The sequence below is a fragment of the Barbatula barbatula genome, assembly GCF_947034865.1.
Source record: "Barbatula barbatula genome assembly, chromosome: 16".
Classification (NCBI taxonomy): Eukaryota; Metazoa; Chordata; class Actinopteri; order Cypriniformes; family Nemacheilidae; genus Barbatula; species Barbatula barbatula.
Window position 1 is genome coordinate 7,165,037 of NC_136779.1, and position 288,358 is coordinate 7,453,394.

The following is a 288,358-nucleotide window of genomic DNA, read 5'->3' on the forward strand; positions in this document are numbered from 1 at the left end:
GGACTTTTAAGCATGCAAACAGTTAACAAAACATTTTAAATGACTTTTCCAAGGATGACAAAAATCTTGAATAGCTGTTTTGAAGCTTTTATGAAGTGTTAATGAACCATGGTTTCAGAATAAAAGTTTTCCTTTAGAGCCTGGTTTTTGAACGTATTGTGCCATTTTACTACTTCCCTCATGGGTAATGTTTATGTACATACAGAATTATACATTAAGCTATATTGTGAGACATACCATGCATATTACATTACAGATATATAGTACGAGCACCCAGGGTCAGATACAAAGCTGTACTTCATTATACTGAAATAATGTGATTTCTGCATTTATCGGAAGTGATCTCAGACAGACGATCAATTAACAAAGCAGCAGAGCTGACTGATAATTGGAAGACTAAACCTAGCCTGTCCCGAGCGTGGTGAAACGAAAGGCAAGTGTCAGAACCTGACTGGTGGCAAAGCAGAACCACTTGGGCTTCACAGATGAGATCTCGGCTCTCAGTGCAATGAACTAAGAACCCGAGGCAGGTATTTAAGCAGTTTTAGACATGTGCTTAGGATCTGAGAGGGCTCGGGGTAACCCTTTTTTGTCAACTAGAAACAGAAAGAGCACCTTTGAGTCCCCCGTCATCCTAATAAGTGGGTTATGTAGGGTACTGGGTATTTTCAGCCTCCTTGGCGTATCCTCTAAAGCAATGAATAATGTAAAATGGGCTGACTGCACTGCATACTAAGTTGTCAAACCAGCCTCTCGCAGCTCTCCGGCTGTTTAGTAAATGCTGTAAATTCCTCTTGAATTCTTAAAAATGTGAAAACACATAAGAGTCTTCTGTACTTTTTTTGTGACTTGCCGCGTTGTTTGATGATCTTTACATTTGACTGCCGCGGGACCTTTGATTTAGCATGTGATTTTACAGGGGGTAGTTTGGTATGCGTGCCGCTTCCTCCACATGTCGATTGAAGAGCGAGCTGTGTTTTTATGAGAAGCATTAACCGAGGGCTGAGCTGGCCTTCATCACTTCCTGTAACACCATCCATTGCTGAAAAAACAAGGCTAGGGGATGCGTATCATAACAGATGTATGCTTAAACAAGTCTCGGATAGAGAGGAACGGACTGAAGGCTGAAGAACAAGGTGACACAACAAAGATGGCGTGCAGCGTGGTTTGTTGAGGTACATTTTAGGGCACATTTAACCTGTGTGCTGCTGTTCAAGTTTTTAAAGATTATTCTTCATACTGTAAATTGTTGCCATTTGGGTTCCTCATATATAGTAAATATATAAAACAATAAATAGCGGACGCCAACTTTCACTACAGACATATTTTCTTTCTGAATTTACTGCCTTTGGGGGCAATGGCTTAGTATTGTAACTTGACAACAAAGCAAGTCAATCTGATGAGGCCATAAAGGTACCAAATGGAGAGGACGGGTTTTCAGAAGATTTGCAACAAGGCAACAACAAAAGAAATAAAGAATAAATAAATGTCCACAAAACATAAATAAAAAAGATTACACCCTGGATTTTTGTTCTAGCTATGATGTTTGCATTGTCCAAAAGTGGCTGTAAGGCTTAATATCTGTGATGGATCAATAATGGCATCATGGGTAAAATGTCACGCAAGTTCAAGCGAAGGGTTTTCTTTGAGTGACTGCTGGCAGCTTTGCTATTGACTCAGAGCGTGACAACTTTCTGACCTCCCCACGCATGTCACAATAGTGTCGCCTTCGCCTTGCTGTCTCACTTAGGATGCCACCAGCATTTCCTTCGACTGTGATTGGGTGACACAGGGTTTAATGAGTCAATGGGAAAGGTTATTGTCAGCCTCTGACTTTTTAATCTGGAGATGGGAAATTAGCATAATTTCAGAACGTGCTGTTTAACCTTGTTCACCTTTAATAGCCGTAGCTTTCTCCTTTTATTTGGTGTAATAATGACAGTGCATTGCTCACAGCTCATTAGCCTTTGCTGCCATTATCTCACACAGGAGGGCCTTGAGCAAACACGGTGCAATCAGGCGACATTCCCAAACACACAAAGCCCCTGTAAATCCGGCTGGCAGCCCTGCACCGTGATATGAAAGTGCAACCTCCTGAGTACATGCTGGCAGAGCACTGTGTGGGAATTCAATAGCAAAGAATGTATAGACTTTGTGATTTGAATACTGTTTTCAAATGCAATAACTGCTTTATTGCAGAAATCAATGTGGCGTGGGAACAAAGGCCAGATATACAAATATATAGGCATATACAGCATTTCCTAAAATACAATGTAAATAAGACTCTAAACTGACTTAATAGACTGTCCTTTGTAGCATGTAGATACAGTATCTATTTTTTTATTAAGCTCTCTGCTGCAAAAGTTACCGTGCTGGATGAAATACACAGAAAAACTTCTTGCAGACTTAAAGTACTTGTGAAGAGATCAACACATGACACTTTCCACAAATAGGGTCCAAACGGGGCTCAACGTTCTGTTGTTTAACTTAATTTAACGTTGTTAACAATTTTAGCGTTAGTATCTTTCACTTATAGCTTTAGTACTATTACTTTTATCTGTAGCTTTCTATACTGATTCTGTGGCAAAACGTTAAATGCTCCCTCATATTAAGTTGCTAGCATCTGCATGAATGAGTATGCAAATCATTGAGCTGAAATATAGGCCTAGTATTACTTTTTATTTTCTTGAAGGTGTAATTTTTTTAGTGCAGGTAAGTAATTATCTCAATAATAATAATATAATTTATTATTACGCATGCATAATTCTTTCTTTGTTATAAAAATAACAACAAAGATGCCAACTACAAACAATTCGACAACACATTAACATTCATTCATTTTTTTTGTCTGAAAAAATAAAGTAAAATACACTACTTTATATAGACGTTGTCACGCGTTTTCTTCGCTTCAAAACGATGACGGAATCGAACACAAACGTCGCCACCATATTATACAGGGCAATAATTCCATTAATATAAACACAAACAGCTAAACGGGAAGCTACGATGTTCGTACCATTACAATTTTAATTTCTTAATCTATTACAGTGGACGGTTTACGATCCACGCAAACATTCATCATATACAGTAATGCAGCAGATGTTAATACAAAACATCTGACAATTACTATTTTCTGCAAATAGCTTCTACATCGTGATTCGTGTAATTTACCCTAATTAATTTAAGTAAAGTGCATGAAAAAGAAATATAATAAAAACATACTTACATCATCAGCATCAGAATTTCTATGTACGCTACTTGAGCTTTGCGCCGCTCCACCCACACCGGAAACGCAAACGTAGGCATTGAACGGGAATGTGGAAGTTTATAATCTGAAGTTGAACGATAAATCGACAAACAACGCAATGCATCCCATTTGGCGAACTGTCACGGCAGCCATTATAATACGAGGTATGCATTCTTAGCTTCGTATCCGTAGAGGGTGCAAGAGAGCGCGAAAACTTAAGACAGGTGCGTTCAAATTCTCTAGGGAGGGTATAGCTCGTGACGTGTTTAGAAGTGAAATTGTTTGGTCGGCCAAGCATGTACAGTATATGTAGATGTTTCATGAATTTGTTTTATTGTGTATTTTTTGCATAAAGTATTCGTTCATGTAATAAAAAAATCGAAAATGTATTATTGAATCGATGGCCCGACTCGAGCTTCCCGCTCGTAAACAGGACTTGTGATGGCGGTCTTGTTTACTTATCTCTCGAGTGTATCCGTATGGGCTAAAGTCAGTTAGAGAACAAACGTATAGTCGTTTATATACTAAGCTATTTATACGTTTTACTAAATAATTATCCAATAAATAACTTGAATGGAGAATTCATTGACGGTTTCTTTATGGTTGAAGTAATTTTTTTTGATTATTTATTAATTATGGCGTCAAATTTATATCACCAGAGCCCCGACAAAACGTTGCAAAACGTTTTTTAATGGGAAACAGCGTTAGAGTGTTGAACACACTGTTGTGATGACGCAAGAGATGAACTATGGCAGCTGAGAAGGCCATTCTTTGTGTTCTTTTGAATTAACTTTCGGTGCCCGGTGAAATCGGTTTGAATACGTGTTTAATACTGCAAAATCAATGTTTTCTAATACCTTCAATTGTTGCGTATAGCGAGCTGCAGTGGACACATTTCTAAATAGGTAGGACACTCTGTATGCACCCTTCTAATGTGACCTACTTTCACGAGAATTCGGAGGACACATGAGGTTTATCCTTCGTTGCTCCATATATATATAACCCACAATTCTTTGTTTCAGCCAACGTCTGTTATTTGAATAAACGGCAGCAGCTGCACATACAATCAAATATGTGGTGTTTAAATGTTAACAGTTTACAATTTGTGTCACATTTTTTAATATTAGCAGGGATATGTATTGAATGGGTTTACAAATGTTTTTGGGATTGTTAAGGGTAGAAAGTAACCAACTTTTGTCCTCTTCAAATCCTGTAGAAGTAATTTTAATTAGTTTGACAGGTGTGCGTGTTGTCTTAGCAACGTGGTATTTTCTGTTTCCTTTTCTGAATGTCCTACGATGGACGTCTCATTTAATTCTTAGTTGAGAATCCTCTGTATACCGCATCCTTTAGAGGAGGATACCTCTGGAGGACACAAGGACCCAGCCTTATGAAACGAGACACAGCTAGAAGAGTTTCGTTTTATACTCTTTGTTGACGGCCAATTGCTCTTCCTTGCAATACGGACGTTACACTGTTATAGCCAAAAGAAAATTTCAAGTTGAAATTGGTGTCCTGAATAACAAAAACCTGAATTTCACAACCCAAATTGTAATGCATAGAAAAAGATTTTAAAATATTTGAAATTAAGGACAATAATTTACGAGGTAATAAATTTGTTAGCTTTTTAAAATTCAAGTCCCGGTGAAATATATCTGACGCCATACTTAATTGTTTTGCATTGGTTCAAAGCCGCATTACAGAAAATGCATTTTTGCATCTGTTAATAATAGAGACATAATAAGAAAATGTATAGACTTAAGGAAAATGTCTTTTTGATAAAAAAACAGCAATGTTTTCTTATTGCAGGGTTGTAATAAGATCAATAACAGTACTTTAAGAAAGAAGAGGGTAAAAGGGTAAGCTTGCGAAATGCAGTCAACACCGCAAAACTGAAGTGGGATCATTTCTGTTATGCTGTAGAAATGATGTCAGTCCTTGGTTGTCATGGTTTGAAGCAAAGTTTTGTTTGAGGAATCAGGGTTGCATGAAAGATGTGTAAACAAGTTTGGCACAAACACTCAATTTTGAGCTTGCTTTCAGTCCTTTCTTTACACTACCTTGAAATGACAACCATTAGGTTTCGATCGTATCGCTGCTCCACACAGAGAACAGACAATATGACGTACATTGCGTTCTGTATATTTGACTCACTTATCGCTGTTGTCGCTAAATTGACACTAGTGCTTGAGATTGATGGGCATGCTTATCTTGGAGTGATGCCTGGTATAAAAACGGTATGGGTGCCAGTCAAGAGACGTGTGAATGGAATGATGGAGTCACAAAATGAAGCATGATGAAGAGAGAGGGGTGTCGATTGCTCTGAAAAAGTGATTTTTCATCAGAACTGTTGGAACATTAATTAGAGCCCTTGTAAGTGGTGCGTTGCACACTAGGGGAAAACATACTATAAATCAGCAATCTCCTTTAATTTGGTTAGAAATGCTGGCAATTACAGCACAGATGTGCACAATATGGAATTTCAACATCAATTAGCTGTCGGTTGGTGTGATTCACTCACCAAATTGAGTGAGAGACTCCGTAATGCCAATGGCAATCTGGGCGTCCTTTTAATTGAGTTAATAGCTAGAAGCAGCTTGTTGTCGCCCAAACAAGCTGTAGAGGGTGGAGTGTACTTCATCGCTCAATCCAGCTCAGGTCTGGAGCCAGGGATGCATGAATAAGACACGAGAGCCTGCTGTTTCAGGCTGTTGTGTGCGGGAGGCTTATGTGTGTCAAGCGAAAGTAGTGTTTGCAGAGGGAAATCTGGACTGCGCAATTTTCACTTGAGCTGAAATATTGAGGTTGCGCCAAGAACTGTGCTTGACATATCCTATTCACTTTGGATTTGATCAGATATTGGAGACATATTCAAAATGTTCAGAGACAATCTGGCTTTTTCGTGAGACTTCTAACATCTGTTTGAATGTGTTTGTACGTAATACATCTGCATGTCCACAGGGATTCCCTCCTCTCTCATATTCCGGCACTCATTCGAGCTGTCAGACTTATCAGAACAATTCAATGCGGGTACATTTAAGGACACTGTGTGAGAGCAACCATTTAGCGGATCAGAACAAACAACCTTCCAAACAGCCTTTCTCTTTTTGTCTGGCTCCCTGCAATTTCTGTCAAAGGTGAAGAATGTCATTTTATGCCACTAGCGTATCATCCCCTAAATGGAATGGCAAAATTTTTGACTTTTCAGACATGCTGCCACTGCTTGGACAGCCTTAACTGCTTGTCACTGGTTAAGCCAGTGGTTCTCAACTTTTTCTGGGCCAGCGCCCACTATCCATTTTCCAGGTCCCAAATTGAGTGAGAGACTCGTAATGCCAATGGCAATCTGGGCATCCTTTTATTTGAGTTAATAGCTAGAAGCAGACCCCCCCCACGAAAAGAATGGGCTACATTTCTTTATAATAATAATAACAATAAATTATTTGTCAAGTATGTCTCTGAAAGTCAAATAACAGATTTGATTGGCCAGTTTGACTTTGAATATTACCATACTTTCACAAAGAGCAAAACCAATGTGAAGTAGAATGTTTGAACTTAGTTTCAATACTCTTCTAAATGCATAATAAAAACTCAAAAAGCTTCTTAGATTTACGTTACATAAAAAATGTAAGTGTGCAAGTTTATTGGTCTAACTGTGTGTGCCAGGTATATTATAAGGTTTGTCATTAATAATTTAGGCAAATGAAAAGAAACAATAAAATCTTCTTACAAGAATAAACACATATCGCAATGTAGATGTATTTATTTTTATTATCTTGAAACAGTTCAAGCAATGTACATTTTGGGCTCAGATTTGAATATGATTAGATACGTAGATACGTCATATAATCGCCCTAGCTGCTTCTGATGCAGATCGTAATATTTTTACATGTAAATTTTTAATCTTGTTTTGCCTGGATATTTTGTGTAAACTTGTGAACGCCCCTTAAAGAACACCTAAATGCCACCCTTTTTTAAAATCTTGCTTCCATTTCTTCCAATTCTCTGAATGCCCACTTTTATGCAAATGCTACTGTGTCCGGATGCTCAAACTGTAGCTCAGTGGTAAGAGCATGTACTTAGCAACAAATGTATAGGATAATGCTATGTAAGCCGCTTTGGATAAAAGCGTCTGCCAAATGCATAAATGTAAATGTAATCAACAATATATTTTAAAATGCTTCCAAAGATGCACAGTTTTATTCAGGGCGATTAACTGATGCGTTTGAGTGCACCTGGGAAATTCATAGCCAGGCATTTGTTTTTACGATATGTAACATTTAAGTCGACTAAAACACAAAAGTAGAGCAAATAAAATGTATTAAGAACAGTTTCTTGTTTCTTTTCCCGTAGACCTGAAGAATAATTTATTTAATTTATATAAATTCCACAAACCTATAAATACTATGCTATCATTACTCTATGATCATGTGCTCTAAAGTTTTCTCTTTGTGTGCTTGTCCCTCAAGCCCATGTCATTACTGTATGTATTCAATGTGGGGGTGTAAATGTTAAACGTAAACATTCGCTGAGTGTACACGTCTAATATAAACAACATTTACCGTAATTAGAGCTTCCAATACCAACACAGAGGTTCCAACACCTTAACTACTGCTGAGTGTCTAACAAATAATAAATAAAAATTGCGTCCACCTTCTGCTGATGTGGCAGCTAATGATGGAAGGCTAAATGAATGCATGAATCACCATCGTCAGGTGCACATTATAACATTACCCTGCTCTGTCTCTCCGTCTCTAGGGTGTAATTATGTCAATCGCTGCACAGAAACCGAAACACGGTCTCATCATACATTTTTTTTATCCCTGGCTGATGATGCTTGTATTCATTGAATATCTATTCTACTGTTTTTCCATACCAGCATGAGCTAGGATACAGGTTCATTAGCATTTTTGTGATGGGAAAGGATGCTTTACCATTGGGGGGTGAGATCTAAGGTACTGAAGCAGATGGCATGGAAATGTAATGAGTGAGTTATGGAAGAATGTGAAAGTTGGAATTTCTGAACGATGCCTTAGCAACAGGGCTTGCGACCATTGAATTTTTTTTTGTGGTTTCGTGCAAGGCAATGTTTTGTTGTGTGAAATGTGTATGTGTGAGCGTGCGTGTATGTGTGGGTGGTGGTTGTGAGTGAGAAACAAGGTCTGGCGGTGGGATCTGCACAAATGAGCTTCGAAACACAATCGAGGCTGCAATGTTTTTGGTTGTAACCTAGCAACTACATATTTAGGGTTAAATGGCACATATAACATAAACACACCTTACTCTCAACCCCCTATTGCTAAATCTGTCATTCTTTCATCGAATGTGGGTTTTATTTGTCCCTCTCTCATTCCATTAGCCCCATTACTGTGTCTAAATCCCTTCGCACGGCAACTCAGCAGCCAGATCCCTGGATGCACCTGTCTGCCTTGTCTTAGCACCCTGGCTGACCTCTGTTTTTGGTCCTTTATCAATATAAATCTAACACTTGGTATAAAGGGAGGCATGATTTAGGAATCAGAATGGGAATCATGCCCTCAAGGAGAGATGAAAATCTTTTCATGCTTCTTTCGCTCGAGTCCTTCTTTAGGGTGTATCCCTCCGTAAGCAGTAGGAGACTTTATTTATGCCTGAGGATAGCACATTCTTAATTTTGGGGATAGTCTGGGCCAAAATGTAAATTCTTTCATCGTTTACTTTACTTTGTGTCATTCCATACCTGTATGACTTTACTCTGCACAACACAAATGAAGATATTTTAAAGAATGTTGGTATTGCCAAGCGCCATTGGCCCCCATTGACTACCACTGAATAGACACAAAATATCTTTTGTGTTCCACAGAGGTTTTGAATGACATAAGAATGAAGAAATCATGACAGAATTTGTATTATTTGTTAGACTTTCTCTTTGAGACTTCTTTCTATTTCTATTTTGAAACACAGGGTTCACCCCTTTATCCAGTGGTATCTCTGATTGAGAATTAAGAGTGATGTTATTCTGTTTATCTTTCAATTTTTCTGTCCAGTTTAAATCTGGTAGTCAACAGCAATGCAGCACTGAAGAAATACTGTCTGTTTATCAACCAGTAAACATTTCTTTGTGATGTATACTGTCAATTGGATGGATTGGCAAAGGCCATACAGCATATTTCCTCTAAACTTGAGGAAAGTCAAATGAGCACACAGTATATTAGGATCTTTGATGTAGCTTCTATGCAGAGTGAAATCTTTCTGCACATTTAAACATAATTTAATTGGCCTCGTAATAATGCCCCTGGAAAGGGTCAAGGCTTCCCGCACTGGGACTGCGGGGGTGTCCCAGACACCAAGGCCTCTGTCACCAAAAGCTCTCCGAGCTGTTAAAATGAATAGCTTGGCTTTGCTGAGGCCGTCTGAAGCTTTCTAAAACATGAAGATCTAGTAGAGATTCACAAGGTAATCTTGAAATGTGAGATTATCATGGTAATGTAAGCAAATTGATGTACTGTGATGAACACAGTCAGTCGATAAAGAACATGTTATGGAGCGACGCAGGTGTCATGGTTCACGGTACTGTTATTAATCACTGTCAGTCTTACGATCCGGCTTGTGTCAAATGTGAGGCATCGTCGTTTTTTTTACAAAAAGCATTTGACAGCATAAGTATTTTTTGATGAACCGACCAAAAAAATATCGATTTGACAACAAAAAGGTAGAAATCAATTCTAAATCTTAATATATGCAAAGTCCACACAATGTCACATTCATGATTCATTGAAAGCAATCAGTAATGCTGTAAGATTGCATTAACGCTGTTTGTGTTGGAGAAATGAGTTTGCTAGTGTAGCATGTTGGATTGTGCCGCATTGATGCAGAGTTCTGCCAAACTTAGGCTGCGGGTCACAAGCTGAGAGGCAATGGTCCAAACACAGCAGCCGCGGTGAGGCTTAAAAGCACTCCGCTAAAATAACACGGCCCTTGTGTGGTGTCCCTAAACACATCAGGGAGCTATGGGTTCAGAGTAGGCCAGTCGTTACGGATCCACTGCTCATTCCTGGAGGAAAACAATGAGTGATCCAGCCACGAGAAACGCCTGAAGCCCTAGCCAACAGAGAGGAGAGAGATAAAGTGAGAAAAACAGAATCAGATAGTAGGAAGGAAAATAAAGGAAAGACAGACTGTGACAGAGATACAGAAACAATAAAGAGATTTGTAAGAAGGAAATAGTTGAGTTTTAAGTTCTCATTTACAGTATGTTTCAGTTAAGTATAAACATTATCTCACATTTTTATCCTTAAAATCACTAGGGGGAATAAAAATAGAAATTATTGTCTTATTATAACAGTATAGAGCTATAAAATGAATGGGGATGGTGTTGCTCAGATAATTTTGTAAATACTCTTTGAAATAAAGGCTACTTAAATGTTCTTTGTCACTGATTGTGGTTCCAAAAAGAACATTTCTAATTCAGGTCCAGACTTTAAAAGGTGTGATATTAGGTGGCATCTAGTTGTGAGGTTGTCAATTGCAACCAGCGGCTCACTCTACTAGAAGTCGACTGATATGGGTTTTTCTCTGGCCGATGCCGATTTTTTTTAAATCAGGCCAGCCGATGGCCGTTTGTTTTGATTTTCTTTGTTTCCACCTTTCGCATCACCTTTGGTTAGGATGTGGTTTTATGCCGGTGGTAATCTGTTTGCCACAAGAAAATCTGTTTCACAATAGCGCTTAGCTGCTCATAGATGCACCTGCCTGTTAATCGGCCTAATTTGTGGCACATTTGGCCGATGCCAATTAATTAAAAAATTCTCAAAATCGTACTGATGGCTACTGTAGAAACAACATGGCGAATTCCATGTAAGGGGACCTGCAGTGTATATAGATAGAAATAACTAATTCTAAGGTAATAATAACGCTTCATTATGTAAGGTCTTTATACACCTCTGAAGACATAGTTATAGTATATTATGTTGCATTTCTGTCAAAAGATACTCCTTAATATTCCACATAGCACCTTTAAAGGTAAGAAAGAAATCATTTTTTAAAAGGAATCTTGGGTATAGAGAGATGTATGGCTTAATATTTTATCAATGGCATTGATTTTATAAATGTGAAATAAAACAACTGTAACTGTAAAGTGTAACTGTCACAGTTATATTCTTTTGTCACAGTTCATAAACTTTGAAAAAATATTTTTACTCGCTGGTCGCCATTTTTGTGCATCAAAATCTGTGAGGTCAAATGGTTGCAACCTAAACCTGTTCTCTCTCGCTACAGCGAAGCACACTCGTTTTCCATGTATAAAGGTAAAATATGATATGTCAAACATAAGATCAGATATATAAATACACAGGGACCGTAGGTGGTATGTCCTCTTGACACAAGCCAGCCTGCCTGCCATGAAAGAAGAATGCATTCAGTAAGCGTCTGTTCAAGGTAAACATGCATTAAATAAGCTACTGATGTTGATAAATCAACATGTAAAAGTCATCTGGATAAAATAAATCTTATATAGGCTAAAAACGTAGTGTATGTATGAAATTCGAAATGATTTTGGTTATTAATATGTATGTTTTTACTGGTTCTGACCAACAATATTAAAATGTATGAAAATACACCAAATATCGTCTTTATTTATTTTCTTTCTTTATTATTTTAGCATTGTGTATATACACTCACCTAAAGAATTATTAGGAACACCTGTTCAATTTCTCATTAATGCAATTATCTAATCAACCAATCACATGGGAGTTGCTTCAATGCATTAAGGGGTGTGTCCTGGTCAAGACAATCTCCTGAACTGTCAGAATGGGAAAGAAAGGTGATTTAAGCAATTTTGAGCGTGGCATGGTTGTTGGTGCCAGACGGGCTGATCTGAGCATTTCACAATCTGCTCAGTTACTGGAATTTTCACGAACACACCCATATCTAGGGTTTACAAAGAATGGTGTGAAAAGTAAAAAACATCCAGTGTGCGTCAGTCCTGTGGGCGAAAATGCCTTGTTGATGCTAGAGGTCAGAGGAGAATGGGCCGACTGATTCAAGCTGATAGAAGACCAACTTTGACTGAAATATCCACTCGTTACAACCGAGGTATGCAGCAAAGCATTTGTGAAGCCACAACACGCACAACCTTGAGGCGGATGGGCTACAACAGCAGAAGACCCCACCGTGTACCACTCTTCTCCACTACAAATAGGAAAAAGAGGCTAGATTTGCACAAGCTCACCAAAATTGGACAGTTGAAGACTGGAAAAATGTTGCCTGGTCTGATGAGTCTCGATTTCTGTTGAGACATTCAGATGGTAGAGTCAGAATTTGGCGTAAACAGAATGAGAACATCATGCCTTGTTACCACTGTGCAGGCAGGTGGTGATGGTGTAATGGTGTGAGGGATGTTTTCTTGGCACACTTTAGGCCCCTTAGTGCCAATTGGTTTAAATGCCATGGCCTACCTGAGCATTGTTTCTGACCATCTCCATCCCTTAATGACCACCATGTACCCATCCTCTGATGGCTACTTCCAGCATGATAATGCACCATGTCACAAAGCTCGAATCATTTCAAATTAGTTTCTTGAACATGACAATGAGTTCACTGTACTAAAATGGCCCCCACAGTCACCAGATCTCAACCCAATAGAGCATATTTGGGATGTGGTGGAACGGGAGCTTCATGCCCTGGATGTGCATCCCACAAATCTCCATCAACTGCAAGATGCTATCCTATCAATATGGGCCAACATTTCTAAAGAATGCTTTCAGCACCTTGTTGAATCAATGCCACGTAGAATTGAGGCAGTTCTGAATGCGAAAGGGGGTCAAACACAGTATTAGTATGGTGTTCCTAATAATCCTTTAGGTGAGTGTATTTGTTTATCCTACAGCACCTTATATTTGAACTGATTAGTGTGTCTGTGTTCAGTTTGGCTGCTTTTGCGTACAACCAATTTATGTATTTGAAAAAGAACATGGCAGCCTCCTTTGGTTAAAATGAGCACTACATTTATAAAAAAAATTTCAAGAATTGCTCTAAACAATTTTGTTCTTTGGGACACAAAGCTCTTTTGGCATTCTATGGCATTGCTGCAAAGAACCCTTTTTAGCACCTTTATTTGTGAAAGTGTAATTTGGTTGAAATGCTTAAATGGAGTTCATAATAACATTTCAGACTTTTAATCGCAGACTTTGGTATCCTGCCAAATGTGAGATGAGACTCTACTGAAACTCTAGAGTAGACACATGTGAGAATGTTGAAGTCTTTTTGTCAGGAGAAACATCCGAGAAGCAAGGCATCTTCAGCCAAATTTGCTTTCAGTTTAATCACATTGCTGTCTAGGCGAAACAGTCACTGCATTACACAGATATCATTTGTGATTTTCAGCATTTTTCTTGAAACCTTTATTGCATAATCCCACGTTGATTCAATATGGCTTGAGATATATTTGTCTGTCCTGCCAGGGAAGCCAGAGGTGGGGAAATGGCACTGGCCAGAAAAAGAGTAAATAAAAATATAATACAATATAAATAATGCACATTATTGCTAAATAAAAACAGATCATTGCCAACGGTAATTAGGAGGCTGAGTCATAGTATTCTATTTAGAAGAGCCTTCTGCCCCGCATATTCATTCATCACCCTCTATCTAGAGATGGCAGGCGATGCTGTCACACCAAGCATTTTCTCATTTAACAGACCCGGATCAGTGCCGAGTCTGTCAGTCATTGAGCTGGACATCATGGCCTCTCATTAAAGAAGGAATCTCTCCCACTCATCTGAGACATGCTGTCTTGTCACACGTGGTTACCACCATGGGACTTAAGACTCAGTGATCTCGAGGCCAATTTTTGGTAACACATGCTTTTCAGGATTCATTTACTGTAGTAGTGGAACACATACTTTATCTACTTCCTCAAGAGTCGGCTGGTGTAATTTAAGTTTTTCAGGTATACCCGATAGGTATTGAAATATGAATTTGTAATAAAGCTATACTTTAACAGTGTGATATGAATATCAGAATGTCAAAATGAATTATGCAGCTGTACGTCTTGTTTAAAAGGCAAGTGGAAGACGGAGGTTGAAACAAACATAACGCCTGTGTCGTCCGATTTAGTCATTTATCTCCTTGCGGGATCATTTCATTTCATGGCTGGAGGAGGCAAATAAGAAACGTGCCGTCGGCTCTTTTACTTCTCCGCACTGAGCCATTTTTTATCATAATAAACTGCTTTTATTATGTTTGCAAAGCACTCCTCAACCTGGGTAGATGGTCTTTTGCAACCTTTTTTGAAGATTTTCTAATCAATTGATGGCTTGAAGACCAGTAAAAGGCTGGAAACATTTCTTCAGAGTGTTTGTGTTTATGCAAGACCCGTTGCCGTGACCAATCTGTCAGTATTTGACCGAGCAAATATTGCAGTGTGCCCTGGTGATAAAGATAAATAATGTGAATGTGAATGCCGCCCGGCTGGTCATTTGTATGCTTGCTTCCCCTGAATATAATCCAGACAGTGAGAGAGAGGGAGGGAGGTCATTACACAGGCATCACATATAGCCGTGTTCATATGGCTTAGCTTATCTTCTGCATTCGCCTCTGTACTGTATTGCTGAAAGAGAGGAAATAAGGCTCTAAGACATCAAATCACTTCCTCTCTTGTGTACTCACCCGAAGGATACCGGGGCAGTGCCGAATATTAACCCAGTTCTAAACGCAAATAGGAGAAATTATTCACAGCTACTACAGGGGAAAAATAGTTTTAAGCCATTGATAGAAGAGTGGAGGAAACAGTGGGGAGAACAGAAACGGGAAATGACACGAGTCTGATTCAGAAGCGAATCAAGGCTGAGCCTGTGAGTCAGAATTTGGCTATAGTTTTTGGCCTCAGATGGCACTCCCACGGACCACCTACAGTCTGTTTGCTGACAATAATGCTCATAAAACTTTTTTTATTTGGCAAGCTCTAATCTGATTGGTGGATTTCAGGAGAAAAAAGTTTATACGGTTGATATACGGCTGATATAATGAGCGCTTAACCTTCACTTAAAGTCTGGGAACCATTTCACGCTTTTTTATGTCCATGGACCGCCCAAAAGGCCATCTGACAGGTTATGCAACCAATAACGTTCCGTTTTGTGCCCTGTCATGTTTAAGGGTGTGGAAATGTCCCCAAAAAACACACCAGTGTGCTTTCAAGAATGTCTTACATCTACGTTTTGAGTTCATGCTGTGAACCTCAAATACTTCTAGCGTTTAGTCGATCTCAAAGAATTCAAACATATACTGCTATTTTATTCGATCAGAAGGCTTTTGTTTCTAGGCGGACGTTTAAAGAGTGCGTCATGCACGTGTCCAGGGAATTATTTGGACTTTAACCCTGGGGTTATCAACCTTTTTAAAATTAAAGGCCCCCCATTGTATTCAACACTATTCAAAGACCCCACTCACCAAAACTACTACCCAATAGAATATTTTAGCTTGATTGGAAAAACATTTATTCATTATAAAAATGGCATAAGACATACAGGCATGATGTTTTTTTAAATGTATTTCAATGCTCATTTTTTTTAATTAACAACAATGTGTCACCTTGAGGCCATCAGAGGACGACTTTGATTCTGCTGAGGTTTTTCCAGTAAAGTGTGCCGTGTACATCACACGTTTAATTGTATGTGGGCATGACGTCTGAGAGTGAGACTACAAGGATAGTGACACCAAATCCTTGAAAGATATTTTAAGTTTGTTTGATGCACTTTAACAAGTTAACAATATACCCTTAAGCAGAACTATATATATATATATATACACACAGTATATTCACATTTTTCATTTTCATTAAGTGAGCAAAAAGTTTTTCATTGTATGTCAATTGAAAATGTATTCTGATAAGATAAAAACATTTCCAAGAAACATTTTTAAACAGCGTGCCTGTTGAGATGAATGGGCATGCTGGCAAGTGTACAGTATTGGATTACAGAATTACCCTTGGCTCAGTTTCGGGGGTGCGTGTGCTAAAGCTTTGGCCACTGCTCTGAAATGCTTCAACATTTAACTTTTCATTATTAACTCATTATTCTTCCTCATGTTAACATAATATGAAATATGTAGTTGATGGCATAGAGATTATAGTAAATCAAATTATTTGGTACAGCATGCTCATGCCTGTAGTGTACTATACCCACTCTTAACAATACAGGACAATTCAGTTGGAGCATAAGAAACAACACATAATATCGATTCTGTAATGCAATTATGCATCCCCCAACCACTATAAATCTCTTTTGTAATGGATAAACGTAAGAGCTTTTCTGTGAATGGTTCTAACATCTGAATATCCTTGAAAACTCATTCAAGAATTTGTTACTAATAAATCAATCTCTGTCCTTGAAAGATCGAAGTGGTCCATAGCTGATAAATCCATAATGTAGTGGTGTTTGTGTCTCAATGAAAAATGGCCCAGTTATGAATATTCCCCACTGCATGACTTGAAATAAAATACATGAATTGAGTTCTGGTGGCAACAACATACTCTAGGTACCTCTGCTTGTGACTGTAATGGTCTATTATCACACTTTCCACTCTTGTAAAAAGGTCAGTGTTTTGTTTCGCTTCATTTTCGTAGAATGAGGCAAGTAGAATGTTGTCATAAAGGCTTTTATTTCACATGCTGTCCTTCAGGTAGAGAGCCCTCAGAACAGGAACGTCTTTCATATCAGCTGGCTGTTGGGTGTCTGGATCAAATCGATGAGGCCATCAGAGGTGAAGCCTGCAGGAGGCCTCTGTTTAAAGGCCAGAATCGTGACGATGAGCCTTACTTTTTCAAACCGCCACAGATTTACCATTTTATTGATGGTCTGTCATTCTTATTAAAGTATGTGAGTAATTGAGATTTTGGGGAAATCGTCCCCTCCTGTGGTTTCCTGTCGTCCTTTTCTGTTAATGGTTTGTTGTTGTGTTGTGATGCTTGTTAGCAGCGCAGCTCTAATGGTCTGCAGAAGAGATATTCTCCATTATCTTTAATCCAGGTTTGCATTTAAATTTGTATTATTGTATTATAGATTTGTTCATTAGCTAGATATAGGATGTGACATGTTTCAGGAGTTTGGCTTTTTTTTTGCTGTGGTAAAATCGCTGGTTTTTGATTACTAACGTCTTAACCATCAGTTGATGAATTACATTTGCGATTAGTCTTTACTGTACTGAATGTACATTTGCAGAATATTCTCTTCTCTCTACTTTCCAGTGGCTGCTTTTTAGCAAGCAAATGTAATTTGTTTAATCACAACATATTCAGCATATGTTCAGCAGAGTTCTCTCTCGGAGGAGCAGAAGAGTCATTGTACAACTTTGTGATTATATTGTCAACAAAACTTTTGGTGTCATGAAACAGATTTTTTTTGGATACTCAATACTTCTGCACATTTGTCTCTTTAAATAGATAGTTGTTGGTTATAAAATAATGAAATTGTTGTGTCCCAAAGGACATTCTATACACTATGCACTTAAACTATGGACTCAACCATATAGTGTATGAATTTAAAGTGAAAAAGTGAAGTGAAAGTGACCCATTTGTCAGTTATGATGAACCATACCCGAAATGTGACCTCTGCATTTGACCCATCCAGAGAGTAGTGACGAACGCACACCAAGTCATGAACACACATACACCCGGAGCAGTGGGCAACTATCACTGCAGTGCCCGGGGAGCAAGTAGGGGTAAGGTGCCTTGCTCAAGGGCACCTCAGTCGTTACCTGCCGGCCCAGAGGATCGAACTGGCAACTTTCTGGTCACAAGTCTGACACTTTAACCATTTGGCCACGACTGATTCACCCAAATAATGAAAATTCTGTCATCCTTTACTCTCCCTCATATTGTTCCAAATCTGTATACATTTCTTTGATCTTGTAAAAATAGGGAAGATTTTTGGAAGAATGCCAGTAACCAAACAAATCTCATCCCCCATTTAAGCCAAAGTGGGGAAAATAAATCTGTTTGGTTACTGACGTTGCTCTGCTGAACACAAAGGAAGATATTTGGAAAAATGTCAGTAACCAAACAGATCTCATCCCCCATTGACTCCCATACTATTTATTTTTCCCAGCTATGGCTTATTTTATTAAAATTGTTACAGGTTTGGAACAATTTGAGGGTGAGTAAATCATTACAGAATGTAATTTTTGGGTGAACTGTCCGTTTAACAGTTTTATACAAACCGGAAGTACAGTTAGGTCCATAAATATTTGGACAGAAGCACTTTTGCCGTGTATCAAAATGTATTTGAGTTACAGTTTTATAATGCATATTGTCTTAAAGTGCAACCGATCCATCAGAAAGATACCAGGAACATTAAGAGCGGACAAATCAACAATTTGGTACATTTTGAGAAAAAAAACAATACACTGCTGAGCGCAGGAACAACAAAAGTGGATGATGACATTATTCTCTCCATGATAAAGAAAACAATTTTGGTCTATATAGCTAATTTTGCCCTTCATGACAGCTGCGAGGGGTGAATTTTTATAACTTATCCATTTAGATTATAATAAGCGGGGAGTGACACGCAGGTGATTATCGGGGAGTGACGTGCAGGTGATATGCTGCTGAAATGGTGACGGCCGGCTCCGCCAACATTAGGCTTCAAAAAGACTATTCAGATACCCACGAGTGAAGGCACGGACACCAAGTCCATGTTCATACAGTCTATGGCGTGACGCCTCCAGAGTTGCACACCGCATATTTTCGGTTGAATGAATGCATCATCCGTATTCTTAAAGTGCACTTATTTTTTTATTTTCAATGTGAATGCACTACTCACGCTATTTGTACTACAAAATGGCATATAATAGTGCATAAGTGCACAATTTGGGACGGACCTACATATACTGTATATACGCACACACACACACATGTTAATTATTATTATTTGAATTATTATTATATTCAATAATGCTGTTCCTATAAAGTGCACACTTATTTGACATACCAGGGTAATAATCATGTATCATTTTTTATGTGTTACATTTGCCCCAACTGCTTAAATTGTAAAACTGACTTTTTATTGTACAGTATGAAATATTAAATTTTACTAATATTATGATCCAGTCAGAATCATTGTAAATATATGAGTGGTAGCCTACTATTTTTTTGGCATGCAGCAGGTATGTTTCCACTACTAAAAGATTTCATTAAAACATTAAGATTTGTTGCTGAGTTGTAAAATGTGAAATATTATTTTACATTTTTGTACATGCAAAACAGCCTCTTTCTTCCCAGCTGTATTTTTGGAATGACTGTAAATGAAAAATATGGTCTAATCACTTGTCTCGCTTGCGCTCAGGAACACTCTGTATGCAGCAGCTGGCCTGTTATTTTTAACCAAAATGCAAACACCCCCCCCCCTCGATCTAAATAGCCTAGACGCAGTGTATTGGAAACAGATTTGTTCAGCTGATAAGTCTCGCATAGATGAACTGCCTCCGCTCCCCTCAGCCATGAAAATGTTAGTAAATGTTTCATTAGCTTAGAATGCAGTTTTAGGGCTCCTGTCTCAGCAGTTTTGAAAGCAGATATCAGGTGAAAGCCAAATGCCTGGAATAAAATGGTGTTTGACTAATCTCTTTTAAAGTTCATGCAGTGTAATTGTATGAAATTCTGCTACACCTACTGAACTAAAATACTTTATTAAAATAACAAAGTCTTTTGTATAGTTTTTTATGCATATTGAGTAGTTTGAGGAATCTTTTTTGGAAATTTTTAATACTGATTTGTTGGGCTTTTGCCAGTTCATTGGGCTTGATATTTAGGAAGGTGCTTGAATTTTGCTTTTTAGGATTGTAGAAGCCAAAGGCACCACTGGTGCTCAGATTTTTAAGTGAGAATTCTGGTGAATCATAATTGCATAATTGAGGGAGTTGGAATCGTCCCTAGATCGCATAGGTCTGCTGTTCGGTACATTTGCATTCACAATTGATTTAGGCGTGCATAAATCTTGCTCTCTTTCTCGTCGTACCGTCTCTCTCTCCCTTTTCCCTCCCGTTGACACCTTGCCAAAAGCCCAATAGCTTTTCCATTTTAATGATTGGTGGATGTAGAACAAACGTTGACCTCATTTGATCCTTTTGAACAATTTAGCATCACCTGGGTTGAGCATTTGCTGTATTTATGAGACTAAAGCCATGTTTGTCACATAGTAATCTGCAATCCCATTAAATCTATCACGCCAATCATTCCAGTTACAGGGAGCCACTATAGAAGCCAAGCAGCCTGCGCATCGGAAAGGCCTGCTGTTGCCTCGCAACTGCAGTCTCTCGACCTAAAGACTGTCTTGCGACCGATTATCACACCAACCTTCTGATCCTAGGCCAGACCCTATATCTGCCCAAGTAGTGCATTGCTTCACCGTGTCCCTCTTAGACTGCCATCGATCAGCTCTTTACATTAATATTTGGAGAAATTTCCAAATCTCAGTCGCACCGAAGTGTCTCTTTTCCCACCTCAATCTTCTCGGCCCACAAATTCCCAGATGACGATAGTGTGATTTAAAGGCCAAGATGTATTTTTCTGTGCCCTGAAAGGAAAATAAAGTGTGTAATTGCATACATAGTCATGCCCACTCACTTATCTTTGGTCCCTCGATCTCCGAGCAGAGGTGAAAGCTCCCAAGATTGATGGACGCAGAAAAGAGCTCATTCATAAGTAATCCGCCGATAAGGAAGAGTTTGCAGCAAATGAAAACACAGCGTCGGTTTAATGACATTCCATGCGTGTTTGCTTTCACTATCTCCTTTTCATCATGGTGCACTCGGAGTTGAATTCCTTACATATCTAAAGAGTGGGCAAATCAAAGCCTGCAAATTGCTGTAAGTTCAACAGCTGCTCTATACAGTAGGTACGTCAGCAAGTAAATCAGTTTCTCGGTAGGTGCGCTGCTTTAAGGAAAAACTCTTGATTATGCATGAAGTGCTAAACAAAAATTCAATTTCTATATAGTGTCTAAGCTCATATGTTTTTAACCACTATCTTATGCCAGATATTACAATCATACTGTACCTACACCTGAATTCGGCTGTATTGTTTTCTTTTATAACAATGTCATTTTTTTACACAGATCACATGCCCTACTAGCAATGCGGTGGCCCTGAGTCTCTCTTAGCATGAAGGCAGAATGTCATATCTTTCTGCAGCTGTATTGACTAATATTGCAGTAACTGTGCTGCTATTCTTGACTCTGGAAAAGGGTCAATACCATCTCTGCCAGCAGCGAGGCGAGAGTGACAGTCAGTATAAGGGTGAAGAGGTGATAGACCATCTTTCGTCATGACCCCTTGATTGAAAACAGGATCAGAGGCTCGGAGCATTGTGTTGTAGAGCCCTTCGATGTTTGATGTTGTAGGTCTGCTGGGTTTTCATTGTAATAAGTCCACCCGGACTCACATGTACAGCCCCGAGTCATAGATAGGCATCTCAGTCTAAATAAACAGTTTAATTCAATCTACCTTTTGGAGTTGCAGGTTGTGCATCCCATCAAAATTCCCTCACCTCCTTGAATATAAATAGGCTTTTTAACTCAAGCTCAATACAAATATAATGCTTTGGGCGTTATCTTCATGCTGTGGTAGATATCAATTAGGTGAACCAGGCATGTAATTGATTTTCACCCCGTTAACTGTGAAGACGTAACCTTTGACGCTGGGGCACCGTTGCTCTCGTCTGGTCTTTTTAAGCCTAATTTATCTCGAACGGTGCGCAGGTCTAACTCAAGTTTTTCCTCCAATTTTAGCACGGCAAGCCTGCAGGATCGGGCACACGGTGTATTTTGAATCCACTCTTTAACGTCGGAGGACAAACGGGTCGACAGTTTTCTTTCCCTCGCTAGTGCAAAATTAATTTTGCAAGGTGAGCGGCAGGAAGACCTCAGGGTCGGGGAAAGTCGGACGGGAGAAACTGCAAGTAGTTTGGATGAAATAGCGCTATGAAAAGATATGCGCAAAACAAAGCGTCAACAGCACGAAGGTAGTGTTATTTGGCAATGTTGGTCGAGTGGTTTTTAAGGAATGTTTCAAAGGTAGCACGACTGTTGATGACCATTGCTATTCGTGCACTTTGGACTTATTTCTGACCGGTTAAGTGCAGTAGCGTTCGTAATAAGAGGCTGTGCAAAAGCACAGGAAGGGTCAACCACGAGGCAATCGTGGAAAGCAGCAGTTTTTATGACACTGGGGAAAGGATATCATAAGCCCTACTGAGAGCAGTGTTTCAGCTCGGATGCATTTAATGTGTTTTATCAGCCTTTCGGAAAGCTGTTTATCAACTCTTGTTTTTCCTTTACAACTCTAAAATGCAGAAAATTTGATTTCACACAAGTTCACACAACAGCGATAACAGGTAAAAGAGGAGCAGATAGTGCGTCTGATGAATGTGACAGTCGCCGAATCTTATCACATCAGACATCAGCAGATACAGTACATGCACGCATAAACCGCATCCCGTGGTGGATCAATAAAAAGCCAATAAGCTTTATTAGCCCGCATGCATGTCTAAGATGAAGACTATAAAAGAAGGGAAAAAGCCTAGCGAAGAGGCCTGGGGAGAAAAGAGACAGAAGAGATAAATATGCCTTTTCCCTCTAGTGTCTCTCTTCCTCTGCCTTAATTTGCTGTCATTATAACCTATTGGGGGTTTGCTCTTGGCAATAAAGAGAGAGAAGACAGACAATTTTGCTGTCAGCCCCCCAGCACTGTAATTTGATTTGTAGCTCCAGCAGATCGCACAGTGTAGACCGAGTCAGTGGTACTCTGTGTTTCAAGGTTACTGTGGGAGGCATGCTTAATCTCCAGTGGAGAGCTGCATCTCATCTTCTCCTCTTCAAACACTCTCATTCTTTCCTCGTATAGTCCCGCATTCCTCTTTTGCCATGATGTTTACACCCAAAATCCAGCAGAGCTGTCCTGAGAAGGACTTGCTTCTTCACCTCCTACTGAGAGGTTCCAAATCACTTCTGTAAAGTTAGCTTAAGATACAAATAAATGGGCTTCACGAGCTCATCTCTTATCGCGGGTTCCAACTGATGTGTCTTGCTGGAAAGACCAGCTGTGACTAGTATGAACACATGTAAATGCTGGTAAGTGCTCAGCCAGCAAAGGTAGGGGTTTTGTCTCATTATAATTTGAATACAAGAAAAATGTAGACATTCTTAAAACAAGATAGAAAGATTAAGTGGAGTTTATGCATAACTTTGCCGAGGGCTAAAAAATGTAGGTACTTCAACAAGAAAAAAGTTAAAAAAAAGTTTTTTAACTAGTGCACAAAATGATGTTATATTTCCGCCACGATTCTTAATATCCCTTTTCATATTTATCCTTGAAATTAATAAAAAAGTTTAATGTTTTTTGGACTGCAGCTTAGTTGGTTAAGCACAATCATGATTTTGTGTGATTGTAACGCTGGATGAAGTAAATTTATGATCAGATTTGTGATGCCATTCGTTATTGACGCTTGGCGTTTCGATTCTACTCTCTACACATTCTGCATCATAATATAGCTTATTGCCCAATTAAGCTGTTCTTATGTACGTATTTTCTGTTTTGGTTGTCAGTCCTGATTTATAAATGCTACATCAAATGACAAAAGGTTTGATGCCATGCGTGAACCAAAGTTGCGAAAGAGGTTAAAAAAGTAGACAAATTAACATCGCTGTTTTTTGCTTGTGTTGACTGTGAATATTCTTTGTCTGAATAACATCCTTAAAACAATGTAGACATTTTTATGAGAAGTGCAAAATATTTCCTGTTCATTTGAATTACAATAAAGAGAAGAACAGTCCGTTTCTTCGGCAATGTTTGATTGCAAACACAAACAGATGTTATCGCAATTTGCATAAGCGTGCTGATATCACAGCATCGCAGGGCAATCTGATATGTATCCAGGCCACGTCTGGATCAAATCTTTGTGAAGCATGTTCAAGGAAGATCCTCCATTGTGCGAAATGTCAGAGTGTGGGAGGATTAGCACAATGCCACACAGACACATACACTCACATAGAAATGTCGCCGTATGTTCTGCAGTGTTGCCGTAGGGACTCAAATGAATGAATGCACAGACCATAGTCATGGGTTTTATGTTCACAGGTTAGAGGAGGACTTTAAAGCTTTATTCAGATTCCGCACATGACTCTTGCTTCTCGGCAACTCACACAAAGGAAGTGAATCATCTGTCATAATAACTGGCTTAAAGCTCAAGCTGAAAAATAAATAAAGGCAGAGGAAGTAAAGAGCTCCTTTTTTCTTGACTAACAGTATAATTGCAGTACCTCTTGGCTCGCTCTGGTTCAGCGAGTGCTGTACGTAGTGACAGTATAGGTGAAGGTTGACTGGAGACGGTATAGCAAAGGATGCCCCTTAACAAAGAATGGTGACAACTAGTTTGGTGGTCTTCAAAGTTTTAGTATCATTGCATCAACTATAAGTGCAATAAGATGTTTAAAACCGGACAGAAATCTAATATTTGGAATATAACAAGTGCATTTTAGTTTGGATACAGTTTTTAAAACGAAAATCCGTTGCTCTGGATTATGCATGCACATTGGCTGTTTTTATTGGATGTTCGATTTGAACATAATAACGTTTTTGATTCTGTTCTTTTCTGATGTTCATTTGAAGTATCATTTTTTGAGATTTCAGTTTTTTCTCATTCAATTAGATCAGAGCTACTACCGAGAGGGCATGCCAAATATGACCACCGACTGGCCCTGAAAGAGATTTTAAGTTTGAAAGGATAGAGCTGAATGACACTCGGTTTGGGGTTGCTACAGTTCAAGCGGTTCCTCGTGGCAGCAGGAGGGCCTTAGATGAAGACGCTTGGATAAAAACAATCGGCTTGTATGGCTGCTAATGTGACTCATTACTCAGTTGCTTTCAGCCCTCCTTCCTCCTGTCTTATTGTGAAAATTGCATCTCACAGCATGCAACGAAACGGCCCACAGGACGAAAGGGATATCTCATGCAAAACAACGCCTGTAACGAGTTGAAAAAGTAATTTACACGTGGACTAAATGAATAAAACTCGTGGTTATTTCACGGATGGTTATTTAAGTTTTAAGCAATTTGTTTAATGTAATGGTTTTGTAAGGTCTGTGGGAATCTAAATGGGGGTCTTAGCGCTGAACTTGTCTGATCAGACCAAGAGTGAAAATCAATTACTTTTTCATTCTCCTTCGAAACTTGTTATCAATTTGAGAAAGGGTAACTGGTGCAGAACTCCCAAGGACATGTCCTTTACTGTGTGTTTGTGTGTGTTTGTGCGTGTACACACAAACGTTTTCATGCCAGATGCCTAAACTCAAGTGTATTTTTATGTTAGTTATGACACAACATTGCAAGAGCTGTAAAAATTTGCTAAATGTGTCCTGTCCTTACTTAATTGCCACAGCTGTTTGTTATACGTCTTTGTGGTTTTCTATATCCGTCTTTGCACGATGCGGAAAGTGCATCACACAACATGATCAAGTGATCACAGAGAAATGAATACTGTGATGCTTAACATAGAGATTCTCATATCAACAACAGCCAAGCTCTGTTACGTCTATTTATTTGAAAGGTAAACATTTAGGGGAAATATCCTCTGTGCCCAACTACAAAACGGTGACATCTGTAGCATCTAGGAAGCCATATGGTTTCAATGACCCTCTAACTGAATAGATGTCTTCACTCTAGAGAGAAAGACAACTACATCTAATTCTTCCTAAAGCGTACACCCACATACAGTACCTTAGAAGCTGTATAAGTGAACATTGGATGCGGTTGTCTTCATACTAATACAGTGCTATAGACTGATCTAGGGCTGACCCGATATGTACATTTTGGCCTATAACGATTACCAATAATTATTGAAGATTGGAAGCCGATAACCTATATATTGGCCGATATACAGTACCAAAATATTAAAATGAAGATTTCTGAGACAAAAAAATATTTTTTCCCCTGAAAATTATGTACCAAGCCTACTTTGCACAAATTGAAGACTCTTTAGCCTTTATTAAAATGATTTTATATAAATTATTATTTTCAATTATGTTCTTCCAGAGCAACCCAGAAAGGTGTTCTCAATAGTCACACGTCTAACAGGTCTCAAGCTGAAGAGTTTTAACCAGAGGAAATTATTAATAATTTATTGGCTATAATATATCGGCCTAAATTTTTATTTTCGGCTGATACCGATATAACATAAAAAATGCCCATTTAGCAAATGGCCGATTGTAATGATATGGCCAATAATTTATCGTGCATCCCTAGACTGATCCAAACCCTGACCGGAACAGAACAATTAAATAAAAATATACGTTTTACACAATTTATTTTTTATTTTATTGCATGTTTTGTTTAAGATGTATAAATGCCAACTTCATCATCCAAAACAAATATGAGGCACATACTGTACATATTTAATAGTTCTCATGGTGATCAAAACGCATTTCATGACTGCTTGTAGCAGCTAAAACTGAAGGACATTTAACCTTGAAAAAAGTGAAGTCGATCAGATCCACATGAGCAGGAAAGCGCATTGACCGAAAGTCGAGGTAAATCTGAAAGCCAGTATTGGAAACGACATTCTTCTCAGGGATTTGGTGAAAGCTTAGCTTTTACGTTCGCGAGAAGGGACGGGAATTGATTTAGTCACTTGTTCTGCCGCATTGACCACCACCCTGCTGGCTTTTTCTCAACTACTCCAATCAATGTTAGCATATGTAAGGAGTCTGCTGAGAGACAGTTATACAAGCTTCTTCCTCTAGAAAAATCAGATATGTCATTGATAAACTGGGTCTTGAAAACAGAGAGACAATTATTTGCTAATACTGTCTCAGTAATCTAGTGAACAGTAAACTCGATAACAAACACCCAGCACGCCTGCACAGTGCTCGGGAAAACACGTATTGTGTGTCCGCCCACAGTTACATGCTGTGGCCTGCTCATGTTTGTGTGTGCTCTGTCTGGAGCTCTGAATGTGTTTGTCCCTTCATATGTGACTGTGTGTTTACTGTCAGTTGTGCTGATGAATGGTTTGGGGTGCTGGGAAGCCGCTTTGATGTTTTGTGACAGTTTAATTCGAGGTAATCTAAAAAACCATTATTCAGAGTCACATATCCCATTAGTTCATTTGTGTTCTTTTTTTCAAACGAGCAGATAGAAGAACTTGATTTATTGTCTGAAATGGTATGACGTCTTTATTAAAGATTTGTACCAATGTTTCAATTGTATGTATTGTTTGTGTTGTAAAATTAAAGCCTTTTGTTTCTGTAGTATTGTGTTAGAATGAGTCTGAGACTTTGAATTCCTATGAAATCTATTGGTGTTTCTTAGTAGACCTACATGTTGTTGAAACTTAAAAAGACCACTTCAAAGTTATTTCTAGGTTTCCAGAATTGGAACCTCTAACCGTTTTTTCCGAAATATTTCATTAGCATTTATTAAAACTAACTGGTCAAAATAACAAAAAATATGCAATGTTTTCAGACCCTAAATACTGCAACGACAACAAGATAATATTCATTTTTAAATAACACAATACTCAGTTTTTATTTTTATAGTGCTTTACAGAATGTTTCGTTGTTTCAAAGCAGTTTTACAGGAAGAATCCTTGAAAGCTAAAAACGGAAGAAAGACAAAAACAAACAAAAATGTACTATTAAAAAAACAAGCAGTCCATCTTTGCTCTTGGTTGTTGATGGAGATTGCCTGAGCTGAAGCTGGGATCAGTTAAGTCCACAGGTTGTCGCAAGTGGATGGCATGTGACAATCACCTGGAGATGATGTAATCTGTAGTTTCCTGATGGTCCCAATGTTCAGTCAGTCCACGGGCTCCCACAGAAGGTGGTCCTACTTGACCTACAAGAGTTAATGCATCATACATGTTCATCATACAGTGTGTAGCTTTGCTGAAAACATGCGTTTTAATCTAGATTTAAATTAGGAGAGTGTGTCTGACCCTCGAATAGTATCAGTTATTATTCACAGCTTTGCTTGAGTCTTGCATGCTGGCAGTCCTTCACATTGGTGCTGGGTGACTTCACGTAACTTCTGAGGTTTGATTTTTGCAAATTTGGAGTGTTTTTTCCAAAGCTGTAAAGCCGCACTGTAAAGCCTATTGCCTAAAAACGATAGAAAAAATAAACCTGGCGACATTGCAAAGATGGCCACATTAGTCTAACTTTTCTTGAAAGGACTTTGATTCATATTGTTTTATTGCACTACTCTCTACACTGACAGGCAGCAGTGCTGGGAAAATATCTGCTGAACCAGCAACGAGAAGTTTGCTAAACTGTATTATTGCCCTACCCACTCACTGGTAGTTGGCTGTGAAGAATTGACAAATATGCCTGATTACTTTTATATTTACTGTGTGTGTGCCTGCCTGAAAAATGCATTGAATGTTTAGGATTTTTGCAGTTTACATTTGAGGCCATAAATTAATTTGATAAAATAATCTAATGTTTTAAATCCCTAAAACACAATTTAAACCACAATAAATTTCCATATTTCTTTAAGCGGGTCTATGCTGGTTAGTGCTGGTTTGATGCTTTACCAGCTGGTGGACTGGCATAGCCATGCTGTTTACCAGCATGCATCAACCAATTTGGTTAAAACCAAATAGTATTAAATAGCACATACAGCACAATATAGACAGCTGCTTTTTATGAGCTGAGAAATTTGTGAGCAAGTCATTTGCATTCAGATTCTTTTTTTAAAAAGGCTTTCAGTGTTCATAGGATTTTATTGAGAATCATGAAGGCTGGATGAGTTTCATCAAGTGTATTCAGTGTTTGCGACTTATGATTTAGTCACATTTTTTGTCACACCAAAACTCAGATGAAAGATGAAGCTTCAAACAGGAATTCCTAAGAGAACTTTTCGTACTTCAATCCTACATTAATTCTTCATGCATGGGCTTTCTCACAGGGAGTTGACATCTAGTCTTTTATGAAACAAGAAGGTTCTTCTTCATCTTTCCTTGGCATACTTTGGATTGTATCATTTATTACCGCATCGTACAAACATTACGACTAAACATAAAATGACATTATTTTGTCACTTCATCTATGTTAGATTGTGTACAGTATGTAAAGGATTTAGTTAGTCATATAGTCATAACTACATTTTAGAATGTGACTGCGTAATCCCCCAAAAACCGATACCTTAAACAAAACGGATTTTCATCAAAGACTGTTTCGCTTTGAAAGTGATTACAAAACCTTTCAATATTACTGTTGTCAAAGCTGGAAACACTTACAGACACACCAAACGTTTAACAATATCTGTGCTGTATTAAAAACCCAACCTCTGTACCGACGGCAGTCGTGCATAGCTCATTCAACTATTATTGCATCACTCGTGATGATAATTGCAACGATTTTCAATGAGGGAAAAAAGATAAAAGATCAAACAAGTCATGCCATTAATCAAACTCATAAAGCCAGGTGCTCTTCTCATTTCAGATGATTTCTCAATTGTTTTTTATTCTTTCGGCTTTTATTGACTGCAGCATTAGCAAAGATCATGTTGATTTCCACAACAAACATTTTGTTTCTGGGTTGATGGCTTAAAATTGTTTTCTAAAGGGATAATGCATCCACAAATAAAAATGATCTTATCATCAATACCCATGTTTTAAAAAAAATTAATGATAACAATTGACAATTTGACAAAAAACCTTTAGATAAAACACACAGAGGGAAAACTAAAAACTCAATTCACAATAACAGTAACGATGAAAATCAGCACACATGATTACATGTTTGGTTTACTTTTAACCATATTTTCAATTTCTGTTTAATGTTAAGTAGTTTGAGCATGCTCTTATTACAATTGGCAAGGAGTTCCAATAATGAAAAGCTCTAATTGAAAAGACTGATCCTTTTGTATAACACAATCCCCTTTAGTAGTGGCTCTTGTTATTCTACCACTATTTTCCTTTCGTGTAATAAATTGGCGCAATGGGGGAGCTGCATACCCCTTTAAGATCTTAAATATGAGGCAGACATCAGCACAGTGCTTAAAATGATAAAAACTTGGCTAATTCTATTATTGTACTATATGACAGTAGTGGTATCTAACAGACTTCTGATCAAGTATTTTAAGTGACCATTTATAAAGAGATTCAATGGGTTTTAAAACTGTTGCACTTGCTTGTGACCAACTAGTAAAACTATATGTAATATGAGAAAAAAACCACTGCATGCATTAAAAGATGCGCTGCCCCTATTGTCAGATTAGGTCTTGTATGCCTAAAGTTGGTCAAGTTAAATTTCATAGCATCGGCCACCTTGTTGGCAGGTTTTTAAAATGTCATTCGAGAATTTAAAAGACAACCTTGAGCTTATCACCATAAACGCATACATCAGAGTTGTGGGACACTGTGGGTTTTTGAGAAAAATACATAGAGGCAGTTTTACTTGTATTCAAATGTCAACTTGTGTTCAGACCTTCAACCAATCTGAAACATGAACCATTGCTTCAGTTAACTTGCAGCTTGCTGTTTGCTTTTTGCATATACTTGTAGTGCAATTGGTACAACGTGGCACTGGAAATACCAAGGCCATGCGTTTCCAAGGGAACACACAGACTGATTAAATGTATTATTTGGACGCGATGCAAGTTGCTTTGGGTAACAGCATCTACTAGCTGTATAAATGTGAATGCAAATACAAATGACTTTGTCTTAAAGGGATAGAGTCCCAGAAACTAAAATGCTAATTTCAAACCTTTATGACTTTCTTCTGCAGAACACAAACGATGATATTTCGAAGAACGTCGGCCCACGTTGACAACTGTATGGATAAAGTCAAATATAGATTTTGTATAACATGAGGGTGATTAAATCTTTGCCCCAATAACTGATGTATTCGATGTAGCAATCATATAATTCTTAGCCCCAGTCCCCATTTACTCTCACTGTATTAGAAAAAATAACAGCTTCAAAAATCTTCACTTTTTGTGTTCTACAAAAGAGTGGAAGCCTTACAGATTTGGAAAGACATGAGGGTGAGCAGAGGATGACAGAATGTTCATTTTTAGGTGAACAGAGTAGCTGGCATTTTATAAAATCCCTCAGAAGGTGTTGACTGATGTTTTACAGCTAACTGAGCTTTGGGTGTGATTTGTTCGAGTTCATTTTGAAGTGTAACTCAATTCAGCAAGAGTCCAAAAAGGGCATTTGTTTTTTTTCGAGAAAGTTTTGAACTTTCAGTTCGGAGCGGCCCATATCTGTCAGGCATAACGAAGTTAGATGCGAGAGAAGAGCCTTGTGTGCGAGTCTTTTGAAGAACTCTCTTTTATTATTAGGCCCATACAGATAAAGGTTTTTGGAAATTGACAGACTCATTGCGGCTCCATTTTGGTTTAAAGTTAGGATTACTCTGTTGTAGCTTTATATACTCTATGCGAAGTATAAAGTGTTCCGTTCAAACACACATTTGTTCTGTGTTAAGCAGACATGCACTCTGCTGTGTTCTGACATTTATATTGCCACAGGGAGCTTCTTTCCCTGGGGCCGAGAGATATATGATATTTGTCTTCAGTTTTTCAAATAACCCCCTTTTAAGATAAAAAAAGATTAGATTATTGTATAGTGTGAAGTGTACGGTTGTCGTTTTATTGTGTGATACAGATACTTATTTTGTTGACGATCAGTTCTTATAACCCTGTAAATCAAACAGTTTGTTTAAGCGTCTGCCTCTGATTAAATAATTATCATTGAATAGCATTTAATGAGACATCTTATGTCGACAAGTGTGGGAAGTACAAACATGAAATTAAAAACATGTTTACTGATTATGGTAAATTTTCTTTAGAAGCAGTAAATCAAATATGCTTACGTTGAAGTGTATGACGAATGCTTATATATATATATATATATATATATATATATATATATATATTGCTTGTGTATGCATTATATTTAATTTTATCAATAGTTGTCAATTATATTCCTGTAGACATATCTTGAATGCATCTGTTTGTGGGATGTTTGTTTGTCTCTCTTCAGATGGGCAGGTATTGGTGGTCTGGTATTTAGAGCCTCTCCATATCTAGGACAAAGAGTAAATACATACAGTATGCAGAAGGTGACTCCTATGGGATCTCACTGAGAACTGGGCAAGTGAAAGATCTGGTATGCAGATTCATTAAGTGCAGGGACCCTTGAATTTTTTGTTGAAATTTGTTTTTGCTCTTCTCTGTAAGCCACCGTCACAGAGGTGAGCTGTGATTTTAAGTCGGAGCTCTGCAGTGTCACTTATTGGATGTCCTGTGAGAGCCGGGCTTCAAAGCTGATGCTGCGGGATGGTGAAATCCTGGGGCATAGTTGAGCCGTGGTTGAGTCAGAAGAGACTGGGGAATTTGGGGAAAAACTGCCATCGGACAGTTTGGGATGAGTCTTGGGAGACTTGAGTAACAAATAAATAATGTTGGGTTCTTTACTCTTTTACAGGCAGACTAACTATATAATGGAAGGTGTTAATGCACATTTAAGACCATTATACTGCTTATTTGTAATAAATAGCTGTATTTACAGTATACATTAGGCTTTAAGCATCTTGTTTTTTATTTACAGCCGATTAGGGCTTTCTGTAGGGATTGAAAAGGTCTTGGTAATCTACAGCAGGAAAGTTTTCCAGGTTGCACATTAACATTCTTTAAATGATTCTTTTTGCCATTTCATTTGATTGTTTTTGTGGTCTCTTAACAGCCTGTTTTTCTTTTACTCCTATGGCATCTGAAATGTCTCGGATTTGCTCATATCAGATTGTTTGCTGGACCATTAAAGCGATCTTCGTGAAATGTCATTTTGACATTTTTTGTCATTGGAAAAAGTTAAAAGAACCCGAACAGTGATTTAATATTGAGTTTCGCCCTAGGAAGGAATGCGTGCTCAACATACAAAAAACTTTTGTTAATTTCTTTGTCGGGCCAAAACACATCTGCTGTTCACCAAACCATTGGATGCGGTTTAGCGCAGGTGAGCTTCCTCGTCTCATTAAAGGTGACAGATTTTCACAGACACCACTCCGAGCACTCAGCACTGCTTTTGATTCATTTATAATGTTCTACCTCGCAGACTCCTGCATTATTTACCGCGTCTGTCTCATAGCGATACAAATTGTATCACTCTCACCCAAGAGTGGCTTCCTCTCACAGAGGCACTTGGCGTCATTTTGGCAGTCTTTATCTGCCACAGCTGTAATGAGAAGTGTGCCAAAAACCTGATTTGTTTCATTATACTTGTGTGCTATTCTTTATTGTTCTGGTACAGTTGACAGCATGAGCTGTTGTGTTACTTGCCCTTTTGTTTTGACTTTGTAACGCAACTATGGGTCACAGATGGACGGAGTGGTCACCCTGTTCAAATTAAGGATTTGAGAGTTGTTACATGTGTTTATTTGTGTTACGTTGCTGCTGGTGTGTGTGGCGTGTGGATGCTGGTGGCGGCACTGTGACACGCATTAGGGATGCCCACTCCTGCCGCTGTGTTGTTGCGGGCCTGCAGGGACACACATGTGCAAAATGCCATGTTGAATCACTGTCTAATCCAATAACACCAGCAATTGCAGTCGCTGGAATGCACAGAGACAGAGAGAAAGACTTCACAATGACTTTAGAGATGGTGTCTCACATAACACTATTCTGTAGTTGAATTTGAAAACTCAAAAAAATACCATTTAAAAGTAATACTCGTGCACACTGTGCCATACATTTTTTACGTCAATAACATTTCTCGACTCAGTTCATTTTGTCCTGTTTCGTGGCTTACTATAACATTAGAAATGTATTAAACATTGCCTGTGGCTGTAACAAAACAAACCAAAACTGTTGTTTTGTAAACGTTATCTTTAAAGAATTTATAGGTAGACACAAAAGCAAAACCGCTATCATAGCACTAGGGAGAATTTTCCATTGAAGATCACAAGCTTTTTGAGAGAGAGAGAGAGAGAGAGAGAGAGAGAGAGAGAGCAAGCGATGTGAAATACAAGTACATATGAACACGTATTGTGTATTTGGTCCTGTTTAGTGTGTCTGGATATACTCATGGGTTTAGATTTATATATTTAGACTTGTTTGTCATGTTTTTAACATGTTTGTGCCAAGCAGTCTACAGTAAGTGATTCGCAGAATGTGAGGTTGTACGACATTTAGCCATTTAGAATTTAGGCTCAAGTCACTGCTCTTGTTGGCTTTTTAAAAACTTTAGGTTTATAGACTAAAATTAGTCCGCTTTTCTAATTCTGGAACTTACACAGCAAATGATCAATGAGTTGACATGTAAAGCGACCAACCACTGTTTGTTTCGTTGGGGCAAAGCAACACAATTATTATAGTCATACCTTTACGGACATAATAAAATTATTGAAGATGCTAATGTTAATAGATCACTTTGGAACAAAAAAATACTTCACTTCATACAGAACAAACAGTATAGCAGAAGGGCTTAAGCATACACTGGAGTATTTTTCTCATTTCCTGTAAACAGAGGTATGGGGCTGATTTCTGATTTTTGGTCCATTAAGCTGCGCCGGTTCTGTTGGGGTTTTTGAGTAGTTTGGTATGCAGCCTCATACCGCTGGCCTCTTTCTAGCTATGCTGAAGGGCTCATGAATAGAGAGAAGATTTTTTGTTTTAGCTTTGATTTCATAAGGATAATCATTCACAAGAATGTTATTCACGTCCCTGTTGATGTTAGGGGTGTGCAAAACGACATATTTTCAAAACCAGTTACTAGGGTTGTGTGGATGAAAACAGTCTTAAGGAAGTCGTCTAAAATTAGACTGTTTTAAAGGTTTTCTTAACCCAGATTAGACAGGATCAGATATTTAATTAAGACACCTTCTTGTTTAAAGATCCATTAGACTGGGTCTACATCTTAAAGGTCCAATGTGTCCTTTTTTTGGAGGATCTTTTGACAGAAATGCAATTTTAAATACGTGTCTTCAGAGGTGTGTAGTGATCTTGCGTAATGAAGCGTTATGTTTTATTACCTTAGAATGAGCTATTTCAATCTGCATACACCGCGGTTCCCCTTACATGCAAGTCGCCATGTTGTTTCTACAGTAGCCCTAAACGGACAAACTGCTCTAGGGAGCCAGTTTCAGAAATATGTTATCTCCTTCCACAAAGAAGCGAAAACGTGATGACATCTTAGTTCTGTGTCAGCCGCCATGGTTCTTTGAAAAGGAGGGATGAGGGGTGGAGTGAGCTATTGGTTGTAATTAGCAACCTCTCTGCTAGATGCTGCAATATTTAATACACTGGACCATTAAGTGGCGGAATCAAATGCAGTGTGTGTTTAGTTGAACAAAAACATGTAAAGCTGTAGCGCTGTAGCTTTATAAGGGGATACATTGAAAGTTTTGAAATATAACATACGTTTTATGGAATATTGTAGTGTTTTTTATAAATAACTTGTAAAGGATCTGTGCGCTTTACTATTTTATAAAGTTCACGTGCCCTCATAATCTTCAATCAAAAACGTAAATTCTTCCCCCCCTCAAAACGACCTCTCTTCACTTCCAGTTACCAGAAATGGTGAGAGGGCGGGGCTCCAATCATTGACTGACTGCAAACTGCCATTCAAATCTGCCTTCATTTTGTTTGCAAATCCCAATTTCCAACGATCCAGCCAGTTCTAGATTGTCCTACATTTATTTTTTCAATTTTAGTAGCCGTTTCACTCAGATATATGTCACGATAGGGAAAAGAAGAGAATCGCTACTTCCATTCATGTCGTCTTTAAAGCTAATTTGAGGCAATCTGTAGCTTTTGGCTGCTGTATTTATTGATATCTCTGTTTGAAACATAAAATTGCCAGTTACTTTACATACTGTACTTTAACCTTCATTGTATATGTTTTGACGTTAAGATGTCTAATGATGCTAGGCATTTCCGACGGCTTACAAATCATCATTATAACACCGTGTCTATACCGGACGTGGCCGACACGGCACCACAAAAAACAATAGAAACGCATTATAACCCATTATAAGTTGTGTCTACACTGGCTCCTGTCGCCATTGTAAATCTTGGTTAGGAGGTTTGTGTTCTAAACACAGTTTTTTATTTACTTTATTTTGTTTTGTCAGCTTTAAAATGACATTACCATACAAACTGTCGTGCAGCTTAAACAACTTTCTGCTTGAAAATAAAACAAATGAACCACTTTTTAATTGTTTGTTGGATAACTAGTCAACCCTCGTGACCCTTGTAGTTTTGATGTTTGTGTCATGCTCTCCTATTCCCATTTACTTCCTGTTTACATCCCCCCTGGTCCACACCTTGATCTCATTCCAGCAAACACGAGCAAGCTGCTATCGTATTTGTTTTGCATTTGTTGACTTCAGCCCGTACAAACAGATCGCTTCGTGGCATCCAGGTCCAAAGGTTCAACAGGTCTGCTTTCAAAAGAATACTCGTCTCTGCCGTGCGTCCGGTGCTGTTTCTCGGTGATAGGTTAGAAAGAGAGAATCAGACTGTAGGTTATCAAAATGACCCACACAGGGACGCCGGGGGTCACGCTGTGAAGTAGAGCAATGATAGCGATGATGGAGTCATTTCTTCTGAACATACAGCCGCGAAGTCACTTTGTGCCAAAGCTTGAGCAAAAACACATTTCCGTGACGGTAAATGGATGATTATGTTTGTTTGAACATGGAACAAATGGATGCTTTAAGCACACACAACCGCGGCAGCGATATTAAAGCACACTGTTCAAAATATTAGAGCTGCTTTAGTCAATTATCACAAAAGAACAATTTAGGGTCTCTGCAGAGGAATAACAAAACCGAAGCAAGGCACGCAGAAACATTGACAAAAGGGAACAATGGTCATTAGATTGCAAAACTGTCTTCCTGTTTATAAAATGATTCTCTGAGGCATCTCATGAATAAAATTCTTCCTTGTTGCAGCTTTTTGAAAGATTAAATTATACCCGGTTCACATTCAGATGTAAGGTTCATTTATCAAAACATAACAGCACATCTATTGTTTCTTTTGTATAGTGTCATTTAACTTTCATGAACACCAGACAAGTTTGAGTTATACTGTAAATGTTAATATACCATTGTTACAATGTTGAGAATGTCATTAGATAGATTCTTTTAGAAAATATACTGTTTGCATTAACAGATCATGTCTCTTTTAAAAAGCCTACACATATGCAAAATGTAGTCTGCTGTGTTAAGAGGCAGCAATTTCAGGGCATCCTAGAATGCATTGCAATAACCTCTATAGAGAATTCTAAATGGTGGACAAAGTGACAAAACTCACGCTACGGAGACCACATCTGCCGAAGGCAGATAATACGTTGAATATATTGGGAGGCTGGAGTAGCGTGCTTACTCGCAAGAATGTGGGAGAAGGCGCTTCGCAGGCGTACGCCGAACTGACCGTAGGTCTCACTCAAGAACCGATCTGACACCGGTTCTACACCCGTTCGAAAATGCTGGACCCTGCAGATGTCTACCAGAGAGGCGCTCTGAGCCAGTGCCCACGAGCAGGCTACACCTCGGCGGAGCGAGCGTATGTAAGGGGTGGAGACTGGCGTACCATCCCATTCGCCAAGTTCATTGGCCTTTTCAAAAGTAGAATCGTATAATCGATAGGTTCTCAAGTCAAACCCCATTCTGTCAGTCTCGACACAACGTCGTGTCAAGTTTTTTATTCTAATTAGTTCAGTGTAATAAAAAAGTGTAAATAAAAATACCATTATTTTTGAATGATATGTGCATAACTGCATTGGAAGCCTGCGTCATAGCTTAGCAGAATACCAACGTCATACTAGTCCAGACGTCAAATTAGTGCTCTATTTGTGCAGCCTATGAAGAGTGTTTCTCGACAAATAGGCTCGCTTTTGAGAGCTTCTATTATTGGCGGTAGGCAGCTAAGCAACCTGCTAGGCTTTAAAACAGAGATATTGTTGATATCAAGCGTACAATCCACATAATTACATTTCCTCGCATTTTGTACATAACATAACTGTACATTCAAATACCATATATTGTATATTTGTGTATCTTTTGTATTATTATCACAGCTGGGGTCAGCTGTGGCTTAATGGTTAGAGCATTGGGCTTGTGATCAGAAAGTTGCCAGTTCTAATCTCAGTGCCAGCAGGTCATGACTGAAGGGCCCTTGAGCAAGGCACCTTACCCCTGATTGCTCTGCAGTAATGTGCCACTGTATAAAACTACTATGTAATATTATTTTTATTTCCTTTTTTTGCGCATGCACATACAGAAGCGCCAGGACCGTGCGAGGCATTTGCATTTCAAAAAACCTGAATCTGAGTCACCATTAATTATACATTTAATTGGTATTGCTGGGACCTCTGTTAAACTGTCTAATGTGGCACGACTTTCTTTCTGTTTAGATTTACATGAGCAGCCTTTCAAAGTCAGAGGAAGGTTCACCTTTGGGGAGTAAACCAAGAAACCAATTGGAATAGTAAATGCTGCAGACCATCAAAGATTCATCGGACACAGCTTTACAGGTTCAATTGGTTTCTTTCACATAGAACACACTATATTTTTACCAAGCAAGATCTATTAGAATTGAAACAAAATTTCAGTTTTTTGTCGCCGCCGGATGAAGAGCATCTTAATCAAAATCAGTATTGAGACAGACCAACAGAGGAAGAAGAGGAGAGAAAATATGAAAGGGGAAGTATGGAATTCTTTTTGAGCCAATACAATTTTATGCAAACTTTAAAAAATGATCGTAAATATACAATGAGAAAGAAGAAAAACACTTTGATAATGAAAACAAACTCAATTGCAAAAATGTGACATGATTGTCAATCTTTTCTTTACAATGTTTAAGCTTCGTTTTTGCCAATAATGGTTTAAGAATTTGCAGTGTGAGTGAAGGAGGGAAGAGACAAATAGACTTTCTTAACTTGGAAAGGGATAGAGCTGCCTTTCAGTGTAAGAGGGATTTATGGCCCAATGACCGTGCTCTCTGGGGAAGATCCATCCACACAACTGTGGACCAAAAAAAGAGGCAGGTCAGCTGCACATCAATAAGTCACTTGGGGCCAGAAATAAAAATGCTGTCCTCTCAAAATAACTAATAAATAACTCCTGCAGTATGTATTCTACATTATACAATTAAACAAGTTATTACAATAAAATACTTTTTTTTAAGACGCAGATTTTGATGTACAGCGGCCACTAGCGTTGCATTATAGATTTGCAACGAATCGCTCAGTCCAAACACGACGGTGGCCACCACAGTACAAAAATATGTTGCGACACCAAGTCTTCTCAAGTTGACGCTGGGAAGAGATTGTGCGGGCATTAGAAAGACTGTAGAAAGAGCAATGTCTTATTTATTTCATAAAATAAAAGGTCTGTGGATTTTAAGTATAAAAAGAAGGATAAAAGTCAGGCAGGAGCTATGACCAACTTTTACATTTAGTCATTTAGCAGATGCTTGTGGTAAACAATGTAAGTCGTATATTCAAGTCTTTCAAATTGGAACAACATAAGGACAACAAAAAACATAACTGGGATACAACTGGTTTTACATAGCCTACCACAGTATACAAAGCTGTTTTTTTATTAACCTGCGTTAATATTTTAAAGACTTTCCAGCAGAGACGCATTGGAGAGAAAGATCGTCTAATTTGCATTTGGATCAGTATGTAAATAACATTGTTTTTTTCTGTTTGTTAGAACATCTATACGGCAGGGGACAGGGAGAGGAAACATGTGTCGTAGAGTGGTTTGTCCGTTTAGGTCTGCTGGCAATGGCGGTGAATTCAATGTATGTAGGCCCGCTCTGTATGTAAATATACATAGCTCATTCTTAGGTATTAAAAACATAACGGTTCATTGCATGAGGTATTTTTACACCTCTGAATAAATAGTTTTGTATATTTTATTGCATTTCTGTCAATAGATCCTCCTAAAAACCCTGATTTGTTCCTTTAATGTGATGATTTTTGTGGGAATAATAATGAACACATCACAGATGAGAATGCCTGTCCCCTGCTGGCAGAGAACGGTCGATGCGTGATTTTAGCCATAAGCAGATTGTGTCTCTCCTTCCCAATGTCTACTCCGGACATCTTTGCCTCACACTGCTTTCGCCAGTACCAGCTGGGCCTCTCAGGCTCTCCAGACAGCAATCTGAGAGATCCCCTATCTGTTTCTGTTTGCTTCTTTGAATGCCCTTTACATCTGAATGTGTACACATTTTGCAGTGTGTTTATTCAGGGCTGTGAGAGACACTCAGCGGGAATAGACAGGCTTTTCAAGTCTGAGGTCTTGTTTCAAACCTGGACTGTCTCTCTCTCTCTCTCTCTCTCTCTCTCTCTCTCTGATGCAGGAAAACCATCATTCGAAAGAGCTACTCTGCTCTCTTTCTTAATTCAAAGCAGGGGTAATCCTTAGTGGCATCTATTACCATTGCTTTGACAATCTGTCACTCACAGGCGCCATGGTAACTGCACTCTTTGAAGATGCATTACAGTTAGGGGTCCTCCCAGCCCGAGTGGACACTTCGTGACGTTAACTAAGAGGGCTCTTTGATTAAGAGGCTTACAGGCAAAAGTGACACAGTGAACTTGGGGGAGAGCTCTAATGCAGAGGTTATCATAATACGAGATCAAATTATTTTTCTGGCCAGATGCTGCAAATAAAAAAAGGATGCATGGATAGACAGATGGATGGATAGGTAGTTGGATTGCTGATGGGTGTGGGTGCGTGTTTTATTTGCATATAAAATATTCAAAATCTATAAAATATTCATGGTAGAGTAAAATGATATAGAATATTCTAGCAAGGAAATCAATGCATTTTTGCATAACTAAGTAAGACTTGGTATACGGTTGTTTTCTATAGCATTTGCGAGCTTTTGCACCAGTAAACATGCTCAGTTTTGTTGGAGTGTATGTAAATGTGTGGGTATGTGGGTGGATATCGGTCCTTAACATCTCAAGTGTAATTGCAAAAAAGTCGTCCCTCTGAGCAGACAGGATCAGTTCCAATCTTTTGCATGCAATCATGTTATCCTTGCAAGACTCGCCATCAAGGACCATTCCGGCTGAATTCAAGGTCAGCTGCCCCAAAGATTAAAAAATGACCAGTGAGCAAAGATATTACCGTGATGCACAGATATTATTGCCCCAGTCTCTTTCCATTTCTTTTGCCAGTGGTTCTAATAATTCTTAGGATCATTTAAATGTTTCAGGTTGCTTACAAATTTGTTTATTTGAACTGACAGAGCTGTCATTTAAGATGCGTATTGTAGAGCGGTTGGTTGCATTTGTTCTGTGCAGAGGAAGGGATAGAACAGATACATTTGGGAATATTTTGCTCATGGTTTTGCTCTGTTTATGTCTCTTTTGTTGAAGCTCAAAGTGTTTCAGTTTTCGCTGCTAAATATTTACATTTTACACGTAAGGAATTGCACCTTCGGAGGTGTGTTTTGAGTAATCTGATGCTTTCCTCTCTATCGCTGTGGAAAAAACCATTAACAGTCTCTAAATATGAAAAGATATTTAAATCAAGATACATTCACTTGAGAAGCAAAATTAAATTAAGTGATACGATCAAGTCTTGTTTTCTAATAAAAATATACAAAATAACTGACTGCAAATGAAGTGAGAAAAGGACACTTCAAGTTTACATTTCTTACCCCACTGCCGGATTTTCTTTTTCAAGCATGAAGTCAATGTGGGAATTTTAAACGTAATTTCTTAAAAAACGTTTGTATAAAATTTTGCAGCTACCATAGGTGAGGTTGGGATTTGCAACCAACGGCTAATTCCACCCCTCCCTTTCAAAACACTATGGTGGCTGACACAGAACTAAGATGTGGTCATGTTTTCACTTCTTTGCTTCTGTAGAAACAACATGGTGCATTCCACCAAAATCGAATCAAATGAAAAATATATACAAAGTCTGCACACCAAATCTCTTCTCACAAAGTCTCTCTCTCATACAAACGCACCATGTCAGTCACTCTTGTTGCCCCTTTGTTGCCCCAGTGAACACTGATGAAGGCATCCGTGTTTCTTGTTTGTTTTTCACGCTACATTCTCCTTCAGACTCCTGTTTTTCTTACCTTATTAGAAGAGGTGCCATATAAGGTCACCACACAATTAATTGTCCTTGGCTCAGCAGGGTCCATCCCCTCTGTCAATCAAATCCTGTCAATCATAGTGTGAGACTGTCCAAATCCTTCGCAGGTCGAATCGCAGTGGGTGTGCGTTCACACTCTAGTGCCCCCCAGAGGAAAGGGTCTGATAAAGGTTCTCATTGATTGTTTGCAAAGGGATCTGCTTGAATGAGGGCTTTAACCTTCCTGTTTGTTGTGTAGCCAATGATCTATGTCTGTGGTTGCATGGCCAATCGGTTCTTTCTTGAATGTTTCTGCATAAGGTGACAATATGTCCCGGTTTCATGATGTGTGTCCTGGTGTCCCTGGAATTCACTAAAACATTTAAATATGTCCTATGAGGATTCTCAGTATACCTCTGGCTAGAATTTCTGGTATGATTTGTTGTTCTGAGTTGAATAAGAGTGCTGGAAAGGAAAGCAAGTGGATTTGTCGAAACGTTCATTTTAGAACATCTTTCAGCAAATCAGAATTACGATATGGTTGCCATAACAATAAATTTGTGCTAGGCATTTTTGCCTGTTGTCCTCTCAATGCATTGAGATTATTCGATTGTTGGTCCTAAAAATGATTTTACGAATAACACTTCACAATAGGGCTAAACATGAGAAATCTTTCTACAGCATTTATTAAAGGTACAATGTGGATTAACGATTTCTGTTCTATTGAATGATATGTAACGTAGTTAGTGCTGTCAATCGATAATACACATAACATTAATGTTTTTAAATATACTTTAACATTCTAATACTTTAACATTTTATCTCTAAATTTGTGTGGAAACAACATATTGTCTGATGTCTCCATTAAATATATTATTTTTCCTTATTTTAACATTAATTATATCCATTTAACATTGATGTACAGTATAACGTAGAGCTCTCATGTCTAACAGGTAGGAAATATAAGGAATTGAATTAAGTTTATGCTAAATTCTAAATAAAATACAATAATGACAGGAGCGGCCGCTGTATGCATATCTGACGCCCCTTTCCCATTTTCACAACTCTTTGCATTTATTTCAGTTTCCTAAAGGCTCAGTGGTTAGAGCATGCCGTTAGCAACGGCAAGGTCATGGGTTCGATCCAAGGGTCATTGCACATAGTCAGAAACAAATGTACTGTATATTACAATGTAATGCAAGTCGCATTGGATAAAAGCTTCTGCCAAGTGCATAAATGTAAATGTATTTACACATTGAAATCTGCGCTCACGAAAATGCTAGACAAAATGGGCTTTCTGGTGTAATCTTGTGTGGTTTTGTTAATTTAAGCAGAGAATTTAATACTGATGCGCTGTCTGACAGAGATAGATCTGACATAGCCTTTAGCCTGTGACTGTATACACCAGACGGGACAGTTGTCCCGTTGGGTCGCCTCTGCACACATCAGGGCAAAGTTTTAAATTGCGCCTGAATGGTTTAAAGGCCTTTACATTATACCACTAGACAAAGGATGACAAAATAAATGGATGCTGCTTTGATTGCAATCGATATCGGGAAAAAATCAGATTAATTATTAATTAATCTGAAAAAAAAATGTATCACATGCATTAACACGATTATGTCTACAGAGGTGTATAAAGACCTTACACAAAGAAGAATTATTGTTTTATTACATAGTAATAAAACATAGTTATTTATAGTTCAACCGCATTAGACAGGACCCTATAGTTATTTTTATCTATATACATCGCAGATCCACTTACATGGAATTTGCCATGTTGTTTCTACAGTATCCCTAACAGGACAAACTGCTCTTACAGAGCGCATATCGAAAGTATTTTTTCCTTTGAGAAAAGAAGCGAAAACGTGACAATATCTTTGTCCTGCGTGCCCATAGTGCTTCGAAAGGGAGGAATGAGCGGTGGAGTGAGCCATTGGTTGCAATTTGCAACCTCACCACTAGATGCCGCTGAAATGCAAATGCACCTAATCTTAGTTCATGTTAATTTCATACATACATTGTGGTACAGAGTGATAACTGTTAACATAAATTAATGCAGAATGAACGAAAATAACTAACATTAACAATGTTCATAAATGCCAAAAAAACATTGTTGATTGTTAGTTCATGTTATCTATTTTGTATATATATATATAAATATATATATATATATATATATATATATATATATATATATAGAGATATATATATATTATATATATATATATATATATATATATATAATATATATATTTATATATATTGTTAACAAATACAACCTTAATGTGATGCATTACCATTTTATGAAGTGTGTTGTCTATTTACCAAAATCGACATATATTAATATATTAATCTTTGATTTGCGCTTTAGTACAGTTAACAAGACGGTCAATAGCAATGCTAATTTACCTGTTAGTGCCTGGGGTGTGCTTGTGAGAAATGATCTGTGGGGGATTTTCACATGTTGTATGTGCTTTTATTCTAGAAACGCAGGATGTCTCTAATTCATTCTGTTTCTCTGTTTGTTCTTTTTTCTTCCTTTTGTCCTTCTTTCTTCCTTTTGTCCTTCCTTCTGTCCCGTTTTCCTTCCTTACCCTCTTCCTTCCTGCATCTCTTCACGTCTCATCCCAGCCTCCCTCTAAAACCCGGCCAGATTATTTTCTTCTAAAACTCTTTTATTTCTTCCCTGTCTTTTCACACACACAGCTGAAAGCAGACACAAACAATCACTGGACGTCTGTCTGGACTTACACAAACAAACAAAATGGAAGCAAGAAGAGGCTAAAGAAATGTAAAACTAGTATCATTCACACCCATCTCCGAAACACACACAGCAGAAAACACACAGACGAGTACACACACACTGCAGCCGCATCAGTTTTCAGAGCGGCGCTTTCTTTTCCACCCCTCCCTGCTCACCCACACACTCTCTCTCCTCTTCTGCTCCCTCTCCGTCGTGCATTCTATCACTAGCTCTCTCTCTCGTTTCCGCTCTCTCTCGCTTCTCGTGCTCTCTGTATGCCAGTATTACTGCCAAGGTCTGAGTCTTTCAGTGTGGGAATGTAGCAAGCCAGAGACAGGACTGCCTTTGAATTCTGGTGCAATGATGGATGTGGAGCAGAGGCTCGGATGTGCACTGACAGAGGGGGAGAACTGAGGGCAGGGATTGGAAGAGGGATCAGATGGATTTAACCCTCCCGGTCGTCTCTGCCTGATCACAGGACATCATTCTGCCGCTCTCTCCTGTGGTGTGGATTACCGGCTGCCCTTGTCCGCCGAAGCACAGCTGGAGAGACGAGAGGGAGAGCCGAGCCACGTAGCCAGAGACGAAGCGGCGTGTCGAGGAGAGAGAGACGCAGAGCTGTCCCTTGAGTGGTGCCGTGCTTCTGCCGCTACCTGAGCTTCTTTGCAAGCACACGCACATATACAGAGGCAGGGCTGCGCCAGCCGCGACGACCGATGCGTTAATGCAGCTGTGAGAGAAGATCTGCAGCAGGGAGCTGCCCTCGCTCAGGCACTCGCGGATTTACAAGGAAAATTTGACTCCGGGGCGAAACACCGACACATCCCGCAAACTTAATTTTTGTTCTATTTTTCACCTCTACATGGAGCATCTTGGGAATTACCGCAGGTTCTACAGAAGCTGAACTAAACAGAGGCTTGTTACCAGAACCCGCTCTCTTCCCCCCTCCCAGAACCCAGTCCTGTTTGCCTTCCGACTGAGTGTGTGCGCGTGTATGTTTGTGTGCGTGTACATGACTGTTGGTGTTTTTTGGGCTTAGGTTTGTTGCGTTCTATTGTATAGAATTAATATTTACATCTATTGGCTGATGTTTGCTGTAATATTCATATGAACTGTTGGTATTGCATATATCTGTATTCGTGGTTGAGTGTTAAATTAATATTAATGAGATGCCCAGTTTTGGCTCCCTCCCCAGCTCCCCCCACTGCTTGCACTGCTTCTTGGCTTGGCCCTGAACCCCAGAAGCATGAGTGAGAGAACGGCACTTGGGGCCACCATGGAGACCATGACCCTGGAGGAGCCCGGGGGTGAACAGGCCTCTCCCCGGGCCCCAGGGCCCCTCCGCTGTGGCCCCTGTGCGGTGTGGCCCCGCCAGCAAACTTGGCTTTGTGTTGTGCCCCTTCTGATGGGCTTCGTGGGCCTGGGCCTCAGCCTGATGCTTCTTAAATGGATTGTGGTGGGCTCGGTTCAGGATTACGTCCCAACTGACCTGGTGGACGCCAATCGCATTGGACAGGACCCTATTTTCTTATCTAAACCCAGTGCCCTACCCAAGGGCCCTGATGGCTCCACATCAACCACTTCCGCAGTGCCCTCGGTGGCTCCGGGTTCAGCAACCCGGGCGGCTGAGGGCACAGGAACAGTGCAGAGGACTCGAATTGGGCAGTCCCCCAACCACACTGCCAGCAGCAGTAGCACCAGTGGAGGAAGCGGCGGGGCATTAGGGGGTGGCCCGGGAAACCGAGCACCACACCTGCATAACAGAGTGGGGACAAGAGTTACCAACTCAACCACCACCACAAGAGCCACCAATCCTGCCCCACCGGGAGGAAAGGAGGTGACACCACGCAGCACCACTGTCCGAAAACCCAACGGGGAGGGTGGGAACCAAAACGCCTCACTGGCCGGGCCGCCAAGTACAACCACTCTGAGTACCGCATCAACTGCTACGACAACCTCAACTCAACCAGCCAACCCAACCTCCACTCTTGCGGCCCCTTCCAAGCCCAGCCATCGCTGGAATCATGGACGCTCCTCCAAAGGCCCTTCCACCAAGCCTACTCGGCCACACCATCGGTTCAGGACACGTAAGTGTGCTTTACTGAATATTTTGTAATCATTTAAAAGCATGAATGTTGTTCTGCAAACCATGTATGCTTGTGTGCATGTGATCATTCGGTTCATCTCATCGTCTGTGATCGGCCATGACGGTTTAGATAAGAAAATAGGGTCCTGTCATGTGATTTCATAGCCACACGTTGTTAGGTTTGCTTATTGTGCTTGCTTACACTAACAAACCCCACAAACTTTGTGAGCACTAGAGTAGACACACGTTCTAGCTATCCGCTCAGTACTGCAAAAGAGCCAGTCATGCAGTCTAATAGTGCTCACGCTGCTGAGTTCATTAGTTCTGCATGATAATGAGAAAGCATGTTTTCCGTCTTCCCTTCGTTGTTGTACGCTGTGTATAATGTGGACACAGATCTGACCACTTCTACTGCGTTTTAGGAAAAATGACTCCCAGTGTGGCATTTTTTGCCATAGCATTAGTAAGTTTTTTCCATCTGAAATAGTCTGGTGTTTCGTTAGACAGATAGATTCTGTCTGATCTGAGGCTGGCTCACAGCTAACAGATGCAGAAGGTGAGAGAGTGTTAGAGAGAGGCTGATAGAAAGCAATAGAGGAAGTGTAGAGCTGGAGAGGGTGCCGCTCTCGTCCTGTCAGTGGAGATCAGGTCACAAGGTGAAGATTCCATTTAGATAAGTAAAGATATGAGGACTACAGTAGGTATGGAAGGCAGCGCCTGCATGCTGTGACAGATACACACGCTAGGAAATGAATAGCAAAGGAAAAAGAGAGTTTTTTTCATTTTTTTCCAATCTTAGATAGGGAGGGGTTGCAAATAGAAATATATGTTTACAATGTAACATATGAGTGCATGACTTCATGCATGTCGATGTATGTTTGTGTGATAACAATCTGTGGTTCATTCATGAATCCTGTTATAAATCAGAATTCCAGCCAGAAGGTGGTGATATCCAGACACAACACTGTTTTCTGTTACATGTTAAACCAACAAGTGAAAAAACGACCAAATTTTCCCGAAAACTAAAATATGCCTGTTTATTTGAGCTGCAATGAGGAATTAGCATCGGCATGCATGCTAATTCAATGTATTCCTCTAATCAAATCCAGAACGTTGTTTATTTATAAAGCAAGTTGTTAAAAACAGGCCATCAATTTTGTGTGTCAGCAGCAATTAACCAGCGTGGAGTTTGAATGTCATCCAGCCCAGGGACTTCAAACGCCCCTCGTAGCACATATAGCTTTAATGCATTTCCACATTACTGCTTCCACTTATTCCTCAATAATTGTATCTCGGAGATCACTGAAAGGTTTATTGCGAATACGAATCCATGCAGTTAACCTTCCTTTGTGTGCTTTATGAAGAAAACAAGCTAAGAGCTGCATCTATAAGCCCCAGGGCGACATTCTCATCATGGCTGACTTTTATTGAATTTTTATTTTTTATTTTTTACGGTTATGTGTGAATATGTAAGCTGCATCCAAAGCCTTCTATAACAGTGAGAGAAGATCAAACTGCTTGTGTAAAGAGAACCTTATATAATTTAAAGCAACACATTCTCTTACTCAGTGTAGTGAATGTTCTCTCAGGCTGAAAGCGCCCTCGGGTGAATACTGATAAGGGAAGGGTGAGGGGGGTCAAAGGGGGCCCTGAACCTGAGGGCAGAGTAGAAGAAGCCATGGATAAGGTTTGAGTTCTTGCAGACCACATGGCGGTCATTTTCGGTTATAAATTAGTTGGCAGTGTTTCTGACATGCAGGCCAGAGAACCGTGGACAGAAAGCCCAGGTCTTTATGACAAATTACCCCATTAATGTGCTACTGAATTGAGTAAAGTGCCCCACAAGGCTGCTATCTGGAATATTTCCTTTATATTAAAGAAACCTGACATAGGATTGTGGTGAGATGGATGGAGCACAGATTAGGTTTTTGGATCTGGAAAGAACGGTGTTTTTGTTGGACCAGAATTTGTTTTGTGGGCATAAATGACAATTGGGAGAAGAGTAGTACTGTAAATTAGAGTTAGTTTGTGGTCTGCATTGGGGATAAGGTTAAGAAAATCAATACTTTGAAGTATTGCAATATTTTACCTTATAATACAGTATCAATGTTTAATGTCACATTGTCAAGAATCTATATTTTTAGATTTTTTACAACCTAACAATACAATTGGGTACAGCTCCCCAATCCAATGCAGACATAAAAAACACAAGTGAGTCAAAAATCGCAATACACCAGGTTATCACAGGGTTTATACATATTCTACAAATGTGACCCTGGACCACAAAACCTTGTGTCTTAAATAGCATGAGAATATTTTTTGTAGCAATAGCCAACAATACATTGTATGGTTCAGAATTATCGATTTTTTATTTTATGGATATTAAATAAAGATGACAATCCATGAGCATATTTTGAAAAAATACCTACCATACATAAATAAAAAATATTTTTGTGAGAGGATGCAGCAAAATCGTGAACAAAAATGGCTGGAAAAACGCGTAGAAATATCACACTTGAAGTTCCTACTCAAGTTTGGTGTTTGTGTAAAGCTTAGAACTTCCACTTTTGGGGTAATCTACCTGTTTCTACTTTGCAACGCCCTGCTACTGCGCCTCTGATGGACAACTTTAAACAATTTTAACAATTAAAAATAATTGTTAACACACCAAAATGATGGAATAATGCAAATGTTACTATTGTTATTATGTTCCAAAATGTATGTGATTACAGACTCTTATGTGTACACCTTCAAATCAAAAGATTTCTAGAAAACCTTTCAGTATAAAAAAGTTTCTCAATTGGCACTATGCTTTTGACTGGTAGTGTTTATGACAATTGTAGAAAAAACTATTAATGAACACAGTCGCATATTATTGAATTCTGACCCAGATATGAGATATCAATATAATATCGAATTTTCTGTTGCCTGCTGGTTTTCACTCTACACTGTGTTGGGTAATGCATCATATAAAACAAGTCCTTTACATCCCCGCATGATCTCTTCTCTTCAAATTATCTTTTTGGCAATGATAAAATCCACCATATTTGAATTGGTTATATGCAGATAGTTTCATCTTTACAAAATGTTATTTTAAACTGTGTTGTAAATTTTATAGGAGCCTAATGGATCAGAGAGACATCTGAACATCACCCCAATGAGAGAGTACAGTATCTCTCATTCATGTCTATATTATCTCATTGTTCTGAAGGATGACACACAGCCGTCCATTAGCCGTAGCACTGAAACATGATCTGGTCGTCTTGTCCTTACCTTCAGACTGCACATCAACCTCCGCCCTCACATTTCCTACTCTGATATTATCCCTGATTCTCGCCACGTCTCCATCTCTGTCTTCATTTATTCTCTTCTTCGCTCTTCTCGTGTCTGAGTGTTCTGTATGTGCATGCGATTGTCTCTGTGTCCTATCTATGTGCGGAGTGGGGTTGGTCAGGGGCCAAGCCTCATTACTTCCTGCGTAAGGAGTCAGTGGGCGGCTGGTGCTCTATATGCAGCTGGCTCTCTGCCTTTGGGGAAGTGGGGCTGCTTCTTCAGACACATCATTGTAATTCAAAGCACACCTTTAGCGGCACAGTCGGAAGCCGGCATGGCCGAGATGATTTTTGTCAGGTATGAAAGCGAGGCAGCATCGGGACGGGGATCGCGAGTGGGTCCATCAGCGTTAAGCCTGGAGAATAAAGTAGCCAGAAAATCACAGTCTAGCTGCTTAAAGAGAAAGCCAGAGGAATAGAACAGCTCTGATGGGGTGATTAATAATTTTGACGTGCTAACATGTAGTATGCGCTCAAGTGCAGTGTATGCTTTACCTCTGGAGCTCCAGTGGGAAAGGTGCTCCCATAAAATCACATGGTGGGGTTAATGGTAAAAAAGTCAGAGATCTGCTCACTGCAGTCCCGAGGGAGGTCAGAGAGGGCTTTCGCCTGGCTAGAGAGGACCGTAGATTCAGCTGCTGCAGCCACAATGCTTTCCCCAGATACTGGCAGCAGGGCTGTCACATGATCATTATCCACCAATCATGAGCCCAGAAGTATAGAGTGAGAGACAAAACTTCTCAGTCTTTCTGGAAAAGTAATAATACATCCCAGGCCAAAATAAAGTACCATACTTGGTAGCTTTTATCTTGCAGATTAGATTTGGATGGTGGAGTGACATTTTCAATGGACTTCGAGTTGTCCTTTTGGTCTCTGTGTAACTGCGCATTAACAAGCATTTCTCTCCGGAGCGGCCTGGTTTTGCGTGTGACATTTTAGTGTGCCGTGAGCACCAGACTCTCTCTTGACTGTAGAGAGGGCGAGATTGATGCGCCCCGATGTGTAGTTGCAGTAAGTGGCAGCGAAGGCCATCTTAGGCTTCTTTAATGTCACCGTGTGATTTATGTGAGCAAAATGTTCGCTGGGAAATTTGGGGGACGGATGTCATGGAGGGGACTGAAATATTAATGCACAGAAAGAGAAACATGTAGAACGCATGTGTCAGGAAACGTAAATGATTAATGAGGCTGCTTTTTACAAGTGGTGGGAATGTCCCATTCAGAACAGCACACGAAAATGGATTTTGGGGCTTGTTTTTTTCACCGCGAGATAATCTTTGAGCTGGATTGTAACCAGTATTACATCAGAGTTTGACTTCAACAAACACAGAATGCCTGCTTGTTTCCGCTTAGTCTCTGAGGCTGAGACTGCCAGAACTTTCCTTAACCGTAATCCACATATGAAGGGAATTTAAACCTGATGCGGAGCAGACTGAACAGTGGTTTGAAGACAGTTTAGTGGTGGAATTTAAGTTCTTTGTGGGAAATGAAAACATACATTTTTATGATGCTTTTAATAATATATACACTGTAAAAAAAATCGTAAAAAAACGGAAAAAGTACTGGCAGCTTGTTACACAGACATTGTACCGTAATTTAATAACGGACATTTTCCTTTAATTGACAGTGTAACTAACAGTAAAAAAAACAGAAAACTTTTCGTTTTATTTAAGAATATTTCTATGCTTTTTAATAGTAATACTACTGTAAAAAAACAAAATAAATTCTGTTATTTTAAAGTTAATATATATTTTTAAAAAAAGAGTTATTTTCTGTGTTTTCATGGTATATCTATAGTACAAAAGTGGACATGTTCTGTGTTTTAATGGTATACCTACAATAAAAAAGTGGACAATTTCACTAATCGAATGGTAAACCAACAGTATAAAAAGGGAAAATGGCAATTATATATAAAAAAAACTTGAAAAATTACTTACAAGCTTACTGATTTCCCCCTGCTATTACAAAAATTGAAAAAATACCCTTAATGTATGGTTTACCTACATTAAAAATATATATTCTACTGTATACAATAAGTGTAATGAAGCAGTAAAGCGTTATTAGTTATCTGTGTACTACATTTTTGTAATAAAAACTGATTCTTTAATGAATACAAACATTGTAAAAACAAATAACTTATACATAAGTAATAATTACAAAAATAAAAAAACATACTGCAAAGAGGTCTTACTTGAGCAAACAACTTCATTGCAAATTGGCTTAAAATTGAATTTTAAGGTGCATGTGTGGCAAGTGGGCAAATTACAAATACATTTCAAGAAACCAAGTTAACAGTAAGATGGAAAGAAAACTGGCAACATCTTCAACAGTCAACTTTGAGATGCCGTGTAAGGCCTTCCCCAGGACTGAAACACTGAAAAGGCATCCAAATGAAAAAATGTAAAACACTTTAACCTCCAACTACTAGTTACAATCACATTTAATAATGATGAACCTGCATAGTGATATGTTGTAATTTCGTCTTCTTTCTCTCCATAACTGTAACCTATATGGCTGCAAAACAAAAACAAAACATCACCAATAATACAAACTAACATTTAACCTACAACTGTTGTGATTACTTGCATGTCAATAGTTCTCCCAAAAATGGAAAATTCGGTCATCATTTGCAAACCCTCTTGTCATTTCAGACCTGTATGACTTTCTTTCTTCCACGGAACGCAAAAGGATATATTCGGAAATTTTTTGTTAACCATGCATTGTCTGAGTGGCGGCACCAATGCAAGTGAATGGGTGCCACCACTGTTTGGTCACAAAATGTAAATGATGACATAATTTTCATTGTTGGGTGAACTATCACTTTAAGATTTTACTAAATAAGCTGTAGGTACTTTTGACAACAACGCTTGGAACAATATGGGTCGAAAAAGAGAAGCAGTGAAAAAGTGTGCTTAATTACCTTCAAAAGACCTTCAGGTCTGACAGGGATCGAAGGAGTTTAGGTGGTATACTTCTTGGCGCCCTTTTTGTGCTTTGGACCCACTTTCTGGGTTTATATCCACCAGGCTCCTGTTGTAAACACAACAAATATATATAATCTTACTTTGCTTGGAAATTTTTTAAATGTTAGAGATGCAGAAAGTGTGTTTGATTGTTAGTGATGCAGATATGCATGTGTGCGAGAGAGAGAGAGAGACAGAGAGAGAAAGAGAGAGAGAATTCCTGTAGCTCAGTTGTTAAAGAATGGCATTAGAAATGCCAAGGTCACGGTCCCAGGGATTTGACATACTTAGAAACAAATGTATAGGACAATGCAATGTAAGTGGCTTTGGATAAAAGCGTCTGCCAAATGCATAAATGTAAATGTAGCCATAAGTCTTCAATGCTGATCCTGATCATGTCTTCCGTCTATTGGTAGTGATCTCCTTTAGAAAATAAGTATTAGTAAGAGAAGAAAAATAATAAACCAATAAAACATTTCAAATCATTATTTCGAATACAATTGTTGGCAAGTAGCTGTCTAATAAACTGATTTCACTCCGCTGCATGTTGAAATCTAAACAAAGCAGAGGTGGGAAGGACACGGAGGTTGGTTGAAAACTCCAGGTTTGTTGTGCAAACCGTGCAGTCTATCTGTCTTTCCGTTATTTTACTCACATCTGCCTCGCTTACGATTTCAATATGGCGTGTCATGTTGAACTCGGCCACACAGACTTGAAGTCCCTCTAACAAAGCGAACATTAGATTAACGTATGTCATTACAATATAAAATAAGTTATTAATATGGTAACAGAAACACAGACGGCCAGATGTTACGTTTAAGATCATTTAATCATTTGAAAGACACGATAACGGTCGACCAATCTATACAATATCACTAACTTACCTTTCAATGCTCGCTCTTGTTGGTTGTATAGTACTAAGAAAGCAGTGATTTTATATTTCATTAAATAATTAACATACCTTTGACACAGCCCGGAGCTGAAGGTAACCGGTGTCTGTCACACATTGCAGCCGGGGATGGGACATCACTTCCCGCGCACCAAGCAGATTAAAAATACTGACAAATAAACTGTAAATGAACAGATTGCATATTCACTGACGAGGAGAAGGCAAAAATAAGTACAAACCAATAAGTATTACAAATAATAACTCATAGTTCAGTTTGTACCTGAACAAACATCCGTTCTTGTTAACAATATCCAACGAAATACACTGTATTACTTTACATAGCCAGTCCGTAATAATGATAATAAAGCCGTTTAATTGAAATGTCGTGTTATTTTTATATCAACAGTACTTACCAGTTGAAAACTTGGGTAAAACGTTGTGTTATGGCTGTGCTTGTACGTCCATGACCATCCAAAGTTGTCGATGGCGCAATCACGGTCCCATAATGCAATTCGAAAATGTATTTTAACGGAAAAACACCGTAACACATGTAGAATGGACAATTTCCGTTGAAATAAACAGTCATATAACTGTTAATTTACGGATTTTTTTACAGTGTACAATAAACATTTTTATTGTTAGGCTGGTTTATTTCTAATGTAGCTGGTGAACCAGGATTCTAATGACTTTTTTTAACCAAAATGCAGGGTTGTTTGAACCCATTGTTGGGTCAAAGATGAACCAGTTTAGCATTTTTTAATCTACTGTAGTTAAGATTTCTGCATTTTTGTCAGATTACCTGAAAAAAAGGAAAATGTCAATATTCCAAATGGCTGACGAAGGTCTTTGACCAAAACATTGTGGTGGTTATTAATATTCGGTATGCTTCCATTGTACTCAGGACTTATTCTATGTCAATGCACCTGCCTGCAACCACCCAGGTGTGCATGGGCCATTTATTTGTTGGTTTGTCAGGTAACCTACAAAATGTGCTTCTTTCTGGCACAAGATCTACATTGTATTTTTCCAAATATTATTAAAAATGACTAAACTGACCTAATAACATTCAATTACACTTAGAAAAGAAAATTCAAAGCTGTAATCCGTAACTTTTGCTTGGACTAGAGACCATTCCAAATTTTCATTAAAACTGCATTTCTAGATTTTGCAACAGCAATGTGAAAGACTGACAGCATGACAAGACACGTGAAATCTGTGATAAAAAGGTTGTCACATAAAAATATTTTTTTAGCTTTTCATAAATACATATCGCTGTTGTAATGCTAAAAAGTGAATGAAATTAACTTATTTTCTTAGGTTTGAAAAAAATACAGAGAATCTTTTCCATTTTGTTGACCTGTTTCTCCACTTTACATTTTCTGCAAATACTGTAGAAACTCTTCAGTTTCTGCAAATACTGTAGAAAAATTTAGGAGAATATTGTTGGTAGTTCTCAGAATAAAATAAAAAATGATTAATTTACCTAAACACATACCTATAAATAGTACATTCAGAAAAACGAAGAAAATATTTTTAAAAGGTCTCTTTTTTCCATGGCTGTATTTCACCATCTCAGTTGAAAACATAAACGTTTATCTTTCAGTGAGTTAAAGTGAAATGAAGTCAAATAATAGTCGTTTATATTTAACCAAAAATATGTTACCGACTACAAGTTTTGATAACCATCTGTGCCTTTTAAAGTGTAGTAAAGACACAAACACACCATACAAGCATCCCACGCTGAGGCAGAGCACCCAAAACGCAACAGATGCTGGTTACTCGCTGTTCCGGTCACTGGGGTTAATGCGGAAATGATGTATCCAGAGTGACGGTTGTGTCCTCCATCACAGCATGTTGCACACCAGCCCAGATGTCTCTCCTTTTGAAACCACGCAGACTGTACTGGTCTCTCGTCTTTGGTCTCATATGGCCTCCACTCTCCACCCATTCATGAGCTGAAACACACATCTTGTCGTATAACAAGATAGGACATGACATTATTGCATACTGCTGTGGCAGAGTAAAGTAGATTACTGTTCATTTATTGCATATCCTCTGTATTGAATTACGTATATGCGAAGCATCCAAGTTATCAATTTGCCCCTGAATGGATAGATAAGTAGATGGAAGTGAGATTTGGGGTTTCTCCACCTGCTACTGTATGTCGGAACGCCCGTGATGACAGAAGTACTGAAGTAGCTGGGGAATAATGATACTGTAGGGGTTTATGGACGGAGGTTCCAGTGGAGTTGGAGAACCGGGCTGCTGTTGTCAGCTGATCGCGTTCTGAGGTTTGCTGGCTCACTCTGCTGCTTTGCTTTGTCTACCTGGGGAGAAGACAAACACCTTGACCGTTGCGGGGCTGTGGTAGACATTATCTGCCCCTGACTGTACTTTGTGTTTCTCTGGGGTCCTTTCCTGTTTTTTGAGTAAAGTTTAGATGGGGGGTGGCCTGTTTGACAGCACACAAGGTCCTGAGTGCTTTTGTGTTGCATATCTGGATTTTTTTTAAATCCAATCTTATTACAGAATCATTGTCCGCTCATCTCTGTGCCTATATCTTATTTTTGGTCATGTTTGTGTTCTTTGATTTGTGCCTTCTGGTCTTTATTTTTCTTACTGTTCTTTTTAGCTTTCATTTTTGTTGTCTTATTTGATTTATGTTATATTGACCTTCTCAAAAAGGTAAATTGTAAACACTGGTCCAGAAGCACTCCCGGTTTCATTTTTTATTTTACTTTTTAATCTTACATCAAAATTAAAATCTTAAAGAAAAAAGGATTAAATAAACTGTTGATTCTGTAATAAATGTTCTCTTGGTTGTAGAACATGCATACATTTTGAGTGTACAGATCATTTTGTTGGTCTGAACAGTGTCAAAAACTGAAACAGGGACTAGCGTTACAATGTTAACATCTTCCGAAGTGGTCTATAGCTAATTCATTTTCATTCATTTTCTTAACTCTGTCTAGCTGAATAACATAAATGTACTATAGTTCACCTTAACTGAAAATTCTGTCATCATTTACTTACAGGTTGTTCCAACCCTGTGTACACTTCTTTGTTCTGCTGAACACAAAGGAAGATATTCGGAAGAATGTCAGGAAAATAAATCCTATGGGAGTCAATGGGGGATGAAATCTGTTTGGTCACTGGCATTATTCCAAATATCTTCCTTTGAGTAATAGCAGAACAAAGAAAACTGAATTTTCGTTTCTTTTGGGGGACGAACTGTCCCTTTAAGTTAAATATAAAATAAACGAATGAGAATTTAATTGAATAAGATGTTAAAAGGCTTTTTTTCAATTTGTGTCCAAAAATTTTACTTAATGCGAAGAGAATCAAGGCATTACTGTTAAAAAATGAAGATTTTCTGCTGTTTGACTGTCTCTTGGGCTGTTTTTCACTGAAAGCCTTGCACATAAGAAATTACACATAATCCCCCATGTCTGATGTAACCCGAAATATTATTCATTATAATTTTAAAATTGTCAGGTCGATAATACAAAGGATTCATTTTTGAAGAAGCTTAATATGTGTGGAAATAAGCGTAGAATGATTCTCACAGGATGTGAACTCTAAAAACATTTTCTGTTTATTCTTTAGCGGTGAGAGACACAATAATAAAATGAATTGTGAACGCATCAGAAAAAGACATCTGTTAACATTGTAATCATACATACTTTAAACTATAGTTGTTTGGCTGCAATTGTGCATTTAAGTACTGTATGTGTGTGTGTATCTTGTTTCTTGCATAAGTACATATTTATGTTGTATGAAGGTGTGGAAAGATGTGGAAAGATGTCCAGGTCATGTCCTCGTTGCAATCTGTAAAAAAGGCATTATGTAAACAATCTCGAGCCAACATTTAACGTTGTCGTGTCCTCTAATCTTCTTTGTCTCTTTTCCTCCTTTGTCTCTTGATCCTCCGGTCATGATCCGTAACACCCGCACGCCCCGGTCCCGCCCCAAAACAAAGTTTGCACATCCCCTGAATACCCAGAGTGAGAAGCGTACCGGACTCAAGTCTACACAGAGGGCTTCTCAACCTGTCAGGCAACAGTGTGAATTATAAAATAGGATGCTCTGCTGAAAATCTACTCCTCAAAACATTTCTCTCTTTTTATTTGATGTGAAATATTAAATCATTGATATTTGAGTTGCACACAAACAATACCAGACATCTCTCAAAGCACCTGTCACCAACAGACGAAAGAACACCAGCGCGGGGAATGCGTTTGATTTCCTCCACATGCAACAAAGTATTTAAAAATAGGTCAATGAAAATATGCAGGAGGATGCACTTTGACGTCGACACGCTCCGGAGCGATGCTTTACCTCCAGTCTTTTACAGAGTGTGACATATAGTTTGTTCGTTTACCCGAATACACTTGTTGTTAGAATCACATTCAGTTACAAATGTTGCATCTGGTAGGATTTGTTGTTCTATGCAGAACATTTTCTGCTTTGTTATTTACTGTAATGTTATTTTGGGAGCCTTGAAACAGTCAGGTCTGCACTTTGTTCTTTGCCTTGGAAAAAGAAAATCAGGAATGAGATCTCTGAGATGTATCAGTCCTTTCTCCGAGATGTTTTATAGATATTCTATAAAGCAAATGAAGCCTGATTTTTGTCTCCAGCTTGGATGCTTAGATGTTTCTTTAAAGAAAAACTCCTGGTAATCTTACACACGGCTCTTGTGGAGTTTCAGAAGAAGCTTAGCTCAGCTCAGCTTTGATCAGAACACATAGATTTCAATAAGTTAGAGATTCACTATGAATCCCATTTTTTTTTCGTTATTTCATTTCTTCTGAATTGTCTCATCTGTGCTATTAATGTTGTAGCGGTATACTTCTGGATTATGCCAAACTAGTCTCATTCGTGTCTTTCTATATTTTCAAAGCCATTTTAGAACACACCTGAGATGAAGTAAATATCTAAGTGATAACTTTTCTAAGCAAGAACGTTTTCCGGTGGTTTTTGCATTCTCTTCATTTTTTTAAAGTGATGTGAGGCGTTTGCTCATAGTGGCATGGTTTTGAGGTTTTTTTTGGCAGCTGTCATTAATTCAGCTAGCTTATTAACCTTTACGGGGTAGTGTACTGCAAAAACCTCTGCAATTGCATTCAGCTTCCCTTGAGGCGCTGACCAGATGTCATTACTTAAAGATTTCAGATGGCTGATTTATTACTCTGCGGCTGCCATAAGGTTCTTGCAAGCAGCATATGTGCAGCAGCAGTGTATTACAAACGTATTCCTGCAGCTGGTGGAGCTCAGCGCTGGCGACACCGAGGTTGTGGGTTTGATTCCCACACGCTTATATAATGCATAGATTAAATGCACTCTGTCATTTTGGATAAGTGTCTGCCACATGGATAAATGCAAATGTGTGTTTAATTGCCATCTTTGTGTACTTGAGAGGGTAAAGCTTTTGTAATGTCAAAAGTTGTCAAACAGTTGAATAGTGAGTGGGTCAATGTTTATCTTATGTAAATGACTCACTATACGCCTTTCAGCATCGCTGGTCTTTGTTGTTTCTGGCAGGCGAGTCTAACGCTGTATTGACAGAGTGAATGGTTGCAGGGAATGTCCACGCAACTGAGATGACGTGGGTTATTAATGAAAGCGTGGACATCTCCACTGCCAGATTCATTATGCTTGCGTCTTTCGTGCACCACACGCTTACGTTTTCTCTCAGCACCTGGGTGATTCTTGATCGGTTTGAAGGTGGTTTGCAAGAATTTTGGCTCTTAAAGACTTATGAACAAAGCTATCTGAATTCAAAATGAGTTCATTTTATTTTCATTTTCATGTACTCGTGAATATGTTTGACTGCAGGGGCTTCACGCATCTTTCTTTTGAGGGGGCACCAGTGGTGGTCCTGCTTCAATTAACACCCCCTGCAAGATAAGATATAAATGAAGATCTCAATTAGGCGTGTGTGTACCCTGCCTGTGAAAACTAAACCAAAGTCAGTGACTTACTGCTTTCATCATAAAAATTACCCCATATAATGCAAAGAACATTACATGAAAAAATAGCCATGGATGGATAGATAGATTCTGATGCTTGCCTGCCTGATGTTTTCAAATTTCCAAAACTCCCCTTTCATCTTGTCAAACATGCACATTTCTACAAATATTTGGCGAGTCGCTTTCTAGTTCCCACCCTGGCATGGCTCGAGGGCCGTGCATACAGGCCCTTCAACATTAAATCGGAGCACTTTGAGCCCAGCGTGGCATATTGCTCTGCAGGAAAATGATAAGATGTGCTCTCGCATGCATTGGGAGCTAAAATTAAGGCTGGTGGCCTTTCCGACACATGCCCCACCTTTGTGTGTGTGTCTCCCCTCCGGAACTCGTACAGCCATCTGGATGGGAGAACCGTTAATGTATCCTTTGTGAGTGGCTCCCCTCCCTACTTAGTGATGGAAAACATCACAGTGCAGTTTGCCGATCCATTCGCCCAGCCGGGCCTGCGAGCTTCAGAGGGAATAATAAAGATTAAGGAGAGATATGGCTTGGAGATTTGAAAGTCACAGTTAAATGGATGGATTTCCCTTTTTGGCCTGCAGCCCCTATTTTAAAAGGCAAGATCTATTTGTATTTAAAAAAGGTTCTATTTTTTATTCAAGAGCAGAATACACAATAAAGTTTTTGCCACACCTGCCAATGCTAAGAGCGTGCTGCCTGAAATATTTCTTACCAGCTATAGGGTATTATTACTATTATTAATAATGATAACTTGTCCTTATTAATCTGGCTTTTTAAAAATGTTGTTGACACTCAGTGTAAAAGTGACAGAAGATGAGCTCTGTAGCATGTCAGAGCCGCACTAACTATCTGCCAGATTGCATCTGTCATTTTACATTATTTTTATTAAAAAAATGTTTTCCCATGACAGTGGAATCATTTGGCTGTTTTTTGTGCATGTTTGTAACAAACAGGTCTAGAGATGAGCCAGTCTCTGTGTCTCGGTGAAATGGCACCTGTCTGTTTTTTTATTTTGGTGGTTTAAGACAAGAAATAACTGTCTATATGTGACACAAAATATGAACATGGATGAACTAAGTATAGTATTTTTATTTGAATAAAATAATAATGTTATGCGGAATAAGGTTTGACAGACATTTTCTTTAATGAACGCTTTGATTTAAAATCTCATTGGTCACGTCAGTGAGGGTGAGATTATCAATCTCACAATTAAACCATATAAAGGGTATTACCTACAATCATCAGCAAACTGCCCGCTTACTCTGCTTAACCTACCCGTCAAAGTCACTTCACCTCACTCTTGGAGTGCTTCGAGTGTTCGATTTGAACCCTGAGCTGTGGCAGCTGAAGATGTCTGTATGAGGTGATGTCTGCATGAGATGATGTTTTCAGCATGGCAGTCAACTGCCTTTTTCTGCTGAACCTTTTCTGTATGACACGGGTTGTGGCAATGGATGATTTTGTTCTGTCAGAAAGCTCAGTTTGTCCTGAGAGCAGCAAAACAGCCTGCAGGCAGTGTTTATAATAGAGCGGCGGAGAGGTGAGGGCTGTGATCCCTGCCTCTCCATGCTTAATGTCAAAGGCTACGTGGAGACACTTGTCGTGGAAGATTGCTGGAAGATTGCCAATACGTCTTGTGTATGAGAGTGGGGGGGTTGTGTGTGTGTGTGCGAGTTCGTGTTTGCGTGAGGTGCAGGGAGGGTATGGTGCTAAATATATTCTTTTTGGTTGTGTGAGGTTCAGACAAGCTCCATCTTGCTTCGGGTCAGACCCAGGGCCATGCCACCGCGGGTTGGGTGTGCATCTGAAAGAGAAACACTCGGGCTGCAGTGTGTGTGATCCACAGCTGCTGATGTGTATCGGTTGCCCACTTTTTAACAAATGCTGTTGGGTGTGTATGTGTTTTGGTTCTTAGGTTATGTAATTTGCATTTGTGTGTGTATGTTTAGGAGGTGGAGGTTGGGAAAGATTGCAATGCTTGTTTGTCCAGATGGGGCCAGCTGTGAATCTGTTGCCCTAGATAAGCCAGCACTCGACTCCTCCAGGGCTACAAAAGTGTACTCTGCTTTTGGCCGTGGCTTTGGGCGCTCATTGTCATTTCTCATTGCAGATAGAGAGGAGCTGTACACAGGTCTTCACTTACAGTACACACGGGAGACAAGCACACCCGTCGATTGTTAAACAGACAAACATCTGGTTTTGATTCAAATAAGATCCTTATTCTACAGACTGCATTCAAAATCAGTTTTGGAGGTAATAGGGGCAGATGTGATACCTGTCCTCTGAATAGAAGCAGATTTGATACCTGGTCTCTGAAAACGTCATTGAGTCAAAGTCTGGATGGTTTACATAGGCTAGTTAACATACTGTCTTATTTTACTCACCCTCAAGTTGTTCCAAATCTGTATAAATTCTGTTGTTCTGCTGAACACAGAGAAAGATATTTGGAAGTATGTTTGCAACCAAACAGTTCTGGGGCACTATTGACTTTCATAGGAGGGGAAAAAAACTACGGTGCTAGTCCATGGTGCCCCAGAACTGTTTAGTTTATCTTCTTTTGTGTTAAACAGAAGAGTTTTATACAGTTTTGGAACAATTTAATTAGTAAGTAAATGATGACAGAATTGTCATTTTTGGGTGAACTATTAAGAGTCGTAATGGTTACAAACTTTCTCTCTGCCTTCCTATATATCCTAATATTTGTACCTAATATTTGATTCATTGGCCTAGATAAATTTTATTGGATGTATTTATTTATTTAAAAATGATGCAATTCGTGAATTCTGTGCTGTGAATAATAGTGTAGTGAAAATCTGATATTGTGACAGCCCTAGTTCTAAAAACATGTGCCCACGAGTAAATAAGACAGCAATCAGGTCATGTACCAGACAAGCAAGTCGCTAAGATGTTTTCTCCAGGTATTTTAGACCTTTTTTTAGTGTAGGCAGGTAGAAAGCTTGCTTTTAGTCATCTGTAAGAACTGCATGTTCTCAGAGCCTGGGGGAAAGCAGATTAATGCAAGAGGCTTGAATATTTGATATCAAATGTATTAAAATCTCATGTTGCTTCTTCCATCAGTTGTACATGCATAGGGACAGGGTGATGCAGACTGGAGCAAAGGAAGGGATACCACGTCCCAGCACTCACCCCAGGTCTAGTTTGTCATATTGTTTAGTTCTTCCTTTGATCTTTCCGTTTACCATTGCCATGCACCATTTGTTTGCATTTTGCGAATGTATAATACAATAGATCTCCCCAGCGTGCTGCTCTTTTCTGTCCTGTGTGCTGATGCGGTAGATGTGTGTTTTAGTTTGGTTTCTGTGTGTTTCAGTTTGGTTTCTGTGTGTTCTCTCATTTGGTCTGCTTAAAGTGATAGTTCATACAAAAATGAAAATTCTGTCATCATTTACTCACCCTCTTGTCATTTCAAACCTTTATGGCTTTCTTTCTTCCGCAGAACACAAACACAAAAGAGTAGATATTTTGAAGAAAGTTGGTAACCAAACACCACTGGGACCCATTCACTTTTATTGTATGTACACAAAAACAAATTATTTTTAAAATATCTTCTGCAGAACAAAGAAACTCATACAGGTTTGAAATGACAAAAGTGAGTTAATAATGGCAACATTTTAGTTTTTGGGTGAACTATCTCTTCAAGTCTTGGCTACACATTAAACATGTTTGGAATAAGTGCTAAATGCTATGTATGCAGTGTGAATGCAGTTTTAAGAGGATTAGCCCCGTCTACCCCTCCACGTGTCTGCCTCCGTGAGGTCTGCTTAGCAGCGGAGGATGCCCGAGTGATATATATGATGACAATGTTATATTAAGCTGCTCGCCATTTCCAGCTGCTGGCCTGGAGGAGCATTTGAACCAATAGTCACTCAGTCCTCTCTCATAAGTAGAGAATGAAACAGCCCGTATCACAAAAGGCTCTCTCCTACTCATGTGTAATCTGGAGAGCACTTCAGAGACCATTGTGCCTGATGGTCCGATTTGACCGGTACTGTGCTTTAGACATAAAGGAAATGCCACAGTCCACGTTCCTCTTAGTCCCGAGATCAAAGTGATATATTCTCTCTAACACAGTGAATTAAATCTATCTGCGTACTTCCTTGCCAGCGATAAAAGTGTATTTAAGTCTGGCCACACACGCTCATTCGATCACTGGCTGGGTGGCAGCTGCGGAGCTATGCCATGGTTCTGTTTTTCTATGCTTGGGTTTATTCATTATGCATACTGTTTAAAATGTCACTCTCCATTTACTGCTGGTCCTAAAACCCTGGGGCTTTCTGCTGAGTAAAGTGTATCTTCCAACTTCCCATGTGTCGGCTGTTTCTCCAAGTCCCTCTCGCTTGCTCTTTCAGAAGGGATGGAATCACAACGCCATCCACTCTGCTTTCTGTCCTCTCCTGTATGTCTTCCTCCCCCTGCATATGGCTGTCAGTGTCTCGTTCCTGCTTTCAGTGGTTATAGGAATTTCCTTTTTAGTCTTGTTTTTCTACTTCCCACCGTCTCTGTCATGTTGCATTTTTCCCCTGGTGATTCTCAGACCAGTTCCAAGCTACTGGCTCTTGTCTCTGGCTCAGTGTTTTATTAAAATGATAGGATTTTGCCAAGGTTGCATAATAGCATTTAGCTATTGGACGGCATAGGGAATGCAGCAAGGTAAAACTGAGCGTATTAAAATAAAAAGTCAAGAATGATTGATTTGAATGTAAGAATGTGTCACTTTTGATGAATAGGGTACAATATTTGGTTTGAGACTCAAGAAATGATCAGTTAAAGGAGGTTAGTCTTCTGAAAACTTAAAACAAAACCAAATGCAGTTTGAGGTTTGATTTTATGTGTGGTTTAAAAAAATCCACCCTTTTTACATCTGAGATGTGTTAAATTTATAGATCTTGATTTGTGTGCTTTTGTCATTTTTAAGCATGAACATAAACATGCATTAAAGGGTTGATTCAAAAATAAAAATTCTGTTGTGATTTACTCACCACTGAGTTTGAATTCTGTATACATTTCTTTGTTCTGAAGAATACAAAGATATTTGGAAGAATGCATGTAACCAAACAGTTCTTGGCCCCCATTGAAAAATTACAATTGTAGGGAAAGTGCCCCAGAACTGTTCGCCTTCATACATTGTTAAAAAATATCTTCTTTTGTGTTCAACTGAACAACGTTCTGTGGTCGTCAATGGTGACCAAGAACTGTTTGATAACAAGCATTCTTCCAAATATCTTTCTCTGTGTTTATCAGAACAAAGAGAAAGACTGCATTATATAGATTTGGAACAACATGGGTGAGTAGCTAAATGAAGACATGATTTTCATATTTGGGTGAACTGTGTCTTTAAGTTAAAACCAATAAAAATAAAATAAAATTTGGAACGGTTATTTATTCTGATGTCACTTTAGTCTAATTTTGGCTGGTACTGCATTGTGACTAGTTACGTTTCCTCCCAGATGTTAGCTTGCTTAATATAAAACATATTTTACCATTTTCTCACTCTTACAAATAAGCACAATAAAATTAAGAAAACTGAATGAAATTATTTACCCCCAGTCCCTGCTATGCTGTAGAATGAATCTTGAGTGTGCTGTATTTGTAAAAAGTGCCATATGGTAACAAGAAGCCTTCCAGTGTGAAAGATAAAGTAGATGTAGCTGGATTTCTTAATGTGCTGCTAGTGGCAAGAGACTTAATTCAGCGTCAGCTAAAAAGTCTGCAGTATATGACGCCAAAGCCCTGTGCCCTACCTGCGCTTTGAGGTATTCAAAAAAAAGCAGTCTGCATTTCAAGCAAGCAATAGCATTTGTTTTGGCCCACTTTATTCATTTCCTGGTCTTTCCCATTGACCTGTTCTCGCTTACAGGAAGAATGTAAACATCCACTCTGTCTGAGATTGAAAAGAGGACAAAGAGGAAGCGATCCTCTCTGCCAATAGCTGTTAACACGAGGAGAGCTGTCTAATGTTGGTGCTGCCGAAACAATGGAACGCTGTAGTGCTTTGGCAGGCCGGGAGCTGTCCGGTGCTGAAATTTGAGGCTTAGAATGGAGTGGAACACAAGAAGCTGCAGCGTTTGTGCTTTTGTACGCGTGTTTGTGTGCACACGAGAGAGATGGCGAGTACAAGAGAGAGGTCAATTGGAGATGCAGTGTTTCACGTGGTCGGGCTCTGCCTTAGGAGCCAATTATGCTGTAATTCTACGGCTCGAGCAGGTGATTTTTTTTCCTCCCTCCTCCGTCTGCATAAAACTGGGTCCACTGTGAGCAGTTCTAATAAATGTTCCATAGTTCCATCAGATCAAAAGCAGCCAGGAGACTGCTGGCAGTGCGCTCGTGTGTGTGTAAATGAACATGTATGCGCTCAGGAGGAGCCTCAGGTACATTTGCAAATACCATTTGTTGCAATTTCCTTTGATGTATAGCTGGCAGTCTGTGTGTGGTTGAAAGTTCGTGGCAGGCAGTGTGCACGCAGGGATCGGCGTACAATCTAAAAAATCTCTTTTGTTCATGTTAAAAAAGGAATAGTTCACTAATTCACCTTTATAGAATTTATTGAGGGAAATATTACGTTTAAACCTAGTAGTTAACTGAAATAGCTCTTCGAAAGGGTAAACAGCGACATTTCAACATCATAGTCTTAATAATTATCCTCCTATGGGAACGCATATTCAGCATATTCATTATGAAGGCGACACATCAACATGTCATACCCCATCTAATGACTGGGTGATGAATGCTTTTGTGCTGTGTGTCAAGGTCATTGAGCTTTGATCTTGTCGGATTGACAGCCTTGGTGAAGGGCAGAACCTCCCAGCAAGGCCCCCTATAGAATCAATGATGCATTGAGTGTTATGCTTGCTTTTAAACACTCATACCACATACATCAGTCTGTTGCGCTTTTCATGTTTTCTCCTCCTGGTCTTTTAACTGTAGGTCTTAGCACTTGAGCCTTTTCAAGAGGCATGCAGAGTGAATTAATGTGCAGTATTACGGTTCCATTTTCTTGCTAAGATGGCCTCACTGAGATGAAGCATTAGAACTGTTTGGGAAAGCTAATGGCTGTCCATAAATCTTTAAACACACTGAGAGATCTGAGTTTGAATAAGTATGACTTTATCCTCAGCTCTTCGTGAGTGATCTTTTTTCCCGGTCTAATGACTTGTGAATGGAGCCATTATGAACTGTAGTATTTTAATGTGAAATTACAATAGTTTCCTTTTTATTTGCAGAGAGATGGTAAGAAAGATTTGGGTGCGTGTTGGCTGAGAGTATGAGTGACTTATTCATGAATACATCTGGAGTGAAGCGGGGTTGGTCTTACTTTCATCCGTAGTATTTCTCATAGACAGTTAGACAGTTCAGTCAATATTAAAATAGACAGTTCAGTAAATATTTAGCTGCTTTGTGTCTTTCTTGAGCTCAACTGGTAGGACATGGCGCTAACAAAACCATATTATATTAAGTGGTAGTTCACCAAAAAAATACTCACACTCATGCCATTGTTAACCTGTATAACTGTCTTTCTTCTGCAGAACACAAAAGAAGTTATTTTGAATAATGTTGTTATTTGGCCCGGAAGTTGCGATCATTTTTACTTCTGTATTTTGACGCATGGGTGAAATGGAATTTCTAATGAGTAAAATAGTAGCTACATTCTCTGCGATTTGATTGTATGTAAAAAAACAGCCGTTGCATTTAGAAATGGAACTGGCAGCAGACTGACAGTTTAATGGGAAGAATTAACGGATGCTCTGCTCAAGAAAAAATAGGCATTGTAAATTGTAATTTCACTGGGACTTTAAGGTAAATTACTCATGCTTGTGAATTTTCCAACCTGATCTCACAGGAATTTGTAACTATTAAACAAGGTGCTTTTTTAAATGAATTTGTACGTTGTGAACCATTACTAGAAAAAAGCAATACTGAAGCTCCACCCCTAACTCCACCCTTAACCCTAATGTCACTTGGGCAAAAGCAAATCATTCTAAAATGTACGAATGAGATCCGAATTCATGTGAATAAGCCAAAATTAGCCACATCGTAAAATAGGTGCCGTTTGCCAGTTTTTTTGAAAAATGAAATGTACAGCCATAGAACAAAATTAAGAGACCACTCTATCGCTTTAATCTTTAAGGATAATTTATACATGTATTGTGGTCATTCCAGTTCAGTGACTGTCATTCCTGAGGTTTGTTGTATTTCAACAAAGTCACCCAACTGAGAGATTGAGAGAATGCCAAGAGGGATGAAAGTTATCATTAAAAAACAGTTATTCAAAGATTCACTTTTAACTGTTCCCCAATTAAATGCATGAACATGTATTGTTTTGTATTGTTTACAAATTAATATTAACTTTTTTTCTTTGGTATGTGATTGATTTAAAAATTGGTTCAATTAGTATCTTTTGTTGGAAACCTGACAATGTTCCTATACTGTAGCTGAGATTATGAAGTTTCTAGGTGTTAGGTTGTAAATTAATTGAGAAATATTTACCATTTATCTTCTAAGCGCTTAACAAAGGTAAAAGATTAATTTTAAAAATACACTATACGTTCAATATTCAAAACACATCAAACCCTACTGGCTTGTTTATTTGCTTGTTTGTTTTTTGCAGTCACAGTTACTAAGATGCATTGGTTCCAGTATTTAACTTCAAATGTTTCCAGAAAGGAGGTTATACCCAAGAGCCGAGCGGAGATTAGATAGAAACAGCAGCAGGTGCTGGCTTTCTTGAAATGTCGCTTTAAGGAATATCTTATGAGAGAAAACCTGTGAACTGGAAAAGAATCAGACACCTGTCTGACTCTCAGGCTGCTCCTGGCCCTCTAAGAGCTGATAATATTCCACACACTTGCAGCAAATGCAAAACAAATGATGTCAAATTTAAGCTCCAAGATTGGGTGCCTTTACTGGGTCTAAATTGAATCTCCCTGTCTGAGAGTCTCGGGGTGCTTCTTCTCGGTAAACAAGCACGGACGAGCGTTTCATCAAATCTAAGATTAGCTCCGCCCGCCATCTGATTGTTCTTGTGCCCTAACTGCTAAAATTGCTTCGGAATGAGGGGTTGTGTCGTCCTGTAAGGGTCAGCTGAAGCACAAAGTGGGGATTCGAAGCGGGAGATGGATTGCATCTGCAATCCATCTACCGTGAAATCCCGCGAAAGCGACATGCATTAACCATATGTTAACGCACTCAAATAAACATTTTACATGTAAAAAACGCTCCAACTCTCCAAAACAGTATGCCGCTGCTTCCTGCTCGATCACTGAACCCTGTCAATAGCTTGAGTTAGCTTTCAGGGTGGCCCAGAAAGTTGAACAAAAGGGAACGGGAACTGGCAGGAATGGCGGCGGGGCAGCCTGCTAATGACACTCGCGGTGCCGTAATGGCAGGAGTGGTAATGATAATCAGTGTGCAATTATAGCAGGTACTTGCAGAGGTTATGAGCCCATTCCTGCTCCTGCAATGGCGAACGCTTAAACTCTATAGCCGGAGGCACTAACAGGTGGAGACAGGGCCGTTTGATATGGACCACTAATACAGAGCCATTTAATCAGTCAGCGCGGACGCAGCTGCACACTGAAACACTTAATCCAGAGGCGTGTGCCAGCACGCCAAACTTTAACTGACATGCAGACATGCTGGCAGAAATGACAAATGTCACAGCCTGCATGATTACGGTTTACGCCACATTATCGCGTCCGTCTCTATCGTATAACTAAAACTATTTCTCACGTTTTCCCGCTCACACGCTAGTAAGCCAAAGTCAATTGCTCGTATGCCTTATAATACATGCTATTGTGTTGCTCTAATGGCGGAACATAATGGCGGCTTTTCATTGGCTGATTGCAGCGTGTCGCCGCGCCGCAATGGGCAGGCACGCTGGGGCCTTCTGACGAATCACATCACTCGCGGCTCATTTCCATCCTGAGGTCCCCCAAGCTTGCTGAGGCGAAGGGGATATGTGCTCCAATTCATCTTCTCCACCCTGGGAGAAGAATATACATTATCTTAGCTGCGGGCCACCCTTGATTTCACACTGTCATTATTGCATGGTGGCGGTTAAAAGGCAGACACAATCGTGCTCTGTGATCCATTGTTGGGGAGCATTAGAGACGGAGCTGTGTAATTAGAATAATATCCAAAGATACAATTCATTGGCAGACGAGTGGAAATAAATGGTACAGCTCAGCTGGCTGGCACTTCGGTTTGATCGTTTGATTGACAAGTGAATGTTTTCTCGCAGTGCTTTGTAGATTGGCAGAAAGCCCTGTTTTATTTTTTTCTCTGGTAGCATGTTGTTTTATCGCTGCCCTCGGAGGCTCTTAGCTCTCTTGGCCATTAAATAGATGTGAATATATTGTTACGACATTACAGTAATGCATAGACAGTACATTTTAAAATGCGTGCTTTCTCCTTATGGGGGCTACCATTTTATATAAGTAAATGGATTTTGTTCAACATTACACATTCGCTGGTCTTTGTTTCATTCAAATAAAGGAATTCTGGCAAAGTTTGTTTTCGCCACTATGCACCAAATGCAGGCGGGTTAAAACAGCCTTCAGTCACAGTATAGAGACCTACTGCCAGAACTGTGATTTACACATGAAAGCGAAACGGCAGAGAGCAGAAGAGCACATTAATCAGTTACATTAAAGGTTGATACTTCCCAATATTGTATTCATGAAAGCGACAGTGACATTTACAACTTTGGTGCAGAGCTTGTTTTTGGTTTGTTCTCCAGTGTACCGTAAAATATTTGATAGCGATCTGCCAACACTCAGCTTTGAAGGTTGCATTCCTGTAGCTTTCCCTGGTGCTCTTAATGGCAAGGTTATGTTGTCCCTGGCATGCACATACTCATCCAAAGTGACTTGCATTCAAACTATAGATTTAATAAGTGTCTGCCAAATGCATAAATGATAATGAAGATGCTGACAAATGAAGATGCTGATGAAAATATAACGTATATGCATCTATCTAATTTAAAGCTGCACATTTGGTAGAAGAAATCTATTCCTGCCTTCTAAGAAGCTTATAGAGAGTGAGTGTCAATGGTCGAGCAAGAGAATTTGGGTCTTCATGCTTCCTCCTTCCTAGTGATAACCTGACCTTTCGTTGGTGATCCGCAATGCCCGTCACGGAGAGACAGCAGAGATGTTTCACTCCTCCCGTCCGCCATTTCGGTGGACAAGGGCTTCTTTTATAATGTCATCTCTCTGTTAGGGGTCATTGGCACTTTGGTTTTTCTGACTTTAAGTGGAAGTCTGGTTAAAGAGCCATCCTGTTGCCTACAGACAATCCCGCAGGAGGCTGCGGACTATCCATGATATATCTCAGCAAAGTAAATTTGATCATTTATGCATGTATGTGCGTAATAATTTATTTGTTGCTTTTTGTTTATCTGCCTGCATCTCTTAAATTAAATAGCACGCATTACAAATTCATAGTCAGATAGTTTTTACAAAAAGCCTGTGTTCTTCCATTTTTTATAACTTCACAGTAAAAGCTAATCACTTGATACCCCAGGAGCGTCACACATCGCATCATAGGGAACCGTTCTTGCGCGCATATGCGCTTATTAGTGCGTCAGAGGGACAGCCTCAGGCATTGAGCGATTTAGAAAGATTATTCTGACGGATTTATGCATGCCTGGTGATGTCACAGAGAATAAACTTTGATGCGGTGTGAAAACTCACGGTGAGGGAGAGCAGCCATGTTTTATCCAGAGAGACTCCGCAAATGAGGTGAAGAGGTGAATCGGCTCTTAAAAATGAATTTTTCACCACAAAATATACCTACCACAGGTTACGATATAAAACCAACTTCGCTGACAGAATTATTCATACTGCTGACAACTATAGCCTAACCGGCGTCTGCGTTTGACCCTGAGATTTCTTTGGCTTGTCGAGGGCAAACCAGATTTGAAGTGCTTTTCCGTGTCTGCTCTCTTCAGGTCTTAGTTAGCCGAAGATCGCAAATGCAAAGACCGTGTATGAAACCGAAATGTCCAAGGGTGAAGGCCACAGGGAAACATGTGAAATGCGGCAGACGCAACTGAGAAGTAGGCAGAGTTTAAGGCAAGACTGCTGTTTTAATGATCTCTGCCTCCCTGGTCTTTCATCTAGCCCGTCTAAAATGTGCGATTAGTGGTAGGCACCCTTAAAAATGAGCAATTAAGTTGTTTCCCTTGACGTTCACTCAAAACAGATTTTACTCTGAATCTTTTTCTTACTAGATCTTATTCTTTAGTACATAAAGTATTACCCATGTAGTCACTGGCAAACCTGGATGTCATAAAGCGTCAACGTTCTGCATGGTACGCTGCCCCACGCATAGCTGTCACAGTTACACGCTCCATTCATCATATATCTAAATCTGGAAATACAGTACGTTGTGTGTTTAAAAGAGCGAGGAACAGGAATGAGTCACTGTGATCTTCTGACGTTCTTTCACTCTCCTACACATCTCTCGCCAGCAATCGAGTTGAAGCTCATGGGGCAGGAAGCAGCAGTCAGGGTGCCTGATCCTCACAATCGTACCCTCTGCAGACCCAGAAGGCCCCGGTGTCAACAGAGATCGCAGAACACAACTCGGAATGATTTAAAAGGAATTTGAAGTGAGACATTAATGTTACATCTGCAATGCATGACCTTCTGAGGGCAGAAATTACATTTGACATCCCGATGAAGCCATTGTGTGTTAGTCAGGAGGTTCCGTTTTTATAGCCCGAGGAGAAGTCGGGCTGTCATCATATGCATAGCTTATGTTTGTGCAGTTTTGTTTCTTGTGGAATGAGGTGATCATTTTTCTCACTCAGGTTTTTTGGAGCAGAAGGTTTATGTGAAGTCAGAAGTGTTGTGCACATCAGAAGTGATGATTTTGAATGAGCACTCTGGAAAGTTGTAAAAGCTGTCTCTCTAAATGACAGAAATCACTTTAATATCTGAATCGGCTCAGTCCAACACAATTACATTTCTTTTGTGTGATGAACTGCTTAGTTTAATGTTTTCTTTGAGGCACAAAGTTAACCAGGATTGCAACTGATGCCGCCTTAAAAAGCTAAGGTGCATTATGCAATAGGGATGTAACCATATCATGGCGATACATCAAAAACTTGATGAAAAACTTGAAAATGATTAACAAAAAAAATTATGCTTGCAGGCTACAATACAAAATACATTTATTGTGGAGCTATTGTTGTGTTTTTTTTATGAAATTGAGTCTGTTTAATGCACAACCAAAAATGTTTTGTAAACAAATCTTATTTTATATATTTTTTTAAATGTGATACCACACAATGTTGGGTTATTTCCAACCTAGCGTTGGGGCAAAAAGGGACAAACACAGCTGCTTGGTTTAATAAACCCAGAAAATGTTTATGTTTGACCCAACAATGGGTCAAACTAGAGATGCTCCTGTATATCGCATCTCTATATATATCGGTTTATATATGTATGCACCTATATATCGCATCTCTAGATATAGCGGCACCTGTCGATTTAAAGCTATTTTTCACACTAAACGGACGATAATGTGATTATACTTATCAGTCAAATGAAGACAGGGAAATGCAGTGAATTTGTGCTCTGTATATAGTGTTCAACATTAATACTCTTTATAATAATTAATCACATTCAAAATTTTGTAATTAAGAAATATTAATTGAATCTTCAAAATATCGGTATCGGCAGATATCTGTATCGGTTAAGAAATGTAGTATCGGTCGATCTCTAATTCAAACAGCCCAGCATTTTGGGTTGAAAAACCCCAGCAAAGGTTTAATTAAAACTCAATGGATGAGTTCATCCACTTTTGATGCAACGCTGTATTCAAAATAACCCAGCATGTATTAAAGTGTATCATAGTGCATAACCCTTTTGTGCAGCAGGCATGTTGTTGAGTGTTCTATATGAGCTTCAGGCTAAAGTCTGCTTCAGCATCCGATGAGAATGTTAAATGCAGATGTTAATGGTATAATGAAACAATCTACAGTACGTTAACTCTCTTAGCCTGATTAAATGCATTTGATTTCATGGCTGGGAACTCATTCCATCTGAAAGAGAAGGCCAATTAAAAGCTTGTTAGTCTGCCAGATTAGTTGGGTATGAGAGTATTGAGTGTCGGTAGCTGCATCCCCACTTCAATCCGATCACGATTTTGCACGGTAGCCTGGAACGCAGCATTGCATGTTTCCGAGTGAGCGGAGAGGGCCACATCCTTTTGACGTGACATTACATCAGAGCGATTCTGTTGACCTCTACTTCTGCCCCTTATCCCCTCGCTGATGGAGTGTTCAAAGTGAACTCAACCTAACATGCTTTAAGTAAGCACCGAGCTCTTTAAAAGGTTATGTAACTTCAAATTTCGGAGTTCAATGGAGTCCCTGTAGGATGCCACCTCTGGAATTGCCGGGTAGGACTTCAACAATCTAAAGAGGTAATCCATATGACAGTGCAGTCAGCCATTTTAGAGAGAAAAAGGGAGCGTGCATGCCTTCTTGCGTTTATGAGTGCTGTTACGGGGTGGATTTGCGAGCATGTCTGTGTTTGTCAGCAAACAGCACATTTGAGTATCTATATAGTGAAGTACAGCTGAATAATGCATTTTTGTCCCAACAAACCACTTACAGACGATTTTTTTACGAAGAGTAAGAATTTATGGCGCATGCAATGTAACTCTCACATACAGAGACAGACCAAAGACTGATCCGAACACACTCTCATTGGTTTAATATTCCCGCTCATCTTTAATAAATAGTTTCGCCAAGTTAAGTCTGTAGTGCTCTTTAATGACATATATTTCACAGGCACTGGATCCATAATTTAATATTTCACTTAGAGACTGGGAGCTTTGGAGCACCCAGGTGGTCTCAAAAAAATCTACCATCACTTTTGAAGTAGACTGCACGCTCATCTGTGCATGTACAGACTTTTTTTTCTTACAGCAAGCGATAATGGCAAGATGAAAGATCTGAATCAACATACAATATCTTTGTTATACTTGAATCAAGTATTTTTTCTGAGACCATAATGAGGTTTATATTCAGAATACCGTTTTGAACAGATGTAAAGTCTTATATTGCGTACACCGTTTTATTCGGTTGATTTCATTACAGTGCATGCAAGGTGATTGCTGGATTGATTCGTGCACAGATATCTTCAGTTAATTTGCCTCTCAAAACATTTCAAACGCTGTATAGGTTCGGTCTTAATTGTGCCGTTTATTTATAAGTTTATGATTAAAGTGACACATTGTCGAATTTGAAGATTTTTTCTGGCATCTTTTAGTCGATATGATATTTATACTCCAAAACAGTTTCTCTGTCTTGTTGCTTAATCAATCAAAGAGCTAACAGACCAGATTTTTGTATGAAGGCAAGTTTAGATGAAATCTCTTTCGAGCTGACATCCGAGGCCCATTTAAGTCACAACTGAGGATTTAAATTTAACGTATTTTTAATGACTGTCACACTTTTTGAGTTAAAAGGAGGAAATCTTGTTCCATAAGTTTGATATACATTGAAAACCTGGGACATTTTCACTAGTGGTCTTAGACTTTTGGACTTTACTGTAAACTGTATAAAATAACAGTAATGGATGAATTGAAGCAGTCAAATGTTAAATCAGACACCAGTTTCATTTTTTACTTTCTAACAAATAGCCAAGTCAACTTTGACAATTTGAATTGTATCAAAGCACATATAATAGTAAAACCCAAAAACAGTGCATAAAACATAATCACTGACTTTCCGATATCATTATTGCTCTAGACAGGTCGATTTACAGAATATTTGGTGTTAGTCGCAATCGTGCAGCCCTGAAAGAAAATCATACAAATTAAATACACATTGAATAAGTAAGGATATAATTTAAGAGTAATATAAAATACAGAAAGAAAAGAAAATGAAATGAAATGAAATGTATACACACATGATGTGTCTATATACAAACATTTAAAGTATTAAGATGCAAATCCGTCAGACGACTTTTCGTTTAAAAGAGCATTTCATCAAGCTCCTACATATACTTGCAGCAATAGCGGGTACACAAAACACATGGTATTATTGTAAGTCTTAAAAAATATAAGCAAGATACTTTAGAGATATTATCAACAAGTTAATGGATTGCACTTATGGTATACCTATGTATTATATATTTCGCTTTTACTACTAGCTGTAAAGCTGCTTTTCAACAACTAAAATTGAACAGAAAAACATTTGAATGGAATTAAAAATGAACATATCATAACTTTACCTGGTAACACGATTTCCCTTGCAAGTCTTAATATTTTACAGTATCAAGTTTTAAAATTCATTTCTGAAGGACAGGCTTCTCTGGATCTCGTATCTTTGTCTTCTCGTTGTGCTGCTGATTTTTTCCCAGAGCCTTTCATAAGATGAGACTCCCCAGAGTGTTGTTCCTGCTCATCTGTTTCGTATTCTGTCAAGATGGCCCAAGTAGTCAATATGAAGTAATCAGAATGTGTCACAATGTATGTTTGCCCGTAGACAAGCTTAAATGAATGGATGGTCCCATTCACCCCAACAAAGAGAAGACTCCATCTGTCACTCAAGCAGAAAGGGCAGACAAGGAATGGCGCTCCCGAGGGTCTGGGACGGGGATCTTTGAAGTAAAGCTGTTTTTTTCTGGCTAAATCAAATCAGCTGTTGAAAGAACACGTTGCCTGATGTGTTGGCCATCAGCGCTTTATTTTGAGTCTGCATAACCAGAAAGCATAACCTCCTGTTGTCAGAGGAGGAACTCTAAAACACATGCTTGAATGACTTGAGCCGATGGATTTCTGCCAGCTGATTTAGCCCTGATGTAGTGGCCGATATTACATTGTTCGCCATTGAGCACGCAGGTTAACCATGTCCAACAGGTTTCCTCATTTAACTCTTATTCACAAATCAACCGCACCGCCTGTCTGAGCATTGACTGCCCGCGTGTGACTAACAATGATAATTCCATCAGAAAATCACTGACCGAAGCAGATCTGGCTCCGTCCCTCCCACGACAACACATACACATGCACATATATACAGGGTGGCTGCTAGCTTACATTTGTCATAGTTATCACCCACGTTCAATTAAAGCGGCTTGCTGTCTGTATCGTCAATGCGCCTTGCCCCGGTGTCATAGGTGCGCTTGGATAAGCAGAATTGAGTGAATTCAGAGGCAGAGCCTCGCAAAAATCATGACAAATGCGGATACATATTAGCAGGTATGCGCATTTGTATCCTGTGTGCTCAGAATCCCGCTGTGACTAGTGAAGTGTGTCAGACCAAACGTGTCGTATGTCATCAGATAGAGGCAGAATTAGTGTTAGGAATTACCCGTGTTCTTGTGAGATAAGAGATTCAGAAGGTTTTGAAGTTTAAGCGATGCACACACATACAGTACATTGAAATGCTCACGCAACAAATGGGATGTTTGATCGAAAAGGTAGGATGGACGCAATTACACGACTTATCAGCTGTCCTCATGCATATTCATTATGTGGTGTCGTGGTTAATATCTAGCCAGAGGTTCTACCTGCTGATGGATTTCTTAAAGGTCCAATGCGTAATTTTTGGGAAGATCTACTGACAGAAATGCAATGTAAAAAACATGTCTTCAGAGGTATAATGACCTTACATAATATTTTTTTATTATCTTAGAATGGCCTATTTTTATCTACATACACCATGGGTCCACATACAGTACATATAGTTCACCATGTTATTTCTACAGTAGCCCTTCTCTACGTGTTTACGAAGCGCGCTCTTCTAAATACGTTAAAGGTCCTTTTCAATTATAATAGTTTCCCATTGTTATTTAGACAGATGTGATTTATAATAATATCTTGAATTTATTTCTTCAATTAATGTTCAGCGTCATCTTTTATGTTCAATTTAAGCGTGAATAGTTTTTCTGAATGTGCCTGAGAAGTTTACCATATGTTTGAAATAAGACCTGTAACTCATTAGCGTTTAAGGTTTCGTTGCTTTATTTCCGAGAACCAGTATATATTTGGCCTTACATAATGTTAATTAGTATAAGCCGGTTCCCTCAAGCGCCAGTGCATTCCATCTTTAGGGGTGGATTTCTGTGTCGTGCTGCAAGTGAGCCCCATCTCATTAACAACTATTGAGCTCATCCGGCACCGGCTGACTTCATTTGCTTGCATTTCTCTCACATTGTTTTATACCCATTAAAAGCAAAACTTTTGATCCTACCACAATGCAAAACCAACGCAGGCGATTGATAAAGACACAGTTCATCCAAAAAAGAATATTTTGTCATATAATCACCCTCCTGCTGTTCGCCGAACCTGCGTGACCTTTATTCTTACATGGAACACACAAGGTGAGGCTTAAACGTATAATTAAAAGTGGTCCGTGTTGCTTTTAATGTCACATAATGGCTTCATGCGAGAAAGAGACATAAAGCTGTTATACGATAGGAATTTTGACATTCGACCTAGCTTTCCATGGTGCCTTTGTTATTAAAGTGATGAACTCTTCATCACGATCATTATTTATTGATCGTTTTCTGGGTGTCTTAAGATAAAACTCTAATATTGCTTTATAAGATTTAGATATCTAAGAAGTCAAAACGACAACTTGCACGATACTTAAGATACTTAATGGTTTCTTTCTCTTTAAATAAGAGAGCATTCCATATTTTCATTAAATCAGCTTTCTAGATGTATTGTGGCCATTCCAGTGTCTGTTGAATTACAACAAAATCAAACCTCAGGAGTGACATAGAGGTCATCCAACAACAATGGGAAAGACTGACAGCATGACAAGATATATAAACTGTGGGAAAAATTGGTTATTGGTTATTGAATAAAATATTAATTTCTGAACATTTCACACATATTACTGCTGACATTTACTGATTTGGCACCGGCTTCAACTTTTTCCTTAAAAAGTAAAATACTACCTGATCTTTTCATGACTTTCCATGGTTTAACCCAAAGTATTCAGGTTTATTTGGGTAACAATCATTTTGACCGTTTTGAATAAAACCTGTTAATTTTGATATTTCCAAGTCAAGTACATTTCAAGCTATTTGACAAAACATTTTAACAGTGCCTTTAGAAAGTAGAGTCGGACTCTCAGTTGGGGAGAAATTCAGGGAGGAAATTGAGAAATTGAAAGCCGAGGCAGGGAATTTTATTCTGCATGGAAGAATCAAATGTTTTAATGGCCGTCAAGAGGGTAGCATGGTGAGTTTTGAGGGGTTGGAGTCTGAGCTGTCTGACTTTATGAAGAAAAGGGGAAGTGTGGATAGATGATAACTATGGTGAGATCAAAGAGTGTTATTTCCCCCAAGGCCTTGGCGTGTTGGAGGATGATTGTGTGTGTTGATGCCCATTTTTGATAATGAACTGGGAGGAGTCCTGTAGAAGTAGGAGCCTGTACTACGAGGCAACAAGCGATCCTCTTGACGGCGATGACCCCGGGGGTTAAGCCGATTAAATTATACAGCTGTGCTGTGAATTAGCATCTCTGAGCTGTCTAACAAAATCGCAATTAGCTTAGACTGATTGACTGTATTTAAAGGCAATCAACATTTCTATAGACGTTTCCTAAGTTCAGTTTATCAAGTTCGGGCAATGTGCTGTAGACCCATGTGTAACACAATGCAAACGCAGTGACATCTTTTTATTGACATGACTTCTTGAACGGCTCCGTGCCTATGCTTTTATTTATATTCTATGTCCCTGAAGTAAAGCTTTTTCACACTCTGGATCTTTGATTCAAGCCAGTGTTGTCGCCACCCCCGCACCCATCATATTAGTCTGCGCTGGCTGCCCAGGCATTTGAATATATCCAAGGAGCAAGGATATTCTGCTGGAGCACGAAATGAAAACTACACATAGTACTTTAGTATTCCAAGTGCATTATGGGTAACCAGTTCCGCTGACAAATGAGCCAGCCTTGGATTTCCATGGCTTTTGAGGAATAGATTTCTGTCTATGGTTTTGAAGATTCAAACACTCTTTTAGACTCTCGCTCTCCCCCCTCTCCATAAATTTACATAATGTTATTCCGATTTTTAGAAAAGGGGTTAAATTTGTCCATTGTTTCAAAGTTTTAACACTTTTATTGAACTGTACCGTAAATGTCTCCTATAGGGCGACACAATTGTTTTTTAAGAAAAACATGATAATATACTGGTAGCGTAGATTATTTATAAAGTGTTATTTATTTCATTTGAAATTAAGGAATAACAAAAACATTACATGTCCACATGTCATGGCCTTTAGTAACATGACCTTGAAGTTAAATTACATGATTTCAAATCAGGATATGGTGTCATACCATAGGACATGATTTTCAATGTCGAAATGTATAAAGTTCTGATGCTTTTAAAAATATATGGATAAGGATAGATAGATAGATAGATAGATAGATAGATAGATAGATAGATAGATAGATAGATAGATAGATAGATAGATAGATAGATAGATAGATAGATAGATAGATAGATAGATAGATAGATAGATAGATAGATAGATAGATAGATAGATAGAATAGATAGATGATACAGTTAATTCTAGCAAAGCTCAAAGACTGTGGCTGTTGGATTTGATAGCATGTAGCTTTAATGGCTGGCAACACACAGAAGCTTCAAAGCAAGCGTAGACAAGGCAGTATAGTCCTAGATGTTGTTACCATGCAGAGACTGTCGTTTTCAAACTACAGAGTGGCACTGACCGAGATGAATAGCAGGACTGAGGGGAGAATTAAGAGCCATTTTCTCCCCAAATGAGATTTCTCACATTACTCACTCTTAAAGTAATTTCAGTACGGCAATTTCAAATGATTACAGCACCTCTCTCAAACAAAGACATGAAAGGGAAAAGGGTTTGATCGCGGCCTCAACTCGTGACAGATAATGACAATGTGATGAATTAACGATTATTACGATATGGGCTTCATCGGTGTGATGGAATGTTATAGACATCATTACATGAGCCTTTATAATTATACGCGCATGCATAATGGAGAACAATCACAACAAATGAGCAGAAATTATTTATGTGCTGCTTCGTGTTCGATATTTAATAACTCGACAGAAACGTCCTTCATACGCTTTGATTATAGAGGCAATATCACCGAAAGTCTTGGAAACAATCACATCTCTTATTAAATATCACATCACGGACAGACAAGTACATGTTACATCCAACTCCACTCCCAATAGCTCTTAATGCCATTAAAACATGTAAATATGGAACACGTGGCATGTATACTGCTACACATAGCAGGAAATGTTAAGGAGAAGCAATTCAGCATTGCACGGATCTGAAACGGAAATCTGAAACTTTAATCAAATCGGCAGAGAATGTACCCGCTTAGGTAGCATCCTTTCTAGCGAAGCTTGTTACAGTCGGTTGTATTTTTAATAAGAAATGCAGGCACTTATATGTCTCATTCGCTGAGTGAATTAAGAAGGGTAATTATTGTGTCCATTTGCAAAATTGAAAGGGAGAGTATTGGGTTGAGCGCTGGAGACCATTTTTCATGCACTCCGGTGTACTACGTTAAATAGTACTTTTTATGGCGTACAATGTGTTCCTGGAAATCACGGTCTGCTCGGGAGTCCATTAAAAGGAAATTATTGGCTTTCTCTCTAATTTCACAACATGTGTCTTGTCACGGACTGGGATCTCTGTAAATGAACTGCTGCTCTCTAGCTGAGGCAAGGTGGATTCGACTGCAGGTTTGTGCTCGTTGACAAGCGAACCGAAATAGCAGCTGACAAAAGCATCTCAAATTGAAAAGAACACCCCACGCAACTTTAGACAATCGCGAGATAATGAGAAGGATGCCCTTATCCCCACCCCCTTTCATTTTCTTCTTCCTACTTCTGTTTTGGGAGCCCATTCTTTCCATCCGAGATAGCGTGGGTCTGTTGTCAGTAGGAACGATTGAGCCATGACAGGTTATGAATAGCCACCTGTTTAAAAATGTCAGATTGAATACACAGCTGTGAGGTCTTGAAGACGTGTGCTTTGTTGCAACGTTTCCACCTGCCGTACCCATGGCGTACTGACGTATGACTGACAATTGTTATTTTTTTATCGAGAACCCGTCAAAAATCTGACAGTTTCAATGATATTTACAGAACTGGGGCAGTGAAAGTATTTGGTATAAAGCATATGATTTTGGGGTTTGATTCGCTGACAATTTATTTTACTCGCAGATGATTTGGGGTTTAATTTACTTACAACTATAAAAAATAACACATGTTGACATGGAACTTGTCCAAATGCTGATTTGATGTCATTTTGTGTTTATTTCGTAGATGTAAGCTTCGCTATCAAGCTGCTCTGTCTCATTGTCACACCTCATTCCCTCCATTAACCTGCCATTTCTCTCCCCCCAAATACACTTAACCACTTAACCCCTGAACACATTATCTCTCAAACTCAAATTCTCTATGACTATTCAGACAGTTAGCACTTTATCTGGCTTTTGCAATTTTGAAGTAAAATTTTTTTTCCAAAATGCTTGTTCCAAAGCAGTGAATGAACACTTGAGGTAATAAAGACATGGATCAGGAACTATTATATATTATATTTTAGGGTCTAACCTTATTCAGAAAAAATTGCCTATGCCTTTATTCACCATCAGTCCACATAAAAATGTGTATTTCACTAAGCAATGTGTGCTTTTAAAGGGATAGTTCACCCAAAAATGATAAGTGTCATCATTTACTCACGCTCATGTCATTTCAAACCTGCACTTTCTTCTGCACAACACAAAAGAAGATATTTTAAAGAATGTAGGTAACCAAACAACAGCATTAGTGTCCATACAATAGAAGCAAATGGGTTCCGTCGTTATTTGGTTACCAACATTCTTCAAAATATCTTCTTTTGTGTTCTGCCGAAGAAAGTAAGTCATACAGGTTTGAAATGACAAGATTGTGAGTAATCGATGACATCATTTTTGAGCGAACTATCACATTAAGTAGTGTTACCGTTTTCCGGTCCATGTTTATTTTTCTCCCAAGTTCTGCCTCACACACGTGAGTTATGCCACAAACACCTTCATCCATGTGAGTACACGTTGAGACCCCTGGCCATACCTGTCTGTGCTCTCTTATTTTGTGTTTTCATGTCACTTCCTCTTTTATCTTCCACTGTCATCATCCAAGTCCACAAGCGCTGCGGCGCACGGTCATGTCTGCACATACCGGAGCATATCATCAGACAAGGCATCTCCGCTGGCCGCATGACCGCAGAGGCAGAAGCACATAAAGCGAGAGAAAATGAGAATTCTGCTGAGGGAGCGAGCGAGGGGGTGGTGCGTTATGAAAGAATGAAAGAGAAAATGAATAATAGAGTCAGCTCCAGGGATCAAAGATTAAGCCCGTGGCCTGAGAGGGAGAGGTCAGGGTATGTTCTGGCAGCTGCCACAAATAAAGGTGTACAGCGAGAAATCCATTTTCATGACACAGAGAGGCACGGCTGGATCCACTATTCCACCCCTCTGGGTCTGAAAACCGTCCATCCTATGGTGAGAGGTATTCCCATAAGGAGGTCCATGAAAAGTCCAGCTGTGGCCGCAGCTAGAGACGGATCCTGTTATGTGACATGAAAGTGGCATCTTCAAAAGCAGAGCCAGAAACGTCTGACGTCAATTGCCGCTGCCCTTGGGGTAGGGTGATCTGGTTAAAGGGGTAGTTCACCCAAAAACATATATTATATACTTCCTCTCAGGTTTCGAAAATGGAAAGAATTTTGTATTGTGTTTCAGCGGCAACAAATGTAATGTGGCCCGAGAGACCTCTGTTAACCTAACTGTTGAGTAATTAAATTGAATTGAATACAATTGATATTCAATATTAGTATTAATCAATATAAATATAATTAAATATATAATAAATTGTTATATTATAACCAGACAAGTGAACTTCTGGCCAGGCGCTTGCATCCAATGAAACGTCTACAGTATAAACTGTTTTCTATGTACACAATAAAAGTAGTCCAAACAAATCTATGATTACAAGTGTTCTGCAGCATCCTATAGCTCTGTGTTAAAAGCGGAGCGTAAATGTGATTTACGTTCAGATTACAAAATGGTGTGTCAGATTGAAAATGCAATTGGTTTTTGCGTGTGCCATAACCAAATACGACATGGCAGTTTAAATATCAACGACGGAAAATTAGATTTCGGAGCTTTGGCGGCGAAGTTTCTATTTGTAATTAATGTCTCACATAAAGCCATCGTATGGCATAAAATATCTCCCTGTGTAAATATCAGCATACAGAATTTGAAGGATAATGATGTGAGTAAATAATGAAAAACTTGTTTTTCAAATGACTGGTTACCAAGCATAGGGGCATCGAACCCGCTTTGAAGCGAATACTGCTTTGCATTATGATAAATTAATAAATAAATTAAGAAAAGATCTTTTATTTTGGGGTGAGCTGTTTCTTTAAGCATCCCAGCATCTCACTGCCAGGGGGAGGGGAAGCGGATGAAAGCTGATCCGAAAGGATTAACGTGGTTTGTTTTAGGGAGAAACATTTCACGCACATTTCGAGTGCTTTATGGCAGGCTGAACGGCCCCCTGCCCGTTGCTGACGCCATATTCGACACCACACTCTCACCTTCACTCCTGTTCTAATTTAAGTGTCTTACTCAGCCTACATGTTCATTAATAGCGCCCCCTCACACAGAGTCCCTTGGAGTTATCTGTCTGCTTCCTTTTTATCACTCTCTGCCCTTCCTCCTAACAAATAGTCACTTTTATGAATATATCACAACATCCCTGATTCTCTTCTTTATTTTTATCTTTTTTTTTCTCCTGCTGTGGTTCTCTGAACAGACATCGCATTTGCTTTGACTGTGTGGTTGTTATGTAGTTCCGTGGGGATATTGGAAGACTTAATTGAGTGTGCGGACTAGGGAGGGGGCGGAGTAAAGTTTATCTGATCTAAGTCTGATCTGGGATCACAAGAGATGACTTCTGCAGCAGTCCTGCATCAGATCACTATAGCCGTGTCTAAAATTCCTTCACTATATATTTCAAAAAATACTACATTTAATTTTATAAAAGCATATTTTTTGTTCACACATATGCTTTGGGTGTGCATGGTTATATCCCCCATGTTAGTTAATTGTTTACTTTTGTATTACAATTACTTTTTTATTTAGCAGGCACTCATTGTCAAGCAACTTACAAATGAGAGAGCATTTAACATTTTGTTTAAAGAGCGAACCAAAGCAGGGGTATTGCCTGTAACTTTCTTGTATTTAATAAAGGAATAAAAAAAGTTTTTATGGAACATAAAATAATAACTTTATTTAAATTTTCATGTGCCCATTTATGAAGAATAAGAACCGTTATGAATTTGGCAAACTATCCTTTAAACCCACAAAAAATGATTTAAGAGAGACTTCATGTGATTTCATTTGAACGATCAAATATTGACATCTGATCTATCACTATAGTAAAAACCTTGTAAAAACATGATTTTTTCATCTTAAGGTTGACATTTGCATGGGATTGCCCACATAAAACAAATTCGGCAAGCTGCTTTTTAAAAACGGTTGAGTAGGAATGTTACAGGGATGGTCACCATCAGGTTCTAAATGATCTCATCCCCCATTTACTGCCATAGTAGGGAACATAAATACCATGGGAGTATGAGGTATGGGATCTGTTATTCTTCAAAATATCTTTCTTTGTGTTTAGCAGTACAATGTTTGGAACAGCTTTTTGGGTGAACAATCCCTTTAAATAATGTTCATTTAAATAATGTTCAAATGCTACAGTATATCACATGTGCATGATATACTGTAGCATTATATATAATTTAACACATCAAAATGACTTTTATCAATTAAATTAGACATAACACAGCTGTTTCATTTTCCAAATCATTTTAAAGATGTAAGATTAAAATTATATACAGACACGCACCGACAGTCAGAATGATTAAATGCAATGTCAAAAATGTAACTTTAGGTGCAGAGACCTCAAGTTTTTAAGCAGCCTGTTTATTTCTCCAGTCCCTCAGTCAAAACTCTTGTCGGTTCTGGTTACCTTCCGCAAAAGTCTCCAATCATTGCTCAGTTATAGACTTGAACTGATCACGAACATTTACAACATATGCATTGCATGGGAAGGTAGGCACCTGGGAGACCTGAAATAAAATGCTTTATTTTGAAGCCTGTCTGGTCTGGTTTTCCCTCGCGCGACTGGTTTGGCAGAATTACTTGTCTGGCAGAATTACTTGTCTAATTACTTCCTTGTTATAACTGAATTCTGCACAAGCCGGCATCACTTGCATAGGTTATTCAACAATATAACTTGGCCTTTTTCCTAGTGTCTCTGAAATGAACCGGTAAGTGGCTCACATAACAGGCTTTGTCTGTGTGATGGAAAAAGAAAACCAGAAATTCCCAAAAAGTTGTTGGTGCAGCTGAAGATGGAAATACTATACGGCCGAGTTTGTGTGCGTGTTAGCGACAGTTTATGTCATTATAAGGGAATTTCATTTCCTTTTCAAGCACCCCTGAAATGAGGGGGTTCATGCCTGCTGTAGTTTACAAAACCACACTGAATGTCTTTAGTCTGTCAGCCCGTAATCTTTCCTGCTCTCCAGGAAATAGTTTTTGCTCAACGCTAGGTGGAACGGCACATATTTTACTGCTTCTTTACAGATAATCATACAAAAAATATGAAAGCTAAGACTTCCGTTTCTCATGCTCTGGGATGACGGGTGTCCTGTATCATCAGTATCGTCTTCCTGACAGGTTGAAGGTCACCGAATGGTTCTTGGTTGTCAGAAGAAGCGTTACATCATTGACAGACCACCGAAACCCCCCTCCACCCAGCAGACTCTGGACGGCTTATTGAAATGCAGAGTGACACGTATCAGCCCTCATGCTTGGATCGGTGATACATTTTTGTCCATGACGCGGTTCTGCGATCGTCCATCGATCTTGGCGTCAAACTACGGTATCTATCAGCCACGGGGCAGGTCGCTCTCGCGTCCCTCTCTAATCACTCACGCATGGATGAGCGCCACTGTTGGGGACAGCGAAAGTGTACATCTACATCATTTATTTATAGGTTTTATGGGAGAGAGATATATATCGAGAGCTGTGTTTTTTTCTCAACCCCTTTTGAATATAATAAACGTCAGAAAGCAGGGATGAGAGCCCACACAGAGGATGAAAGAGAACACGATGTACTTTTTAATGAAGGAAGAAAAAAATGCCACGTATGTCAATAAAAAAGGAATGCTCAAGGGCACATCTTCAGAAAAACATGCTCATTTTCTTTGTTCTCCTCAGGTTCTTTTTCAGCGCAGACATCTCATACATACAAATCCCACTTGTATACAATCAGCTGCTGTATGTAGGTGTCTATACTGCATGTAAACATCACCCACTGCCTACACTTACATTCTGTTTAGTGAACGTAAAACAAGGGGTCAACTTTTTTCACCATCAGCCTCTGCTGGTGAATTTCGTAACTACACCATCTGGCAACAAAAAGCATCTTTGTCTATTGATAGCCATTTAAAGTAATAAAATAAAAAGGATTTATTGTAGTGTATTGTACTGTACTTTGTTATTGGTATTGTATTATATTACGTTACTTTATATTACCAGAGCCGGACAGTAACGGAGTACATTTACTCGAGTACAGTACTTAAGTACAATTTTGAGGGATCTGTACTTTACTTGAGTATAATTTTTGGGGAGTACTCATGACTTTACTCAAGTACATTTGAGAGGCAAATATTGTACTCTTTACTCCGCTACATTTCTATCCATAACCGTAAGTACACGTTACTTCTAAAAAGGAAAAAGAAAAATCTCGGAAACCACCAATTAGTTTTTTCCCTCTCAAACGTGATTGGATTGTGCAGGCGCCACTTATTGGGCGAGCCTATCAGCAACAATCACCCAGACCTCAGAGCTCTATCATTTGCTGTACACAGCTGTCAATCATCTCACATCTGCATGACACGTCCTGTGTACACTTCCTCATTCAGGACATCCGCGATGAAGCTAAAGTGACATTTCTTCACCAAAACAAGAAGCTAATAAATGCACGATTGAAGAATATGTGTTTTGTGTGTATTTTCATGCGATTTGGGGGTATTTTTATATGAATAAAGAATAAAGGTAAGGGAAGAGTAGCCAATAGCGTCATATAAAATGCTAAATATAACATGAAATGAACTTGAAAACATCGCGACCGGTCAGCTGATTTTCTTTAATCATTATTATTTTCTCTTCTTTGCCCTATGCTGCGTGTATAACACGGTCAGGTTCAGAGGTGTGTCAGAACATTGCTATATCGCCTTCTTTGCTGGTTTAGGTTTATTGATTTCAGGGGCGGCGTTTGTGTATGGCCCTAGCGTTCAGAAAACATTGTTGAAACAAAGTACGTGTGCATAATGAGACTCATTATAGATAATTAAACTGCTTTACACTGATGTGTACATGTAGCATAGGCGTCGGAAGCATGTGTATTTGAGAATGTATAAACACCGTTAATTCACATAGCGTCATTGACGTATAGTCGGTAAGACCGAAGATATGTAGTTTTGACTTGACATCATCGTAATGTTGGTTCGAAGCTCTTTTTGGCTAAACTCGTTTGTCTGCATTTTCCACATTTAAGATCATATACAGGCATTTATTTTCAATAAAACAAAGAAACTGTCTACAAAATGCCTAACAGTGGTTTTGGAATCAAGTGTGAGGTTATGGGTAGTGGGGATGGTCTTTATTTTCCCAATTAGTTGGCATCCATTTAATAATTTTAATAAATCGAATAATTTACACTATTGTTATTGTATTTCATTCATAATGTACAACGCTATCTGTGAAAAATTAAAAAATATATATTGTAAGGAAAGACTTTGTAGTGCAGTCGCAGTTTAGGCTATTATGTATTTTGCGATTTGCCACTAGCTATGCCAGGATTAGCTTAAAAATGAAAAGAATCAAGGCTTAACAACCCTGCGACAAGGTAAGACATGTTTTATATTTAATCTTGTTTGCTGAATCTGATCAATGGTTGGTTTATATTTTAGTCTCATAGTCGATTAACGTAGTCGTTGGTGGTGGTTATGACAACATCTGGCTGGGTTATTTTTTACTACTTTAAGTTTTGTGGTTACATATATGTGGTATCATTTGGTTTCATTGTGGTTCGTTTTTGTATGGTCTGAGGAAATTTCGCCATACCCTAGGTTTTGATGAAACGCCACTACTGATTGATGAAAAAACAGAGAAACTCACATGTACACACAATTGTTAGCTGAATTGTATTTTCTAATATTACTCATTAATGTAAGCCGAGTATTTGCTTTGATGTTCTTGAGTATGCGGTGTGTTGTTTAAAACTGTTCGGTTCAAACTCTAGCAGAGGTGAAAAGAATAAAGCATGGTAAAAAGATTAAAATTACTTTATTTTACTTTAAATTCCTTTAACATTCTCCAAGGTATTAACATTAACATTTTTCATAACTCCGTGTAGGACGTTTCTGTACATAAATGTAAGCACTGTGGCAGTAGTAATGCAATATTTAGAAAATGTACTCTTGTACTCTTGATACTCAAGTACTTTTAAAAACATGTACTTCAGTACTTTTACTTAAGTACACATCTGACTGTAGTACTTTTACTTGTACTTGAGTAAAATTTAGCAAGGGGTATCTGTACTTTTACTCAAGTAATGAACCTGTGTACTCTGTCCGCCTCTGTATATTACACAGCTTAGGAAGGTGTAAACAACACTGAACAACTTCCTGTTTTCGTTTTTTAACACTAAACAAATGTTTGAACAAAATGTATCGAACAAATCAAACTGTTAAACAAATAACTTTATGATTTTTATTACACAGGTAAAATTTATTATTTTTTATAAATAAAAACTTTATCATTGACCATAATGAGGAAAAAACAGTCTATATGTTATTTACATTACATTACATAATATATAAAATTATTTATAATCTGCTGTCTTTGATGTCAAAGGTCCATTAAGCATTGTCATGACATCATTTATCTCTGCCTCGAGAGTATTTAGTCACAGGCCATTCATCGCTTACGTGATTGGCTCAAACAAAAAAGCAAAGACTGCCTATTTCAAATAGCATATAAAATGGGGATTCTAATGCACAGCTATTATAGACCTTGTCACTCTTTGATGTCGAGCAGCACTATATGTCTAAACAGCACTACCACATTTGCCAGACAGTTAATATTCTCCGGTCCTTTTTCATGGCTTGTCTACAGTGACTGAACCCTATAAGACAAGAAAGAAAATGGATTTGTATGCAGAAGTTGCAACCAAAACATAATGGGAAATGTATGGTTGACATGTTTTATTTTTTCACAGTGCTGGAGGTTAAAGATAAGCTGACATATTGCATTCGGCTTGAGAGCTGTTTATGTTTTTCTGTGTGTTACCTTCGCCGGCTGACACATAGTCAAGCTTATAATGTATCCGCTGTAGAGGTAGGCCTCTGTGATACCGTGTGTCTGAGGCGAACAGCAGAGGTGCCTAAATAAGCAGCTGCAAAAACAACACACAATCAAAAAATGACATTTGTGTCAAGAGTCTCTCAGGTGAGCAGAGGCAAGTCCAGTTTGAACAGCCCACTTCACCAGGAGTGCTGAGGGCTCATTTTACTGCCAATGAATGTACGTGAAACCGTCAGTGATAGGACTGTTATGAATTTATAAATGAGCGTTTCGCGCCCCTTGACACAGGAGAGTTTTTCATTCTCTGGCACTGAAGAGCTACGAGTGTGCAGATAGACAGATCTGGCTGGTGCTCATGTGCACCCGGGGCTAGACTGCACTATCAGGCTGAGGAAGTGTTTTAGCATGTGTGTATGAGTGGACACTGTTGGGCAGTAAACATGTGTTGTGCTAAAGTCACTTTTTTACTAGCAGCTTCCCACTCAGATGTGTGTTTGTAGTGGATGTGAATGCGCCCGTCGGCCGGCGCGTGAACTAAGAGCGCTAACGTTTGCTGTTTGATTTTTTTTCGTACTGGCCGTATGATCTTGGGAAGAGATGCTGACAGCTGTCAAACGGCCCCGGGCACACAGATCCCCCTGAGCCTCTGGCGGTCCCCATGGAAAACATATCACGTCTTCATTACCCTTTGCTTACAGTACACTAAGTAGAGAACATTTAGCTACTTTGGTTACTTTCTACTGTGCTACTTACAAAGAGGGCTGCGTTCAAAATATTGTTACACTGATACATCGTCATGATACTGTAACACTTTTGAAATTTACCAATTATTCTGCAAAACATATTGTGATTTCCATCTAGAAATCTGTCGTCTATTTCTATATCTTTTTTTATTTAATCTATTTACTCTAGCTGCACCTTTTTTGTACATATTCATATTAATTATACATATTGTCTATTTATTTATTTTATTTATGCATACATATGATGTAGCCTAGACATCTTGTTTTAGAAGCAAGGACTTGATCTTTTGCAACTTTATTCTACTTCTCAAAACTATGCATTGAGTTGTCAGATAAGTAGTTACGAATGGCAATTTTCTTCAAGTATATTTTCCTCTGAATCTGTAATATATGAGAAATGTAATAAAAAAACTGACCAGTTTCGAGATACTTATCTTATCGTAGCCTTGTATCGGGATGCATATCGTGAAGTTTTGGGCGATTCACCGTTCTATTACAAACTTTCTAAATAAATCAATAGCAAATATTTGACTGTACAAGTTTATCAAAACCTGTTTACACAACGCTGTTTGTCTACATGTAATGTGTGAGATTGAGTTTATTAACAGTACAGTGCTTTTAAAGGTCACAATAGTATGTATCAAGTCTGAAAATGTAGTTGCTAAAAGTATTTACTGTATATATCAAATACGAAAGACAGTAAAAGATAGAAATAGAAGACTTAGAAAAGCCATGTGAGATAACAAACCCATGACTCTGCATGCAGAAAGTGGCTGGGGAATTTAAGCCAAGTTGCTCAGAAAGTAAAGGTTTATTTTATCTGTGTCATTCAGACTTTACTTTTGTAATTTCCTTGATGACCTCGCGTCCAAACAAAACCTGAGACATTTAAACTGACCTATCACAGATTGTACAAACATTTCAGCCAATAGGCATTGATCACTATCAGCACCTCTGTGAGCTCAAAAATGCCAAATGGCCTTTTTGGTAGGAAAACAGAGATTATTACAGAATATTTCTCAATCTCAATGTTTATTCGAAACTAATAGATTTGTTTTCTTCCCTCAACTTGCTGGGCAAATTTTTGTAGTTGTGATTAGCTTTTAATGGTGTTGTAAGTGAATTTTTATGGAATGGAATACAGAAAACTTTCATTTTTTTCATGACAGATATCACTGAAGTAGGTCTCCTAAAATAACAGTTTATATTACACCCTAGACTACAAACTATAATGTGTATCTAGGTCATGAGTTAGATCTTTTTGAGCCAGTCAAAATGATGTTTGCTTTGATCTCTAGATTTTCTGATTTTTTTATAAATTGTATTTATGGCCAATTATTGAAAGACATTTATACAGATTTGGAACGACTCAAGGGTGACTAAATGAAGAATTTTTACTTTTGGGTGAACTGTCAAACAACAAAATCTAATTTTGTGTTACTTTATCTCATCCTCGTGTTGTCCCTTTTATTGTTTCTACAACACCACAATATTTCATAACACAAAAAATAGTTTTTTTAATCATCCTTTTTGATAGTATACAGTGTTGTTTCCATTTCCTAGCGGTTTTAGACAGGTTTGGAAAGTTTCAGCCTGACCTGCGGCGTTATGGAAGCAGAATTCATTTGCTTTTCATGAAATAGTGGTGTTTTGCTACACTGCTTTAAACAAGCTTACATAATACAGATACAAGGTCATTGTAAAGCTGTTCGGGTTTGACTGAGATGTAGTATTTCTTACCTATTAGCACATTATTTTTGCCTTTCGCTTTCCCCGCTGAAGAATGTGGATGGTCATGTTGTTCCACTTTATCTTCCTCACTCACTACTCATCCTGTCTTATTTTCACCCAAAGAGATAGAAACTCAAACATAATGCTATCTTTATTATTCACAACATGCCACAGTTGTTCCCTCGCCCAGAGCGAATTTCCACTCCATCATTCTATAAATCATGCCATGAAACATCTTATCTTGAAGTCCTTCAGTGACTTTGCATCAGAATCTTTATTTCTGGCATCCCGTGGTTTCGGCAAGACGGAAAACAACAGGCACCTGCATGCAACATCACAAGGTTGCTCTCCATGGCAACAGCGCTTTTATATCTACCACTCGAGAACGCTCTCCATCTTCATAATTTAACAGCATTGGAAAGGTTTTCATAGCATTATGTTGTTAGGGGGGACGTGCTGGCTCGCTTTAATGCACGATCATATGCTGTAATTCAGCGCCGTGTAATCACAAAGATTACAGGCCGCTGGTTTTGTAAGATAAACTAACAGCGTGGTAAGTTGATGGAAAGATTCAGGGCTTCGGTAACGGCTTGCCCGTAGATGCAATGTCGATCCCTTCTGACTGACGGGGTCAACCAAGGCTCTCGGGATCCCGGCTTAAGCACTACTTAGGCTTTATCTAAACCAAATTGAAGTAACCGTGCTCGCCATGCCATTCATGTCAATGATAGAGTTTACACTGGAGGAGATAAAGATGGACCGTAGTGGAAAGCCCAGCTGAGACCTGCGGTCTGAATAGTTATTGTGTGTGCTCACACACGGATATACCCAGACAATGAGCGACCCCATCCAGAACACTAGATTGGGCACAGTGCAGTACATTATGCCATTCAGCACCAAACAGAGCCGGTGCACCTCTGTTCAGCTTGGCGAATCTTGCTTTGCCTCTTTCTACTCTCGCCTCCACCACTGTCACTGTAACAAAGCAGCCATGGAAAGCCATCGCACGCCAATCTTCATAAACCGTTCTGCTCAATTGCGGTTTATTTCGAATGAATAAGAAAGCAATAAATGTTTATGGCTTTATCATAAGCAATGGTATATTGTTTTATGATGCATTGAAAGGGGTTTTTATTAGATACTTGTTAAAAAAAACATGTTGTCAGCAATGTTTTCTGTGGTGGTGATTGGCAGTTTGATAACTTTCAGCCGCATCATTAATCTCATCATCGGAAGCCAAATGAGTTTGAGAAGTTGTTACGGGTCCTGGAAGACCCGTCATCCATGCTCCGCTGTAAATAAACTCAAATGCACTTCTGCAGCTGCACATGCCCCCAAGCTGTATAAATGTGTAAAGGGGTAAGACAAACAAGGCACGCTGGGATATTGGTGGCTCGAAAACCGGTGCCCGGATGCTAATTGGAAACTCACCCTGAGCCGGCAGACTGGTGATTAATGGTGATTGTTTCTGCATTCAGCGTGTTCTCCTGATTGAGCTGGTGTTTCACATGAGTAACTCAGTGTTGTGGAGAAAAGAGCCAAGCTGCCAGATCTGCCTATAAGTCATCAACCACCCGCTGCTTTGCATCTGCAATGTTAGCATTAGTGAGTGAGAGAGTATATATATAGAGTTATATTTAGTACTGTATTAACAGTATTTATACAGTATACACGGTAAACGTGCCCTCAGTAAGGAATGTACACGTACACATAAACATGCATGTGTGTCTTCAGATGGCGGTCTGGACTTCAAAGTCCTAAGAGAGGTTGAGGAGCTTGATCTAAGAATGGCTGGCTGATTTGCCGCCTCCACAGCCTGTTCGGCTCATAGTCTGTCACCTTCCATTTTCAAACACAGCACAAGGGTAGGTGGAGGTGCTGCTGGAAAAGGATTGAGAGCCTCTCACCTTCCAACTATGGCTTTGGCAGGCTGGCAAGGTTAATTTTCAGTTTCATTTCTACCCTATGACCCTCCACCACCACTCTACCCTCTGCTCCCATCCCACCCGTAGACCCTAAGCCCACCCTTCTGACTTTCTACACCAACATTGTGTGTCAACCTGAGAACATGTGTCAATTACCTCAGATGGGTATGTACTGTATATGGGCAATTCCATGCAATTGCCAAATTTATATTGAAAAAAGTTGTCATGTTTTCACCATACTGACATCAATATTTTATGACTCCATTTTCATTGTCAGATATGCCAACATTTCAGAATTGTCACATCCATAGCCCATATTTCTCATAAATATACTAAACTTAAAGCATAATATTGATTTTATGTTCTATGAAGAACCTAAGGTTCAATATATTGGTAATAAATTTATTCTTTGAGAGTTTATATTTCAAGTTTTGACTGCAGATGTCAAATGTAAAATATGTAAAACTGCCCAAATAAGAGACTTGACTTGACTTGTTTTGCTAATTGATCTTCTTACTTCCATTCAGCTTGTACTCGATGTCAATTGAACTGCACCGAATGAAGCACAATGGCATCAAAACGGTGGTTGCTTAGCAGGATGCGCAAATGCACAAATAATGAGCCAGGATACGAACACGAGCATGTGGGAACATTGAAAACGAATAATGTGGCCAAAAATTTTGAATAGCTATTTATGTTCAAGCGGGTCCACCAATCAAACAGGCATGTTCAGGGAATAACACAGTGATTTAGCTGCATGCCTTCATGCACCATTCTTTCGTCTCAGCGGGATTGCCTTCTACCTCTGAGCAGCTTTAGGGAGGACCCGACTGTGCTTTACATAGCCTGCCTCGTTCCCCTGCTGCAGGAAAAATGTTCCTGAAATCTGTTTTAGTGCTGACGCCTCAGAAGGTCTAGGCCGGGGTGTGGCAAAGGGTCACTCCAATGAGCAAAGCCAAAAATAGGCTTTGGGTGCCGTTCCATCACAATTGACCTTCAGAGCGTTTGAGCGATAATTATAAACCTGAAAACAAAGTCAACTCGCTGGGCAGCCATCTTTGTTATACCTCTATTCAGACTTGTATGGAATGGGTTCAGGTATCGTACAGGTGCTATGTAATTAAATACTTTGTGTTAACAATTTTAAAGGTATTTTGTTTGTTTAAAACTAAGGTGAACTAGACTACGAACACCATTCTGTTGAGGTTTTCATATAAATGAAGTGATACTGTATAGTATACAAATATTACGGTATTTCGGTAACACTTTACAGTAAGGTTGTATTTGTTAACCGTATAATATTCATAGCAAACATGCACTGACAATGAAATATAGATTTTCAACATTATTAATGTTAGTTAAAGAGTTCGTTCACCCTAAAATGCAAATTCTACTCCAGTTGTCATATTAAATCTCTTTGACATACTTTCTTCGGAAGAACACAAAAAGAAGATATTTTAAAGAATGTTGGTAACTGAACAATGGCGGTACCCATTGGTTATGTGTCTATACAATAGAATATTTACATTTAGTAGACGCGACGACAGAGAGTTCAGGGAGCAATAAAGCGATATGTCATACAGGAGCAATTATAAAATAGGTGCTTATACCAAGTTACTAGTTTCCAAAAAAGCCAGAACAATACATGTTGAGAGAAGGAGAGAGAGGGTTTGTTTTTTCATTTGCCTGTCAAGTATTCAAGAATATAAAGTGAATGGGCACCACCATTGTTGGGTTACCGACATTCTTCAAAATATATATATATATATATGTTTGTAAAGAAAGTTATACAGGTTTGATATAACAAGAGGATAAGTGAATGATTTGGGTGAACTATCCCTTTAACTAAAAGTTTTGATACAAGGATTGCTTGTATCAAGTGTGATTGATTGTTTTAACTGAAGAACACGGTTTCACTTTCTCTGTTTCTGTTTGAAGGTGAATTGAAAGGGATGCTGGGATGGTTGTTTGTTTGTTTGTATTATAAAAGGGAACCTTGATTGGTGATTATAGGTTTACTACCATAATGTGTCTGGGAACTTCGCGAGTGGCTGACTGATAAAACCTTGTTTCTCATTAACACACTGACAGACTATCTAACTGTGCAATCACACTCCCCTCAGTTTATTAAAGTGGTTAGGAAGTCACTTGTGCCCTGCAGTGCCTGCTTGTAATTCTTTACCCAAAGGACTGGTGAGCGATTCAGCAAAACTGGTGACTTTCTCTCTTCCTCCCTTCTTATCTCTCCCTCTCACTCTGCCTTTGATTCGTGTCTTATCTTTTTCTATTTTTGTCTGTTGACTTACCCTTTTTCTCTTTCTCTTTCTCTCTCTCTCTCTCTCTCTCTCTCTCTCTCTCTCTCTCTCTCTCTCTCTCTCTCTCTTCCCCCCTCTCTCTCTCTTCTCTTCTGGCAAACTCATCATTTTTTCCCCGGTCTCCTTTCCATACAATGAAATTTAATCTCATTCCTTCCTTCATTTTTGGCTATTTTTCCTCCGAAGCCCAAAATAGCAACCCCTTTCAGTAAGTGCAGTTTCTTTCTCTGTGTTCTGAAAAGCAGGCATCTGATTGGCCGAAATGGCATGTGCTGGCGGTCTGGGAGCTCTTGGCTTGATTGGCGCTTAGCCAGAGGCTATAATCACAGTTTACAGTGGTTTTACAAAAGACCCAGACACGCTCATATCACGGTCCTGAATGCTAGTTGTCACACAAAATACATACCACCTATAGCATCAGGCCAACAACAAAGACGCTCGGCTAGATACCTTAGGATTGAGATGTGCCATTGATTGAATCGCTGGCGTGACGATTGACAGGTAAAAATCAGGCAGTCGCATCACAAAACAGATGACGGCTGTGTTTGATTATTTATCACAGGCACAAGCGTCAGCACAATGTCAAAAGTCTTGACAAAATCTATACTTTGTCTCAGCATGAGGTATGAAAGCTGTGAGATGCTCTGTAGTGACTCCGTTCAGCAGAAGTGTGAAGATTGCTACCAGATAGGAATTATTTTCACCTCCGACTGATTATAAAACAAGAAAAATACCTCTCTGCTCAGGTATAAATGCCATAAACACACACCCACACGAAAAGCATACGCGTCCCTTCAACCTACAAAAACACACATGAACACAATATATGCACACAATAAAATACGTTCCTTAGTTTTCGTATTAACCATAGATCCTGCCTTAGAACCAATAATAGTTTGGATTGTTCATGTGAACTAGTGGCATGTGAGAAATGAGACACTAATGCTTCTTTGTATGTATTTTTAGATTTTAAAATCAATATCTGCCTGTAAACATGGATTGTAAAGCGAAGAATCTCTGTCAGCAGTTAATTTGGGTTAAAATAAGAAATGATAGGTGGGTGTTAATTTCAAATTAATGAAGTTTTCAGTCAAGGACTATTGAGGCGTGACGTTTCCCTGATGGATAGGTAAGCACTCATCAGGATGAAATGAATCTCTATTGGTGTGTTTGTGTGTGAGCCAGACAGGAATTATATTGAATCTTGTTTCTTGTCGTTTCCCCAAGGGCTGCTTTGTGTTAACAGCTTTATGTGTTTTTGTTTAAAACTCAAGGTGAGCTAGACTGCAACAACAGCAGTTTGTTCATGTAGTCAGACGTTCTCTTTATGATTTACTGTACAAAATTCAACTGGCAGAAAAATGAATTTCACTGCTGGATAATTGTGTAAAAAACTGTATGAATATATTGTGTGTAGATGTGTATGTATGTATATTATTGTTCAGAAGTTAGTTCACCTACTCATTCTTTATCATTTTTAATACATTTTTAGTTTTTATTTTAGGATAATAGTAAACTAATCAAAACTATAGGCCAAAAGTTATTTTAAAAGAAGGCATCCCAATTTATTAAATGTTTTCTTCGCATATTATCAACCAGTTTTTTGAAGTGACACCCTGGGATGTGTATGAATTTGTACAATTGGATTAGTTCATTTTTGCTTTCGTGCCAGTGACGACCAGGTTAGCTTTTTTTATTCTAAACTTACGAATTCTAAAATGGCAAAAACTTTGGTTCATTAACATTAACAGTTTGAGAGAACTATTTTAGAAGGGCCGAAAACTATGAGTCAGCAGCCCTTTTCACTTGCCGGAATCGCAGCAGGTTGTTTCCTCCACTGTGCACTGCGAGAGAAATTTACAAGTTGGGAGAAAGAAGAGTACATACTGTATTGTCCTGAAAATCCAATGAGGATTTGGTGTGTTCTCATACAAAGCCTCAAATCCTCACCTTTGGGATGCAAAGTAATCCAGCCTAGTAAGCACTGTTATTCTGTGGCTTAAACAGTTGTTTCTGCTGATCTGGGACTTGTCCACAGGGGCGTTTAGTTGACTCTGATTTATCTGCCTTTGATCTGGTCACATTTTTCGACTCTGGCAACTTAACCAATAATATTGGAAGGCAACACGTATCAATTGTGACTCACTGTGCCACATGATGATAGTCACAAACCTATCCAGCCTTCAGTGTTAAAGTGTTTAAATTCATGTCTGTATGGTTCTAGTATTCGGTTCAGATTATAGCACATTTTATTGCATTAGACATTCTATTATAGCGGCACACATTGACTGACACCAAATTTTAAGATTGAGAGAGGGTGAGTGATATTATCCCTTAAAAGGTCAAGAACATAAAAATTCTTTAAATTAATTTATTGCATTACATTTATTCATTTAGCAGAGAGTTTTAAGCAGGGTGACCTACAAATGAAGAGCAAAGTGATTCATTATGAGGAGGCTGTAATATAAAAGTCCATAATCGTTCAAAGGCGTTTGGAGAATACATTTGGATATATGAGTCTTTTTGTATTGCTATTCAAGAGTTTCAGCAATTGCAACAAATTGCTTTTTTACAACAAAATGTGACTCTGAAATGTGTTTTTTCCCTAAAAATAGTGCATCTGTTTTCAATATCACAGCTTGTGTATCTCATGAAAATAACATGAGAACATTTATCATGATATAAGCGCCCCTCGTGCAGCTCGCTGCCATGTAACTTTTAGACAAAGAGGGTGATGCCTGAATCCTCCGGGATATAACAAGCATTAGGTTATTACTGTCATAGCCCTGCTGAGACTCTCAAACACCCATGCACACGCTGTATGTCCAGTGTCATTAACAGTCAGCACTTCTCCGTCTTCACCATGTGTCAATGATCTGCCAGATGGATGTCCTCCATCCAGGCCTCCAGAAAATGACAGAAAAGCTCCAGTGAATCCTCAGTGTTCAGTCGAAACTGTGCTTGCGTAGTCCACGCGAGTGATAGAAACATATTCTTTTGGTAAGAGGGATGTATGAATGAGCATGAAGAGAAGTGAGGAGTGCTACGGAGTTAACCAAATTCCCTGTGGATGTAATTAAACATTCACATGCTTCTTTCCGCATTTGCCCCTAAAGGTTTGTGTAATCTGTAGTGATTACGATGAAGATGATGAGGAAAGTATAAATTGCCTGAAGCTCCGCATTGTTGGTATTTAGAACGCCATTGATGACGGCTGCGGCATGTAAAAGCCAATCAGACGCGGTAAATGAGCGGAATGTTCGCCGCAGAAGGCAAGTGGGAATCTGTGCATAAGTGCACCAACATGCATTTTTCCTTTTCAAGAGTTTCAAGTGGATTGTGCGCATTCAAGAACAGATTAGTTTTTTGATTGTGCAATTGTCTGTGCGAATATGTGCACTCAGGTTTTCAGCTGCCCCTCTGGTTTTCAGCCGCAGTTAAATTGCGTCTCCCCACTAGTGCTATTAGTTAGAAAGCCCTCCTGTTCATTCGCCGCCCCCATTGAAGTTTCTGTCTTCTCATGACAGAATAAACATGGCTCCCAAAACAAACACATTTATACTCTGACCCCCCAGAGGCTCATTTCGTTTTCTGTTCGTCTTGACTGTCAGACCAATCTCTTCGTCTGTCCTCCAGGGTCCTGGGCCTCGTGACTGCTTGTGAATTTAGGCTGAGGAAGAGCTTCATTTACCGCCAGAGAAAAGGAGGAGAGGCTCCTTCACGGCTCATTGGATCTGTTTTCACTCGCTAATTTCCCGCCTCTGTTGGCTATCCCGTGCACGTCAAGGCTGCGGTGTCCCCTGAAACCTGTCACTCTTTCCCTATGCTGTCTGCATTCTTAAACTGCGGGATCTTCTCGACCACGGTGGTGCTCGTGCACGCTCCAGAGCGCACCATTCCCATCACAAACAATCACGTCTCGCCCACATCCCCGTTGCAATTTAAGCTCGTCCGAATGGACGTTAGATTGTGGTCTAATCCTGGTCCAGTGAGAAAGAAGCATTTAAAGATGAAATGTGCAGCCAAGCTCTGGCATCACTGAATAGAATTGAACGAAAAAATTTAATAGAATTGTATATTTAGTTCTTGTCTTGGTTTACAGACAGACCGTGTCCCGCCTCCAAGTTTTTAACTAAACAGGGGCTTTAAAGTGTTTACACTTTGTTGAGATAATTGAATAGCTTTCTTTATAGTCTTCGCAAATAAAGCTTGGATAGAAAACATCGACATTTCAAACATCGAAGAATCACTCACCGCACTGTTTGATCTATTATAATGAGCAAATGAAACTGAGCTCAAGTCTGTAGGAAGATAGTTTCGCCAATAGTAATTGACCAATTTTTATCTCATTTCAGCCTATTGAGCAAGCACTATTTAACGATCCATTAAAATGAACAAAGGAAACACCATAGCTGTCCTTAGAAAATATAGTGACCAGAAGTAATAGATTATTGAATTATTGACTAACAGATTAATCGCTCGGAGCTGCACATACCTGGGACGGGATGTAAGGAACCGGTCTGGAATTAAACTGTCTTTCTCTGGTTGGATAAAGCCATGAGAATGTTTTGAGTTCAATATGAGATTGGACAGCAAAGTCCAACTCAGGTTGATCCTGCTGGCAGGTTAATTATGTGAATTGGCTGCGGTGGAGTGTAGCCTATCAGATAAAGGTAGAAATGAAAGCACCATCACGGGCGGCTGCGGTGAGTTCAGCTGTGAAGTGATGGCTGCAGTAAAGCCCGCTCACACCGCCATCACTCTAATTTTCTGCTAGAAAGAGAAACCGTCGGGAAGAGGCGGAAACAGTGAGAGTAAAAGAGCGTGTGTAGAAGAGAGATCGAGTGCGGGGGAATGAGTAAGGAAATAAGAGTGCTTGGCTCATTTGGCGATTACCAGCCCTTAAACCCAAACCATGGAGGAAAAACACACAATTGTGCTATGAGGGAAAAACATGCTGCCCTTCATTAACTAATGCGGGAATGAATTAAGATGAACATCTCTGGCGCAATGCTCAATAGTCACAAAATGGAATGCACAAATATGGCTATATAAGTTCATATGGATTTCACTTATCTCACAAGCCAATAAACAGCAATTTGTGCTATAACTTTTTGGTCTGTGCTACAAAATGTTAAACCTCTGAAAATTTACATACAGCCCTGCAGACACCTTGGGCTATATGACAGAGAAAATGGAAAGTTTTCATTCGAAATTTAATGAGATCGCATTGCCAGAGTTTAGGAGGTGTGCCTGTGTGTTAACTTATGATCCGCTGCTATATAATTTAAAGCCATTTGGAAAATGAATGATGCTTTTACTGTAGTAACTGTAGTTGAAGTATTCCTGCTGAAATAAACACAACAGAACCATGCCCAAAATACAACAGAAATGTAATGGATTAAAAGGTTATAATGGGAATTTCATTGTATGGATACTTGTTGTCTACTTGTATGTGGTGGATTCTATTGGTGGGATGGTAAATCCTATTGGAATAAAACCCATACTACAAAGAGGAATTATATAGAAAAATCTCACTCTAATTTCACAAATTCACTGGGGGGTTTTCAAGAAAAGTTAAATGTCTATACTCTGTAGCACATTTTATTGTGAGGAAGTACTGCAGTAGCAATGTTTTATGAACTTGAAGTATAAAACGTTAAAAATCCTTTGAAAGTTTAATTTTAATAGGCTATTTTCGCATATGGTACTGTTTCTGGTAGTTTCAGGGCTGTAGTCAAAACCATCAATAACTCCAATATTTATACAGTAATAAATGAAAACGTACTGTACAGTTCAGTATAAAGTGTAGTATGCCCTCAGTAATTTTTACACGTAACAATAGTTTATAGGGCATGAAAGCTTAAACTGTACTGAAACTAAACAAATAACCTCAGTAGTGGAGAAAACGAATAAGAACAGAACCATGTAAGATCACATGACTGTTGCCACAGCTTCTTAAGGCATTATGCTCCTCTCCCCAGTCTCATATAAAATATGAAAAATATGAAGAAAAAACTGATTACATATGGCAGCAGATCTCATTTTCCTCCCGAATAGTTTGTTTGCCTGCAAACACAGTCTCCGCGCTGCCATTTCATCTCGGGTACGAGTGAACACGCAGACCTCTGAGCTCAGGTGGAACAGAAATGCTCCACACAGCGCAAGATTACCAGAACAGGATGGACTGTTTGTGTTATTTTCCCTGCTTCCCCAAACTCATAGCTCGCATTACGCTGAGCTAAAGCAAACACCTACTTCAGGTGTGAGTTATGAAAAAGCAGAAGCTAATTAACTGGATTTGTTTTCCTCAGGAACAGGGAGGTGAAGCAGGCACACCATCTCCCTGGCATTTCTGCGCGTCGCTCACACACCTTCCACCCTGAACGGCGATTTTAGTTTCGAGTGTCGAGTCGGCTTTGCAAAAATCACAACATGCCTTAGAGCAGAACATTTTTGATAAATATGTCTAGTAAGAGCGCTACGCTCTGGAAGAAACCATTTTGAAAAACAGGCCCATCAGTCTAAAGCAACATTTTGGCTGTCAGGCCAGAATGTCCTTCCAGGAACTATTCATTCTCTGTATCTCTGTTTCAATTATTGAATTTGATCTTTTTACTTGATTTCTCCATGTTGAAATTTAGGATTCAATCTGACTTGTACTGTATAATGCTGTTATATAGACAGTTGTATAATATGCATTAATTAAATGTATTAAAACTAAATTAACAATTTTATATTTTAAAACTTGAAACGTTTATTTTGACTGTTCGTTTAATTCTGTTAAAGTGATAGTTCACCCAAGAAATGACATTTCTGCCATCATTTACCAATTTAAGAATGTTGGTAAGCAAACAACCGTTTTACACATTGACTTTTGGCATCATTTACCAACATTCTTCAAAATATCTTCTTTTGTGTTCTGCGAAAGAAGTAAAGTCATACAGGTTTAAAATGTCAAGAGGATGAGTAAATGATTTTTGGTTGAACATCTCTTTCATCACATTTAACTGACACAATAAAGTGTGTATTTTCCGTAGCCCTATTCTTATTTTCAGTCTGTTTCTTTGTACCGGAAATATTGCAATATAGAGCTGTAGTAACAGTATTTTTCAGCCGAGGCAAAAAAAAAGTGTTTGGGTTCGGCTGGTTTGAGTGCTCCTGCATGGCCAAATGTACAATACCTCCAATAGCTCAACTGATGGTGTAAATTTTTGGGGCATGACTACATGTTTGGAATAAGTGGAAAGTTGTCTGGTTCGGTGCTTGCAAAGAGAAATGAAGAAAAATCACAAACACATTCAACAAATATGTTCTCACAGTTGCATCTTTATCTTCAGTTCTTAATCTAAAAATATAATTGATGCTGTCGGGTTCAAAAGAGGCATTTTACAAACCAACTGATACATTTCAGAAGTGTGTTATTAATGTGCGTGTCTGAGTGTATTTGTTTTCTGTGTATATTTTCAGTTCTGCATCTGGGTGTGTTTGGAGGAATGCATATGCACACTACTGTACCTCCTCCACCTCCAGCTGGGCTTTTGCTCGTAAATCACAGGCCGGTTGGTTAATGAAAATCTCAGGCAGGGGAAGAGGGCAGAGAGGGAGTGATTCTGAGAGAGAAAGTGATCACTGAAATAAGGCCATTGCTTCTCTTCTCCACTGCTCTGTTCTCCTCATCCCTGCTCTATTTTTCTCCTCTGCTCTTCTCTTTGCTGTATTATAATATTCTCTACTCTTTTCTGTTCACCTCTTTCTCCCTTCTCACCCCTCTCTTCTCTCCCCTCCCCTTCTCTATTCTCCCTCTCTCTCTTTCTCTCCATGCCTCCCTCCCCTGCTTTGCCTGGCAGCACTCCATCTTTCTTTCTCTGTGGTTGGATGAATGTCACAGGTCTGCATACTAAACAGGCAGGGAGCCTGGCACTTGGCAGGGCACAGAGGTTAAACAGGATCACACACATCCACAGTCTGTGTCACTCAGAACCACTGGCACCTAGGGGCCCCATGATAGAGACTCCAAGGAGGCCAAGAGCGTGACCCCCTTGTTTAGAGTGTGTCGGGATGATTGGATCAGGCCAGCTCGTGCAGGAGACGGATGGAGGGTGTGCTGGGTTTTTAGGCTCGTAATCCTCTTTTCTGGAGGCCATAGACCTGGCACTAGTTTTGTGTGTTGAGTCATAGTTAGGCTGTTTGTGCTAGCAGAGTGTTTTGATCTGAAAACCGCCTTTTACTACAAAAACAAGTATCCGGTATTAAAATAAATGCTGCTATATTCGCGCTCATATGTATTATCCTGACCACTTTTTCTATTTTATGTATGGCTGTACATTTTTATGCTGTATTTATTGTGATTACATTTTTAAGTCACGTACACACAATTAACCATGTCGCCTGACCCGCAAATTCCGTAATAAGACATTTTCTTATCATTTGAGCAAGTCAAGCGTGAAGTACCAGATTCATGTTTCTCATGCAATTGTCCCCCCTCCTCCCGGCTATAACCGGTATCCCACCTCATTTAAAGGGATAGTTCACCCAAAAATGAAAATTCTGTCATCTTTTACTCACCATCTTGTCATTTCAAACCTGTTTGACTTTTTGTGCAGAACACAAAATAATATTTTGAAGAATGTTTGTAAACGAAGAACGGCGTTACCCATTGACTTGCATTGGTTTGTTGTCCGTACAATAGAAGTGAATGGGTACCGCTGTTGTTTGTTCTCTAACATTCTTTAAAATATCTTCTTTTGTGTTCTGCAAAAGAAAGAAAGTCAAAGAGGTTTAAAATGACAAGACGGTAAGTAAATGATGACACAATTTTTGGTTGAACTATCCCTTTAACCAAACTTGGTTAAAGCAGAGCTGCACACACCTTTTTGCATTCTGTTCTATTCATTTGATAAATTAATCAGCAAAATGTGCGTTAAGTTTAATAAATGATATCCCTAATAATATCCTCTCCAAATAAATGACCTCTGAGTTAATACTTACACACAAACATAAATGCACACAAACAAAAAGCAAAGACTGGAGCAGAAGGAGGGTCAGTGCGGTCAGTCCTGCATCAGGCCTGAGGTTTATGAGTCACTGGGTCCTAATAAGCGCCCCACCGTGCCCACATTTTCGGACATATGCTGCTCTCACAGCCAAAGGAAAGAGAAACAGGAAGAGAGAGACTTATAGACATGCATATACCCTGTTCTCCATCCTGCGCTTATGCATACTAAAACCAGGCCACCTGCTAGCAGTACATCACACCCTGCTTGCTTCATCTCACACACTCTCTCTCACCGGTCACTTCTGAATCACATTTCACTCCTGAGGGAAGTTGAAAAGAAAAAACGCTCCTCTGATTTGTCCAGAGCTCTAAGGGAAAATGGAGAGAGACAGCTACAGGCAGAAAAATAAATAACCATATCGCACCCAAACCCGTGACACGCGGTCTGTTATCTTTCCACTTGCGTTGCTTTTCTCGCTCGCTTCGTTTTCATAGACCAGCCAAAAAGTATCCCCTTTATCCTTCCTGCGGAGGAACAACCACGAGGATGTGAGGTTTACTTACAGGAGGGCTCTTTAGGTACTTTCGGGCCAGATTGGTCAGATGAACAGGGGACCATATAATTATTTGTTTTGATTTGTTATTTTATCATTTTTAAATTTAACTTAAATTTGTATTTTTATTTATTAATTATTTACTATGAATTACTTTATAATTAAAATATTAACAATATCCTCCCAATATGTATTCTCAGTATATTTATATGAAATGAATATATATATATATATATATATATATATCCATATTGTGTAAATATATCTATACTGGGAAATTCTTGAGACACTTGAGAGGCTAATCATGGGTGAGTGCAGAACAAGCTTGATTTGAAGTTATTAATATGAATCCAAGTAAATAAGAAGCATACACATTCTCATTGCTTGAATCATTGGAGGTTCAGTGGTAATAAGTAGAGGTTGTATTTTCATCATTGATTTCACGTTTATTAAATAAGACATCGTGTCATCGCAGCCATAAGCTGATGTCTCACTCGATTATCTGCTGTGGATATATCTAGAAAAATCTCTGGTCTGAATATGAAACTATAATTAAAAACTTCTGAATGCTCGGTAACTCGCCACTGAATGTTGTGAATAGACAGTTCTGGTGTACAATCCTGCAAAACGATTTGATCAAAATCAATCAGAGGGCCACATTAAAATGATTGACGGACCGAATTTGGCCCGAAGGCTGCGGGTTAAAGAGCCCTGTCGTGCCGCTTCGTTTCTGTGGTTTGATACATCATTTTGTTCTATTTCCGAGGCTGGGGATCTAGGGCCGCTGTTTGTTGACACACAGTGAATGTTACTCATCTTTTCCTGATTTCATCAATAAAAAAAGACACATGTTCAGTCAGGCTTTTTGTGATTTACCCAAGTAGGACCAAATATTCCTGTTGGCCGTTGAAAATATTGCGACCATCCAATCAGATGTAAGGGTAAGGGTTCATGATATGATTGTTTTGTAGAAATGTTTCAAAGTATATTGACAAAAGGATGTTCAGAGAGTAAATCATTTTGATCCAAGAAAGCATTGTTACCAACCAATCAGATTTTAAGGTCAGGGTACAGCTATGGGTAATGGTTAGAGGATTTAAAGGAATCCTTTTATGAACCTTCATGTATACTCTTTACCTATATTAAAAATATATAATGTTAATCTATCTTAAAGGGCTAGTTCATTCCCAAATTAAAATGATGTTATCTTTTATATATACATATATATTTTATATACATATCACAACCTGTATATGACCTCTTTATTCTGTGGAACACATGAAGATATTTTAAGAAATGTCCATACAATGGAAGTCAGAGGGCTCCAATGTTGTTTGGTTACCAACAGTCTTTAAAATATTTTCTTTGGTGTTATACAGGCTAGGAAAGACGTGGGGGTGAATAAATGACACACTGATTTTCATTTTAGGGTGAAGTATCCCTTTTAGAATAGATAATAGAACATGTACACTATTGCAAATGCATTAAAAAGATGATGTATAAAGTGCACCTAAAGGTTACAATGCTTTGGTGCATTGACACACGCTTTTTCTGTGGATCCAGACCCCTCACCTCCACCTTCACCCGACTCCCTCCCTCCTGCTGCCTCTGCACATCCTGCTGCATCTCAGCTTGTGGATAAATATTTCATTGGCTGTTAAATATAGCTGTGCTCACAGCGAAGCTGACAGAGCTACACTTCCTCTCCAGGACTAGAGTTGAGGTGTGTGTGTGGTGGTCGTACGAGACAGAAGATGCGAGAGGACACCCAGCTCAAAGGAGACTCCCCTCCACCCTGGATTAGCCCCGCAGCTGTTCTCTTATCGTCAAGGTTACTCTGGTCAAACACCCGGTGATATCATGTACCATGTGGTCCGTTCTGCAGCATGTCAGGAGCTCCGCCCAAGATGCACGTGAAAAGATCGCCTGCGATAATGATACAGTAGCTTATCAGTCACGCTCGCGGAAAAAGCATCTTATCCACCGCGTCTTCCGAGAGACGGCTCATTATAAATCCTCCCCTTATGCCGAAACACGAGAGCTAGCAGAAACATAAAGTAGCTGAGCTCGAGAGAGACGGAGAAAGATGGAGGAGGTAGAAGACGAGAAATAAGAATAGCAAGATACAGAGGCCAAGAGAGAGTATGAGCTTAGGCATGCATCCTCCGGAGTGGATAATGAATACATGAATCAGTTTGACGTTTTGAGAGTGTGGGAGGCAGAGCGATTTGAGCAGATCAAATGATGAATAACTGTCCAAATCTGCAGTACATCAGGGGACTTTGGGAGGCTAAAGGGTCTTTTTTTGCCATGTGCAGAGAGAACTCGTAAAAGACAATGGTGTGTAATCCAGATTTCGGGAATATTTTACTGCTCCTGTTCCTGCCGCAGGATCTCTATGCGCCGCTAGAATAATACACTATAAAATATCAATTAATGGCTTTTGTTTGACACAGAGAGAGAATCGGATACCACTTAGGTGTACTGTAGATCTCAACACATTCATTTGTCTTTTTGTGCATTATTTAAAGTCCCCAGGAAATCAAAACTTGTGTTTTTTGGCTTTTTATCTATGTTGTAAAACCGCCTATGTAATGGGATAGTTCACTAAAAATGTCAAATTAATTTACTCACTTGCCATTTATGACTTTTTCTTCTGCAAACACAAAAGAAAATATTTTGAGGAATTTTGGTAACCGATCAATGGTTGTTTCCATTCGCTTCTATTGTATAGACACAAATCAAACATTGTCCGGTTACCAACACTCTTCAAAATATGTTCTTTTGTGTTCTGACGAAAAAAGAAAACCATACATGTTTGAAATGACAAGAGGGTGGATGGAAAGTCTCGGTCCATATTTGTGTTATTTTTGTGTGTCAATAGTCAAAACCACCACCAGGAGGACAACTATTCTCATCAAACAATTTAAGTATTTTAGAAGCTTTTGTAGCCCATTAAATTACAACGTTGTTCATCTTTTTCTTTAATAAAACGCATAGCAGGTCTGCGTTTTAGATGGATGACTATAATTCCAATCTCTACCTCCACATTAGTCACACCATTTGTTGTTCTTGTCATGCGCTTTGGAAGACATTTGTGAATGGCTTCCTGGTTACAAATGGAAGGCTTAATAATATTTTTTTTCAAGCAGTGGCGTTTAAAGTCATTTATGGACTATCACAGCAGACAATGTGAAAGAACATCATTCCCCTTTTATAATCTACTAATGCGTGCGAGACATCTTGCTTAATTACTGTCGTGCTAAAACCACTTAGATCCCTTCCCTGTCGGTACATCACAGATGTTGTGTTTTGATCAATGGTGTTTGATGGACCACAGCTGTACACTAACAGTTCTTTTTTGTATATTAATGAACTATTCAGTTATTATTTTGTCACTTTTGTCATTAAAGGAGCAGTTCACCCAAAAATAAAAAATCTGTCTTCATTTACTCATCCTCAAGTTGTTCCAAGTCTGTATACATTTTGTTCTGATGAAAGTTATTTGGAAGAATGCATTTAACCAAAGTGTTCTTGCCCACCATTGACTTCTTTGTTCTGTTGAACACAAAAGAAGATATTTTGAAGAATGTTGGAAAGTTCTGGGGCACTTTTCACTACCATTGTAATTTTTCTTATATGGTGGGTCTCTGGAACTCTCTGAATAATATGCTGACGAAGAACTCTCTGGTTAAAATATCATGCAATGTATTCAGATTTGATACTCAAGGGTGAGTAAATGATGACAGAATCTTTTTGTGAACTGTCCCTTTAATTTTTTTGTGTCTGTGACTACCCCAGCGATCACAACCTAGTTGAGTCTTAACCTTGTTCACTCAAAGATCACTTTGTGTTTCATTTGAAGTAATTCTAATGTCATTTAATGATGTGAGTATTAGTGGTGATGTCCAAGTGGATGAGTTGTTAACTTCGTAATTAGTTCATTCATTTTCACTAGTCTGTCTGCATAAGGCCTATTTGCCGGCCTGTTGGCTTGCGATCATGAAAGGCGCGCATTAAAGACAGAATAACAGGGTAAAGAGCAAATCACAGCGCCTTTAGTCTGACTTTTTTGTCAATATTGCCACGCTACAGCTATATGCACTTGAAGCAGCTGCGTTTCACTGATGGATACACTTGAAATGAATTCCATTTGTGATATTTGTTTGTATTTTGTATCGTAAATTGTTCTGTAGATTTTCCTACACTGAGAAACACTGTGGCTTTTTACAACGTCGTCACGGTGACAGTAAACGACTGGAGTCTTATTTAACTCCTGCAGGCCACTAGTTTCGTCTTAATCGTCAGTTTAATTTAGTCAGACACACTTTGTTCAATCCTGACTGTCATTGTTTCTAGAGGAAGTGCTGAGACAAGTCTGTTCACCTTACCTCCAGATTGTAGCTTTTCCCCAATTTATTCTGACTGATTTTTTTCTGTTCATGGCGGTAATGGCTCTCGATTCTGGCATTAATCTGTTTTACGTTTCTATGTCTTCTGCTCACAGGGGAATTTAATGATTACTTCTTTTTTCTCTCAGGGGAAGACATCTGTCTAGACACTTTCAACTTTTCTTAACTTAGCAACAGATCCACTTCCGCTCGCTTTTTCAAATATGGCCATGTTATAGTTGTAAAGCACTTTGTAACTTTGGTTTTAAATATAGTACACTTACAGATGTAATTTATGCTCTACTGCAATGTGTACACCCAATTACCCAACCCAGACAGTATGTGCTTATTGTTCCGTATTTAATAATTTTTTGTCATTAGTGAGCCAATGTGCTGATCCAATAAGTAAGAAATAGAAAAAGGCCCTCCCCATACCACAAAGTTAGAAAAACATTTCTCAAATGTATTTCTATACCGCATTAAGATTTATCTTTAGTGGATTTAAGAGAGCCTAGCTGAAACATTAATGTTAAGCAACTATACTTGTGTATGTTATTTATATATGGTAGGCTTTTATCTGGTTTGAGTATTGTTAATTTAATGCAAAAATAGTATATACAGTAACTGTATACAGTTGATTGTTTCATGTTGTGGTATATGCTGTGTTGTAGTACAATTCCTATGATTTTATCCCTTAGTGTTCTGCCTCATTTGTCCCACTTCAATAAATAAGCTACTTTAGACCTCTTACCTCGAAACAAGCCTGAAGATCCGTTCTGGTGAAATTGATGCATGCGCAGCTCGAAAAATCACTGTTTATGTCTAAAACTTCAATCGCCTGATGTCTGAAGTTGCTGCGCTGGCGCGCCGATCCATTATGTGAATTGCTGTGGTTTTGCTTGCCTCAAACATGCTGTCATTTTCTGCTTCTAAACTGCAAGAATATCTAAATGAAAAATGGTCAGACGGTCCACTTAAAAAAGGAATGAAAATGTTCATTTCATGGTTCCGTGAGCAGATTAAAACGTCCCACATCAGTGTCCAAAAATGACTGCCGGTGGCGTCGCATCTCACAAAAGCAAGGCCCTGTAGTTCTTTCTGCCTCCATTCTGTCTGTAAGTAAATCATCTTTTAAATCTGCACCGTAATTCAGAGGTGAAAGCTTTTAACTTGTTTAGCATAATGAAAATGCGCAAAGGACACTGTAAAAATCCACTCGCGTAACTAAAGGCATTAATAGATCTATATACTCGCTGAATCAAATAACCACTCTGCGTGTCAGGCTCTCTTCGACGGCCTTCATTTATCTCTATTTGTTCGCGTCTCCCGGTGCAAGCTTTGTGCTTGTTCTTGGCCCATGTGCATTGGAAAGACCCAAACAAAGGCCGGGAGTTCGGATCAGAGCAAGGTGCCCTAAGGGCCTGTCAGCCTGGCCGTTGAAGGACAGGGCATGCTGTTACTGTGTGACAGATGTCTATGTGCACTGTCATCATGAGCCGTCAATAAGCAGAAGCACTTGGAGCCCGGCGTCCGGTCGACAGTAAAGGCATGCAATTTTATGCACGCGCCCCACGATAACCTCCATTTGTCCGTGATGGCATGCAGCAGTGGGTGGGTGTGAGTGGTGACAGGAAAGGTGCGGGGTCCATCAAAGGCGAGCATGTGGTTGATCCCAAGGGTGTGTCATGAGTCATGACCTGTGTGGAGTAAGTTTCACAAAATACGCACCATCAATTTATAAATATAAATTAAAAAATAGTAATAATTAACAAAAATGGAAACCTGAATGACTTTTTCTGAAGAATCTTCAAAATATATTCTTTTTTCATGACTCCTCATGTCATGACTGTTCCTTCTGTGGACCACAAAAGAAGAAATTTTACTCAGCCAATAGGGACCAGTGATGTTTGGTTACCAGCATTCTTCAAAATCTCTTCTTTTGTGTTCGGCAGAAGAAAGAATGTCATACAAGTTTGGAATGACATGACGGTGTGTACATAATGAAATAAAATGTACGGCTAAACTATCCCTTTAAAATGCATCATTGCAGCAGTTGCAGTATCTGAATGGTGAGATGCAAAGTTTTCTCTTTCATCTATAGATTTGTTTGCAATCTCAAGAGTGCTGCTGGTAAATGAAAACAATTGTTTTGTGCGGCCGTGGAATCTAGCTGTATTCAGCTCCAAGAACTAAATAAAAACCATACAGTTATTCAGACGATATTTTAGCTGAAGATCTCTAGAGTGCGCAGGTGCAGCCCCTGTAAACATCATAACATTGCCTTTATGTTTTCTGTTGGTGGTGCACAACAATTAAAAACCATTGAGACAACCATTTTGTAAAAACATTACATTCAGGTGCATGGTATGTTGAGTTATTTAAAAATTATTTTTATTGAAATCTGGCCGAGCAAATGCCAACAACATTCCGAAGATCCAGGATCCAATGAAAATTTTCTTAACAACTATATTTTTTATTAGTGAAGACCGGATCCTATACTTAATTTATTCTAATATATGGACATGCATTATTCAAATATGTAACACACCAATAACCACAGCCAGAGTATATGGGTGGTGTTCATATCTCGCACGCTCTGAACTCTCATCGGTCAGAAACGGACTCCCTGCCTCACAGCTCCACTCAAAAGAGAGCAGCAGGGCAGTGGGCAGTGGTGCATGATGGGAAAGCTAAGCCCGTGGTTCCCAGAAGACCTTCCCGCTCTGTGTGTATGCACCGTTTGATGTGCAGCGCAGTAAACAACACAGTAGAGCTCTCCTCGTTCCGGTGTCCCTCCAGAGATTAGCTACCGCATCAGCACGCTAATGAGCGGGGTGATTATAGGGAAGGCTTTTAGAAAAACGTTACAAATGTAAATGCGCATGGCCGTCCTCATCATGACGTGTGTTTTTGCACATGGATGTGCACGGATCGCAACGACGTAGATTTGTTACAAGAGATGTCTTTTTAATATTTGAAATGCTTCTTCTTTTCATCTGCTCTGCTTTAGGGGTCTTGGGAATGGAGGCTGAATGGAAACACCGGGGAATTTTAAATAAGGGGTGCAAGAATGCTAAGAAGTCTAAATTGTTTGATTATTTTCACAGCTGAATTGCTGAACCGCCACTGTACCAACATTACATAATGCATGGCATTGTGTTCATGCCGTGCTGACTGTGGGAACAACCGTTTTTGATTTGTTCTCCTTTTCAAAGCTCCTTAAACCTGATTTTCATCTTGTAAATTTTAAGTGGTAAGTTTGAGAATGTTGATTATGTGTGCTTCGTATTCAGGCAACACACACATTCCATGTTTTATGGGGACATTCCATAGACTTCCGTTGATTTTACATCAGGCTTATGATATCCCCTTTCCGTACCCCAACACCTAAACCTAATAATCACACAAACCTTTCTCCACTCTTACATTTCAATGAATATCATTTACCTGATAAATGTCCCCACATGGTCAAAATCTACTTGTATATTACTTTGTCCCTACACAGTGATGAATACCAGTACACAAACACACTCACATTGTGCTTGTTTTCGTTTAATTCAGTTTTATTTCTCAGCAATTATATTTTCTATTCTCTACATTTAAAGCCACCACACTTCCTTATTTAGATTTTCATTAAGACAATATTTAGTATGTTTATGAGAACTGTTTTCCTCACAGTTGGCTGGGCCCCGCATTCTAGGTGATTTGAGGTTTTACTATCCTTTTGGGGACACTTGCTGTACCTACCTATTTAAATAAGTACATACCACAGACTCCTGCTGTTATATAAACAGCTAATTAAAATAACAACAGACTAACACTGCCAATGGTTTCCAGAGCATTATTTTCATTTATTTTATTAATGATTCGTTTTTCCAGATGAGGAGGTTGTCCCCAAAGTAAACCCCTTACGCACATGCACGCAAACACAACCTTTTTCTCTGTGTCAGTGAAAGTTGACACGTCTTGTTTTGTGGAATTTTTCCTGAAAAACCCACAGGGATTTCTGATTCAATTTGGAATTGCTACAAGACTATTTCATGGAACTTATCAAGGGAGTCACTTGTGTAGATTGCCTTTCAAAAAAACAGCTCATTTTGAAGCAACCAGGATGATTCCAATGTTATGACAAATCATTTTGGGAATAACTCGAGGGGGGATTTATCACTAAGTAACCAGAAGCTGAGCAATTATCATGTCAGGCATGAGCTGGCCGCCCCTGGAACCTTAACGTCTGATGTACAGAGAGCATTCTTGTGTCTCACAGCGCAGGTGGTGTGAATGCTCTAGCTTTTTGTGCGACTACTGATGATGGAAACAGCAAAAATGAACGTATTTCACACTAGGTTTACATTGCCGTCTTTATTCATTTTCTGTACAACATCTGCTGGTGTGAGATCAGAATGTGTCGCATCTATAAAACTTTCGTCTTTACACCAAACCCGTTGTGGTTAGAGGAAATCATTACTACCCCGTAGACTTAATTAGGCCGGATGGTGGGGGTCGTCGCCCACGTGCTTGCTCTCCGTTCCGTCTCCATAATCTGCCAATAGCAAGCGAAGGAATAAAGCGTCTCGTCGCCATCTTTGCGTGCATGTACCACCTTTGATTTAATAAACTGATCAATGATCGCTGATTGCAAATAGCTCTGAATCCCAAAGCATCGATTGAAACGTCCATTAACTCATTGAGCTCTTCCGCCAACCTGTCGCAAGCTCCCCAAATTGCATATTGGAAATTTCTTATTTTTCATATTATCCCATGCGATTACGGTAGCATGTTGGCCGCCTGCGGACGGGCTCAATGTGGGAGGTTTATGATCTCCTATATTGGAGCTGTAGCAGAGAGAGATCAGGTTCATAAGTAGCCCTGGGTCACACAGTAAACACTGCTGATTGCTGATCGACTGGCCGGTCGCAGCAGTATACCAGTCAGGTTGGAAATGCCACTCTGGAGAAAAATGAGACTAATAATCTACCAACATAATCCTTCGTTTTAACAACAAAATGTGCGGATCAATGGCCATTTGATCAATGTCTGTGGGATGATTTATGCCAAGTCATAAAACCTCGGTTTCTAGTCACTTGACCGAGAGGTTATGAGAAACGCACTCTGTTGCTATCTGAAGGCTAGGATTAGGAATTCTGCGCTGTTATTGTATTGTTTACTGCGCTAAGTAGTCGCTTTTGGCTAACGCGTGACTCGGCGTAATGGAGTCATCTATCGCAGCTTTCTTGCGAACGTTCGAAGCGTCTTTGTTCTCTTTTTCTCATTTCAACAGTTCTCCAATCCGTCATCGTCTTCCACACCAGTAGCCAGAGATTTATCCATCAATATGTGAGAACAACAGATTGATTTGACCTTTCCTGTGTTACTGCGGGTGTCTGCTGCTATTTGGTTTGGGAAGGTTTTTTTTTACCCATTTGCTTCCACACAAGCACGCTGGCAGCTGCAGACTACAGATGCAGCCTTCATGTGGGCAGTGGCGTCTTTGCCATGTTTATGAAAGTCTCTGCTTTATTTCATCTTGTGTCATATGTTTGAGAGATTATGGGTTGTATGCTCGTGTAAGCGTGAATGCTTTCAATGCATTGTGTTTTCTACTTATGGACGTGGTCGGTGGCGACATGATTGTCTAAGCGTATAGCAGCTTGCTGCAGGCCCTGCTTTTGTATTCAGAGAGACTGCTAACATCACAGCAGATGTCCATATGCGTGTTGAAGTCGAGTAAGTGGGAAAGGGTCAGAGGAACCAGATTCATTGGTCTAGCTCTGTTCTGATCAGGATTAAAAGGTGCTGGCTTTGTTGGTCTGTCTACTATAAACAGCATTCTTCCCATGATGTGCTGTTTTGTACATGAATCATTGCTGCTGTTGGAGTGGAGAAAAATAGGAATCGGTTGGGTTTGTCCCTTTTTTGACCATTTCAGCATTTTTAAGAGTGCATGTTGTGATATACCCCATATAACCCTATAACTTGATCGTGGTGTATATTGATAATGTTATTTATACCAGCAGACATCCCACCTACCACTAACTTTTAGCAGATAAGTATATCTGTATATTTTTGTACATAGATGTATATTAGTCTTCCATAAAATAAGACAGGAAATGAGTCATCTTGCACTTTACATTTTGTTCAATCAAATGCTCTCAAAAATACCCCTCCACTAACATGTTTGTGGTTGTGATATAACAAAAGAATTCTAGCTATTTAAAGAAAAGTGAGGTGTATTCAGAGATATATGTCAGCTTAGGACAGAAACCGCTCATTAAGGTCCATTTAATGGAATCTTTACTGTATGTGCCCATACATGTAATACGTGTGCATGATTTGTGCCGAGACGGTTCTCGTTATGTGAGGTTTACTACCTGTATCATTAAATTCCTGTCTTTTATTTATACAGTAATGTACATTTTGTAGTCTTTACAGGGTCTCATTTGTAATCAATTGAGTCATTGTAAAGCCATCATGCATGAACGTGTGATTTAATTACCACCAATAATGTCATAATATAGAGAAATACAGCTAGAATGGACATTATGGGAACTACCGTTTGATTCAATTGATTAATCTTGTGTAATCTTGATTAATTTCTTTCTGTTTCTCTCTCTTCCCCCTCATGTTTCTCGTTCCCTTCCTGTGTCTTTCACACGCAGTTGCCCCCACAACCTCCACCGTACATTCTGAATTCTTCAAGCCCTGCCAAGACAGTCAGGAGATGGCCTTCTGCCTGAACGAGGGAGAGTGCTTCATCATCGAAACTGTTGCAGGCGTGCACAGACATTGCAGGTGAGTCTGTGTGTGTGAGAACGTGTCAGGGGCTAAGCGGAAGTGTGTTTTTGCACAAAACAGCAGTTTCACATCTTTAAGCATTTCTAGAATGACAGAAACTCGGATCTTTGTTTTTGTTTCTTTGCTACAACAGTTGTTAGTTGTCGCACAGGAGGCTCCAGGTGCGGATATTGATTATAACAGCTTTCTCACAAAAACAACCCAAATTTAGCTTCGATTAACTATTTCGTTGTTTCAGATCAGTCGTAAAATACAGATAGTCCCCAACCTACATTCAATATTAAAGGGATAGTTAACCCAAAAATAAACATTATTTTACTCACACTCGTGTTATTTCTAACTTGTATGTCTTTCTTTATTCTGCAGAACACAAATGAAGATATTTTGACGATTTTGATATCCAAACAATTTTAGCCCCCATTGACTTCCGTTAAATGGACACAAAACCTCTAAACATTTCTCAAAATGTGTTCTTTTTAGGGCTGTCAAACGATTAATCGCGACAAATTGCATCCAGAATAAAAGTTTGTGTTTACATGTCTGTGTACTGTGCATATTCATTTTGTATTTATAAAAACATACACACACATGCATATATTTGAGGGAAATGAAAAAAAATATATAATTTATATATAAATATTTTCTAAATATGTATACATGTATTTGTATGTGTTTAAAATGAATTTGCACAGTACACAAACATAATTTTACACAAACATAGTTCTGTTGTGTTCCATACTAAGGTTTTGAGCAACATGATGGTAAATAAATGTCAGAATTTGTATTTTTGGGTGAACTATTTCTTTAATATGGCAAATAATGTTGGTGTCATCAAGTGATTTTACCATGAGGTGTTCTTAAGCACAACTTTTAGATTCAAAACCCTCACCAATGAAACTAAGCACAGCCTTTAATGTCTTATTGCTTAATCCATAGGCATATGCAAGGAAAACAAAGAGAGTGTTGAATATCTGCACTGGATCGGCTGAGCGTATGCTGAAAGTCATTACAATACAGATCTTTTAAGATTTTAAGATGATGAGAGATGAAAGAGCGTGTCTTGCCGAACCTGTGCTATTTTAAACATCTTGGCGTGTTCAGTGGCTGTTTGAAAAGCCATCGTTTCAGGGGTATAATTAGAATCCAGATCTGCCATGCTTGGAGTGTTTAAATACCTTGACCTAAAGAATTTGACGCATGCAACTCTTTCAGACACGATGACTCTGTTTGGAAGCAATAATTGCCAGTTTCTTAGCACTGAGATGGTGCTGATTCAGGACAGGGTGGTGCAGCAGATAAAATAATCTGTCATTAATTTACATACAGTCTGATCCGTTAAATGGCCCAAAGCTTCTTGGAATTCGTCTGCCTATGGAGCGATTTTAGTCTCATTAATTATTCATGCGTAAAACAAGATACACACATGCGTAAACAGTTTCGCATGCATAAAACCTAATTTACGTGCACATGGTATATATTTACATTTACGAAAAGCAATTCACGTGCGTAAAACAAAACTATTTTCTCATAAAGTACGTTTCGCAAACATACAACTGCGCACAAAACTTTCGAAAAGTTAAAATGTACACGTTTGTATTGTTATGCGAATGTACAAATCGTAACACACGTGTGAATCGCCTTGGACGTGTGTGTGTGTGTTTTGAGACTCTCCTGGCAACGCACTTGGGTTGTCGTACTCTTTAGCCAATCAGATTCAAGCTTACCATTCAACCAATCACAACCCACTGAGGGTGCAGGACTCGAGGAAAACGGCTCTGCGCAACTTTAGTGCAGTTTGGCTCAAATACAACGGAAATGACGCATCACCCTCACCGCAGGTTAATCACATTACGATCTGTTCCACGCTTGCGCAGCTTCGTGGGTACAATTTATTATATTTTTTACTTTTAAATAAAATACATTACTCAATTTACTTCGCTGATGTCCACCTGGTCTCATTTCACTATATGTTCTGTCAAGTCAGTTTGAAATACTCTAATGTTTCCCCTGACTTTGTAGTTCTTTCTTCATGTAAATGAATATAGTCTAGTTAGACATACGTGTTATGTTCCTTATTCGCTTCTGTAAACGCCATTGAAGGGATTATTTTACTAATTCAGATTAAATGGATAGATATATTAGCCTATATAGACACATACTAATACATTACTACATTTAAAGTTAACTAGTATTATCAGATTTTAATAAAAACGACACAAAGCATCTTTGACAATACTACTGACCTCAGATAGAAACACGGTAAGGTAAATACATGATACAGCAATGAATCGCAAAATGGGAGGAAACTGAAGATTTGCAGTCGATAAAAACACTTTATTCCACATGTAACCAAAATCATGTTCATGTAACAACTCTATTATTTTGGATTGGCAACCACATAAACTGTCAAGTAGTGAACTATACTACTCTAAGAATTAAACTGGTCGAGGTGGCCAAGTATGAACCAGATTCCGGTCAAAGAATCAAGAGTGAAGGAAGACATTGCGGCTTTGTTTGGCAATCCTATTTATTCCTGTTGCCGCTATGATTGAACATGTGGGTTTGTTCTACAAAGGAACAAGAGAAATAATAACAATTACAAATTATCAATAACCATCGCTAACATTGTTAGCAAAGCCAACAGCGCTTATAATGCAAATATGCACAGTACAAATGTATAACCTACATCTCCACCTGAACCCTAATACAATGAACACCACATATAATAATATTTAGGGTAATATATTATCACAAGTAGTAATGTGCAAACCCGTTTGTAGCAGCTACATGTAGCGTTAGCTTAGAAACATCGCGGCAATCACGTCCGCAAATAACCGCTAAAGCGGAACAATACAAACAATGTAAACATTCGAAACAGCAATAGCTTACATAATACTGATTTCAACATTGTGCAAATAAATGAACACATTACGGAAAAGGAGCAGCAACATGAACAAAGGATGAAACCTTTACTGATAGGTTACACTAATACTGGTCCGTCTGGGAAACACTAAAAACACTTTAGTTCCTAAGGCAGGCTTTCTGACATAAACATATATCGTAATGGTAACGTAAGCAACGTTTAAAAACATAAAAACAGACTCGCCGTGAACGGTTAAACTATGTAACGTTAGCCTACAAAACAAAATATGTGCCGCCTGCACCAAAGCTGCGCAGAGCCGTTTTCCTCGAGTCCTGCACCCTCAGTGGGTTGTGATTGGTTGAATGGTAAGCTTGAATCTGATTGGCTAAAGAGTACGACAACCCAAGTGCGTTGCCAGGAGAGTCTCAAAACACACACACACACGTCCAAGGCGATTCACACGTGTGTGACGATTTGTACATTCGCATAACAATACAAACGTGTACATTTTAACTTTTCGAAAGTTTTGTGCGCAGTTGTATGTTTGCGAAACGTACTTTATGAGAAAATAGTTTTGTTTTACGCACGTGAATTGCTTTTCGTAAATGTAAATATATACTATGTGCACGTAAATTAGGTTTTATGCATGCGAAACTGTTTACGCATGTGTGTATCTTGTTTTACGCATGAATAATTAATGAGACTAAAATCGCTCCATATCTGCCCTTCCTCAGGGTAAGAGTTGTAAATCTGGGTGTTTGGCACGGGCTGTGACGGAGAACCTGCAGATGGACAAAGAGATGCTTTTTTCTAACAGAGGTTTTGTTTACTTCTCCCCAAGCCCTTTTTTATTCCGACGGACCTGCCCACTCCTCCTCATCGCTCAGATGTAATAATGTTTTTAAGTGTTTTTAAAATAACCGTCGGTACCTCAGGCAAAAGTGGCTTAACACGGGCTAATGTTCACAACAGCTCAGCAGCCTGTAAATGCAATCAGGAGAGATATTAGCCATATTATTACAGTTAATTCTCTTGTTCGTTTTCTCTTTTTATTTTTCCTTTTTCCATTTGGCCCTTTATCAATCTCGCTAATGAGATTGTTGTTCCCGATCATTGCCATGGTAACACATCTTTCCTGTTTATTGGATGCACAAATTGTATGGAACCGTGTCCAAATGCAGCAGTAATATAACCTACTTCTAATTTAATGTTCACAGCGCCTCCAATATCAACCGGTTTGCTCGATAGGGAATTGTTTTCCATCACCTTTATTGCCTTTATTAAGAGAGAATGGAGGCAATTTGAAAGCTCGGTTCCTCGTAATATAAGGTGACTGTATTCATGATGTGTACATTGATGTACTGTTATTTCTGTTAATTAAAAGTTACACTTGAAGGCATGCTACAGTATGTTTGCCTGACACATCTTGTGCAGAAGAAAAACGCAGAGCCGAGAGGTGTTGGGATTTATAAACACAACGTGTTCCACGCTAAGAACGGTCTGACAGGAGGGATTGTCGGACGCAATTCGCCGAAGACAAACGATAAAGACATAGATATATAATCCTGGGGTTGGATCTTGGACGGCCTGAATGGGGTATTAAGGGATGTGACTTGACAAAATGAATCATATTAACGATGACGTTATCCTCTCGTAAAACTTTTTTCATCAACCTCTCTCTCTTCTGGTGAACCGCTTCACAATTATATTGTCAGTGAGCTGTCAGATGTGAGCAGAGAGTGTTAATCCAGTCTCCTCTCCCTCTGTGTGGCCTAAGGGAGGTGCTAACGCCCTCTCGGATTCCCAGAAAGTGTATATCATCACATTGAACAGTATTTATTCCAGTGGGTGGAGAAAGAAAGACCTGTGCAGAATTCTGAACGTGTACTCATATGAGCAACCGCAATATTATAAAAGTAATACTAATTAGAGCATGCATAAATACACTAATCTACTATCATGAATACAAACATCCCACACAGGCAACCTTGACACAGCACTAACAGTTCTCAAAATGGCAGCTGTGGGTTTTCCTTTTACTCCTTTTTGAAGCATTATTTTAGTTTATACTCCACATTAAGTGGAATTGTGTGTGACATTGATACCATTGTCGTTGGATTTGTTCTTTGTTTTTAGATATTAGCCTTTTCCAATTGAAGCACGTTGCTTGGATAGAAAACATATTTTTGTCAGGGTACAGAACATATTTAATTTGACACATAAAAAGAACTGTGAGGAAAAGATATTCTGGTCAATAAGTTATATTGTCTTAACGTCCCATGTCACATTTAATTTTCATAAGCAATGCTTTGCACAGCGTTTTCCCCTCCAGAATGTTTATTTTTAGTGTCACGCCGGCTAAACGCTCAACACAGCGCAGGGCATTACACAGACTGTACGTCTAGAATTCACAGCCTTGTTTTCATTAGCGTAAAATTAAATATGCCGTCTGCCCTGACTGGGGTACATAGCCGCCCAGAGCTGTTGCCAAGATGGCCGCCAAGTGAAAGGATTTTCCTTAAAGGGACTTCACTGAAACACTGCGTAATGCAAAGTGACAACAAAGTTTGTGGGTATGGCATAAAATGTGGATTTGTCTAGATAATGGAACAAATCACACGTAACAATTTCTGTTGGCTGGTGAACAGCGTGTCAGGTGGCAGAAACTCTGGAGGCTAAATCCGAACGCAGACAGCACGCCTGCTGTCCTGTCCTCCCCGTTTGGCTGCTCAGCTGCTTTAAGGAACGAACATCTGTGGACGTTTCATTCCGGGTGTTTAAGTGGATTACTTGCATAGTGGACCGGCAGTTCAGGGCTGTCTAATTGAAGCATGCATGTTTGAGCACAGACACATGTCTCTGCCTATTTGGATAAAGGGGCTTTTGCGTGTCAAGAATTGCGCATCGCTGATTTAAGCGGTGGTCTGGTGATTTGATATCGCTCAGCGGGCGAATTCACTAAACTGTTAAAAACTGTTTTTGGGCAAGGCATTTTGGCATTAGTCTTATTAACCAGCAGGAATTTGTTTAACCAGCAGCTAAATACGCAGAAATTGTGCTGTATTTTAAGTATTTCAATTAAGCCTATGTCATTATTTTAAGCACAGACACAACTGTGAAAATTGAGGTAATTACAATTTGCACCTTATTCACGAAATTCTCACTTCTTGCTGTTTGTCTGCGCAGTTATAGCTACAGTTTACCGAAAAATAACAATTCTGTCATCCTTTACTCATCCACTTGTCATTTTAAACCTGTATGGCTTTCTCTCTTCCGCAGAACATAAAAGAAGATATTTTGAAGAATGTGGGTAACTGAACAGAGCCGGCATCTATTTATTTCGATCGTATGGACACAAACCATTGAAAGTGGATGGGTGGCAGTTACTAACATTCTTCCAAATATCTTTTTTTGGGTTCTTTTGTGTTGTGTTCTCTTATTAAAGTCATATGAGCCTTTTCTTCGGCAGATATATCTGAGAGCAAAATTCTCCATTTGATTTCTGATTAATTTCATTGCTGTCCAGGGAAAACTATTTCAATTAAGATTGCCATAGTCTGTTGAGTCTTTCATTCCCTGCCATTGCATTTCGAACTGACCCGTAAGATTGTGAATTGGATGATGCAAATTGCATTTAACACAGCTTTAGATTTTGTGGCCGTGTTTGTGCTGTTACCTGATTAACATAATTTCTAGTGAACCGGCAACACACGATACCCATTTACATTTATGCATTTGGCGGATGCTTTTATCCAAAGCAACTTAATTTGGAGTATGCATTTTAACAATCCATGCATTCCCTGGGAATCTCACCTATGACCCTTTGCCATGCTCTACTAGTTGAGATACAAAAACAATTTCCATGGGCACAATTAATTCTTAAGCAAATTCTCCTCGAAATGCCAGATTCAGCAGCTGTAAGATGCCTAGACAAATACGGAGAGACTGACAAAGAGAGAGAGAGGCAGAACTATTAAGACAGACCGAGAAGAGGGTTGTGAAATGCCACTCACATAAAGAAGCCTCATCTTATTGTATTTTACTGTTAAGGTTAAAGCATACTTTAAATATATCTTCCTTTTATTGGCATTTTTATTTATTTGTTGTCTGTTTAACTGTTGCCATAGTTGTTCTCGTATAGTGGCCATCACTGCAGATGGAGTGCTCTCTGAATTGAATTTGATTTGAATGGAGAGGATTGAGGAAGCGACTGATAGAAAGAGACATCGGGGGAGCAAGGAGAGCAGGCTTTTCTCCCCCGAGTGAGATGTCAGAGAGGAAGCTTGACGTAATTAATCATACTAAGTGCACTAACAATGAGAGTAAAGACAAATAAACATTCAGTAATCACATCAGATGGGCATTGTCGAGCGGGCTTTTAAGAGCCCTAGGTGAGGGAGGTCAGCTTTTATGCTGAGATCTCTGCACAGCAGCCTCTCAAGATCAATCAAGGACAGTTCCATCACCTCTATGAGTATTTTACAGTGTGTAATAAAGCAGAATTCATGCTTTATCCACGGGTGGACCGTAAAGCAGACAATGTCGAGTGAGCTAAAGTCGGATTCTCTGTGCAGAAATGGTTGAACTGGGAGTTTAAGCCCTGGATATCACAATATGATATGTACCAAGTAGAACTCGGTAGACAAATGCTATATAACATTTTTATTATATTATAGTGTTTTATTGTTTTAATTAAATTAGGTAAAACTTTTTTTTGAGAGATGTATGACGCTTGTGCCGGATGGCATGCTGGGTGAAGGACCTCTGTGTTTCAGTCAGATTGTCTTGCGGCTGGGAGTAGTAAAATAGATTTTGTTTTAGTATTTTGTCAACATTTGTGTCTGAAACTTTATACATAGTCTCATGTTTATCTACTACGAATAGAAGTAGTTTAGAAAGGCACTACCATTTTTCAAGGGTATAGTGTCAAAAACAAACAATTAGTGTCAGGTACAAAGGCTGCTGTTGTTACAACCTACATAAAAAAATTATTTTGTTACCTGAACATTGTTTTTTGCTCAATGAATCTTTAATATTTCTACAATATTTCTAAATTTTATTTCTGAATGATATTGTTATTTCAGGAGTTTGCACTGAGGTTTAATAAGACTAGCTCATTAATTCAATTCATTAACTGTTTTGGGCACTTGTTTTAGGCCTCAATGCATGTTTGCTCTCGACTCAAAAGCTTGACTGATGCGTGTTGACATAATCATTGTTTACTCTAATTAAAGCAATTCACTGAGTCAGTGGTATTGTCTCATCATCTCACTGACTTTTGTAATTGGCGAGAAACACAAATGAAGCAACATGACGTGAACTTTGAGACGTTCACACACACCCAGAATCATCTCTTGTATACAAAGTCACAGAAACAAAAATCCAAAATCTGGTATAATTCCTCAATTGATCTAATTGTTTTTCTAATCACACATTCGTAATAAAGCCTGAGATTTGTGTGTGTGTGTGTGTGTGAGAGAGAGAGAGAGAGAGAGAGAGAGAGAGAGTTAGAGAGAGCGCGGTGGGGGAGAGAGAGATGCAATGTACTTTTTGACAAGGCATCCCTTTCAAGTTTGAAGGTTTGATGTGCTAATTACATGCAAATATATGCAAACGAGCCTGCTTGGTGCCCAAACGCTGGCAGAATGTGTGAGGCGGAATTGCAGTCTGAGGAGCTGAGCGTGGCTATAAATAATCAAACTAAAGAGGAAGTTGTGATTTCACATTAGCTTATTTGAACAAATGCCGCATTTTTAGGTACAAGGGCAAACAAAAGCACTTCCTCCGTGATTGTCAATGCATTGCCTGTTGCATTTCCTGTTACCACGGCCCGCCTTCCGTGCCGTGGTACATGACGCAGATAAGCCACCTACATGGGGTGAAGATTACCAATGTCACATGTGTTATGATATGATCTCACGTCACGTAATTTGTCACCGGGGATTTTTTTTCCTTTGTTGAGGAACGCGAGAGAGGACGCCTATGAATTAGAGTCTTGCGGTGTGTCTATGAGACCAGATTTGGCTTGTTTCTCATTTCCTCCTGCAAATCAATATGGAAGGGAGACGAGATAAGAGGCAATCTTATTTGGGCTGAATTATCACTTGTGATTGTTACATCGGTGCAGCTTTTTCAGAATGCACAAGTACAGTCTCTGTGAATTCCAGACAGCCGGGGACGAATCAGGTTTTCAATATCAGTTTGAGGACAAAAATGGATGTATTCCTGAAACAAATGAGTCTCATCAATATTCAGCAAGCCGTGTGGGTTTTTTCTCAGTTTTTTTCACCAGGAAACACGTTAACCTGAAAGCCTAGCTGCAAGTGGCCGTGGCAGCATCAATTTCCATTTGGTAATGAACTGTTCAGTGTAATGTGTTGCTTTGGAGCAAGAAAGCTATTTTTTGCAGTGAGGTTGGTGGGAGACATCAGAGGTGTGATCATAGCCAAAGGGACCAAAAAATCCTATTTTCGACCGGCACCAAACCTAAAAACAGGCATTTTATCGAGAATAAAGAGCCTGTTTTCTTTGATGTTTGCTGTACCATAGCAGATCATTTGCCATTTGTAAACGAGGGCCTTTTGAAAAACCAGTGTTTATTCCCAAATCCTTGAATGCATGTTTGTTTATTCCTCACACAGCAGTTAGAGCAGAGCTTTGAAGGCAGACAAATGCATTAGGCATGTAAAATCTTTATGAGTGGAAGAATGTGCCGAAGCGTGAGCTTGAGCTCATCATTGTTCTTGAGCTGCAGGGTTATAAAAAGTTTTTGTAATCCAAAGCATTCTCAGTTTTAACACAGGGAAACCCAGCCTCCGGCACTGCGAAACCATAATTAAACATGTTACATTAATCTAGAACAAGAGAAGGTTATAGATAGCACGAGAAAAAATATGAATTATTTCTTTCTATAGCCATCTAGCAAACATTTTCCAGGGGACGCAAGACATAAACGAAGACGCTGATTTTTCTTTACTTCACGTTTTCGTAGACTTACAGATCTAGAGAGGGGCCAATAAAGCAATAAGGGGATTTGGTGTATTGCTTTTATAAAACGGTTATTCCATATGTGTAGTTAGGTTTCATAAAATAAAGTAAAAAATCGATATTTACCCTATGTGATGCGGGGTGCCGTGATAAATTGGGGTACGGCTTCGAACTTGGCTCGGCCAATCAGAATCAAGGACCAGAACTGACCATTTTATAATATCGCTTTTTGTTCATATGGGAAAATGTTACACATTTAATGACTTGTCACAGTTAATACGGGGTTGTAAAAGTGCCCATATTTATGCTGGCTTTAAAGTCAATGCCTTTTGTTTTCACAGGTCATGATCCATAGTGGCCCTTAATACAGAATTATACTAGAGTCACTGAATCGACGTGGTGACTAAATGCAAAGATTTTAGTTACTTTATTACAGCCTATTAGTAACAGTGTCTCCCATTATAGAGAGGTAAGGCCAAGATCGATCCGGGATAGGGAGTAGTCTTGCACACAAAGACCTATTATTCTCCCAATAAATCTGCATGTGCCTGCGTGCTCTGTAAACATTTATTGGGAAGCGTACTTGGAAATCACAGGCGTAATATTTTCACCTTCCTGTTCTGTACAGTAGATTCTTGGAAGTTTCGAGCCCACATATAAATGTCACCCCGTAAAACTGGAAAGGAGTAGGTGTGGGCTCACACTATCGATCTAAGCTGAAGGTTGTTTTTTTGCTGTTGTAGGCTTGATTTTGTTTAGTGGGGTGAAATCTGTCTTTTTCTTTTCAAAGAAAGTAACAACTGTCTTTTAAAAGGATGATCAATTCTGGAGCTCTCTGTAGTCTTGGGGTTGTTCATTCACAGTTTGTTGCCGACGTTCCATTTTGATCAAAAATAAGAGCGTTGAGACAAGAATGACTTGGCGCTTGCTTAATTTTCAATTCAATTTTAATGCCGGGTTAAGGTCAGAACAACATTTCATGGTTTGGGCTCATGGACAAATGTGCTCATCTACAGAGTGAGAGCAAGAATTATCTTAATGAATACCAATAAAGTGCCAACTCCAAAAAAATTATTATTTGGCCAGACTCAATTCGTTTGTGGTCAGTGGTTCTACAGATTAGAATGGGTTTTCTTAACATTAGATTAAACTGCTCGAGCATTGTGTTCTGCGAAAGCAGTTTAATTTAATATAAGGTTTAAATCAGCTCCACTTTTTACAAAGAGATAACACTCAAAACTCCCACATAACAGAAACTCTAGTACTCTCGCTTTTAAACGAATGTAAATGTAAACTTGTGAAAACCTTAATTTAACACATTTAAAATGACTATAGAGACCTAAAAGCGTACTTTTTCTGACACGAGTATGGGTCTGACCAACAGCAGATGGGAGTAGTGTTTTAAATGTGGCAACAGCCATTATTCTAGCATTTTCTGTCTGTTCGCACGAAAAATTACACGATTCACCTTCACAAAGGTTTTTAGAGAACTGGGGGAATCCTCTCATGGGCATTACTGTGGTACAAACAGGCTGTTCAACAAGATCCTTTCCCACAAAAAGCAACTTTTAGTCTCGTCTCCGGTTTTATCCAGGTTTCCTCTGGGGAGTTTCTTTGCGTCTGTGAATGATGCCCATGGCGCACAAGGGGACATGCAACGAAGGGGTGACAGGGAAGAAGAGACTGCCTCTGTGCTCTGTCACCATTGTGGGACATTCTCAGTTTCTCATGTTTAAGCAGAAGAGTAAATCCTCCTTCATCCTGGATCCATCAGATTATATAAAGTCTCATCTTTGCCTGTCACCCATGGTTACGCAATAAAGTGCTTTAGATGGCTTTGCCTCTCCATGTGTCTGTGTCTGGCACTCACTTGCTTCTCTTTCCCGTCTGTGTATCTCCCCCTGTGTCTGGCATCTGGACAGCAGGGGTAATGTGGCTTTGATGAATGATGATGTAATGCCTGATGCATGAGTGTTGTCAGCGCTGGTGTGTGGGGTTATTAAATTAAAGACGCAGTAGCACTAGGAGCGCAGTGTTCATAAATAAAACCGCTCCGTCGGCTCGCCGCACCTTATTTCTGATTGACGCTTCATTATTATTGCCACTAAGCAGTCGTGGCCTGAGAGGACATCTGTCATTGATCTAAACACGGGCCGGGTTAATTATCTGAACTTTAGATGTGAATAAGGGGTGTTGGCTTCTGGAAAGCAAGGGATGCGACGCCTCCTCATACTCATTAGGATGAGAAAATGATCTGCATATGTTTTTCTATCTAAGTGACTTATAAGGCATTCAGGCTTTTCCTTTTATCAGTATTCACGTTCCATGGGAATAGAATTCATGACCTGTGTGTTGCTAATGCAATGCTCTACCAGTTAAATAATAATAATAAATTAAGGATGCAAAAAGATTTTTGCACAAAACGTTTATATTCTTTTGTTCTTAAAGAACCAATGTGAAGATTTAAGCAGCATCTAGTGGTGAGGTAGTTGCAGAGTAGTTCTTTCATTAAGGGAAACTGTAGTAAAAACATATCGAATTCCACGCAAGGGGTCCTGCGGTGTACGTAGCTAGAAATAGCTCATTTTAATGTAATAGAAACCTCTGAAGCCGTAGTTATGTATATTATATTGCATTTCTGTCAGTAGATCCTCAAAACAATTACACAATGGAACATTAAACGAAACAACATTGTTTTGATATTTTAATCTCTAATATTGCATACTAGATACTAGACATATAGCATTACAGTTTGTAATAGTCAGTTTGTATAAACATATTTTAGCAAACATTTTTAATTTATATACCACCTTTATCACCAAAACTTGCGGACAAAAATATAAAAAGTGATGTTTTTGAAAAACAAAATGTGAAATAACCCGATTTAGATGTGACTTTGTTTTAATTATTAATATTTTTATGTAAAATGTATAAAATTATTTTAGAGCTGTTCGAAGTGTGCATTGTTGCAAAGCAGCTTCACAGAAAATATTTTAACACACAAGCCTGATAGCCTATGGTACAAATGATAAAATATGTTTTTGAAGCAATGTTATTTTTTTTACACATTTTAATGAGGCTTCGATGTGACTATTGAATTCAAATGTGTTTATATAGCGCTTTTCACAATGCGCATTGTTGCAAAGCAGCTTTACAGAAAATATTTTAGAATCTCGCAAATTATGCATCAAAAAAGTGATGTGGGACAATATATAACAGACGGGAGGAGATCTGTAAGAAAGATGCATAAATGGTTTATGTATACTATAGTTATTGATTACTTGTTTATGGTCTCTCTTTTAAAATAAATCTATGTTCTATATGCCTTTAGCCCGGAAACCATTCCAGTAAACATCAATGGTGACTGGAACATGAATGTACATTGCCCTGTAAAAGCAGCATCGGGCAGCACTGATGTGAATGGAGACTGGAATGCTTTCACCGTGTGGGATCAGGTTGCATGTTGCAAAACGATGGACAGAACTTTACAATGGGTCCTTAAATCAATAATGTACTTAGGATTGCCTCACTGCTGCAGAGCACATTCTGGGATCTCATTAAGCAAATCTTCCTCCTGCTGCCTGTCCAGCAGTCCACCAACCTTACAGCTTACAAATAAAATTTAGTTTGTTTCTGTGCGAGGCGGTCTGGGCATGCACACGTGTTATGGTATACTTATAGAGGATGGTACAGAAGACAGCTTAGCCTAAGAAGGCAATGCACAAAATCGTCTCATGGAATGGAACGAATCACGGTTCATCTTCTCAAAGGATGGCATCTCTAATTCTCTTTGAGTGATGTTCAGGATGTTAAACCGCTCTCTCTCAAAAGGAACAATGGATGAGACTCGGAGCATCGGCCTCTGTCTTGCAAAATTTATATGCCGCGCTGTGCTGTTGTTTTACTCCGTGGTGACAACGGCTCTTGCTGAAAATTAGACCTTAGTGATGCTCCAGACACAAGGAAGTTCAGTGGTATGTGTTTAAAGATTGATGCGCTCGCCAACAATATCTCAGTCTGATCTGGAAATGCTGCAGTTGTAAATAATTCAGCTTAGCCATCTTGCGTGGAAGGAGAGGGTCGGAGGCGAAGATGGAGAGACGCGGTGATTGGCATTTCTGACTCGGCTTCAGTCTTGTGGGCTCTTTGTGCGTGTGCTCCAGATCCAAATTACTAAAGAGCTAGTAGTTTCTAATGAGAGCGAGACTGCGAGGCGACATACCCATTAATTAATAACGCCAGTAGAATAGGTACAGCTCCAGAAGCCATGTTAGTGTACAAACAGGAAATTACCATCAGAGGGAACTGGTGGGTGTCTGGTTCTTTTTGCAAATGTGAGAAAGCTATTACAAACAAGACCTCGTCTTGCAAAAGATTACATGATGGGGTATAATTAACCGACACGGGCCACAGGAAATACCTATTATGTTCTTTTGTTACGTTACTGGATCTTGACGAGAAATAGCTTGCGAAGAGATACTGTATGTCTTCCAGCGTCGGTTTGTTGTTATAATTTGGTATAATTTTCTAAGTAGACCCTTGTGCTTTTGTTTTCATCAAGATTAGTTTGTTTTTACTCTTCCAGGGCCATCCATGGTAATGTTGACCTATTTAGCTAACTGACTGTATATGCTTCCGGCCAGAATAATATTTTGGGTTGACGGAATTAGCCGTAGCATAAACTTCACTCGCTTGCCATTACTCTTACTTAGCCCCGCTGCCTAAACAAGGTTTAATCCACTTTCATTGGTCCAGGTAGGAATCTACATAAGAATCCAAAGGTTGTGGCTATATATCCGATCATTAGCAAACTTCCAAGCCTTGACTGTCCCTCACGCCACGAGCTGTTATCAATTATTGTCTTTCCAATTTAGCGTCCTTGTTTCCACTCCAACGTGCCGAATAAAGCTTTCGGCAATCACAACTGTTAATTGTCGTAATTACAGGAGTGGATGAGGTTCGTACGAGCTTTAATATTGCACACAGCCTGCATTTTTACATTTGTAGCCCTTTCAATCTCGCAAGCTAGCGACCTTCTACTTCGGCATTTGTAATTAGCGTCATGTTGCCTGGCAGCTTGTATCTGCCGAGGCAGGCACAGTTCAGGGTGAACAGGAAGCTGGAAGGCCAGGAGACAGAGTAACTGTAGACGTTTTGTCAATACTTCATATCCTGTATCGCAGTTCCGCAGCGTATCATTTGGGCAACCAGGTAGAAGGATGTGCTGGTTACACTTGCGTTAGAAAGCTCGGCTTCTCTCGACATAAAGACTGTAGCAGGGTGTACAGCAGGCTTTGAGAGGACGTCTACGGTGACAGACGTTAACAAGATCAAAGCAGATTCTGCAACGAAATCATGACCCAAGAGACTCGAGTCAGTCTGTAGAAAATAAGCCTGGCTGTTGAAAATATGAAGCGGTGGCTGGACGTGCTGGAATTGCGTGATATGGGAACTGAGATGGTGATTTTCTTTTGAGGACTCAACTGTGGCTTAACTGGTGTTATTGATACCAGTGATGTGAAACTGTAACATGTAGAAGTGTTCCTGTGGTTTAAATGGTAGAGCACAGCGGTCGCAAACATCAAGGTCACAGAAGTTGGAGCGAGTCTTGAGGTTTTTTTTTCAAATGTTAAAGGGGTTATATCATGAAAATTACATTTTCTTTGATGTAATGTAAGAGAAAGTTGATTAATGTCATAACTTAAAACGAGACCATGTACTGACAGTAAACAGCAAAAGCCTTTCATTAAGAATTTCTCATTAGACAGATGAATACATTAACACAAAGCCTGTCAACATGTGTTAATTTATATAATGAAATGTTTAACTGTGCTATTTTTTCATTTTGCTCAGTGTGATTTTAAACCCCTTCACATCAAGGCAGAACATGTACACAGAGACTTTAATATTTGTGACCCAAATCCTGCTGAAGTCCTTTTTTTGTGATTTGCTGTTTTCTACATAAAGCATCTTAAATAAGGTAAAGAACATTAACTGAGTAATGGCATGTCAAAGATTGAAATGATAGTTAATAGTTGAAATCAAACTTTAATGCTCAATTTCTCATAATTAGATTTTAAGACTTTAGGGTCACATAGATTCGGTTTAGTGATTATGTTCTTAATGCACGTTGTTGCAGATGTTTTTAGGTTTTTGTTTATGCAGCTGTAACAAATTGCGGGACATTATTATTTGAATGGACTTCATGAATAGTACGAAATTTAAGCATCTCATCTCATGCTACTTCTGATGGAAAAAGGGTCTATACAAGTCATCAAGATATACCCGAAGGAGCAAAATAATTGTTTGTTTAACATTAAGAGGATGGAAAGGTCACATAAAATCAAATTACAATTGAAACTTGATCAACGAACCATGACATGGCCCCTTTATAGATGTACTGTATGTTTATTTATATTTAAGACGACACATCATTTATTCGTTAGTTTCTTGCTATAAAAAAGATTGACTGCGCAAATTAAAACGTACACATGTTTTAGGCCAAATTTCTATATCTTCAATACTTCCCTGTTGAAATGAATATTGATCTACTGCTGGAGGCTATGAAATAATTTTCTTTGTAAAAACGAAAGCAAAGCATTCATGCGTTTTCTCAAATTCTCTTCAAAGAACAAAGTTCCTCTTGTCACGTAACGAAAATAACTGCTGTCGCAACCTACAACCCTGAAAAATGGGGTATTCTTCTTGTGAGGAACAAAGATTTATGTGTTGTTTATACAGATGCACTATACGGGGACCCGGGGCATAAATTTGTATTCTGCGGCTGTCCATCAAAGATCCTCGTCCGTTGCATACACGGGTTGGCAATGATTCGGCGGTGCTGAACGGCTGTTGAAATGCATGCGTGCTACCGATTCTGTTCCATTGTGTGTCTGTTTCGGTGTGAGACCTTGTTGGTTTCAAAGTATTGATACATTTATTATTCCATTAAACCTGACTGGGGTCAGAATACCTCATTAGACCGACACTTTGAGTGCTGAGGAATTCATCTGCGGAGAAAGCCACGCCTGATTATTCCTCTCTCAACGCTGGACTTTTTAGTCCGCTTGTCTTGATTTCCACCAGAAACACCAACAACATGAGGACGGGAGACTTTTCCTCCACCGGTTGCCGTGTGCTTGTGTATTTTTAATCAATCAATTAGAGTTCCTACAGTACATGGCAATGCTGGAACGTGACCTCGGCCCTGCTTTAAATGCACGCCTTTTTGGATCTGGAAATGAGTCAGAGGAATTGGGAAAGGGGTGCGTCTGTTCCACGAAAGGGCAACCTTAGAGTGCCGTTAATGAGCAAGTTCTGAGTCGCTCTTGCCGGTGTTTGTGTGCACATGTACGCCAAGCAATGCAAGCAAAGTGAACCAAAGCAATGCTCATTCCATAGAGAGTCCTTCGCCAACTTCAGTAAGTGGGCGGTGACTAATGGCATTCTGGTGTTTGTTTACCTCTGTTTACCAAGAATCTGCATCCGGGAAAAGCCTCACAATGTCAGAGACTCTGAAACCGCAGAATGTTGCCGTGAGAACAGGTATTAAATGGAGAAAGAGAACTAAACCCAAAACATAACAGCACAGGGGCCGCAGAACTTTATAACAAACAGCATATAAAACAAACAGAGCCATTCCCTATGGAAAACAAAACATAAGGATAAATGTGGGTCAGCTGTCAAAACTATATTTACACACCAAGTAAACAAAAATTAAAGGCTGGCGCATTTGAAGAAATTAATAAGCCCCCAAAAATCAACATTTCCATAATTTACACACCCTGTTGCCGTTTTTTCAGTGAAACACACTCTGTTTGAACATGAGTCTCCTGCTCGAACCCTAGGGGATGGATGTTCGGTTCAGTACCCTACTGTACAGATCAAGTAAATAAATCAGTAAATGTATAAATGCCCCTGGATACATAGTTAATTTCAAATGTATTATTTGTGATAACACATCTGGCAAGGATGTATTTGTGGTTAAAAACCTGTAGATGTGATCTTACTTTAAGTATATTGTGATCTCTCGTCAGTAATGACCTATTAGACCTATTTCTTTTCACTAATTCTGATAAGTTTTTACGGTCATACAGGAATAAACGAAACAGGTTGGAGCCATTTGGATCTCAGACATTTCCTGCTGCTCTTTAAAGGCAAAACCGATCTGTTCTGTTGGGATTTTGTACAACTCCAGCCTCTGAAATGAAAAGAAGGCAAGAGGGATTTCCTTTATCTTTACACCTTGTTGTGTTCAGATTATCTTCACCTCTTGATGTGGAAATTGGTTAGTGTAGAAGAAGGTCACCTATCTATCACTTTATATTCCGCCGGCGCCATTGTTTAATGCTGGGATGGTGGGCTCGCGAACATGAGGCGGGTCACGTATTCGGGCTAATCTTGATTATGTTCCATACTCATGCTATGTGTTTGTTTGCTGGGTGCAATCAGATTTGATTTTCACAGACTGCTTCTCATTTTCAGAAGGACGTCAGTGATTAAGATTCCAGTGTATGCACTTATCAGGTTTATAAGCAAGCCGTGAAAGGAGAGACCTGATTGGAAATGCATACTTGAGCTGTATAGGATCAAATAAAGCTATTAGGTGGAACACTGTTGCCCCCGCCTGTAAGGTCTTTAATATGGTAGATTGTAAGAGAAAGAGAGATGTTATATGTAAATGACACATAACATAGGGAGAATAGTTCTCATTTTGTATTTAATATAAATAAATAGTGCAACAATGTTGAAATAAAACATGAATTGGTTTACAGTGTATTAAATACTAAATGCATAAAATGTAAATATGAATTAGTATCTGGTACGTCCCATCGTTACATTAATGACAGTGTTGGGAAGCATGGAATCCCCTTTCCAAAACCTGTTGAATGCTTGGCTTTGTTGACCTTTTGTATAAAGCAGTTAACATGGTCAAAACGAGAAAAGCTTACATTTGAATAGTGACCTAGAAATAGCAGAGCAGCAGCCACTGTCACTTGTAAGCTCGGCACAAAGTGGAGAACTACATCAGAGAAGCCCATTTAAGGAGCACTGACCCAATACATTGTTGGAATTCGATTTGGTTTAATAGAGCAATGGCACACTTTGAATTAAAAGCGCTGGATTTTGGACATAGGGCATATTAACATAACGCTTTCAATAGAAACTAAAAGGATGGTTTAATTGTGTTTTAATGAAATGCAAAGTTGCCTGTCTATCTGATTGCCGGTGGCCAGATGCTCTAATCAGATGTTTCCTCAATCTTCTCCAATTTGAGACCAGGGATTTGAAGAGAGTTGAGAATGAGGGGTTGGCTATAGTTTGGGACTAAATTATTGGTTCACATTCAAGTCAGCTTTATTTATATAGCGGTTTTTAAAATTTTCTTTGTTTACAAAGCAGCTGTACAAGAAAACATTGACTATAAGCAAAACATATAAGGTTATGCCAGTCAAATCAAGGTCAACTATCAGACCGTTCTTTTATGCAGTGTTAATTAATTTTTGTAAACGATAATTTCCTGTAGGGTACAGAAAAATGTTTGCTCCTATTTTCTCGGGATAACGTCAAGCCTACAAGAGCTCTAGAGCAATTTCTTGACCCTTTGCCCCTATATCACCATCTCTGTTAAAAAAATCTTGACACAGCAACATTTGCCAACCAGGCACACCACAATTTTGCAAATGTTATCTTGGGAACAAAAAACGTACTATCGGCGCGTGATCTTATATTCTTATTTACAGATTCTTTGTTGATGTCACTTTAAGGTGGGGTGTCCGATTTTGGAATTACCCTTGTTTAGACAAAGTCGGTCAGAGTACCAAAACAACCTTGTAGCCAATCAGCCGTAAGGTGCACAGGACGGACATTAGTCGAGCCGAGTGCTGATGAAAGCGAAAGATGGGGTCTGTTTTGGTGATTTGAACATCAACAACGTCTAAGAGACGGACACCATGCCTTTAAGGACTTCCTGAGTTAAAAGTCAAGGATAAATCTGTAAAAGAACTAGTTCTGTCAAATTCCAAAATAATTTTGTGTGTATATCATTTACATACACATGTTAGTGTGTATATAGATATTTATTGTTTATTATACACATATATGTATGTATGTGTATGTATTTGTAAATACATATAGAAATATACGCAACACACACATGTATTATATAAACACAAACAATTCTAATCATGATTAATTGATTTGACAGCACAAAATAAACTCACACATTATCACCATAAAGTTACATTTGAGTACATTTGCAAAACATTACTAGAATTATTACCATTGTGACTCAAGGTAAGGTGACCGTTTTAAATGGGTCATATGACACTGCTGAAACTAATATTATCATTTGTTTTAGATTTAATGCGTACACGTTTTAAGGTTAAAAAACGCTGTACTTTCGACATACTGTGCATGTTTGTATGTCCTCTTTGCCCCGCCTCTCTGAAACAAGTGGATTTATTATAAAAAAAATATTTCTCGCCCTTCTTGACTTAACCAGTGTTACGCCATCTCTCGTCGCCACTCAACAAAGACAATAAACCCCATTATAAACACGACATTTGTTGCCGCTAGTTGGAACAGGATTACTACTTATTATTAGGACTCATCTTGTCTTTTATCACGTTGTACGCATTTGCAGATCACACAAAGACACGACATGCGCTACAAACACATGACAAACTCAACTCGCGTTAGTCCATAACAAAGTATTTGACAATAAACATATTTACAGGCTGCAAATCTGAAGCGCCAGAATGTCCTTGCGAAGTTGTAATGGTTTTAACAAAAGCTTTCGTGCACAGCCGGCCTTGATCTCTCCCAGGTTCCTGAAGCAATCATTCGTGAAATGCGCTGCACACACTTGATTATTCGGATTGTACTGTTCTGGAAAAGCATTGTAAATAAAATGTAACCATTAGTTTTTTTAATTGTCCCATCTTCCGGAAAAACAAAAAAAGAGGCTTTCTTTTCGCAACTAAACACACAGCATCTCCAGGACATGGCTGTGGCGGCGACCATACAATGAGATTTACTAGTACGATCACATTACTTGCGTATACATTTTGGTGGTCTCAGTCAAGTCATACCACGAAATGACGTACATTTGTGGGGGTGTGGTTACACGAGGCGTTTCAGGCAGGTCTGTGTGAGCATTCGCTTTTAGATTTAGAAAGCACCTTTTGTTCCGATACTTTAATTTTAGCTATTTTACGTGTCTTATTCATGCACGGGCAACTTATAACACACCAAAGACACAGAAAAACACGTATTCGCGCCATTTGACCCTTTTAAACTGATTTGTTTACAGTACTTGCCCAATAACTTGAATTTTGTGCTAACCCTAGCTTCTTAAAATTCTAGGTTATTTGTTTATCTATTTCATATAATACTTCGATCTAATTTATCAAATAGTTTACACGATAAAAAACATGGACTATTTCCTCTAATAGTTTTTAAAAAGTAATAAGAAACCAAACCCTTTTCGTGAAAAGTGCCTCGCAGCCAATATTAAATTCTCCACTTTTTCTCCATTTCCAATAAGTCCTTAAATTAAATATGTGCTCTTGATAGTAAGCCCCTGTGTGTAGAATTAATTCTATAACCTGCCATCATAACACCGGCTTAGAATTCTGGACAAGATAATTCATTATACTGTAAAAAGAATACTTTGAAATTTACAGCAACTTGCTGGCAGCAATTGGCAAGTACGTTGCTGCAAAACAGTACATTCCACAGTATGCTGACTAAGTTTAATCACAGAAAACACTGTAATTCTTTATTACAGCAACAATCACAGTTTTGTAATTGCAATTAGAGTATTAGAATGCTGTGTTATTTATCACAGCAAATATTAGACTACTTTATCATGCATTACTGCATACATATTTGTTTACTGTGAAATAAAGACACCGCTTTTATCACAAAAATGACATTTATTGACTTTTTATTGACATTTCTCAATGCATAAAGGCATAAAAGTAGGCTGTTAACATTATTTATTTTGTAAATGTATTTTTTTATATTTTGTAAAATTAAAATGAGAAATGTATAAAACACAATCATTTAAAAATGATATAATATCCATTACATGTTTACAATAAAAACAATATTGTAAGATCTGTACAATATATCATTGAAAAAAAACATTATTTGAAACTGACTCTGGTCCTGTAAGTTTTTCCTGAACTGGAATCATTCTCCTGGACTGAAGTCTTCTTCCCTTCAGGAAAAGACAAAAGACATAGACTCATTATATTCAGTGATATTTAATCTGCAGAAGCTGCATCTGGTTTATTACACAGACTACCGGTATTTAATGCTGTTCAAGCTGTAACTGTATTTACACCACAACTCCATAATGTATATAAAAAAATATATTATTATACATTATGAAAAGATAAAAACAAAGTTGAAGTTGACTGCATTAAACTTCCATTGTAATAAATGAATCTGACTTACATCGTACCTGTTGTTTTTACAAGCAAGCGGTGACTCATCTACTTCAACTTCAGATTTTCCATTACGTTAATGCGGCATATCTATGACAGGTTGTAAGGCTAAGCGCTATAAATAACACACGTAAAAGATATATGCAGTGATCAGATGTATATAGACACTTTATTCACAATTCATTTTAATCAAAACAGTTGTAACACATTTATTTCTTCTATTCATGGGCATTCTATTTACTTTTATGTTGAATTTTGAGGACATTTCTTTGCCCAAAGCCCCGTTTTTCGCAGACATTGAATCTTATACAGATTATTAAATGTAAAACTCTTTAGGGTCTCACCTGTTAATGCGTTTTCTTTCAGCTCACACACAAATAGCATACACCCGGACACAATTCCGGCTTATTTTTTTATCCTACAGCCTTCGACAAACTGATCAATAAAATCTTGCCAGATAAGAAAAAATATCATTATATGCTCTAAGCGTTTATTTGTAGTAATATGCACACGCTAGCGTACCAGTTTAGCTCCCTGTATGTTCTGTCGCTATCTCTCCCTCTTAAAAGATACAACACACTGACAAATTGACAACAATGGCAACAAATAATGAGAAAAACAATGAGAAAAGCTCATGCTGTATACAGGTTCTACAGTAAGGATTTGATCATTTCACAGTAATAAAGCTGTGAAAGATTTTACGTTTTTAATAAGGATAAGAATGTCAGGCTTCCCCTGGTTTGCAATGCCTATCACTTGAAAAAATTCCTTCTTTTTTGTTCAATTTGTGTGGTGCAATGAAAGTCTGGAGGAGACAAAGTGCCTCCTCTGGAGCTGGGATGAGTTTCTCTGTGATGGGGCGTTACCTCTTTGTCACATCAGATGCAGGAAATGCGGAGGTAATGAACGGTGACAATGAGACACGGTGTCGCTCAGCCCACAAGATGCTAACAAGAAAAGTTGTTAGAAAGTGATGGGGTGACTAGATATCTACAACATTTACAGGAAACTAACTGCAAGGGGTACAGGCAGACGATGTATTAAAATAGATAATGTACATAAGATAAAATGGGAAGAATAAACATTGTAGTCTAGAGTGCTTGCCTTAGACAGTGGATTTCGTTAATGTTTTACAATTAGGCTGCATTTGTTAACATTAATAAATGCATTAAAGGTATACTTCACCCAAAAATGAAAATTCTATCATAATTTAGTCACCCTCAAGTTGTTCCAAATCTGTATAAATGTCTTTGTTCTGATGAACACAGAGAAAGATATTTGGAAGGATGCTTATAACCATACAGATATTGATCCCCCATTTCCCCCCATAGTAGGAGTTTGGTTATAAGCATTCTTCCAAATATCTTTCTCTGTGTTCACCAGAGCAAAGAAATGTATACAGATGTGGAACACCTCGTGAGTAAATGATGATGAGGTGAAGTATCCCTTTAATATACATATACTGTATTCCACAGTGATTCACCAAAAGTGGCAATGGGACATGTTTATATTGTTCATGTTTTATGTAATGCATTGATATTGTACATTTGTAATGGATAAACACACTGTTTTCCCCCAACGATCTTTAATTTCTTTAAAGAGATTGATACGGTAGAAGGATATTTACATATTATCACAGTATCTGATTTGTTTTATTGACAGACAGAATGCTTATTAGAGCACAATCATGAGTGTCAGCCGACATCATGACAATAGCCTCGAGCAGCAAACATTCAAAAGTGTGAAGATAACAGTGCCGCAAGACTCAAATGTAAACACACGCAAATAGCTCTTTGGCAGGGAGACAGACGGAATCTATAGCACATTCACAAATGAAAAATGAGTCACTGAGGCATATTTATGGATGGAAAGCTCATTAGAGCAAAATCGCGCTTGAAAAACTACCTCCCAAAATGCTCTTTGTTTCGCAACCTTAAAGATTAATGGTTGTCCTCGGCTGACAGTGATGCATACGTATTAACCGTACTTGTAAACACACCGATATTTTCATATTTATTCACAGATGGGTTTTCAGAATTAAAGCTAAGCGTAGGACAACTGTGAATTGCTATCGATTTCATTCTGATTTCATTACTTCAAAAGCCCGTCCCTTTCTTCCCTATAAGGAGAGGCGCCTGCTCTCAATATGCTCTGTGTGCAGGCATACGTGACCCATGACGCACGTGTGCCTTTCATGTTGTACCTGGAGAATTCTGCTGTGAATTATGTCACATAGACAGGTTATGGATTTTAGCCAAATCTAAGTTTTTAAAGCTTACATTCTCTTTTCCAAAAATCCCGTCCTTGACACACGGCTGTGGTTTTCAGTACAGATTGGTGACAAGCCTCTGGCTTTAGTCTCTGCAGCAGCTGTGGCTCAGGAAGCTTTAAGATGGCCGCCCTTCACTTCTGGTCCGGGGAGGTGGAGGAGAGAAGAAAACTGGCACATCTCTGTGAGGGAGGACCTTAATCCATCACCAGTAGATCTAGCAGAAGTGCCCTGAATCTGGCAAAGGAAACCCTCAATTTAATGCGTGTGTGTAATAGAAGCATAGCCATGTGTCTTATAGTTAGAGAACATATGGCCTAGTTTAGTGTGTGTGCGTGTGTGCGTGTGGAGAGGTTTAGCTATACCTGTTAGGGCCAAAGTTCTGAAAATGCCCTTAAATATTGGAAAATATGCTCAGAAAATGCCAAGTAATGTCTTCAGGTTTATATAAGGTTAGGTTTAGGGGATAGAAAATACTGTTTAAATACTGGTATGAAACCGTGTTTTTAGGTTTTTAATCAATCAGATGAACCGTGTCTTAGAAGTTTGGCTTTATTTATTTGGGCCAAATAGTTTTCGAATGTCCTCAAAAATTGTTGTGATGACATTTGTGTTGGTCATGTTTGATTTAAATAATATTATGTCAACAGGCTTTGTAAGAGTTAGAAGGTCCAGTGTATGAAATTTGCGTCCAGTCGTGAGATTGTGAATTTCAACCAATGGCTCATTCCACCCCTCCCTTTTGAAGCACTACGGTGGCTGACACAGGACAACGATGTCATCACAGTTTCACTTCTTTGCCGAAGGGGATTACGTATCTACGAAACGCGCTATTTAGAGCAGTTTGTCCCTTTAGGGCTACTGTAGAAACAACATGGCGACCCGCAGTGTATGTAGATGGAAATAGCTCATTCTAAGGTCAGAAAAAATAATGCTTCATTATGTAAGGTCTTATATATATTGCATTTCTGTCAAAAGATCTTCCAAAAAAAATACACATCAGACCTTTAACTCTAGGGTCTAATAAATATCATCTTCATTTTGAAACCATTACGTGTATAACAGTTCCTCATTAATATAACTTCAGGACTTTGTCTGTGTATGCCTAGCATGTCAGCAAGTCGCTGTCCCTCCGAGCACAATCTCATCCTCAATTATTTTAGCCCAGTCATCCTGAATGTAGTTGACAGGATTAACACTGCACAAACAAATGTCAGAATAACAAAAGTTGCTCACAAAGGCAACGTTGTCTTTATTTATGCTAAGTAGTTTGAAAATGCCAGTGAGCATCCGGTTTTTGGCAACAAGGTCACACGAAAAACACTCTGCAGTTGGCTGGATAAACAGAAGCATAGAAGCGTTGGGCCAGCCATGGAAATGTGAGGATTGTTTGATCAGGCAAAGATGCGAATGCTGATGGCTGCCAAAATCCAGCGCCCAAAGCTCTTGTGTTCTGTCATGCATGAGGGAACGCAATGCCTCTGAGCACCGGGTTTGTTAGCGGTGCCTGGATAATGTTTCTGATGTGATCAACAGACCTGCTACGTTGCCACTTAAAAAGGCAAAAAAATGTATAGTGTGTGTTAATGTGGTAAATCATTTGCCTTATTTTCTCTTATCTTTGTTTGATCCTCAGACCTTCATAAGAGCGGCTAATTACTGCACGAGAATCTCAAAAGTGGGGCTTTGGCCTGTTTAATAGACTAATACAGTATATTTCCCATCCAAGCAAAAAAAGGCCTCATTTTTAGATGAAACCCTGAGGAAATGCTTCAAACTCGACTCAGTAAAGTGGGTATCCCATGTGTAATCTGCATCTGCTTGTCCTCACTGAGACAGACATTTTCAGCTAAGACCCATGGATAGCAATGCATTTGTGTGCTGTTAATATTCCTGACTGAACCTAGATTCATCTCACCATGCCCCAGGCCATTTCCACTGTTCCGCATATTTTGCACATCAAAAGATGTGCACTGGTGGGGAAACTCAAAATTATCACCCCCAGACCTTTTGCTCCCTGCCACCCAGGGTTAGAGTGTGTCACTTTTGTTTAGGACTCTCAGTGGTGTTGTGCCACAGCGAGCATCACTCGTGAGAATGAGGAGGCTTAAGTGCTCTGAAACACCAGATTGGGGTGCTGTCACTAAACTCACAGAAACTTTCTGAACGTTCTTCAGGGAAATTCAAAGATGGTTGTGCACAGTTTGTATAGTGGAGTCCTTAAGCAATAAGGATAGAATAGAATAGAATAGAATAGAATAGAATAGAATAGAATAGAATAGAATAGAATAGAATAGAATAGAATAGATTTTAAAATATATAAATAGTTGTAAAAGACAGTGTTAATGCAGATTTGTAGCTTACAATGGTGTGAACCGTGTGGGGTGTGAAGTTTACAAATAAATTAAATAACAACAAATGAAATATCACGTCAACGGTTACATATCATGCCGAAACGTCTTACACTATGAATTATTAGCCACCTGTAATTTTCAGCCAAGCTGGCCCTGTTAGCTTGTGATACGATAGATTGGTGTTAACATATTGTTAACATATTGGGCTTCTTTATAAAACCTGTAATTCCGTTGAAGGCTTCCCAAGGGATGCTTGGCATGTTTGAATACATTGTTTCCTCTTTGTTTTATGAGAGAAAACATTAGCTTGACAGCAAATGTTTTTTGAGAAAATAGTTTAAAATAAATGTAAAGAGAAGTCCATCACATTGATAAGATCAGGCATTTGTTTATTTGATAAACCATGTGTTAAAGCAAAGATAACAATGCATTTAATTGCATCTTCAATGTGATAAATACAGCCTCTGGCACTCAAGAGTTCTATGAAATTCTGATAAATCTCAGATAAAAATCTTCAGTCTAATGAGAATGAATTAATAGAAAACTTGCTCTGTTCCCATGGGACAAAATGTGAATTCAGAGGGCAGGCAAACCTGTAATACGTGGTCAATCAAAAGCATTGATTTTTAAGAGGCACACTTGAAACCTTTGAATCTGTGCAATGATTGTCCATGTAAACGTTTTCGGCCATTGAGTGAGTCTTGAGAGTATTTAACTTTTTTTAGCAACCTCCACCATCTCGCTAGCAACAGTGCCCAGCTCCCTTGTTTTCGGATGCGTTTCCGTGGTTTTGTGGAATCTGGTGGGCACCAAACTCACGAACATGCCAAGTTACCATGGCGAACGTTACCTCAGAGATTTAAATCTCCCCATTGTATGCGACCTTCATCCACACATTGATTCCGTCAATGTCCACCTCTGTTCTTCTCTACAGGGAAATAGAAAATTAAATAAACGAGAATGATGAATACATCAAAGCGACTTGATTAAAAAGAAGGGGATTAACCAGATTAACCGGAGTCTATATATGTAATATTTTATATGAAGAGCGAGAGTGAGAAACGATAGGAAAGACAATATCGCAATTTAACGGAATTACACTTATTGCCCTGACTGCAGATGGGCCATGTAAATGATATTAAGGAGGATAAGCTTTTAAACACCTCTGAGAAAGACTGCCGCTCTCACGGCCTTAATTGTATTATCTCGCCATATCTGATGAGAAATGAGATATTCATGCTTTCATTGTAAAGAGACATACAGCCAAGCCAAAAGTGACGGCCCGGTTTTGCAGCGCTTTGGATCAAACTTAGACCACTTCATGTGGCGATTTACCTGAGAAAATTCATCAGGGCTGACCAGAGTGGGACCGCTATCTGGATTTCTCCCCACTGAAATCTGTACAAGAGCTCTCTATCTGTCTGACAGCAACGGTTTGGTGTTTGCTTGTGAAACGACAACAGAGCCCCTCTTTATTTACTGAACTGTGATCGGCCTTTTATCAGAGCCGCTCGGAGAGCACCTGCATCCGTGTCAGAACAGCGAAACGCACTCACATGTGAAGATGGCCTTCAATGTCTCTGACTTGTCCCTTTCTCTCCCTCCGTGTTCTAACACTGCCCTTCAAACGCTCACTGTTCCTCACACCAGTTGATGGGCTCCACAAGGACTATTTTGTTACGTGACGCTGCGCTTGCACTTATCTCGAACCGGCGCTCCACTTTCACAATGGCGCAGTCGAGAGAACTCTCGGTTGAATATTTGCACATCCTCAAGTTAAAGCTTAAGAGGGAATTATCTGCTCACACGTGATTACCATTTGAATAGGTTTATTTTCGAGTCTTGCTTTTGTGGTTTTAAAAAGCATGTGAAAGGTGGAAAACTCTTAGTTTGACAAAAGCTCAAGGAAAATGTATGGCTTTTGAAAGGAGACTCATTTATCTTTCTCTGTTTTTCTTGTTTGTGTAGGTGGGTCATTTGTGTACGTGGGTCGAAACAGAAAGGGATTTTAGACAGTTTGTTTGACCAAATACATCAATATGTGTTAATAAGTCTCATAGATTTCGAGCTTAGTTAATACATTTAATTTATGTTGGCTAATTGGTATTAGTTTGATGGTTTCATACGTCTGGTATTTAAAGTAGAAATGTAGATTTTCTATAAAAAATTGTTGTTATAAGACCCACTTTGTGTAAGGTGCTTTCTAAACTTAGACTTTTAATAAACCAAAAACAGATTTAATTAAACACTGATGAACATTAATTCTTTTTGTTGGTGGTCTTATTTTTCTAATGTTTGATTGCCCAAAATTTATGATAAAGTAAATTTCTATTTGTCATAAAGTGCCACAACCCCCTATATTTCGAGAAATATCCATATTTAGTTTCGGTGTAAGTTGTTTATTATCTAAATTCGTGGTAACAGGGATAATCATTTTTAAATGGTCCCTTACTTTCAAATTTAATAAACGTAAATGTTACTTTAATTTGTCTGGTTCATGTTCAATTCAATTCAATTTTATTTATATAGCGCTTTTCACAATTTGCATTGTTCCAAAGCAGCTTTACAGGGGAAAAACGAAAAACCCAAGAAAGGGTAAAACACACTACATGGTGTGTTATATAATAAATAAAATTATTCTAGTAAATAATATCTAATGTCAGCATCTCCTGGTGGTTTATTAAGCATATTTGCTTTAAGTGAATGCTTGGCTGAAAAGATGTGTCTTTAATCTAGATTTAAATTGGGCGAGTGTGTCTGATCCTCGAATAGTGTCAGGAAGGCTATTCCAGAGTTTAGGTGCTACGTATGAGAAAGCTCGGCCCCCTTTGGTGGATTTAGATATTCTAGGTATTATCAAAAGGTGTTTAGAAAAATGTATTGAATCACTTTTAAAGAATGTTCTATATTCATTTCAAGTACATGAAGCTCAAATGTAAAAGCACGGCGCTAAAGCAACACCAAGGTCGCATTTTTGATTCCCAGAAGACATACAAGCTGATTAAAACTATTGAATGCCCAGTAACTTACTTTGGCGAAAAAGAGTCAGTTAACTGCATAAATATAAATTTAATGTATTTGTTTATGTTTTTTGCTTTTAGTAATGTATCTTTAATGTATTTTATGTTTTCTTTACTTGTTAGAGAGCTAGTTTAGTCACTGAATTTTAACTGCACTTTGCAAGGTTGTGTCACATACAAACATCCCGAATGGTGAAGTGGGCATCAGTCAGTGTCATTCCACAAATAAATCACTCTTTTTTTCAATGCTGCCTCCTCCCTCCACCCTAAACCAGGCAGCCCTGAGAGATATGACTATGTTTTGGGTGGCTGATAGCGCCATGTTTTTCTTCAACAGCACTTTTTGACAGGAATGCAGAGCTAGGAACAATTGAATGAAGATTGTTTCCAATACCGGCCTCTATATTCATCAATATTTGAGATAGGTGTCAGGATCAGATTTGACCATTAGCAGGAAACATTGTCGCAAGATCTTGAGATCTTGAAGAGAGACAGGATCTTTGAGATGTGCAATATGTGGGTGTGTGATTGTGGGTATTTGTGTTGGTATAGATAGCACCGACATGCAAGCTATGAGCTCAGTCTGTTATGTAGGTGTTGTTTGAAAAGGAGTAAAGTATACCACCACTCACATCCCACTCACAAGCACGCGTTCTTTAACAAACAAAGCACACCTGCTTATTTAAAACTTACATCCAACAACTAAAGATGAAATGTCATTTGGGTGCCAGCAGCATCGCCAAATAGAGTTGAAATATAACTCATGTTGTTCATTGAGTGGGTAAACAGAAAGTCCCGCCCCAAATCGTGACACAAACCGTGCTGTCAGGCGGGAGAATACAAGCTTTTAACAGGATGCATAAGTAACATAAAATTCATAAATATGCATATGTGCAAATGACTAATGCACTATATCTTAGTTTTCTATGAATGTCTGAAGGATTTGAGCATGAACCTGTTCCTTGAGTTCAACTTACAAACTCAATGATCTTGTCACATCAGCAACAGCTCACTGAAGAGAAAGATAGTCACTTACATTTGGCTCTGTTTTACACTTAAAGGTACCCGATGGCTTAAGAAGATGTAGAATATAGCGTGCATGTTATTTGCACATTTTTACTTAAATGGTGTTAAATGTAACATTCATTTATACCCAAATCTTGAGTTCCCACGTGTGTCTTTGCATTTAAAGGTCCAGTGTTTTTTTTGTGGCATCTTGTAGTGAGGTTGCGTATTTACAGAACGTGCATAGTTTTTGATTTTATATTGCATTTCTGTCAATAGATCCTCAAAAATAATACACATAGACCTTTAAAAGAATAACCCGCTCAGTTTTTAGAATTAGTATTGTACAATATGGGGTGAGTAAATGATGACAGAATTTAATTTTTTAAGTGAACTTTCCCTTTAAACTAAGACACTTTTAAGTATTTTACTTTGGTCAAAATGACACACTTATGCTTTAATTAACAAGCTAGCTTGTAGTCAAATGCAGGTCCTGCTCATTGCCTTGGATTCCTTGAGGGGGATATATATCCTCTCTCTTCCTCTCGCTCGCTCTCTCTCTCTCTCTTACTGAAATGTAACCAATCAATGATTCTAGGCTACATGTCCTTGAGTGATAATGAAAGCTCATGAAGGTAGATGCTGAAATTTACAATGTGGTTTCCTCTGTAGACACCTGGATCGTCATAAAACAAACATGTGTATTGACTTTTCTTATTCCTTTCCTCACATGAACAATGATGCATCAAATCATTTGCCATTTTTGTTTTCGTTTTCGTTTCACACTCATAAAAGGTGTAACGTACCGTCTAGCTGAAAAGGGGGAAATAGGAGAAACAAACAAACAGAATGTCGACAGACACGGCCGTCATCGTGCCGTCAGTATGTGAGTCAGTGTTAACCAGGCGGTGAGCAAAGGCTGCAGGGAGGCGGATGAGACTCACCTGCTTTCCTAACTGTAATTACAGTCTAACTCTGTGTTTCTCCCTTTTGCAGTCGTTCCTCAGCCTGTTCTCGTTCTGTTTCACAAACCTCAATCGTACTTCTCTAAATCAGAGAGAACACATACACACAAATGTGAGAGAGTCTTGGCAGCTGTCACACTACTGCAGAAGAAACCGGGTGAAGCAACATCAATTCAGTCAGCGAGGTTAATCTTGTTAAAGGGGCGGTTCATCGGAAAATGAATTTTCATTCGTCATTTATTCACCTTTATGTTGCTTTAAAGCTGTGTGAGTTTCTTTTGTGTTAAGATAAAAATATCTGAAGATTGGGGACTGGAGCTATCGATTTATTGAAAAGAGCAAAGTCAAAAGAATAATTTATTTGCTTTTGCTCGCTTATGAATGAACCAGGGCAAATGTCAAGATTTTCTGTAAATAATGACTTTCTGGGATTTTCATGGAACATATATACTTGTGATATGTGTACATGCAATGCCATGCAATACTTAAGGGATAATCCATGGCTAGCCTTGCATTAAAGGATTTTAATACATGACGTGGAGGCCAAGAACCACCCTAAGCGAAGCAGAGGCTGTTATTGATGTTTAACGGTAGTTTTTGTTCACCAGTTAACTTCTAAACTGTCTGGAACTACAGTTTTAATGCACACCTTTCTGTTTTAATGCACACCTTCCAGCCAATCAGAATCAAGTATTCAAGCAGACCATGGTATAATACAAATATAAGGAATGGACCGTTTTATCCGACGCACACACATGGCCCTATAATATAACACTTTATTTTATATTTAATTCATATTAATTTTTATAAATATTTTCTTGTATATCAATTGTATTATATTAAATTTAAACTACTAAACAGATACTAATTCCTCTTTTTAGATCTTCCGGAAGTTTGGGCCACTTAACATCTGTTTATGTTGTTCTAGCTGAAACCGTCTATTAATAGAGTAAATGATGTACTATGCTGTTTGGTGTTGTTGTTGAAATTTAAAGCTTCAGTCCCCATTTATTGTACGGATAAGAGCAACCACAGTCTTCAAAATGTGTTGTTTTCTGTTCAGTTGCATAGGTTTGAAAGACGAAGTAGGGTAAATGATAGCAGAGAATTGTTATTTTCGGATATACTATTCCTTTAATGGTTTATTTGGAGGTTTTGAGCCCGCATGCCTGTTTTTCTTTTGCGAGCCATCATTATGATGGTATGCTTTGTCAAAATGATGTTAGCGTTATGCACAGGAGAGACACGATCACAGAATTGGGCAATTTTCAGCAAAGCAAATAAAAAGGCTCGATGCTGCTGGTAAACGCAGATGAGTCTGTGCTCAGAGAATCTGTAGTTTGTTTTACTTACATGCACAAAAAGAGAGAGAGAACGGCTGTCGGTTTAAGAGATAAACAACAAAAGCAAAGCACAAAGAAAGGGGGCGAGGGAAAGATTGGGAGAGAGAAAATAGCAGGTGTGGAAAATCCCTTGTACAGGTTTGGCTGGAGGGAAGCTGGTTGTCCCTGTGTTTTGTATACATAGGCTCATATCGGTACTTTAGTAAAATCACCCAAAATCTCTCAGTAAGAGTGCTGTAAAATGTTTGCTTCTTTTCCATGTGGCCTCATAGCTCAGAGATGTGACATTAATGTTAGGACTGTGTTATCTGTGCAAGTGCAGGCTGCTGAGATCTTGCCAGACCCGCCCAGACGTCACTATTTTTCCTGGTTGTATCATTTTCTTTTTCTGCATGGGGTTAATTTATAACAGTTCTGTGTTCATTTCTAATGTTGTGCCTCTCTGTGACAATGACATAATGATGGATAGCCACATCAGTGCAGTTTTATAATGGTTGTTGAGAAATACCAGATCTGTACTCCAGCATGGGTGGATCACGTGACCTGTCAAGCAGCGACATGAGTACCCTGCAGAGTGACAGGCAGTGCTGTACCTCGGCTAAAGTTGTTTTAAACTAATGGCTTTAAATTCATACTTTTATTTTTTATTACATAAGCAGTTTTTATGACCACATATCATACCACAATTCATGTCACGGGGTAGAACCAGGGGTAGAAGTGAAAAATAAGTAACATAAAAAAGTAAACTTTTTTAAATGAACAGCTTATCACAGCACAGGAAATATATACTAACCCAATATATATTATAAGTGCTTCATTTAAACGAATAGATTTGTTCAATGTAGTTTTTTTGTAAATTATGTTACATATTTACATATAATATAGTAATGTAATGTAATATTCAAATATAAACAATAAAAATAAGATGTACAAATGTTGAAATACAAGGCAGTATGTATTAATTTCATAAAATGTTTGACATTGTTTCTTTTTTGCAGGTGTAAAGAGGGCTACCGCGGACTTCGTTGTGATCAGTTTGTCCCAAAAACAGACTCCATCTTGTCAGACCCAAGTATGTGTTCTTCTTATAGCATTCTTTCTGACTTTTCTTAAAATGATGATACGTATAAACACAAAGTTATTAAGCCTTACATTCCTTAAGTCTTTTTCTTGAAAAACGCCTCATGCATACAGCAAACCTCTCTGAACTCTCTAGAGAGAACATCGTTTATTTTCTACTCTCAGTTTTAGAAGATTCTAGCATCAGGTGAGTCTCTTAGCATCCAGGGCTAAGAGTTCTCCACCAATTTCTCACAACCACATATTGCTTAAGTAGTTAATTATACCTCTCTGTGTAAGTGCTGAAATTGGCGTCACCCTTACAATACCACACTCTCGAGAATACCGGCTTGCGCAGTTAATCAGAAAGCATTTGCATATGCTATTTTCTCCAAAGGAAAGCTGATCTCTAACTCCTTTAGTGCCGAATTGTTTTTAGACTAACAAATATAGTGCATAACCAGTTCAAATTTACTGTGTAGCGCACAATGCGAGTAAATCATTTCGCCGAGGTTCAAAGCAGCAACAAAATGTTATCGAATGGCTATTTTTCACAAAGAGTACATTTCCCCTGCCACCAGAAAAGCTCGGAGTCCCTGAATGAAACTAATTGCTTTGCTAATTTTAGGTTAGTGCTAAAACCATTAGCCGTTTCTGTGTTAGATGAGCCTCAGTTTATTTGTGGGTAGGAGACAGTGATCCCAGGTCAAAAAGGGACAGTGAATGTAAGTAGCCAAAGTGAAGTTAACCGTCACAGAAAAAGCTGTCAGCGAGAGGCGTTCAGTTTCTTTTTGTTTGTTTTTGGAGAGATTTGTGAAATTTCTCTCTGCCTCCTCTTATACTGGTGTACCATCTATTGTGCGAATGAACACATCATGATTTAAAACCCTCACAAAGCCATTTCTCCTGTGACTCAGCTTTCCAAGAAAGCTATTATATTGATATGAAAGCTCTGTGGTAAGAAGTAAGGTATGGTGTCTTGAATGATAGAGAAAGAGAGGGAGAACAAAAACTGTTGAGCACAAGATGAATCTAAGTAGGAATTGTCTTGCTTTTATGGAGTGATCTGTTACTGAGTGAGACGGAAAGCTAAACTCTCATCTAGAGCTGTTTTCGACTTGCCGACCCCACTGATTGGATGGTAATGGGATCTTGCTGTAGCCTCTTTGCCAAGACCTACTTTACTTTACGTTCCAGATACTTTTGTTTCATATCCGATTTTCTCAATGACAGCATTCATATCCGCAACCCGTCGCTTCCTGAGATAAAGCTCGCCTCTCCATCAGTGCTGCTGTCACCTTCTTCACGGATACACCTACACAAACCTGCTATTCTTTTCTCCTTCATCCTTTTACTGACACTGTTTAAAACTATTTAAGGCCACTACTCGTGTAGGAGGTCTGCATAGTTATATTTATTTTTGTGTCCCCTCGCGGTTAATCCAGATTACGTGCTTGATTTGCAATCCATCCCTGCTTGGAAAACAAACACGACAGGTTTTTCAAAGCAGCCCGCGTGAGATGAAATAGTGGCGCTCAATATCTCATGTCAAATTACACCCATTTTCATAGCCCATTATGCTTTCGATGTATCTTTACACTCTGTTGAGGCCGGTGTTTGTTTTTCCCCTTCCTGGCTTGAGTCTGATATGTGTGGCCCAGTGCATCTTTATTCACTTAACCCACCAAACGAGCCGCAAATCACCCCCCGGGGTGGCTTGGCTTTATCTGCCACGTAGTCTTTTGTCCCCTGAGCTTTTTTAGAATCTATCTCTGCTCAACACACAATTGCAAATCATGGGCCGACCGGCAGATTTGTCTCTGTATCGACTGCCACATGAGAGAGACGCTCCAAAGAGCATCGCCTTTACGTGGCCACTGTTTCTTCCAAGCTCCCCGGAATGGAGGAAAACACTGCGGGTCATCATCTATAGAAACCTTACTGCTCGATATGAAGAATGCTGCGTACTATTTTGTCTGCAGTGTTTGAGGGGAGGTCTTAAAGGGATAGTTCCACCCAAAAGTTGACCCATTCTCAACACAACACAAAAGAAGATATTTTGGAGAACGTTGGCAATCAAATATCATTGGCCTCCATTGACTTCCATGGACCCAAAATGTCTCTAAATATGTTGTTCCACAAAAGGAGAGAGTCATATACAGGTTTTAAACAACATTAGAGTGAATAAATGGCAGAATTTGATCCATATCCACATCCCTATATCCATTTTGTGCAACTAGCATCTTCATGCAAGTGTAAAAATACCAATGATTGATTTCAAACATCTTTCCTGAACACAATAAACGGTCTTTGCGCATTATACAATGTTTTACTATGAAAAATTGACACACTGAACCTTTAGGAACAAGTTGTTCGGTTGATGGAGCATGTTTCAGAACTGTGGATAAACCGGGGTTCAGCCGGTGACTCGAGGGAGACGGATTTCACGACTGCCTTGCTCAGGGGACAGCGGCCCCTCTCATTTTTGTATTTATCTCTCGAGCATTAGGCTATGTAAGTAAGCCGCACAAAAGAGCTTTCGTCTATTCCTCTGACTAACGGAAGGATTAAGAATTTGAGTCATTTTAGCAGTTGTTGGACCGACGCTGATTCAGTTCCCTGCATCTGGTGCTCACCTATTCCTCTGTGATGACGCAAATGTCTCCCAAAAGGTGACAGGACAACGAATGGGCGGCCGTGTTTTATAGTAGCAGTACATCAGGACCGTGCTGCCAAGATTCGAGGAATGCATGCATATCCATGCTTAATGACTTTGCGTGCGTGGCTCATGACAGCACAACGATTATGACTGGATGAATGTGGCAGTTATTGTGGGCAATCAGAGGCAGCAGCGGTCTGAATGGGCCAGGCAACGCTGGCAGCAGGAATATGATACAGCCTCTGGATCATCGCCTGGGCCTTTTGTTTCGCAGAACTGTGTTCTGTTTTTTAAAAATCACACCCGACTGCACAGCACACCACGAATTCAATGGACCCAGAGGAGAAACACTGTGCAAGTTCTCGGGTGGGAGCGTTACCAACAATTCTGCTTATATTAACAATCTTTGAGTGCTTCCAAATAGACGAGAGAGGGACTGCTTGCCACACTTTTTACTCCAGTTTCTCGGGGTGTGTTTGTTTTTGATGGTCAGGTGTTTTATTGAATTTTGTATTGAATATACATAGCATTTTTTAACTGTAATTGGCCAGAAAAAAAGTTTTGGTTTTACTAAACAGGGGAGTGTATCGAGCACAGAAATAATACGTTATACATCCAACTCGTTTTTGGACGTCAAGTGGACCATGTTTAGCATGAGAAGACAACACGTTGAACATTGTAAGATAGTCAGAATGCATGACAAACCGTTGCACCACCCCTTTAAATTAAATTTAAACAATCAGGTAACTCAGAAGACATAAATGCAACTATTTAATATGCAAATAAACAGTTTATTAAAGACTAATCATAGTATATATTCTGTTTTAAATTTAGTTTTTTAACTTTTTAAGGTTTTTTAATTAGCATTTATTTTTTATACTTTTAATTTTTGTTCATTTTTAGGAACTTTCTTTTTTTTGTTTTTGTATTGTTTCAGTTACATTTTTGTATTGTTTGTATTTATTTTCAGTTGATAGTTTTAGTACCCCAACTCAAACTTATTTTACTTTTTCGCGAAGGCAACATTTATTTTAATCAGCTTAAGATTAATAAAATTATGTTTATGCAGATAGTTTATTTGATTTTAATTAACAGAAATGTTTTAATAGGTTTAGTTTTATTAAAATATAATCTTGGTATTTTAATAATCTATCTTGATTTAGACAGACCAACAACATAGACAAACGTTACTGCATGCAAGAAGTTGTGGCCCAAACTTAACTTCCGGTACACATCCACAAAGAATAGAGTCCCTGATTATTTCTGATAAAAAGCAAAAGGAATAACAAACCAATTACATTAGCTAGCAACTTAAAACGATATCTAGACAGTGTTTTTTGGGGTTACCAGCAGAAGAACCGTTACTTGGCTAAACTTAAATGCGACAAAGTTGCATGACCTATTCAACAAATTGTTTATTCATTAAAATCAATATACAAGAAAACTCAACAAATTGTTCATTTATTACAATTTTTAAATATGAATATTAAAATAAATTGATTAAAATCTACATATTAACTAAACATTAAATATGTAAACAAACCCTTTCTTGAATGTACTGCCTCAACACCGTATTTTTGTTATCCAAGAGGTATATCAAAAATATAATCATACTGGTGTTCTAGTTTGAATCCAACATACAAAACCACCGCTAAAACACACATTCGTATAATTGGATTTATTAGTGGCAGCCAATAACCAGAAATTCTGTTCCTATTCACCCTGAATTCATCATGAATTTCAATGACAAACAGGAAGGATTCTGACTGTCATTAAAAACTGAGGCACATTCTGCAGTCTACCATTACTGTTACATTCTCTCTATGAGAGGAAAAAAGAGATTATGGATCATTATTTTCCCACAGATCATATTTAAACTACCGCATGAATATATGCAAAATCCCACAGCGTTGAGAAATGGTGTCTGCTATTTTACAATTCATCATTTGACAGGGGGATTTCTGTCGCTGTGTTTGATTTCTGCTTTTTTTCCCTAAGCATGTCCACTAAAATAATCTTTCTCGGGCGAGCCGCAGTCTATTTAAAAACCTTAGACCACCTCTGTCAGAAAAGCAATTAAGTGTGAGGGTTTCATTTTAATTTAAATGAGATAATATTACAGTGGCGTGAAAAAGGGGACTATTCAGATGAAAAAGGCATGAGTGTTCGTCTCTTTATCAGAAGCAGCAGTTCTGAGGCTTTGGCGGGATAGACAGAGAGAGAGTGTGTGGATGAGAGAGAGACTGACTACATTTAGAAAGAAGATTCGTCTGTGCAGTGCTCTGCTGGAGAAAGCGCCCTTCATGTCGGTTTCAAGGCTCGGGATGAAGTAATAAAATCGTGGAAGTAGCAAAGACAATTATAAGCATCTCTCGGGCATTATGGTCGGCATTTCTAAACCCCATCCCTGACAACATCTAGCTTCTCCAAAAGGGAATATCAAGTCGGCAGGCAGCTAACAGTCCTTTGTATGCTTTATATAATAAGCTCTCTCTATCTTCAATATTGTGCCTGCTGGTATCTTGGGTAAATCAAGAGAAAGCTGTTTTTGTTTTTGAATCGTTGCGCAGAATGTTTTCTCTCAAGGAGCGGTTTTACTTGACACTAAAATGGTTTTGCTTTTATCCCCATTATTAAAATATATGCATGATACAATCTCAGTCTGGTTTTTTTTTAACCACTTTTCTCTTCTCTGTGTCTCCCTTCAAGCAGCAGACGAACTGGGCATCGAGTTTATGGGTAAGAAAGAGAAATGTATTTGTTTTGACAATGTCTTTAACACGCATTTATGTTTAAACGTCAGGCTCGTTCTCGTGCACACGCGGGCGTTTTGTCTCCTCCCTGACCGGCGTTAATGTATACAAGCTCACATGATGCTCTCTGTTCCTCATAGAAACCTAATGTTCTTGAGTCTCCATGGAAACAGCAAAAGAAGTGTGTTCTAAAGGCACAGGGCAGCATCTGTATGGGTGAAGCCGACCGTGTGACTGTCATATGTGTGTGCGGCTGTTTGCTCGCGTATGTCGCCGTGGTTAATTATTGCGAGGCCTGGAGGTGTGTTTCATGCTGAGGTGGCACATTGCGTCGAGGAGCCACTCTAGGGATAAATAGCTAAATAGCTGCCTTTAGCCTGACAAACCGTAGTATCCTCAAACTTAAAACTACAGCGAAAATGAATTTCGCAGGCATTCCTCACCACTGCATCCACACACACCATCTTCCCTCATGTGTTTGACAACCAAAAGCGTTTATTTAAGTGAACGAGTGATTCCTGTGAAGTTTTCTATTAGTCTTGCGTCAAGGTTTCCTCAAATCCTGTCAGCAGAGATATATATACGATGGATCAGATATTCTGAAATGGCTGCTTTAGTGATTTGAATCTGGACGGTGAATGAGTTCAGTTGTGGCTATTAGGGTGCGAGCGTTTGTGTCTGTGAGAGAGATGCACGTGTGCATGAATGGCCATCTCTGTGCGTTTGTGGTGTGAGAGAGCATTTCAGTCACGGCTGGGTGTGTGCGTGCATGTCTAGCCATCTGCTGTAGACTAGGGACTCTCCAACAAGGCTAAATGTTTTTCTATCCCGGTAGCGTGGCTTGGTTTTAATAAAATAGATATAAAATAGACCGGATAAAATAAATATGATGTTGTGGTTTCCAAGCATATGTACGTCAGACCACCGGCTTCATCGCACACGCTTCTTGGATAGCTTGACAGGATAAGTTTGCATGCTCATGCATGACTAGGTTTTTCAGCAGGAGCGAACAACAGATTTTGACAGCGGTTTTGGTTTCCTGTTTAACAATAGGCCGGATTCTATTAGTATTTACAGCGAGCACACATCTGCTAGAGCCACGACACACATGAATGCTTGCCCATGCATTAGCCTTACAGCTCCCTGCTCTCTGTCTCCGATCATCAGATCAAACAGAATTGCGTGCACGTTCGTGCACATGTTTGCAAGCTAGCATGTAGCAGTTAAATAAACTTGAATGTCAGCCAATTAGTTTATGAGACCAATCATTACCAAAAATGCATATTGGGTTGCATTGGGAATATTTTTCATCACGGTTGCGGCATTTACTTTTCTAGCAACCTGTGAGAGACAATTCACTACACAACATTGCGTCGTTCGGTCAATATTTCCATTTGATTATTTCTGTGAAGAAAACTTTATTTTGTTTGTTTTTTCTTTTCAGAAAGCGGCGAAACCTATCAGAGACAGATTTTGTCCATCTTCAGCATAGCCATGGGGATCAGCTTGCTGGGAGTGGCTTGCATGGCTCTTTACTGCAAAAACAAGTGAGTCCAAAGCATCCGTGGATCCTGGAATAACATTGTTGAGAGGGAATAACGTGTTTAAGTTTGTTTGCATTTAGAAGGACATTTGGAGGAATGTTATTGTGTTATCAACGTCTTGTCAAGCAAAAGTCACAAAGCATGACTTATTCACAGACTCCGCCTGCAATCCACTTTAACCGCGCGCTGTTCACTGGCAACATTTTAATTGTTTTTTAAATAATTTTTAATGCTAACACGCCTCCTTTAATTGTAAATTAGGGTTGTCACCGATCGTGCCATATGCACAAAAGGCAACACTGTTTTCTTGTTGCGTCCCCAGCTACTTTCCACTTAGAACCAGCGTGCATGTTTAAGATCAATGCACATTGCGTTGCATGCGTTTTTTGGGGCTTGTTTCCTGATTTGCATAATTGTTTTAGTGAATCTGTGCTAAAACTACACAAACAGCATGTGCTGAGTAAACAGTGGGCGCGATGCATTCTTAGCTAATTTAAACATGACTCTTCACAGGAGGCAAAGAGAAAAGCATCGGGCTCATCTGACCGAAATCCGCAATTTGAGGGACTGCACTGTCAACGCCTCCGACCTCATGTCTAAATCCAGCCACAGAACACAGAGACCCCTCCAGCTCCAAAAGGTGATGCCTTCCAGCCGGTTTGTTTGTGTGTCTCTGAGCACAAATTTGCATGATGTCCGTACTTGTGCTGACACTGCACATGATGATCGCTCTTCCAAGAACCTACATCTCCGCATCCATGCATACCAAATGTACGTATATGGTCAGGCATCAAGCCACCCACATGTGTTGTTATAGAGATTCAAACAAAATCCCCTGCGCATAACAGTCACCAGTAATGAATACAATTGGCCAGCAGGCTGCTAGAGGAATGATGCACTCCACAGCTTTACTGCTTTCCCACCTGCTCCGAAGATCCCTCAAGCTGACAGAAATAACGCCGCATGCAGCTCGGGGAGTAAACACTGCATCCATCTGACGCAACAGTCAAAGGCAGCCAGCCACCTAGATGCTAAATAAGCAGGTGACTAGAGTTGCATTAGCAAAACCGGATGATCAGTCTCTCTCTTTGCCGCCACTTAGCGGTTCATTCTCGCTCGGTACAGATGTTGAAAGCTCATATTCCCATGTGCACGTATTCAGCAAGAATAACGAATGAAGGCGCTATTATTCCCTATGGTTTGCGTTCCTTGCTTTGGGAGATGTTTTTATATCATCAATTTATACTGTCAGAGTCCCTGAATTGCATATATGACATTCGTGCATTAAACCGCACCCTAACCAGGTAGAAATGGGGATCTGGGATCTGGGATTTGATTGGTTGTATAAAACAGCCGTTGCATTTTGAAATGGAACTGGGAGCAGACTGACAGTTGAAGGGGAGGAACTAACAGATGCCCGCCCAAGCCGTCTAACTCACGTCATTTCAGATGGATAGTCACTACAGGAAGGAAATGCATATTCAGGTTTTAACTGAAGATTATGAGGGCACATTCATTTTAAAAAAGGACCCACATTGGAAAGCTATTTACGATAAACGCTGCAATATTTCAAGAAACAATAGGAATTTTTATTTCTAATTTCACTTGGACTTTTAAAGTACTCATTTAAGATTAAAACATACTGTCTCATTGGCTGTGGTTGTGTCACGACAAATGGTGTTTTGACGTTCAGTTCTCGTGGAAACCCACATCAGGTCCTGACACAATGTCAATGTTACACCTGTCAATCCAAGCATGTAAGAAAGCCTTTAATTGAACCTTTACAAAATCCTGATGGTAGATGACACTAGAGATGACAGCGAAAGAGTAAAATATTCATTAAAAAAAAAGATGAGCCAGAGAGGGAAGGAAAAATGCCATTTCCAAACTTTAAATTTAACAAAAACAATATCGGTTTCCTGTTTAGCCCATGTCAGGGAACGTTTTTTTTAAATTACAGCGGCATGTGCTGCCGCTCAGGTTTTCTTCCTCGAGTTTTTTCAGCCCACTGAGGCAATGAAAGGGTGGTCAGAAATCATCCAATTTTCCTGCTGCAGGAAACAACAATGCTAACAGGTCCCCAAGGAGGCAGCGGTGTTGGAAGGACATGCTTTTTCAGCAATTTGGCCCCAAGTTAAAGTCAAAGCCAATCGGTTTAATGATGTTTCACAGGACGGAAAGAGGAAAGGAGATTTCGATAACTGGACTAACTTCATTATTGGCTGCCTATAAAACTCAGGAAACATTGGGTGGCATGGAGTACTTATTTCAGAGTGCTCTCCAAGTGCCGGCCTGTAAGATAATAGTTTTAATTTTAAGAGGGGTAAAAAAAACTTTCGGAATTCATTAATGTAATCTTGTCTGGGATTAATTCCTGACTGCTGCAGAAGAGCGGAGACTTCGGAAGGGAGAATAATCAGTGTCTCGCTTAATCTGCAGTGTAAATGTGAAGTCTAATTAAAGTGGCTCTCCCTCATTGAGGGGCCGGATATCGCAAAACGAACATCTACAGTGACTTTCTTTGGGGTTTGTGATACCTTTATTTCGGCTTTGTCACTGCTCAAAGGCCTGTAATGTGTCTGCATTGTGTGCCTCCGTCTGTCTTTCTGTCTGTACAAGTGAGGAAGAAAGATAAGATGCTGTAAAGCCCTGTTCACAACAAGAACGACATTACTTCATGGACATCATTCTACTGTTAATTTGGTAGACGTTTGCTGGATTTCACGCATCTGTAGCTACAGTTATCAGTGGGCGTCCGCATACTTTGGCCATGTAGCATAAATGTAATGACAATGGGCAGGATCATCCACTATACAGCTCTGTTCCCCTGCAATAATATTTTTATTTTCTGTTCGTCCCCACAGAGCAAAAGAACCCAGGGTTCCTCTTCTCCACATGAGGCCAGTGTGGTGCTCAGCGGCTCTAAAGTCTCCCTTCCAAATGATAATCGCAGCCTCGCCATGGGGAAGCACTGCAGGTACTTTTCTTAAGCTTCCTTTTCATTGCAAAACTTCTGACATCTGCATTTCCCTCTTTTATAAAACGGCCGGAGAAATGTATTCAGCTTTCAGTATGGCACCATATATCAACATCAAAGAATAAACAGCACTTAAAAGAATTATAATAATTGTAATTGTTAACCGCCACGACATGAGCAGGAATTTTTTCTTGAACAGTAAATTATGAGCATTGATTGATAGAGAGACTAAAAATGGGGCCGGTAAATATTAGCCGTAATTCAAACATTATTTGAAAGCACACAACAAATGGAGTTCATTCAAACACATCTTGTATCATTAATCATTTCTAAATGACTATTTTTATATATACAGCAGCAGAAAAAATTAAGAGACCATTACGCATTTTCAGTGAATCAGAATTTCTAAATGTACTGTGGCCAAATCAGTCCAGTGTCTGTTGAATTTCAACAAATCAAACCTCAAGAGTGACAAAATCATCCAAGAGCAATGTGAAAGGCCGACATCATGACAAGACACATGAAAACTGTGATAAAAAGTGTTAAGGCGGGCGTACACGGTGCGAATTCTGATGGTCGGAAGATCGTATGTCCACGCACACGTCACGAGTGAGTTTATCTGAAAATCATACAGACGAGGTGATATACGACACGATTTTACGACCTGCCGATTTCCGAAGCAATCGCACAAAGTTCCGCGCCAAAAACATGGAGTCAGAGGAAGATTTGCTTTTTTTGTGGCAGCAATGGCTTGCGAAAGAATAAAAAAGAAAAGAAAAAGAAGGGCATGGCAAAGAGTTTGGCTGAAGAGCAGAGAAAAGCATGGACTTTCAGTTCTTCAAAAACAGCTGTGTATCTGTGTGCGCATGCTTTGATGTGGTCGTGGAAGATATGGCAAAGTATATAACCATAGCGTGTCACGCAAGTTTGTGCATATAGTAACGTTGTTTTTATATATTTTTTGAACAAAAGTTATTGCTGGATAGTCTAGGTATAATAATTGTATACATACTGTTTTTACAGGCCAAATGTTTGATATGGAATAGCCTACATATTGTATTGTGGGAGAAAAGTGATGCAGAAAACTGCCTTCAGGCCTTTTGTTATATGTTTAAATCCGCTGTAAAATATCATCACGGATGACCCTGTCATGGTAAACGCTGCTGGAAACATCATACAGCGCTCGCTGTTCCTGCCAGACTTCGGCGAGATTATCCTCTTTTTCAATAGTCCACATTCGCTGTGGCGCTGCCATCTTTGTCTATCTTCTTCTGTGGTTTTCCTAGTTCGTGATTGGTCAACTTCAGATAGATCAACAAATCGGCTCGTTCAACCGCACACATGTCACGAATTCAAACCGATAGCTCACGAACTTTTTAGACATGTTTAAAAATGTTCGGGAGGTCGTAAGGCACTCTGCTCGGATCGTAATTCCTCGCACTTGATACGAGCCGCGACCATACGAGCATACACGATTTCCACACGATTGAAAAAAATCGCATGCGAACTCGTACGACAGCAAAAATCGCACCGTGTACGCCCGCCTTTAGGGTGTACCGTCGGTGAAGGTGTAAAATCAATGACGATGGAGAAGAATTCACAATCCAGGGTGTTTATTTTGGTACAAAAAGTGATTCCCAAGCAAAAAGACAAAAAATTAAAGCAAAACAATTATTATTACCAGTCTATACGAGGTTCACTTGTGTATTCTGGCTATGCCAATATTCAGGCCCAAACATACTAGGAAAATCCCCCCTTTAAAATGGCTACCAGGAGCTCTTTTATAGGAGTAGGCTCCTCCCATTTCTGGAACATACCATGTAGCAGTAATTGATCATTTTTAAAGAAGGATCACATTACTCAAATAGTTTAATCAAATGTTATTAATATGCAACCTATGCATCACTCTATTAATTACAACAGGATGTCTAAACATTGCAAAGAGAAATGTCTGAAAAATGTTAGTTTCCCTGATTTACCCCTATGATGTCACTGACAATGAAAGTGCCCTTCCTACTGGGCAATTAGAAGCTTTCAAAATGGCAGCCGTCGCTGCACATGGGTTTGCCAGTAGAGAGGTAACCCACAATGTGAGTACAATAGTATTGTATATGTGTATATGTATGTTGGTTTGTTACAGGGAAAATAAACTTAACATTTGTAAAAGAGTTTGGTGTGGTTTCTGTAAATGTTAAATCATATAACACAACAAACATTAAGCCTTGAGAAAAGTCCTTTTAGCCATAAGTCACAGGCTATCTGTGACAAAAAGGTTATCGCATACAAAAATACAAACACATCTTTTCTGTTATTTTGACCTGTTTCTCCAGTTTTCATTTTCTGTAAATAGAAACATTTCTGAGCAGCTAATAAAATTAGTAGTTCACAGAGTGAAACAAAAACTATTTTTACCTAAACACATACTTATGAATAGTAAATTCAGAAAAAATGAATATTCTCTTTAGAATGGTCTCATAATTTGTTTCACGGCTGTATATTTTGGCCTAAAATACGTATAGGTGCTGTAACTGTCTGCAAATGGGAAAAAATAACCTGGCACATTTGATCTAAACTACAGTTTCATACGATTTTTTATAAAGCATCCATGTTTGTCATTGACATGTTTACAGAAGCTGCTCTCTGTCTTCAAGCCCCTCACCAAAACAAAAGGCAAGCAATTATCGAGCTGTCTCAAGGTTGACGCCGCCCATCTCTAGAGCAGGCCATCATTTCAGTGGAGGATCTAGAGATTCCCTTCATTCCTACAAACATCTGCAAGAGGTGGATGTCAAAGAAATGATGCCAGAATCTTTGAGAAGGTGAGCAATAAGACATTTTATTTCCACCATAAACTGCTCTTAAACAAACGATATCTAAATCGAAATCTAAAAATGAATGAGAAAATTACATAAGAGGAGTTTCCATGATGTCTAAATATCCACTATTAACCATGTTAACAGGCAGATCATGCCCAAAGATCAATACTGGAGGAAAGTGATAGTTCATCCAAAAATTCTGTTATCATTTACACTCCCTCGTGTCATTTCAAACCTGAGTGCCATTGCTGTTTGATTAACAACATTCTTTAAAATATCTTTGTTTGTGTTCTGCGAAGGAAGAAAATCATAAAGCTTTGAAATGACAAGAGCGGGAGTAAATACTGACAGAATCTTCATATTTGGCTGAACTATCATTTAAAAGATGAATTGTAACAGAAGATAATATACCGTGGACTGAGAGAGATTTCATTGAATGTGTCCATGACATGAATAATGTCCTTCAGTTAAGTAGAGGCTAAAGTATGTGACCAAGTAGCAGTTGCTTTTGGATTTTCAAGAGACTTTTTTTATTTTCATTGCCAACTTGATCCATCTTCACAGTGACTTTGCTCACTGCAACAATCTTTCCATATTTGACCTATTTCCATAATTTACATTCTTAAAGAGTACAGGATTGAGCTTGGAGATTCTTCAATGAGCTGCGATCACGCACATATGAACTTCAGCATTCACAGAAGGGGTGTTTCTGGGTCTCCATCAGGGATATCTCTTTTTCGGTTACCCTTTTTTGGATTGATTAATTTTAGCAGAAAAGCTCAATTAGTGGGTTATCCCTCAACTGGGGACTGCAGTATTCAGCCCTGCTTATTATTGTCCGGGCTTTATTAAATATTGATAAGCCTATCGCAACCTTTCTACCAAATGAGTCTCGGCCATACCGAAGAGAGACAGGCTGGGCTGAACTGACCTATTTCCAGACTTAACAGTCTTAAAACACCAACACCATCCCCGAACCTGTCTCTGTTGCCATGGAGACACCCTCCAGTCTAATGGAACTAGAAGTGAGGAGAGAGAGAACAAGAGAGATGAGCACACAGAGCATGCTTTCCCCCTCCCTGTGACAGCAGGACCCCCTGAATGTTGTCACTTTCACAGGAATCTTTGCAAAGATACATCTACCTGTCAGATATGAAATATGAATTGCAATAGTTGTGGTTATATTTAGATATTGTTTTGATTTGTTTAGATCTGCCGGATTCACCTGCAGCAAAGAATGCACTTCTAATACCTATGCATTGTGATATAGGGCTCAATTATTTTAACCTTGGTCTTTGATGTAAAACAAGAACAGTAACAGTAAAATGAAGTGAGGATTAGAGAAGTGACAACATATGCCATTTGTATATGTCAGAGGTTTTTACTTTTTGACAGAAGCAGGCTGATATTAAACTAAAGCAGTAATGTTATTTAATGTCAAAGGTTTAGATAGGAGTAGGTTTGTGAAAGTATAGTAAAATATTTCATATTCACATTTTATATCGAGTTTTTCTCATGTGACAAGTAGCTGTGTAATAAGCGGGATAATGTACAAGCAGCCAGCTGTTATAGCGAAATAAACCCTGCGATAACAACCAGCTGCGTGTACATCATCCCTTACTTAGTCGCTCTCAGGTAGCTGTCTGTAGCCAGAAATATTTTCATTTAGCCTATTATACACAGCACACACCCAATTTGTTGTCCATTTGAGCTGGTTGATGGAAAATAAGCTAAAATGCATTATTGAAACTCTCATGGAGATTATTTCAAATGATTCACATTGTTGTGCTGTGTGCACAATAACAATATTGTGCATCTTCATTATCGATATATATGTAATTTTCTTATTACACTGCTGCTAACCTCATAAGTAAGTTATTGAATACAAAATATTGATTTGAAATATTTCATTACCTCATTTGTAACGAATGCAGACCTTTCGCAAGGAAAGGCTGTTTACTTTCAGTTTGAAATGGACAACTTGGTTTTCAATACAGAGTGGAATAATCTGGATCTGTTTGTATACTTTAGCCACCTCCAATGATAATGGGGGTCTTGAGTCCCTGGTTATTTTAGGGGTCGCGGGCTATAAACTTTCACAACCCCTGGTCTAGATAAGCATGTGCCAAATGTATAAATGTGCCAAAGTTAAAGATTAAAGCACTTTTTACACAATTCCATTCCTCTCATTGGATTGGTCAGATAATACCAATGGGACGTCCTTCTGTTCCAGTGATTGACTATGTGTTTGCAGAATTTTAGACAGAAGTACGTCTTATTTTGTCAGTCTTTTCTAGCTGAAAGGGAATTGAGTTTCTCTTGCTAGTGAGAGGTTGATCTGGAAATGAAAAACCTGGATTAGATCACAGAACACATTGTTTCCCTCACATTGTGTGTTTTTTGGTGACACGCTGATCTTAATGTTTTGTTTGGGGAAAAAAGACAAGCGACGGGCCAAATTTTGACTGAAATGTGGAGTAAAAAGCAGAATCACTCTATCACATCATTGTGTCAGCAAAAACTTTTTATGATTTATTTTTGGGTTTTTCCATCTCTCACTGCAAGGTGTGCCGGATTCGATAAGGAGTTTCTTACAGATGAAGAAGTCAGCCAAACGAAGTGGTGTAGTCTTCATAACCTTATATGTTTGAGCGAGGGATATACAGGCTTTGAAGGCGATGGCTTAAATCTAAGATAAGGCTGTCAAGAGAGGAAACAGCTTTAGTTAACATTAACGCTACCACAGGCAAACAACCCATGCTGAGGATTATAAATAATTACACAGAGATTCTAAATTCCCGCTACCTCGGAATCATTTTATCACTGCTGTGGTTGTTTTTTAAGTAAATTGTTCTCACCACGTTCTCGGAGGCTGAGCACATCCTTTCAATGCTTACAGGAAAAATAAAGTGAAGTGTAATTACTAATTCCCCTCCCTCTCTGTCTCTCTCCTCTCTTGCTTTAGGTTCCAGGCTCACACCAATCAGCAAAGCCGATCAAATTCGAATATGCAAATTGTTGTCTCCGCCCATTCCAGAGGAAAGACGGGCGGTGGTGATGTTCCATGCACTCGTCTCGACCAGGGAATGGGCTTTCTTTCTCCATCGTACCGAGCACACTCTGTACCCATAATCCCGTCCATTCAGGGACCTGATTATGGGGAGGGGCCTGGGAAAGGGGGCGTGGTTAAGATGCACGACGGAGGTGGAATTTCTTCCAATACTGAGACTGAGGCGGAGTCACTGGCAAATTCCGGCCAATCACTTGCCAGCTCCTCCGGGACAGTGCAGGAGCCACAGACACTTGCCGGCTCCGAGTCGTTACTGATGTCAAGGGGCCAAATCAAACACAAAAGCCTTGTTACCTACACGACAGCCTTTGGATCAGGCACGGGCTACAGGAGAGCAAAGACTGTACTGGGATCAGGAGTGAAAACCACGCAGTATACCGCCAGTCTGTTGACCGGGGAACACGGGAATGAGCATGTTCAGTCCACCTTTGGAGATACTTCAGGACGGGAGATGGATGGTGATGGTTTGCAAACGGCAGTTGTGGGGAACGAACAGGAAAGCTTGTTTTCTGCTGGGGTTAGAGGTGGGGCCTGCCTCACGTATCCCAAGAGCTGATTGGATAAATGCAAATATCACTTTGGAAACTTCACTTATGTTGGTGTTGATGAGGGGTAGGACCCCGTTTGTGTTCACCAACCATCAAAAGACTTAATTTTGGAACTATTTTACTGCATTGTGAACTCAAGAGACAACTTACTGACATCAGAAATCAAAGCACTGAATTACTGACAACACAATGTGAATAGATAACGGGAGAAAGATTACTATGGCTGGGATGCTGATTTAAAGAGGAACTGAAAAAGATTTATATGCCACTATTTAACAAAAGCTTCAATTTAGAAACCAAATAGTGTGTCATCTCAATGTTGTTTCTTTACTGTAAAGAAGAAAAATATAATAGATGTCAAAACTATATGTATGTCATATATTCCGTGTATATGACATACCAAGTGACAACAATAAAGATGAAAAACATGGCAATGCAGAAGATTTTTTTCCACAATAAGCTCGACCCAGCTCTGTCTTTTGTTTGTTTCGCTCTTGAGAAGAAAACGTCAGTTTCTGAATTAAATGTGAATGTCATGTCGATCAGAGTCCATCCACATGCTGACTGTGATCAGTGTCGAGCTTCTAACGCCTTCGGTTTTTAGCAAAAAGGGTTGGTAAGCACCGCAGTCAGGTATCTGTAACCATCACCTGAAACGATCCAGCGAACGCGCTGAATGGATAGAAACATCTAGAGTCACCGTCTGTCTCCATGGCAACAGAGATCGGAGGAGTCTGATGCGGCAGCCCTCTATCCAACTAAACCATCAGCGGATTTAATCATTTACTTGTTTATCTCCTGTTAAAGTAGCGCTGCTAATAAGACTCAGGCTCATTATTTTGCATCAGCTATTTTGAAGCCGCAAAAGGGGAAGAAAAAACTTTCTTTAACTAGATGATTTTCAGGTGAGGGTGTTTTTCGCCTAAATTAATCAGTAGAAAGATTAAAGATTAGAGCTTAAAATGTCATTGATGTCTCTCATCGTGTTCGCCTCAGACGAGGCCGACGTGGGGGGGGATAGTCGTATTTCAAAAGCTTTATAAATGATCCAGCTAATTCTCCTAGCATTAGCATGGCGTGGAAACACATTATCTATAAATAAGAAAAAATAACCACTGGCTCTCTCTTCCAACGCAGATTTCATCCACTTGAGACCGTGAAGAGCAAATGTGGTAGTTTTGTAATTAATTTGGAGACAAACAAATGTGTTTTCTTCTAATTGTGTGCCTTGTCTCCCATAGATCTTGCGTAAGCCATTGGCTTGGAAACTCATAATAAATGATCCATTCATTTTGTGAGAACATTACACATGTTCATCCAACAGCAAGTCAGTCTTTGTTCCTAAGGGAGGAAGGCATGAAAATACAAATGAGGTGTACAAAGAGCTGGAGTCCTGTTTGGATATATTTGAGTTTTCTTGTTAGAACAAAGCAGAACCAGTGCATCTGTTTGAGTTTCTGAAGAGCATGCCTATACAGCATCTCTATGGTGATATTATTAATGAGCGCAGAATGCTTCCTCTCGGGCAGACCGCTAACATTAGACAGAGTACAACAGTAGAGCACTACAGGGGCTAGACCAACAGATGCTAGTGGGAGCTGAGCAGAGCTGAACAGAGACCATGATGATTTCAGAAGCAACATGTGAAATGTTTTCGTCACCTAGCACTATCTTTTAAATAACACACAGCGATGTTCGCCTGGTCACAGTTTTCGATTTGTTCGAAGGGTTCGCCAGAATAAAGCTGCCTTCAGTGTGAAATGCATCATTTTTGGATAACATGTAATGAAACGTTGAGAATTCAAATCACAGCCCTAACCAAAACAAGCAAAAGGCACTTTGTGATGGATGACTTACGTTTTCCATTATTCAATAGATTAATGAAAACTGAGAGAATAGTGTCAGTGATGTGGTAGATAAACAGATTGCTCATTTTTAATAGTTTTGAAAGGCTGTGAAGAACTGAGCGTGTTTAATGACAGAACGCAGTTTATGGGTAAAATGGGTCACTGAAGAAAATCAGACAGGTGCAAATTCGCCCGTGAAGACAAAAATATAATGAAGTAATAAATAATTATAATGATAATCTAGTCATAATCCAATCTTGGGTGAAGTTGTTTGCAAAAGTAATTTGCCTTCTCTTAGAATGATTTCGTAAAAAACATCTTATCAGCTGCTTATCAGTCGAATTTTGCATAAAACAATGAACGGTGACTACAAAACATATCACCACTTTGACATGTTTATATTGGTTCCGTTATTGCTGGCCATTTAAACTGAACTTTGTTTATATTGTTAGGCGGTGAAGTGAAACTGCACATTGTTAACATTCATCATTTTCAAGAGGCACTTAATATCTCAAAGGCCTCTTATAGATGCACAAGAAACTCGCTGTAAGTTTTCTCTCAGGCGAGAAACGGCAGGCTGCATGCAAAGATAACTCATGAGATTTCCCTTCCCGTGAGATCTCTTTACAATCTCAACTGTTTCTCCAGGACAGTAAAGACATAGTATGAGAAGCAAATGTTGACTTTCTTCAGAGTCTTCACCTTATCCTAAAAATACAGTATGCACTAGAATTTACGACATGAAATGGACAGCTCAGCTAGCAAAGTTTGCAATCAAATGTCAAACATTTTTAACTCTAATAAACATTTCTATAACAACTTTGAATTTAGCTGTATGTTATCCACATTTAGTGTAAAGCTGTATACATAACTGTGTGTATACAATTGTGTCATTATTGTTTGTTTATTTTTCCCGAGGACTTGAAGAAACATAAACAGATTAAATAAATGAGACAACTGAGAAATTAAAGTCCCATGAGTTATGAAAAACAGCCTCTGAGCAACACTTCTCTTGGTTGGTTTGTTATTTACTACATCATGGTAGATGAAGTAAACATTTATGACTTAATTCACTTAATTGTAAATCTACAGCACGGCCATTCACAAGAATTATGGTAATTGTTATATTTCTATTGTTTAACATTTATTGCTATTGATGAGCGCAGTGAAATCACAGCAAATGAAAATAGAAGGAACATTTTCACTCATTATCTGTTTAATTCAAAATAACCAAAATTATGAATTCTGTTTAATTTAAATGAAAGCAGTAAAATTGATTTTTCACAACAAAATTCACAATAAATCGGTTGTTTGAAATAATATAACAGGATTGTGTATTTTTTTACTCTAAAGCCATTCCTGTTGCAGTTGTTAAAAATTTGATGCATTTTTGTTACTCTAAATTTCAAACTGATTTATTGACCAGTCTGCCAAATAAACAGGTTACCTCTGAAATATCACAAATCTCAGCAACATCATTAAGACCTTACTCATATGTTATTAGTCAAAAGTCGGTAGCATTAAGAAAGATGAATATTCTTGTTCTAAAGATTTATTGGACAAAATGAATGTATGCAAGATGAGTCATCAATATTTTTTTAGTTTTTTTCCAAAGTGTCCATGTACATTACTCCAATTAAGATTAAATGCTGTATTTTATTTGAATAATTAACAGCTATTTTATTAAATAAAACCACAACTATTATTGTTATTGGAAATATATTTATTGGGACAGTTCATCCAAAAATAGAAAAATAAATCTTTCATCATTTACACATATTTGAGTTGTTTCAAATCTGTATGATTTTTTTTCTGATGAACACAAAGATATTTGTAAGAATTTTAGTAATTTTCAGTTCTAGGACACATTGACTAGGAAAAATGACAATGGCAGTCAAAAGTGCCCCAGAAAACCGTTTGCTGCATTCTTTAAAATATATTCTTTTGTGTTTAACAGAACAAAGAAATTTATAAAGCAATTTTTCCATCTTTGTTACAAACATTCTTTCAAATATATTTTTCTGTGTTAATCAGAACTATAAACTGTAGACAGATTTGAAAAATCTCCAGGATAAGTAAACAAAGACATTTTTATTTAATGGGTGACCTTTTCCTTACAAATGTCTGCTTGCCAGAGTAGGAAAAGTGGCCCATCTCAGGTTTGTTTTTTCACAACTTTTCATCCTCATCCACCTTAACATCTTTAGAAGTTTCCTGTGGTCTCTAGCTTACTCACTGGGGGTTTTAAAGCACTATTTTGTGTACAATTAAAAAATAATATGCCCTGGAAGAGGCAACATGCAAATAAAACTCAGCCAAGCAAGTATCAACTGTTCTCAGTAACCACACACGTTTGCATTTGTCATGCAACATTTATGTTATCAGATGAGTGATAAGCATGGGGTTCGGCTTTGTGAGATTTCTCCCCACTGATGTTGGTATGGCTTTTGTACTCATGTACAGCAGAATTGATAAGAGCAATGAGACTATGCTTATGAGCTTAATTAGAAAGATGGTATCTAATTTCTCATGCAAATACCATTACAAGAAATCATAAGAGAGAAGGGGAGAGAAACTCTATGCATGACTGAAGAGAGGACAAGTTAAATGTGAACTCAATCTCAGTGGGGAAAAAATAAACAATTATTTCTAAATTAAAAGATGTGATTATTTGCCAAAGATTTGGAATATTCACTGCCGTATGAATAAGCAAACAGTGCAAAATGAACCTGATGAAAATCTAATATTTGCCAAGGACACTGTAAAAGAAATTCTGGTTTTAAATCATTTCAGATTTTGTATGTATTTAAAAGTTGGGCTACAAAGGAACCCATGTGTTATTTTGTTTCTCCTTTCAGAAATAGTAAATCATCGTTTAAAAAAAATCTATACATCATTTTCACTAAACTGCTGTTAGGCAGACCATGAAAAAGTATTTTAATAATATTAACAATAATGACTATATTACATTTCCGCTTGTATATTCCATTATACAATTAATAATTATTATCATTAGTAGTAGTTTTATTTGTTTATTTTTAACAGGTTTTACACTTGAAATTTTTGTTTTAAACATGATACGATAACCAAGAACTTGCCCTGTCAGCCACCTGTGAACTGTTATTTACTTGTATTTATTAAGCAGATTTTATCCCACGAACAAATGACGGAGCACTTAACATTTGGGCTTAAGAATTTATGCTTTATAGACACAATCATCCAAAAATGTGGTTTGAAAGCATAAAGGTTTAAACATCACCTCTGCATTTGCATCTCACTTTAACTGCTTCATAAAACTTTCATATGGAATGAATTATAATCGTAATTCAATTCATTTTATGTAACCATGCCCTGGGGATGTCTGCATCCTCAGACAAAACTATTTTCCTTTTTTTTCTTGGTTGGTCGAACCGATTCATCCGCTACAGCGGAAAAGAGAGCAGAACTCTGTCTGCAATGAGCGCAAGAAAAATAGATGCAGCATGTTGAGGGAGCCCTGCGTGATCTCTGGCAAATAGACTACAGTAATCTGTTTTTGGTGTGTGAATAAATGAGAGTGTGGTTGGGGAAGATAAAGGAGAAGAGAGGGAGAACAAAAGCGTTACAGGCAGTAAGGCAAGATGCCTTGAGAAATGTAGATGGGAGAGAGAGCCGTGAGGGAGAAGAGGTTTGTTATATAGCACAAGAGGCGTAATGGAGTTCTGTTAGATTTCATTTAAAGTAAGTTAAGTCAACTTTGTCTCTTTGATGTTTCACCTAAAATTCCTTTGGAGAAATTTTAAATTGACCCAGAGAAGACAATTGATGTCAGAATAAAAGTACAGAGGTGTCATTTAAATGTATGTAGCATTGCTCAGATGGTTTGATCTTGAGAAGACTCATATGAGTTCATATTAAAATCTCTTCTGCCTCGAGTGTCTTGGCAAATCTGAGCACTTTTTAAAGAGAAACGGGAGATTTGGTCTTCATCTGAAAGGACAATCTTTGGTGTCTGTGAGAAACAATTAAGAAAATAAAACTCTCATGTTTGAATTTTTTTACAAAAACAAGGTTAAAAAAAGTGATCCATAAAATGAAGATGATCTCAAAAACTAAATTACCTGAAATAGTCATTCTTGTTTAAAAAAATGATGTTTAAAAAAATTTAAATTTGCACATTTAAAAAAAAATATTTCAACCTCGTTGGAAGATATTGTTTCTACTTTTTTCTAGTACAGTTCACTCAGTTTAGAAAACTACTACAACTTTTTAGTCATTTTGCTTTTTAAGTAATTGCGTTTATTTGCGAAATTTTTGATATTTTTACTTAAAACAAGACACAAGTATTGTTACTGGAACACAAGACAAAAATAAGAAATTAATTTCTGCCAATGAATGTGACATGAAGACACACCAGGACACAGTGAAAAGAATAAGTAAGAGAGAAAACACTTCTGTATGAATCAGCCGCATGGAAGATTTCCCGTAGTGGGGTCATGGGGTCAACACCGCTTAAACTAGATCTGTTGACCTCTCTGTCTCCTGAGCACGGAAATGTTTCTTTAGGTCCTGGCCAAGAGGTCAATGTTTCATCTGGACTCCATCCTCCACTTGGAAAATGGTTTATATGGGTCAGGATAATCCATCATTTTGTTTTTATCCGACGAGGAATAAACAAGTTGTAGATTTACAGGTCAAAGCAACGTTTTAAACAAACCCACCCATTCATGGCCACCCATACCTGCAGGATGAATAAATGTGTAATGTATTAAACCGTAATCTTTCTCAGTGTTGTGTGAGGTGGAGTACGCCGATATCAATTCTCGAGTGTGCTGCATACAGCTACTTATTATAGGACAGAAGTAGTACTATATAACCATTAGTAACCTCTGCTACTCAAATGAGGATTCCACCCCCTTTATACTTTAAAGCCTGGCGATGCGCTAGTACGCTGGAGAAAATTGAAAATAAAAAATCCACATGGGTGTTATAACAGGCTTCATTCTCACAGTGAAAAAAATGACCACCAGCCACACGCAGATGAAGTCTGTACAAATACAATCATTCAATGTCTCCAACAGTTAAAGATGCCAGGGTGATGACAATAATTTAGTGCTTCGACACAGAAGGCGGAGGTCCCTTTTAGCCGCTTGCTTTTTGTACCCTGTCTTTTCAAAATATGCCAAGAATCCAGCGTGCTGAGAGCAACCAATGCTCCTCTTTGGTCCAGGCTTTAATACAACAGTAATTTGTCATGAATGGCAGCTGCTGTGGCCCCACCAGACTTTGGATATTCTCTGCAGTCTGGACAGCACTCTAAAATGGCCGCCTGGCCCCTGGAATGAGCAAATTACTCTCAGTGTAGTCGGCATCGCTGACCCCGCTGGGGCCCAGACTGTCGTGCGCTTTTTCTGGCAATGCGCCAGTTTGCCAGGTACTGCGACTTCCACTTCAATCAGGGGGCAATTTCTCTCTCGGTCTCATTCACACACACAGACACATACTTCTCATCCCACTTAATTATTCTAATGAACATCAACACAAAAACAACAACAAAGCGTCCTAGACCAGACCCACAACCGTGCAGAGACTGCAAAGAGATGTTTGTGTTTAAATAAATCAGACGTTGCATCTGCTTCAATTACGGGAGAGTACCAGCGCACAAGGGGAGAAAAATATCGCCGTTATTCTTACATCAGAGATTTGTAGGATTTTAGATTTGTGATGTCAGCCGACGAGAACGCTAGGATGAACGAATACGTTTCGGAAGAGAAAAGGGCAAACAAACAGTTTGGGAACAGACGGAGAGATGACCATATACAGTTCAATGAAAAGTTTTCTAATGTCTTTGTAGGCCTCAGGGGAACAATAAACACCATGTTTCAGCACGAATTCTTGCAGATGAAGAAGTGAGAAAAGGAGACCAAACGATGCATTCAAATGAGTTCAATCCAAGAGCAATGCAAGATCAAAGCTTTTCCAGCACAAACACACGCTCTCCCTCTGACCGTAATTCAAAAGGAAAACTGAGCGAAAACTGAGGATTGGAGCAGTAAAAGGCCCCCGCACAATATTCCCCTGATTTCTCTATCCTGACAAGATCTGTTTGCGTGGGGGGAACTTTGCGCATACATCCCAAGAGAAGTCATCGCAGGTTACATTGTCCACATTGTCACACATTAACACACAATCCCTAACACACACACACCGCATCTGTCAGTCCGTGTCAATGTCAGCCGCACTTCTTTCTTCCTCCCGGTGTCCGACTCAGCAGACCCGAGAAGAATCTGGCAGGAAGACACGAAGGGTCATCCAGAAGAGTCAAACGGCTGCAGAGAAGTGCTTTAAAATAATAACCCCACAAATCAAAAAGCTGTGAGAGGAAACACTCGTTGAATGACAGAAGAAGAGCAGGAGCTTGTCACATCTTAGTGTCTATGTTCAACAAACAGCGTTTCATCTAAACTGATAGTTCTTCTTGGATTTTGCTATTTCAATCTGGGAGACAAAGCTTGTGCAGCAGGAGCCGATGTGTGCAACGTTGCGCTTTGTGACAAATAAGACAAAGTCATGTTGCAAGAGCATCTTCTCTACCTCTTTCCATGGTTCAAATTCAAAAGCAGCCAGATCAATATATAATAAAATGTACGTAAACGTGAAGGGCACCGACGCGACCTTCTCGGCAGCCGCATTAAAATATTATCAGTGTCACGGGTTCCGAATCTGTCTATCCTTTTGACTGCCTGTCTGCTTCAGTCAGGAGATGATGTCGCTTGTTAAATTCACGTTGACAGCACAAAGTGACTTTTCACACCTTTCCCTACCAGAGACACAAACAAAAATATCCATCTATATGCCGCTTCCACCGAGGCACAGCTGGCATGGCTGACAGAGTCTGACAGAGGCTCCCACAGAAGATTGACCCGCAGAATGCGTCCTTTGAGGAAGTGGGTGAAAGACAGCGGGGTTCTGGCGACAGAAACTGACTCACGCACTGTGAAATGAAGGTTTAAGACACTTTCTGCCTCCATCATATCATGTAGGCTTGAGGTATGCTTGACCTTTACAGTGTAAATGAGATGTGAATGCGAATTAGAGCACGACTGCTGTGTACGTGTATATGATTACCTCCCGTGCCTTCTCATCCCTGGGTCAAATTGACATGCCATGTCATCCTGTCTGTGTCATAATTGTCTCTCATTTTCTTCCACTTTCATTTTCTGAGCAGTTCTCATTACCACTCACAGAAAGAATCCAGCGGATGGAGCTCAGGCAGGCTGGGCCAATTCTGGCTGCTGTAATTATGTTTTGAGAGGGAGGTACGGCACAGACTTTCACACTGATGACACAGCCTTCGTTCGCATGAGAAACAGTGGCCTCTAGTGTTCAGTGCTGGATGTGGACTCTCCAGCAATGATAAAGTGACTTGATAACAGCAATTCATTTTCATGTCACTTTTTTCATTTGGGGAGAGAATGAGGAATCCCAACTGCAACCATCAGCGGGCAGCATACACCTGGATGATGTCAATAGTTCGTTGAAATCAGTTTTTTGAAGTACCAAGATGGTCAAGCATTTCCAGTGAATATTCAAAATGCAGATTCATGCACATTCTAATTTGCCCACAATCCTTACCAAACAAGAAAGGAGTTTAGTGTTCGTTGCTGATATATTCAATTCATTTCTATTTCCTATAATGAATGAAGAAAACTTGAACTGCAAGGATGTGTGTAATTGTTGGACACGATGTGTGTAACTAGGCAACAGCACTTGCTGCTGTTACTCAGTATCTACTTTAAGCCAACTTGATCTCATGGGAATTCGTAACTGTTACGAGGTGGCTAATTTTGTATGTATCCGTACAATTTGAATCGTACAAAAATGTTCGATTATTAGAAAAATTCCCAATGAAGCCCCTCCTCTAACCCCAACTCTAAATCTAACATGGCAGGCGTGAAAGCAAATCATACAAAAACGTACAAATTAGACTCTACGATTTCATGCGATCTAGCCACATCGTAAGATACAGATCAAATTCCTGTGAGATTGTCTTGTACGTGCACAGTATGTGTAGGCGAATTGTGACAATTCCCAAGAGGTCCCTCGTCTCTTCTTCTAGGAAATGACCAGCTCACCTTTAGTGAGAAACCAAGCAGGCGTGGCGGGTTGTTATCTGCAGGCCACAAATGAAAACAGCTCCAAACTGAACTCCTTCGCTTACATTATAACAAATGCCTGTCTTGCAGTCAAGCTTGCTTTAAAATCCTTCCATGACAGATCAAAGCGATGCACCATATGTTACTGTGTCGAACTAAATAAATACACAATCAATCTTGCATATGGCGTTACTGTGGATGTATGCGAGATGCACAGTAATCAAATGTAGTAAATAATCATTATGTAATGACCTCTCATCTCAGAAGCCACCAATGCGGTGTAGGATCAAAACAGTGCTGTCTTTAAGGACCAATTTGGATAACAGGTTGTCAAATAAAGACGAGCACTTTGATTTTATTAAGCAGAGCTGACATGCACACACAGCACATATCTTGAATAACGTTGCAATTTAAAAGCCAATGCTTGCCATGATGGAGGTAAAGGCCTCTGGGGTCTTTGGGGAAAACATGAGTTTGAATGAAAGCAAATGCAGAGTGCTGCGTGCAATAGGAAAGACTGCACAACATAATTAATCTCAATCTGACCGAATTCATCCACCATGAATGTCGTCACACAGAGCTCATTTATGGGCATGACAAGGTTTTGTTTTGGATTAATTACATTTGAGTTCATTTGATAAGTCATTTTTAGACATGATTATTACATTAATGGGATAACTAGCATTTGTTTGGAGTAAGCTTGACGAACACGGGAGCTTCTTTGACAGGTTTCAGCAGATCTGAGTGGCTGAGCTGTCTTTAGATGTGAAATCCCTCCAAATGATTTGCAAATGACAATCGCCGGGTGCATTCATTTTCTCCTGTCACATTTATGCCCACTGTCTCCGTGCACCTTTAATTTTTTATACTCGCGGTTCCCTCTGGCTAATAGTGGCGAGGATGAATAGGTTACACCTGCATAATAGCCAATAGAGAGGAGTAATTATGAGGTTATGGGGTCTTTATGCAGAACATGAAAAGGCCCATGTAGAAATCAGGACCAAAGGGCAGCAGGGGAGGGAAGGTGAAGAGGGAAGCGGAGATGAAATTGTTGATGTCACATCTTTACAAAGAACACGTAATGGAAAAGAATTCACTAGATGAATAGATTACTCGTTTAAAAAAATAGGTGCTTCACAATGCAATAGATAGAAGAACACTTTTTGTATAAATGGTTCCATAAAGAACCTTTAACACCCAATTCTGTTTCACAAAAGGTTCTTTAGATTATAAAAAGGTAAGAAAGAAATGACTGAATGGTTGAGCATCTCATTACAGAATTGACTATTTCAGTTTTTTTTTCAACAAATGTGGATTTTTGTTTGCATTAAGTCATCAAATCCAAAATATGAGGAACAGAAGCATGATCAATTTTTAATAATAGTTCTCTGCAACAGCAGAAAGTTTTATTCGTGGCATAGAAAAAGGTTTGTCTATGGCATGGCTGCAAAACATCCCGGTATATTACTGTAATACACTTCTGGGAGAAATATAGGCAGGTATATATATATAATATGTATGGCCCTTTGAAGCCTGCATGAAATATTAGCATGACCACTGTGTTGACACAAAACCGTAAAACATAATAAATAAATAAATAAACAAAAACATGTTTGTTTATGTTCAGTTGTCATTAAGTATGTACCGGGTGTGAGTCTGAAAAATTAAGTGTTATTTATTTTTCTCCATTACTCAAGCGCTATAGATGACCCAGGTTAAAGGGTGGTGTATGGGTGGGTTAGCACCATCTGCTAGTTCACTGCTATGGCAACATGAGTCACAGAGATTCAATTACAGCATGAAAAGGTAGAGAGAAATGAATGGGTCAGATAACATGCACGTACACACACACACGCATGCATTCATACACACTCACCCACAGAAATAGTGTATATTCCTACACATCTCAAACCACCAGACATAAGAAAAGTTTCTTTCCTCAGGCCATCTACCTCGTAAACAGAAAAATGTTCTGTAAAATATGAGCAATACCAACTTATGATCATATCTATTTATTTATATTAATTTTATTTAATAACTTTTTCAACTAAAAACATTTTCAACTATATGTGCTCTGGAAGCTTCTGCCACTAAGACAAATTCCTTGTGTGTGTAAAGCACATTTGGCAATAAAGCTCTTTCTGATTCTGATATTCACATTACATCTTTTGAAACAGTTTAACCTGCAAGTGAAAAAACACACATTTAGAGAGACTATTAGGACCTGTCACACACACCTGGGCTGTTTAGGGTCACTGCAGGTGGCAGTTGGAGGGGGAGAGGGGTGAAATTAAACCCCATAATAGATCTAAACACGAGAACAAAAGCATTGCTGGGAGTGAGCAGGGGAGAAAGAGACCAACACATAGAGTTCTAGAAAAGAGGACGGCATGCACTTGTGTAGTGTAAAGCAGGTAAACAAACAGCGAGATATAAAAAAAGAGGCAGAATATGTTTACAGCAGTTATACCAAACTCAGAAGAGCTTTAGAACCCGGACCCTCCTCGGCCATTGAAGACGATTTTACAGACCGTAGCGTCTGGAGACTAAGAAACTCAGATCAAAAGACTTAAGAGAAAGAAATACCTGAAAATCTCCCTTACACCTGTCCATCACAGCTCCGCAAGGATGATGCGACAAATTCTGCAGGATATGTATATAGAGCCCGACCTTCTGGCTGAGCTCAATGAGGAACAGAAACACATTCTCTTCTATAAGATTCGGGAGGAACAGGTGAGACGCTGGAACGAAAGGGAAAGCAGGGACCCCAGACCTGCTGTGCGCAAGAGGAGTGAGTCCACACTTCATTTTCTTTTATTACTTGTATCGGCTTCTGTCATCGTCAGTTATATGAATGAAACACTCATTTGATTTAGACTTAGTTTTACAATAAATGAAACCCAGGGTTATAAAAAGGATTTCAAAATCTAATTTGAACCTGTAAGCATAAACAGAAACCTATAATACGACATATAATATATATAAATAATATTATAAAATAAATAAAATAGCTATATAAAATATTAAAAACATATTATATCATATGATGATTAAACATTTTCTAGCGCACTAAGCAAATACCCATTTTAAAACACTGATCATGTTAACTTTTTGCCCTTGAACCGATTCCCTTGTTTCCATTGAAGCACACAGGATGCTCTTTGGCACATTCTCAAGTCATGCTGGGAAAACATGCATCATCATGTTTTATACAAACTTGTGAAGCCAGTGCCAGTTTGAGTGCATGCTGTCATTAAAGCAAAGGGGACATACCATACTAAAAAATTGGTAACACTTTAAAATAAGGTCTTCTTTGTCCTGTAAGAGCTTCACTGCTGGATGATACTAAAATCTCCACATTGCCCCTCTCATTAATTTACTAATGTTTACAAATAAAACGCTTGTAAAGTGTTACCAAGAAATTGCTGTTTTCTGTTTTAAACTTTAAATTACAATTGTTACACCGATAACACAATTTAAAGTGAAAACACAAATAGTAATAAATCAGAATAATACACGCATTTTCACTAATAGTCCCAGACTTTTTCAACTAAATTAAAAGACGTTATTTTATCCAGTTGAGCAATTGCTTGCAAAAAGCTAATATGTTTCTGCACTCTTAAGAAGTTACTGTGACAAACAGAAGTAGCCCTTGATAAAACTGCTTCCTCGTAAATTTGGTTAAAACTGTGTTTAAAAGGAGTCGACTTTACATCATCCTGGCAAGTGCAATACTGTAATATCTGTAAATCAAAGAGAGTCACTGATTTTGTGTGAGCGATGACAGGTCGTGTGCTCTTATTTTGAAGCGTGCTAACATTATCTTGTTCTGATGTTCCTGCAGCGAACAAGGGATTGCAGACGAGGATAATCTCTTTTCTCTTGGTCACGTTGTCTGTGTTATTTTGCCTTTATCTTATCTGAATACGCTCTGATGGGTCGGGAGAGCCAAGTGAAGATACTTTCCATCATCTTCTGCTGTTTCTAATACGGTGTCTCTGCTCAGGTGACCGTAGAGGCATTCAGTGGCGTTTGGGTTCAGATGGAGAGGTGTGGGTGTGGGTGATGGGGCAGGCCCCGGGAGACAAGCCCTTTGAGGACATTGTGGAAGAGCTGATAGAGGAGCGAGCCAGGAAGCAGGCGCAGGAAGAGGCGCAAGAACTCCGGTGAGACAACAGTGGGAAAGGGCCACAGGGAGGGGCAATGAGAAGCTGGGGATAATGAGAACAGGTGAAGATTGGCAGGCTAAAGTTTGAGAGAAAGAGAGAAAAAGTGAGCGGGTAATAATGATAAAAGTGAAATGAAATGGGAAGCGCATCACTCAACCCCTGCTGAATTTCCTGAGGCGTGTGAAGGAGGCAGAGATTGAAAAGAAGTTCCGAGACGCCATGGCGAAGGAAAAGGCTCGTTTTGTGGCAGAGAAATGGAGGGAGGAGATGGATGACAGAAGGGCAGCCAAGCAGGAAGAAGAAGAAGACCGCATTAGAGAGAAGCTCAAGGTGGGTCTGGCTGATGGTATGTTCTGTTAAAGGTCCAGTCAGTTATATCTAGTGGCAAGGTTGCAAATAGCAGCCAACTGCTCGCTCCACCCCTCCCTTTCGAAACACTACAGCGGCTGACAAAACATGGTGAATAACATGCAAGGGGACCTGTGGTGTATGTAGATAGAAATAGCTCATTCCAAAGGTAATAAAAACATAACGCTTCATTGTGTAATCTCTTTATACACCTCTGAAGATATATATATATATATATATATATATAATATTGCATTCCTATCAATAGATCATCCCAAAAATCACACACTGGACCTTTAAATGCAATGACAAATCGTGCTCGACCATGAAAACTATCAGAGCAGCAAATTATATATAAAGTTGGCATACCAAAGCTTCAAAAATATGATGGAGTTTTATAAAAACGCTGTTTCTTTATTTTTATTTGTTTTTTGGAGCTTTGATGTCCCTGCTTAATATTTTCTGCTCACATGTTCTTTAGATATTCACTATCTATGATTTTTATGATTTGATTCTATTATGACAAATTGCCTGAAAGATCAAATGTACATTTTAGGTTAATACAAATTATGCTCAATCAAAAGCCTTTCTTGGATAATACAGATTATGGAAAAAAACCATTAAACTTTCAAGCAAAAATCAAGGCTGCAATAAAGCAATTAAACAAAAAGAAAAGGTGTCAGCTTCCAGATGGCGTGATGCTTGCTTTTCTACGATAATTCTGTATTATTTGACCTGTTAGGTTGTCTAAATTGTCATTTTTGTCGTGGAACTACTATTCTAAGCTGAAGGTGGTTATTTTACCAGCGTAATATCTGTGGGTGTTGCTAATACATCAAACAGAGTTGTCACGAATTCGTTTGTCAGGTAAAGACACAGCAGGCGTCTTTTTTTAGACGTTCTGCCTGTTTTTGTGAACGGACGTTTTGAACAGATGGAGACAACAGGATGGAGACCAATTTATTTCTTCTGACGTCGTCATGACAACGAAGTTGAAAGATTGGGTATCATTTTACAAAGTCGAGGTTAGTGACATGTCACATTGATTCTACGATAACATGCGTAATATTTCAATCTTGCAGTCGCTACAAATGGTGTCGATTGAGCTTAAATTGTATCGAACTAACATTTCGATGACGGCCCTTGTATTTGTTCTTTTAACAGGCTTTTAATTATAGACTCATAATAGACATCAGGGTTAATTGAGGTTAATTACGATGCGTTCCATGTTCTGCAAGTGAATTATTTAAAAGTTGGCCATCTTGCACAATGTAGATAGCGATCTCTGATAGTCAAGGCCGGCGTTTGTACGCCCGATCTGTAATGGAGTCGAAGCACTGATGTTCGGGTTAATGACACTGTCCACCGAATTAATCATGAAGATCCCGAGCTAAATGGCACCGTAAATGAGAAAACTAAAGGAAGACGAGAAGAACTTGCGTTTTTATGCAGGCTAGAGCTCATTACTGTCGCTTTCCACAGAAATGTGAGGAGGAAGAGAGAAAGAGAGGTGAAGAGGAAATCCGCCAAACGGAGGAGCGGCGGGCAAAGGAACTCTACATATCTCTGAAGCATGAGGACAAGAGGAACGAGAGAGATGACAAAGAATGGCAGGAACAATGTGCGAGAACAGAGGGAACGGGGGGGAAATGGGTGGATGGGCTGCTGTAATATAAAGTAGCTTCTTTTTATTGAAATCTCTTGCTGTCTCCGACAGTGCGACGCTCCAAGGCGGCGGATGAAGAGATGAAATGTAAAGCCAGACGGGCTAGAAATGAATACAAGCGACAGTCTTTGAGGTCCATCGAGAAGGGGCTGGTGGCCGGGCTTAGTGGCCTATTCCACAAGACGCATCTGAACGGATTGGGTCATGGTCGACAGCACGGTGTGGTCAGTGCTCATCCGGCATTCCCGACTGAGCATTCATCAGCCACTGACCCAGTTTCTTCGGCCCATTACCGGCGCCGACAAAACCACCGGCCCAGTTGCAGTCCAGTGACATCATCACTCACAGAATGGTGAAAACTGTGTTTATATTTGACCAGTGATTGATCTAGACCCTTCTCTGTGTTTTCGACACCTGTGTTTTAATAATCATTATTGTATAGATAAATAAGAAACACCTGTAAATGTTAGAAAGTGAAAAAATGTTTAGCGTCTATTCTAAAGACTACATTAAATGCTACACAGAAATAATATTATTTACTTTCAGTGCATGATGTTTTTTTCCTTTCAGCCCACTTTGGATTCGTCCTCCAAGGCCAAACTCCCATGAATCTATTATCCGCTGGTTTAGAGAGGAGCAGAGGCCCAGACGAGCAGGTTATGAGAGAAGCAGCAACAACATCGCCCCCTGGTTTCATGGTGCGAAAAGATAAATCAGCATTTTTTTTTATAATTATTTTAACAGTTATATGCTGCATTCACTGTAAAAATATTTAGTTCTCTCTGACACAAAATATTCTAGAGAGTTATGAATCGAACACTCAAAAAATGCTGGGTTGTTTTTAATCACGGATGGATGGTACTTAAGTGTTTTTACTCTCAAGTAAAAAATAATTATATCTGTACTTTATGACAGTGATTTCACACTTTTAAAATGCATATATCATACTTTTTCTGCACTACATTTTATAAATAAATGTTGTTTTGGTTGTTAAAGAACAAAAACTTTAAAAAGATTTATCGGCATCTTGCGAATGGCAAACAACGGTTCACTCCACCGCTCATCCCTCCCTTTTCAAAAGCACTACGGTGGCTCTCACAGGATAAAGATGGCGTTACGTTTTCCGAAGGAGATAAACTATATACAAAATTCCCTTTGTAGACCAGTTTACCCTTTTAAGGCTACAACTTTTCTATACTGTACGCATTATAGTGCAGTGAATTATATTTCTTTAGAGTAAAAACACTCATAAAGTAAAGATATTTGAAAAATGTTCATGAATAAAATAAAATAAATACTTAGGTACGCTTTATAAAGCAGTGAAGTATATGGTAAAAACACTCATAAAGTACAGATATTTAAAATAAAATAGATAAAATACTTCTGTCCATCTCTGTGTTTACTTTGGGTCAAAAACGGAACAAACTCAACCGCTGGGTTGTAATATTGCTTTGTTGTTTCAAACAAAAATGCAGGGTTGTTATAATCCATTGTTCCGTCAAATAAATTCATTTTATGGGTTAATTTAGCCCATTTTTGACCCAACAATGAAAGCCTGTTGAAAAACCTGTTGCTACATGTGATTCCTTTATAGATGAAAACCTCAGTCAGAAAATTTCCAGGGTAAAATTTAGGGTACTGAGTTCACATAGAACATTTGTATACTGTAGAATGTATGTATGTATATAACATCCTGCTGACACACTAAAGCAAACAAATATAAACATATGAACAAATTCATGGCGTAATGACATCCGTAGCGTGCACAAATTCAGGGTTAAACAACAACTTCTAATGATACTTTACAATGTCAACATTTTTCTTGCCTTGTCTGCCATTTTGGATTCATTTCATCACTGACCTTCTCAAAGCGTATTCCGCATGCTCTGCGACAGATGTTTGCGATGCAACCTGAAACAAGGTATCGGAGGATAATTAAGCTCTGCATAATGAACCTTTTGGAACAGACTTTTTGTGGAAAGTACCTACAATGCGAGGCTCATTAGGTTTTGAAACACAGCACAAGAGTAGGGAGTTGGTATGCCAATCCAAATATAGCCCTTGATTACATTGAGAAAATGATGATGAAAGGAGCTGGGAGAGGAGGAAACAGACAGACAGAAAAAGTCAATAATTCACAGCTTGTAGCGGGTTGATTAGTGCCACAGCGTGTGGCCTCTGATTGGACAATGATAAAAGTAATGAGTGTCTGAGTGATGCTATTTGACCAGACAACGTGAAAGCAGTGCCAGCATCACTTTGAGATTAGTGCAAAACACCTGTACTTCCTGGCACTCGCACTCAATCTTAGTCCATATCTCTCTCCACCTGTCCGTCACTCCGCCTCTGGCTTCTTTTCAATCTCCATCTGTCTTTCTCACCGTCACCTATTTCTTTCTCTGTACCTCTACAGGAATAATATCACGGCAGGAGTCAGAAGCTTTGCTGATGAATGCCGCAGAGGGCTGTTTTCTGGTCAGAGTGAGCGAGAGAATCTGGGGGTACACGCTGTCCTACCGCACCGCCACTGGGTTCAAGCATTTCCTCATCGACGCCTCTGGGGATTATTACAGCTTTCTGGGAGTCGACCAGAACCGGCACGCCACCTTAGCAGACCTCATCGATTTCCATAAGGTATAAACGCAGGACTCACATATTCCCAAAACCTTTAGTACACATGTAGCATGTCTGACAAACACGCTCGCCGGGCGATCGCAGAACCCTTGGGGCACAAGGAACGTAGCTGTGGCGAGCACACCTGTCCTTCCATCTGTGCGTTTGATGGAGAGAATTGATTGTGTCGCTAACGTCTGGCTGCTGCTGCTTGTCCCAGGACTGATGTTGATTTCGTTGGCTGATGGTCTGCTTTTCCTCCAGGAGGAGGTGATTACTACTTCTGGAGGAGAACTACTTCAGGACTCCTGCAGGCTGACAAGCACCACAGCTGACTACGGAGGGCTTTTCCTTTGATTTTTTTTCTTCTTTTAGCTGAGCATGCACTTTATTTTAGAAAGTTGAATCTCAGTAGGCATCAAACCTGAAATGAAGCATCGAAAGCATTTCACGAGCACAACAGCTTGTCCTTTCAAATCTAGATAAACATATTTTACTTGCTTGAATTTGCTCAATATGAGCAAATAGGATATGATGTCACAGTTCTGTTTTTAATCAATTATAATCATCGCGAATGTAGAAATATAACATCTTCGTTTGCCAGCATGTTGTGAATTGTTACCACTGGCTCACTCCACCACTCCCTTTCAAAGCACTAGGAGATGACGTCAAATCAACATGGTGAACCGCGGTGTATGTAGATACAAATTGCTCATTCTAAGGTATAACGCTTCATTTCAAGATCTTTATACACATCTGAAAATATTTGTATATTATATGGCATTTCTATCAATAGATCCTCAAACAATTTACACATTGGACCTTAAATGCTTGTGGTCCAAGTTATTTCGCTGTATGAATTGAAATTAATATGACTTGAAAGCCGGCATGCAGCAAAAAACCAAATGCCCATGCCCACCACAAAGAGCTCCTTACAGACATACCATGTCATAACCCTAAACACTAATAAGCCTGCGAGGCTGATTATCTGGTCAACATACGATACAGTCTGCATGCTACACACACTGACCCCAGATATGAATGGCCAGTATTCGTCACACGCTGATAAAAGGCAAGTCATGTTTAGCCGATAGTCTTTACGCCAGTCTCACAAATTTCCAGCCTACAGACAGATTGAAACATCCTTCTATCATTAGGCATGTTCCACGTCTCCACGTATAAACATCAACACCTCAGTTTCCTCTCTGCCTCCCTGCACACTCAGACATGGGCGTAAAGAACGATCAGGTTTCTGTGAAGTGCATGGCTGACCTTGCTAATTTGTGCTTTGTTCAAGGGGAAGGAACTATTTCAGCTGGTGGCAATGACAAGAACAGTGTGGAGGCTGGCGGGGGTGCGGGGTGACAGACAGGGAACTGTGATGAAAGGCGATGGAAAAACATAGGAAGTTTCAGTTTACCCATATGTTTCCAGTCAAGTGAGAGCTGCTCTGATGCTCATCTGCAATTGATAAGACCGGTGTGTGTTTACGTGCGTGTATCTTGGGGGGAATGGAAAACGAGAGGAGTATTGATATGCCAGTCAGCCAATGACAATTAGAAAATAGTAACAAAGCCATTATAGAACAGAAACAAAGGCTTCCTGTCAAATCTTGATAAAGCCAACCAAAGAAATGTGATACCAACGGGCATTGAAGTAGCTAAAAAATCTTGCACCTATATCTATTACAAGATATATTCATTTAAATTCAACCAAAAAGACTGGGATGCTTTAACACACTTTTTGGATCCAATATAAACATTTAAACGAGCGGCTGGGTTTGTACATTTTTTACCACTGGATCAGAAATAAACCAGCATATTTATCATTGATTATAATAATTCGATTGTTATATTCAATTCAAAATAAGAAACATAAGAAATGTCAAAATTGAAGCATAGTTAATATACTGTAGTTTTGCTTTTAAGTGTTTAAAATACTATATAGTTTAAGATTCAGTTTAAGTGAAGAGCCAACAATATCCACAAGGTGTATAATGTATATAAGGCAATTATTACAAAAAGGCAATATATAGCAATACTGGGGTTCAAAACCAACAACTTTTACTAACCACCTTGATCTTTAGCCATCATAATGCTCCAAATTTAAACTTGCCATAGGAATACGAAGATGATACATCATACATAATCACAGCTTTGAAATGCTATTGCTTTTACAGCCAAATGGCTTTTAAAACCAAAAAATAATTTGATAATTTGGCAACCATGTCCGAGAAATAACTTAAGCCAATAGAACAGGACAAAATTTGTGAGTAGCAGTGAAAAGAATTCACCGCATTTAATCCTGGTAAAACTGGCATTCACAGACTCAGCGTTCCAGGTTATACAGGTCGAAATATGAAAGTGAGAAATATCGCTTAAATGCTCTCTCTTCATCCAAACCCAAAATAATCAAAGCAACTTACTTAATTGCCAATAAATCACAATTACACGTATAGAGACACTCAACGCACTATTGAACATCTGTCCATACAACCCCTGATGCTGAAACATTGCAGTATAGTTGCTATTCATAGGCTTTCCATCTAGCTGCCTTCAGCTCTGTGAAAGAAAACAATTTGAAGCTCAGCAGCCGTTGCTGGATTATGGAGACAATAGTGCACAGAAGGAAAATTCACTCAAATTTAGGGTCATCTTACCTGTGGCCTATAATAGTACATCAGATGACCCGGATGAAGAGGAGTCATTTTTAACAAATTGATGCATTTCTATTTTTGCAAGCATCATCTCACCTTGTCATCTGATTCTGAAGACAATAAACATTTCCTTTGCTTTATCAAGATATATGATTTTTATTTAAAAACCAATGCAATAAAACAAACCTAAGTGTCATTTTACTGGTTATACAGATGTTTCATACTGTTTCACCGATGTATTTTTTTTTGAAAATCCTTTTTAGATATAGCATCAGTTAACCAGGCAGTTTCATTGTTCTTCTTTATGGAGAACTAGTATCTGTTTTCACCAAAACCCATTTTCAGGTCCCCAGCTAGGTCAACAGCTGAACACCTCAGCCAGCTTAGAAAGAACAGCTGGTGTGAGAATTGAGTCAGTGGCATATTGCAAACAGGCCTGGAGCCATATTTAACAGAATCAGGTATGTGATAAGGTAGCCTCAGTTGTCCTTGGATGCTCCCTTCAAGCTGGATTTGAGTTTCTTCTTCTCCTTCTGTCCCATGGCACGGTAGATCTTCTTCCTCTCCTCCTTCTGTCTCCTCTGCTTCCCCTCCTCCTCGATGTCTTTCTGCTTCAAGAATTCTTTGTGCTTTGCACGATGTTCTGCTTTCGCCTTCTTGTTCTTGTGTGAGTAGACCGTGCTTAAAGCGTCAAGCAATGCTGCCACCTGGTGGACGAAATAGGGATTAAAATAAAAAGATGATGCATGAGCCCTAAGGGGTGGAAATTTAGCAAGATCACAGACATTGGATTGAATCTGAACACTTTTTAGGTTTAATGCAGATTAAAAGCAAAATGTCAGGACAAATGAGCCACTAGCAGTGGTAACTACAAACTTTCATCGTATTGAAAAATTCTCGATTTTGCTTCAGGTTTGGATGAAATAACATGATTTCATTTAGGAATTAAACGATATTTGTTAAATGGACTCGTCTGCTGAAGCTAACAGAATTAACTTGATCGGGAGTGACTAATGAATTTAGAGTTCGGGCAACTATAAAAAAGTGTTTTGCAACTGAACAAAAATTAAGCTTTAGGTTGTTAAACCATATTTACAAAACAATCTCCAAAGGGAAAACTTAAAGTCTTTAATAACTAAAGTATGATGATTTAAAATCGAACTCTTAAATATTTTGGACGAAGAAATGGATTTAAAAAATAACCCCTCTTTCCGTGTCTTCTTGAGGGCAAGAGGATTTCAAAGGAAATTGGTTAAAAATTGGCCAGTAAGCAGTCGGCGGTATTTGCCAGGGACATGGATTAATGAAATATGATATTTCTTAGCCAACACTCTGGAGGCTTTGCTTGCTGGATTAACTTTAAACTAATAGTGGATATTAAAAGCGTCTTTGTGTAATGACAGTAAAACAGCTCAGACACATGGCTTATATAACACGGAGACAGAAATTGAGACAGCTCTCACCTTTTTCTCATGGGGTTCTCTTATGACAGCCGGCCTCCGCAGGTCTCGCGGGGTTTTGCCTTTTGGCAGATGCTGTTTGGGTTTGCTTTTGAAGGGGAGGGATTTCTGCAGCTCCTTGGGAATGTTGAGAGGGTTGAAATGACGAACTTTCCTCACGATCGGCTGTGGAGGACAGAAGAAGAGAATGAAGGGGACACCATACGACCTAAAAACCCTTATTTTTAAACTTGGGAAGTGGTTGCTTACCTTGTACAGAGAATCCTTGTTGGGTTTGTTCCGGATGCCCAGGTCATGCTTCAGCTGCCCGAGGGTTCTCATACCGGCCCATGTGTCCTTTTGCCCAACAGGCATTAGCAGAGACGTCACTGGATTGTACAGCTGAGGAACCGAGACGGGATACCAGGAACGCAGGAACACGATATCTAAAACATGCAGGGGGGTCTTTTAACTACAGGGACTTTAAAGGGATAGTTGCCAAAATAAAAATGGACATTTATTCAACCTCATGTCCTTCAAAATTAATATACATATCTTTCTTCTGTTGAAAACGAACAGATATTTTGATTAATGTCTTCATGGTTTTGTGTCCAAGTCCTTAGGGCCAATGTTGTTTGGCATCACATTTTCTATATGTGAAAGTACACAACAAACCGGTCCCGTATTTACAAACCACACACACTGCATTCTATAAGTGAAAGTATCCCCCTACCCAAGAAAGAAGGGTCACATAAAGCGAATGAGAAATGCTGTGTCTCGTCTTTAAACACCAAACACTTTGTTTTCTATAAGTGAACAGACTCCTAACAAAGGCGTCACGTTTTTTGGGGGGGAAAGTAAACATGTTGTTTTCAATAAGCATCACACCGGTTTCCCCGCGAAGGCGCTCTGGTCGCCGTTCGTCCGGTCACGACTGCTTTCAGGGGTGAGCACCGCGATCGCGTCCCGGTGTTTCACGGGTGAAATAACAAAACGGGAGTGTTGACAGGTCTGTCTATAAGGGAACGGACTCCTAACAAACGAGTCACGTTGTCTATATGTGTGAAAGTACACATGACAAACCCGTTGCGTTGCATACACACTGCTTTCTATAATTGATGGTACTTGAGACAAATGCATCACGTTTTCTTTAAGTTACACAGGACAATCCAATTGCGTGTTTATAAGCCATACACACTGCTTTCTTTGAGTAAACGGACAAACGTTTCACAGTGACATTGTACCTACTTTTAAGTTCCCACAGCTCCCTGAGGTCTTACTTAAAAAATACCGATACTTACAATGTCTTTATTTGCAGCTTTGCCTCGTTAAGTCTGGAGGATTTCCATTGAAAACAAAATAAATCCATTGCTCTCGTCTCCTGTGAGGCTGGGAACTGTGTTCTGTGTTGGTCTGTGCAGCCAACTCTGCCATGGTGTTGGAACTAATTCACGTATGTCAATTGCGAAAACAAAAATAGAGGTAGTGCCATAGGTGGACATGTTCAGAAAAAGGACCGGTAATATAATAATAAGAAATGCTACCCAGATTTTAGCTCTCTTTTTAGCAAAACAGTTTTATCGAACACTTTTCCATATATAACCTTGAAACCAGCCTTAACAAGAAAAAGTCGTCTTAAATCAGAGTCTGTTTTGGGATGTCATGAAAATGACATTTAAGAAAAATGTGCTCTTGTTGCTACAGTACATACGCTGTTTAAAACATAGAAAGTGTGACATGTGGACTCAAGAGAAACCTTAAAACACACTTGGCAAAAAAGTGTCGACCCCGGAGCCAAAGAAACAATAATCATCTCATAAAGATTCCGTAGACCTAATAAGGCTTGAACTTACAAACTGCACGAACTGCGATTTTTTTCACATGCCCATCTCTCCAGAGAGAAGTATAATAATCAGTTATAATACCTCTCCATTTAAACAAGATGCTTGTTTATGTACATGGGGCCTTTCTTGGGAGTTATTACATTCGCAGACACTTCTGAGAAATAATGCACGGTGAATTAAGTCCCCGAGCACAGCTCATTATACGCGCATTTAAACGAATAAATACGAGGGCAAAACGAATGCAGAAAATATTTATAAATAGAGAAACAAAGATGACTCACCGCTCATCAGTAATCTGTCTTCAAACGTGGCTCTATAGGAGCCCAACGGCGTCCGTAAGGCTTTCTTTATCTGCCCTTTAATACCACTGACAGTGCGAATGGACGCGCCCTCGAACTTGGCTACCTCCAGGACGGTGTTGAACATTCCCTTAGAGTCGAAAAAAGACAGTTATAACCAAGTCTGAGAGGATCCAATTATTCTGAGAGAGCGCAAGCGTTATATTTCAGGAGATCCCTGGTGTGCTCTGCTACTACGCTGCTGAACTATTCCTGAGTCTGCAGGACTCCCTACCTGGACGAAGCAAGTGTTCTTAAAGATTTTATAAGGGTATCCAATCAGTTTGAGCTTCTTCACAATGGTCACTGATTTGTCGAGGTCCAGAACGACTCCAGTGGCAGCGATGCGGAAATTGGCCTAGGGGGAAATAAGATGGGTTGATTCAAAGAGAAGCCTTTCATCCGGCTGTGGCTATAGGGCAAGGAGCTTGAATTGAAGGAGGTTGTGACCCCAGCTGCTCGTTTGCTCTCGTATTATGCTGGGTTCTTACCCGAGTACCTGCAACAGTCTGCACGGCCAGGAAGCCTGTGCCCTGAGGTGTTATGGGTCCTGTCGAAATGAAGAAAGAGTGGAGAGTGCATGATGTGAAAAAAGAGAGAAACTGAAATGAGTAGTGCTGCTCAAATTATTTCTAGAATAATAATAATTAAATATTAACAATAAAAAAATTAATGAGTAAAATATATACTAAAATATGATGCTGCACTTATACAAAACTAAACGTAAAGCTAAAATATTTTTAAATTATGACTTAACAATATCATTTAAAATTAATTACATTTATATTATGAAGTCATCATTTAATAAGAAATATCTTAATTTTATATTTGATTTTGCTTTAAGTTATGACCATTTTCTCATTTTTAAAAAAGAATCTTGAAGCACTGCACGCTTTGTGTATACAAAATTTAATAGCAGTTTTGTTTGTCCTGCAGCCAAGAGAACACTTGAGAATTCTCTCATTTACTGAAGCACAAAATAGCAATAAAGTAATTCACAGTTCAGAGTACAGTAAAAAAGATAAAAACATTAAGAATATGTTACACAGTTGGCCAACATAAAAACTAATCTACCACAAATTCGATTGCTTTAAATTAATATTCAATATTGAGGGAATTTATATATTTATTCCGAACTAAATCAAGCAACACTCAATTCAAGACATGTGCACTGCAGGATGTATTTGAATGGCGGTGGTGTGTGTGCCTCATCTCACCCCAGATGGTGGCACCACAGTGCATGTGCTCAGGTGTGTATTTCAACAGGCGGTGACGTCCATTGTGGTCCTCGATGTAGTAGAGAGGGATGGTCTGAAAGCGCCTCCAGCCCAAAGACAAGATGAGAGGGTCGCGGGTTTTCAGGATACGATTGTGCCAGCGATGTTTCTTCAGACGCATCTGATGAAGAACCAGAATTGTTTACCATGGTTTGCCTTCCAAAGACATTTGGCATAGACTACTATATTAACCTGCAGGTCAATGAAACAAGAAGCAGTGGTGTATGTGACGGCTCACCTGCAAGTAGCCAACATTGCCCTCACTCGCTCCCAAACCGCCGAGAATGATGGGATAGTGGGGGTCAAAGTTGGTGACGAACTCGCAGGGTAAAGCAGGAATCTCCACACGCACGTACATGCCTGGCCGAAAGCCTTCATACTGAACCCGCAGTTCATCATCCACATCTTCGAACTCTTGTCTGTTTAGCTGCAGAGAACAACCAAAACGCTTCAATAACTTAACATCAGTAATACCTAAACAAAATGAACAGGTCTTAGCTGGTTTTGAAACATGCGCAATTCAGTCCTCTTCCTGCTAATTCAGTGGTGTATAAGACTCCCAACTAAAGGCACATTCTAAAGAGGAAAGCATTTGGTCAGTCAGGGCGGCTCAACGTAAACTTCTTACCTCAGCCTGTTTGTGCAACTCCTCCTTTAGGTCATCGAAGTAAGTGGCTTCCCCGTCGTCATATTCGGAATTGAATCTCTCCTTCAGCTTCCTCTTTTTCTCCAGACGCTTGTTTTTCTGAATTTCGTCATCATCATACTTCACAAGAGGAGTCTCCTCTTCTTCGGCATCATCATCATCATCGTCTCCCCCATCACCATCACTCCCTCCCTGTGTTTTATAAAGCACAACAGAACACCACAGAAATATTACTAATAGACTAATAGGCAAATAGGTGAATAAGTGTTTTGTCAAAATGTTATGTGATAATGACCAGTTATATTATTCGGCATGCTACATAGCTTCTTACCAAATACATATGGAAATGAAATATTAAGTGATTTTGATCATACTTGAACTGGATCACAAAACCAGTCTTAAGTAGGATGGGAATTTTTTTTTTAAAAGCCAAAAAATTAATTATTTATTATTCTATTATGACAAAAATCATTATATAAATATAATGTAAATATAAAAACTTAAAAATAAATGTTCTCAATATTTTGCCTCCTCAGATTCCAGAGTTTAAATGGTTGTATATCCGCCAGATATTGTCATATACTAACAACCCATACATCAAAAGAAATATTAAATATTTAGCTTTCAGATATGTACAAATCTAAAATTCGAAAAATTCATCCATAAGTTTTGTTGTCCAGGGTCACATTTTACTATGTTGTTATACTTGCACATTATCTTTCATTTTACTAGATTTGATATCCCTGTAAGAATAGATTATTAGTGAATTATACTTTCTTAAAACATTTAAAACAAACCAAGCAACACAAAGTATTCAGAGAGTTCCGTAGTAATGCATTAAAACTACTTCGATTTTAAAACCTCAGTTTGGTCCTTAGTGCCAGCCTTCGCTTTGTGAACCTCTCCTGTTTCCAGATCTTCAAAATCTCCATAGAGGTCATCTATAACAACAAGAGAGATTAAATAAAGTAAAGAATACACATAACCCCTGCATCTGTGCTTGAGTTTAGTTCTCTTACCATCTTCCTTTAGAAGCGTTGCAGCATCCTTGTCCTCTTCCCATTTTCCAGTCACGAAACAGTCTCTGATAGAGGCCAGCATCTGGAAACACACAGTTCCTCATTAAGAAACAGCAATAACCCAACACAGAATACAAAACACACATTTACTTAGTCTTTTACCTCCTCCTGGTCCCAATCATGGTTGCTGTCTGGCTGAAAGCGAGAACAGTCCAATGCATCTGCTCGTACTCTCTTACTCTTCTCTGGTCGACTGACTTTAAATAACCCACCCAGTTCTTCCTCCTCATCTTTAGAATCGTCTTCCTCTTCCGCCACAACTACAAAATAAGCATTAAACAGAAGCATTGAAGTACAACCTTTATGTCCGTCAAAACAGATATTTATTCAGTGACATTTACATTTACATTTATGCATTTTGCAAATGCTTTTAAAGCGACTGGTAATGCATTCAAAGTGAAGAAAAAAACGCGGAAAGACAGGGACCACTCTTGTGCTCACCTATGCCGTACACTAACTTGCGCAGGTTGGGGGCTGCACGTTGTTGTCTTAAATATGCCTCTGTTGCCTTCTGGGCCAAACCTTCCTTCCATCGTAGCGCTCCTGCAAGAAACACATCTCCATAAACCGAATGCATTTGATACGTTCGGAAAAAAGCTTTCAGAGCAGTAAAATCCAATAACATTACAGGCACAAACTTGAGCCAGAGGGAAAGTTTGAATGAAAAACGACTTAAGGGATCATGAAACGAGAGAACAAATAAACACAGATTTTCTTGAGAATTCTCACATCTGAATAAATAAAATTCAATAAGTACGAAATTTCGTAATAAATTCTGAGAATGTTAGGGGGAGCAGGCTGGGTGGTATGTGGCAACAGTAGGAACATGTGGAGAAGAGATAATAGATTTTGCTACACCATTTCCTTTGTGAATGTGATGGTTATATTTGCAGAGCTACTAGTGGGAAAGGCTGCATTATTTGTACTCTATAGAGTAAATTTTCACTTTTTGTGTTTTAATTTTCCTGTAAAGCTGCTTTAAAACAATGCAACTTTGTAAGCAGGAGGTCCTTTACATTATCACAGCCCTTAGTAGTCCAATCTTTTATAAAGAACATGTTTTCGGTTAGCTTTATTTGATACAAAATCATGAATTATTAATACACTGTACCTGCAGTTTCATAACCCATCTCTACATCTTCCTCTAAGTCCATCTCATCTTCTGGATGCTTTGATGATGTATTATCTTCATCCTCCATATCTGAATCTTCCTCAGAGCAATGACCGGAGTCTGGACCTGAGCCTCTTTTAGCAGCCATCTCCTCCTCTTCAGTGTCATCATCATCATCCTCTTCTTCTTCACTATCATCATCTTCGCTCTTTTCCAGCTCATCATCACTGTCAGCGAACGCAGGCATTTCCGCCACAGGCTCCTTAATCTTCTGCTTCTTCACCGGGGGCCCTGCCTCATTCAATGCTTTCTTACCCAGTGTTGTGTTGCCAGCTTCAGTTTCCTCATTATCATCTTCCTCATTCTCATCCCCCTCCTCCTCACTCTCGTCATTGCTTTCGCCGTCATCTGCCTCCTCGTCTCCATCAGCAAAGCCAGGTGCTCCCAGTGTTGTTTTGCCTGCTTCAGTTTCCTCGTCTTCCTCATTATCATCTTCCTCATCATCACTCTCTCCCTCGCCGTCATCTGCCTCCTGGTCTTCATCAGCAAAGCCAGCTCTTCCCAGTGTTGTTTTGCCTGCTTCAGTTTCTTCATCTTCCTCATCATCATCTTCCTCATCATCACTCTCTCCCTCGCTGTCATCTGCTTCCTCGTCCTCATCAGCAAAGACAGCTCTTCTCCGCTCTCTCTGAGTTTTTGCATCCCATTCTCTGCTCTCCACGGGGCTCTGCTTCCCACTAGTTTTTCAGAACATCACATAGAAATATTATAAACATTTTTGTAACATTTACTTTATCATTCATCAACTGTTTTAACATTCAAGTAAAACAGTATAATCAAACCATTAACAAATCTCACCTGTTTTCTTGTACCTCCTCATGAGTGAGTGCATCCGTCCCTGTGAACAGCGACACTTTGCTAGCTGCCATTTTTACATCCAAAGTGGCTTGTGTTCCAATAAGAGACTGAACAAGTTCAGTGGTAGGCCGCACCTCCTAAACACACATTTATCACACAATTACAACCTCATTTCCAGCAGATCACAAAACTCAAGGTCATATTTCTTGATAAAACAAGCATATTAAAAAGAAATCACTAAATTATTGCTCTGTGTAGTAAGCTTCAGTTGGCTTATAAACTAATGACAATATTTTTTCCTGCATTAAATCAACCATGTAGGTAACGATGTCATTAGGGATGTGCCGTGACAAATTCTAACCTGCTGTTGGTTGGCGTGCCCACCGGGCATGTCGATGTAGACGGCATCTTTATCATACACCAGTCCCCCGACTCCCGCCATGGGGGCGTAAAGCAGCCGTTCCTTTTCATTTAACGCCCTCTTCTTGAGCGTCTCTGGTAGGGGGCAGGGGTCTGGAAGGAAACTAACGTCCGCTACTGAGAAGTCCCCTACGCCTGAAGAGGAAGGGCAACATAAATCAGTGGTTCTCAAATGGTAAGACCACCCAAAGAAAAGTTTTTTCCTATTTCTGTGCGTTATGCGTGTTCTAGTAGTAATAACGTAATAATGAAGAAAATTTTTTGTTCGTGTTGCTTTTCACAAAGGCTGTCCAAAAAAGGACCAAATTAGCAAAACATACATAAAATGCTAAAAAAAGACCCAGAAAACATCCAATAACAGCACAGAAAAACCGGTTGAGAACCACTGACACAAATCACTGAACATCTTAAAAAAAATTGCAATACATTCATGTTGACTGACCAGGAATGTGGACCTGGCATTTATTCTTCAAGAATGTCCCACGCAGGTAGCCGTACAGAGAGACTGTTCTGTCACATTTGGGGTTTAACCTTAGAGTCTCTGGATCTGTAAGATCTTCCATACTGTCCATAAAAAAAGATTACTGTCAGTAATAGAAATGCTTAGAAAGATCACAAAAAAGACTCTCAGATGACTTACCGGTCAGCAACAACATAAGGATGAGAAGTTTGCCAGACAAGAGGCCTAAACTTGATGACTGAGATGAAGCGTCCCAGGTTCTTTATTTCCTGTGTTTGGTATTCTCCATACACCATTCCAGACAAGTAGAATAGCTTGGCTCCCTGCAGATTACACAGAAGACGTTCATATTTTGATACGAGACAACTCTCATTACACATGTAATGGTTTCTAACAGCTGTGAATATACCTGGTAAACCTCAGTCCAGAACCTGTGTTTGAGGCGTTTCTTTGTTTTTCTAAGCGTCTTGTTGTTCTTAAAGGAGTCTAGATGTGTGAGGACACCCATGATGCGAGGGAAGCCATGAACTTGACAAATGTTCAAAAACTCAAAGGTCTCCATTTCAAAGCCAAAACTGGCATCGATCAGCATCAGGACCTAATGAAGTTCAATAATTTCAGTATTGTTTACTGTACATTTACAATGATAAAATGTTGATTTATTTTTATATTTAATTATTATTTAAAAACATGAATATTGTGGTCAAATAGAACAAGACTGTTAGTAGGTAAAAGAGACAGCAGAAACACAGCAGAAATATTAAGCTAAGTACTTTTAGCTTAATAAACTTTTAGTTTATTCCCACAATATACAAGTAAAGGCTCCACACATTTGTAATAATTTAATATACATGTGTTAACAAGGTATAACTAACACCATTGTACTATATAACTGCAAGAATCTAACCTGGTCAATGTTGAACATTAAACATGTCTAAACTCACCAAGTCAGCAACCTTAGCCAAATCAATCATGGTGTTGATGTCATTGTTGCACTCAATAAAAGTCACACGCCGTTTCTTTCCTACAAAAAGAAAAGAAGTTGTTGTATGTCAGAAATTTGATGATTTGATTAAGAACATAGACAAAGTGAAGAATCTTACTCTTTCATAAAAATCATCAAGTGCATTTTTGACCACCCTAGAAGTGATTAGAAGTTATGAAAACATTTAAGGCCACGTTTAAAATCTTTCTTTGATCTATATGCATCACCTAAGATGATGTTAATATTACGTGTAAACAGGCCCTGTACATAAAAGAAAATACAGCTGTATTAATGTTGTACAATAAAACTGACCGGATACTATAGTCACAGGTCCACAGATGTCAGAAAGCTTATGCCGTGTGTAGGTTTTGATCAGGCAGCGGATGAGGGTACTTTTGCCCACTTTTGGAGGTCCCATCACAACTACAACAATAGGTGGGGGCTCCAAAGGGGTCCGGTCTACCAGAGGAATGTGATGTTTCTTAGTTTTTATGTCCTGAGTCCTAAATAAATGGATAAAAACATGAAATGAGATTACTGGTAAAGTAAAAGCTTACATACAGACTAAAATGTAAGATCAGAAAAGTGGGAAGGACACAATAAAAAACATCATTGCTAATTCATACACAATGTAATGTACGGTCACATCAAATATTTATAAGCGAAGCTAAAAAGTTTGGCTTGTGTATTTGATAAAGGGATACTACACCCAAAAATGAAAATTCTGTCATCATTCTCACCTTCGAGTTGTTCTAAATCTGTATAAGTGTTTTTGATCTGATGAACACAGATCATATATTTAGAAGAATGCTTATAACCAGACAGATTTTGCCCCCCAGTCAAAAGTGCCCCAGAACTGTTTGCTGTCGTTCATTCTTCAAAGTCTTCTTTTGTGTTCAACAGAACAAAGAAACGGTAAAGTATGGTAGTCAATGGGTGGCAAACTGTGTTTGGTTATAAGCGTTCTTCCAAATATCTTTGTGTTCATCAGAACAAAGACATTTATACAGATTTGCAACAACTCGAAGGTGACTACTGACCTGTGGAAGGATCTTGCCATTCGCACAGCTGACTGACAGGCAAATGCTCTTGGGTTCCTCTTGCGTGCATCCTGCTCCGGTTCGGACTCCTTCTCTTTCTTTCTGTTTTTCTTTTGTGCTTTGGGTCCACTGTGCTTCTGCTGGTGCTTCTTCTGCTCCTTCTTCTGTTCCTTCTCCATCTTTACTTTTTTAAAGCCAGCAGAAAATTAGAACAGATCATCCTTTACATTTTTGGTCATTAGATCGAACACATCTCAATAATACGAGCACCTTATACAACCCTTTTGAAAGCATTATTCATCTGAACGACAAGTAATGGTGGCCACGACTATCCTTTGAATATTCAGCATCAGTGTGGCATTATTTTCTATGCATTAAAATGACAACGAGAAGCTGAAGCTGCTTTACAAACTGAATAAAATTGACATGACAAAATGTTTGTAATATTATTGTTAAACTTCAAAACACAAACGATTACAAGGAAACGAGTGTTAATGTTGCATATTTTAGAAGACATAATCTGGTTATATATCATGGTATATTAACAGCCAGACTTAAAATACTGGAGACAAAATATTAAAGCAGCTCCCTCTATACACTCACGTAACTTAAAATATATGCTTACCTTCAGTGTTTATACTTAATTCTAAAACGATGCACGTATGTAATGAAATGTGAAGATGTTCATTCAAGTTATCAATCACAGAGCCATAGCGTGGACTCTCTCCACTGTTTACACGTGTGTTGCACTTCCGGTGACAAGCGGAAGAGGTTACGTTCGAAAATGTCTGTCGTGTCAAACAGTACTCGCCGTAAGGAACGATCCACATGCAAGAATGCATTTCACTCTTCGATGACTTTTCTCTTTCTCTTCCAAAACGTTATAATTTTGGATAGTTAAATGTAAAACAAAATTAAAGTAAGATAAAAAAATGTACTGATCTAAATAATAAATGTAGTTGCGTCGTCTCAACAAGATATGAAAAGAAATCCACTGACAAATTCATTCATTTTTTATATTTTATTTCAAATAAATAACAATAAATTAAACAAAGCGTCACTATACGTAACCATATGTTGAAATAAATATCCCAGCTGCATTGTCATTCTTTAAAAGAGCTAAATAATAAATAAGTCCAAAATTATTCACTGGAGCAACAGTATCTATTATTTCCACACTGCTCAATTAAAATAAATAAAGTTCATAAGATTATTAACCAATGTGCATGTCTGCTTTTTCTGCATAAGCTGTATTTCCACAGCATGCTTTCCGCACAATTATTCATAATAAATACAGTTCAAAAGAACCAACAAAATCCATCGATCAGTATCCCATGTTAAAACATGATGTTGTCTCTGCTGGTGAAAAAATGCCGGGTCATGGATATTTGAAAGATTATTGCAGATCCATCTGGCCATTTAAGTTCCACCAAGCGGGCTGCATTTCATCTAGGACATCCTCCAGACACTCAGGACCTAGATCTGGAAGTGGGGCCACAGACTGTTCCTCAGCAAGCATGTCCCAGGGGCTGTCACACTCAGTGTATGGCACATTCGGTGTGCTGTTTTCCAGTCCCATGTCCCAAAATGCAGAATCAGAAGAAGCAGGGGATATTGGCAGTGACTCTAGTCCACTAACACACTCAAATCGGGCACTTCCATGTGGGTATGGAGGTGGTGGGTAGAGGAACATATGAACTTCATCGCTGTAAGAGTTACCAAAACTCTGCGCTGCTGGACTCCATATAGACTCTGGAGAGGACTGTGTGCTTCCACCAGAACTCCAGCTGTCTGCCATAGCTTGGAGATCAACAGGAAAAGATGGAGAACAAGAACTGGTTCCCATTAGTCTGCTTTGTCTCGGCTTACCAGCTGGTGTGCTGTAGTCTCTTGGTGGAAAGGTAAAGTGCTGTGGTGATGTCTGAGGCATCTGGGCTTGAGGGATGCTGAAAGCCTCTTCTTGAATACCTCTCTTTTGTCCATTGGCCCCAACAGTGGCCAGGTAAGGAGGTAGAAAGGGGCTTAGGAGAGGAGAGGTGCTGTCTAACTGGGGTGAGGTCCGAGTGATTCTGTTTTTTAGGGTTCTGGCCCTCTTGTTCTGAAACCACACCTGGAAAACATTAAAATCAAATATGTTAGAATCTATTATATTATATTGACTTTTATAAACAGTTACAATATGAACAGTTAATTATTTGTCTATGTCAATATAAAATGATGTTAAAATACCTGAATACGTGACTCTGGTAGACCAGTGGCTTGAGATAGACTTTCCCTTACACTTATGCCAGGGTAAGGGTCCACACTGAAAGCCATTCGCAGAAGTTCCAAGTGCTCTTTGGTGAAACATGTTCTCTTCCTGCGGCCTGCAATCTTACTGGCCTGTGAGTTTCCATCTTGAGCTGAAAGAATGAGAAAATAAAGTTACACCAATGCACACCATAAACAAGTAATCCAGATAAATACCAACTCAAATAAAAAAGTAAGTTCTCACCAATGCAGTCAGACCACATATTTGGTTGATTTGGTCACTTATAGAATATAATTCTAAGGTCTGAGCAAGTCAAATTGGATCCTCTGTTACTGCTCCTTGAGCTAATGATTAGGGACTGGAGGCTGCCACTATTTAAACCCCCTTAGGTCCAGTGTGGGACGTCCTAACATCAGTATACTTTGAAGTTAAAGTGGGCTCTATATGATCTTTAATGGCAACACCTTTAAGTCACACCTTCGTACATGCCACACCTTAATTCACACCTCTTTCATCCACTTTCTATTTTGGTCATCAAAAACATAATGCTGAAAACAGCAATTTGCAAAAAAAAATATCAAGGCCATTTGTAAGACTGTTTGTAAAATAATCCTTATGATTTACACGTTTTAATACTTACAATTGTTAAAATTGTTTGTGAAACAATCCTTATGATTTACTTGTTTTAATACTTGGAATTGTTAAGACTGTTTGTGAAACAATCCTTATGATTTACTTGTTTTAATACTTTCAATTGTTAAGACTGATGGTGGAATGATCCTTATGATTTACTTGTTTTAATACTTGCAATTTGTGTTTGTAAAATAAAGCAAAGTATTAATAGATTTATACATTTTAAGAGTACATACAGAGTTAGCTAATAAATATATTTTCAAATATTTATTCATTTGACAGAAGCTTTTATCCAAAGCGACTTACAAGTAGTTTTTTTACAGTGGCACATTACTGCAGAGCAATCAGGGGTAAGGTGCCTTGCTCAAGGACACTTCAGTCATTGACTGGCACTGAGATTTGAACTAGCAACCTTCTGATCACAAGCCCAACACTCTAACCCCCAGGCCACAACAAACATCAAATTTATTGTAAAATTTAATTTTATGAAATCACATAAAATATAATGCTAAATATATTTTTTGAAATTTGTATACAATAAAATTGTATGGCATGTTTCCTGAAAATTGTCATTTACTTTAAGAAGGTTAAGGAGTAGTTAATTAGAAAACAATGCTTCACCTGTAATGTAATGATGTTGTTAATTTTATTTAAAATATGAGAGTATATTATTATTAAAATTGTATGATGCAGCCTACATTATATTTAATTATTTTAACTTAAAGAAAAACAGCTAATGTGGTTCACAAAATTGCAATGTAGTAACAAATGTGTGTTTGCACAGCTAATATGATAAAATATCATAAGCAGGTTTGAATGTTACATTAAAAGTGGTTACTATTTTGTTTGACAAATGAAATCTCAGTGGTTGTGTTGTATCAGGAAATGATATATCCTTGTTTGCACTAAAGTTTCAACATTTGTTATATTCTGTTTAATCAAATGAGAAAAGATGACCTCACGGGTGCGAATGGGTTTGATGAATGTGCTTTAGCCTCTTTGATTGATATTGCCCAATCAGTTTGTAAAAAGACTGCTATAGTGATGATTCATACCCTTTAACTGCTGTGATAATGCCCCAATTAATACGAATAGGCCACAGTCAGATAGACCAATAATCTATATTGACAATAATAAAACTGCAGTGATTAATTACTGATTTATATATCCTTAACTACTTGAAAACAGCCCAGATATTATGGTCTCAATAAAAAAAGAAATGCAATAATAAAGTTTGTGAAGCTTAATCATTGGTAGATATTTCTCTACTAATGGTTCATTTCAAAACATCCATTACCTTTAATAATTTATGATTATAAATAACTCCTTCCTGAATGCTTTTCATCCTATATTTCAATGTCAAATTTGGAAGATTTTAGATTGTATGACTGGTGTATAAGTATCAGCAGTGACACATGAGACGATTGGTTGATATAAGCTGGGGCTAACATCTGTATTCATTAAGGCACATGCAATATATGGATTCACATTCAATTGAGGGTTTTCTCGACTGCCTCACAACAGCCATATGTCCAAGGAGGAAACATTAAATGCAGTATCAGAGGTTTAAATGCAAAGGACTTTACTTTGGTATTAATATTCAGGAGCCTTTTTCTTGTTGCATTTAATTTCAAATACGTTTTTGAATAAGGTACTTAAATGCTCTCTAAGACCAAAGAGATATAAACATATACATTTGTAAATATATCAAATATGAAATAACAAAAAGAAGGAATGCATTATGAATTTTTGTCCCTACATTCTATCACATCTTAGGGGACCAATTTTGTTGGCCCTGATATTTCTGACCCAGAATTTATTTGATTATACAATAAATCTAACTTATGCTCTATTTGAGACAACTTTACATGAGTAAAAATCGAGCAAATGTTCTAAACAACCATTTTAATGGATTCACTGTTTTAGTCTTTGGACATGTCTGGTCATATGCTATCTAGGACTTTAAGTAATGAAAACTTGACTAATATTCTCATAATTACAGTTGTGGGTTTTTAATGGGTTTTGTTTTTTTGCAGCTGAGCACTGTAATATTTTAAAGAAATGTGTTGATTAACCTCAGTATTTAGCCTGTAAGATTTTATGGATCCCCATTTAAAAAAAACATGCCATACTTTCAACTTATTAGAAATTTCACTACAAACACTTGCTTGTGTCAATGCACACAGGGAAATAAAACAAAAAACTCCACTATTTATATCAGTCTTTGATATAAATTCATTAATAGAATTGAATTAATTTATTCATATAATTAATTGAAATAACCAAGGTAACCACTGACCACAGCAACATATCTATTAATGGGCTTTTCTAGCTAAAACAGTAAATGTTATCGGGACTTTAGGTAATATTGACTAAACATTCTCTCAGAAACGTTTTAAAGACGTTGGCATAAAACCATGTTCTTACATTGTGAGTGAATCATTTAAAACATTTTAAAGTGACGTCTTCGTAATTTAAAGGGGAGGACATATTTGGCTGTGTTGCTTCGTAAATATTTATCTGTTTAAATTCCTTATATAACTCAAAACAACTGTTTATATTGTAAAAACAACAATTGTAGCCTGCTACGTCATGTATGGGGAGATCATATTTGACTATTATAGCAGGGTCTTTTAAAATTTGTTACATTTGTTAGATAACCACCATGGAAGAAATATCACCATCGTTACAATAGCACAGTGATTCATACATCTATTTGCAGCATCTTTGGGCGCCAGTATTAATAGAAACGATCTGATAAAAGCTGTTGTAAGTATGTAACATTAGTGTGATGATATAGTAGGTCAAGATGGCGCGCTATGATCTACAGTGAGTCATGGCGTCCCTGGAGTCCACACAACAGCAGCATGCATGACCAGCTTTAAAGCTGAATTTAACTGCTGTTCAAAACCGACAAAGTACTACCCGGATCTTCGTTTACTTGATATAAATTAATCGGAATTATTTATTTTATTAATGCGAGTAACGTCTTTATTTATCTGAGATAATTTACTTTGGTAGAAAATAAGTATTATGTGTTGGTAAAGCCAACCTAATCAGCCTTTGCAGGTAATCCATATTCATCCGCTCTGAGTTCCTGCCTCACGCGCAGCGAGGCGAGCGGAACCCGGATGGAACTGTCATGGCTGCCGTCACCGACCTGCCAGTCTAAAGAGAAAAAAGAGGTAAATTTATCGAAACTGCTCAATTTAAAAAGGCGTTTTCAAGTTATCACGTATTCACACACCACACTATTGTAAGCGTCACTTTTCTGAGTGATTCGTCGTTTCGCGGACTTCTTTGCTTTTAATCGTTTGATTATGTCTGGCGTGGGTGGGGGCGAGTTGCTTTTCTGTTTATCGTGAATAAATAACCGGGTTATGGTTGAATTACTTCATTTGGCGTGTAGATGTGTTCGGAGAAATAGACGCGGAGTAGTCGGTTTGCATCCAGAAATGCACGGCCATAATTGTCGCGTTGAGTCGATTGACATGGCACTTCCTTTAGTTGCCTGTGTCATTATGCGTGTCCGCGTTGCACAAAGTTGGTAAATGTCAAGACAATTCAGACAACAGACTTTAACGATCTGCTGATACAATTTCTTGTTGTTTGCTGTTGATTCTTTGTGGCATGTTTTATTTGTGACAAAGTTTGTTTAAGCATCTATAAAGAGGATGTGATGTGCTTGGTGCATGTTAAGCCTGGTCAAAAGTTTGCCAAATGCAGCAGCTCTGGAACTTGAATAAACGTATATTTGGGCTTTTTGTGGCATTAATGAAAGGCATGGACATGTATATCGATATTGGGATCGTACTGATGAAGTTTACTCTAAAAACATGGGTGTACACTTGACATGTTATGGCAATATATGTATAAGTGAAGCATTACTTGATATCTTGGTTTAACATGGAAGTCTTTAGAGTCTTTTGATGTTATTTTGGCTATGTAATGTACAGTATTAAAAAGCAGGTTAAATTACCGAAAGAAAACATGTTGTACACGAAGGTCACTCACCATACAGGAATAAATGTAAACGTATTAAATGATGTTGTAGTTGACTGCCAAAAAAGCTACAAATAAGTGACATGTATGAAAAAGTAATGATTTAGTATATTTTACATTTAAATAGTGAATATTACTAATATTTTTAGTTGTATGGTTATGCCTATATATATATAATTGTATATGCAGTATGCCAATATTTAATTGCAGTGCTATTACAGTAACATTCATAAAAAAGTGATTCAGACTGCTTAATCTGTACAAGATGTTATTGACCACTTCAGAAGACTTTAACCATGCTTGTCCAGAAAAACTTACTGTTTCATTTTTTAACACATTTAAACAAAATATAAACCAAAATAACATTTATAACTGAATAACAATTTCAAATGAATATCTTGAAGGTTTATTTATATATTTAACAAATAAGAAAAAAAGTGCTGATGGACCAGTGTTTAGATCTTGGTCTATAGAGCAACAAACAGTTGTGACAATGAAATTATAATGGAGTTGAAATGAATAAACCTGTTTCTGCTCTGCTATCTTGACACCAAGCATAATTTTTGATATACTACTATTATTAGTGCTAGTCTATGCAGAAGAGACGGCAACTTATTTTGTGAAGGTAATTGTAGTGATGTCCAGTTTAAATAAAATTATCTGTGTCATAGAAAAATAAAAGCATAGCGGAACCCTAAAAAGAGTGGACATTTCCCCTTGAAGATAAGTAAAACTGCAGTGTGAATAATGTGGGTAAATAATATTACTTATAATAGATGTTTTTAAATCTTGCAGGAACTTTTATTCTAAAGCATGGAGGTTGACCTGACATCATCAAATGATCCCCCTGAAAGCCATGGCAAGAACCAGGATGATGACACATCACTGGAGCACATTTTGCCTCTTGAGTTGGCACATCAGCTTCCCGAGACAGCTTCTTGCAATGAGCATGCTGACCAAGATGAAATAGTCCCAGAGGAGTCAGGTACCGCTCATCATCACGCAGACGGCAAAGCTCCAGGAAAGTCTCAGTGTAAAATGCAACAGGGTGCCATCTTCTCTGGAAAAATCCTCAGTTTCTGTTGCTCTGAATGCAAAGACGACGCAACTTACAGCCCTAATGACTTGCTGAAACATTTTCAAGGTGCTCACATAGGGACCCTTCCGACATATCCGTGCGATCTGTGCTCATTTGTCACCAACGAATTCTCTTCCCTTCAGCGGCATCGCATCGGACATCGAAACACTTTAGTCACATGCGAGATCTGCAACGACGGGGTTCAGTATTCGCTTCTATGGCTCACCAGGCACTACACCAACTGCCACAGCCTTAACGGACATTTCTCCTGCAAAAAGTGTGAATTTTCAACCAGAGATGCAGGCACCTTCGTTCAACACATTCATCACCACAACGAACGAAATCACAAATGTGTAAAATCGCCACAATTGAGCCCGATGCAAGGAGAGCTTCAGAGGCATAACCTGGTGCACTCTGCACAGAATTCATTTCCGTTCTCTTGTCAAACTTGTGGCTACAGTGCAGCCCGTAGAGAGTACCTGAGCAAGCATATTACTGTGGCACATGGCGACGAGGTGGATAGAACAAACAAGTGGAAAGGAAATGAGGACAATTCTGTCGTGAATTCATCTGGACTAAAACTGTTGCTTAAAAAGACACCTCCAGGTGCAGCATCCAGAGAATCGCAGTGGATGTCAAAACTAAACTCTCTCCCTGGCGTTGGCCTACTCGATCATAACGGCAGATTGTTTAATCCTGAAAAAACCTTGGAGGACACCCAGCAGTTCCTCGAAAGAGCTGTTGGGGTTACAAAAGAGAGTAATAAATGGACAAAGTCTCCCCTTAAAAGTGAGCCACAGGGTTTGCACGCCATTTCATCAACAACACTGCAGCCAAAGTTACAAGAGCATGAGAACAGTCCTGGAAGAGAACTTCTGAATCCAACCAACAGTAACGGACTGACTGTTCTTATGGTGAAAAATAAAATTTCAATTCCACCCAACTGCACCACTAAAGTAATGGGCTTTAAGATGGTAGATGGTAAAAAACACTTGGTTCTTAAAGTCATACCAGCAAAACAGGAGGAATCCACTGAAAACGAGGTTTGTGATTCAGGCACCGGTGTAAATGAAGATAAAACAACCAGTAGTCCCAGCTCTTCGTTCTCGCCAACAACAGGATCTCTCATCAGTTTAGAGTCTGCAGAGTCAAATGAGACTGGTGCTAAAAAGTTTCTGAATTCAATAAAGGAAGAGTCAAAAGAATGTGAAAATCACACTTGCAACCATCTCTCCTTTATAGAGGAGCACAAAGTAAGGGTTAAGAAGGAAATTAAAGCCACTCCTGCCTATGTGAATGTTGACACACTATCTACAACATCAAAAGATCTTACAGTTTCCCTGTGTCAGAGCACTCAATCCAATGGGAGTTCATCACCTCATGTGGTGTCTTTCTGGTCACGTGAAAAAAGCGCTAGTGATAGCCAGTCAGCAATTCCACTTTCTGAGATCTCACTTTTAGATTCGCCAATGGCTGAAACAGAATCATCTAAAGATAAAACGGTAGTGTCCGCTTCGGTCAAGGATGAACCCTCTTTATCACAATTGCCTGATGAAAAAACTACTAATGCAATTTCCCATGCAAATTCGGACCATGAAATGACTGTAGATGATACCAGTACAAGCACTAATATCCACCAATTGAAAATAACTACAGATAAAATGTCAGAGGAATCGCTTCTCCAGAAAATAAATAAATATCAGTCATGTAAGAAAAATGCCGACCAAAATGACTGTATTAAAAATCCCGTAGAGAACCAAGGTAGTGATTTGTTGGCTAAAGACAGGCAGGATTCTGATATTGATAAAGTTCACATCTTAAATGAGACGACTGCTGTTAAGACATTTTCTATAGCTGGGGAGAATATTAAGTTTCCACCAAATTTTATATATGCCTCAAATCAATCTTCCGAAGTAAATAAAAAAGACACGACCGAGTCAAATTGTAGCCCGCCTAAAATTAGTTCAGGTGATGCAAAAGATTGCAGTGCAGAGGTCGAAAAGAACTCCCTCAATTCTCCAAGTCAAGAGGTCTTCAATTTTCACAATTATTCTAAAGACACCTCAGGCAGCTCGCCTGAGTCACTGCAACCTGAAGAAGATTTACCACCGATTTTGGAAGATGAGGAATGTGAGGATGATTTTGGTGATTGGAGCTTAACCCTTCCTGCATCTCCTCTTCCAAACGAACAATCTGAAGAAGATGACAATAGCAGACAGGGAGGAGCTAATGACGGCGATGCCGAAAGCAGAGAGAGAGAGTTAGAACGTGTGTCAGATAGTGATATCGAAGTTGATGAGTGCATAGCTACTGTTGATGATTCATTAGTTCCTGTGCTGCCTGAGGAGGAAAAAGAACTAGATTCTTCTGTGTCAGACACGAAACAGGAAGGCGGCACCCTCATGGGTGATAAAGCACCTGCAAATTTGAACAGCGCTGCTGTGTTGGGAAGGATACTTGAGAAGCACTCGGATGCCATCATCAGTCACCAACTTGAAAAAGAAAGAATTAGTAATTCAGCGCAAGAAACAGTTAAGCCGACCAAAACCACACTTAGGATCCTGCAGACACCTGAAGGAAAACAGCAGATGTATCTTCAATCATCAGAGACTCCGTATGCCGTGCCGGTTCAGCTAAAAAGTGGCGCGGGGTTCAAATTAATCACAAAGTCCTGTTCTCCTAAAATAAACGTGTCGTATGTACCTGGGATTGAGACACCCAATAGGACCACCGGAGTAGCTCTCACGTTAAATGGAGGGAGGATTGGAATGGCTGTGCAGAATTCAAGCGTGGAAACCAAAGGCCAAACATCTGCCAGCGGTGGAAATCGTTTCCTCGTCAACGCTGCTGCTCTTAAAGGACAGATTCTGTTATCAGGTGCTGTCAAGTCTTCATCAGGGGACCAGGCGAACAACACGCCACAGACTTGTTATTTAGTTCAGAGACCGGTTCCCGTCACCCCGGAGTCTGGTGAAAGTTCCAAGACTGTTCTCGCAACCCGTCCTGTATTAGCCATGCCTGTACAAGCAGCAGATAAATCCAACACCTTGCAAATTGGGAGACAAGCTTACTTGGTGAGATACATTTCTCCAGCCAAGTCGGGTGTGCTTTTAAATAACTCTGATGGGAAAGCGCCGAACCAAAGTAACCAAGGAAACGAGGTCGGCAAACAGAGAGTTTTCCTAAAGATTGTAAGAGGTCCAAACGGCACCAGATTTCTCACCACGGCTCCGTACGCTGCAGGCAAGAAACCTGTATACCTTGCCACTAGCTCTTTACATTCGCCTTACTTACTGATGTCCTCCCATAAAGCTTTCTCCAACGCGTCAACAGGCCTGATGTCTAATTCCCAAGGTCTCAAGCTCATCCCAGCACAGATTAAACGTGTTGTATCCCAATCAAATGTTCAAAGTAGAGGTTATCATAATCTAGCATTAAAAAAGGGATCACTCGTTCCCGGTCCCACCCGTCCACAAAGGAAGAGGAGGAAAAAGGCTTTGTTTGAGGATTTTACAGAGAGTGCTCCTAAAACAAGGAGAATCTCTAACAAGTCTTCAGCCGAGAAAGACACTACCTCAATTTGGGAGCCCGCCGCGAAGGACGTGGAGAGAATGCTGAGGCTCTGTCCCTTTAGTCCACTTCAAGAAATCAAATGTCCACGTCGAAACCAGCCTGTGGTTGTGCTGAACCACCCTGATGCAGACATCCCTGAGGTCGCCAGCATCATGAGGTCAGTGAACAAGTACAAAGGGGAGGTTCACAAAGTGGTGCTATCGCAAAGTACAGTTAAAGCCCTTTCTGAGCTGAGTGGACTTTTAAAGCAGTATGCTTCCAGCAGCAACGCCGGTGCAAGACCCAGGCCGGTAGGACGCACCGTTGCGGAGAGATTCATTTTGAAACTAAAGTTAAAAAAGACTAGCAGAAATAAATATGAGGTTGTCAGGTCCTCATCTGCCGGCTCAGAGCAGCAGTTGACATTTTGTTGCTGGTTTTGTGGTCGAGTCTTCAGCAACCAAGAGGACTGGATCGGCCATGGTCAACGGCATCTTATGGAAGCGACAAGAGACTGGAATAAGCTGTTCTAATACAACTACAGAGCCCCTGGATTGTGCTTAAATGCCATTGTAGAAAACTGTTTTTATTATTGTTTCCTTTTTTAATAGTACAGCAAGATACAGTTAACCTGTCAATATTATTTTTCCATAGATTTTCTCCAGAAGCTTTTAAAAGGTATAATGTAATAGAGGAGAGTTTGGTACCTGCAACCAGTTTGTATGTAAATAATTTTAACCCTTGTATATTTAAATGGAAAGTTTTGAGTATGTATAGAACGGAACTGTGAAAACTGGACACACTGTATGTTTTTTGGTGCACGCAGGAAGATCACTGGTATGAAAAGAAGGTGCTGTCTCTTATAGACCTCTTTTAATGCAGACAATTGAACAGATTTCTCAGGTAATTCCATAATCTTTGAATGAATGGTCCACAAAGACTTGTCTTCATTATGAAGCTGTGTTTTATTGTAGATCCAAATGGCATACCTACATTGTAAAAGATCACAGAATCTATTGAACACGTTTGGATTTCCCATTAATGTCTTTGGGTGTAGAATTGTTCAGAATGAAAAAAAAAGAAAAAATTTAAAAGAAAAATCTTTTAAATGGTGGTAAAAGATTTGGGAATTGTGACAAACATGACTAAAATCGAACCAACCGGTTCCTGTGGAAGCCACCCTTTTAAAACTATTACGTCTCCTTCGAGGTGGTCTGCCATTAGTACACTTTTTCCCGATGTTCTCATTTTGTTGTTTGGATTTACGCTTTCCTGGTGCCATGCATCTCCCTTCGTTACATCAACAAAGACCCCGGGTCATTTTAGTAGCAATAATGGACTTTATAATAAGTGTAAAAGTTTTCTCTGTAAACATGTTGCTCTGAAGCCACATCTGTTAGTTATCACTTTAGTTGTTTTCTCAGTGTGTCTCCTGTTTTCAAATGAAGAAATGCACCTGTACGTGTATGATTATGCTTTACTTAAACATTTAACAGGATGTATTGAGATGCAAGCCAACAAACCTCAAATAGCCATCCAAACACTAACTGTATTTTCATTTTCTGTGATACTTGAGTGCCTCTTTCTGCCTCAAAGTTTTGAAAAGAGGGTCTTTTCATGGTAAAGTCCAGAATTGTAAGATTATTTTGCGCTTAGTGGAGTTCAATTCTTTGGTAGAGTTCATTGATATTTGTTTTTGATTGACTTGTTAAATATTTATATTAAAAGTTGTGATTCATTCGGAGACTCCCTAAAACAGTGTGTTCTGATAAATTTTAGTTATCGGTAGCACCAATATCAAGTTCTCAGTCGCACCATGTAATAATCAATAATCCATAAAACAGCCGGCTTAAGTATTACTTAAATTATTTGAAGGTTATTGCAATTATTTGCAATTTTTCAGAATGTGCCAAATTAGATTTTTCCCCCTCTGTATTGATTCTGGATAGACAACTCATAAGTAATCTGATGCTACACTATAATCTCATTTAGATCTTAATTTAAGGAGAGATGTTTTAATAGGTTGGCCAGTAAATCTTTATACATGGTGCTTGATAGTGTCAATGCTTTGATGGCAGAGAGGTAATAATCCGTCCTTCATTTCATAGTGTTCAGTGTTTTTATAGTTATAGAATGTATCGGTGGTCATTCCCTAAAGCGTTGCTTTCCTGTTTGACAGTTAATATTGCATCTAACCAAGTTGCAACTTTGTGTTATTGGACTAGAAAGTTTTGACTTAGTTTTATTAATGTTTACTGTTTCTCACCATCATTGTGACATGACAATCTCTGTTATAAAAGTGGAATTGTTTATGCAAACCATAACAGTTGACTAATAGCTCGAATGGCCCAGCTATAGACTAGTAATGTGTCATGTCACCTGTCAACCAAATAATGTTTGTCCTGAGTCAAAAATAAGTCTTTCCTTCTGGGTGTTATGCCCATGTCGCAGGTTTTATTGGGATCTGAGAGACAAGTTTATTTTTTTATGCTAAGTGCCTAAAATGTGATGCACCAGGTTCACACTATATATTGTACTGTATTTACCTCTTTGCAGTTCCTTCTTTAATAAATGTAAATATCTTTGAACAAGATGCTTGTTTTGTGACTGAAACATTTTGGAATTTTTTAACCCTTCTTTCTTTTTAAATTTACTGAATTGACCAGCACACTGACATTTGAATGCAAGTATTTATTTTAAGGCAATGATGCTATTAGTTACTCTTACTCTAGGTGGCAGTATTTCACTAATTTATAATATGGAACACAGGCCTAGTTCAGAAACTCTGGTACAGCTAACATAATGGTATTTACATTTACACATACATACTTATTATAGATTAAAGGGGTAGTTCACCCAAAACATATTTTGTCATTATGTAGGCTATTCACACCTTTACACTTGTGTAGAACACAAAATAAGATATTTTGATAAATGTATTTTATGTACACACAGTCAATGAGGCCCAATGTTCTTCTAAATGTTTTCTTTTATGTTCTGCAGAAAAAAAGTCAAACAGGTGAAGGTGAGTACATGATGAAAGAATGTTCATTTGTGAGTGAACATCCCTTTAAAGGTTAATCTACACATGGACAAATCCTGTATATTCTAAAAGAATTGATCACTTTTTCTGATGATGTGACACAGATGCATGACAGATGATTATGATGGCACACCATTTAAGTAAACATTAAGCCGAGTCATACATTTTTTAAAACGTCAATCCATATTTACAATATAGACATCTGACAGGGTCTCGACATAACAGTATTTTGTTGTGTGTGTATAAAGTTTATTTTAAATATTTTAAAAAGCCAGCCCAGTGTCTGTTGAATTTCCACAAAATCAAACCTCGGGAGTGACATAAAGTCATCCATTAGCAATGTCAAAGACCGACAGCATGACAAGACGGAAAAAAATCAAGGTTATCACATAAAAAACTATTTTTTTATATTTTCTTAAATACGTGTAGCTACAAATGTTAAGTGAATATGCACTTGTTGTCTAGTATTTGAGGTAAAAAAACTGAATAGAAATTATTGTTTGTAGTTCACAGAATTAAACAAAAATCATAATTTTACTTAAGCACATTCATATAGGCTAAATAGTAAATTAGAAAAGGGCCTCTTAGTTTTAGAATCATTTTCTTAACCGCGAACAAAATCACTAAAAATAGCTTATACCACCGCATATTTAATTTACTTGCAAAATAGTCTAATTTATGAAATGATCAAATTAAAAAAAAACAAATGTTTGGCTTCTTCTCATTCCTACTAGGTTCTGTCAAAACAATAACAGAAATTTGTCTACCCATGCTGATTTGACATGCACCATTATCTCGAGCCATAATGAAGATGTCAGAGATGCACAAATGTAACGTATCAGAGGAGCCTCATAACTGGACAACATGACACAGAAAGAGACTGACCAATTTGATTTTAGATTGATTAATCGTATCCACTGACAGTCATTGCTATGTTTCATTAGAACCTGGACCCACGCTGTGCAAGCAAGTACACGACATGTTCTCTGCCTTGACAGGATTTAAATAGGTCAGGCTTGTACCAGTGCTGTCTGCAGAGTGCCTCTGACTTCCTGCCATTGAAATGGTTCAGGCCATGAAGTGGCCTGCAGGGAGGGAGGATGGCAACCCACTCCAAGAGAAATGAGGCATTAATGCACCAAGATGGGAAAAGAAGTAAAGGGCAACAAGAGACAAATGTGATTAAGCAGTTGTGGTGCGGTTAGTAATTTAATGTTACAGCGGGAAACTATAATGTGCAAGTAATGTAACTTTTTCACCTGTAGTGCAGTGACAGCTAGTCAAAGCTAGTGTTTTTTTATTGATTGGAGGTGAAAACAATGAAAATCTGCTTATCTGTTATTGTGCACTTAAGATGTGTTGGAATAATGTTGTGTATTTACTAAATCGTAAACATTAAACGTTAAGATTAACAGTTCTTAAAAGATAATGGGGATCTTTGACACAAACTCAAAAAAAGTCTAAAAATGACATGACATGGTCAGGAACTTTAAAATGTCAAATAGAAAATATTAAGGTGGCTATTTATATAACACCTGCCTAGTGCATACTGTCTACTTCTCCAGCGTCTCCCACCCACGCCCACCTATGGATCTTCTTTTCCCTTTCTGTTACCTTCTTATTCACCCTCCTTTCTCTCTTAGAGCATATGTCACCCAACTCGCTTTCTGTCCATTACCACTTAAACCAGAAATGACACACTGGAGAAACTATGAGAAATACGCCTGCCTCTATCTATGTGAGGCACAAAGTAAATAGGTCATGCAGCCTCATGAAACTCTAAATAAATAATGTGTCAAAGGGTGAAGTAATTGTTATTCTTTTAGTGGCACTCAAATACAGAGACCCATCCGAGAGCATTAACAGTAGGCTCAATCTCTTAATCTTCAAATGTATTTCTGTATTGAAGGTCTCCCCTGTGTCAGAGAGACGACATCTGCAGCTCTGTGGATCGTCATACAAGCAGAAGGTAGTCTCCGGCAAAAACACAGAATTATAAAAACCCATAAGCACAGCCAGCAAGTCATCCATATATTATATAAAAGCCCAAACAGGACCTGTAGCAGGTAGATTGTATCGTGTTTGCGTGTTGACTTCCGCCAGCAGATGGCAGAGAGGAGCGACCCTGTGTGATAAAAAATGACGCTCGTCTTTCTTCAAACATTTTAACAACGATAGGTCACTCAGTGTACCCAATATTGCGGTAGTCCATTAAACCGTACTATTCAGTTGTGTAGGTAACACGAATTATTTTTGTTGGTCAGTGAAGTGTCTTGAAATTGATTTGACTTTCTGCGATGCGTTCACTAAAATAGGAAGTTAGGGCGTGGCCCCTCCCTCCTTTAAATAGCCAATAGTCTGAGACTGGGGTTATCTGCAACAAAAGGGGCGTGTCTCAAATATTGGACTTACATAGTGCAGCATGTCATAAACATTGTTGATCCATAAAGTTAAACAAAAATGCATCTTTTGGTGTTTTAGTGTTTTAAAACAATAAAACATGACTAGTGATCACCCCAGTAAACCCAGTGGGCCTATAAATGCACAGCAAACGTTCAGTATAAAACATTAAAAAGTGTCCAAACCCAATAACCAGCTGTTGCAAAAAATTCTCCCAGATGTTCAAGAGTGGCTGGCGATATTTCATCATCTCTTGGTCGCTACAGTTCGGAGCTGATGTTGGAGTCCTTGACAACATGATGCGTGATGAGGGATCAGCTGCACGGGGAGGAATGATGAATGAACAAACATCCAGGCCCTGCAGCTCATAATACTTTCAGACACACAAGCACAATAAGCTCATGTCGAGTCAAGGCCAATGGCCTTTCTTCTTGTTGAATTCAGGGATGAATTTGGAAGAAACATATAGGCATCCACCTGGGATGGATTAGGTGAAAAACGGGTCTAATTAGTGTAGTTTTTTACTTCAGTGGGAAGTCATGGCAACGTATAAATTGAGCTACCAAATTGCATTGTTGGTTTTAAAGGGCAAGAAAAAATAACATGCTATTTTAAGCCACATGACATTTAATATTTTTTTATCCAAGATTGGTTTTATTGGTGCCACATTCAGAGGGTAGATTAACTTTAAACCCATTTCTGTAACTCTTACAACGTGTCAACATCGGTTCGACCAGCACGACGTGACACCAGCTTGTTTTAATGGGATTGTCAAGTTACCATGGCAGCACCTCGCTACAATTCCAATTATAAATTGTGCCAATGTTAGAACATGTGTATCAGAATTACATATTGATTTTGGACCTCTCTTAAACTTACTTAAGGATAAAAGTATACGCAAAGAGAACAAAAGCACAAAATATGGTGATAAAATACATTTATTGGAAATTGTGACAAATGTAAAAAAAACTGGCTTTGGATCAGGTCAGAGCACAAATCACATGTACTGACCAAAGATGACTGCTGCTCTGTTAAAAGCTATAAATGACAGGTGGGTCAGGTGAGTAAATATAAAGTACAACAAATGGTAAGGCAGGTAGACAAATTTCATTTGTCAGGGCTTTAAGGGATAACTTGCCTTTTATCCACGTGCTACAACCCTGCATGGCTTGGTAGATGTGGGGCATTTCATTTTTCTTAGTTCTTGGATAATTTGGTGAAACACTCTGGGATATTATATCAATTGCATGCAAATTATTTTTGTGTGATTTCATTAGTGATAACTGCAACACAATCCCTGAGGTCACAAAGAAACACAACACAATTAAAAAGTATTCCAAATGTTCGCATGACTTCAGAACTTATCTTGGTATTCCATTAAAATGAGAAACAAAATCCTATGGTTATAAACTATCTTGTACTTTACATCGCAATCTCTGACCATAGATGAGCCCTGGAAATAGTTGTTGGTAAATATGTGATCCACTGGAAGTTTCACAGCTTGCTGTTTAGACATCATAAACATGATTTTAAAAACTTATTTCTGTGTGGGCACAGTGACAAGATACAAATTAATGAGAAACTGTGTCATTTATTAAAATGTCAGAAGTAAAACTCTCCGTAATTGGCTTAGAACAAATATAATGAGGAATGGCAGGTGAGGTCACTAGAAGCGCTAGTGTTTCCAGGAAACAAAGATGTTTTTCTGTCAATCACATTAATGTATGTAGCTCAGTGTAGCGAATAATGTGTCCTATATTATAGTGAACAACAATTTAATACATAACATAAGACTTTTGATCAGTGTATGACTGATGATTTCTGTAAGGCCATAAAAGGAGCAGTTCACCCAAAAATTTAAATTCTGTCATTATTTACTCATCCTCAAATTGATCAAAATCTGTATAGATTTCTAAAGCTGGGTACACATTTAACAATTTTCACCACGATTAGGAATGGAATTTTATCACAACCAATGATCGTGCCTAGTCTATTCCAGTTGAGCTCAGATGATGTTTAGAATCGGAGATAAAATTCCTCAGTGTGTCTCATGATTCGTTGCCAGTCATCCTCACTAAAGATTTTATTAAACGTGTTTAATATTTACGAATATTGACAATGACATCATTGCGGTTCATCAGAATAAAATAAATGTATACATATTTGGAACAACTCAAGGGTGAGACAATTATTTTTGGGGGAACCGTCCCTTTATTGTAAACGTCATATTGTCAGTAACCAAATAGGCTGTGTGCTAACATCACATGTGCAGTTCAAAATATATTTTGGCTGAGAAAACACTCTTTTTTTTGTCACCATGGAAACACAGGGAGAATATTTGCTGTTTTTATGTCTGTAGATGAAAAAACAATAGTTCCGTTGTGACACATTGTACCTGCTACTATAGGGTAGATCTCAGCATGAAATGTTCTGTTTTAATATTGTTATAATATTTAATATTTGGCACGTAAATCACAAGGCTTGAATTTAAAATTAAATGCTCTGTTCAATCTCCCGAGTTATATTTCACAGCTTTCTTTAATAGTGAAAATCTGTTACTGAAAAGTGCTGGTGTTTCCCCCACTTGATGACATTTTTAACGCGTCCCGGGAATGTGGAAGGTTTGGGCTCTATTAAATGGAAGGACTAAATGGAAATCTTGTGATATGCACGCAAGCGTTTCAACACGTGCAGACATATAAACGCATGCGCTCTTTTCTCCCTCACCCACACTAAACACACATCCACAATGACTTAATTACACATTATGTAATCAAAAATCAGTTTGATTAAAAAAGACCATCTAAATAAAAAAGCATGGCACGTGTTCTTTGCTGTCACTTCAAAATGACGAGAGGATAAAACCAAATGAAGCCAAGATAAATGGCGACATCAGAGAACAGGTAAGCAGAGGTTTTAATGCCTCCTTAAAGGGGAAGAGAAGTTTTAGTGACAGATGAGATAAGGTGGTGAAGACAGTCACAGCAGAGGGACTACACAGTAGCTTAGCTCAGATGAGAGAGGGCTTCTGGGTAACAGCCCTGGGACTACACAGTAGTTTAGCTCAGGCAAGAAACAGGCCTACACAGTGGTCTCGTTTTTCCAAGGTCCAGTCCTAATGTTACCTGTGGAATCGGAGGTAAGCAAATAGTCCTCATGCTGACTGCTGTTTCGGCTCAATGTCCCTCTCCGGCTGAGGGTGCCCTTCCTGTTGAGCGTGGCCTGGGAGCAGGAGAGAGATGCCCGCGGAGGGGTCAAGTCCAAATGCAGCATAGACTCCTGCTCTTTTTCGGCCATCTTGGCACAATTGTACATCAACGGCCCCATGTCAGAATCCTCTGCCTGGCAAGAACTGACAAAGGGGTCAACATTAGGGCAGCATATGCTTGAGAACAGGTCTGTTTTGGCACAGCTCATGTGTCTGTGGCAGGAGAGCTGACTGTCTAAGTGGCAGGAAAGGCCATCGTGCAGGCCATGTGAGGCCAGGTTCTCAAGGCGAGGACTCGGGCTGGGGCATCGCAGCTGGTTGTCGGGGTATGGGCTGTGACAGGATAGCTGAGTATCCAAATGTGAGGTGTGGCAGGTGAGGGGGTTGTCCAGGTGGACACTGTGAGGGCTGTCCAGGTGAGAGCTATGCATGCTGCCGTCCAGGCTGGTGGAGGTCATGTGGCACGAGTAGTCCCTGAGGCAGGGGCGAGGTCGGTTAAAGGATCGAGTCTTTGACCTGTCCTTTAGGCAGCTTTGTAGTGGAAGTGTTGGGCGGGGCAGTTCGTCAGGGAGGGAGTGTGGGCGGGAGTTCCCGAGCAGGGGGGAAGGACTGTGCATGGTGGCACAACAGGTGCTTGTGAGGTTCTGGGTAGATGGAAGGGTACCCAATTTACAATGCAGCGATGGTGAATGGAGGTGCGGGGAGAGCAGAGGTTTACCCGGGCAGGACGAGTCAACCTGGCAGTGGATTTGGTTCTGCCGGTGGGATGGTGTATGGCTGTGACTTTGGGAGGGTGGGCCAGCGTTCCCTGTTGCTTCACCGTTTACCTCCACCTTTGGTTTATTGGGACAACAGGCCCACCAGCGATGCCAGACGTCGTCACGTTTCGCGCAGTGCTGAATTAGCAGAAAAAGCCCCAGTGTGACGGAAAACGCACCGTACAGACAGCTGAAGATCATGTCGAGAAAATGTCCCTGTGATACAGCCAGTGCTCCGAAAACCCAGGTGGCCAGGAAGAGGAAAAGTGTGAAGGCGGTGGCCCTTAACTGAGCTTTGAAAGAGTGTTCGTTGGCCAACATGGAGGCAGTGATGGCTGTGCAGCCTGTATGCTCGCCGTGCTCCCCTGGCTCTCCGCTGACTGCATGGCAGTGGCCGATTTCTGCTACGGCAAGACGCTGCTGTTCTTCGGTCATTGCTTTCAGCTCGTACTTGCGCTCCGGGTGCCGCTTAAGCTGGACGAATGTGCAGAGAAAGTAAATGCACATGACCAATACCAAGAAGGCGGTTGGACCGTAGAAGCCTCCCAGACTGGGCTCCCAGGCCATCCAGCAACTGCATCACAGACAGAGACCATGATTAAACTGACAGTGTCATTATTACTCAACATCTAATTACAGACCGATTAAGATACTTCTCCCCACAATCACTGACACTTCATATTTACTGGCTTACTAAAATGGATTAAACAGTAAAACTGACAGCCAACAGGGCACCAAAAGCAAGAAGAATACTCACTATGGGGCTTCATCTCTGCTACCGTAGTTGTCCAAGCTAACAGCAGTTGTAACTCCCACAATGATAAGGGGGACCCCAACACTGACAAGATAAAACCTGAGTGGTCAAAGAGGAGAAGAGGAACAAACATGTCTTCATTGTGTCATGCATTTAATGGAAATTTTCTTACAGGAACTCTAAGGAAAGTAAAGCTTCTTGTTTTGGTAAGACTTCAATGCAGTTTCTAAATGGTTCTATTAAGGTTTGTGTTCAGTTATTTTGAGGGAGAGAGAGTCGAATGCCATTTTATTGCATTCAAAACCCCCAGACTGACAAATTTGAAAATAATTTTAGGAAATAAATGTAACAATTTTACACTTCCTAGTCTTACTGTGATAAGTCAGCGCATCTATGTTACACAGACAGTGGCGAGAAACAATGCACACTTGTGAGTTCACATGCACAGCTGACAGAAAAAGACTTCGCCATGACAATGGATCTGATGATTACAGTATATTGCATATTTGCAAAAAATGCAGGCATCACAAACCTCAGGAAAATCATATGGCTCTAGTAGCTTAAAAGCCGCAATCTGTAACTCTCTTTGGTGAAAATAAACAAAAATCATTCTTACCTGACACCGATTAGAAACAGCAAGTTAATTATAATGATTTATGAGTTGTGCTGGTACAATCTGCATATTTCATATAAAGATGATGCATAGATGATATAGGGACAAAGGTTACGGAATTAAGGTTTAAAATGAAAAAAGAACGAGTTCTTGATTCTCAACCCTGTGTTTGTTAGAAAATTAATGGACATTCCTGCTGTCTACCTGATAATAGTGGCTTTAGGGCGTTGTTGTGTGGGCGGGTCCCTGTCCTGAGGTATGGGCGGAGCCTTTGACACCTCTTTGCAGATATTCCTGGCAGTGAACAGCAGCCATAGCATGCTAGAGAGGGAGGAGTAGTGCAAGATAATGCCAACCTGTCAACAAACGAGAAACATTAAACATTAAAAGCTCACTCACACAGAGTGTTATGGGCACAGAGATGTGAAACTGAAGCACGTTTGTTGCTGTGTGTGTTCAAAGCCTCATGATTGTGCAAGGAAGGATGAGCTAAAGGGGGAGCTTGAGGTAATCCTCCTCAGACAGCGAGGTCATGCTGTTGTCCTCCTTGCTCCAATGCACACTTACTGCAGCCAACAATCTCACTCACCAACTATATACAGCATACACAGCCGCAGAAAAAAATTAGAAACTACTTAAGTTATTTCGTTTTCTGAATGTCCTTTTTCTAGTCTATGTGTTTAAGTAAAAAGATCAAATGCAAAAAACAGATGTTTGCAGATCTTAAATACATCAAAGAAAACAAGTTCATACTTACAACCCAATACTTGTGTTTTTACATGTATTTTAGGATCAGTTCAAAAATTTTGAATTAAAATGAAGGAATAAGGCTGATTTGTTTCATAACTTTTAAGCATCATGGTTATCTATCTCTCAGTCTTTCACATTGCTGGTAGGGTAACTTGTCACCCCTGAGGTTTGTTTCTGTTGAAATTCAACTGACATTTGACTGAAATTGCAACAATACATGTAAAAATCCTAATTAAATGCAAAACTGTAGTGGACTTTTATTTTGTCTGCAGCTGTATATCTGGGGTGCTGAATATAAAATATGTGCAGTGAGAGTGTGCCATATTTTCTCGATTTACACAAACAATCACAAAAATGTGCAATTTTGTGTTGACACATTTATAAATGTCCTGCACTTATAAATACCAGAGTGCCAATTCTGAAAGCCAAGCAACATCACAACTTGCTGCATTAATATAGAATTCACCTATTTACTGTGTTTGTTTATTGACCTTTTTACCGCGTCTCTGGAATATCCAGTCAGAACTGTCAGCTTTATGATATTAAATGTACTGTTTTGAGTCTTTTGTTTTTAGTAGAACATTACAGTCACTTATGTTATCTACAATAATATATTATGTTCTCAAATGCATTCTTATTCCTCTAGTCTTAAATGAGATTTCTAACTGATGCTGACCCGACCATTATCAAAAAAGATTGTTGAATAAGCATGCAGCTATAAACAATCTAATTAATCTGACTCACTTGTCCTGACTGGCAATTGTCTGTGATGAACGAATAAGTGCGACATTTTGAAAGGCTACAGCAATTTTAGTGCCCCAGTACATTAGCATCTCAACAACAGGCAGCCTTGCCAAACAGAGCCCTCAGTTCCCGGTAAATGGCAGCCATGCCAATTCAGGAGTCAAAGAGGCCATATGTTAGTGACTCTGCACCCTGTGCCACAGACACTGTGCATGGAAAATGAAGTTTACAAAGGCCAAAGAAACAAGGAAGAGAACCGGGAGACTTACCACTTGACAGATTACGGGGTACTTGATCTGGTTGATGCCTCCTGCAAACACTCCAAACGTCATGGCAGTGTGGAAGAGGAAGTTTAGGAGCATGTGCCAACCTTTCCTGCTGATTCGGATTATGCTGCAGACACATATGTACGCCTTCACATCAGATGGGCGGACAATTGAGCCACGAGTAAAAAACAAACAGCTTACTAGCGAAACAAGCAATTGCCTGCACAGTTCTGTCCATGACCACAAAGTAGCTCTGCAAAGAAGTGTGGCACTCTAAATCTGGCATTGTCCCTCTGGGGTCAGAAGCAGCCCTTCTCTCCACAAAGCTAGCATTACTCACTGAGACTAACCGTGACAGTTGGGGTGTGATACTATAAATACTGGAGGTCTGATTCAGGATCATGACAGTATCGTAGCAGACTGTCCCAAATATTCCCTAAAGTGACCTTCCAGTGTGAGAAGTGGAAAAAAGGTTTAAATTTGAACCTGAACCAAATGATATGTTGAAACAAAAAGTGTCAAATCCTAAATTTCAATGGTATTTATTGCTGAACATGGAAAAAAAATGCAAACCCTTGTGCTAACTTGAAGAGAAGCAGTAGATTATAAAGATTTAAACCTTTAGTAGCACAAGTCAGTTTTGGAAGACAGATCAGAAAAATGGTAATAAAAGAGAAAGTCTTTCCAGTTTTGTGTCTAATATGCACAAGGTGTACAAATCTGAAGCCATTATAACTGGGGATAAAACTAGTTTTCATGTAGATGTAATGATACAGAGCTGTTTACATGCATGCCTAAATTAAAGTTCTTCAAAGAGAGACTCAGTACAACACAACATTTATTTAATGTTACTCTAAGGGGCAAAATACAATAATTTTATATATAAACAAGTAATTCGGTCATGGTCTTTGCCAAAGTGCTTGTTTTCATAATGTTTACAAAATAGTTTACGTAAATCGTTAAAAGTTACATATGATTGGTTCTCAACAGGGGGGGCGTGGCCCACAAGGAGGCCCCAGCTGACTTCTAAGGGGCCCTAATGATGACTTATAATACACAATTTGACAAATGTGCATTGAAATACATTAAAAAAGTAAAAAACCAAGACATTTCTTATTATTAGCTTTGTCTATTGTTGACTACAACGGGGCCTTGGAGTCAAAAAGGTTAAGAACCTCTGGATTAGGAGGAACTAATTACTCCCTAACAAATTTGTGGGCAAGGCCAGAATTTCAATATTGGTGCATAGCTGACTCTAATAAGCTAAGTAAATGCACAGCTTTTTCACATTACCACAGTATTTGGCGTCATGAGGCACATACCTGTGGTGTACGATGTACGTCATGATCGAAATCAAAAGGCAAAGCAACATCACTGCAGTGCAGGCGTACACCACTGGGTGCAGATAATCCCCTGGATATGGAGGGAAAGACAACACCCTCTTTAAATCCTGTAAAGAAAATCAGAACTTGGTAAGTACAAGATGATAAGTAACCATGACATGAATAAAGCAGTTTGATTTGAAAAGCTGACCAGTAAAATCTGGGGTGAGTGGGTAGGGCAGACTGGAAGAAAGAAAAACAATAGAAGAGGTGAGCTTTGTCCCTGAGTCAAAGACTACACCCCCATATGCATCAATCTCTTTCAGCATGTCTATTTTATCACCCAGCCTGAAGATCCCTTTTGTTGTGTGTCTGAAGGGCTTCTTCCACTTCGGCAAACATCACGGCAGATGTCTCTGAATTTAAACTGACTGAATACTCTCTACACCAGTGGTTCTCAACTTGGCACTCACAAAACAAAAGTGGGACAAGGCTGTTCCAACAGAATTGCAAAAAGAAGAGAAACAAATCAATGCTGAATGCAGCTAGTAAAATCTCACAAATGCATAGTTAATAAAAAGCATAAGAACAAGCAGACCAAAATCAACGCTCAGATCAAACATTATAGTATTTTGTCATACATTCTTATACAATACCCATACAATACTTACTGATACAATAGTTGGGCTGAATCGCATTTCTGCTGTTGTTAATGCATTTACAAAACTGCCAGTCATAATAGTAATTTAGTATATTTTTAGACCCACGCAGTTCATGGTAATATTAACAGATTTCATATTGATGTCAATTTAGGAACGGCTCTACACTCCACATTACATTTACATTTAGCCATTTAGCAGACGCTTTTATCCAAAGTGACTTACAAAGAGTTCAGAAAGTGATAAGTGATATGTCATACAGGAACAATAAAACAATCGGTGCTAATAAAAAGTTACTAGTTTCAACAAAAGCTAGACCATTACCTGTTGAGAGAAAAAGAGAGGGCTAGTGTACATTAAATTATTATTATTATTTTCATTTCACAAGCTGATGGTTGATGGTAGACCAGCCGGGCTGATTATATGCTGGGTAGATGCGATGATTGCTGATGGTAGACCAGCCGGGCTGATAATATGCTCCAGCTCAGGCAAGGTTATGGGTTGCCTGGTGTCTGGATGGGTGGGCTGGGTTCTCTGGATGCCCTTGATGATTGTAGATGTTTGTGAGCTTGCTATGGCTGGTGATTGAAGGCCGTGCAGATTGCTCTGGCCGGTAATATAGAGAACCGCGATCCGGGCCTTGCTTGTTGGTGGCTTTGGAAGGAGCGGACATCGGTGAGGTGGCATCAGCCTGGGACGAGACGTAGAGGCCGTATAGTTCCGCCTGGGCATTCGGCTGGCGAAAGGGATGTCCTCGTTGGAAAGGGCAAGTTGTAGGCCCTGGATGGTCCATTTCTGGATGGCGGGGATCGTGTTGAAGCCTGGGACTCCATTTATTATTCTGATCCCGGGCTGGAATGATGCAATGTGCTCGGGGGTGCTGAAGGATTGGGGTTGGCAGCACTTTTGTTGACAATGGACATGGAGTTGAACGGACATGGCATCGAACGAATTGTCGATGCTGATCTGAAGAGATGAAGCAGGTAAGATGGTTTTTCCTATTTGTGAGAGATAGGAAAGAGCTGATAGGGTAGATGCGGTGATTGCGATGGAAGAGCAGCGGTAAATACTTCAGCTCCTCCCGAACTTTGTTAATAAAACACAATTTGTCTGTCAAGTATTCACAGAAGAGATGGGTTTTAAGTCGTTTTTTGATGAATGTGAGAGATGTGGTTGACAGGACCGAGTTGTCGAAGAATGTTCCACCAGGAAGGAGTTGTGAAGGAGAATGAGCGGAAAAGCGATTTACTGCCCTTATGAGAAGGCAATACAAGACGCCGCTCGTTTGCTGAATGCAGGGGTGTAGTAGTGTAGGAGGGTGTGAAAGTATGCCGGTGCAGATTCAGTGATATGCCTGTAGGCAAGCATCAGTGACTTGAATCTGATACAGGCTTCCCTTTTGGGCTGTCGGAAGACAAGGCGTGATGCTGCGTTTTGAACCAGGAAGCATTTCCAGGAAGACCAGCAAGGAAAGCATTGCAGTAGTCCAACGTTGAGATTACCAGGGCCTGGACAAGGAGTTGTGCCGTATACTCAGTGAGATAGGGTCTAACCTTTCTAATGTTGAATTAGGCATATCAGCATTATCACGTTGTCTTTGAAATATGATCATTGAAGGACAGCTGTTCATCAAATATGACTCTGAGGTTCCTGGCTGTTTTGGAAGGAGTGATTCTGGTATTGCCAAGTTGGATGGTGAGAGCATGTTACACCGTGGGGTGTGACGGAAACACGAGTAGTTCTGACTTGGCCGTGTTCAGATGGAGGTGATGCTCCTTTATCCAAGCTGAGATGTCTTTACAATCTCATTATTACTATAGGCACTTTATTTTTTTCTTGATCCTGAAAAGATGCCTTATTTAAAACACTTATCACTAATAGCAATTAGAAGAATGCTATAACACACATATTTCCCATTTCAAAATTAAAGCACAACCCTTTAACCGGGACATATAAATTTGACTGGCCTGTGTTGGAGGGCCGATGTGAGTCCTAGGAAGGCATATAGATGTGAAAGAAACACCATATATAATGAAACCCCTGCAATGAAAACCAATGTAGCCCTTGCTTAGTTTGAATAATTAGAATATAACTTAATTCCAAATAAATTGAATAATTTAGCCTCTAACTAATTATGACTTAATTTATTGCACTTGGACCAATTATGGCTAATTTCCCCCAGTGTGTGTTTGCCCTCAATCCAGGGCGGGATCAGCACATTTGCCGGCCATTAATCAGTTTCCCATAAAGCATCGCTCACCGTCACATTATTGATCCTTTGACCTCAGTTCTTTAGCAAAGCTACCGTATCTTTAATGACCCGAGACCTCGAACCACTGTTGCACAGAAAGTTAATGCTGATTAATATCACCTCCTATGGGGGACAAAGCATAGCAGGAGGTAATCCCAAACTTTGTATCCAAATTATGTTTTATTAAAAAATAGTTCATCCGAAAATTAAAATTCTGTCCTCATTTACTCACCCTCAGATGGATCCGAACCTGTATACATGTCTTTGTTCTGCTAAACACAAAGGAAGATATTTGGATAAATGTCAGTAACCAAACAGCTCTCATACCCCATTAACTCCCATCGTTTTTATTTTCCCTACTATTGCATTAAAAAGGGGATGAGTATTTTTGGATGAACTATCTTTCAAGGCTTTGGGCTCACTGAGGGCTTGTACGTCACAAAATATGGATAAAACAACTGTCAACTAACAAAAGAAAAAAACTACAAATATTTCAAAGAATGTCTCTGCAGGGTGGGTTTTATTGAAAACCGTGTTCATCACTCCTTTAGTATAAATTGTGGGACATTTAACCGATACTATACAATCAAATAAAGCTGTTTTTAAATAAAACAGTAACAAATACACTTGCTGAAGACTTTAAAGACTTTAAGGAAGTAACAATTAACTGGACCTGCTCAAATATATTTTTGTTTTGCCAAGTCCAGCCTGGCTTAACCCCGTGTATGGCTATATCTATTTAAAAAAAGATAATGCAATTATATTTATTCAAAATAAACATGTTCTTTACACATATCTTAGACTTTTATTGCTTTAAAAAATGAATAATGCTATGGGTCCACTAGACCAGCATACATTAGCTGAGTAACAAAACATGAACACCAGAAGGGTTAACCAATCAGCACCCAAGCAGAAAAAGGTCAGGGAACAAGTGAGCTCTGAAGAAATGCCATTTCAAGTCTCGACCAATGTGCATGCAGAGAGGTCTCTTTCTGCTAAGAATGTACTTCTAGTAGCAACATTCCAGACCAGCGTAGACCACATTGCAGCGGAAGAAGTGTAAATGCAATCACATCACCATTTGGAATTTGGCCAGTATAAAACTGAATCCAGTCAAGTATGTGAATGTTAGGGCTGATAAAACATGACATCTAAAATCAATTTCAAAATGTGTCCTATATTGAGAGACAAATTGTTGGGAGGTTTGAAAAGGTGATCATATGAGATCTGACAGATCCAATTCTGAAGCAAATGGAGGCAGTAAAACAACACGAAGGGCCTGCTGCCATTTCTAAGTCACCCTGCTTTCACATTCAGACAAGCTCTGCTTCCATTTAATACGATTAGTAAATTGCCATCAGTCTATGGCCCTTATATTGATTGGGGCACATTCATACATTCTGGGGCTAATGTGATTGACACTTGTCTTTTCTCACCAGCCCGTCTGGGAAATTATAATAATCAAGGCATTGAAACTGGCTGGACGATTCAGCGCTTTTACAACTGTTCAATCTCATGAAATCTTTTCAAACTAATGGTATAGGATTTGGGTGACTCCACCATGTTAAGGATTTTGATTCATCTGTGAGCATTAAGAATGTTCTTGGCTTCTCCTTCAGTGAGCATGCTCATCTTGGAGGAAAAAAACTTGGTCAATCAGTCTGCTCCAGTGAACAGACCCGTCATTTCAACAAAATATGACTGCTTGTGTTTGTTTCAGCAGTGTACAGATACAGGAACACATACAGTTCACAAATGTACACACACAAAATGTAAATATATAAACATAACAAAGACCACAAACATACATGTATATATGTACATATGTTTATAATACAAATGTACAACTGCAAAAAAATTAAGAGAATCTGTTTTTCTGATTTTAAAATTTACTATTTGTAGTTATGTGTTTAGGTGAAATTATATATTTTTTCATTCAGTAAACAACTAACAATATTTCTACCAAATTTCAAATAAAAATATTGTTTCTATTTGAATTTATTTGCAGAAAATGAAAACTGGGGAATCTGGTCAAAATAACAGAATGCTCTGTATTTTTCAGACCTCAAATACGGCAAAGAAAACAAGTTCATATTCACTTTTAAGCAACTGTAATATTGGTACATGTAATTAGGTAACGTAAAAATATATATTTTTATGTAATAACCTGGATTTTTCTCAGTTTCCATGTGTCTTGTCATGTTGTCAGTCTTTCACGTGGCTCTGACTTAATGTCACTCCTGAGGTTTGATTTTGTTGAAAGTCACCAGACACTGGACTGAAATGGCAAACATCTAGAAATGCGGATTAAATGAAAATTAAATGGTCTCTTATTGTTTTCTGGCTGTATATGTAAAAGCCTTATGTATAAAAATCCAACACACATTCGTTAAATCTCTTATGTTTTTCTCATATGCTCAATCACAAAGACAGCACAAAACCTTTAAAATATCACCCAAATATCACCTCAATTCTATTGCTGATTTTTAAACCATATAACAACAGCATCAAATGTATTTGTCTCAACTTGTTGCTGTTGAAACTTCCCAATGGGCAATATTGAAAAGATCTTAGATCACATGTTCTTGAAAGATTAGATCAAGTCAATCCCAAACACCGCCAAGGACCGCGTTGCTGTCCTTGGTTCTTAAACAGATAAAGCACTAAAGGCACTCTCCATGCTGTGACGTGCTGCTTTCAGTGCACGTGGGAAAAATGCATTTGCCTGGGCTGCTAACGCAAGTGATCTGATTGGCTGGATATAAGAGAAGAGGAAACGGCGACTGCAGACGTCATAGAGAAATACAAACGTCATGCAGCAGGCAACGACGAGTGCCATACAATTAGAATATCTCCCCACGTCATTCACCCACGAGAAGACGGCGATGAGCTCATACATTAAAGCAGTCTGATCTAAAAGCAAATTCTCCAAAGACAACATCGCCGTGGCCAATAACCAAGGCCACGGACACGCCACAGTCCCTTGTGACGATTAGCTGACAACGACAATTGATATTCATTGCACGCGCTTTCCAGCATCACATCCACCAGTGCGGTACCTTGTGACTAAATCCCTTCCACAGGATCCCTACCGATTTCAAGGATTCAAGGACAAAATGCATTAAGCGCATAGACTAAATGCAATTAAATAAAGTTAATTTAACAGTACAGTTGTATTGAGCAAGCATATGTCACTATATAGATTATCTTTCTCTCTCGGCGTGATGTGCCGTTGTGAAGCATCGCTTTAATTTCGTACAACGCATCTTGTCAATACTCCGAGACAAATGCATGCTTGTTGAAACTCAAAATGCTCTGTCATTAAAAGTAAAACGAGAAGCAAGCTGTTTATTTAATCACTAAACGTTGCTTGGTTTCTTGACAACGTATGAATGGACAGCAAAGTTTCTTGTGACGTTAACAGTCCCAAACCGCGACTAAGATATAATTACACTTTGACGAACACTAACTCACCATCAGATCTGCAAAGTTGTGGTCCAGGTTTAGTGCAATGGTGTCAATGTAGTATCACAGTCGCTTATGATGTGGCCATCTGTCGCGTGGCCCTTGTGCACTTGGAAAGAAACGGCATTCCGGCAGGCTGCGGGGGGTCATTGTACAGCGCTCGGGTCCTGAGACATTCGAAAGAAAAACAAAGCCAACATCATCATCAAGCAGTGTCGTTACAAGTCAGAATCTGAGTCATTTGCGCCGTTTTGCGTAAGGCACGTGCGCTGACTCTTCACGCGTTTGTCGTGACGTAGGCCTTTGGAATAAATATCGCTGGTGCAAATTTTAAGGCACGATCATTCAAGAAACCGAAGAGGGTGGCGTATTCGAGGTGGAGGTTGACCAATAATGATTTTAAAACGCATTCCTGGTGCGAACACCCATGAAACGTCGTACCATAGCCTACTCCCCTTTAATGTGCGATCCTATGAGTGAGCAAATGAAGCCAACACCCTTACCTTGTACCAAAATGGCAAGTAGACTGAATATTTTTTAAATGAAAGCACCATTTCATAAGCTACCCTGTTTTGTGAATATCACTTACAGCACCAGGACGACACGATGTAAGTTGCAGTCAACTGCACTACCTAGGGAAATAAAATCATATTTATTGCATATAAGCTTACCTATTTTAAAGAGAGCAACTGGTGTCGTACCCCATCTTTACGTCCCGTTATCTGATAGACCTGACGAGCTGGAGCGCAAATGGTATACTCCATATCAAAGGAAGACAAATCCCCAATCTGATACCTCCTGTGGATGCAATACTATATAAAAGGGGGAAGAAATAACGTTCCCAAAAATACCGTGGGCCAAATCGCTGGCAAAAAAATGTCCTGTCCCCTCATAATGCGATTGATAAGTTTTCACTTTCGCGTGGGTTCTACCAAGCTGTGGGGGAGAGTGTGTGAAAAGTGAGTGTCATTTGTCGCGTGAGAGGCGCTGTTGAGCGCGCGCCGTGGACGCTCCCCACTGCGGAGGTGGAAATGGTTGTGACCGTCTGAGCTCGCGGGCACATCACCGATGCAACGTTGATTTAAAGAGGCAACCTGCCGGGTTTTACCCTTCGCGAACGACGCATTTTAGAGAATCGCATCGGGGGGCTTCAGCCCGTTATTGCTTAAAAGCCATACTGAAAATAGTGCGCGAGTATTACTCATCCTAAGATTTATGTTCGCCAAGTGTGTGTGCATTCGTTCGTGTGCGTGTGTGTGTGTGTGAGAGAGAGAGAGAAAGTGAGAGTAGTGATGGGGGGGGGGGGATTGTTGGGGTTTTAAGAAAATACTCTGTCAATATTTCATCATACATGAGGTGGTATTTAATTCACAAACCAGCATTAGGGCTTTAAACCACAGGGCTTAAAATAACAGCAATCCTTTTTTTGCATGTAGGCTCAAAGATTTATTAACCATTACAAATCCACAGCAACACAAACAAGTAAAAGCATGCTTAATTTATTAATCTAATGAGGTAGCTGGAACAAAGACACTTTTACCTTTTAATACTTGGATAAAGGTTATAGAAGCACACTGCATAGGGCTAGTGCACAGGTGTGGTTTCTTGTAAGCCTTTTTATTCCTCTAAACTTTATAAACTTATTTGTTTTCAAGCAGACAACCCACTATATCTACTATGTTAAGTCTCAGTATTATATTGCAGTGGGGTTACGTTTTACACCATCACCCACATAGTTTAATGTAAAAACGTTTTTTCCAACTAAATGCATGCTTGTTTTATCAGCAGTGGAACAGCTGCTAGTTTTTTATTGAGTGACCTCATGTTTTTAGAAAAGTGTGTCTGTTTTTTATTGTTTTCTCAGAGACTCATTATACACAGTTACACTACAATGCCATTCAATGTGGTTGTATTAGCATGCTAATTGAAACCTATAAAGCAATTGCCCTGGAGAATGCCAAAAAGGTCCCTGATCCAGTCGTTGCCATAACTAGCCAAGCGTAATGAAACCCTGAAACATGGTTTCCATGCCAACAAGCGTACATACCCCTTGACTGTTTCAATACAAGGGTAGATTAAATAATTCCTCCTAGCGAAATTCTCGCCGATTCTGTTGTATTGTATTGTACAAATAAATACTTAATAAAAGGTGACCTGTTTTTTATCAGGCACCGCAATAGATGATTTTGGGCGGTACCCAGACAGGGCTTAAATACAGTCCCAGACTAATTTAAATGTGAGAGATGCCTTGTTTGAAAACAACTTGCACTGACATATCTTAAAATATATTAATGCAATTGTTTTGTCTCAAGATTGACACAGTACTGTTTTTTAAAACAACATAATTATCCTAATTTAATCAAGGTTTAGTCCAGGTTTAAGCTAATCTTTGTCCGGGAAACTGCCCCGAATATTTTAGTATAAATAAAAAATTCTAATGTGGTCAAATCAGAACGAAGGTTATTTGGGTAATCACGGTAAAACCAGAACTAAATGTTGAGAATAACCTATGAAATAAAATAAATAAATATAATGTTACTAGGTAAGTTTTAAATTGTACAGAGGCTGCCTGAACCGATCCCTGTCCTCTCTGAATATCTATTGTGCAAGTGCTAAAATACAATAGGGTAACGACTGATGTGGTGACAGACTGGGTCAGGCTTCAGCCTCTCAACGCAGCTGTGAGACTTTCATATCCCAGAATGAAATCATGTTTCGAATCATTGTGCGCAAGCTCAACAGAGAGGCGTATGAGCTTAGTGTAAATGTACTAGCAAAACCCACCTTGAAATAAACTAATGTACAATAAAGTATACACATTTATAGTGATTATGTCAAACATGTAAAATAATACATTAGATCTTATCTTGATAGAGACCAGTGACATAAAAATAACTGAATTAAAAAGATTGAATGCATTGTCATCTTGGCTGGAGGATGTGCAAAATAATTGGTAGTAAGCCAAGCAGTGATTGGACAATAACTGGCTAGTGGCCGCATTTTGCATGGGAGTTTAGAACACAATAGACAGAGCGCTTGTTGCAAGTTGGAATCTTGGCCATGATCTGTGGGTTGAGTGGCTTTATGATCAGCCAAAAGTGTTGGGGAGTAAACTAAATAACAATAGCCTAACATGTATCAGCAGCAAGACAAGCACAACTGTTTTGAAGTTATGAACTTTTTGGTAGAATGTAGTGTGCCCAACTCTTTTTTCAAAAATAGTACACTTGAAGTACTTCAAAATTATGAATAGCATGTGGTTTGGCAGGCTAGAGTTTCAAGTAGCCTAATGGATTTTGGGTCTTGTTGGCTGAATATGAAGAGCAATGTTTCAGCTAATGATTGGAAGAGAGTCCAAAGTAAATGTCAAGAATTAATGTCAGGAAGTAAAAAAAGGCAAACTCAGAAATGATTTTAACATCATAGCATGTCTTGCATCAGTGACATAGCAAGACAACAGGCTGACTGAGATATGATGAAATGGCCAAGTGACGACAAATGACACCTGGGACTGAAAGAGTGAATCACAGTTCATTTTGTTACACGCATTGACCTGACATCTTTGTTACTATGTTGACAAGACATCTTCATCACACTCTGGGTCAGATGAGGCCAGAGGTCACCAAAGTTCCAGAGGATTTAGAGGTTAATATGTTTGGGCACCGTGTCATAATGTGAGAAACGGTCGCTATGGCAACACATCCAACAATCAAAGCGCATCTAGAAGTGGTGGGTTTTTACTGTACAGTAGCTCCATCTCAGTGATTTAAAGAGTGATTAATTGTGTATGAGAACAGGTCTGCTGGGACATGCAATGTCAAAGAGGCACAAGAGTTACTCCACTCTTCTCCGCTCTAACGCATGTATTCACAAGCAAACAAACCCCTATAAGTGCACTTCACTCTAACATTAGCAGACATGTGTGAAGCATGAATGAACATTGCAGCTGCATTGTTTGTAGTATGATTTATGGTAAAAAAGAGCTCGGGTGATGCATTTGAAGGTTTCAGAAAACAATCACTTAGCTCTTATGAAAATGTGTAGTTTCTGAACAATATGTACGAAATAAAATCTGATTCATTAAAGCTTCCAAAACGACAATACTGAAAGCAAGAAAAGCTGTTCACCGCCAAAGGCAATTTGTTGGTTTATACGCAGTGATAACCCACTTTTCATCCACAGTTCCTGCTCATATTAGACATAACTTTGATTTCGCTATAATCACAAAAGCAGAGGTGTCCTTAAAAATACTGCGTGTGTATGCTTTCCATTCTCTGGTATTATTTCCCAAAGCACTATATTAAAAGTTTCAAGATCGGTTTAGAAAGCTCATTGTGGCTCATTTGTAAGCTTTTAGAAGAATATAATGTTAAGTTAATGAGCACAACTCATCCGATTTATCTTAATAAACACCATTGAAAATTAGGACATCCAATGAGGCATGCTGCAGTCCTTCAGAACAAATCTGCATTTATCTTGTGGCCGTGGCCATGGCCTTGACATACACACGAGCATTCTAGGTGACCCGAGTTCCTTTCCTTTTTTATTTTTCCCTGTCTCTTCTGGTTTCTATTCCACTGTTCTGTTTAATAAAAAAAGGGCTTCAACAATGACTTTGGATCTGACCAACTCTTTTTTGGCCAATTTCGTTCGATTTTGTTCTTTTATTTGGTCAATAGAATGCATTACCTCAGAATGTTTTATACTCTGCATTTTGACACGAAAACAAGAAAGTACTCAATTTTCTTCATAGAAAAAGAGAGAGAGGTCGAACGAGCGCTGGAGAGCAGAGTGTACATCACCATGCAAGTGTCAGTGCTGATGGCAGCTAAGTGCACTGATATGCACAGTTTTACTTAATCATGTAATGAAAATGGTGAAAGGTAGGCAAACCATGGGAGGAAGTGCAGCAGGGGAAACAGCAAGCAACACAAACGACAAGCTTTTAAAATACACAGCAGCAGAATATGGCCACTTTCTTGTCTGACTAGTCAGGCTATTAGTCACAATGCTCCATATTAAACCTTATAAAATCATAAAATACAGGCACTTTTAGTCACATGTATTCGGTAGCATTGTTATCTAGCCAACTTTCCATAACAAGTCATGTATAGTCAGCCAAAATATATACAAAATAAATTTAAAGGGATAGCCAAAAATAAAAATTCTGTCATCATTTACTCAATATATTTGAAAGAAGGTTAGTAACCAAACAGATATCATCCCCCATTAACTGCCATATGAAAAGAAAAACTAATGGAGTCAATGAGGGATAAGATCTGTTTGGGAACTGACATTCTTTCGAATACATTCCTTTTTGTTTAGTTGAACAAATACAATTATACAGATTTGGAACGATTCAAGGGTGAGTAAATTATGACAGAATTTTTATTTTTGGTTGAAACAAAAAGGAATGTGTTTTCCAATAACATCAAGCTAACTGTACATTATCCTGCTTAACGGCATAAATGAACTATGGCACATTAACTATTGATTCCAGCTGAAGTAAAATAATATGAAATTAATAAATGTGACCTATAATGAAATCTGATTAGCAGTTATGATGTTATAGTTCGGACTGCAGAATGCTCAAATATTTTACTGAGCTACCTAATAATCTTTGTTAATTTAAGACCAATAATGTTGACAGTGAACAATGCATTTTGTGAGGTTGCTGCATACAAACTGCTTCCCTCTATTCACAAAAAGAGCAGAACATTAAATGAGAGTCATTAACATCTATAAAACACTCAGTCTGCACCGCTGTGGTAAACAGTACATCAGATAGATTCAATCTATTGATTCGCATGAAGCTTGTTAAACAGTTAAACCATATTGCCAAATAATAAGTCTGTAGACATTTTTCATAGATTCTGGAAACGTATTATAAATTATACATGCACATAAAATTATGAATAAGTGATACAAAACATTCTCAGCTTGTACTATGTATGGATTTCTTCAAAAATACAGCTGGCAGCTTCTTGGTAATTAAGGAACAGCATCTGTTCCTGTGTGTATGAGGCCAACATACAAAACAATGAGTGGCGTTAGCTTAAGCTCAAAAGAGGAAAGAGGTGCTAAAAGGTTGTGGCATAACGCCGGAGATTCAGGTCGTTTGCAGAACAGGAACGTTTAAAGGGGACCTTTCACGAAAATCTGATTTTTTCTGTGTCTAAGTGCTATAATTGAAACTCAGAAAATTTGAAAAATGACAACCCAGTAACTTTGTTTTGGTGAGCCTTTCTCTGCAAGCCTGTGAAAAAATTAGCCGATCAGATTTTGAACCCAATCTGTCACTTATAGAAAACAATGTGTGTGGTTTGAAAATACATGACCAGTTTGTCATGTGTACTTTCGCTTATAGAAAACATGACGGCTGCGTTTTCTGATAGAAAGGGGCGGAGACTAGCAGCTAATTTGCATTTAAAGAGTTTCTTCTCAAATATAAAACTGGTCATTTAGAGCATGCTATAATAAAAGATCTGTGGTGTATTTTGAGCTGAAACTTCACACACACATTCTGTGGACCTCTAAGATTTATATTACACTTGTATAAACGTAGAAGAAAATCTCCCCTTTAAGATCAAAGTACAAAATTTTATAGTACATTTCAGAAATGTTCAAAAATGAATCATGTTGTTTATTTTAACAAAGCAACTGGACATTATATGAGTCAATGTGGTCAAGAGTCACACTGTCAGTTCTCATCATTACCATCATTACTTCAGTTACCATCATTAAAGTGTGCCACAAAACATCTCACAAATGATACACAACTATCAGAAATGCAATGTAATCTTCACAAACAAAATATACACCAGCAAAAGTACAGTACTTGGCCTATGTACAATATTCCACACGAAGTGGATGGATTTCTTGTCTTTCTCATGATAGGGATCATGTCAATTCCGGGCAATCATTCTCAAACACTACCGCCCTCAGTTCAGAGACTGTGCCGAAAGCCTTCGGCTCAGCTCTGCTAATTTAATTAGTCTCAACCTCAAAGCATACAGAGAGGCAATGAGAGAACATTAGTTATTTTATCTTGATGTTTCTCTTTTCTGCCTTTCCCTGGTGGTTTAATTTGTGTTGGCAAGAGGGAAAAAGTTGTTAGTTGTTAATCACAGTATCTGAAAGATTTTATATGTGGATCAACTGAAATTTGGACGCACTGGTCTCTTTACACCTTACCATTCACCTCAGGTAATCCAGATCACCATATACACTTGGCATTTAATTCCCTCTCATTCGCGTCTCCTGTAAATCACTGTTGTGATTAGACTTGAAGGTAAGGCAGGTCTTATTTCATGTACAGTTTACTGTTTATACTTACGTATTACTTACTAGGCAATTCTAGAGTTATGGATGTGACATTTTCAGTCTGAACTGGAAATATAAACTCTCAGAGAATGTATTTATTACAAAATGTATTAAACCATCTGTTTATATTTTACTAAACCCCTGTTGATAAGGGTCCAAACAAAAGAAAAACCTCAGTCTATACATTAAATGTTTGCTTTTTAAGACGAGGGAAACAAAAATGAATGCAGATTAATTTTATAGATTAAATAATTTATAGGATTTTTGTGAATAAAAATGTACAAACAAGAAGTAACGATACCCAACAACTGACGAAAGGATGACTTGTCTTAGAACATAAGATAGTTATATTTAATCTCCGTATCTATGAGGAATATGGACCATTATGGATGTGAAAATTCTGAAAGCAGAACATACTTGACTAAAATCAAGCTTTAAAAAGAGAGACCTCACATGGTAATTTAAATCAGCAATATTCACATGTGATCTATCAGCAAGCTGAAAACCTATGTCAAAATACAATGTGATACCTCGTGGTGATAAAAACTCAACAGACCTGTATTGTCAAATAATCATTCATATTCCATTTTTTTCAATATGTTCAGTATGCATTCTTTTTTTTCTTCATTAAAACTATGTGTCTAATCATGATCTAAATCAACCAAATCATGAAGTACTAGATACAAGTTAAAACCCTTGTTTTGATTGACAGGTAAGTAGGTTATCTCTTATACTGTTGTTATACCTACACTACAAATGCAAGAAGGTCACATGCATTTGTTAACAGCAGATCAGCCAAAATGTATTTTAATAAAGGTATTAACAGAGTCACAGATCAGGATGGTCCGTAGATCATCCAGTAAACAAAAAGCTAAACCTGTTTTATCATGGATGTAGTAGTGCAAACATGAGGTCCAGTTTACTGTAAGGAACTGCATTACATCCGGCTCTCCGGTATTTCACACAGTGTTCCCATCAGCTCTGTTCAATTCACTTGATGCAAGAAACCTGCCTCAGCTAGTTACCTTTGCAAGTACGGCATGTAGTTTAAGGGGACCCGCTGTCAGTATCTATCATTAGACATGTCATACGAGATCAGTCAATTAAATCTGTCCTTCTCTCCCTATTTGCATCCGCTTGCTCGTCTCTGCATTTATATATGCTGTTTGCAAATAAAAACATGTTTCTCTGTCAGAAGAGGGTCAATATAAGGTGTTCAAACATTAGCATTATCAGACAAAAATAACAACACAGCCACATTGATAGATTGTGTACGATGGAGTGTGCAAGCTTCCATTTATGTAAAATTTTGCTGAAAATAATCCCTTACAGCGGAATAGGGAGAAATTTATATTTTATGAATTGTTTTTTTATGAGGATAAGAAAGTAAATAGAATCCATTTTTGAATGTCAACTTTGATTCAACACTCTTTTATATAGACAAGAACATTTACAGGCTTTGAAAATCAATGCCAAGTTTAAAGGGTTCCTCCTGAACACAATCCTGAAACACAATGTCTTCAGGGTAAAAAAAGCAGAGGTAAGCAATCAAAGCACCTATGCAATCAATATTTCACAGCCCTAGAAAAATGCACATGGTTCCAATGAGGCAACAGCACCCTGTGTTATATAGCTCATTCTTTTAGGGGGTCTCCATTAACATGGTAAAAGACTCCACCTGTGCTCAATCTATGTGGTCTGATAGACCATCTCCTATCAAATGACATTAAATATCACAGTCAGGCATGCGTCCGCATACACGTCAACGTTTGACTTCCTTCTAATGATCAATGTCCATCTAGATCCCGCCCCTCCCCCTACCACGGAATGTTATTATCGTACCCCATTGGCTGGAATGACAGAGCAGGATATATTCATAGGGCCTTCCATGTTCAGGCCCTCTGGCCCTTTATACATGCATTAACTCTTGGTGAGTGCAATTGCTGATTGTGTTTAAATGTGCAAGTATGTGCGCTGTTGCCGGTCAAGCGAGTAGTTGCCCTAGATTTACAGTGTGCCAAAGAACACCACTCCCCATGTGAGAGCTGTATGATCTGAAGCATGCTCTCCTTGAGAGCTGCACCATGCTTTTCATCATTTACATGCGTTTCTCTCTATACCTTGACACTTTATTTTTCTTCCATCGTGTTCAGTCTAAAGTAACTTATGAGTATGTGATCAATTAGAAATGGTTAAATGTGTTAGTGGTAGCACATTTTGGTATACACTCCTTCCCATATACACTTCAGAATTCATAAAGCTTAATCAGATTCATCAGTCCATATTGAAAGGCATTGTAAATTTAGCAAAATGATAAATTACATTGTGTTCAGCAAATCTACCCCTACAGGCCAAACATATAGCTTGACCCAGATAAGTCATTTATACTGTTGTCCACATAAAGATTATTCTACATAACTAGGGCTGTTCAACGATTAATTGCATCCAGAATAAAAGTTTCTGTTTACATAATATACAGTATGTCTGTGCACTGTGAATGTTTATTTTGATTTAAAAAAACATACACATAAGGGTAAGGGGTAAACTGTATTTAACCCGGAAGGGAAATATGTCAAAGTGCTACAATGTCGCTCTGTTAAACACTGTAGGGACTTACATTAAAATACAACATTATATAAATATAAAATGCAGGATATATAAAGTACAAAACACAGTAAAGTGCTATTGTGCTGTAAGTACATATATATGTATAAGTGCATAATACATAACTGTATATATTTAGGAAATATTTGCATCTATATATTAAAATATTAATTAAATAAAAATATTATCACTTGTTTTTAATTTTATATTTGTCTTAAATATATACAGTGCCTTACAAAAGTATTCACCCGCTTCATGTTGGTCACATTTATGCCTTATCTTAAAGTACTTGAAATATATTTTTTTACATTAATCTACACTCCATACACAATAATGTCAAAACAAAAAACTAATTTGTGACTTATTAAAAATAAAAAAATATATTCATACCCTTAACTCAGTAGTTAAAGCAACTTTACGGACTCAAATATTTTTGGGTATGATGTGACAAGCTTTACACATCGGCATTCTGCAATTTTCTGCCATTCTTCTCCTAAGATCCTCTCAAACTCTGTCAGGTTAGATGGAGATCATCAGTAGACAGACATTTTCAGGTTTATACAAAGATGTTCAGTTGGGTTCAAGTCCAAGCACTAGCTGGGCCACTCAAGGACATAGACAGAGTTGTCCAAATGCCACTCTTGCATTGTTTTAGCTGTGCCTAGGATTATTGTCATGTTGGAGAATTAGCCTTCTGCCCTGTCCGCGGTTGAGAATGTTCTGGGCTAGGTTTTCATGATAATTATCTCTGTATTGTGTGCCGTTGAGCTTTTCTTCTATTCTGACAAATGTCCAAAAATTAGCTCTGTATAATGTGGTAGGCTACATGAGGCCAGTTTTTGATTGCACTTATGCATTTTGTTGTTCTTATGTTGTTCCAATTACTACCGTTGTTTACCTCATCTGGAAGTCGCTTTGGATAAAAGCATCTGCTAAACGTCTTAATGTAAATGTAATACAGTATACATGATACAATCCTGTCTCAGAGCTCTACTGGAAGTTCTTTTGATCTCATGTCTTGTTTTTTTTGTATTGTCATTGTGCATGGAGGGATGATTTATGTAAAAAAAGTAAATATTTTATCGAGTAATAATCGAGAATTTATCTTGAATTTCACCAGACCAGTTACATATTGTAATAGAAAATAAGCATTTGTATAATTGGACTTTGGAACCAAAACCTTTTACCTACACTTCCCTTTGTAACAATTTCCCAGTCTTCTCAAAAACAAGAAACCATGGCAATACAGCTCCAACATGCATTGGATTGAGGCAGAACAGCAAAGAGGTCTATCAAAATGTCTATGAAATGGGTGCCCAGAGTTGACAAAGTGCATTTCAAGAGTGCAGTAATGTTTGTTCTGTAACTTTCAAGGAATGACTGAATAACTTATATCCCACGAGGACAAGTAACACTGCTCTATTCCTAGTCACAGTTCGACTGTAGAGAATACGGCCAGACTGGCAAAATCAATAATAAATCTTTGTATATGTAATACCATTGTTACTGGAATATGAACACATAAATAATTTTAAGTCCAAAATAGTTCACACACTCACAAAGAAGCAGTGATTCCAAGATAAACATTTGCTTCACTCCTGCATACTAATGATTGCCATTTTGCCCAACATGCATCTCTACATGGCTTTCAGTGGTTAGAGCATGGCGCTAGCAATGCCAAGGTCATGGATTCGATCCCAGGGGCTTTCACGTAGACAGAAACAAAAATCTATAGTACAATGCCATTTAAGCCGCTTAAGATAAAACCGTCTGCCCTCTGGGTGATTTGTAATATGCCAGACAAGTCTTTCGGTTTTGTTTAGGAAAACAGCGCTATATCAGTGGTTGTGGGCAGAGGCCCAGGCTGGTCAGGCAGCCAGGGAGGCGCAGGCAGGGCTGGAAGGCCAGTGGTGGACATCTTGGGCGAAGCAGGGAACCTAAATGCTTCCATCTTGGACGAGGCAGGGAGCTCAGATGTGGCCATCTAGGATGACACCTCTGGAGGACACAAGGACGCAGCCTTACGAAGCAAGACACAGCTATAGGGAAGTCGTGAGGATCGACGTTGGGTGTTTTAGTCCTGGTTTCTTTGTTTCTCCTAGTCCCAGCCATTTGGCTGCATGTTTTAGCCTCCTGGTGTCCTGGTCCTCAAGGGGGGCGTGCCCCAACGTGTTCACATGGGAAAGTGATGTCAATGCATACCCTATATTGTGTGTGTCAGAGAAGGGACACATACAAAATATGCAAAACTATGTGTCCTCCAAGATAGATAAAAAAACCACTGGACCAAATTACATGCAAAAGGCATAAATGTAAACAAATGTTATACGAATATGCTGGTTGCCAATTATGATGCAGGTTGCAAATTAAGTGTGTAAATGAATAACATACTTTTTTTATGTAAATAAATGATAATTTTATAATAACTTTATACTAGGAAATTATGAAATATCAGCAATTTATATGTTGATAATATGCTAGAATCTGACCACTGGCCATAATGTAGTTTTAATTCTAGGTATACTAAACAAAAGTAAACAAAAAGCAAACTCTAAACTGCACACATCTGCAAAACTAAATTAACATGATTAAATGATAGAATCAAATTATGTCTTTTAAATGCAGTAGTTAATGCAGTTTGGTAAATACAGTATTAAGTCATACCTGGCATAAATAAATAAGGCATGTCAAGCTCCCCTGTTTACGTTGTCATCCCCCTTGTTTTGCTTGCTTCTAAGTGACAGATGAATTTGCATCAATATAGGCTACTATCAAGCACAGCCTTGTGGTAGAAGATTGTTATGCGAGCGTACAGCAAGCGTGCAGCTGCACATGGCTGCCTTAAAGTGTGCTGATGTGTGTGTAAGCCCTGATGGAAACGAACCCAAACTAGAGCTGACTAGACATCTCACTTAGATGTTAACACCAGGCCCATGTTTCAATCCTTGTGTCTATTTAACCATCTCCAACAAAAATGTAGCTTAAGCGTGAATAGACGGCTGATTGAACAGATTTAAAGGGAGTGGTATAATATGTTGTTACTCATGAAGACGAAGATGAGAGAGACAGAGATTCTACTTAATGAAGAAAATCAATAAGAAGTGCTGTGATGTCTACTTTGATCTGTTGTCTTTCATAACGGCGCCACCGTGTGGTTTAGCATAAACTTACAAAAACTAGTAAACAGAAAAAACTAAATGTACAAAAGGCTTTTTAGAATGGTAGTGTACATTTTTTGATTGATAGTTTGCCTTTACAAAAATATGAAGGGGAAGTTTTTTGCATGAATTCAGTACTATATTATATATGTTTATAGTAATATACAAACTTTTGAAAAGGAAGCCGTCTCTGACGTCAGGAGTAACGCTCACAAATCATACTAAACTAAAGGCAGCTACGTATTTGACAGATGTATTGCCGACGGCCCTCTTTGTGCCACATCAGTTGCTGATGTAATATTGGTAATTTAAATGAATATCGAGAGGAACATACAGACAACTATACTCACCAGTAAGGGGCAGTATAACTCTGGTTTACACTACAGTGGACTTTGAGCGCCATCGGTTTGTCAAACCGAAAGCACGTGAGCATGTTCGTTAGTTTCCGTTTTATTGTAATGTATAATGCGAGAGATACTTCACATTTATCCCAAATAAAGATTGCATATGTAATTTGTAAAGCAAAAAAATCGTTTCCGCTGCTAAAACCCAAGTGGGGTGAACTCTGACCTGTAGCCTAATGTTAATTTCCGCGTGTCACTTGATTCATGGAGCCTTCAGATAGTTCCAGGAAGTTAAGTTTATGTAAAATACTTTTTTTCTTTCAAATTTGTTTTCATTAAACTACTTACGCCTATGGGTTGAACGTTTACCTCAGTTGGTCTGTTTAGCCGCAGCCCCATGCAATGCTAGTAACTTCCGGGAACTATTGAAAGCCCGTGAATCGCCATTGCTGTAAAATAAACTGACGCGTCTCTCTCTCAATGGCTCTGCCACAGCCGAAATACATTTGTCCAGTAGAGAATATAATGACACATTTACTGTTTACGGTTGACCAGTAAATAAGAATGCTACGATGTGTAAAATAATTACCTAGTATTTTTTATAAATAGAATCTGTGTGACATCATATCCGGTTTGTGAATTCGTCAAAACAAATATTTTGCACCACAGCCATTTAGGGATTTTGTGTTAAAACTAATTAATTTAATACAATTAAATGAAACTCAGTCCTGTTTAGATTGTGTAACTTTTATTTTATTAAAATATCTGAAAACTGATCAGAAAATTCCATGCATTGAACGGCCTGGTTACTGCCTTTATAACCTTCATGCATGATTGAAATAAGAGATTGTTAATATTATTTGACAAACATTATTTTCAGTATTCAACTAGCATATTCCAAAACAAAATGCTTCTCAGGAAATTCATATTGCATTTGTAATTCAGAACCCCTGTGAAATAAAGACAAAACATTTGTACACATCAAGGTTTGTGCAAAAAAAATATTGATATTAAAAGGTGTGAGGTTTTTGGCATTTTCCACAAATAGTCCATAGTTGGGCCTACTTTAATTAGATCACAGAGCATCTCATAAACAAATAAACTAAATACATGAATAAATAAAAACAACAATGTACCGTAGAATTAATTATCATGCAAATAATACAGAATCATTCACAATCAGACCTGCTATCCTCTATAGGACAACATTATAATAAACATCACACAGATAAGTTGCAAATGAATAAAAAAACACTTGATGTCCTACGTGTTTGGCAGTTGATAACACAAAAACAAGACAATTTGTTAAAAAAACAGCCAAAAAAACTATGACATTACTTAGGCATAGTTTCATGTTCTTGTACAGTAGTTATGTTGTATCAATAAAGTCTTTGGTCCAGCTTCTTACTGTACCTTGGAGCTGTCAACTAGCTGAAACTATTTCCATGTTCAATTTACAAGTTGTTTTCTTTAACTTTAGTTTCAACTATTGCTTGTTTTTGTCCAGCATATTTTGCATTTTTGTGCTTATAATGAAACTTGTATAGCAATTTACAGCCAGACCAATTGTGTTAAATGCGAATGAAGCTCCATTTGAAAATGAAGGCCACATATTTCAGACACACAGATGAATATTAATCGTCGAGCTGTACATGTTGTACAAATCTGCATAAATCTACACAGTCCAAAGTCAAATCCTGATGCATATTCAAAAGTACATTAATTGAACTGAAATGCATGCTGACGTGTACGAGTATAAACCCTCAGGTAAACTGAAACATAAAAAAGAGCACATAGCCTACATTATACACATACATCTTTACAAACTCCTCAATGCACACACTCTCTAGAAGTAAAGGTAATAGGTCCAGTAGAGAAGGTTGATCATAATGAAGGAGAGCGGGAAGGTCAGTCGTGAGTAGTTATCGATATAGTGTGGATTCTCTATTTTGCAACAGTTCATACAGCGCATGACTCTCCGTGTTATTACCATGCACTTGGTGCTTCGGTTTTGGGGCTGAGAGCTGATCTCCTCCTTGCTGTCGCTAGTGGTGGGGCTGTCAGCGTCGCACACCCGAGACAGCATCTCCTCCCGCTTACGGACTCGTAGAGCGCGGCTGCCAATGGAGGTGACGATGCCGTTCATCTCATCCTCCCGCTCCTGCATTTCCTGTCCATACTGATCATTACAATGAGATATAAGTGTGTTTCAACTATACTTATGACAAATTTTATGGTGATCTTACAGTAGTAGAGTAGTCGCAACAATGATAAACATGTAATCTAAGAAAACGAGGATTCAACTAGATCTCATAGATATTTGTGGTTATTACACATTGCATGTACCTGTGCATCTTATGTACAATTATCTATGGATACAAATGAGATCACCCTAGATAATTTTGATATAGATGCGATAAAGGTTTTTCAAAAGTTCTCACCATATACGCATTGGCAGCATTTGGCTGGTGTAATGTGCAGAAATGGGCGACTGCGTATTCAATCAGTGCACCAAAGATGAAGCTGAAACAGATGCCCAGATACACATCAATGGCTTTGATGAAGCAGTTGGCGTTGGGCAGAGAAGTACGAGCCCCCATCATCAGTGTGGTCATGGTCAAAACTGTGGTCACTCCTGTAAACAAAAATAGAGGACATTAATCATTAGCACAACACGTCTAACATATTTATATTGAAAGAAAAAAATTATGAATTAACAGTGATCACTATTAAACAAATTAGCAACCAGCATGCACACCACACTTTTACCTATGCAGATGCGAGCTGGTACCGATGACTGACTGATCCAGAACGAGACCCAGGACAGAACTACCAGTGCAATAGAAGGAACATATGTCTCCAGAATGAAATATAAGATGCTTCGCTTGAGTTTGAAGTGAAAGATCAACTTTGGGTAGTTGCCTGTAGAAATAGAAATACGTTAATAGAAAGTAAGACATTTAATGCTCCAATGAGCATCATTGTTTGTGTGTGTGGACATACCAGTCTCATAAACAGCCTCAGATTCTGAGGTATAATGATCCTCAAGTGTATATTGAGCCAGTTGTAAATCATCAAGACCGCTAACGGATTGGTTCCCCCGAGTCCAGTAGAAAACAACATCTTTTACATTATATCCCCCTGTGAAAAACATCATTTCAAACTAGGAGCCAATTATCGCAACATGATAAGTAATTTCAGTGCTAAAGGCTTATGTATTTCTACATTTATCCTGCAGTAAGATTTTACTGAAGTACTACTTATTTTGTATGCAACACAACATAGGACACTCTATATTCCAGATATTACAAATAATGTGAACTACAAATAAGCTGTAATACAGAACGAGCACCTAGGTGGCCCTGTGTCATACAACGTGTGCAGTGCGTTTGGGCCATCATAATTGTCTGAACTTGAAAATATGACCTTTTTGTAATTTTGAGTAAAAATACTGACCTGTTAAATACAGGATTAATATTGCTTGCTTTGTCTACATCCCAATAGAAAAACAGCTTAGAGCATAAATTGGTTGTAGCAGGATCCATTTAACTGCCTAAAAACTGCCAATACATGTTGTATAAGTACATAAGTGTGACACATTAGCCATATGTCCCTAAAATTAGCAAATATAACACAATGACCAGATGTCTCAGAAAAATGAATGAACATAAAATAAACGCTTTAAAACTTTCAAACATTTTGAAAGCTAGCATGTGGAAAATCCTGCATTCGGATAAATATTTCACAACGTGTGGGGGAATTTCAGAGTGTATACCTGAGGCATATATCATTTGTGACATTAAAATTTCACAAGATTTGTACAAATTTGGAAAATGGCTTAAAGCATGCATGTTTCTAAAAGTGATCTGTATGTAAAGCAGATCATATGCACTTTAATGGAAATTACATCACACTGTACTGATGATTCAGGGAGCATACACACTAAAACTATACAAGCATCTTCTGAGGTCAACTCTAAGCACTACATATTCAGTCACACTGTTGCTAAAATGTGAAGGCATACAGCTTTCAAGTTGAAGGGTGCATGTCTGCCTGTCCATGGGGTATTTGGTCAGGTCCATACTGCAGGCCACTGTGGTTGTAATTCTAGACAAAGAGAAATTAAAAAATGATATTTTTGCTTGCATTAAACTGGAAATCAGATCACTGTCAATGAACTTTCCAGCTTAATTCCCAAAGCCAGATGGTGTCTGTACACTAGAGTCAATCACTATCAAGCATATCAGCAGAACAGGCATGATAAATCACCAATACTGATCTACATATCTTCCTCCTCAATGAAAATGTAATTCTCCAAAACCACTTAATCAGCACCTCTTCCCACCACAGTTCACAGAAGATAGGTTCGGTAGACATTTTCCACTATCATAAGACCCCTGCACAATGTGACTGATGAACAGATCCAGTGAATGACATCTCACTACCTCAGGGCATACAGCACAGTTCCGTTGGGAAATATCCGGATCAGTCTGTTTTCGACAGTGATGTCATGCAGGAAGGATTTCTTGGAATCCACAATGAATGTGTCGGGGACCCAGAGGAGCTCCACCAGTCTCCCATCCAAACTTAAGCTTTTATTGCCATTGAAGCACAAGCGTTCATCTGTCCAGCGCTGACGGAGAAAAATGGTGGCTGTGTAATCCTGAGGAGGTGGAATTTAATTATGATGATTATGATGTATGTACCACATTTAGAAATTGCTTGATATATGAGATATGGATCATATGGATGAAATGTGTTTTTGACTGGATTTCTTTAAAAATAATTGGTGACACAGTTTTGTTAAAAAAATAAACTTCTGTCCACCTAATATGTGTTTGTTAGGTAGTGTTGTATTTTTACGTTCAAAAAGTTAATAAATCTGCTCAAGTATAAAGAAAAAACAGTTTATATTATAGACATTTAAAATAAACTATTTAATTGGGTACTTTTGCACTTAATAAACATTACTTTTCCATTGACCTTAATACATTTAAACGATTGCATACTTTACATTTCTTTTTAAATATAAACTTTTGGTTACAAAAATTATCTTACCATATTGATTTCTGATATTGTGTCTATGCTGGCAATATCCAGACTCATGCCTACAGTAACAGGACCATCTGAAAAGAAAAACACCAAACACTGCATTCAATGAACTTAATTTACATGAGTGTATTCTAGCCTGGAGAGCTTCTATTGTTTTAATAGCTCTACTTAATGATGTAAGCACTTTAAACTTTAAAATCCACTTATGCAAGATAATAGTGTGTGTAAATGTAAAATCTCCGTTCTCCGTACTCCCAAAGAATGGCCTAAGGTACTTGTTGTATCCCTTCATCAGCTTCTGAATAGTGGGAGGCAAAATCTCCTCTGTGCTGGCAACAGAGCCATCCATGACCCTGCAAAAACAGCCAAACAGAAAGCATCCACAGATTCAGCAATGCGCTATCGCACAATGCAATGCTGAGAAGCAGAATAGAATATGGAATGTTACTTCTGCCACCGAGCCAAGGTGATCATGTGCACTTGCACATAATTGCCAATAAGATGTGACCTAGTTTTGAAACTCAGTGTATTTCTGGGTTTCATCTGTTCTCTCATTGGATTGTGCGATTTGAGTGTCGTCAGTGATGGTAGGAGTGGCTGTGTTCTCTCTCCGCTTTCTATAGTTTAAAGGGCCTGTGAGCTTCATATGCAATTCAGCTTCAGGTTAACATCCCAACAGAGAACACCAGGAAATGTAGGAAATACTTCAAGAGACGTATGATGAAAAAACCTGCTTGGTTGATACCACACAATAGCCTCATTAATATTCGAGACAGAGAGAATGAACAACTCTGGGCCAGACAGGGGAATGGAGAGACTGTTAAACTCATGGGCAGAGAGGTAGACAACGATTTTACTGCTTCTTCACAAAGCAGAAGTACTCTTAGTTCCCTAATATACTCTCTTTGGCTTCCAAACATTCCTATAGCCCCTTCCCATTGGTGACTACCCACAATCTTATTCAACTTATAAACATGTACAGTTCTGTGGTGTCCAAAAGTCTAATACCATACTGAAAAACAGGGATTTTAAAATATAATTTAAACCTGTAAATAAACATTTGAAATCTTTAAACAAATATAAATGTTTTTAAATATTTAAAAGTAATTTTTTGGGACAACATATGGAACTGCAGTTTGTTTGTGTGTCTGGATTGGGCACAAAATAGCAACCCTGGCGCAACCAACTGTGGATGATACCTTTGAATCAAATGTAAGCAAATTGTAAAACTGATTATGTTAACTGTGTTAAAAAGGTACAATTTCATTGTTTCTTTCAAAAGAAAAAAGATGTTGTTACATGCTTTACAAGATTCAGGTCATGTAGGGATAGTCTATAGACCATTCGTTTTTGCAGAAATTTGTTAAGGCGCATGCGTCCTTAAAGGAGTAGTTCACCCCAAAATGAAAATTCTGTCATAATTGTACTCACCCTCTTGCCATTTTAAACCTGTATGGCTCTCTTTCCTCTGCAGAACACAAAAGAACATATGCTGGTAAAAGAAAACCGTTGGTCGCTATTGATTGCATTGTGTCCATACAAAATAAGTGAACTGGAACCAATGGCTTTTGGTTACCAACATTTTTTAAAACAGCTTATTTTCTGAGAAGGTGTGTAAATGATGACAGAAGTTTCATTTTGAGGTGAACTACTCCTTCAAATAAATGGGGTACATATACAATTTTTTCAAATCCTGAAATGCATTTGAATTGTTATGCTGCAAACATCATGTATTAAATTGTATTAAATAATAACCAATGCGAATTCAGTTTGATGACTGTGAAGTAGTGAGATATGTGAAGTCAAACATAACAATGCCTACTGTTTAACAATAAAATGATAAACTGTAAGATATTTGAGATGCAAACTGCTTAATATGTGAATTCTGCTGTATTCAATGAAAATGTAGGTGGTTTGTTACATAATGTAAAATGTTTAACGTCGACTTAACATGCCTAATAACACAACTGACAGCGTACCGTTTATAGCAGCGGTTCTTTACACCGCTCAACATGTTTTGTAATATTTCATTTTTTAAATCAGGTGTGTTAAACAGAGAGATGCTGGGGTCATGAAAACCAGGCTTAAGAATCACTGGTTTATACCATTCAAGCCATAAGATAAGACTGTGTAAATTATATGGTGGACTTAATTAACATTGAAGAATTCAATAGATTGCAGAACTATTATCACAGGTAATGAAATTACCATTTTTGGTCAAATTTCTATATAATGTACAGTTTTATTAAGTTATTAAGCCCAGCGTGAATGTTTCTCTTCTCTTCCCGGTTTATAATTCTAAATTCTCAATTTTGTTTAGACTTGCATATTGATTTTTGACTTTTTATTTGATGTAATAAAACAAGAGTTTTTAGCTAAATCTAGTCACACCTTTTTAGCAGCATTTCAGTAAATTCTCTTGTTCAGGAAATTATTCACAAGTAGGAAGTCATCACCTTTAGACTTAAAAGAGTGTAAAATGTGAATCTTTGACTCAGGTGTGTTACATGCCATGGTTAGTACTGGCCTTTACTGTTTAATGTTTGTTATTTTAGTGGCTTTGCAATGTATCTTTAAAAGGTCCTTAGAAACATTTGTTAGAGAATGATTTGTGCATCAATAAGCAGATGTATTATGTTGACAGCCTCGTGTTGTGGGCTGCTCCAGGTGAAGAAGTCCAGGGCCACTTTTTAGTCTCTGTCCGCCCCGGACACCTGTTACGATATGCAGAAATGAAAATGCTAAACACATACTCAATTATCACCATGTGCGAGAGAGGAAAAACAATAAAAAGCAGACTATGCAAAAGATCAAAAGGCAGACAGTGAGACTAATGGTAAGTGAGTATAACGATCCAGTCAATTCACTTCAATGATACTGAACTGTTAAACAGTTAAAAAGCTTTTTGTTTGTATAGTATAGGATGGCTTATTCAACTTCTGTCATCATTTACTCACTCCTCTTTCATTTTAAACTTGTATGATAGAACAGCAGCGGTACCCATTCACTTCCATTAGTTTTAGGTCTATATAAGTTAATGTGTGCAGCCATCGTTCGGTTACCAACATTCTATAAAATATTTTCGTTTGTGTTCTCCAGAAGAAAGAAAGTGTGTCAGTCTCCATGAGTATTTTGACAATTAAAAACCCCTTTGTCATGTTGCACACACTGACACTTTCATTCATGCAAAAACTTAAAGTAAATAAAGATAATAGAGTAAATTAGGGAAAATGACATTAGAGACATTAGAGACAATAACGGTTCTCTGATGCATTATTAAATAAAATGATTGATGCTTAACATTTTTTTCCCAATGTTGTATTGCTGAGATAAGCAGCACAGCATTCAGCATGAGACATACACTACATAAGCCAATACAATATTAACATTTACACTATTTAATTTAGCAGACACTTTAATACAATGTGACTGACAAATATGAATGCAAATAAGACGTGAAAACGGCACACATATGCATACCAAACATGCTTTAACGTATTCAATACATGGGAAAGTGCAACGATTCGGAGTGAATTTTTTTCTCAACCACAGTGTTTTTTTCTCTACATTTCTTTCCTTAATTGTAAACCAGCGCTGAGACTAAATCCAACCCACGTCTCATGTGTTTATGCTGACTGACGTGTTGAGTGTGGAGGATGAGTGCTTCCAGGAGGACTTTCTCCCAAACTCTGTTCCACAGGGACTGCACCTCAAGCTTGTTATATCAACTCCATCTCCCCTCTACACACACCAGCGGTCATATCATATATGAGCACTACAGCAACTCTTACTCAAGACTGGGACCTTACCATAGACTTCAGCATTGAAATACATTGTTTAGTGTTACATAACCTAAGAGAGTCAGTATGGAAAGGTATATGAACGCTGTAAAAAACATTTACTGTACAGAAATCGGATCAACTATTTGTAGATTATCCATATACCAACCAACAAATAAATAAAGAAATCTGGGTCTGCTAATTTATTTATTGAATTGACAGATGACCTAATTTTTTTCAGAAATCTGCACGCAGCTGATACCAGCGGTATGATCTCTCCCTTTTCGATCTGATTTAAGTCTAGAGTATCCCCAAGAGTATCAAAGAAATAACCTCTTACTGTTCTGGGGTTCATGCATTAAATATGCCTTTCAAAATAGAGCATTGAGCTCTCTCATCTACAAAATATTTCTACAGGACATTAAATGCATTTCCACAGATCTCTATCATCTGACCTACAAAACAAAACTTCAATCATAGACATGCTTATTAAGAATTTAATAAGAATTTATGTTCTGCCTAAGGTCCACTTATAATACAAAGCTGTTTTATGCCCATATTTATAGGTACTGTCTGCAACCTTTTTAACAGACAAGTACATCAGTGTTCAAAACTGTCTTACCTTCCCCTGATTTGCAATAGGCTTATAATAATTATATATAATTTGAGCTGTCTGGTCTGAGTTTTAGGTAATTGACCTCATATTTAGCAAGTTCCCTGCAATTTTATGTTTTAAACTAAGATTTTAAGAGATGTAAAGTTGGAGTGAATGAAATTTAGCGCATCTAGTGGTGAGATTGCGAACTGCACACCTCACCCCTCCCGTTTGGAGCACTATGGTAACTGACACAGAACTAAGCTGTTGTATCGTTTTGCTTCTTTGCTGAAGGAGATAACATGTTTACTAAACAAGCTCTGTAGAGCAGTTTTTCTGTTTGGGCTAATGTAGAAACAACATGGCGAATTCCAAAGGGACTGCGGTGTATGTCGATAGAAATACCTTATTCTAAGGTAAGAAAAACATAACGCTTCATTATGTAAGGTCTTTATACACCTCTGAAGACATAGCTATGTATATTATATTGCATTTCTGTTAATAGATCCTCCAAGGAATTACACATTGGACCTTAAAGATACATGAATAAATAACCTCTTGATCACCCAACAGGCATCACTGACACTGACACTGTACACATCATTATTTATTATGCATTTCTATCTGCATACTTTGAAATAAAAGTCACTTTTAATTAATGAATATGCTAAAATGTAAACATGTGGATGTGATCTTCTGACACCAGAATTGTGTGGATTCATTCTTCCAACACATTTTCAGTACATGCTTTTATAGACTAGGAAGTTTCAAGTCCTGAAAGTATAGAAACTAGGTTCTATGAAATCATACTGTAACTTTGCCAACTCAAGTTCAAGCTCTTTTATCTAAAAAGATCAAGGAGAATGGAATTCTTCATAATATGACCCTCCATCTAAACACTGCTGGCTCTATAAAAAGCAAAACCCTCCTTGGTGTTGTGTCAAATTCAACAGACAAAAACCTTAACAGGGCCCTTAGCAAGATTGATCCTTCAAGACTACATACTTATATTGTAAGTGCTATATGTTCCCAAAAAGGATACATTGCTCATTATTTGCCTTTTTAATGTAATGGATGCCGAATGTAATGGCCAAACTATATGCCCTATATTCCAAACTACTGTATATAACTATACACCCACTAAAGTCTAGAAGAAGAAAAAAGCAGGACAGGAGGGGTGGGGCGGGGTGGGGGATACCAGATGGAGATGGGAATTGGTGATGTCACACCATCCCTTGATCTTTTTCAGAATTATCGTGACCATCTTCCCATCAAAGTATCAGAGGTCAGGAACACCAGGAACATAGGATACATATGCCATTAACTGATCATAAACTTAATCTGAATGTGAACAGCCTTGATACCTCGAGTAAACCGACGCGTCCTGTCTTCCCACCATCTCCGGTAATCACGTTAGAATTCCAGCTACTGTACCACTGCATGCACAGATAAGCCCGAGCAGGCGGAGTGAAGAGGAGACTGTTATTTTCATCTGTACCCATACATCGACAGCAACAGATTTATTCAGGCTCATCCAAAAAGTCTACATGGATTAGCTATAATACCATCCTTCTTCTAGCTACACCTTTCAGCGAGCCTGCATAATCTTGTGTGAATGGATACTTAAGGTATATAGTCTTTTATTTGCTGCCAAAAGAGTAAAACCTAAATCACACTGGGCTTGTCGTCTGAGCAGAGACATCATTCCGAAGGCTTATCGCCCAGGAGAACTTGTTGACAAAAATGGGTTTCCGCCCCGACTTTCCTGCCAGCATCGAAAGTGCTGTGTTTACCAACTTCACAAAGTCATTACTAAAGTGAATGCACATCCTACACTACATCATATTTTTTGAGATATAAATAAATGAAGGGATATTATAAAAGAACAACACAAAAGCAAGCGTAGGAGGCAATTGTGGTCAGCTAGCCACATGGAATAGGATTCAATACGACACCCGGGTGTCTTACCTGCTGATGAATAGGAGGAGGAGCACAGAGCCCACGAAGCTACACACATGCATGGCCATGAGCGTCAGGAGTCTCACTGAGAAACGGGAGAGAAAGAGGGGAGAGATTATGCGGAGATCCAACAGATTTGTCTGTAGAGATTAAGCATTACTGAAAAATGTTGCTGTCAGCACACGCTTGAACATTTTTGTTTGATGAGCCTGTTGTTCTCTGTAAAATCAGGGCATGTTTTTCAGTCCAACCTTATTTTGTCTAAGGACATATTAGTGAAAACAATTCATCTCATATAATGAATTAGGATGTACTGTATGCACGTGGTCGTCACTGTAAAGAAAAAGCTACTTGCAAGTCGCTTTGGATAAAAGCGTCTGCCAAATGAGTAAACGTAAGTGTCTTTTGCAAATTAGTAACGGAGGCTTGGACGCATCTTGCGATGACAGATTCTGCATCAGTGGCTTAAGAAAATTGTCTCAGCAACCTCAGTCTTATAAATGTAACCCCTGACTTCTTTCAAAACACAGTACTGTGTACATACAATTATTCTCAGAATATCTATTTTAGTCTGAGCTTTCGGCTTTGCAAATACAGTAACTTTTTCCTAGCTTTATATTTCAAAGCTTCTGTTTATCTTTTATCTATTTTGAGTCTTCAAAAATAGTCTAATTTTGCTCCATCTTTCAGCACCATTGCAATTTGTGTGCAGCTGTGAAGATGAGTTTAAGACGTTTGCCCTGAAGCATGCGTTCATACACACACACACACACAAACACACACTATGTGCAATGACATAAAAAATTGTGCGCTATTGAAGGTAGTCATGCAGTGCCCATTTGAATCTTTTAATGATAACATTGTGGAGTCAAGAACCGTATCTGTGTGTCTCTGTGGATCATTCAGGTTGCAATAAAACCACATGGCAAATCGCTACACTAATCACACTAACATCAAATCTCTACTTGACTTGGATTATGTTTTTCAAACTTAGACACTCACACAACAACCAAACAAACAAAAACACATTATAAGGTTGGTAATGTGCAACTTTTTCAATCCTGCCTGTCAGTGCTGTCAAAACTAGAGTGCTTCACACACACAACACCTGCTTCATCTCCAAGATCAGAACAATTGATTTAGCTATTTCCTTATTTATTATTCTGAAGCTCTCTTCTCTTTTCTCCCCATCAGCTCTTTCCATGGTGGATTGTGATGGAGGTGAATGGTGGAGAAAGTTCTGCTATTCATAAAATAGCCTTAAAGCTTATCTTTAAGCTCTTCTATAACTTGCAATCTTGCTTTGTGTTCAAAACTTCCCTTTGCACAAAAGCTGTTTTTCCAATGCTCTTACCAACACTTGTCTTACAGTATGACTCACTAGGGGCTTAAAGGACTCATCTGAAGAATGACTTGTCACTCATTTAAAGTGACAGATGACATCTTTCGTGTCACCAGGACCTTGGACCTGACCCCACAGAAAGGGTACACTGGACACTGGACAACCTTCCCAGGAAACCCAAAGGGTCTGAAGCATGCTGTGGTTACGGGCGTCAGTGTATTGGTATAAATGCCACAGACGCTTCACATTATTGGCTTGCTTGTGCCTTCAAATATAATAAGACAGCTGAGCTTGCATTCTTCATCCTATTTTCTTGATTGAACACATACTATTGTGTAGTCCTATATTGACTTCAAACACCAGATATCACTGTGAAAATCTAGGTCAGTGAATGAAAATTGATTTGTTGACATGATGAAACATCTCATCTTTGTAAATAATTAAATATGCATGTGGAGGAAAGAGAATTTACACAGGGAAAATACCATCTTTTTTAATTAGATTTTCTGTGTATATGGCACGATAGGTGCAAATTGCTTCAGCTGATCGATTACCAGATAACAGTATGAAACATGCAGATTCTCATAGTTTTTTCCAGGCCAATTACAGATGGTCAGTTCCATTAATATGATAATATTGGCTGCATTATTGATATCATTATTGCTGGCAGCTTTCAAGTCACTTTGGGATTCACAGTAGGCCTACTTTTATGAAATTGCGTTCTATATATTAAAGTTAAATTAAAGTCACATGATCGTCTAATTCAAGAATATGAGGCAAAATACGAAGCACATGATAACACCGAGTTTTGGAAAACAAAATATATTAATTGATCATTTGACGTGTAATAAATATACACATGCACAGCTGTCGATCAAATATCAGAACTGAATTTCATTCACATTCAAAAACGTAGCAGCATCAGATATAGGCTACTTTCGTGTCGGAAGCGCAATACTTACATTTAAATCCAGTCGATCGTTTGCATTTCCAAACTGTAGTCAAACGCTTAAAATGACGCTTTATCGCTCATCTGCATATGTTGAATGGGCTGTAAATCCCAGCCATTTAGTTGTGGATAAAAACAAGGCAGACTTTCCGTGGTTTCTATGCGCTGGAAACCGTCAGCCTCATGCGCAACTTCACATCAGTCAAACTACTGGTTGCATCTCAGACACATTCTGCGCTGTGCGCATAGCATAAGAGCCTATCAGAGATAGACCATAGTGAGAGGTGATTGGTGTAGAGAGGGAACAGTCTGAAAATATATTTGGAAAATATACATTGAATCACATTGGTATATGCTTATTATCACTTAGCGCAGTTATTTTTATAGGTTATTTGTGTCGCGGCATCATCTCTCGCAATGTAAATCTGACTTCATCAAGGCAAAAAGTTTTTACATGATCGCACATCTGCCAATAAAAATGGGATATTGCATCACACATCGAATGGAACACCCCAGGAAATTCTGTATACTAAGCACAGAAGCTCCAGTTCCAACCCACAGAACTGGCAGGTTTTTCATAATAAACCAACTTATCAATGGGGTTCTCCAGCATATAGTTGCCAGAAGGCAAATTGATGCGATTATAAGTGTTTTTTGTTTTGATACTGATGAATGTCTGCACATTTTCGAGCTGAGAATATGTGTGCATCATAGTTGGCTTACGGCTAATAAAGTTTGGAGAAGGTAACTAAATTGTGAAGAAAAACCCTGAACTTACAGTGAGCGTATACAAACTCTGATGTGCTGCATCTATCTTCATCAACCACCTGCGCGTGTCTGTTTTTGGCAAACGACATTTACTGCATATCCATGCACATGATCGTGTTGCCTGTCATATTAGTCACTACACAAGATACATTCAAACGGGATCCTACATTACTGCAAAATACAAATTGCTTCAGGACAATGAAACATGGCGAAGGCTGTGGTTTTCTGTCCAAAATGTCTCAGCTAGCTCATGCAAATACAAGCGGTACAGTCTGCCTGCAACTCTCCCACACACATTTAAATATGTCCTTTAGTGGTTCATCCCAAACTCTGCACCCACAATGGATTTTATTCATTATTTATTATATGATAATAGACATGGTACAAGTTGAACTACATAAAGATAATACAGCAATTATGCTGATTTATTTGGGTGGCAAGTGCGAGAAGCAACCTTGCTGCTGAGAACATCAAAATAATTCACATTTTCATCTTCAATGCACAAAGCAGGACCCACAAGCTTATCTATGACAGAATACATAAAAAAAAGAATATAGGTCACACATTGAAGATTTTTCTTTTCATGGTGACTTAAAGGTTGTGTCTCAGCAATGATTTACTGAATTGATGTGGGACGATCGAGCAGGCTCTTTTGTGTACATCACATATGACACAGTGGATTAAAGTCTGGCACAGTTTTTTATATGCTATCTAAATTTATGCATTTGGCAAAATCTTAAGTGACAGACAGGGCTTTACATTGTATCAGTCATAGTGCATTCTCTCTTTTGCGCAGTCAGCCAAATAAATCGAAGAGATTCAAGTTTAAAACAAACAACTGACTAGATGGCAAATGAGGCTGGCAAAGTACTTTATGAAAACAGTTTTCAGGCTAACAATCTCTAAAAATAACCATATACATAATGTGAATAAAACACAATAAAATAGAATTGTGCCCTCCCGAGACACACTGCCAGATGCATGCAAACTCCAAACTTATAAATGTAAAGACATCTACAATGAATGTTTTATTGAAACGCCTCTTCCCATTGCTGCCTTATGTCAGAATGCAATCGGCTTTTCGAGTTTTAACTGCCTCCAAGGAGTCCACTGGGACAGTTGCTCATTTTATTTGATAAAACTTTAATTCTGCGAAGTCATGCCTTCTGTTACGTTAAAGCTGGGTCTATAGAAAAAACTATAGAACTTTGCCCAAAACAGAATAGAATATTTTATGGAATTAATGGTTATATAATTGGCATTGTTTTGGTTTCAATGAAAACAATAGTGTCTAATGGTATGTGATCGATTCTATTGGGGGATCTTAGAACACCATTAAATTATATTGGAATAATAACCAAAACTTTTGTTATGGTTTATTGAAGTGCCTCCTGACTTCTATGCAGGACACTTTCACAAACAGGTCTTGACATGGAGGAGGTTTTTGAAGCCCTTGTTCTCTGTAACGCTTAAAATGCTGACAAAAACAAATGCACTGATGCAAATCGATGAATCTTCCCATCCCTGACAGTTAATATATAGGAAAGTATATTTTCTTTGCGAAATACTGCAAAATAAATTTCCAGAAAATGCACAAAGCAACATCTTGAATATACGAAAACTAGAGGACCTAAAGGCACAAAAGAAGGAAAATACAACTACAGAAATAGATAAAAGAATCCATGGCAACAATGGTATGAAATATTAATTGGTTGTGAGACCTGTCGGATAGTGAGTGAAAGAAAGGTATTGTAGAAAAGGAACTACATTTTAACTCAATCCAGGTAGACTAATATGGCTCGATCAACACCTACAGTACTACACTGCCATCAATACAAGACAGGTCTCTCACATTGTAATGACACACAAAGCTTGAAAGTAATCTGTCAGGCACTTTGCCATCCAGCGCCTCCCCCTCTATCCTGGCAGCCGGATGAAAACCCCAGAGTCTGTGCCAGGCACTCGATGCCGTGCCATTTCCCTTGACGAAATGTCAGTAGCATCTCTCAGTTACTCTGTCCGCTCACACCACACAGGCCAGCATCCTCCATTGTGGGGGACAGGAGCTACTGTGATGGCTAAAGTTCTGGAGCTCGAAGCCCAAAGCGAATAGACCGTGCAGGGAGGAAGCACCATATGGTAAAGCCTCAAGCCCTTTTCTTACACGTATCAGGCAAAAAACGTCAGGACTTATATAATAGTGTGACAGAGCAAAGACCTCTGAATAAGAGGAAGAGCAGGGGGTTCTGCAGCTGACTGTAGTACAGGCTTTGACACGGATTGGCAGCAGCCCTCTTGGCTCCCAGTGCTCCGAAGTATAGCTGAGTGCCGCCCACCACCACTGCAAAGCCTGATGAGGACACCATGTACGAGCCCTGCCTCGTACCGTGGCTCGACCATGCCCCAGGGATATGCTTATGAAGTGATTTATGTACACCGCTACACGAGTTTCAACAATACTTCACAACAACAAATGGGAAATTGATGTGATATGTCAGGATCAATGCTTGGAAATGTATCTCGTCATTAAATAAGGAGAGAAAATAAAAAGGGTACAAGAAGGGTTGTGTAGTAGTGATATAAAAGCAGCACACTTTAAAAGACAGGAAAGGTGACAGCAATTACAGCATGGTACTTGAACAAAAGCAACTCATGCACATATTTGTTTACACCAAGGACGTTTTAGATTTATTAAATCCTGATTTAAAATCAGCCAATGACTACTTAGGGATTTAAAAACTTAGAGATGCAATGCTGCACAAGGGGCGATGACACAGCCTACTTCTGCTACAATCTCCGCCAGCTAAGCAACTTCCGCTCTCATAGTGCTAAGATAATTTAGTGTTCAGTTAGACATCTTTCAAATTTCAAAGTTTTTTGCTTTCACAACCTATTATGGTGTAGTGGTGCATTTCTTGATTTTACAGCATATATGCATTTCCTTCAACTGAGATGAAGGTTACATCAGCCACAGGATAAGATTTACCCAGTCTCAAATCTACTGGCTCATCACTTTTCACACCTCTTATTGCTACAGATGTCCAGATTGCCCTAATAGGTTTTCTCAATATGTGTAGACAAAACATTGTTCAGCTTGTGGTCTTGAACTTTTACAGAATGTAATGAATTTATGAGAAACTTCTCTACAATGGATGAAGAACACTCTGTAGGTATAGCGGTTATTTAGTGAAGATGTGTTCCATCAGTTCATTACCCCAAGCAAGGTATTAAAGAAAATATTTTATTAACTTTTTCAGTAACGTGTATATTGGTTTCCCCTTGACTGTCTACCATAAACATTTTCTGCTAGAAGTGCTAATTTCTCCTCCTCAACATTTCCATAATGAAAGTTTTCTGGGTTAAGAAACCTGTTTTGTGAGGCAATGTACCAAGTATTAAATATGACCATTATTTCCCTCAGATTCCCAACAGAGAATCTTAAACGTTCTCCTAAAAAGGTGATGTTGAGATGTTGGACACAAACAACATGAGCTATTTTCTTATCTGCGAGCCACATTCTTGTAAAGGATGTCTCATGAGTCCGGATAATCCACATGCAGTGTGACTGGTCCTGTTTAAGTGCCAGTTCAGGAAACAGGATTATGATCTATTTAAGAGACTGTCACGCTGGTAGTGGTCCACCTAGATTACATCTATCTGATCGAAAGTGGGTTTTCATTTTTGGCCACTTCCATACAGCAGCAAAATAAAAGCTAAGCAAGTCCGCCCCAGGCAAAGATGGCTGTTGTTATAAATACGGAAATAAACAGAAATTTTATTTTTTCTCAGAAGAGAAAACACGTCTAACAAAAAACATAAGATCTCACTACAAGTGGGAAAATTTTCCAGACAAAATCTTTTAGACAACAATTTAAAAACATCATATTTTAAAAATTTACATCATCATTTAGTTTCTCTTATCACTCAAAAGTTTACATGGACTTTACATGGTTTTTTTGTCGTTGTTGTTGTTATTCAAAGGGTCTGGGTGCAATTGTTTTTTTCTACACGTTATTGTTTATAGGCGCATCAAATAGATAAAAAATCAAATAAGACACAATTGAATAAAGTATAACTGTAAGTGCTGTTTGCAATCACTTTGCACAACTGGGAAGGTAATTGTCCATAATGTGACTTGACCTGTTTATCTTAAGCGGTGTTTCCTTATAAGTGATGGAAGCCTTCTTCGTGATTTGAGGTCCTTTTATCAGCATGTTTTATGATTAATTATGTCTGCAAATCCATTATATTATTAAAAATAATATATTATATTTACTTTTTGTTTGTAGACATTACCATGCCTCATTATACAGAACAACATTTTGTGTTAAAATGTTTTTTGAATTTTATAGTATTCAACAATACAAAAAGCTATTGCCAAAGATTTTTTCAGAAAAACTTTTCTGACAACCAATGGTTATAACGAACCTCCAATAGTAAAACAGAATGAGCCGATTTCCAAATGCGGCAATCGCTAAAGACTCTTGTGATATTAAAAACGTGATATACTTGCGCATTACGAACCAGATTTTTTTGCACAAATTTAACTTTATATTTAATTATGGTTCAGTTACTATAGGGTTAAATATTTGGTGGGAAAATGTCTTATTGAATTGTGACCTTGGCCCGCGATTAAAGATATTTGAATTCCCCTACGTTGGTCTCCTTCCTATTGCCCTATGAAGGACGAGAAATGACTGAAGTATAAATAAATATAAATAAATATATTAATTAATGCATAAATAAACACATGCATAAATGCTGGGGCCCGTTCTTCGTACGTCGCTTATTACATCCGAGATCAAAAGACACATCCAAGATGACATCATCGTGCTAATCATGATCCGGCTAATTGGGTTCTTCGAACACACCTGTTGTTTATGATAAGTATCGCTGGATTGAGTTATCTGAGATCATTGCGCGTTCTTGCGTTGGTTTAAAAGGGGATATGTATCGATAGTAGAAACAATGATCAGCAACGCTGTGATTGGCTGTTCAGCATGGCTAAAGAACACGCCCAGTTTTCCTCTCAAGCAGAACAAGAGCTTTTAATGGAAGGTTATGCCCAATTTGAACATTTAATTCAAACAAATTAAATGCATAAATGGGGTCCATGTCAGATGTTTCTATCACTTTCTACAGTATGTATTTTTGCATTTTTTATTTATTTCATATTTACTTATGTCAGAGCCACCACGGGACCCACTAGAACATGGGAACAAGTAAATGTGAGGTACAAGAATATTCTACAAAATGGTAGCCTTTACTTCTTATACAGTCCTTATGTAAAAAGCCACTGTTAAATTATGTGTCTATTTATGACAGCCACAAAGAAAAAGGCCGAAAGATTACAGGTGGTGGTGCACCCCCACAATATACCCCAGCAGAAGAGCTGGCCCTTGGGTTGAATTCAAACCGACCCGTTGTGGAGGTAGCTCTTCCTTATCCCTGGGGGCAGCTCTTCCTTATACCCAAAGCCAGGGACCAGCAGCAACACCTACATTACTGTTAGGCTAAATGAGCTTTTATTTCTCTTAGTATACTGTAAAATGGTTTGTTGCTGCATTAAATGAATTTGGTACAGTCATTTCAAATGTTTGTGAAAGTGAAAACTAATAAACTTTGTTCATATAAAATATGTTGCCATGAGTAATTGATCACATTATTTTTTTACAGTGTAGTTAATTGTAATGACATTATTTCCCCCCCCAAGAGTGCAACACATTGTAATACCCATTTATTTCCATTGCACGTCCTGTGAAGAAATCCTCTCAGATGACTGTCCTTTGGAGGAAGAACCTGTAAGTGCATAAATAACTTAACTATAATTTGTATATACTTGTGTACCTATTCTTTCTGTCTGCAACATGAGTTGCAGGAGTCCACACCTAGAGAAAGGTCTACAGAAAGGCTCACAGAACAGTCTGCACAAAGAACTGATACAGAGGTGGGCAGTGTTTTACTTTTGTCTTTTGTTGCATGAGGCATGTTTTGACCCTTTTTTTCACAAAATTACACAGGGTGACATCCGTTCCCTATATAAACGACATCTTTAACCAAAACTAGAGTATTTTAAGGTGAAAAAAGAGAAATAAGAGGAGAAATTGAACTTGACAACTTGAAAGAGAGAAAAATTTCACTGGAGATAGAGTTGCTTCAGAGTAAGTGCTAATACACTATTTCACACATAGTAGTATTGCTGACTTTCCATAACTATCTCTTATTGCAGGCAAAATATGACTTGCTGGCTTTTCTTTATAAATAATCTTTTAAATAAAACTCAAGAAACTAAGCATATTTGTCTTGTCTTTTATTCAGTAAAAAAATGGTGTTCCACAATTCTGTCCCGTGCAGCTCTGCTACTAGGTTGGTTCAAGTGCACTGGCTGGAGGTCATCATCAGGCTTCACCCCCACCACAGGGTTCCTCTCCTTTCTGATGGTGGCAATGTTATGCAATATGGCATATGGAACAATTATGTCACAGGCCCTGTCAGGTGCAACCCTCAGACTTTTCAGACACTGAAATCTTCCCTTTAGTTGCCCAAAGGTCATTTCAATGCTTGTCCTGGCTAGAGCTGCATTGTAACGGGTTTGTGGTCCAGGGTTTGGCTCACGGAAGGGCGTTATAAAATACTGCCTGCAGGCATAGCCCCAGTCTCCAAGCAGGATCCCGTCACAATCCCCTGTATAATGGAAAATGCAGTTCTGTTAGGCTCAGCATAATACTGTGTATAATACCGTGAGCTTGAAATGTTTGTTCCCTTACCACGTTCATATAATGTGCATAAATGTGACTCTCTGAAAATTCTTGAGTCATGTACTGATCCTGGCCATTTTGCTTCCACATTGGTGACATGGAGCATTGAGTCACACACCATCGAAGAGATTTTAGTCAGTCAACTGCATACTTTTTGATTTCATTACTTTTTTCCATGAAATAATCTGGAATATTATAAATTGTAATAGTAATTTACCTGCACATTAACACTATGAACGCCCTTTCGCTTCACAAAATCCCCCTCATTATATTTATATTTTATAATTATAAAATTATATTTTGCCTGAGGGGGCCTTGATGGGGACATGTGTGCAGTCTATGGCACCAATCACGTTAGGGAACTGTTATTCATACTTATTGGCATGGTCATGATTGCATGTCATTAACAATTATAAATGTACTTGCAATAGCTAAAAAATCCTGCGGTTTTAAGTGGCTTAGAAATACAACAAAAACCCCTAAAAACTGCTTGAGCGCCAGGTAAAGTTTGCGAATGCACACAGTCTGTGGTGTTGTTAAAGCCCGACTCCTCCGTGTTAAACACGTAATGTGTGGTTCCAACAAATGAATGATGTAAATAACACCCTTACGAGAAATACGGTATCTCTCAACAATGACGCTATCGCGCTGCGCTAAATGATCCTGTCTATTCATTCGAAAAGCTCTGCGAATTATACTTGCACCTTCCGCAACAGGTTGCTGTCGTATAAATGGACAAGACATGGCTGCGACAGATTTACCTATCTCCTCCGCTTATAAAGCCGCAATCTAATCCTGTTTACATAAAGTAAGCCTGCTCCCGAGCAGGTTCAAGCTTACGGACCTGTTGCTATGACAGCAAGTCCAGGATGAGCGTCCAAGAACCGAACAATCCAAGATCATGCCAAATCATCAACAATCAAATCCAGCTAACCGAGTTAGCGACGTACGAAGAATGGGCCCCAGGAATATATATTTTTTATAAATAAATTAATGCAGAAATAAATAATACATGCGTAAACGTATAAATAATTAAATCAATCGATAAATACATAAATGCGTATATAATTAAATAAATTGGTCAAAAATATCAACTCTGCACCATTTTTTTGTAATAGAACATTTATTTTGAATCGCTACATTGATTTATGCATTTACATTTACTCATTTGGCAGACACTTTTATCCAAAGCGACTTACAAGTAGTTTTTTACAGTGTCACATTACTGCAGAGCAATCAGGGGTAAGGTCTCTTGCTCAAGGGCACTTCAGTCATGACCTGCTGGTACTGAGATTTGAACCGGCAACCTTCTGATCACAAGCCCAATGCTCTAACCATTAGGCCACAACTGACTCAAAACATGATTGGTCAGCTCTACCGAATCCGCCATCTATTTTACCCGTCACTATGTTGGAATTTGATATTACCTGCCAATAAGCATGCAAGAAAGGGGGATTACAAACTGCCCTCATTGTAACGGACGGCATTCAAATTGTTCCGTCACTGGTGTTAAAAATCAGTCAATGACGGAGAATTATCGTAAATCATTAGCAATCTTTAACAGAGCTAGTACTATAGGACTTTGCAAATATGGCCGCCTAGTGGGATGACTTCTCTAACGGACGGCATCGATGTTGACGTCTCGCAGCAACAGGCTATATGGTTGTTGCAGGAAAGGATACAGCTATGGCCGGAAGTGCTGCAAAATCTTGCAATATAATAACATAAATTACATTAGCTAACGCCTACACCTACCCCGACCCTAAACCTAACCTCATAATAATAAAAAATATGAATCAACTATTTTCAGTGTGACAAAAATTATGCGGTATTGAAGTGCGTATGCCCAGTGGAGGTAGCTGCATCCCTTCTATTCAATACCAGAGGCATGTTGAAGCTCAGACCGCTGCGCCATGCACAACGTTTTGCGACACGTTTCCTGGAAACGGTTTGCAACGTTATAGGGTTTTAGATACGTTTTCTCTTGTTTGATGGTCGTGTCAAGAATGTCAGCACAATCAGCAGCAAATGAATATAACCCACGTGATATTAAAGAGACAGCTCGCAAAATGGGACCAAGTAAATTTGTTTAAATGTGTCGGCTGCACCTTGGTATCATGCTACAAGATCAGCAGACTCGGTTGCCATCTTTAAAAAACACCTGAAAACGCATCTCTTCCGTTGCACGTCACTGATTGATTTATCCTAATTCTTTTCCCTTTCCTTTTAATTCAAAATAAAAAAATTCAAAAAAATTATTACTAACCTCACTATTCTTAGCTTTGTAAACTGTGCTAGGCTTTAATGGACTAGTTTTGATGCCCTTATGTATTTTGTTGCCTATGCTGTTATAATTGCTTCCAATGTTTCCTCATCTGTAAGACGCTTTGGATAAAAGCGTCTGCTAAATGACTAAATGTAAATGTAAATGGTATACCCAAAAATTGAAGATATTAGAAAACATGTACTTTGCAGTATTTAACACGTATTTACACTGATTGCATCGGGCTCTGAAAATTCTTCCAAAAGAACACAATGAGTGGCCTTCTCAGCTGCCATAGTTAAACTCTTTTGTCATCACAACAGGGTGTTAAAAAACGTTTTGCAACATTTTGTCGGGGCTGAACTAGGGTGGCCATACAGTCCGGATTTTAAGCCCCCTGTCCGGCGTCCGGCGCAGCCTCAAGCCGAACACTCATTTGTCCTCCTTTTCAGAGTTGCGCTGAATCGGCCTTAAGAAACGTGCTCTAAAACCTTTATTGGGACGCAGCAGCATAGAGTCTGACGCCGTAAAATCTCCGGTCAAACAAATGATTGGCTGAAAGAGGTGTCAAATAAATATCTGATATATCATTGGTTAAAGACGTAAACAAGCCTCCACGACGTGGAGTACAAATACAAATACTGTGAACAAACACTTTTTTGCCTCTTCTGTTACACATAGGTGTACATCAAGATATGTTGTTGATCAAATTGTCTGGCAATGAATAGAGTAGGCTATTTCAGAATCACTGTATCATGATACCATAGATATGATAGACAAAATTGTATTGTATTTGCGAGTACACCAGATGCAGTTATTCTTGCCTCACTAAATGCCGCAAAGTGTCCTCCTTTTTGGTGTCATGGAAATGGCCACCCTAGGCTGAACCCAGCCCAGGCCAAAGACCGTCCAAGGCCCTGGCCCAAATGGCGCACGGAAAAGCGGTCTCGTGGACTTAAATTGTGCGCGCTCACCAATTCTACGAGTCCTTAAGAGTGTCTCATTTTTCTTTTTAGTGCTCAGAAGTCTGCTCGCGAGCGTCTCCATGCGGTCGATGCGGTCTTCTGCGATGCAGATACCACTGAAGTTACCCACCCTGGAATCTTTGCGAATTCCCAATCACAGAACGGATGGGAGGAGTGTCGTGGATGTCAGACATATACGTAAACATGACGAATACATTTTTAATTGTATGTTTTGATAAAATTCCAAATGAATGAATTAATTAGTATCTTATTCACATTATTGCTTATTTATTTTCTATAAAGCCAGCAATAAAAAACGTGATGACTGCAAGAAAATGCACTTCCGTGTACCCTTGTGGACTCGTGCCTAGTGCCCTATAAGTCTGCACTTTCTGACGTCACCAAGTGTGGACTCAGAGGAGGTCCACAAGACCGCAGTTCGCCATTTGGAACAGGGCCTTGGTATGTTTTTGACTCCCAGCGCTGAAACGTTTTCTCCCACCCTCTCCTCAATGGGAAATAGACACACTGAATTAAACTGCACCTTGCCCACAGGTTAAGTCTCTGTATAAATCATCTGGATTATTCATCACAATGCTGTTAGATTATTCTTCGATATACAAGGTTGTTTGATTTTTCACTTTTATTGTGCCTGTATGTACACAGTGTTCTCATTATAAACGCTGCCTTTTCCACATAACAAGAAATATAAACGGTAACTCCCATTGGATCCCAAAATAGGCCTTGCGAGATATTGAGCAAGCTTTGCTTTTCCTCTGCAGCCCATGCAAGGCTTTGATTTCATGACTCAATGACTCATGATACCTTCATTATTACGCTGGAGTCCGACTGTGTGCTCATTGAAACTGAAAACGCTTTGCGTGCAAACATGTAATGGATTATTGAAGCATTCAATAAATGTTTTGGCGCAAAAGGGAGCAAGAGATTTGTATTTTTATTCAATTTTGTAAAAACAGAGCTGTCGGGCTATAGGGCATACTGTTAATTTATGCTGAGTTTATTTAAGTGATGTGGCAGCGTCCTCTGGTGGAATGAACAAGAAGCACATTCACGTTAAACTTGAAAGTAAAAAAATCACGTTATATGCCCACATTGATTGAAAATGTCAGCTATTGGATGACGTAAAAATAAATATGTTACTTTGTAGATGTCACATCATGTTTTTTCAATCAGGCTTTTTGTTATGTTGGGTCTTCTGGCTATAATTCTATATGTGTATAGTATAACACAAATAGTTTACTTGCATTGTGTATTTATGTATGTTTATTACATTTATTTATTTATTAGTTTTTTTGGAATGATGTTTGATAAAAATAAACAATTACCTTTTTTTACCTAACTGTACACATTACATTTAAGCTGATACATTTTGAAATGGTAAAATTTGCAGATGTAATAATGCCAGCAACTAATACACAACTAATATGAACAGCTCTAAGTTATCTTTCCATTACAGACTAATTTACTTGGCCAACACACTTTGATGAATGAGCTTTGATCCCATATGTGTTTGTTGTGCTCTCAGCCTTTGGTGTGCCATTTGTACCGACTACAAACAAGTTGCAGAATCATCAATGTCAGGTCGGAAACATACTCAAATGTCAGCCTCGCCTTCAGACGTAAGTCTGTATTAATATGCTTATTTATGAACAGTTTTGAAGCAAAAACTATCTTTGACCTCTTCAATGATGATGGTGTTGATATATGCACCATCACCACCAGTCTCATATTGACAGTCTTGCAGAGATCTCTGCTTGCCAATGCCGATTCACGAACCGGCTAACCTTATTACAGTGTGTCACCATGGGATTCTCATCCTCTTTCTTCCACTTTTAATTTTTAAAGTAGACAATTTGGAGCTAATTATTCCAGAGAGGAGCGGCCAGACTGTATGTAGGAGGAGAACGATTTTTTATATCTCATGTATAATAAGCCAATAGAGAATTCCATTTTTAAAAAACACGGCAGCTACTGTATATACATATTTCCTTTGAAGTATCCTAGCTAATGCATTCACCAACAAGTAAATAACATGCCATCATCATCAAGATACGTGAATTTTTATACTGTCATTATCGTCATTCAAGCACAAATTACGGGTTTTTAAATATCATTAAAATATCAATGTTTGTCTTAAGAAGCTCAGGCAACAGCCATAATCGTGTCCTCTGTGACCTCAAAGGACAGAGATTTACATGAGTCACATCTATTAATTTTTCTTTTTGAATTAAATCATTTTATGCGATCAGTGACCACAAGTTAAACATAATCTTATTAATTTCTAATGCTTATCTGCATTTTCAATCTGGTGAACAAATGAAGATCAGGATTTTAAAATGTAGTCAGAGAACTAGTTTCTGGCGTCATTGTATTTTGGATATGCACTATTGACTTTGAATCCTGATTCAAGAGTATATGTTAATCTGAGTGAATGGTGGGGTCAAGAGGGCATACCGCTTCATAATATAAAAGCCTAATCTTGCCTGTTACTTGTTGGTGTTTCCGGTGTAGCAGATTGATCAGCCAGGTGCCTGCTGAAATGTTAACTTGCAGGGAGTCAGGAACATTTGCAGGTTCTCCCTAATGGCCATGTAAAGCCTTATGGAATATAAACACGCAACCCATCTCCACTCTTGTCATTACAAACTTGTATGAAAACAAAATACGTTTTTCATGCTTTAGACAATGGCGGTACCCTTTCACTCTATTGTATGGACAATACCAATGCAAGTCAATGGGTACCATCATTGACCAACATTCTTTGAAACATCTTCTTTTGTGTTCTGCAGAAGAAAGAAAGTCATACAGGTTTAAAATGACAAAAGGGCGAGTTAATGGTGACAGAATTCCCATTTTTGGGTGAACTATACCATTAACACTCGTGAATCTCATTGTATTGGACAACATATCAAAGCAAATGTAATTTCTCTTAAAGAACATCAGCACAAATTACACACAAATATATTTTAGAAAGATTAGCTTGTTTGGTTTCAAAAGATAAAGAATAGGTATATGTAAAAGTAATATGTTGGAAGACAGTGTTCATGGTTAATGGGATGAACTCCATCGGTTGTTCCGTTGCTAGAAAAGCAGAAAACCGCTGTAAATGTAATTGCAAATAGGGCAGAGGAAAACTTCTGAGAGAAATCTTTAGCTCCATAAGTTGACAATATGATCTTTAGACATTTACAATCTTAATTAGATGTTCCATTTTTATTTCACCTCATTTCTCGCATTCCTGCACAAAAATAAAAAAAATATTTATCGGAGACAGATGCTGATAATATCAAGATGTTCCTGACTATTGGAAAAGAAAAAAATAAGTCATTAGCATTAGAATATTGAAAATGAAGGGAAGAGTGAAGAGTGTGTGTTTAAAATTATTTCATCCCGATTTTCCTTTCATTTCCATGACCTTAGGAGTTTTGAAGTTAAAGTTATACTCCCAAAAACTGCTGCGGTATAAATAAAAATGGAATGAGAGAGGTTTATACTTCATTTTGTATTGGGGAGATTAACTAAATGTCGTGTCTTCATTATTTGCTTGGAGATCTACAATTTTGCTTCCACAAAGAACCATTCAGTCAACGGTTCTTTAAAGAACAATCTCTTTCTCATCTATTTATAATCTGAAGAACCTTTTGCCACAAAGAACCACAAAGGTTCTTCTATGGCATCGAGAAGCACCTCTATTTTTAAGAGTAAAGCATCTGATGAGATGTACTGTAGAAAATCTTTTATTTCAAATGAGCCCTGTGGTCAGGGATGTTGGCCTCATGGCGAAGGTAAGTATCTCATGCTCCCTGTACCTAAAGGTCAGCATGTCTGATTAATTCTAAGAGCAGAGGACCCCAGTCAGTGCAGGTTTCTAAAGCAGGTCATCCTAATTCATAACAATCTGAGGTCTTGACAAAAACAAAAGGAATATGGGAAGTAAAACAAAGGTTAGAGGAAAAACATGGACAGAAATGCACATGCCAAGCAAAAGGCCAATTGTTAAAAGGGGTGCAAAAGGATCAGAGATGTTGCAAAAACAATAGTACATTCAATCAGCGCCGCCGCTCCCACCACGCGAATCACGCGCTGTGCATAGGGCACCAAGCGTAGGGCACATCGCGTGTGATGTTACATACTTTTTGCTAATCAAAAACAATTAAAGAGTAATGCAACCAGCAATGGGAATCAAATCCTATAATTTATTATACATAATGTAAAGTATTTTATTATATACATTAAGGGGTGCAACTAAAAGTTGTTGCATTAGGCTATCTGTGTTAAAGATCTATAGGTTGACATATCTATGATGCTTTGATTACGTATTTAATGATTTGTTGCATTTATCAGTATATAGGTAGAAAGAACAGTACTGTGACCTATGTTAAGCCCACAGCTACTTTATACGTATGCTACTTTATACTTTTGGAATTGTCATCCATCGCACATGTGAAATTCACAAGCATTCATTTGCCTGAAAATGTCAGCAACCAACAAGCTGAGTTTAAGAGAATTGAACTGTTAAATTAGATTGGAGCTGTTATCTAATTAGATTTTATTCAATTGACTTTAGATCTGTTAAGTTTTCCTCCAGATGCTGGCTTTAAAGAAAACATGGCTTCCTTTGCGGTTTTGTCTTTTTTTTTCGTATGGCCACGAAAATATTCATGTTTTAAAGTTTTGATTAACTCGTCAAAGGCTCCGGGCTACAATTGTTTAGCTCCTCTAACTTTTCCCTTGAAAGAGATCAGGCGTGGCGGTCCTCTGTTGAAGAATCTTCTTTTGTGCCCTGATATTTTGTGCCTCTCGCTACCTAGGGTGATAACAGACCATGGCCATAAGAAATTGAATTTAGAAGTTTTCATTCATCGGGCTGATGTTGAAAGAGTGCGTTTGAGCTTAAGGGAACCTGGAGAGCTCCACTCTCATCTCAAAGGTTCTTTGTTATTTCATCTTCTCTGTGTGATGTACTGAAGGCACTGCATTTGTTAAATTAGGATATTGTGAGCACATGTTTTTGTCATGTTTTTCATGAATGCAGTTACAGTCTCTACTCATTTATGGCAGACAACAGAGTCAAAAACAGGAACGAATGTATTTTGCTGCTATCACTGCAATAAAACAAGACACATGGACCTTGATGAATGAAGAATATGCCACCCAAAAAACACAACGTTTATGGATTTCATGTTTTCACTACAAATGGATTGGACTTGGATAGGACCAAAATTTAGTTTTTTCTATGCAAACATAGTTTTGTGTTCAAGCAAGTGTTAGTAGTTTAACCACACTAAAAGGTTATAAGTTGCTTTATTAGCATTCTGATACTATACAACATTGACATAAAGAAAAATATATTTATTTAAATATAGGCTACCAAATATAAATTCTATTATCCAGCATTAATAAAGAACTTGATAGATATGTACTTAAATAAAACATTCATTGGCATGCCACAAATAAACGTATCAATATTTACTTTGGACAGAACGTGAGCGAACACTAAACATTTGGCCCAATAAGACATTCTTTACCCTTAAAATATGAGCATACCAACACAACGTACATATTGAAAATTCTACATACATGCTAAATAAACACAATTTCTATTAAATACTTATTTCATTAAGATGTTTCAAAAAAGAATTTTGTCCAAATTTGACAGGAAAATATATTACGGTATATTTCTGTCAATCCATCTGAATTTCTAAGAGAGTAAATTTCCTTCTTTAACAGATTTCTTTACAGTGTATGCTGACGAAACCATTGAGACATTTCTCAGAATATCTTCTTGTGTGTTACATAGACGAAAGAACCATGGTTTCATGCACAACATACCAATGTGGTGCATTATATAGAATACTGTGGTGTGTGTCAATTTACAATACTTTTAAAGTGGCTCATCAAAATCTCAAATCAAACCTAATTTTTCATAAAGATTATTAGATGAGAAATATTATTGGAGTGGAAATATTATCAGACCTTTATGATAATATTTATACTTTTTTAGTCTTATATATTTTAGGATTCAACTTTTGTTCTTTTAAATTCTGTAAAAACATCTGTAGGGGTCTCCATGTGTATACTATTAACAGTCCGCAACTCACTCTCAGACGACAGTGCAGAAATGTATTGCATCTATACGTGATTTACCTACTGACAAATGCGTACATACTCCAAGATTGATTGCACATGATTGCACATGGGCACATCATAAAGATATACAAACATCAACAGAGAACATTTAAAAACACAAACTACGCATTTTGACGTACACTCCCTTAGAGGTAACAACTGCACTTTACAGGTTAGACTAAGACAACAGGTTAGACTATTAGTGGCGGTTAGACCCCTTTTTCAAAGGACAGACTCGACTATCAGATACAGACAGCTGCTTTGGACTGCCATTCGCACTCTAGTGTGATTCCTCCTCTTCCTCATCCTCCTCACTTTTGACCACGTTGCACATGGAAATGGGAATGCGGGCAGCAATGGTGGACATCTCCACGAGGTGACTGTCAACTGTTGCAGCGATGGCCCCTTTGTCTGATGTCTGATTTAAATTGGTTGAGTCCAAACTGGTGCCATTGCCCTTGAACATCTGGATCAGACACTTCCTGAACTGAGGAAAAAGAAAGAAGTGTGAATGCAAGGGTAGTTTGAATATCATAGACCTTCAGAGTGGTCCACTGAGCTTCCTTAAAGGCTAAAATACACTACAAGACTTTCGCTCAGATTTTGCTCAGCTTTTCAGTCTGGACGTCTTGCAGAAAGTCTGTGCCAGTTTGCAGATTTGATCAGTTAGTGAGCTTCTACCTAAAATTTTCAAAAAGTCTGCAAGTATTCCAGCCAGTATCAACAGGCTTTCCTGTAACTCAGTGGTTAGAGTGTGGAGCCAAGGTCATGGGTTCGATCCCAGGGTTCGCACATGCTTAGAGACAAAAGTATAGCATAATGCAATGTACTGTAAGTTGCTTTAGATAAAAGCGTCTGCCAAATGCATGAATGTAAATGTAAGGAACCACCCACAATGTGATTTTAATGATGCTCTTAATTATGCAGATGATAAACAGAAGAGTCTGCACTGAAAAGGTCGTTAGGCAAGATGCCTCCATGAAAAAACAAGGACATTTTGACCTTAATTAAAGCGGATAAGGTCATAGGCAGTTAGCACCTGCTTGGAGATATCTGCATATGAATTTAGACCAAAATATTATGTTGTCTGGATAATTAAAACATCTACTCCTATCTCAGTAAAATGCATTGTAGAGAGATACTGTGGTAGGTATGCTTTTACAAAAACAAATATGGATAGAATATATATGAACAACTGTAAAGCAACCACAGCTATTTAAGGGTAGAATTCTGTTATCATTTATTCACCCCCATATCATTTAAAACCTGAAAGGCTGCCCTTCTTCTGCTGAACACTAAAGAAGATATTTTAAAATATGTTGGTAACCAAACAACGGTGGTGCCCATTGACTTGCATTGGTTTGGTGTCCATACAATTGAGGTAAATGGGCACCGCCGTTGTTCGGTCACCAACAATCTTCAAAACTTCTTCTCTTTTGTTTTGCAGAAGAAAGAAAGTCATTATGGGTAAAATGAGTAAAATAACGAAGTTTCATTTGTTCTATTTAATGTATTTATACAAAGTAATTTACACCGTACATATTTTTATGAGAATGTACACTCTTAAAATACAGGTGCTTCACTATGCCATATAAAAAAAATTCTAAATGGTCCCATAAAGAACCTTAACCATCTTCAGATTATAAAAAGGCAAAAAAGAGATGGCTCTTTAAAGAACCTTTGACTGAATGGGTCATTTTGGAACCAAAAAATCGTCTATGGGATCGCTGTAAAGAACCTTTTAAGCAGAGTGTTTATTCCCTGGAAATTGAACCCATAAACTTGCTATATTTATGCTGTTTATAGACACTAAAAAAAATACCACCCCAAACTGATTTTCGGTTTTGTTGAATATACAATTCACAGTGTTTAAGTAAAATGATTATACTTGTTTCTTTTTGTAAACTATACAATTTCTCCCAAGTGCTAAATAAGAATATTGCATTGCATTGATTATAAGCATTTATTTTTAAAAAGTTGAAGGGTGAAAAACTGGTCGACAATAACAAAAAAAGTGCAATGTTTACAGATATTGAACACTGCAAAATATACTTTACTAATACTAATGTTTTGCATTAAATAAATGCAATTCCTCAGGTTTGGTTTTGAAATGGAGCAAATTCAAAGGTAAATAAAGTGGTGTCTGAATGTCTTTATATTTAACATTTCAGAAACACAAATCTATAATCTCTTGTACTCAATATACTACAAAGCAACAGCAAGCATTGTCAACAGCGCCTAGACATGGACCATAAATGTTCTCTGGATTCTCATATGATGTCAGAATCTAAACACTACATTACCAGTGCTATGGTGCACATTGTTGCAGAAACCAACTGTATAATATAATCATATTTCCAAGAGTGAACCATCTCTATTGATTGATATAGTGCTTTTCTAATTTCTCTGTATCTGTCTGTATGTAGTCTGTCTCTCTCTCTCGCATTAACAATTTTTTTTGACCCTATGACATGATTTTTTTCTTTGAACAGCTGGGAGTGAAATATGTGAGTTCTGGAGGATGTGCACAGCTCAAGGGTTCTTGAAGCAGTGGCCCCAACACAGTTACAAACCACCTGGGACCCAAATCCTGGGGGTGGTCAGCGGAGCCACAAAACTCTGCATCAAACGGCACTCTACAGGGAGAGTAAATCTTACGATTTCTCTTTGAAAGCTGAATGGAGTCCGCATATGGTAAAGGATTAGATATAATAGAAACAGTCTTTGACCGTAATGCTTGTTACACCCAACTCCCATAAGAATACAGAATAGCTTTGAAATAAAAACAGTCAGAGATTTAGATCTTTGTTTGACTGGTGGGTCAAACTGAAGCTTCTGCCTGAGACTTTCTGAGGGCAATGACTTCCCCTAGCTAAAGGCACACACATTTTTCCTAAAGTGGAATTATAACTCTAGAGAAATTATACATTTTTCATTAGGTATGGACCACTCTACTCTTTTGAACTTTGTCATTAAATATAAATATGTTTAATCATTTATTTAGCAAAGAAAAAACTAAATCGAAAACCTGTCATTTCTTTCTGACATGTAAAAAATATGTGTGGCATACTTGGATTAAATATAAAATGAAAAACTGGAATGAAAGTCTGACTTTGTAAAATATATTTGTTTAATATATTAAATCTTAATTTTCACTGCTATTGCAAAAAAATGGCCAAATTTAAATACAAAAATAATTATGAAGCCCAAAATGATAAATTAAAGAATATATATTAAAAATGACCCTAAACTTAGTTTAATTAGGACATTTATAACAAGTAGTACTAACAAACATCCCTTTCAAAAAACATTACTGGTGTGCATTTTGAGACAAAGACACTGTTGTATTTTTAGATATGTCAGTGCAAGTTGTTTTCAGTTTGGACAGCTCTTACATTTATTTTAGTCTAGGACTAGTCTAAACACTGTCTGGGAATCCGCCTAAAATGTATTGGTTTTGTTTTCTCTAGCTTTCGTGTCGATTAAAGGCGAAATAAACATGAATCAATTCTTAATGAAGACCTTGTCAGATGTGCTCATGAGCATGGCATGCTGAACTAAAATGTATACATTTTGAAAAACCCAAAAAGAGCAGATTAAGGTGTACCTGTTTGTTCATGAAAACATAGATGATGGGATTATAAACAGCTGCTGTCTTGGAGAAGAAGGCCGGAATAGAGCCCAGGCGAGGATCAATGTGGATTGTGGGACAAGCGGTGACAGTAATTGAGAATGCTGCATAAGGCGTCCATCCAACCATGAATGCTATTATCATCACAATGACCATCCGTGCCACCTCGCGGTCAGGCTTACGTGCGTTACCCAGCCTTCCAAGCGTGTTCGATACCTTTGTATGCATTCAAGATGTAAGGTTAGTTGCATTCCAACAGTGATTTGTCTTAAGTTATCATATTGGGCGGATCTTGTCATATACAATATGTCTGGCACAGATTTCCTTAAATATGTAAATAAGTCCAAATGACCCAAGATACAGAAAGACTTACCTTTCTGAGTTTCTGCATAAGTTTACCATATGAGATAACGATCACACCGAGAGGAAGGATAAAGCAGGTGGTGAAAAAGGTGATGATATAAGTGTGGTCATAGTAATCAGTGGAGTACCTTAAAGAAAGAAAATAATTGTTCTATTTAATACGATATTATTACAATATTATATTATATACCTGCTGAAACTAACTGACAGAAACAGTCACAAAACATATTAACATGGTCGCAGCCATTTCGTACAGTAAATATATTTCACACCCTATAGGTTTCTCTGTGCCAGGCTGTTGTTTGTATTCCAAGGACAAGGATAAGCCAAGCCGCACAGCCAAAGTTTTGTACTTTCTTGAAAGCAATTTTTCAACTGATGCATGACATCAGCCTTGGTTGTATACGCAGGCTGCTTTTTTCCATAATATTACGCAGAAAAACTCCTTGACTCGAACTCTGATTTTAAGTGATGCCACTAAGGGATACAAGCAAGATATACTGATATTCAACAGTGACCTACTGCATATTTTAGTACTACAGCGATAGTGTTCTGTGAATAATGTAGCCACTGAAACTGAGACAGAGAGAATTTAATGAAAAAGAGAGATGTAATAAAAAAATTATTTTGAGCTTACCAGTTAGGCTCACAGGTGGTGCCAATTTTGCTGATTGTGTAACTGTTCCAGCCCACAACTGGCGGAAAAGTCCATATGAAGGAGAAGATCCATACAAAAACAAGACCCATAGCTGCATGTTTGCCACCCAACCGGACGTCTTTCAGAGGACGACAGATCACAAAAAAACGCTCGAATGCCAGGATTGCTAAAGACCACAGCGCTACAATCCCTAAGGAGCAAAAGATTACATCTGTTTAAAACTGTGCTCTGTCAGTCATCTCACATTCATAGTCATAACTTTACTAAACGGGAAGGGATGCATGAGAATCAAATGTCACTTCAATACTGAAAAAGTATAACAGTGGCATGAAGTATGATGAACATTTATTGCTGTATGGGAGATGGGGAAGGCAATTATTTATACAGTATGTTACAATGCACACAAGGAAAATGTCCTGTTTGCTGTCTTGTCCCAATAGTCAAGATTAGATATTGCATGTAAGGAGTAGTAGATAAGTAAAACATGAAATAATGTAGGAGATGCTGTGCTATATAGCTACATTATGGTACATTGCAGAATAAAGTCACATTTACTTAAGTATTTTACTGATTGATCACTTGAAAATACCCATCAAGGACCATCAAATACCCAATTATAATAAGTTATTATAAATTATATTTTTAGTATTTTTAAAGATGAGTATAATTCCATATTATTATTATAAGATAAATAACCAGTTACGATTGATCATGCTGCGCAATCTATTAATAAAGTGGCTTTGTGTTCATTTTGATCAAATCATGACGAGTAGGCAAATAACTTTTTGTTTTTTAAAGCAAAAATATTTAGCATGAGGCAATGCATTTGTTTTAAAAACAAAAAACTGTCTCATAAAACTCACCGAAAAAAGTGACGGCAAATCCCTCCAGCACACACGCCCAGACGCCCAGAAAGAAGTAACCGTGCGCATTAGTTAAAAAACTTATGGTGCCTCCTGTTAGTGAAACTAGAAAGTCAGCAACAGATAAATTGACGATTATATAATTCAACGGCTTTCTTAACTGTTTGTATCTAAAGGTTACGAGCATCACGGTAAAGTTCTCTGTCAGAGAGAGTGAAGTCACTATGAACATCAGACACGCGAGGAAAGTGTAATTCCAAGGCGCGACAGACTTTAGAGGACCCGAGAAGGGATCGTCGGGTTTGATGATGTCGGTGGACTCGGTGACTGAAGACCCAGACGATTCCATGATAGCGACAAAGGCGGGCATTTGGATGAAGCAAAAAACCGAGAAATAGTTCATTAAATCATCACCGGGAGCTTGTTGATGTGAGTCGGTGGACAAAGTCGGAAGTCCATGGAAAGTTGCGCATTCCCCCTTGGAAATCCTTTACGTAAAGATTGCAGGAAAGGTTCACAGGTCCCTTCGCATTCCTTCTGCGGCCGGGTGTAGGTATGTTAATCGTGTCCTCCGTTATATATAGAGTCGGACAGCATATGCATCTCTAACACTCTAGGTGCTGAAAGTCGCTCATTCTTTGCTGAGTTTGACAAAACGTATCAGCGAGGCATCACACGCTGTGCTCAACTTCACAAAGTTTTTGAAGGATGTAAGGATGCTGCAGAGGCCATTGCAGGAGATGACAGACTAACAATTCCAAAGTTATTTACCCCACTGATGATTGATTTTAATGTCATGCTTCTTATTTAAAAATCGCGCATTTGCATGAGAAAAAAACATTTTTAATTTTTAAGAGATAAAATGACATGACAAAATCTTCTTCCATGGAAAACATTAAAAGGACTAAACATGTCAAGAGGCACAATAAGTCTTTCACTAAGATTACACAACACGATTTGGTTGTGCACATTTCCAAACCAAAAATATATAATCAAGCAAATAAAAGCAAGTTCCTGAAAGCATTCATTTTCTTCTCCACAATCTAATTCCTAATTCCTACATAATTTGCATGCAATCTTAACACAACCACATCCCTTGAATATGTAAATAATTTATGCATCATGTGAGACTATCTTTGATTGAGACTAGCATGCAAAATGTATTTCCTTTGCTGTTTTTGTAGCTTTAAGGATCTCTCAGATGTCACAGTACCGTCATGAGTTTTCAATGAATCCTTATATTACTGTAAAGAAAGGGTTAATTGATCTTGAGGAAATTTAATTAACTCAAGTGTGCAGGTATCTCACGGATGCTTTGAGGTCGGATCTTACTCTTTGAGGTCAGATTATGTTTGTCAGTGGTGAGTCTGCGTGTGTTCGGGTGAGCGTGTCTACCCTTGTGTCTTTAACATCACAGTCTGAATAGATATTTTCTGTGCTTAGAGATTTACAGTGATACTAATTTCAGTCCTTGCCGTGATGTGACCGGTTGAGTCACAGCACAAATCTCAGGACCTTTCTAAATGTAATGGAACACGTCAAAAAAGCTGACTCTTTCATTTGCTTGCTCGCAGTGGCATTAAAATTACCCAAGTCCTGCTGAGCAGTTAAATATTCTCATTTACCTTGCACCCTCTTATCAGCATTCTGACTCCATCTCACAGGGCGTTCAGCAGAAGATGACAGGCTGTCCGTCATAAGAAGTCTGCATACGACTTAATTAATGCCTTCGCTTTTAAATGGTGACTTACTGTGACCTCTGGAAAAATGATGGTGATTGTTGTGAGTGTTCCTATAGCTCAGTAAGTATAAACGTATAGCTTGAACGCACTGTGAATTGTTGTGGATAAAAGTGTCTGCCAGATGCATAAATGTAAATGATGGACTGACCTGATGAATTTTACTTTGCTTTTCAGATTATTTCATTTTCAGTTTTTTTTCAAATTTGATTGATTTCCTTCGTAGGTATTTACTTAACCTTTCAGTTTCTGTAAATTGTCGCTTGAATGGAACAACAGATATCGCAAAAGTCAGACATATAACCTTTTAATTCCAGTACTGTTTATTGAGCAGAAGCTATAATGGCACATCAAGCGAGAATTTCTGTAAACATTGTGATTGTCAGTCAACCTTTTCATTGCAGAATCATTACACACACAATCTATGGCTGGTTGGCCTTTCGCAGCATCAGCCATGAAGATGAAAAATGTCAGCCATCATTTCCTCAAAAAGATTGATTAAAATCTCATTATCTGACAAATTCTTGTTGACTTGATGAAAAGATACAAAGCAATCGTACAGCGATGGTTTATTTGCCCAGAAAACTGTGATTCGGTAACACTGGAAACTCCATCCATTATGAATGGTAACTGTTTTAGACTGGGGGTAAAAGCCTTGGCGTGGAGATAACAAACGCATGGGACACATTTAGCATGGACATGATGTTTGTAATAGTTTTTAAAAAGATGTTCAGCGAGCTCAGATGTAGCACTGGAAGCTTCCTTTTCCATCATCAAGTGGAACTGGCCAGTCAACCTTAAAGGGACCCCATCTGCCCCAGCCTTAAATTGCCACTTCCATCTGCTGTATTTTGCTCCTATATTTCCTCTAATCTTTTGGGACATAAATTCAGACCGGGAATCTCACACTTATCTGGGAAACTTCATACCTTTTACCCACAGCAAACCCTTTTCTTTTCTATTTTAGTTTAACTACACTCACTGGTCATTCCTACTTTTTAGGTTTACATAGGTTTTATAAGCTGCCAATCATCAGAAATACGAAGCATATTAAAAAGGTTGAAAATTATGTAATTATCATAATTTACTCACTCTCAAGTTGTTCCAAACCCGTATACATTTCTTTGCTCTGTTGAACACAAAGGAACATATTTTGAAGAATGTGCCAAACCGTTTTAGGGCAACATTGACTAATAAAAACTACTAATTGGATGGAAAGGACATACAGGCTTATTACAGTAAATAGGGATTTGGGAAAGCCAATTAGGAACATTTGACCAGGTTACACCCAAGATAGGGCTTTCGAATTACAATTGTGCATGTATTTGCATGACCTCATATTGATTGAAAACCTATATTAAATATCTTTCAAAAAAGGACTAGGCTGTCATATTAGAGGATAAATAAACCATGTAGCACCAGAGAGGTTATTTAAAGTGGTCAAAAGAAAATGGTGAGTACTTATTGGACCTATAGGATATATACCATCCCTTTTTCACTTCTTATTAAGAGAAAATGGTCAAGATGACCCGTTCACAATGACATTTGCCCCAAGAAAAGGCTCAGTAGGAGGTGTAAGATGACAAAGCAGTGCTTTCTGTTTTTATTTTAATATTCAGAATTTATTTTAAGTATAAGTGAGTTTTGAGATGTAAGGCTAGAAATGAATGTGCATCAATGAATTTAAATTCTTGGTAAATTGGCAAACATTATGTGTAGCCTACATCACAAGCCTTTTCCTTGTGTCTTCTACGCGGTATCTGTATTTCAATTCCGATTTTTGCCGCTAGATGGCGCCAAGATCATGTTTGACGTTATTGCAGCATTCTCCTTTGCTGAGATAAAAAAAATATAAATGGACCCTTAAATTAGGTGAACGTTGAGGAATTTAATCTAGAAATCATCTTAACACATTGTTTTGAATAAAAATTAAATAAAAAGCCTAAATGGGCTCATATGAGAAATAAATATTAAATACTGTCTTTTTTTATTTGTAATGAATTGCAACTTTATTTCAACTCTGAAGAAGAGCCAATGCACCAACAAACAAATTTGATTGCACACAAGAAAGAACTTCAGTGTGGAAGTTTATGGATTATAGATCTGCATTTTATCCATTTTAACCTACAAATGACTTTTGCAACAAATGAAAAAGAAAAGAGCATAATTTGCATGTATATAAATACTATAAATAAGAGCGCTATTTATTTACTATAATTATATTAACTGTTTAACTGTTGAAAAATAGTTTTTCCAACTAGATTTTATTATTTAACATTGTTAGAAGTGCTGCTGAAATCTTCAGTCATTCCCATTTCTGAAAAAGATAAACCAACAGATGTATGTCAAGATTTTTTAACTATATTAAATGAAAATTAATTAAATTAATCTGTATTTTACCTTTCAATTGCAGTTAGGCAAGATGAGCCAGTAATGAAAGAAGATATGATTCATCTATGAATAAAAAAATAAGTATTTAATAACATGACTAAATGATATAAACTTCAGGATTACAATAATTACAGAAGTCATGAGTGAACATAAAACCTTTAATATTTAAGATTGTCCATCATGCCAGTTTTCTTATTTCAATTCAATATAAATAATAATAATTAGTAGATGTACAGTAAATGATTTAAAAACTAACTGTTTGAACCGTGGTATGTTGGTAAGGTGGAAATATCATTCCAAATGTCTCTTTTGCCCACTGCTGCTCTGTGTCTTACATTAAGATTTCTGTGAGCATCTACGAAAGAAAACCATGCGGTTAAAATATGTGCACAATATGCTTAGGGTTTATTTGTAAATAAATCTTACTTACAGGGTCCTAACAGGTACCCAGCACTATTCAGAGTCCAGCCCCTTTTCTCTGGATTCTGTGGGATTTACACATAAAACAGCTGTACCAAAAAAACAATCATCTGAGACGTTGCTTTATAGACGAAAAGAGGATATGTACCCTGAGGGTCATGCTATGCGTCTTTGAGAGATGTGATGCCAAGATACAGACTGTAAAGAGCAGAGCCCAGCTCATCTGCATCAATAAATACAGACAGTGAATAGACGAGTATTTTCATTGTAATGGAAAGCATTCAATTGAAAGAACTTGTTAATTTGATCCACGAAGAAGAAATTTAAGTTGTATTAACATGCTGCTTGTTATTAGCATTATTTTGTAGATATAGTACTGCATAATAGAGACTATGCAATAAATACAAATTGTAATTTGATGATACATTTTCTCTCACTATCATCCTGTAGTTTCAACAAAATACTCAAACACATCGTAAACCAAACTGGCAAAGTTTTCATAATATTATTCTTTATAATATTATATATGATAATTATATTTTATATGAAATGATATAATTATAGCTCAAGTTAAATTTAGCTCTAGAAATAGTTTTCTCTGACCTGCCCTATGGCAACAAATCATTATATAAAAATGTTATTGCTAACATTT

General features: G+C 38.6%; 8 protein-coding genes across 10 annotated transcripts; 3 read left to right on the forward strand and 5 right to left on the reverse strand.

Annotated features, from left to right (window-relative positions):
- The first annotated feature begins 45,210 nt into the window (after positions 1–45,210).
- On the forward strand, positions 45,211–169,384 carry nrg3b (neuregulin 3b). Its single transcript, XM_079475787.1, has 9 exons — positions 45,211–47,157; positions 118,130–118,262; positions 152,525–152,598; positions 157,957–157,983; positions 159,442–159,544; positions 160,055–160,181; positions 162,406–162,518; positions 165,149–165,337; positions 168,300–169,384. The coding sequence occupies exons 1-9, from the start codon at positions 46,317–46,319 to the stop codon at positions 168,958–168,960; spliced, it is 2,268 nt and encodes a 755-aa protein (XP_079331913.1). The 5' UTR covers positions 45,211–46,316; the 3' UTR covers positions 168,961–169,384.
- A 12,178-nt stretch (positions 169,385–181,562) lies between these two features.
- sh2d4bb (SH2 domain containing 4Bb) lies at positions 181,563–188,087 on the forward strand (the record flags this gene model as incomplete). Its single annotated transcript, XM_079475952.1, has 8 exons — positions 181,563–181,725; positions 182,941–183,100; positions 183,280–183,433; positions 184,934–185,072; positions 185,169–185,469; positions 185,688–185,815; positions 187,531–187,751; positions 187,995–188,087. The coding sequence occupies 8 exons, from the start codon at positions 181,563–181,565 to the stop codon at positions 188,085–188,087; spliced, it is 1,359 nt and encodes a 452-aa protein (XP_079332078.1).
- Positions 188,088–190,520: 2,433 nt separating this feature from the next.
- bms1 (BMS1 ribosome biogenesis factor) lies at positions 190,521–202,697 on the reverse strand. Of its 2 annotated transcripts, none has more exons than XM_079476772.1 (23): positions 202,509–202,697; positions 201,884–202,062; positions 201,156–201,346; positions 200,803–200,882; positions 200,268–200,456; positions 200,039–200,181; positions 199,841–199,962; positions 199,340–199,533; positions 198,979–199,115; positions 198,121–198,857; positions 197,451–197,552; positions 197,112–197,269; positions 196,950–197,031; positions 196,792–196,871; positions 195,913–196,122; positions 195,523–195,711; positions 195,225–195,405; positions 194,499–194,557; positions 194,243–194,365; positions 193,951–194,098; positions 192,096–192,271; positions 191,850–192,011; positions 190,521–191,093 (listed from the first exon to the last, which is right to left on the reverse strand). In XM_079476772.1, the coding sequence occupies exons 2-23, from the start codon at positions 202,060–202,062 to the stop codon at positions 190,866–190,868; spliced, it is 3,870 nt and encodes a 1,289-aa protein (XP_079332898.1). In that variant the 5' UTR covers positions 202,509–202,697; the 3' UTR covers positions 190,521–190,865. The 2 variants fall into 2 exon arrangements, with proteins under 2 accessions (XP_079332898.1, XP_079332899.1); XM_079476773.1 differs by having other exon boundaries at positions 201,884–202,067; positions 202,509–202,628.
- Positions 202,698–202,910: 213 nt separating this feature from the next.
- mxtx2 (mix-type homeobox gene 2) lies at positions 202,911–208,244 on the reverse strand. The gene is made up of 4 exons (XM_079476605.1): positions 208,161–208,244; positions 207,820–207,935; positions 204,113–204,285; positions 202,911–203,993 (listed from the first exon to the last, which is right to left on the reverse strand). Exons 3-4 carry the CDS (start codon positions 204,197–204,199, stop codon positions 203,280–203,282), a joined length of 801 nt encoding a protein of 266 aa, XP_079332731.1. The 5' UTR covers positions 204,200–204,285; positions 207,820–207,935; positions 208,161–208,244; the 3' UTR covers positions 202,911–203,279.
- Positions 207,589–215,979, forward strand: LOC306905742 (zinc finger protein 518A). The gene is made up of 2 exons (XM_079476604.1): positions 207,589–207,952; positions 209,565–215,979. The coding sequence occupies exon 2, from the start codon at positions 209,583–209,585 to the stop codon at positions 213,930–213,932; it is 4,350 nt and encodes a 1,449-aa protein (XP_079332730.1). The 5' UTR covers positions 207,589–207,952; positions 209,565–209,582; the 3' UTR covers positions 213,933–215,979.
- Positions 215,980–219,763: 3,784 nt separating this feature from the next.
- Positions 219,764–234,534, reverse strand: adgra1a (adhesion G protein-coupled receptor A1a; the record flags this gene model as incomplete). Of its 2 annotated transcripts, XM_079476022.1 has the most annotated exons (7): positions 234,304–234,534; positions 233,642–233,799; positions 227,258–227,385; positions 225,939–226,062; positions 224,380–224,531; positions 223,566–223,661; positions 219,764–223,382 (listed from the first exon to the last, which is right to left on the reverse strand). In XM_079476022.1, exons 2-7 carry the CDS (start codon positions 233,642–233,644, stop codon positions 221,924–221,926), a joined length of 1,962 nt encoding a protein of 653 aa, XP_079332148.1. In that variant the 5' UTR covers positions 233,645–233,799; positions 234,304–234,534. The 2 variants fall into 2 exon arrangements, with proteins under 2 accessions (XP_079332148.1, XP_079332149.1); XM_079476023.1 differs by lacking the exons at positions 233,642–233,799; positions 234,304–234,534 and having other exon boundaries at positions 221,924–223,382; positions 227,258–227,379.
- A 13,261-nt stretch (positions 234,535–247,795) lies between these two features.
- gabrz (gamma-aminobutyric acid type A receptor subunit zeta) lies at positions 247,796–260,937 on the reverse strand. The gene is made up of 10 exons (XM_079476008.1): positions 260,751–260,937; positions 258,456–258,531; positions 252,366–252,466; positions 252,120–252,187; positions 251,507–251,724; positions 251,086–251,168; positions 250,065–250,202; positions 249,831–249,983; positions 249,503–249,696; positions 247,796–249,240 (listed from the first exon to the last, which is right to left on the reverse strand). Exons 2-10 carry the CDS (start codon positions 258,512–258,514, stop codon positions 248,908–248,910), a joined length of 1,347 nt encoding a protein of 448 aa, XP_079332134.1. The 5' UTR covers positions 258,515–258,531; positions 260,751–260,937; the 3' UTR covers positions 247,796–248,907.
- A 16,984-nt stretch (positions 260,938–277,921) lies between these two features.
- On the reverse strand, positions 277,922–283,526 carry valopb (vertebrate ancient long opsin b; the record flags this gene model as incomplete). The annotated part of the gene is made up of 5 exons (XM_079477192.1): positions 277,922–278,128; positions 281,249–281,488; positions 281,646–281,763; positions 282,273–282,483; positions 283,157–283,526. The coding sequence occupies 5 exons, from the start codon at positions 283,524–283,526 to the stop codon at positions 277,922–277,924; spliced, it is 1,146 nt and encodes a 381-aa protein (XP_079333318.1).
- Positions 283,527–288,358: the final 4,832 nt, after the last annotated feature.

Coding starts and splice junctions, on each gene's coding strand:
- LOC306905742 (XM_079476604.1), top strand. CDS start 209,583: ATGGAGGTTGACCTGACATCATCAAATGATCCCCCTGAAAGCCATGGC.
- bms1 (XM_079476772.1), bottom strand. CDS start 202,062: ATGGAGAAGGAACAGAAGAAGGAGCAGAAGAAGCACCAGCAGAAGCAC. Junction 200,457..200,802: donor TGGCTAAGGTTGCTGACTTG/GTGAGTTTAGAC, acceptor GAACTTCATTAG/GTCCTGATGCTGATCGATGC. Junction 197,553..198,120: donor GATGGGTTATGAAACTGCAG/GTACAGTGTATT, acceptor TGTTTCTTGCAG/GAGCGCTACGATGGAAGGAA.
- gabrz (XM_079476008.1), bottom strand. CDS start 258,514: ATGGCCATGCATGTGTGTAGCTTCGTGGGCTCTGTGCTCCTCCTCCTA. Junction 252,467..258,455: donor CTCCTCCTATTCATCAGCAG/GTAAGACACCCG, acceptor CTGTTTTTGCAG/GGTCATGGATGGCTCTGTTG. Junction 251,169..251,506: donor ACTGTGCTGTATGCCCTGAG/GTAGTGAGATGT, acceptor CTCTTTGTCTAG/AATTACAACCACAGTGGCCT.
- nrg3b (XM_079475787.1), top strand. CDS start 46,317: ATGAGTGAGAGAACGGCACTTGGGGCCACCATGGAGACCATGACCCTG. Junction 157,984..159,441: donor ACTGGGCATCGAGTTTATGG/GTAAGAAAGAGA, acceptor TTTTCTTTTCAG/AAAGCGGCGAAACCTATCAG. Junction 159,545..160,054: donor GCTCTTTACTGCAAAAACAA/GTGAGTCCAAAG, acceptor GACTCTTCACAG/GAGGCAAAGAGAAAAGCATC.
- mxtx2 (XM_079476605.1), bottom strand. CDS start 204,199: ATGGCTTTCAGTGTGGACCCTTACCCTGGCATAAGTGTAAGGGAAAGT. Junction 203,994..204,112: donor TACCAGAGTCACGTATTCAG/GTATTTTAACAT, acceptor AATGTTTTCCAG/GTGTGGTTTCAGAACAAGAG.